At 44.8% G+C, this 288,358-nt stretch overlaps 2 protein-coding genes and 1 pseudogene across 2 annotated transcripts; all 3 read left to right on the top strand.

The window, feature by feature from the left end:
* The first annotated feature begins 47,028 nt into the window (after window positions 1-47,028).
* On the top strand, window positions 47,029-47,955 carry LOC146813132 (olfactory receptor 1G1-like). The gene has a single exon (XM_085614710.1). It carries the CDS (start codon window positions 47,029-47,031, stop codon window positions 47,953-47,955), a length of 927 nt encoding a protein of 308 aa, XP_085470836.1.
* A 110,262-nt stretch (window positions 47,956-158,217) lies between these two features.
* On the top strand, window positions 158,218-268,179 carry LOC146813130 (olfactory receptor 5V1-like). Its single transcript, XM_085614709.1, has 6 exons — window positions 158,218-158,425; window positions 158,871-159,079; window positions 159,788-159,896; window positions 163,497-163,566; window positions 163,663-163,720; window positions 267,135-268,179. The coding sequence occupies exon 6, from the start codon at window positions 267,166-267,168 to the stop codon at window positions 268,090-268,092; it is 927 nt and encodes a 308-aa protein (XP_085470835.1). The 5' UTR covers window positions 158,218-158,425; window positions 158,871-159,079; window positions 159,788-159,896; window positions 163,497-163,566; window positions 163,663-163,720; window positions 267,135-267,165; the 3' UTR covers window positions 268,093-268,179.
* LOC146813131 (uncharacterized) lies at window positions 173,009-188,387 on the top strand (annotated as a pseudogene).
* Window positions 268,180-288,358: the final 20,179 nt, after the last annotated feature.

The raw sequence follows: 288,358 nt of genomic DNA, 5'->3' as shown, positions 1-288,358 counted from the left end.
AGGCCCAACAACATCAGCAAGGCCACCCCAAAAAACACACTTCCCCAACTCAATCCAATGCCATCCATGCCCTAAATGATGTCTAAATTCAACAGAGCACACAGAAAACAGTAGATTACTAAAGCTGTGGCTACCTGCTCTGGTCCTATTGGATGAAAGCAGGCCTGTTGGCAGACAAGGCCAGGCAAGCTTGCAGGCCTAGGCCTCAAAATGGCCACCAGCCACATGGCCAGGCCCAACAACATCAGCAAGGCCACCCCAAAAAACACACTTCCCCAACTCAATCCAATGCCATCCATGCCCTAAATGATGTCTAAATTCAAAAGAGCACACAGAAAACAGTAGATTACTAAAGCTGTGGCTACCTGCTCTGGTCCTAGTGGATGAAAGCAGGCCTGTTGGCAGACAAGGCCAGGCAAGCTTGCAGGCCTAGGCCTCAAAATGGCCACCAGCCACATGGCCAGGCCCAACAACATCAGCAAGGCCACCCCATAAAACACACTTCCCCAACTCAATCCAATGCCATCCATGCCCGAAATGATGTCTAAATTCAACAGAGCACACAGAAAACAGTAGATTAATAAAGCTGTGGCTACCTGCTCTGGTCCTAGTGGATGAAAGCAGGCCTGTTGGCAGACAAGGCCAGGCAAGCTTGCAGGCCTAGGCCTCAAAATGGCCACCAGCCACATGGCCAGGCCCAACAACATCAGCAAGGCCACCCCAAAAAACACACGTCCCCAACTCAATCCAATGCCATCCATGCCCTAAATGATGTCTAAATTCAACAGAGCACACAGAAAACAGTAGATTACTAAAGCTGTGGCTACCTGCTCTGGTAGCAGTGGATGAAAGCAGGCCTGTTGGCAGACAAGGCCAGGCAAGCTTGCAGGCCTAGGCCTCAAAATGGCCACCAGCCACATGGCGAGCCCCAACAACATCAGCAAGGCCACCCCAAAAAACACACTTCCCCAACTCAATCCAATGCCATCCATGCCCTAAATGATGTCTAAATTCAACAGAGCACACAGAAAACAGTAGATTAATAAAGCTGTGGCTACCTGCTCTGGTCCTAGTGGATGAAAGCAGGCCTGTTGGCAGACAAGGCCAGGCAAGCTTGCAGGCCTAGGCCTCAAAATGGCCACCAGCCACATGGCCAGGCCCAACAACATCAGCAAGGCCACCCCAAAAAACACACTTCCCCAACTCAATCCAATGCCATCCATGCCCTAAATGATGTCTAAATTCAACAGAGCACACAGAAAACAGTAGATTACTAAAGCTGTGGCTACCTGCTCTGGTCCTAGTGGATGAAAGCAGGCCTGTTGGCAGACAAGGCCAGGCAAGCTTGCAGGCCTAGGCCTCAAAATGGCCACCAGCCACATGGCCAGGCCCAACAACATCAGCAAGGCCACCCCAAAAACACACTTCCCCAACTCAATCCAATACCATCCATGCCCTAAATGATGTCTAAATTCAACAGAGCACACAGAAAACAGTAGATTAATAAAGCTGTGGCTACCTGCTCTGGTCCTAGTGGATGAAAGCAGGCCTGTTGGCAGACAAGGCCAGGCAAGCTTGCAGGCCTAGGCCTCAAAATGGCCACCAGCCACATGCCAGGCCCAACAACATCAGCAAGGCCACCCCAAAAAACACACTTCCCCAACTCAATCCAATGCCATCCATGCCCTAAATGATGTCTAAATTCAACAGAGCACACAGCAAACAGTAGATTACTAAAGCTGTGGCTACCTGCTCTGGTCCTAGTGGATGAAAGCAGGCCTGTTGGCAGACAAGGCCAGGCAAGCTAGCAGGCCTAGGCCTCAAAATGGCCACCAGCCACATGGCCAGGCCCAACAACATCACAAAGGCCACCCCAAAAAACATACTTCCCCAACTCAATCCAATGCCATCCATGCCCTAAATGTGCTTGAAAATGAAATATATTCAAAAAACAAAAGGAACAGTTGCTTCATCATGCACACACACACCCATGAGGCCATGCCCATGGCTAGCTCGGGCCTACTACTACAACCCACAAAATAAAAAAATAAAAAAAGGAATGATGATAATTAATTAATTATCAAAAATAAATTGTAGTTACACAACAACTGCAATGCCCACAATCAAACACAACAACCACTTACTTGTAAAATATCCTATTCCAAAAATCCTGAAATCCAATTGCAATGATGCAGCAGACAAAAAGAGTGATCTTTCCAGCTCCAAATGCAAAGGCAGAATGAGCAGGAGATGGACAAAGCACTGGGAGGAGCCTGCTGGACAGGAACAGGAAGTTGGAGATTCTGTGTCACTTCCTCCCTCTCTCCACCTTGTAAAAAAATGACTCCTTGCACAAAAAAGGAAAGCCAAATGTCAATGTAAGGAGTTCTTTTCATCCAAAATCAGTATTTGCAGATGGTTTCATGCTGCTAGAGCCGATATTCCTATCCAAATTGTAAATTTTACGTTGTTGAGTTCTCGAGCTTCACATTACTTCCGCCGGCGTGTCGAAAACGATATGATCGCGTTCTCTTCTTTGTCCCTGTCGCGTTGGATATGACGTGTTCGCGGTCTCTTTCTCCTGTTCGCGTTCGATTTCACGTGCCCGCGTCCTCATCCTCTGGCTCGCGATGTAGAATGACATGTTCGAGATCTCAATCTTCTCATACTCGCGCGGTGCATGATCGCGAGAAGAAAGACGTGATCGCACGACAAATGACGTGATCGCGTGAAAAATGACGTTAATGCGGCCGCGAACTCTCGCGAGACAGCTCAAAATGGCTACCAAAATCCAACATCTCGTGGAGAACGCGACCGGGTCAAGAAAACTTGTCGGAGAACGCAGGGATTCAGGTAAGGCGATCGCGCGCGCGCGAGAATGTATTATTTTACAGCGCGAGCAAGAAAGAAATTATCGCTAAGCTGCGGAATGCGGAAATTTTGACATTTTCGAGCTTTCCGCGGAACGCGAAAATGCCAAAATATCGCAATTTCCGCGAACGGAACGGAATTTTGGCCCAGGCCTACCCTGAACCCTAAAACACCACCCCCTGCACGACCCCCTACACTGCCGAACACCATTGCACTGCCCTAAACCCTAACACACCTCCCCCTGCAGACCCCCTATACTCCCTATAATAATCGTTTTTTTCAACCTTTGTTATCCTTCAGGGACCCCCTGACAAAGACTAGGGGGTCAGGAAGTCTCTACCCTGCCCCCTTTCCATGTTCTTCACCTTTCTTTTAAATGGAAACACATTTCTATTGCTTGCAAATTTCAACCCTTTCCAAATGATTCCTACTTCTAACATGACTTCTACCTGTTAGCATAGCAACAGATCATGGAATACTGGTGTGACCAGAGAGGTCAGAACTTCAGCACACAATGGTGCAGATTTACAAGCCCCTTGCACCACCTTTGCATCACTTTTAACATGGAAAAAGAGATGCAAAAGTGGCTTAAGGGGCTTGTAAATCTGCCCAAATATTTATAATCCAAAGAGCAAGAGTGCTTAACTTTTTCAAACCTAACAGCAAATCCAAAGTAATGTTCAGTGGGAACACATTTTTCTGAACCAATACAAAACATGCATTTAAAAATATAAACATACAGCCTACTTTTTAGTGTAGAATGGTCTGAAACAGCCAATGAGTTCTTTTTATTAAAAAAAAGTATGTAAGCCTCCATTTTACAACTATCTTTCATTTCATATTGACATTCTACTGAAAGACACCTTCTGACTGCATCCAGGTCTCCTCCTCACTCCCTGAAGTAGTCTGCTGTTCTGCCATTTTCAAATAAAATTGATACCTTTTCAGCTTCTTGTCCCAGGAAATAAGAAGAAATAGTGAGGGGACTGGCAAAGCATTTATAAAAGAGACGGTGTACATTTCACAGATGAAGGGATTAGAGTCTTCCTCTTGAACTTTAGACTCTGCATCGGTACTTACTTATAGGTACCCTAAACCTGTCAAAAAAGATAACGGCTCGTTTTAGAGCCAACCACCATCAAAACAGTTAAATTTGATTTTTAATTCTTTTATTTTTTTAAAGGGCATGAGGATTAGAAAAGGGGGTAAGGGAAAGTGAGAAATGGAGTGTGAGGGCATGGAGGGATTTAGGAAACTGGAGTGAGAGAAAGGGAGTCAGGATGTCAATGAGCAAAGCAGAGTGAGGGAGATTGAAGGAAAGAATGCAAAAAGGAGAAGGGGTGTGAGATACCTACAGAAGCAAGTGAAGTAGGAGAATAGGAGTGACTATGAGTAAAGGATAGTGACAGTTAGGGAAGGTGAGGGAAGGAGAATGACAGAGAAGGTTAAAAAATTAACATAGATGGAAAATGAGTGATGGAGAGAGGAGGAGTGGTAGAAAAAGAGGGGCAGATTTATAACAAACTAATGCAGCACGGTGCAGCAAGTAATTTTGCTGCGCCGTGCTGCGTTAGTTTCGAAGCACAGAGATGCGACATATTTACAAGAATATGTCATATCTCTATGTTTCCCCTGCGCTGGCGCCCAAACTGCAGCCATGCGCCGGCGCAGGCTCCCTTGCACCATGCTGCAAGGATGCTTGCGTGGTGGGGTAATTGTTCTTGTGCAGGAAGGGACACCTTCCTCAAAAAAACAATCACAAGAGGCTATTTCCTCTTTCAATGCGTGCTGTAGCATGCAGCACGCACTGAAAGAGGAAAAAATGAAGAGAAATGAAAACATTTCTCCTTGTTGTGCCTCGCAATGCCACCTCTAGGGTGGCTTAGCATTCACACACAACTTCAGACTTACAATTTCTCATAAATCAGGAGATATGTGTAGTTCTATGAGTGTTGCGTGAGAACACAAAGAACAACACCCATAGAATACCCCTTCAACACACAGTGCTGCGTGTGAAGTGCCTGTATTTACGAGGAGAGGAAAAGTCACGCAGGGTGGCTTTTCCTCTCCTTGTAAATATGGAGAAGCCCCCTGTGCCACCAGTACGTCATGAAAAGTGACGAAGTGGTGGCGCAGGGGGTTTGTAAATGTGCCCCAGAGATGTTAAGGAAATTAAGGGTAAGACAGACAAATTGAGAGACACAGAAACAGAGACAGAGAGCAAGGAACTGAGATGGAGTAAGGCAGTTAAAATGACTGAGACATATGGATGCAGAGAAAGAAACATGGTTGAAAAAATAGTGATGGAGGTACTAAACCTAGGGGAGTAGTACAGAAGGAGTGAGGGAGTTACAAAAGAGTAGCAAAGCAAGAAGAGAGAGAGGGAAGAGAAATGAGAAAAGCAGAGTGAGGAGAGGTGAAGAAAAAGAAGAATGAAAGGTAAGGAGTGAGAAATACAGATATTTTAAACTTACCTGACCATCAAAATAACTTAATTAGAAATAAAAAAAAAATTTTAATTGCAAGTAAAATGAATTACATTTCCTTAATTTTTTTTTAAGATCTGAAAAAAGAAAAAAAGTATTAATATTCAACAATACATTTTATTAAACAGTACATGTATTTTCATATTTAACAAAGCAATGTTTTGCCCTTTTTTTGCTGTTTTCAGAATGTATTGAATTTCTCTGAAAATAGTGAAATCAATTTTAGTCATCATTTAACAGCGGGCAAAAAAAAAACCAATCTGAAAGATTGTTTAAAAAAGCCCCAAATGTATCCTCACTAAAACATACCTTGATAGAAATGTCACATATATATTAAAAATACCTTCTAAGACCAATAAAAATTTTCAAGAAATAATGTCTGTAAACCCTTTTGCTTAAGGACATATACCAAAATATTATCTGTCAAAGAAGTCCACAATTGTTATCTCTACCTTTCCTGAGGCCAAATGGTAATTTAAAAATTCTTTTTTCAGTGAAATATCCAATATTAATCCTTTAAAATTGAAATAATGGTTTCTTCACATGCTGAAAATAGTATCTAAAATTTTGGTTTTAGAAAAATTAAGTAACAATTTGGTAAATCATAAGGCAAACGTTGCTTGAAAGTCAATTGAGAATCATTACACAGTGTTCATCCTTTCTCACATTTAAGATAAACTGTGTAATGACCAGAAGTTATCGAAGGACCATCATGAAAAATAATTGCAACTGCTACAAAAGTTTTTCCAGATATAGATAATTGATTACCTACAAACTTCTTTAGTAAAGTTTCCAGTTTTGTTCCATCTGCTCTACAACATTGTATCATTAAAATTACATACTGTCCATATTTCTTAAAAAATAACGTTGACAACATGTCTGATTTACATTGAGAACATTCCATGTTGTGATTAGCATCTTTAACTAATTTACTACTGATTTACTCTCTGGTAATGTTAAATATATGAAACTTTCAGAATCAACATTACTGCTGCATGTGTTCATATAGTTTTCACAACAATGTTCCCATTTATAAGAGACACCAAATATATTTTCTACTTCTACCCCTTCATCTTCCAGTACCATCAGCATATACATTAAAAATTCTTGTGCATCTTGCTGGACATTTTCTTTAAACTGTGTACATCCAGAACATACATCTAAAAGATTTCTAACATCAGAAGCACTTTCTATTTTAGTTTTATCATTACTCAGCTTCTCATAAAGGAGACTCAGCAGAGAACAGAATCTTTTTCCATGATTTAGTATTATCTGCTCTTGCAAAATTTCCAGATAAAATACAACATTCAGCACTACATTTGCATAGCAGTTGACACCAGAGCTATTTTCAAAATGACAACCAACAACCTCTTCAACACTGTCCTTTTTCTTTTTGCTTGCAGTCACATCACTCTCTTTTTGTTTTCTCTTCTGTACATCCTCATTACAGATATTCTCAATTCTCCTTTTCCGACAAACAACACGTTTTTCAAACACAGGATACTGACCTAAATGAGGAGCATAGCTTCTTCTTAATCTATTATACTTCTTTACACAGTTTGCATCAGCACTAACTTTTGAGTCATCAAAGTCTATCATGAATAAACCAGATATTCATACCTTCTTTAAACACACTAGATCCAATGTTTACAAAAGCACTATCTACAGTTAATCCTTGAGACTTGTGAATAGTTACAGCATATGCTAGAGAAAACGGAAACTGCTTCCTACGTACATACAAGTCTTTCACTAGCAAAAAATGAACTGAACATCGACTAATGTCTTTAACCTCTTCAATCTGATCAAATTTTATTTTCAAAAATTCAATTCCATCTTTTTTCTGGTACTTTACAAAACCCACAACTTTACCCATAGCTCCATTCACTAAACCTTTTTCTACATCTAAATTACATCTTAAAATTACTCTACAGTTCATACATACATAAAGATTCTTTTCCAAACCAGCTGTTTTCTAAATGTTTTTCTCTAGAGAATCCAATTTAGTTGCCAATTTGCCTGTCAATATAATAGTTATTCCTTCATGTTGAATTTTATCCACAGCTTCCAGTTTTTTAATCTCTTCATTTTCCAATTTCAAAAGTTCTTGATTGAATATAGAGCATTCATGTAGTGTTGGCATTAAGCAGATTACAGTATTTTTTCAGCACTTTTCTTGTATATTTTCTCTGGAACTATTTGTTCTGTTGTAAACAAATTACACAGCAATCGACTCTGTAATGCTTTTCTGCCATGTTCTGTGAGTAGTCCAATTCTTATATCTTTCAGAATACTTGCATAATCCTCATCATTGGCTTGCCTCATATTGGTAATGAGTTCTTTATACTCGAAGTATGTCCAAATATTCACATTACCTATACTTCCTAATTACTTTTTTGTGTCTTCATGTGTAAGTGTATGGAATACCGGTTGTCCTTTAACTGGAGTAAGTTGCAAAAGATCCTCAAAAACTATGACGTGTTTTCCTCCAAATAACACGTCATAGTCTGTCTTTAGAATTTGCTGCATTCTTAAATGCACAAAGGCAAGCATTAAGTTTGATACCATGCTTACCTCATCAATTATGAGTACTTTCATTTTCTTCAATACTCTTGAAACTTCAAAGCATGCTTCTCCTGTTAGCTTGTGGTATTGTATTTTGTTCTCATGCTCTACTGGTAACATTAGCAAACGATGTAAGGTAACTCCTTTTATGTTATACGCTGCTAACCCAGTTGGAGCAGTAACAACACAAGACAAAGTTGAATTCGTTTTGTTCTGTAGGTAGCTTCTAATTACATTAATTAAGAAACTTTTTCCAGTTCCTGCTTGTCCACTCACATACATTCACATTGGTTCAAAAGATGTGCATGCGCACTCTTTATTTTCATGTAGTAATCCGTGATCAATTTTTTTTCTGACTTCCTCATAGATTTGTTGTTGTTCATCATTCAGTTGTTGTTCCAAATTTGGTAAGTTTATTAAATCTTCCTGAGCTTGATTTATAGCTGTTTCCACTTCAGTCATGGCTATTGCTGCTTCATTTTCTACGATAGGTTGTCCTAGAGGATCTTGACTGAACGTCCCAGAACTTTGACTGTCTTGAGAACTGTCTCTAGCTACTTCAGCTGCAATTGTTGCTTCTTGTTCAATTTCTTCATTTAACATTTGAACATAAGTTGTGAAAGTACTGCATTCTATGCTATCTTTGCAAGCATTAAAGGAATCTTCATAACTCTGAAAATCTCCAAGTAGTTCGTCCTCTGAACGCCATGGTTTAAACAGCTGTAAGAGTGCCAAGTAGTAAAATTCCTTTTTATCAGTAGTGTCGCAAGTCAGCTTCCGGTGATTTATCAAACTTCCTTTTGTTTGCTTCACCAAACATCCTACCTCACCAGTGACTTTATATTTTCCATTGTTGATGTCTTCTGTGGCATTCGTTTAAAAATGTAGTTCTGCAGCACTTCATAGAGACACGTGTTCTCAAGATGATGACTTCTTTGTGGGTAATATGTGTCCAACATGTTTGTTTTTAAAATGTCTGTACTTTCTGGTTCGTACTCAGCTAAATATTCAATTTCTCGAATAGATTTCAGTACCCGATTTCGCATTCCTGCAAGGCCTAAACTTACCCAAATTATTCTTCTGGATTTGGAGTACAGACTTGCAGATGATAACCTATCTGAACATTCATATGATCCAATTTCTCGATGCGATAACATCTTTAAACTGAAACTGTATAGCTTTGTACTGACAGTCTTCTCGTGAGAAATCTCTTCCCACATTTCTTTCAATTCCATTTTCTCAGATTTGGTGATGTAAGATGTGACATACCGAGCAACAGCAATAGAATTGTCAGCTACATATTGAATATCCATGTTAGCATTCCACATGGATAAAATTACTGGGTTGTAGTCATTTATGTATTTCGACTCTTCTTTTCTTCTAAGGTTGTAGGTATTTTTCGGCGACTTTCTTGTAATAGTATGTCGCACAGCTGACATAAAACTGTTTACTCTTCCTTTTGAAAGAACAGGTAGTGGAAATCCAAATCAACATTTTGTGTAGAATTTATCTTTACTCTTGTACTTTCATCGACAGTATTTTCCACACCGATGACTTTGGAAACGTAAAACTTGCTCTTTTAAGTTTTTTTCTTCTGTGCTTTTAGGTATAGCACATGTTGCATATTCTTCAATGAAAGATAAAACTGCTTCATCAGCATCTGTTCCAAATTTTGGAGCATCCTTGATCCACAACAGCATATGAATATGAGGAGCACCTCTTGCTTTGTACTCTTTTCTCCAAAAGAAAGCCACAACTTCTCCAAGAGGTGGATTTTTTTTATTGCAGATGAAGGACATCATAGCCTCAAATCTATGATTGAAATATCTGCAAACATTAACCGGATCCAATGAGCATAATTCTCCTGCTGTCTTGTATTGGATGTTTTTAATGTTTGAATTTGCCTCTCGAAGAAAATCCAGTAAATCATTCCAAGCGTACTCAGCACAGCTTAGGGTAAGGAACCATGTAGGAGTTTCTAAATTCCGTAACATACATTTCAATTCTCCATAGCGTCGGTACCAATATTCATTAGTCCCACGCTGACAAGCTATCAGATTGATCAATTGAGATTCCAAATGATCATCTCGCTGTTGCACTTTGTTGATAAAATCCTTTGCTGACACATTATGTAGATGTACTCCAGTTTTTAAAATGTGATTTACTGCATAAGATAAGTCACTTTCAAATAAAAGATGGAACAAATAAGGAATACTTTGACGAAATCTTGGATCTTCTGCATATAATCTTGTAGTCCGATACTCAGAAGCAGGAATCTGTACTGGACGTTCATCATATTGTCCACCTTCTCCTGTACGAAACAGCTGGGGAAAACAACGAGCTTCCAAGCTCTCCTCCCATACACTCACGGGAGTTCCTTTTGCTTTTTTCATCTGAAACAGATCAATAGCGTTTCCCATAACTTCTTTGGAATGAAGAGGATGTATGCTGAAATTTTCATGAATTTCTTCTTCTTTTGACTTATCCACTTTTTCAATTTGCCCAATTGGTATTCCTGTGTCTTCTAGTAAAACTTCTTCATCTTCATCCATATAAATTGATTCATACCATTTATTATTTCTTTTCAAATATAAATTTGCTCTTTGTACTTTTCGTACATCTACCAGCTCCTGCCAAATGTTCTTATTCTTTGTAGGTACACCATTAACCAGAATAACTAATGGTTCAGTTTCCAAACTATCTGCATCAATTGTTTCAATATTTTTTTTCAAATCCAATGGCAAATAGACAACTCTTCCTTTTAAACCTCTTTGTAAATCTGAAGGAGGTAATTTACCTGTTTTGGGCTCCATACGCACTATGGTCTGAAACGGATGGACACATTGAATGAGTATAGACTCATACGTATTTAAATCAGAAAGTTCTGCAGGAATATCAAAAAATTCTAAATTATTATGTACAGCTCTTGCTGGCATTCTATTTTCTTCTAACTATAACAGTATTTACAAATACGCTGATCTTCACCCAAATCAAAACAATTTTCCAGAAATATATATGTTGCAAAATCCTTCCACTTATAATTATCTTCATTTTCACTTTTTTTATAGAGATCAACATTCCTTGTTTGAATTTTATAATGGCTTCTCCGGCAACAAATACAAGTAATATTTGGTCTTTCATTAGAGATGACAGTAAATTTTGTCATTTCATCTTCAACATTTTTACTAACAGTGGGTTCTACATTCTCTTCCACATTTTCCTCAATAACTGTGTCATTCCCTGCACTTTCTTGTTCTGGACCAAAGTAACAAAACTGAATATCATCAGTAACCTTCACTACATCTGATACAGATCCACGGAACAGAGCATTATTCAACTCATTTAACTTTAGTGGTGGACTTTTAGCAAAATACAATGTTCTCACAAACTTTCTCATTTCAGTATGATGTACTGCCAGCATCCTAAAATGGTGAAAAACACTTTGACAAACTTTCCTAGATAGACAAGCCAGAGAATGTCCTTGTAAACCAGTATTCTCTCTCACTCTGCATGGATCTAGTCTTTGAAGCACCTTAATCTTCTGTTTCACACTCTTTTTACTATATTCTCTTAGAAAGTCACGTAATTTATCAATAGATTCCTGTCGCACAGTACAAATACTACTACAATTCCAAGTGTACACTGGGGCTTTAGGACGTCTCCCCATAACCTCATCAGCTATCACTTCTTCCTCATTGCTTGGAACCATTTTCTCCTTTTCCATTACACAACCATCTTTTACTTCATAAGCTCGACCATTGGTGTCAACTGCATGCAGCAAACTATTACTTTGAAGATAACTCTCTTCATTAAAAAATGGTTCAGTACTTGAACTATGCTTCCATTCTCCTAAGAACACTTTACAAAAGTTAATTTTTTTCACTACTCTTTTCCTTTTGCTTTGTGACTTCATTGCATTGACTAATTTATCTAATCTACGCATCCTGTTCAAAATTAAAATGAATAGTTTTCTTTTTAATTCCAAAGCCTTACCAACAATGGATTCAGTATATTGCTTTTTCTTATAAAATTTGTTTTTCTTCTTATATTTTTTCACATCTTTGAGCAAATTTAACATCACTCTTCTCTGAAACATTTTTCGACAAATGTTTTTAAAATCTATTTTTCGTGTTAAGTCACTCTTTATTACTTCTGATTCTACATTAGCTTTTAGTTTTTGCTGTCGACTCTGTTGTTGTTTTGTACAAGAAACACTATTTGCAGTGGATATATTTTTAAAATGTTTTCTTTTTTTGAAGATATTCTTTAAAAAATCCTTAGTCTGCTTACCAGAAGACTTTTTCTTTTTTCCAACATGAGGTTCTCCAACTAAAGTTTTTTGACCAGTTGTCTTCAAATATAGATGTTGTTGCTGTTCTTTTCTCTTTCTTGACTTTATAGGCATCTTTAATTTTTTTCACTGTTGCTCAGCAATACCTGCAAGAAACTAAAAAAAAAATACCTTTATGTAATTTTGATTCATTACGATTTTTTTTTGAGCTTTTCAAATCCTATCATATGAGCCTACCCATTCCTACGAGTGCAAGTCTTACAACACAAGAGCAACACAAATTAAATCTCTGACAACAATTCCTGTGTACAGACAGACTCATGGTGTGATTCTAGGGAGAAAATGATATTTGATTGGCAATTTCAAAGCACATTTACTACTGTGGTGGAGCAAGTGATAATTACTGTGACAGCCTGACACATTTTCGTTATAGTTTACAGAGGCACCTGAGTGAGTGATTAGACTAGAGCAAAGGAAATGAGCCTTGGTGACGTTGAATGTGTTAGCGTTACACACTGCTATCTGAAATACAACACAGAGCTGAGACGTACGCATGGGAGTGTAGGAGAAGCTGCTGCGTGTGTGCAAAGAGTGTGTTTCTGCAGACTGTGTATTGTCAGGTGCAAGAGAGATCTGCATAGAGACTTGCACAACTGCATGAAGACTGCAGAGATGTATGTAAGAGTACATGTGTGGTAAGGGTTAATTGGAGTTTTGAACATGTAGGAACTACCTCACCCATTGCAAGAGTGGAAGGAAAATCAAGCCTGTTGATTTCAAATGTGTTAACATTTGCCTCTCATTTGTGAGATAGTGATTTCTGCTGAGTGCTAACCATCACAGTTGAAGAAAACAAACAGCCCCTTTCCTGCAAGTGCAAGTCTTTCAGAACAACAGCAACACAAATTAAATCTGTGAGAACAATTCCTGTGTGCACACAGACTCATGGTGTGATTCTAGGCAGAAAAGGATATTTTATTGGCAATTTTAAAGCACATTTACTACTGTGGTGGAGCAAGTGATAATTACTGTGACAGCCTGACACATTTTCCTTATATTTTAGAGAAGCAGAAAAGAGCACATGTCCTAACAGCTACTTGAGACCATAACCATGTGGCACCTGAGTGAGTGATTAGACTAGAGCAAAGGAAATGAGCCTTGGTGACGTTGAAAGTGTTTGCGTTACACACTGCTATCTGAAACACCACACAGAGCTGAGTAGTATGCATGGGAGTGTAAGAGAAGCTGCTGCGTGTGTGCTAACAGCGTGTTTCTGGAGACTGTGTATTGTCAGGTGCAAGAGAGATCTGCATGGAGACTTGCACAACTGCATGAAGACTGCAGAGATGTATGTAAGAGTACATGTGTGGTAAGGGTTAGTTGGAGTTTTGAACATGTAGGAACTACCTCACCCATTGCAAGAGTGGAAGGAAAATCTACCCTGTTGATTTCAAATGTGTTAACATTTGCCTCTCATTTGTGAGATAGTGATTTCTGCTGAGTGCTAACCATCACAGTTGAAGAAAACAAACAGCTCCTTTCCTGCAAGTGCAAGTCTTTCAGAACAACAGCAACACAAATTAAATCTGTTAGAACAATTCCTGTGCGCACACAGACTCATGGTGTGATTCTAGGCAGAAAACGATATTTGATTGGCAATTTCAAAGCACATTTACTACTGTGGTGGAGCAAGTGATAATTACTGTGACAGCCTGAGACATTTTCCTTCTATTTTAGAGAAGCAGAAAAGAGCACATGTCCTAACAGCTACTTGAGACCATAACCATGTGGCACCTGAGTGAGTGATTAGACTAGAGCAAAGGAAATGAGCCTTGGTGACGTTGAAAGTGTTTGCGTTACACACTGCTCTCTGAAAAACCACACAGAGCTGAGTAGTATGCATGGGAGTGTAAGAGAAGCTGCTGCGTGTGTGCTAACAGCGTGTTTCTGGAGACTGTGTATTGTCAGGTGCAAGAGAGATATGCATGGAGACTTGCACAGCTGCATGAAGACTGCAGAGATGTATGTAAGAGTACATGTGTGATAAGGGTTAATTGTAGTTTTGAACATGTAGGAACTACCTCACCCATTGCAAGAGTGGAAGGAAAATCTACCCTGTTGATTTCAAATGTGTTAACATTTGCCTCTCATTTGTGAGATAGTGATTTCTGCTGAGTGCTAACCATCACAGTTGAAGAAAACAAACAGCCCCTTTCCTGCAAGTGCAAGTCTTTCAGAACAACAGCAACACAAATTAAATCTGTTAGAACAATTCCTGTGCGCACACAGACTCATGGTGTGATTCTAGGCAGAAAACGATATTTGATTGGCAATTTCAAAGCACATTTACTACTGTGGTGGAGCAAGTGATAATTACTGTGACAGCCTGAGACATTTTCCTTATATTTTAGAGAAGCAGTAAAGAGCACATGTCCTAACAGCTACTTGAGACCATTAGCATGTGTTACAGAGTGAGTGATTAGACTAGAGCAAAGGAAATGAGCCTTGGAAATGTTGAAAGTGTTTGCGTTACACACTGCTATCTGAAACACCACACAGAGCTGAGTAGTATGCATGGGAGTGTAGGAGAAGCTGCTGCATGTGTGCAAAGAGTGTGTTTTTGGAGACTGTGTGTTGTCAGGTGCAAGAGAGATCTGCATGGAGACTTGCACAAATGCAAGAAGACTGCAGAGATGTATGTAAGAGTACATGTGTGGTAAGGGTTAATTAGAGCTTTGAACATGTAGGAACTACCTAACCCATTGCAAGAGTGGAAGGAAAATATACCCTGTTGATTTCAAATGTGTTAGCATTTGCCTCTCATTTGTGAGATAGTGATTTCTGCTGAGTGTTAACCATCACAGTTGAAGAAAACAAACAGCCCCTTTCCTGCAAGTGCAAGTCTTTCAGAACAACAGCAACACAAATTAAATCTGTGAGAACAATTCCTGTGTGCACTCAGACTCATGGTGTGATTCTAGGCAGAAAACGATATTTGATTGGCAATTTCAAAGCACATTTACTACTGTGGTGGAGTAAGTGATAATTGCTGTGACAGCCTGACACATTTTCCTTATATTTTAGAGAAGCAGAAAAGAGCACATGTCCTAACAACTACTTGAGACCATCAGCATCTGTTACAGGGTGAATGATTAGACTAGAGCAAAGGAAATGAGCCTTGGTGACGTTGAAAGTGTTTGCGTTATACACTGCTATCTGAAATAGCACACAGAGCTGAGTAGTATGCATGGGAGTGTAGGAGAAGCTGCTGCGTGTGTGCAAAGAGTGTGTTTCTGGAGACTGTGTATTGTCAGGTTACAGTGAGATCTGCATGGAGACTTGCACCACTGCATGAAGACTGCAGAGATGTATGTAAGAGTACATGTGTGGTAAGGGTTAATCAGAATTTTGAACATGTAGGAACTACCTAACCCATTGCAAGAGTGGAAGGAAAATCTACCGTGTTGATTTCAAATGTGTTAGCATTTGCCTCTCATTTTTGAGATAGTGATTTCTGCTGAGTGCTAACCATCACACTTGAAGAAAACAAACAGCCCCTTTCCTGCAAGTGCAAGTCTTTCAGAACAACAGCAATACAAATTGAATCTGTAATAACAATTCCTGTGTGCACACAGACTCATGGTGTGATTCTAGGCCGAAAACTATATTTGATTGGCAATTTCAAAGCACATTTACTACTGTGGTGGAGCAAGTGATAAGTACTGTGACAGCCTGACACATTTTCCTTATATTTTAGAGAAGCAGAAAAGAGCACGTGTCCTAACAGCTACTTGAGACAATGAGCATGTGGAACCTGGGTGAGTGATTGGACTAGAGCAAAGAAAATGAGCCTTGGTGACGTTGAATGTGTTTGCGTTACACACTGCTATCTGAAATACCACACAGAGCTGAGTAGTATGCATGGGAGTGTATGAGAAGCTGCTGCGTGTGTGCAAGGAGTGTGTTTCTGGAGACTGTGTATTGTCAGGTGCAAGAGAGATCTACATGGACACTTGCACAACTGCATGAAGACTGCAGAAATGTATGTAAGAGTACATGTGTGGTAAGGGTTAATTGGAGTTTTGAACATGTAAAAACTACCTCACCCTTTCCAGGTGTGGAATGAAAACCTACCATGTTGATTTAAAACGTGGTAGCAATTGCATCTCATTTGTGAAATACTGATTTCTCCTGAATGCTATCCATCACAGTTGAAGAAAACAAGCTGCCCCTTTCCTGCGAGTGCAAATCTTACAGAACAACAACTTCACAAATTAAATCTATGACAACAATTCCTGTGAACACACAGACTCATGGTGTAATTCTATGCACAAAACAGTATTCCTGGGTAATACCAGTACACCTTAAATTATGGTGAAGACATACTCCATGATATCTTACAAGTTCAAGGCAGATAAATATCTTCCAAAACATAAAATGTAATACAAAACTTTAAAAGTGGAAGGAAAATCTACCATGATAATTTCAAATGTGTTTGCATTTGCCTCTCATTTGTGAGATAGTGATGTCTGCTAAATGCTAACCATCACAGTTCAAGAATGATTTCTACTGAATGCTAACCATCACAGTTAAAAAATCTTCCCCTTTCCTACAACTGCAACTCTTACAGAACAACAGCAACACAAATTAAATCTCTAACAACAATTCCTGTGTGCACACAGACTCATGGTGTGATTCTAGGCACAAAACAGTATTCCTAGGTGATACCAGTACACCTTAACTTATGGCCGCCAGTAGATAATATATATATGTATATATATATATATATATATATATATATATTCACTGAAAAAAACATAGGTTTCAGACATGTTATAATTAGGAATTTGCATTTCAAAAACCTTAGAAATTCACTGAAAAAAAACATAGGTTTCAGGGCTGTTATAGTTAGCGGGACATTTCACTCGTACAAAACCATTGAAATTCCTCCGTTATAGTTAGTTGTACTCACTATAACTCGCGCGCCTGCAATCCACTGCTGATGATGTCACATAATACATCATTCATGACATGGTCAGAGACATCACTGATGACATCACTGACAACATCTCAAATGACATCACTGATGACATCACTGATGACATCACTGATGACATCATCCAATGAATGTGGTTTGGTTCGTTAGTTAAATATGTATTATATATATAGCAATCTGCATTGAAGAATGAGTGGAGATATAAATATAAATATCTGGATTGAGGATTTAGTAGCAGTGTGATTGACTATTTACTTGACTAATTTATAGTGTCTCACTAAATATATTGCATAGTTACTAAACTTTGTGAATATCTGTATCACTTTGTCAGTTGTTGTGTAAACTGCTGTACCAGTTGGTTACTAGCTATGTGAAAGTCTATATTAGTTATTGATTAGTTAACTGAGTATGTGTATGGGAGAGTGAATGTGTGTGTGGTTTGGTGGGGGGTGTGGGACTGCCGAAAGATGTGTGAATAGTTGATTCAGTAGGTATCTGAGGTATACATACGACTCAGTGATTGTACGAGTGACTGTATGGATAACTGTATACTTGTAATAGTGATTTTATAACACACTAAGTATGAGTTACTATCTATATGAAAAAATGAAGTGGTGTTTGTATAAGTGTGTAGCTGAGTAAACGTAAGTATGATTCATTGTTTGCATAAATGAGTAGGATGACTGCATAAGTGAATAGGATGTGTGCTGGTGTCTGATGTCGATATAGGTGTATAAGTATATTTGATAGTGTTCTATTGATCATTGACAGCATGTATGAGTGAATCTATAGGTAAGTGATTAGATGTGTGTGTAGATCTAGGAATCACTGAGTGGATTTTTAGAAACTTGTATTGGTGTGTTAATGGATTCAAATATGGTAATATGTATTTTACAGTGAGTGATGAAAGGTTATACTAGTGTATGATGAGGTGTATCTGATTGTCACGTGGATGATGTCATCAGTGATGTCATCAGTGATGTCACTGACCATGTCATGAATGATGTCAAATGTGACATCATCATCAGTGGATTGCGGGCACGCGAGTTATAGTGAGTACAACTAACTATAACGGAGGAATTTCAATGGTTTTGTACTAGTGAAATGTCCAACTGACTGTAACAGCCTTGAAACCTATGTTTTTTTCAGTGAATTTCTAAGGTTTTTTAAATGCTAATTCCTAATTATAACATGTCTGAAACCTATGGTTTTTTCAGTGAATTTCGAAGGTTTTTTAAATTATAATTTTTAAATGTAATAATAGTTATATGTAGTTTTTTTATGCTGATTTTCTACAGTTTTGTAACTGTTTATTTTTACATATTTTATTTTTTAAATTACATTATAGATTGTTAATATAAATGGAAATAAAAATGTTTTTTTAAATATTGAAACTGAAATATCGTTTTTTTGTTGTGGAATGTATAAGTGCAGAATTATAAGTGTGTTGGTTAGTTAGGATACTGCATGCATAGTGGATAGGGGTTTGAGGCAGTCAATGTGCTAATGCCTGGCTTGCTGCATGAGTACTTGGATACTGACTGAATGATTAGAGTCCTGCAAGGAGAGTGCCTGGGAGAAATTATAAGTGTTAGAATTACTTTTCAGGATCAGTACTGGGCTCAAAGATGGAGCACAGAGGTCTCTCCATGTTCACAGGAGTACTATTAAGCAGGAACAGGGGTGGGAGCACACCGCTTCACCTCCCAGCAAGGTTCGCCCCTGGCATTGTGGTAAATGCAGTTTCAGTTACTTGCTTGCTTCAAGAGTGTTTGAGTGTTCCGCCACAGTTGTCGCAGATAGTGCTGATCTCAAGACACGTGTTTCTGGTTCGTTAACCGTCATCACTAGAGATTACAGTCTTTCAAATTTGGGATTTGCTGATTAGGCTGCCAATATCTTTCTCAGGTCAGGTACCTCTCACAGGCATGCGGGTGCTTCATCCACGAGCTCACCAGCTCAATGACTCACGGGAGTACTATTAAACAGGAACAGGGGTGGGAGCACACCGCTTCAGCTCCCAGCAAGGTTCACCCCTGGCATTGTGGTGATTGCAGTTTCAGTTACTTGCTTGCTTCAAGAGTGTTCGAGTGTTTCGCCACAGTTGGCGCAGATAGTGCTGATATCTAGACATGTGTTTCTGGTTCTTTAACCATCATCAGTAGAGATTGCAGTCTTTCAAATGTGGGGTTTGCTGAGTAGGCTGTCAACATCTTTCTCAGGTCAGGTACCTTTCACAGGCATGCGGGTGCTTCATCCACGATGACTCACTAGAGTACTATTAAGCAGGAACAGGGGTGGTAGCACACCGCTTCACCTCCCAGCAAGGTTCACCCCTAGTATTGTGGTAAATGCAGTTTCAGTTACTTGCTTGCTTCAAGAATGTTCGAGTGTTTTGCCACAGTTGGCGCTGATAGTGCTGATCTTTAGTCATGTGTTTCTGGTTCTTTAACTGCCATCAGTAGAGATTACAGTCTTTGAAATTTGGAGTTTGCTAAGTAGGCTGCCAACATCTTTCTCAGGTCAGGTACCTCTCACAGGCATGCGGGTGCTTCATCCACGAGCTCGTCAGCTCAATGACTCACAGGAGTACTATTAAACAGGAACAGGGTTGGGAGCACACCGCTTCACCTCCCAGCAAGGTTCGCCCCTGGCATTGTGGTAAATGCAGTTTCAGTTACTTGCTTGCTTCAAGAGTGTTTGAGTGTTTCGCCACAGTTGGCACAGATTGTGCTGATCTCTAGACATGTGTTTCTGGTTTTTTAACCGTCATCAGTAGAGATTACAGTCTTTCAAATTTGGGGTTTGCTGAGTAGGCTGCCAACATCCTTCTCAGGTCAGGTACCTCTCACAGGCATGCGGGTGCTTCATCCTTGAGCTCGTCAGCTCAATGACTCATGGGAGTACTTTTATATAGGAACAGGGGTGGGAGCACACCGCTTCACCTCCCAGCAAGGTTCGCCCCTGGCATTGTGGTAAATGCAGTTTCAGTTACTTGCTTGCTTCAAGAGTGTTCGAGTGTTTCGCCACAGTTGGCACAGATAGTGCTGATCTCTAGACACGTGTTTCTGGTTCTTTAACTGTCATCAGTAGAGATTACAGACTTTCAAATGTGGGGTTTGCTCAGTATGCTGTCAACATCTTTCTAAGGTCAAGTACCTCTCACAGGCATGCGGGTGCTTCATCCATGATCTCGTCAGCTCAATGATTCATGGGAGTACTATTAAACAGGAACAGGGGTGGGAGCACACCGCTCCACCTCCCAGCAAGGTTCGCCCTGGCATTGCGGTAAATTCAGTTTCAGTTACTTGCTTGCTTCAAGAGTGTTCGAGTGTTTCACCACAGTTGGCGCAGATAGTACTGATCTCTAGACACGTGTTTCTGGCTCTTTAACCCCCATCAGTAGAGATTACAGTGTTTGAAATTTGGGTTTTGCTGAGTAGGCTGCCAACATCTTTCTCAGGTCTGGTACCTTTCACAGGCATGCGGGTGCTTCATACACGAGCTTGTCAGCTCAATGACTCACAAGAGTACTATTAAGCGGGAACAGGGGTGAGAGCACACCTCTTCACTTCCCAGCAAGGTTCGCCCCTGGCATTGTGGTAAATACACTTTCGGTTACTTGCTTGCTTCAAGAGTGTTCGAGTGTTTCGCCACAGTTGGCGCAGATAGTGCTGATCTCTAGACACGTGTTTCTGGTTCTTTAACCGTCATCAGTAGAGATTACAGTCTTTCAAATTTGGGGTTTGCTAAGTAGGCTGCCAACATCTTTCTCAGGTCAGGTACCTCTCACAGGCATGCGGGTGCTTCATCCACAAGCTCGCCAGCTCAATGATTCACGGGGTACTATTAAACAGGAACAGGGGTGGGAGCACACCACTTCAGCTCCCAGCAAGGTTCACCCCTGGCATTGTGGCGAATGCAGTTTCAGTTACTTGCTTGCTTCAAGAGTGTTCGAGTGTTTCGCCACAGTTGGCCCAGATAGTGCGGATCTCTAGACACATGTTTCTGGTTCTTTAACCGTCATCAGTAGAGATTACAGTCTTTCAAATTTGGGGTTTGCTGAGTAGGCTGCCAACAACTTTGTCAGGTCAGGTACCTCTCACAGGCATGCGGGTGCTTCATTCACGAGCTCGTCAGCTCAATGATTCAAGGGAGTACTATTAAACAGGAACAGGGGTGGGAGCACACCGCTTCACCTCCCAGCAGGGTTCGCCCCTAGCATTGTGGTAAATGCAGTTTCAGTTTCTTGCTTGCTTCAAGAGTGTTCGAGTGTTTCGCCACAGTTGGCCCAGATCGTGCTGAACTCTAGACACGGGTTTCTGGTTCTTTAACCGTCATCAGTAGAGATTACAGTCTTTCAAATTTGGGGTTTGCTGAGTAGGCTGCCAACAACTTTGTCAGGTCAGGTACCTCTCACAGGCATGCGGGTGCTTCATTCACGAGCTCGTCAGCTCAATGACTCACGGGAGTACTTTTAAATAGGAATGGGGTTGGGAGCACACCGCTTCACCTCCCAGCAGGGTTCGCCCCTAGCATTGTGGTAAATGCAGTTTCAGTTTCTTGCTTGCTTCAAGAGTGTTCAAGTGTTTCGCAAAAGTTGGCGCAGATCGTGCTGAACTCTAGACACGGGTTTCTGGTTCTTTAACCGTCATCAGTAGAGATTACAGTCTTTGAAATTTGGAGTTTGCTGAGTAGGCTGCCAACATCTTTCTCAGGTCAGGTACCTCTCACAGGCATGCGGGTGCTTCATCCACAAGCTCGTCAGCTCAATGACTCACGGGAGTACTTTTAAATAGGAATGGGGTTGGGAGCACACCGCTTCACCTCCCAGCAAGGTTCACCCCTGGCATTGTGGTAAATGCAGTTTCGGTTACTTGCTTGCTTCAAGAGTATTCGAGTGTTTCGCCACAGTTGGCGCAGATTGTGCTGATTTCTAGAAACGTGTTTCTGGATCTTTAACCGTCATCAGTAGAGATTACAGTCTTTCAAATTTGGGGTTTGCTGAGTAGGCTGCCAACATCTTTCTCAGGTCAGGTACCTCTCACATGCTTGCAGGTGCTTCATCTGCCAGCTCATCAGCTCAATTACTAACGGGAGTACTATTAAACTATTAAACAGGATCAGGGGTGGGAGGTAATGATATCCTATGAAAGGAAATTCAAGTTACGGGTAAGTGCGATTAGAATTACTTTTATGGATCAGTACTGTGCTCAATGGTGCAGCACTGAGGTCTCTCCTGATAACAGGTGAGTAAATCGGAATTCGTAGTTCGGCTGATTTTAGAGGAATATTTGTAAATTCCCAAACTCCACACTTAGAAGAATTTCCAAGTGAAACCAGTCAATGTTAGCCTATGGAAGGAAATTCAAGTTACTGGTAAGTACGGTTAGAATTACATTACAGGATCAGTACTGGCCTTAAAGATGCAGCACTGAAGTCTCTCCTGATAACAGGTGAGTAAATCGGAATTCGTATTTTGGCTGATTTTAGATGAATCTTTTAAAGTTCCAAAACTCCACACACAGAAGAATTTCCAAGTGAAACCAGTCAATGTTAGCCTATGGAAGGAAATTTAAGTTACTGGTAAGTACGGTTATAATTACTTTTCAGGATCAGTACTGAGCTCAAAGATTCAGCACTGAGGTCTCTCCTGATAACAGGTGAGTAAATCGGAATTCGTAGTTCGGCTGATTTTACTTCGGTCCAGTATATATAGAGCTACTTTCCTACACCATCCCCTCCAACTAGCGCACTAGGTACATCCAGTAAGCACCACAGAGCTGCATAGCAGAGAGATGTAAAAAGGCGCACAGCATGCACCACCTCTCTGCAACGCAGCGCAGTGGCACTTCCTGGAAGCACCTGGTGGGCTACTTGGCCCCGGGGGTCCCTCAGGATTGAAAAGAAATGTTTTCATCAACTTAAAACGCACCTCAGGGTGTGTTTTCACATGTCACCTCAGGCCCCGTCCCCTCCCTTCACCAGTGTGTAAACGCACCCCATGGCGCGTTTGAAGTTGGGAGATTAAGTCCCCTTAATCCCCTTCTTCCATCGACCTTGAGATATACATATATAAAACAGATGTAATTTTCAGAAAAACACACATTCACTGGATGATGTCATCAGTGATGTCATCAGTGATGTCATTTGAGATGTAATATGTGATGTCATCAGCAGTGCATTGTGGGCGCGCGAGTTATAGTTCGCTGAACTAACTATAACGGGGGAATTTCAATGGTTTTGTATGAGTGAAAAGTCCAGCTAACTATAACGCCCCTGAAACCTATGGTTTCTTCAGTGAATTTCTAAGGTTTTTTAAATGCTAATTCCTAACTATAACGTGCCTGAAACCCATGGTTTTTTCAGTGAATTTCAAAAAAAATTTAAATGCTAATTACTACCTATGCCTACAGAGATAGGTCATGTGAAGAAAGAAGAAAAAACTCACAGAAAGGAAAAAAAGAAATGCAGAAAGAAGCAACAGAAGTCCTCAAGGACGAAGAAAAGTGCAGGAAGAAGTATAATGTGCAGAAAGAACAAACAGAAGAGCAAAAAGAAGCCTTGTTGCAAAATCATCCTGTACCTTCAACTTTTTCAGACGGATACTGGTGGTAACTGAGTCTGACTAACCAGTCCTAGAGTCAGTGCTATGTTAAAAGACACTCAGAATACAGTGAAAACACCTGCATACACTAGGGAACACTATGCGATGGGGTCCCCCTGTGATTAGCATGACCTCCTCTGTAAGCCCCTAGTATATAATAGGGCAGGGGATTAAAACTACCTCTAAAACGCGCCACAGGGCGTGTTTGCACACGTCACCTCAGGCCCCGTTCCCTCCGTTCCCCACTGTGTAAACACGCCCTGTGGCCGTTTTAAGTTGGGAGATTAAGTACCCTTGAATCCTGAGGGTCTCTAGGGTCCAACTAGACCACTAGGTACCTCCCGTAAGCACCACAGAGCTGCGTTGCAGAGAGATGTAAAAAGGGGCACTGCCTAGACCGCCTCCCTGCAACGCAGCGCAGTGGCGCTTACTGGAAGTACCTGGTGGGCTAGTTGGCCCCCAGGGTCCGTCAGGATTGAAGGGGAATTATTTCCCCAACTTAAAAAGCGCCACAGGGCGTGTTTGCACAAGTTAACTCAGGCCCCGTCCCCTCCCTTCACCACTGTGTAAACACACCCTGTGACCGTTTTTAGTTGCGAGATTAAGTTCATTTGAATCGTGAGGGTCCCTAGGGTCCAACTAGCCCACTAGGTACCTCCAGTAAGTGCCACAGAGCTGCGTTGCCAAGAGGTGTAAAAAGTGGCACAGCCTGGACCACCTCTCTGCAACGCAGCTCAGTGGCGCTTACTGGAAGCACCTGGTGGGATAGTTGGCCCCAGGGGCCCTCAGGATTGAAGGGGAATTATTTCCCCAACTTAAAATGCGCCATAGGGCGTGTTTGCACACGCCACCTCAGGCCCCGTCCCCTCCCTTCCCCACTGTGTAAACACGCCCTGTGGCCGTTTTAAGTTGGGAGATTAAGTCCCCTTGAATCCTCAGGGTACCTAGGGGCAAAATAGCCCACTAGGTACGTCCAGTAAGCGCCATTGCAGAGAGGTGTAAAAAGGGGCACGGCCTGCACCACCTCTCTGCAACGCAGAGCAGTGGTGCTTACTAGAAGCACCTGGTGGGCTAGTTGGCCCCCAGGGTCCCTCAGGATTGAAAGGGAATTATTTCCCCAACTTAAAAAGCACCACAAGGCGTGTTTGCACACGTTAACTCAGGCCCGTCCCCTCCCTTCACCACTGTGTAAACACGCCCTGTGACCGTTTTTAGTTGCAAGATTAAGTTCATTTGAATCGTGAGGGTCCCTAGGGTCAAACTAGCCCACTAGGTACCTCCAGTAAGTGCCACAGAGCTGCGTTGCATAGAGGTGTAAAAAGGGGCGTGGCCTCAGAACACCTGTCTTCAACGCAGCTCCCTGGCGCATACTGGAGATACCTGTTGGGCTAGTTGGCCCTGAGGGACCCTCGGGATTGCAGGGGAATTAATTCCGCAACTTACAACTGGCCAGGGGGCGCGTTTGCGGAGTGCTGCAAGGAGGGGGCGTGGCCTCCGGCTCGATGCCGGTCTTTTATTTATTTTATTTTTTTAAGAAAGAGGGCTGTGTGGCCCCCCTCCCACGGCCTTAATCGGTCCCGGGGACCCCAACCCCCGGGTCATGGCCTTTTTTTTTTTATTCCTTAGGAGGGGGGCTGCGTTGCCCCCCTCCTCAGGCCACTTATGGCCCCGGGGACCCCATCTCCCGGGGCCGGCCTTTGTTTTTTATTATTTTTAAAAAATATATATTTATAGAAACACCTAGGACATGCTGGACAAACCGTATGTACCTATCACCATGACGATTTGCGTGATATTCATTAAAAGGCGACTATGCATACAATGAATCCACGTGGAATGTATTTACACCGCTAGTGAAGCTCTGACGTGTCTGACGCCCTACCGTGCCTAATCCCGGCGCTCCCGCCGGTGGGTACTCTCCAAGTAGACACCCTTGTCGTTTATTTATACAAACATGGGTAGCTATTGACGGGCACATTTAATACACACGCACACCAAGCCATTCAAAGGGGATTCGACCATAATTCGACCAAACTATGCAAGAAACCCCCCTCACGGTTAATAAAACACACATCCACCGCCGGATGTGTAATACTTTTTATTTTACTCTCTGGAAAGGAGACGAACCTCACTTGAGAGTCACAGCGTGCTCCTGGCTGAGCCCAATGCTGTGTTACACCCACCAGTGCCCGCCAAGTGCCACACACCTCTGTGTTGTATTTCACCAGCTAGTGTGTATGCTGTGACACTCTCTAGCCATTGTGCACTGTAACACCACCCGGTGAATATGTCATGCCACACTTGCCTTCGCACGAGTTATATTGCCCCATCTAACGTGCCTTCCTCGATGCCTATGTTATAACGCATAGCGCTATGCCATACATATTACAATCTGGGATCCATATCTTTGTCACAGTGCATATGCAACGTTACGCTCTCTTCAGCACATATTTTATATTACAACTTTAGTAACTAGTTAGGTTACACAACACTGCCCTGTGCACATTAGACTCCAAGGCGCATATCGCATAGCACGCGCTAGTGCCTGTGCTATCTCGCGCTCTCCAATGAATCTGTCATTGCGCACAATGTATTGCATATTATATTTCATGCCCGGTTCATCTTATATCACACTTTTTGGTGCATAGTTTATACCATATACTATATCTAGTTTTCATTTTCAATCATGCTATCAGGACTATGTTCTATATAACACTGCGCCCACCTACCCTTTTCACGGGCATTACATTTTGCGATGGGCAGTGGAGGGTCAGGGGGTGTTTCTGCCAAGTGAGCCCGGAGTCACAGTCACAAACGCCCTCTTCTTCCTGAATAAAAGTGAGATTATGCTGCATACTTGTTCATATTTTAAGTAGTTCGCACAGACACACATTTTAAAAACAATAAAGTTCCTAATACCCACCTTCTCTGAACAGTTAGCTTGCTGCCTCATCCACCTCCTCCCTATCCTCTGTTGTCTGAATCCATGGACTAGCCTCCTCCCCACTGCCATGCATGGTCTGATGTGCTGCCACTGCCCTCCATTTAGCATGATGTACCAGTCCACTCCTCCTTCTCTCCATTGCCCAATTCTATGGCCCATCATTGACCTCCTGCTTAGCCTCTGTGCTAAACTTGCTGCCCCTATTCTCCTTCCCCCTGCCCTCCGATGTCTTTGTGCATGCCCCTGCTCCATCCTTTTTGACCACCATGTTCCATGGACCTGCCACTCCTATCTACTCTGAGTGTTCTGTTGAGCTGCCACTCTCCTCCCACCTGCCTAGCATTGTCAGATGACTGTAACCTGTCCCTGCCACCTTCACCCTGCCTGTCCACATTCCATGCCCATATCCCCTTCCTCCTGTCCTCCATGGTCCATTTTACAGCCACACCGTTCTGCCCTCCCTGGTCTGTTGTGCTGCAATTGCTCCTCCTGCCTGCCCCACGCTGTCTGTTGTGAGGCCCCTTCCCCTGAACTCTCTTGTCTGTGCCCAGGTCATGACCCTCCCTTCTATCCTCCACGATTCTTTGTGCATGCCCCTGCACCCTCCTTCTTGACCATCATAGCCATTGTCCTGCCACTAACCCTCCCGCTTGCCATGCATGGTCTTCTGTGCTGCCATGGCCCCTCCCACGTTACCTGTGTGGTCAGCTAGCTGCCCTGACCACCTCCCACCTTCCCTCCATGGTCTGTGTGTATGCCATCATAGTCTCACTGTTGCTCTCCATGGTGTGTCTTGTTTCTAGTGCCCATCCTGCCTGACCTCCATGGTCATCTTGCTGCTCCTGCCCTGCCCCCTTACCCCCAGCCCTCTGTTTCCATGTGCAGACCCCTATTCCCTCCCTCCTGGCTTGTCTTTTCCATTGTAATGCCCCTGATCCATCCCTCCTGCCCTTTATGGTCTGTTATGCTGCAGCTTTCTCTCCTGTCTGTCCATTATGCTCAGCTAGCTACCATTGCCTCTTTCCCCTCTGTTCTCTGTTGTCCATGTGCATGGTCCTGTCCCCTCCCTATTGCTTTCTATGGATTGTTGTGCTGCACTCCCGTCCTGCATGCCCTGTGTGGTGTATTGTGATGCTGCAAACCCTGATGCCTGCCCTGTAGGGTCAGTTTGGTGCACCTCTCCATTTCCCTCCTGTCCTCTGTTATCTGAGTCCATGTTCCTACCCCAATTCCTCCTGCCTACCATGATCCAATGTACCATACTTGCGAACATTTTGAACTTGGTAAGAGGGAGATTTTGAAAAAAAACTGGGGTATTGATTTTCCCCTTTGAGTTGCATTGAAAAAGAGGAGATTGTAGACAGGAGACAGATCAAATAAAGCCCATTTGAGCTGAAACGGGTCTGTTGACATGTATGGTTGTACTACCACTGCCTCTTCCTTCTGCCCACAATGGTCTCTATTATATTGCCACAGCCTCTCTTGCCAGTCCTGTATTGTTGGTTTGTTGCCCCTGCCCCCTTTCCACTGCCCTCCATAGTCTGTTGTGCTGCCATTGCCCTTCCTGCCTGCCCAGTGTGGTCAAATTGTTGCCTCTGGACTGCCCTACCTGCCTTCAATTTTCAGAGTCCGTGCCCCTGGCCTCTGCCTCTCAACAGTATCCCAATGAACAACTAGATTGCTAACAATCTATATTTATTATGCAAAAGTGTGGAACGCCTGACGTCATCTTGATGTAATCAAAACTGTAATACCTAGAGCATTTCCTTTAGAAATTACATATATGAGAGGGTCTTATTTGCATCAAAATTATGGTTAGTGCTCTAACAAACTAAAATGAGGACATATTTTCTGAGTTTTCAAATAGCGACAAAGAACTTTTAAATTATTTGTAATCTTAAATGTTTTTTTCTCCAGTTGACCACTTGATTAAATGTTGCACTTAGGGGCGAGGATGTGGTGTTACTTCCAGAGCTGCAGACTTTGCAAATGGGGAACCAGGTTGGAGTTTCTGCTTCAGCTCAACATTCTGTGATTCTGGTCAAATCGCTTAATCTCCCCATGTCTACAACCAAAATGAATTTGATCTTGTGTGATGTAACCAATGCTCATGTAAAGCACTCCAATACCTGACAAGTCTGCACTATATAAAACTGCAAATACACAAAAAACAAGTGTTTTGCCCACTTCTGTCATTGGGCTACATTTGGGCTACATCTGAGTTATATTTGTGCTGCATTTGAGCTCTTTTGTCTCTGGTGGCCATCTTGGGAGATTTATTTGTTATGAAGTTTCCTAATTTCCTCATTTACTGCAGTCTCCTCAGTAGGAAATGCTTTCAGTTTTTTTACTTTGATTCCATCAAGAAGGTATTCAGGTATGTCACACATTTGCCATAAATTCTGAATGTTAGCACTCTAGTTGCTCATTAGATCACTGTAGTAAAGCTACTACTCACCAGGGAAGTCTGCTGCTGGTATTCAAAGTGCATGTTTCAGTCTGCATGTCAGATTTTTTTTATGAAATAGAAGAGGATTTGAGAAGTCAAAATGTGCCCTAATTTTTCTTTCTGCAGCACTAATCATAATTTCTATGGCAAAATGAACCCCCTCATTTTGTTCCTTTGTAAATTAAATGTTTTAAGTGTTACCACTTTATTCCAATAAAGATGGCTTCAGGTGTGCCATACTTTTGTCATAAGTGAGACTGTTAGCCCTCTAGTTGTTCGTTAGAACACTTTGGGACATTCTGTCATTGGGCTATACTTGGGCTACATCTGAGTGATATTTTTGCTACATTTGGAATCTTTTGTCTCTGGTGGCCATTTTGGGAGACTTCTTTATTATGAAGTTTCCTATTTTCTCATTTACTACAGTCTCCTCAGTAGGTTTCAGTTTTTTACTTTGATTCCATCAAGAAGGCATTCAGATGTGTCACACATTTGCCATACATTCAGAATGATAGCACTCTAGTTGCTCATTAGATCACTGTAGTAAATCTACTGCTTACCAGGGAAGTCTGCTGCTGGTATTGAAAGTGCATGTTTCAGTCTGCATGTCAGAATTTTTTTATGAAATAGAAGAGGATTTGAGAAATCACTCAAAATGTGCCCTAATTTTTCTTTCTGCATCACTAATCATACTTTCTATGGCAAAATGAACCCCCTCATTTTGTTCCTTTTTAAATTAAATGTTTTAAGAGTTACCACTTTATTCCAATCAAGATGGCTTCAGGTGTGCAATACGTTTGTCATAGGTAGGACTGTTAGCGCTCTAGTTGTTCTTTAGAACACTCTGGGAAGCTGCAGTAGAACATAAAGGAATCAACTGACAGTCTCTGCCCTTGTTGGATGTACATGTTTTACTGAGAATGTCAGACTTAATTCTCACATGACTGAGAAAGATAAAGTGAATTTACAGAAAATATACTCTCAGATTAGCTTATAGATCACCTTCCAAACCTCTGTGGGAAAAGCATGAGAAAATAGTTTTCTCTCAAACATGATTCATGATATCACAGCAGAAGGATTTTTCACATGGTAAAATCACCTTAGAACACACCACAATTCCTAAAATGAGCATGGTACCATCAACAAATGATTTCTAATGTAACAAAAGTCTTAAAACCTTCTATTAACTGCAATGCTTTTTTAAAGAAGTGCTATTATGTTTATTGGTCCCAAGATGGCTGCCAACACTTCTTGGATGAAGTACTGACAGCCAATCAGATCTCACGATGAGATGTGTGGTTAGGCTCCGCCCAGATATATCTATCTTTTTAACTCTAATTTTCTCAGGAACTACTGAACGGATTTACACCATTTAAGCAAAAGGCACAAGTCTGAACTGAGGACTACCTCTTTGCCAAATTTGGTGTAATTCCGTTCAGCTGGTCGGGCTGTAGCTGCGTCATCAGGTCCTATGGGAAAATGCATGGAGAAAACGTGTTTTGGGACCCCCCTATTTTCTCGGCCCCCGCTTGACGAATCACCGTGAAATTTTCAGGATAGCAGTGGACCGGAGCTGGCCAAAAGTTTGGACAATTTTGCAAAGATTCGTCAATTGGCGCCAACATTATTCCAAATAGAATGTTGCGGATTTCCTATGGAAAATAGGTCCTAACTATAACTACCTACTGGCAACTGCCAGTAGGTAATATATATATATATATATATATATATATATATATATATATATATATATATATATATATTTCGTCAGCTCCACTCCTCCCGGGGTCGGTGCGAGTTCCCGGGTTTCGGGTCCCGGTAATATTTTGTAGAAGACTCCACAGTATGTACACAAAGGAATATCTCGCACTCCAAGGCTCGTTTCAAAGAAAAGTTTAATGGCAACGCGTTTCGAGCAAGCGCTCTTCTTCACTAACCAAAATTTTGGCTTGTGCTTCTACAAAATATATATATATATATATATATATATAATCGCTCTGGGTTCCACACTAAAGTGGGGCACTCACAGGCAGGTGCCGACTTTGCGGGTGCAGGCTCCGCAAAAATATAAAGCTCTGTTCCCTCTGGTAATGAACAGAAAGGATGTCGCACTCACGGGGCGTTGAAATGCAGTTTATTCAATCAGATGACCAGCAGCGTAACAGACGCGTTTCGGCGGAATGCCTTTCTCGATGTTACTGAGGCACCGCTAACGCCATGTTTTTCAATCATTTCCGTATCCACAAAATGGAAAAGGGACCAAGAGAAATGCTGTAACATCAGCGCCATTTTGTAGTGGATACACTAATTGGACACACCCCAGAAATCCTGCCGTGAATCGGCAATAGTGTCCATTAAATGCATCGTACAATGATAATAATAACGCCGTGGATCGGCATACGTCCCCACCATATTACTATGTGGCCGGAATTAATACATTTGATTGTAAATTGCATATTCTAATTCATACTGTATTTCATTACATAATGGAAGGCTATCTATTCTGGATAATGGATCTTTTGAATTGGCCAGGGTTTGCTGGCTGGAAATTTGAACAGTGACAAAATATTGACGGCAGGGCCACTGAGAGGAGGCTCGCTTCTATTTTGAAAGGTGGACAATTTATCGGCCAGTATTTCGGAAAGCCAGTTGCACGCAGTGCTTCCAGGAACATTATTTTTAAGGCGAGTATGAATATGGAAAGATCTGAGTTGGAGCGGTTCAGCCTGTATTTGGAATTGAATCCATGAATATTCGATGAAATCGTAAGGCACGATCTGAAAACGAGCTTACTTTTGTAATTGAGAACTATGAACAAGTACGAGCAGCAGGTATAGAGCATTATGGGACATGTAGTCGAGGTGACTGCAAAATCATAAAATGTGAGGCATACAAGGATGGTAAATTATGAATACTATATTTACAAAGCATGAACTTATAAATTGCGAACACTTTCCATCTATGCCCAAGTTATTTGAAATATAATCACAAAATTAATTCACTGCTGCTTTAAATTATGTGTGGGCGATTAGTCCCTTCTCAATGTCCATAGCTGTTGAATATTTAAAAGAAACCAATGAACTGACCCAATGATTGTGTGCATTTGACAAAGACTCACATGAGTTGAAACGCGTTATGCCTTCTGTTTGCCTGAAAATAAAACAACTTCATGAAGCACTGTCGGTGTGGCCTGCATCACGTTACCAAACAGTACGTGTTTTCTGGTGGAATTTTCAAAGGTGTCTGGCGCACCCTGACAGGCCCCGACCCGAGAGGCTGTGGCGCTCCTTTCGTCAGGAGTTTGTTTGGAGTTTATCTTAAAGAGGCGCCCGCCGGCTGTCCAAACTGAACATTGATGGAGTATTGATGGCAGGGCCGTCTGTGAGAGGCCCGCTTCTATTCTGGATAATGGATCTTTTGAATTGGCCAGGGTTTGCGACTGAACTCCTGTGTGCTGGCTGGAAATTTGAACAGTGACAAAATATTGACGGCAGGGCCACTGAGAGGAGGCTCGCTTCTATTTTGAAAGGTGGACAATTTATCGGCCAGTGTTTCGGAAAGCCAGTTGCACGCAGTGCTTCCAGGAACATTATTTTTAAGGCGAGTATGAATATGGAAAGATCTGAGTTGGAGCGGTTCAGCCTGTATTTGGAAATGAATCCATGAATATTCGATGAAATCGTAAGGCACGATCTGAAAACGAGCTTACTTTTGTAATTGAGAACTATGAACAAGTACGAGCAGCAGGAATAGAGCATTATGGGACATGTAGTCGAGGTGACTGCAAAATCATAAAATGTGAGGCATACAAGGATGGTAAATTATGAATACTATATTTACAAAGCATGAACTTATAAACTGCGAACACTTTCCATCTATGCCCAAGTTATTTGAAATATAATCACAAAATTAATTCACTGCTGCTTTAAATTATGTGTGGGCGATTAGTCCCTTCTCAATGTCCATAGCTGTTGAATATTTAAAAGAAACCAATGAACTGACCCAATGATTGTGTGCATTTGACAAAGACTCGCATGAGTTGAAACGCGTTATGCCTTCTGTTTGCCTGAAAATAAAACAACTTCATGAAGCACTGTCGGTGTGGCCTGCATCACGTTACCAAACAGTACGTGTTTTCTGGTGGAATATATATATATATATATATATATATATATATATATATATATATTATCTACTGGCGGTCGCCAGTAGATAGTTATAGTTAGGACCGTGTTTCCATAGGAAATCCGCAACATTCTATTTGGAATACCTTTAGCGCCGGTTGACAAATCCTCGCTAAATTTTCAAAATAGGTGGGGCGCTCCGCTCCGCTCCTACCCTGAAAGTCTCGGGGGGATTCGTCAAGCGGGGGCTGAGAAAAAAGGGGGTTCCCAAAACGCGTTTTCCCCATGCAATTTTCAATAGGGACCTTTACTCCAAGGTACAGCCCGAACGGCTGAACAGAATTACTTGAAATTTGGCAAAGAGGAAGTCCTCAGCTCAGGGATGTGCCTTTTGCATATATGGAGTCAATCTGTTCAGTAGTTCCTGAGAAAATCAAAAGTAAAATCATATATATATCTGGGCGGAGCCTAACCACACATCTCATCCTGAGATCTGATTGGCTGTCAGCACTTCATCCAAGAAGTGTTGGCAGCCATCTTGGGACCAATATACATGATAGCACCTGATTAAAAAGCATTGCAGTTAATAGAAGGTTTTAAGACTTTAGTTACATTATAAATCATTTGTTGATGGTACCATACTCATTTAAGGAATTGTGGTGTGTTCTAAGGTGATTTTACTGTGTTAAAAAGCCTTCTGCTGTGATATCATGAACCATGTTTTAGAGAAAACTATTTTCTCATGCTTTTCCCACAGAGGTTTGGAAGGTGATCTATAAGCTAAACTGAGAGCATATTTTCTGTAAATTCACATTATCTTTCTAAGTCATGTAAGAATGAAGTCTGACATTCTCAGTAAAACATGTACATCCAACAAGGGCAGAGACTGTCAGTTGATTCCTTTGTGTTCTACTGCAGCTTCCCAGAGTGTTCTAAAGAACAACTAGTGTACTAACAGTCTTACTTATGACAAAAGTATGGCACACCTGAAGCCATCTTGATTGGAATAAAGTGGTAACACTTAAAACATTTAATTTACAAAGGAACAAAATGAGGGGGTTAATTTTGCCATATAAATTATGATTAGTGCTGCAGAAAGAAAAACACATTTTGACTTCTGAAATCCTCTTTTATTTCATAAAAAAATTCTGACATGCAGACTGAAACATGCACTTTCAATACCAGCAGCAGATTTGCCTGGTGAGCAGTAGCTTTACTACAGTGATCTTATGAGCAACTAGAGTGCTAACATTCAGAATTCATGGAAAATGTGTGACACATCTGAATGCCTTCTTGATGGAATCAAAGTAAAAAACTGAAAGTATTTCCTACTGAGGAGACTGCAGTAAATGAGGAAATTAGAAAACTTCATAACAAATAAATCTCCCAAGATGGCCACCAGAGACAAAAGAGCCCAAATGTAGCCCAAATATCACCCAGATGTAGCCCAAATGTAGCCCAATGACAGAACGTTCCAGAGTGTTCTTAAGATCAACTAGAGCGCTTACTGTCTTACTTATGACAAAAGTATGGCATACCTGAAGCCATCTTGATTGGAATAAACTGGTAACACTTAAAACATTTAATTCAAAAAGGAACACAATGAGGGGGGTTCATTTTGCCATAGAAATTATGATTAGTGCTGAAGAAAGAAAAATTAGGGCATATTTTGAGTGACTTCTCAAATCCTCTTCTATTTCATTAAAATATTCTGATATGCAGACTGAAACATGCACTTCTAATACTAGCAGCAGACTACCGTGGTGAGCAGTAGCTTTACTACAGTGATCTAATGAGCAACTAGAGTGCTAATATTCAGAATTTATGGCAAATGTGTGACATATCTGAATACCTTCTTGATGGAATCAAAGTAAAAAACTGAAAGCATTTCCTACTGAGGAGACTGCAGTAAATGAGGAAATTAGGAAACTTCATAACAAATAAATCTCCCAAGATGGTCACCAGAGGCAAAAGAGCCCAAATGCAGCACAAATATCACCCAGATGTAGCCCAAATGTAGCCCAAATGTAGCCCAATGACAGAAGTGTGCAAAACACTTATTTTTTGTGTATTTGCAGTTTTATATAGTGCAGACTTGTCAGGTATTGGAGTGCTTTACATGAGCATTGGTTACATCACACAAGATCAAATTCATTTTGGTTGTAGACATGGGGAGATTAAGTGATTTGACCAGAATCACAGAATGTTGTGCTGAAGCAGAAACTCCAACCTGGTTCCCCAGTTGCAAAGTCTGCAGCTCTGGAAGTAACACCACACCCTCTCCCCTTGGATGCATCAAGTGGTCAACTGGATAAAAAAACTAAGATTACAAATAATTTAAAAGTTCTTTGTCGCTATTTGAAAACTCAGAAAATATGTCCTCATTTTAGTTTTTTAGAGCACTAACCATAATTTTGATGCAAATAAGACCATCTCATATATGTAATTTCTAAAGGAAATGCTCTAGGCATTACAGTTTTGATTACATCAAGATGACGTCAGGCGTTCCACACTTTTGTAATAAATATAGAATGTTAGCAATCTAGTTGTTCATTGGGATACTGTTGAGAGGCAGAGGCCAGGGTCATGGACTCTGAAAATTGAAGGCAGGTAAGAGAGTGCAGAGGCAACAATTTGACCACACTAGGCAGGCAGCAAGGGCAGTGGCAGCACAACAGACTATGGAGGGCTGTAGAAAAGGGGGCAGGGGCTACAAACCAACAATACAGGACTGGCAAGAGAGGCTGTGGTGATGTAATAGACCATTGTGGGCAGAAGGAAGAGGCAGTGGTCATACAACCATACATGCCAACAGACCCGTTTCAGCCAGGAAACGTCCAATGTTTTTAAGCTCAAATGGGATTTACTTGATCTGGTTCCTGTCTACAATCTTCTCTTTTTCAATGTAACTCAAAGGGGAAAATCAATACCCCAGTTTTATTTCAAAATCTCCCTCTTACCAAGTTCAAAATGTTCGCAAGTATGGTACATTGGATCATGGTAGGCAGGAGGAATTGGGGTAGGGACATGGACACGGATAACAGAGGACAGGAGGGACATTGAGAGGTGCACCAAACTGACCCTACAGGGCAGGCATCAGGGTTTGCAGCAGCACAATACACCACACAGGGCATGCGGGACGGGAGTGCAGCACAACAATCCATAGAAAGCAATAGGGAGGGGACAGGACCATGCACATGGACAACAGAGAACAGAGGGGAAAGAGGCAATGGTAGCTAGCTGAGCATAATGGACAGACAGGAGAGACATCTGCAGCATAACAGACCATAAAGGGCAGGAGGGACGGATCAGGGGCATTACAATGGAACCGATAAGCCAGGAAGGAGGGAATAGGGGTCTGCACATGGAAACAGAGGGCTGGGGGCAAGGGGGCAGGGCAGGAACAGCAAGATGACCATGGAGGTCAGGCAGGATGGGCACTAGAAACAAGACACACCATGGAGAACAACAGTGAGACTGATGGCATACACACAGACCATGGAGGGAAGGTGGGAGGGGGTTAGGAGCAGCTAGCTGACCACACAGGGAAGGTGGGAGGGGATATGGCAGCACAGAAGACCATTAATGGCAAGCGGGAGGGTTAGTGGCAGCACAATGGCTATGATGGGCAAGAAGGAGGGTGCAGGGGCATGCACAAAGGACCATGGAGGATAGAAGGGAGGGTCAGGACCTGGGCACAGACAAGAGAGTTCAGGGGAAGGGGCCTCACAACAGACCGCGCGGGGCAGGCAGGAGGAGCAGTTGCAGCACAACAGACCAGGGAGGGCAGAAGGGTGTGGCAGTAAAATGGACCATGAAGGACAGGAGGAAGGGGATAGGGGCATGGCATGTGGACAGGCAGGGTGGAGGTGGCAGGGAGAGGTTACAGTCATCTGACAATGCTAGGCAGGTGGGAGGGGAGTGGCAGCTCAACAGAACACTTAGAGTAGATAGGAGTGGCAGGTCCATGGAACATGGTGGTCAAAAAGGATGGAGCAGGGGCATGCACAAAGACATCGGAGGGCAGGGGGAAGGAGAATAGGGGCAGCAAGCTAAGCACAGAGGCTAAGCAGGAGGTCAATGATTGCCCATAGAATTGGGCAATGGAGGGCAGGAGGAGTGGACTGGTACATCATGCTAAATGGAGGGCAGTGGCAGCACATCAGACCATGCATGGCAGGAGGGAGGAGGCTAGTCCATGGATTCAGACAACAGAGGATAGGGAGGAGGTGGATGGGGCAGCAAGCTAACTGTTCATAGAAGGTGGGTATTAGGAGCTTTATTGTTTTTAAATTGTGTGTCTGTGCGAACTACTTAAAATATGAACAAGTATGCAGCATAATCTCACTTTTATTCAGGAAGAAGGGGACGTTTGTGACTGTGACTCCGGGCTCACTTGGCAGAAACACACCCTGACCCTCCATCCCCTATCAAAAAATGTAATGCCCATGAAAAGGGTAGGTGAACACAGTGTTATATAGAACATAGTCCTGAGAGCACGATTGAAAATTAAAACTATATATAGTGTATGGTATAAACTATGCACCAAAAAGTGTGATATAAGATGAATCGGGCATGAAATATAATATGCAATACATTGTGCGCAATGACAGATTCATTGGAGAGCGCGAGACAGCACAGGTAATAGCGCGTGCTATGCGATATGCGCCTTGGAGTGTAATATGCACAGGGCAGTGTTGTGTAACCTAACTAGTCTCTAAAGTTGTAATATAAAACATGTGCTGGGTAGTGTAATGGTGCATATGCACTGTGACAAAGATATGGATCCCAGATTGTAATATGTATGGCATAGCGCTGTGCGTGATTACATAGGCATCGAGGAAGGCACGTTAGATGGGGCAATATAACCCGTGCGAAGACAAGTGTGGCATGACATATTCACGGGGTGGTGTTACAGTGCATATTGGCTAGAGAGTGTCATAGCATATGCACTAGCTAGTGGAATACAACACAGAGGTGTGTGGCACTCGGCAGGCAATGGTGGGTGTAACACAGCATTGGGCTCTGCCAGGAGCGCGCTGTGACTCTCAAGTGATGTTCGTCCCCTTTCCAGAGAGTAAAATAAAAAGTATTACACATCCATGTGTGTTTTATTAACCGTGAGGGGGGTTTCTCGCAAAGTTTTGGTCGAATTTTTGTCGAATCCCCTTTGAATGGCTTGGTGTGCGTGTGTATTAAATGTGCCCGTCAATAGCTACCCATGTTTGTATAAATAAACGACAAGGGTGTCTACCGGGATTGGGCACGGTAGGGCATCAGACATGTCAGAGCTTCACTAGTGGTGTAAATACATTCCACGTGGATTCATTGTATGCATAGTCGCCTTTTAATGAATATCACGCAAATCGTCATGGTGATAGGTACGTACGGTTTGTCCAGCATGTCCTAGGTGTGTCTATAAATATATATTTTTCAAAAATAATAAAAAGCAGTGGCCGGCCCTGGGGATTGGGGTCCCTGGGTCCGATTAAGGCCTTGGGAGGGGGGCCACGCGGCGCCCTTCCAAATTTTTTTTCTCAAAGAAATATAATTAGGAGACAGGCCCTGGAGGATGGGGTCATCAGGGCCAATAAATTAGAATAAGAAGGGGAACCACACAGCCCCCCTTCTTAAAAAAATAAAATAAATAAAAGACTGGCATCGTGCCGGAGGCCACGCCCCCTCCTTGCAGCACTCTGCAAACGCGCCCCCTGGTGAGTTGTAAGTTGGGGAATTAATTCCTCTTCAATACTGAGGGTCCCTGAGGGCCAACTAGCCCAACAGGCATCTCCAGTATGCGCCAGGGAGCTGCGCTGCAGACAGGTGTTCTGAGGCCAAGCCCCTTTTTACACCTCTCTGCAACGCAGCTCTGTGGCGCTTACTGGAGGAACCTAGTGGTCTAGTTTGACCCTAGGGACCCTTTGGATTCAAGGGGACTTAATCTCTCAACTTAGAACAGCCACAGGGCGCGTTTACACAGTGGTGAAGGGAGGGGACGGGGCCTGAGGTGACGTGTGCAAACACGCACTATGGCACGTTTTAAATTGGGGATATAATTTCCCTTCAATCCTGAGGGACCCTGGGGGCTAACTAGCCCACCAAGTGCTTCCAGTAAGCGCCACTAAGCTGCATTGCAGAGAGGTGGTCCAGGCCGTGCCACTTTTTACACCTCTCTGCAACGCAGCTCTGTGGCACTTACTGGAGGTACCTAGTGGGCTAGTTGAACCCTAGGGACCCTCAGGATTCAAATGAACTTAATCTCACAACTAAAAACGGACACAGGGCGTGTTTACACAGTGGTGAAGGGAGGGGACGGGGCCTGAGTTAACGTGTGCAAAAACGCCCTGTGGCCCGTTTTAAGAGGTAGTTTTAATCCCCCTGCCCTATTATATACTAGGGGCTTACAGAGGAGGTCATGCTAATCACAGGGGGACCCCAACGCATAATGTTCCCTAGTGTATGTAGGTGTTTTCACTGTATTCTAAGTGTCTTTTAACATAGCACTGGCTCTAGGACTGGTTAGTCAGACTCAGTTACCACCAGTATCCGTCTGAAAAAGTTGAGGGTACAGGATGATTTTGCAGCAAGGCTTATTTCTGCTCTTCTTTTTGTTCTTTCTGCACGTTATCTTTCTTCCTGCACTTTTCTAAGTCTTTGAGGACTTCTGTTGCTTCTTTCTGCACTTCTTTTTTTCTTTCTGTGCATTTTTACTTCTTTCTTCACATGTCCTATCTCTGTAGGCATAGTTAGAAATTAGCATTTAAAAAACCTTTGAAATTCACAGAAAAAACCATTGGTTTCAGGCACGTTATAGTTAGGAATTAGCATTTAAAAAACCTCAGAAATTCACTGAAAAAAACATAGGTTTCAGGGGCGTTATAGTTAGCTGGACTTTTCACTTGTACAAAACCATTGAAATTCCCCCGTTATAGTTAGTTCAGCTAACTATAACTCGCGCGCCCGCAATGCACTGCTGATGACGTCTCATATTACATCACTCATGACATGGTCAGTGACATCACTCATGACATCACTGATGACATCTCAAATGACATCACTGATGACATCACTGATGACATCATCCTTGTGATAGAGTGGCAGACCTCCTCTCACCCTAATATAACCTTTGATACACCCATTCAAAAATAGAGACTAAAATTTTCAAAACAATGGACATACCAATACCAGTTACAACAACCTCTTCAGTAATTCTAAGATCCACATACATATCCACCCATTCACCAACAGTCCTATACAGTCACTCATACATATACTCACTCATCATATGTACTCATACACCTATACATCCTGTTACACAATGCCACTCATCCATAGAGTTACTCACACATAGTCACTCATGCTAATAAAGAATCAAACATACATTTACTTGCATATACAGTTATACACACACCACCACACTTACTTCTACGGAAACTTACACATACTTAGTCTTTTAAACAATCACTTATAGAAACACATACTTATTCATGCAGGAACTCTTTCAATCTCTCACTCTCACATATACTCACTAATATACACCAATAGTCACATATACTAGTTTAAAACATATGTAGTTACTCATAAAGACACTATTGAGACAGTCATTCACTCACTAACACACCCATACACACACTCATCCACCCATACAGTCCTGCACACATGCTGTCTTCAACACATACAAACAGTGAGTCACTCATTCATGCACCTATGCACTACGTAATACCCCCCACCGAACCATGCAGACACTCAGACTGATACTCAAAAAACAACTAATAACCTATATAGACACCCATGTAGCTACTCACCAACCCATGCAGCCACATATTTAAACATTACTCACTAAGCCATGTATTCACTATGATACACTTAATCAGTCAGTTACACAATCAATTTTTCAAAAACAAATCATCCATTTAGACACTTATATACCCATTTATTCTTCCATCGACCTTGAGATATACAGATATAAAACATATTTAATTTTCAGAAAAACACACATTCACTGGATGATGTCATCAGTGATGTCATTTGAGATGTTATCAGTGATGTCATGAGTGATGTCACTGACCATGTCATGAGTGATGTAATATGTGACGTCATCAGCAGTGCATTGCGGGCGCGCGAGTTATAGTTAGCTGAACTAACTATAACGGGGGAATTTCAATGGTTTTGTACAAGTGAAAAGTCCAGCTAAGTATAACGCCCCTGAAACCTATGGTTTTTTCAGTGAATATATATATATATATATATATATATATATATATATATATATTATATATATATATCACAGACTTCGCCTAGTACCTTCCAGTTTTTGGGAAACAGACTAACGCGGACCCAAGAATTTGGGACAGATGGATTGATTAGCTGCCCTGTACCACCGCCATAAGGCGTTTCGGCCTCCCAAAGACCTTGCTCACATATATATGTTACCTACTGGTGGTCATCATTAGGTAGTTATAGTTAGGACCTAGTTTCCATAGGAAGAGCATTTTTTGATTTGCCAATATCTTTGGCACCATTTGATGAATCTTCATGAAACTTTCAAAATAATTGCCTTGCTCTGGTCAGCTTCTGTCTTGAAAGTTTCAGGGTGATTCGTCAAGAGCAGGCCGAGAAAAAAGGGGGGTCCCAAAATGCATTTTCTCCATGTTATTTTCCTTTGGAAACTTTACACAAAGCTACAGCTCAAACTACTGAACAGAATGAGACCAAATTTGGCAGAAATGTGGCTCTTGGTTCATGGTTCATGGTGTAAATCCATTCAGTAGTTTCTGAGAAATACATACATCAAAAATATTGATATTTGGTAACTGTGGTGGATCGGCAAACCCTCCCTAGCAGGAGCTTGAGTCTTATTGTCTGCCAACACTTCAAACCAGGGTGTGTTGACAGTCATCTAGTGACTTAGTTTAACCGAGTCACAAGAAAACAGCAAAAAAAAACAATAAAAAAGGGAGGCAGAGTAGAAACACTCTGAGCCCCTAGACCTGATCAGGGGGTCCCAGGGACCACAAATAAAGCACTGATTTATATGTAGGCGGAAAGGGTACTTCATAGCAACAGTGAAGAAGTACCCTTTCTTCCAACCTTGAGGTCTACCTTCCCTGTGTAGATGGCAGAGACTACTTCATCTCTGCTGCCTACACACAACTTCGACGCCTGAAGACATAAGGTCCTTCAGAGGTTTGGTAATGTGTCTGCTCGCCTTATTTAGATCGGGCCGGATGCACTGCCACTTTTTATTGGAAAAACTTGGTGGTAAGGGGCTGTGAAAAACTTTAAATGATTCCTATGCTATAGAAGAATGCAACCATTGTAAGGGGTTCATTGTTATTTCTCTACTTTGAGTTTTTTTTTCTTTGTAAGTTTGATCTAAAGGTTCCAGCAATATGATGGAGCCATCTGTCAAAATTGCTACGTGAGAGATGAGCACAGGCACAGCGAACATCTTTAAATACAGAGGGCAGAGTACTCTCCTATGGCGGGACTAAAGTACTCCATCATAGCAACAGTAATTATTTCACTGACAAAATATAAATGTTGGCTGAAAGGGAACTCCCTTACAATGACAACAGTTTCCTTCTCACCAAAATGAATGTCTGCCCACCCTAACTAGAGTTGGACAGCCCATAGATTTGATGACGATGGAAAATACTTTGGCTCTGCTATGGTCAATTCCCTCCAATGCCCCATGGAGTAAGGGTCATCTGAGGTTTTGCTATATCTAATTTAGATGAGTCGGACACATAGCCAATTTTCAATGCTGTCGCTGTGAGGAAAATCCTAGCGATAAGGGTCATTGAAAAATGTTCAATGCGCTTCTCATAATGGAAGGAAACTCGCTTGGTGATGGTGCCATTTTTTTTTTCAAAAAGAAAACTCACACTTGGGGAAGTTATCATTGAAAAGAAAAAAACATTGTGGGGCTTCTTTCCAAGCATCTTGCACCACCAATGCATTTATTTTTTGTGTTTATTTATTAGGTGCACAAATCATCTCCAAGGGGATCTCAAGGCGCCTTTGCAGCAGGGGATATCACACTGTACGAAGGTAGGATTATAAGGTGAATAACTATATTTTCAAGAGTTTTTTTAAGAAGAGTGAGAACAGAGCATGCACGAATAGACAAGGGCAGCTGATTCCAGTGATGAGGGGCAAGGAATGAGAAATAACGGCTCCCAAACCTGGTCATTTGGAAACATTTGGGGTGTAGAAGTAGTAGATCGCTGGATTTGAGCTGACAAGCCGGGATGTATGGCTGAAGTTTGTTCCTGAGGTAGACTGTGCCTTTTCCATGAAGAGTTTTACACACCAGACATAGAAATTTAGAGAGGGCGTGTTTTTTAATCAGAAGCCAATGGAGGGAGTGGAGGGTGGGCTCTGAAAGAGAGCGATGGGAAAGGTTCAGGAAAAGGCAAGTGGCTGAATTCTGCACCACCTGGAGCCTAGCGAAGAGGCTTTCATTTATTCCCACCAACAAGGCATTGCAATAATCATTGCAACAATTATCAGGGCTTGAACAAGGGTTTTCCTGGCCTGTAGTGGGGTCCATTGAAAGACTTTTTTATGCATTCGCATAGGGCCAAAACTGGTTCCAGAGATGGTTTTGATGTGCTCAGTCATGGAGAGATTATCATCTATAAGAACTCCAAAATTCAGTACAGATTTTTTAGGGACAGGTGGTGGTCCCAACTCCAATGGCCACCAATTGACGGACCAGACTTATTTAGCTTTTCTGAATAAAAGAATATCTGTTTTGTTCCTATTAAGCTGCAGAATGGTGTTGGTCATCCATGTGGAAATGAGACAGTTCATGAATTCAACTTTGGCAAGCATCAGGTTATGGTCCATAGTAATGACCAATTGTGTGTTATCGGCATAATATATGGTTTCAAACCCACATGACCTGATGAGTTTTGCAAGGGGGTCAAATCAACAATAAAGAGGGTAGGGCACAAAATTGAACCCTGAGGCACCCTTTTTTCCAGGACCATAGATGCATATGAATATTCTCCCAGCTGAACCAAATTGGTATGTTCTGACAGGAAGTTCTTCGACCATTCCAGAGCTTTACCCGTCATACCAATAACCCCTAGTGTTTGTAATAAGAATTGATGGGAGATGGTGTTGAAAGCCGCTGACAGATCCAAGAGAACCAACATAGCTGAGGATCCCTGATCAAAAGCCAGTTTGATGGTATCAGTGACCTCTACTAAGGCTGATTCTGCGCTGTGAGATGCACAGAGACCTGATTGAGAGGGGTCCAGCAGGTGATTCGATTTGAGGTAAGATACCATTTAAACATTTACTAAGGACTCCAGAATTTTGGAATGAAAGAAAGTAGAGATATAGTTCCGTAGTTTATCATATATAGAGAATCTGCTGTGGATTTTTAAGAAGGGGTTTGATGCATGCTGTCTTCCATTTAGGAGGAATAGTGGCCGACTGTAAAGAGAGATTGCATAGATCTGTGACAGAGGTAAGCAGAATAGGAGTCAGAATGGTAATCACATAGAGGGGGCAGGATCTGATGGGGAACCAGATTTTATAGTCTTTATTCAGACCTGTAATCACTTTTTTGATGCACCGGATGGGCAGTGCACTGGCCCCTATTTATGAGACCACACAAAGCAAACCTGCTCATGGCCTCGTAGATACGTCCTCTTTTTCGAATCTCTTTGTGTGAAATGGACCTGCCATGGGTGTTGTTGTGGGTGTTCCCACACAACACCTATGTATTCTACTGCATTTCTAGATTTACAACATTTCGTAAACCTGGGAATGTGTCAGAATCCTACTCTCCTTATTATTTCCTCTTTCTATGTGTGCTGAATTCTGCAGCACACATAGATATTGGACAATGCCATCAATGATTCTTTTAGTGCAGATATGTGTCCCTTGCTAGACAAAAGCAGTCATTCCTGCAATGCAGGTACCCTTGCAACATGACACAAGGGTACCTATGCTGACGAATGGCAGCCAATTGTGTGCCAGCACAGGGGAAAGCACAGGAATGAATCATATTGTAGTTAATATTACTCATCCATTTGCTTTGAACTTGACGCAGCGCAGTGTAGCAAGATGGCTTGTGGCACTGTGCTGCATCCTTTTGTTGTAAATGAGTCCCTGTATGTTTGTCAGAAATCTCTGCCCTGTTTACAGATCAGTCCTGGGCAAGCAGGGATTTCTTAATTTGTTGGCTGCACCTCATAAGGTTGACAGTCACCTCGACTGAGAAAAGGGCCACCAGACAATCTGTATATGGGCCCTAAGTCCAAATGTAGAAATCTTGTCAGGCCAAGCTGGGAAAATTATCTGCCTTATGCAAGGACTTCATCAGCAGTGAAACTTAAATTTCTCTCACTCTGAGATTTTCCCACTGAACTCACCATCTTTGGCTGGTCCTCGTCCAGCAGCTATCTGAATTCGAGACGACTTTGACATGTCTAACCTCTAACCTTGCCCCACTTCCATTTTAAAGACAAACAACCTTATAACAAGTACTGTTCTTGCAGTGGTGGTCTGACCACTGCCACTCTGTGGGCCCGCCTGCAAGTATTATGAGTGTGGTGGTCAGTCCGCCACAGGACCACTGTGTCTGCCAGGGATCCAGGAGCCTAGGGCGGTTGCCCAGCGGTCAGGAGTTGGAATATTTTGGCTGTGCTGCTGCGGAAGAGCCTAGCATATTTTGAGTAGCTTGTCCACTACCCTTTTCATGCTGTGAGCCCAAATTGGAAAGGGTGATGGAGAGGCACCCAAGGGGGCCCTAACACAGCCCTCATCCCATACCAAGGCCTGGGGTTGCAGGCAGGAGGACACGTGTTGTGCCACCCTGAAATAGCACCCCTGTTACTGCATGATGTGGCATGCATGCCTCACCATGCAGGAACATGCTGCAGGTGCTGTCATGATGGCGGGCTGCATGTTAGGCTCTCCCATGAGCCTAATAGCCCACTGTCATGAGACTGCTGCAGTACCGCCTACCTGCCATGGATTACAATCATAATCCCACAAGTAGGAACAACACAGCTTTCACATTCCTCCTGCAGCTGGCATGGTGGCAGCAATACAGGACTACCGCTAAACTTGTAATAAGGCCCTTAGTCTGAAGGTAGAGCCTTTGACTATGACAAACAGCTTGGTGTATCTATCTCATGCTGTACCATTGTCAAACTGAAATCGTGCATAGGTTGTGGTCACCTGGGAACAGTGAGTACTGATTAGCACTTTACGTTTTTTTGGTGCTTTGTGCCTTACATCTTTACTGGGTTGTTGTTGTTACTCATTACATTATTTATATTTGTTTGTATTAAATAAGTTGTAAGAGGTTTAAATGTGTAACTTGTTTACTGATAAATACATTGATACTTAAAGTCTTCTCTGTGCCATAGTTACTAGAGGTTTGAGGTTAAATTACTGAATCCACTGTAGCCTGACAAGATTATAGCCTCAATACTAGTGGTGGACTCCCATTCACTTTAATTAATTACTCACTTCCTTACTAGTGTAAACAATTTTTAAGTGAAAGCTCTGAAACCGACAAAGAAGTAATGACATCATGAAATGCGTATGAGTGTTCAAGGAGCTATTTGAGAAAAAAACATCTGTCCTCATCTTCAAATTAATAATGATTTCATTGACATTACTGGTGTTTTTGTTTTCAGTTTGTCTAGAAACTGCTGCATCATTGGGAGAATGAAAGAAGAGAATCAGAGCTTAATGAAGGATTTCCTGATTGTAGGATTTTCTGATCTTCCACAACTACAAGTTCCACTTTGGGCTGCATTTTCAGTGATATACCTCCTAACACTTGTGGGAAACATATTAATCATGGCAACCATTTACTGCAAGTCACATCTGCACACGCCTATGTATTTCTTTCTCACAAATCTATCCTTTAATGACATCTGTTACACCTCCGTCATTTTCCCACAAATGCTAGCCCACTACTTTATGGAGAATACGCATGTTTCTTTTACTGCATGCCTTATGCAAGTGTACTTTTTCATGTTTTTGGTAATTTTAGAATATATCCTCCTCTCAGTGATGGCTCTTGATCGGTATGTTGCCATCTGCAGTCCCTTACGCTACTTGGTTGTCATGAATAAGTCTGTTTGCTTTCGGTTGGCTGTGGGATCTTGGGCAGTAAGTTCTCTGGTACCACTACCACATACTGTACTACTGTCTCAGCTCTCCTTCTGCAAATCCCACACAATCAACCACTTTTTCTGTGATGTCACAGCTCTCAGGAAGATTTCCTGTAGCAATACTCACACAATTGAGATACTAACCTACATTGTAGGTGCTGCAGTGGCATTCTTTTGCTTTAACTTAATTATTTTTTCTTATGTCAACATTGCCTCATCCATATTTAAAATGAAATCTAAAGGTGGGAAGCACAAGGCCTTCTCAACATGTGCGTCTCATCTCACTGTAGTTGGTATTTTCTTTGGTTCTCTCTTTGGTACCTACATGCGTCCCACATCAACATATTCAATGAGAGACACTAAGATTGCCTCTTTGTCATATATCGCTCTCACTCCCCTCTGTAACCCCATTATATACTGTCTGAAAAACACAGAGTTTAAAAATTCTCTGAGAAAGAAAAAGAATAATCTCTAGACTCTGGAAGAAGAACATGTTCACTGGAAAAGCTGTCAAACTAATTCTGCATTTAAAATTGCTGATTTAATAGCGGCAGGAAACAATACTGGACTTCCCTCAAGCACAATGAAATTTTGTTTGCATGATTACTGTTTTTCTCCAAGAGATGATTTTGATGTTGATTCCTCAGCTTTGTCATTACAAATAATTTCATATTTTGATTTCTGACATGCTCAACAATTGTATAGCGATGGGAATTGTTTCTCTATCAATAAAAGAAAAGGGAAATCATACAAACATGTAAATGGCACAAAGGATTACTAGAAGACACAATGTGGTGCATAAATAGAATTTTCATAGTTTTTGACTGTTAAACTTCAGTGGCTATTTTCAAGGCTGTTAGAAATGAGGGTCTCTAGTTGGCAGAGGTATGCACCTTGTCCAAGTAGGTACTCTTCCTTCTAGTCAGGGCAAGGGGATTACATGTCTAAAATAATAGACAGACAGATGTACCCTATTACAGAACAATATTACTACAACATTGATTTTTTTAAATTGAAACACAAGCTCTATGTATTTTATCAATCACTCAATTCACAGGATATGATAATATTTGGATTTGTACTGGGGCTTTCTCAAATTTAATAATCAGTGTGACATTTAGTCAATACATACTGTTCATATATTCATACAAGAAAAATATTTTTTCAAAACATTCACTGTTATACAGTTATTTTTTCAAGGTCCAATTCTTGTTGCTGGAAGAACAGAATAGCACGGTGAAATAGATACATGATAGCCGACACGTGTTTCGTTACATTCAGATTCTTCAGGGCTGCAATATTAGTAATAGCATTCATAAATAATTGATTTAAGGGACATTTGAATAAACCCAGTACCGTTTTATACAAAGAAAGTAAAGGCGAAGGCCCAAGTGAACACAATTTCAGAGTGATGTGAGAGAGTACAAAAAAGCCCTGGCATTAGTGAGACGTGTGCATATCAATAGATGAGCCATTATATCTTTCTCAATAGGGATAGTAGGACAAGTGGAAAAATTGGATTTAAGTTTAGTACAATCTGGTACGAAAGGTAGATATACTCAGAAGGCAACATGCTGAGCAAGCAACACCCGAAAGTGAGTACTAGTCATGGTAAAAGGTAAAACGCACCTTTTTTTTTTAAAGAGTATGCTCGAACCCAAGCTCCATATCATATGGTAAGGAGGGTTCTAACCTTAGCTACATATGGGGGGGTGATCCTCAAATGTTCATAGAGAATCCACCAATGATGTGTCATCTTTATAACGAAAAAGAGTAGCCAAGAAATAAGTACTAAGACATAAAGATAAATAGTTATATTTAACCTGTGTGTCCTTAATGACTAGTTAAGAGAAGATAAGGTACAAATAAGCACCTTACATGTGCTGTTTGAAATCTGTTGATGTCTTTCAAACGTCGTGGAAGAGCCACAGGGAGAAACTATTTCAGCAGTTCACGTGGCCTAGACACTCAACTGAGATTGCAAACACTTAAGTAAAAAAAATGGTGTGTAAAAGAAGAAGAAAATAACCTGCAGGCATTCTTCTATTAAGTATGCACCAATTTAAATAACTGTGAAAAGTCACTCATACATTAAAGTGATAGTCAGATAGAGCATAGGATATGGGCAAGAACTCATCACAATTCATGAGTCGATTCTCTAAATAGGTAGTCCTCCATTCCTAATCTGTGCAAGATTGTCCTGGTAATCAAAATATAAGACATATGTGCAAAATGATATATCAGAGTTTGAGCTTGGTGTTCGAAAAGACATTAGTGCTAATGTGTAACTTACCTTAAAATACGTTGTATGCCTGTAAGTTGCGTTATTAAAAAAAGTAGAGGTACACGCAATGTGCAACTGAAGGGCAGTGATACGTCCTTCAAGACAAAAGGAAATTCAATAAGTAAGATGCAGAAATTTTAGACTGTATAGAAATGTTACTTCATTTTCTATTTGATGCAGTATAACAAATGCCAGTACCAAAGTATAAATGCCCCGGTATCTGTGGTGGAATTTAAGAGAATTCACCAAATAAGGTACAATTATTATCTGGTTAATACAGTTTGAGAGCCTGTACCAAAATATGAAGCTCCCAAGTATATATAGTGAACCTTGGTAAGTAAGGTCGATCATACTATGTTAAGCTGAGTCCCAGAGGGAGTCCAACCCATTTAAGAGGTAGAAGAGAAGAAGGTAAAAGGTCTGAAAGAAATAAAACTTACTTATGAGTCTATTGTTTGTCAACTCTGGGCTGAAGTATGCCTCTGTAAATAAAGAGGAAGTACCTGAATATATTTCTAAAAACATCCCCAAAGTCAGACTGTTTGAGCTAAAGTTACATAAAACATTTCAGAGGAAAGTGTTTCCCCTAATGGCAGCATACACACTTACCTGTAACTATGAGCCTTCTGTCCATACTGTTACAAGTGGGGACCTGGGTGCAAGTGAAGCCTTCAAATTTAAAGGAACGCAGCAAGTCTGGAGGGTCATCTGACCCAGGAAGTAAAAAATGGCAGATAGACATTGGTCCAAAAAATAGAGAAGACTAGTGAGTCCAATTATCCCATGAAATCGATATTGGTCAATGTCATGGAAGGGTGTACTGCGTTAAAGTGGACCACAAGAGAATATCCTGTGCTGTTATTACGTATGGCCCTCATATGTTCCTGAATTCACTCCTTTAAGGGACGTATTGTTCTACCAATGAATATAAGTACACATTGGCACCTAATGCAATACACAACAAATCTGGAATTTAAATTAGGGATTGCTGTATTGAGTGTGAAGTGGCACTGTTATACTGGAATTCCATGAGTTTGTTATATGCAAAGGGACAGACATTGCATTGTGCACATTTATAGAAGCCCTTTGGTTTACCAGGGAGTCATGTGGCGCTCGGAGTATTGGGTGCTAAATAACTAGAACACAGAATATCCTGCAAGGTTTTACCCCTTCTATGTACAACTCTAGGTTTGCTGGGAATGTGTTTCTCGAGCGATTGGTCCAATGTCAGCAGTTGCCAGTGTCTGCGTAATATCTTGTAAATCACATGACTCTGGGTGTTGAATCCCGTGGTAAAGTTTGGTGTCCTTCTTTTTCTTGCAGCCCCTTTTTTTGTTTTTAAGTAATGTAGCCCTAGAGGTTTTAAGTATTCTTTGTCTGGATTGGTCAAGCACTGGTCGTGAGTAGCCCCTGCACATAAACCTTTCTTCCACTTTGTCAACTTCCCTGTGGAAAATGGCGTTCTCACTGCAGTTCCTCCTAATCCTAGTCATTTCTCCGAATGGGATGGCATTTATCTGGGTTATCGGATGAGCACTACTAGCATGCAAGATTGAGTTACATGCTGTGGGTTTTCTGTAGAGTCAAGAAATTATGTTATTGTCTTTAATTTATGTTACCGGGTTAAAAAAATCTATCTCTAACCTGTCAAGCTTTTGAGTGAATTTTACGTGTTATTGTTGAGATGTTCTGTCAACCGTACTAGCTGTAACTCGCTACCCACCCAAATCATGAACATATCATCTATGTACCGTCCCTAGTAAATGATATTTTCTGTTAGTTCGGGTGGACCGGTCGAACAAAAGTGTTTCTGTTCAAATTTGCCCATGTAAAGGTTGGTATAGGATGGTGGACATTTTGACACCATCGCGACACCCATTGCTTGTCTGAACCAGACTCCGTGATGGAGAAAGACATTGTTCTCTAAAGACGTGTCAGGTCCATTAGCATTTCTGTATGTTCATACAAGGTGGCGTCTCTTTGGAACAGGGTGTCTCCCAATGCCTGAAGTCCTTGCTCTAACGGTATGCTAGTATACACATCAAATGTAACTAGTGAGAAATCCCTTGTTCATTTAAGGTCTTCCAATTTATTGAGTCGTCAGTATCTCTGAGGTAAGATAGAAGATTGTGAACTAAAGGTTGTTTGAATACAATGTTTGTTGATAGACTTTTTAAAAACATTTGATATGCTGCTGTAAGTTGTGACACAAGTAAGGGGGATCTCTGTGGGCTCTCTGGGGCTGTCCTCAAGGAGAGTCTCCCTGGGTTGGTTTTGGGCTCTTTTATAGCTTATGTGCAGAACTTTTTCTGGATAACCTCGATCTTTCAGTCTTAAGGAATTCTCAAGTTTTCATCTCCGACCACTTCAGGAAAAACTGCCCTATGTCCAGTACCTTCGGGTCAGAAGAAACTGCAGCAAATTGGCAGACTTCCGTGAACAAGCCACAGACCTTACCTTAATACTGAAAGATCGAGGTTATCCAGACAATGTTTTGAAAAAGTCTATCAACAAACATTGGAAGATTCTAACCAGTAACAATAGAACCTGGACTAAACCACTCTTCTCCTTCAAAAAGGGACGGAGCTTAAGAGACTCGCTAGTCCACACACGTCCTTGAGGAACACCAAGCACGGACACGAGGTCCATCACTGACACATGGGGCCTACCGAAAGTGGTGGGCCATTTTCCCTGTTCCAATTACAGCGTCTGTCACCTGACATCACACGCTAAGGTTCTGAATCTTGAACCTGGTAAAATGTGGACACAACGCGTCCACACTAATTGCAACTCCACCAATGTGGTATACCTCATCACATTCCTCTGACAGTTGCAGTACGTGGGCATGACCACACGTAAGATAAAACAAAGACTATGCGTACATAGAAGCAACATTAGATGCCAGAAAGTTACAACTAAAATGAGTGAACACTTTCTTCAGAACAGCCACACTACCAATGACCTAAAATGGACTATCATTGAGCAGGTCAGTTCTGGGAAAAATATTCCACAGATATTGTTCGAGAAGGAACAAAGATGGGTCTACCACTTAGGTACACATAAACAAGGCCTGAACGACGATATACCCTGGGGTACAGTACTAAGATGCTAGGATCGCTTATGAGACATTACCAAGATGCCAGTAGTCCTTTGTGAACACACCCTTTCACCCCAATCTTCCCATGTGAGAAACAGGCTGACACACCCCAAGAGATAATTACGGGTCTGCAAAACTTCCTACTCACACCTAGTTCCCCAGGTGAGATTCACACCGTCACACCTTAAAATATATATTTTTCATGAGGAATCTATAAATAGAGCTACCCTGGGGTTTTGTTATACACCAGCCTACGAAGCTCTTTAAAACCCTTGAGCTCAGTATCCCGATGACTGGATAAGAATTTGTAGTGAGTTCTCTCTGAATACGTACAGGCATTGTTAAGTTAGCATAACCACGTTAGATGTTAGAAAGCCATCTTTTTGCTTTTGCACACGGCACTGCGTTTACATGTTATTTCTTAAAACAAACTGCTGACTCGAGACTTGCTTCACACAAGCGCGATCTGTTGTTACTATCCCAAGCTCTGCGCAGCGACCTTGGTCTGTACATGGTGTGACAAACAGTCTGGGTTATTACACAATGCATGTTTTTCACTCTAGGTTGATCGGCGCACTATTTAGCCATAACACATGCGCAGCTGCAAATGCCTGAAAATTAGTGCTTTTAATATCACAGACATCATGTTTATTATTCAGACCGAAGACGAGCCTTCCTGCGAGAAGACTCCTGATGCTCCTGTGATGTGATTTCACTAAGCTGATCTTTGAGGTATGGGGTCCCCTATTCAAGCCTAAGAGACCTTCTATTAGCATAATAATAATATTAGCTTCTTAGTAAAGGGAAGGTGGTAGTATCCACTGTCATTATAATATGATCACCCCTTTTATATTCTATGGTATTGTAACTATGTTGCTGGTTTTGATATTAATCATTTGTCTGCTTGTATTAGCCAAAGTACTGCATCTTAGGACACGTGGTCTATAAAAATAAACCCCTTTTATTTACAACGTGTCTCTGTTGATTATTGTTGTGGACTGATGTGAGAATAATATGCGAACAGGTATTTCCGATTCCCACCATTCCTGAGTATGTACTGAGTCGCTTGTTCTGGGTTGTCTACACATTGGGACCGCCGAGCTAAATCTCGGATAACGAATGGGACACTTATGCTAGCCGGATACTGGGTTCTGGGTTCTGAGGTGAGTTTCTGGTACACCACAATTCACTGAGGTCCTGGGGTTCTTCGCATAGTTCTGTGTATCAGCAGAATCCCTGCAACATGGCGCACCTAACGTTTGGTCTATGAGTTGAAACGCCTTAGTAGTGCTTACATTTAGTCCACAGCACCCTCATTCTTGTTTCCGGAAAACAAGTCTGACGGATTTTAAACCTACCTAGTTCTATTGATATAGGTTCCTTCAAGCTTGATTATTAAAAAGGTTATTGAACCCTTGTGCTACTGAATACTTGAAGTGTAGCTTGTCCTTATGGCAATTAATACTGCGGCGCATAGCCGTGCGGCCCTGAAACGTCACTTGACGCAGTATGGGGTGCCGGACGCGGGCATGGACGTCATCTTTGTGGTGGGAGCCGATGCGGCTCACCCCTTTGAGTTGTTCTACTCTTGGGTGACGATTCCGGCAGTCAGTGGTAATGATAATACATTTCATTCTTACACTGCCACTGCCGTGCCTGCCGCCTATGCGCCTTATAGGACACAGGAGATACCAATATCTGCTTGGCAACATCAGATTTGGTTTAATGGCGCCCTCCCCCATGTGGTTATACCGCCGAGAATGGGCCCTTTATCAATTGCGGGGGCCACTTGGCCGGTACTAGCCGGATTTACGCCTCATCCCCGTTACCTCACGGTGACGGTGGATGAATTGCGTGTACTACACACTGCCCTTATAACAGTATATAGGGCGTTAGTGCAGTATGTGTCGCGCACTGTACAGGCGGGGGCGCCTGTTAGTGCGGGACAACCTAGTGATCGTCACGCGGTGGTCATTAGTCCTGTTATGGTCAATTCTGTTGTGGGCAAGCGCCCCCTCACAAGGGATGATTATCCTTTTTGGCTTGCTGAAAAATTTGACCAAATAGAGGCGGTTTATCCGCATACAACTCCTGTGGAAAAACACAGGATCCTCACCATTAGTTTGCCTAAAGACTTAGTTCCCCATATAGATGACTGTGTATCCTGGGGTAAGATTTTTGCTGCGACGTACGCGCAGTGCTTCGGCACTCCGTCTATGTTACAGCTGCCCTCCATCATTAAACAGGTTCAAGAGGACCATGGAGCGGAGTCTGCGATAGAATTGGGGATGCGGCTCCTCGGAGATTTTGGCCTGGTGGCTACCATGATAATGGGAAACCTTAAGGGTGATGCGTTGCACTTTCAGGTTCGTAATGAACTGAAGAAAGTTGCTGAAGAGGACAAGCCGCAGGAATTTGCTAAAATAATCGCAGAAGCATATCGTGATTTGGGTCGTAGCTCTTTAGGAGTTAAGCCTGTGATCAAGAATCCCGATTCTAAGCAGCAGGGTAAGGCAGGAACTTCTGGTAAGGATGAACGACCCTTTTTTCCAAAACAAAAGTGGCCGTTTAAACAACAGGGCAAGCAGCAGCAGAAACAGGGCTCTCGGCCTGCCTCTCCCGTACAGTCAAGTAGTGAACGCACTTATGATCTGCGAGATCGTGCTACTATTAAGTCTCCTGATAGATTTCAGGTTTCTGAACCGCGTTCTCCTCGTTCTTCACAGGAAACATCGGCTACACAGTCTGGTGGCGGAGGCGGTGGCAAAGGTCGGGGTGCTCCACAACAGCGTGACCAACCCCGACAGACTGAGGGTAAAGGCAAGCAGGACGAGTTTGCTCGACAAAGACCCCCGTTTCAGAAGAAGAAAGTGGCGGCTCTGACGGCAAAATATGCCTCAGATAGTGCGGACACAGCTTCAGAACCGGACATGGGCGCTGACGCTACTAGACAGCGCGGCGGAAATTACCATAGTCCGTCAAGCTCTGCGTCCATTTCTGGCGGCGACAGCAACTGATGTATTGGTTACTGTTGAAACAGCTGATACCAGAGTGGCTCCCCCTGATAGACTTTTTGAAATAGTCTTATTAATAGAGGGTGACATACAACGTACTATAAAAGGGATTTTTTGGGATAATCTGACCACCACCTATGATATCCTCCTAGCGGAGGCAGATTGGCCCCCGGCCTTCATTTTGGAAGCTCCTAGAGGGGAGGAGAAAATCCTCCCGTCCTTTGCGCACACGGTGCCTAAGGACCAAGCTGAAATGTACGCTGGTGAGTGGGCGCTGGCACTTGCGCCAGCGGTGTATCGTACTCAGGTGGGTTGGGACCGGTTGTCCCCCTGCCATGAGATTCCATTGCGGTCTATGCCCCAGCCACAGCCCCAATATCCCATGCGTCGTGAAGCTAGACCCCACGTCGCGGCGATCCTTGAACAATTGGAATATCAGGGTGTAATTGAAACATGTGTGTCCCCTATGAATAACCCTTTATTCACTGTAACGAAGCCTGACGGCTCGTACCGTTTAGTTTTGGATTACCGGCACCTAAACTCCCATTGCCGGACCTGCGCGGTACAAAATACACATAGCTCGGCTCTAGTCGACAGTCTCGTGCGTAAACGATTTAAAACGACACTTGACATTTCCAATGGCTTTTTAGCCATAACCTGTCCACACTGAGTAGCCAGTGGACAGCGTTTACTTCGGGCGGTAAACAAAAACAGTTTACGAGAATAGCCATGGGCTACAAAAATAGCCCTGGCGTCTTTTCCGCTCGAGTGGTTTCTCTCTTAGAAAGAATAGACCCCGAGGCATACTCCTATGTTGACGATATCTACCTCACGGATGACGAGCTGTTGCCGCATCTGTCTCGAGTCGACAATATTGTAGTGAGTTTTGCTGACTATGGCTACAAATTCAATTTTGCGAAGTCTCACATCGCGGAATATACAGTGTTGTTTTTGGGCTACGAGCTCAATAATGAAGGAAAGGGGTTAGCTCCCCACTTTCTGGAGAAGTGCGCATGCTTGAGTGCGCCAACGACACTAAAGAAATTACAATCTCTACTGGGCTTTCTGAATTTCGGCCGTACGTACATTCCTGATTATGCCCAGCGTATCAAGCCGCTTTACGCCTTGGTACAACCCACATTTTCGAAGTCTAGCTGGCAGCTGGAACATTCTAAAATTTTACAGTCTTTACAGGCTGACCTTCTTGCTTCACAATATTTGCGGACACGTGATAACCGCACTAACCTGGTAATAAGAATAGTGCCAGGCGCCGTGGGTTTCACGTATTTGACGTTTAATGAGGGCGATACAGTCCCCATTGCGTACAAATCCCACTTGTACACCTCTGCTGAATTACGTTTTTCCGCGGTCGAAAAAGTTCTGACTGCTGTACAGATGGCGATCCTTAAAGAACGCGCACTGTCACATGGGAAACAGATTCTGGTTGTAACACCCTATCCCGCCTTAGAAGCGGTGACAAAGGCAAGTGTACCTAATTCTAAAGCTTTGCATCCTCGGTGGATACAATGGGCCACAACACTGACGTCGCCAGACGTCACCTACATCTTTGATGCCTCATTACAGACTCAAGAGTTCTTGCAGTATGAATTCGTTCATCCGGCTCCTCTGTCTTTGCGCCCGCTCGAAGAATACCATTGTGTCATATACACTGACGGGTCTGCGCAGCCCGCAATTGGATCAAAGCACGCCTACTCAGCGGCTTGCGCAATTGTCGTAGGTACTTTCGTAAATGGTGAATTCCAATCTGATGCAGTGCATACGCAGTCATTGGGCGATTGTACCGCGCAATTGGCGGAGCTTCGGGCTCTAGTGCTTGCACTGGAGTTTGCCGATCCCCGAGTCACTACTCTAATTGTGAGTGATTCTTTCTACTGTGTCCAGTCATATAATGACAATTTACACTTCTGGTCTCAGAATGATTATCGAGACACAACAGGTGGCACGATTAAGCATAAAACGCTTTGGGTTCGAGTGGCGGACTTTAAAGAACGTCTCCCACTCGTGAATGTAATTCACACTCTTGGTCACCAGCGACTTGGTGTCCATGCTGTCGGCAACAGCTTGGCTGACGAGGCAGCGAAAACAGCAGTGGCTACATACTTAGTGGCAGCAGTAACCAGATCAAAGAGTAAGATTGATGATGACATCTTGGCAGCTATTGCTGCTACAGAGAAGGGAGGAGATTACCCGAAGGGTTTTCCTTCTCGTTACATTTACCATTTAAGTCCTGATAATGTCCCATTAGTGAGGATTAACGACGTTGGTGACAGAATTATTCCCAACGCGGACTGCAGACCCGCACTGATTCTGGCTGCTCATGAGGGGTTGGCGTCAGCCCACGCCGGAGTGTCAGCCACTATATCTCTGCTACAACAACGTTACTGGTGGTTCGGTTTATATAAACAAGCGCGCGCTTATGTTCTCGATTGTGACATTTGCCAACAGATTAAACCTTCTACTGTTGCGCGCCCATCACAAACACAGTTGTACATATCCAATAAACCATTTGGTTGTGTTTATTTGGATCACTGCGGTCCTTTTTCTTCTGATACTGCGTACAAGTACATCTTGGTTGCAGTGGATTCGTGCACACGTTTTCTGTGGGTATGGCCACAAAGGAGTGCTGACTCGCGGACTGTCATCAGAGATTTGCGTGTCTTTGTGGGAACTTTTGCGTGTGGTACCTTCCATTCTGATCAGGGCCCTGCGTTCGCCTCTAAGGCTTACAAGGAGGCTATGAGAAATTTGGGGGTCCTAGTCAAATTTTCGTCCCCCTACCGACCTGAGGGTAATAGTGTGGTGGAGCGAATGAACCGTGACTTAAAGCAATCATTGACAGCCCGTGTTTTAGGCACAGGCCGGAACTGGCTAGCCCATTTGTATAACGTCCAACGTGCACTTAATAATCTCCCTAGAAGGTCTCTGGGTGGGCGGACCCCGTACATGATGCTCTTCGGAATCAGAATGTTTGTACCAGACCTTGATGGTCTAGACATGGCGGCGTCGACCGCACCCTTTGACGTAGATGATCACTGTGCTGTTTTACAGACTCTTCAAGAAGCCAGAGACACTCTATCGAAGGAACACTTGCCCTCCACATCTGAAGTTGAAGTTCAGGTTCCGGTAGTCGGCTGGCTACCCCGAGTTGGAGATCTGGTCCGTGAGAAGGTGGAGAACAAGAAGGAGTTCGGCCCCTCTTATCGTGCACCAGTTCCAGTGCTTAGAGTGCAGGGTACAAGAACAGTCATTTTACCTCCACTTCCTGGTCGCAAAGAAAACAGGTACATCTCTATTGACAATGTCAAACTTCAGCGAGTGGCCGATACTTCTTAGCATGACTCCAGCAGTTTCATGCCAGACGATGCAAAGAAATTCAATGTTGACTCTTGCTTCTAACACCTTGCCTGATGTTGCCATCGAGATGCGATCGGTTACTGATCCCTTGTTGATACCATCGGCTGGTGGTTTGCCCGAAGAGACTGAGTATGCTTATCCTACACGTGGTCCCGCGCCTGTTTTACAATCTACGGCGCTTGGACAGTCCCGTTTCTCCTTTGACACTAACTCGTTGCCCTTAAGCCCCCCATCGAACATTGCTGTTTTTTTCAGCTGGTTTAAGAGACATTTTTTGATTGCCCCTTGGACATACATTTGGCTGTTGCTTTTCAGTATTTTTTTGTTTATGTCCATTGGATTCGTGATAGTTTTTTTCCGTCTTGTGGATGGCCACTATCTGAGTGAGAGATCGACAATTAGACTTATCAATGGAACTTTGGCCCCCCACTCCTCGTCCCACATCATGAAGAGGGACCAGACTTTTGTGAATATTACTGCCTGGCCCGTCTTGGATGGAATCGCATGGGATGCTGTTAAATTCCAAATTCATGGGCCTACAGAGGTCATTAATGTACCTAATGTATTTCGTGTTTCTATGGGTGATGTGGTTAGGCAGAACATACGTTCTGATGATTGGGATGTACACGCCATTGAATCACTGTTTTCTGATTTGAAATATTATGCCGCTTTTGATGCTGAAGATTTATACGAAAATGCGGCTAATTATGCGGAACAGTATTGTTTTCAACATTATGGCAATCATTTCCTGCATAAAGCAAATACATTTAGAAATTTTGTAAATTTTACCCAATGGGAACACTGTCCTACTCCCGAATTCGGAAGTTCACAAACACTAGTTAACAAGTATTCATATTTTACCGATTTCAGTGTTTCCAACCCGGCAGCGTTTTATTTTAAGGTGCTGCCTGAGTCTGCCGCGAAGGTTAGACTGACACACACGAAGCTACTTTATTCTAAGTCCTTTATGGACGAGTTGTCAATCAAAGGTTATGATGTATGGAAGGCTACTATTGATCTAAAGTCGGTTTGGGGTTCCAAGCCGTGGCAGGTACAGGGTACAGAGGCTTTACATCGTGCCTGTCTTATACCAAATCATATTTTATTTTTAAATTCATCCATCTTCCAAACCACCTGTTTTGGATTGGCTACTTCCAAACAATTAAAGTCACCTTCTGTGCCAGATCTGGGCGCTTATCCCAATTGGGATAACCACACAGATCTGTCCCGCGCTGCTTTGCAATCCTTAGTTTCAAATACATCTTTCAATATTTCGAAAGTTAATAGTGAGGGTTGGTTAATTTGGCAAAGCAGTTCAGATATCTGTCAACGACGTTTTCTGGGACTCAAACCGGGGTATACTCAAGAACGCGTAGACCCTCGGTTTGAGTCGTCACATACTGTAACTACATACTCTGTGGGCAAGTTATGTCAATCTTGGCTGCAACATTCCACTTTGGCGTCTGTCAAAGTTCATTTATCACAATTACATGACAAAATAGATTTGAATGATTTTGTTAAGGGTCCTGTGGGTGGCAGAACCAAGAGGTGGGCGTATGCTATTTACAACGAAGTCTGGAAGTTGTCACAGATTGAGGCGGCTTCCAGATTGCGAGCTATTGACCAAGCAAACATGGAGAAGGTTTTGGCCGTTATAGATAATAGCATTAGCACTCTCTCTTCTAGGATTTATACATTAGATAATATTGTTTCATCAGTTGTTGATATTGTGCATGATGATATGTCTGTGTTATATCATGGTCAAAACCAGTTGCGTTCTGTTATGCAGTTTGCATGGACATTGCAGACTTTAAAGGCAGGGAGAGTCCCTTGGGACTATCTTAACACTACATCGTTATTCCTTCCCTTTAACCTTACTGACAAGCAGCGATTTATGTCCATGAAGGATGCTACATTTTCATTGTTACATATTGAAAAATTGGAACCATTGCCTTTTTCTGTAGCGGAGATCAATTCAGCTACGTGGTTAATCCACGGATTGATAACTCTCCCGTTTGCGCTTTTTAAGTTTACGTCTTGTATGAAACATTATGCTTTGGGTAGATATGAACCGCTGGGCACCGCTTTCATACATGAGGTTTGGTCACTCCCCTTTACGTATAGATGTACTAGAGACGGGACTGAGGTTTATTTGAAAGGCGAGGAATGTACCACGTCACCTGACCATTCCTTGGTATGTAGGCACATTCAATTACACGGCGCATGCAATGTACAAGCACCGAATTTAGCATGCGTCCTACGGGGTGTCCCAGTGCCTGTGATTACGCCTTCTTTCACACTGCTTGCTAACGGTAGTTATTTGATTTTGAATAGTGAAGCTTGCTGTGGGATGTTAGTGGGAATCCCGTATATTGTAACTGTCTCGCAGAAAGTGGTCTGCTGCAATAATGTTCTCTTTCCACCCCCGCATGGGCGGCTGGATGCTTCCATCTGGCCTTCGATTCCAACCTTGAAAGCAGAGTTCAACAAGTTGAGCAGAATAAGAGCCTTATTGTCCCAAAAAGAGGTGTCTTTGACTTCCTCTCGTGAAACATTCGACCTTCACATTGCTAATACGCGCACAGAGGTACAGGCGCTTCTGAATACTGACCTCCCCCTGCATTTCGGCTCTTTGATCCAAACTATTTTCAATGCCTCGTCCACGACCGGCCTGGCTCATTTTTTTAAACTTGTGGGCTCGGGTCTCGTGACCTCTTTCCAAACTATTTTTGGTGTGGTTCCGGGCTTTTTTCATTCACTTTTCTCGAGCATCTTTGGAGGTGTTCCGCTGCTTCTGGCACTAGTGGCGGGTGTGCTGCTTTTCCTTTTCATACTACGGAATGGCTGCTCCTTCTGTGCCACACGTGCACCTGTCCCGCCTGCATCTTCTTCGGGATAGGATGCTTGACTTTTATGGAACTCTGCCATTGGCGACGTTAAGCCTGACATATGGATTATCTTTCCGGTATTGCTACTTCACCTGCGTGCAGCCTGTGCTTCACTGCCTGGATTGTCCCTTTGAATGGCCTTTGGATTTGTGCTTGACCAGCCTGGTGTCTCCGGTGCCGGATTTCGATCGACTAATGAGGCCCTTAGTGTCTCACGAGTTGACCTGTTCTGGTGTCCGGATAATGGCTTGCGGAGCGGCACATGGGATCCTGGGTAATTGGGACATCTCTACAGCTGCCTACAACTTCTTGGCTATGAGCTATTTGGAGGAACATTCCGGATGCCCTCTGGTCGTGCTGGAAGCTCCGCTGTTTGACGAACACGTGTGTTCCTTCTCGTTGATGGATTGGATGGCTGAGACTTTCGCTGGCCCTGCAAATGATTTTTTGTTGGAAGCGGTTGCCACATATGCTGCCTATACATTCATGGATTGACTGAACTATCGTCCTTGGCGCCTGTCGCTCCTGGACAGCACCCTGCCGCGGCATATACACTTTTTTTGCTTTCTCCCTGATGGTTGTTTTGAGTTTTTTTTAATTGGTTATATTTTTTTTCCCAGACACCACAGTTTCCCCTTTTTGCTTTTCAATTTTTTTCGTTTCAGACTTTAATTCATTCTGAACCTTTGGATTGGTTACGCCTTGTTCTGCTCTGACGAAACTGAACTCTGCGTTCTCTCTTTTCTTGCCTACTAAATAGTGCTTCGATCAAGGGGGCGTGTAGTGAGTTCTCTCTGAATACGTACAGGCATTGTTAAGTTAGCATAACCACGTTAGATGTTAGAAAGCCATCTTTTTGCTTTTGCACACGGCACTGCGTTTACATGTTATTTCTTAAAACAAACTGCTGACTCGAGACTTGCTTCACACAAGCGCGATCTGTTGTTACTATCCCAAGCTCTGCGCAGCGACCTTGGTCTGTACATGGTGTGACAAACAGTCTGGGTTATTACACAATGCATGTTTTTCACTCTAGGTTGATCGGCGCACTATTTAGCCATAACACATGCGCAGCTGCAAATGCCTGAAAATTAGTGCTTTTAATATCACAGACATCATGTTTATTATTCAGACCGAAGACGAGCCTTCCTGCGAGAAGACTCCTGATGCTCCTGTGATGTGATTTCACTAAGCTGATCTTTGAGGTATGGGGTCCCCTATTCAAGCCTAAGAGACCTTCTATTAGCATAATAATAATATTAGCTTCTTAGTAAAGGGAAGGTGGTAGTATCCACTGTCATTATAATATGATCACCCCTTTTATATTCTATGGTATTGTAACTATGTTGCTGGTTTTGATATTAATCATTTGTCTGCTTGTATTAGCCAAAGTACTGCATCTTAGGACACGTGGTCTATAAAAATAAACCCCTTTTATTTACAACGTGTCTCTGTTGATTATTGTTGTGGACTGATGTGAGAATAATATGCGAACAGGTATTTCCGATTCCCACCATTCCTGAGTATGTACTGAGTCGCTTGTTCTGGGTTGTCTACACATTGGGACCGCCGAGCTAAATCTCGGATAACGAATGGGACACTTATGCTAGCCGGATACTGGGTTCTGGGTTCTGAGGTGAGTTTCTGGTACACCACAATTCACTGAGGTCCTGGGGTTCTTCGCATAGTTCTGTGTATCAGCAGAATCCCTGCAACAAATTAACGCTTTCGTTCTGACAGCTCGTACTCTTTACAATTTCCCCTCTTCATCACAGTTGAGGCTTACCAGCACGTGGGTAGACCTTATAGACTGAAACCAATATGTCTTTAAAAATAACTAGCACCAATAACGTTTTTAAGAAGTAAACCCGGCGAATTATTGGTCTAGTGTTTTTCTCTCAGATAGCTCAGCGAGGATCGACGCCACTGGCGCCACTGACGTCAATCCCGCTATACGCGTGCAGTGACTGACCAGGTCTGAACGTCTAGTGTCATCACGTTTTCAGACACGCCTACGGCCTCTCCGGGAACGCGCAAGGTTACCCGTCTCTTTACTTGTTTAAATACTATCACGAAACCTGACCTCGCATCGACGGGATCCGGTTCAAGAGGAAACACGCAGGTACCAAGTGGGTGCCTGGCGACGTCAGCGTGAGTGCTCTTTGCACCCTTTTGAGATAAGTAAATTATGCACTACGTTGGTCAAGTACTCACTCCTCCTTTTTTTCCCTCCTTTTTTCCCCCTCCTTTTTATCCATAGGGTGTGCCAATCTCGCCACCAACCCCCTCCCATGACCCATGGTGTGGATAATTTTCACACTTAATATGAGACACATTCTGTATATTTTGTAAATATTGTTTTAATGTAGCATGTGCTTGTGTGGGATATTAGCCACGCCGTCAAGGCTCACTTGCTATGATCCACAATAGCTCCTCCCACCAAACAAGAGATACAGCTAAATGCCCTAGTAGGCGTGCAGGTGAAATAGCGCTATTAGGAAGGTACCTGTCACGTAAATCAAGCTGGCTGTATTGAAATTCTTGAAGCAAAGTGCATGTGAACATTCACCTCAGGAAACGGAATTATCCTGAGTGCAAGTGCACGTTATAGAGCACGTGAGCATGATATTTCTGTACCAAACAAACGCGCAAGATAGAAAATACCTGTTTGTACTGTTTTCTCTTTATATGTTTGTTATTGTTTTTCTATTCATTTACAGGTGCAATCTGGTTTCTCTGAACAAGAGCGGCCATCCATTATACTCTGATTGTTTTTTTTTTACACTATTTTCACAATTCACGTCCTCAGGTAAGTGTGGTCCGTAGCGCGCCCATACCGCCGAGGTACAGTTTTTTGGTCCTGAAGAATGCCCAGTAAATTATACCACCAGGGCAGAAACATGTTAACCCCACTCCATGGGAAATTGCTGAACAATTTATTCAGTTGCTTCTTCCCACACTTTGTTTTTAGTGTGTCTGATTGGCCATTAATAAAATTTTCTTTGGACACAATCCAGACACTTTTAATCATCTCATTATACCTTCACTTGTCACCACAAAATCCAGCTCCGCAGTAATTCTGGCGTCGCAGCACACTGGGGAGGCACTCGGCCTCTCTCGGTGGGACCCGATGCTGAAGCATGTCATCAACTAGGTTGGTGAGCGAGGGCTTTTTAAAGAATCTAGAAAGATTCTTCATGCTCGCTCTTCTTGATAGAAGGCACAATCTTTTGTTGTTTATACTACTCTGATTGACGGACCAAGAGTGTTCCTATTTAACTATCCCTTACTCTCTTGTTGATACCAGGTAGTGTGGGAATGAAAACTGATTTCTTTTTCAGACCACTGTCTGTATTAAGGTTGGGCATAATGTCTAGATCTGATAGGATGTCGAGAATGGAGGGAGGAGTGTTGGAGCAGTCATCAAGAGATAAGAGTAAATACAGGTCTTGTATTTCCTTGATAGTTTTATTGCAAGATGGTACAGGGGTATCAACAGAATCACAGGTATAGGTTTCTCTTCAAAACATTTTTTAAGTTTCATACGGCAAGTGAACTTAAACAAATCAATGTGTATTCTAGTAAGTACATCCATATCACTTTGAGACAGTGCAACATTTGACAGCTTAATAATGTTACCATTATCTGTCAAGGATGCACATTGCTGGTCACTAACAATAAACCCTATATTGGTAGTCTGGCTCAGTTCTTCAGACTAAAATAATCCCTGCTGACCCCACCACAGTGGCAATGTGTAAAGCATAAGCACATAGCACAAAGTAATACAGTGAAAACATGACAAAAGGACACCACACCAGTTTTTGAAAAATATCTAAAAGTTATCCATTTAAAACAAGGCCAAAACAATAGGAATCCAACATACAGTAATCAAACTATGAATATTGCAAAAATAAACTTGACATACAGTTCCGTAAAGTCAATAGCTCTGTCCAAGGCTATCACAGTGTTGTGAACAAACAAATTCAACTGTTCATGCTGACCACTGCGTCGCGGGCCAGCTCTGGTGTCAGGAAGACCTGCAAACAGTATCTTGAAATGTAGGGCGTTGTGGACCTTGCGATGAGATCCGATGATGCAGCATCAGTAGGAGTCAGTTTAGTGTGCAGGCATCATTGGTCCCCTGAAGTCATATGCACTTTAGGCTGAACTCCGTGAGGTTGACATCAGGAGAGCCGGTGTCAGCAGGCTTCAGGGCTGGGGTGCAAAATGCATCAGTGCAGCATGCAGCACCTCAGATCACAGTGAAGGTAGCGGCTTGGTAATAGGATCCAGCAGTGTCGGTGAGACCAGGGCTGTGCTGCGAAGTGGGATGGTGCTCGTCATGGTGCTGGCAAGTCAGGGTGCAAGAAGCGCCATCATCGTTGCTGAAACTTTGTCATCTGTAGACGTTCTGGAGTTGATGGTGCCAGCGGGCCAAGGCTGCAATGAGGAACCAGGCAGTGCATTGTGCAACAGGTCACTGAACCAGCAGCAGCGTCGCTGATGCCATTGGGTTGCTATTTCTTCAGTTGCAGCAGAAAACACCCAGTTCCAGTACTGGCAGCAGATGAACTTGAAGTCTTTGCTGTTCTTGAGACTTCTTGAACAAAGCCATTGGAGAAACTCAGGAAAATAATGTTGCAGAAAAGTTCTGTCCAGTCTTTCACTGCCCGAGACAGAAGCAGCCACTGCAGGCCAACACAGCAATGCACGCAGCTAAGTGATAGTTCCTAGTCACAGCTTCTCTAGTGCTCATTCCTAGCAGGTTCCTTAGTCCAAAAGACTTCTCATGAAGTCTTTGATTTCCCTGAGACTTCCAACTGCAGGCAAGCTTTATTTCATGCCCTTGGAGAAAACTCAAACACCAGGAAGATGATACTACAATCCAGTCCTTTCTCTGCCCAAGACAGAAGAAGCAAGCAGGAGGCCAACACAGCAAAGCACGCAGCAAAGTGGCAGTTCCACCTGACAGCTTTTCCAGCCCTTCTTCCTGGCATGTTCCTTTGTTACAGCAGTACTCTAACATTCTGGAGTCAAGATCCCCACTATTTACACTACATTTTGTCTTTGAAGTTTTAGGCAGAGAGTCTCTGTCCTCCAGTAAATAACAGTTCTGTCCTCCCAGATCCAGCTTTACCACAGGAGGTGGAGAATGCATTGTGCAGAGCAGACACAGCCTATTCAGGTGCCAATGAAAACTCCAACCACCACTCTAAATGCAGAAAGGACTATTCAGCCTGAATATGAGTCACCCAGGAAACACAGGAGACACCTCAGCCCGCTTGGGACTGTCTAGTGTGAATGCACATCCGCAGCTCCTGTCACTCCAAAACAAGATGCCGAATACTCAAACAGGCAGAGGCACACTGGATGGTTAAGTAAGAAAATGCCCACTTTCAAAAAAGTGTCATTTTCAAACACACAATTTGAAAAAATCGTTTACTAAAATTCTGAATTGAGAGAGCCTAAACCCCATTTCTCTGTCTTGTCCCAATTGAAAGTTACACATGTACAATGTTCCAGTGCAGCCCCAATGGGACAGACAGCTTTTCGACAGTGAAAAGCGAAATACACGGTAGTTCACTGTCAGGACATGTAAAGCACACTACTACATGCCCTACCTTTCACCAACACTGCACCCAGCTCATGGGGCTACATTGGGCCCACCTTAGGGGTGACTTTCATGTAAGAAAAGAGAGGGTTAGAGCCTGGCAAGTGATTGAACTTACCAGGGCAACATGGCAATTAAAACTCTGCACAGACACTGCAGTGGCAGCTCTAAGACACCTTCGAAAGGCTACATGTGTGGGTGGCACAATCAATGCTGCAGGCACACTAGTAGCATTTGATTTAAAGGCCCAGTGCACACATGTGCACATTACAAAGACTTAGTAGAGAATCAAAAAAGCCAATCCATACACAGTTTACTTGGAGAGCATATGCACTTATCCCTGATTATCAGTGGCAAAGTACCCAGAGTCCTAAAACCAATGTAAAACAGTATAAAATAAGGGCAGTATTACATAAAGTGCCCCGGGCAAGCAACAGGCATTTGTGCCCACTTTACACGCCCCCATGGCACATTGGTACAGAAGGGGCCGCAGATGCATCTGCAGCCCTTTTGTAATACCAATAGTGCTGATGCTCATAAAGCACAGATGTTATCTTCAAGGGGGCATTCCTTCATGTGCATGGGGGTGTGACCCATGCAAATGAGAGAATCCCTTGGACTCTGTGCCCCCACTGTATTACCGATGCAAGTGCATAGAAAAAGAAGCCCTCAGGAGTCGCACTGACAGTGTGCCACCTAAAAGGTGGTGAACTGCCATTGTGACTCCTAAGAGCAGACCTCTGCTATGGACCCCCCAGACATTCCCTTGCAGGTGGGGCAAGGGATCTCTATTCCCCTTTAAAAGTGCAGGTGGGTTGCGACCTGCACAGTAAAAAACTGAGTAGCTGTAAAGCAGCCACTCCTATTTCATGTGAATAGTCTGCCCCCAAAGCAGCATGAGTTCATGGCTGCCCTGGGGGCAGAGCATTGCCCATAATGCAGCGCATTTTCCTTCATTGCACCAGGTGCACCTTTACCCAGCACAATGAAGGAAAATGTGCTGCATGTGTAATGCAGCCCCAGGAGGCAAAAAAGCATATAGTCTGGGGATAAAGCTGTGAAAAAATGTGAGGTCTACAATGGTGCAGTGCAGTGTCGCAATCAATTTTGCTGCACCAAATTGGTTTATTGTCTAAGTGCAGGAATGTGCCGTAATTATAAGAATACAGTGCATTCCTGTACTCACCCCTGTGGCGGTGCGCAAACAGCAGCTGTGCACTAATGTAAGCACCCTTGCACCATGGTGCGAGAATACCCGTCCTGCAGGGATGATCGTTGTTGTGCAGGAAGAACACCCAGAATGCAGCACACAGAAAAGAGTAGAAAGTGTAAAAAAATTAGCCAAAATAAAAGTATGTCTCCTGATTGTGTGCCCTATGGCAATGTTTTTGGTGCTGCTTCAAATGTATGATTCCTTGTAGGTCTGGGGCTGTTTCCAAAAGCCATGGGTGTGCTGGGAATGCCCATAAGACACTCAGAAAACTGCATCAAAGGGAATGATATTTACAAGGCAGTGTTAAGCCATACAAAGTGGCTATGCTGCCTTGTAAATATGGAGCAGGACAGCGCACAAAAAGTGACGCCAATGTGGTCCAGTGTAACTGTTAAGTCAATTAGTGTAGAAAGTTTGTTTAGCAGTGTACTAATATAGTGGCATTTTGTGGTATTTTGTATAGGCTTTGTCTATACACTTTCTTCTAAAATGCAACGCACTACAACAATTTCACCAATTTGCATTTTATTAACTCTCTGCTCATGCTGTATGTGGACTCTATTAGTGTGTTAGCTATACAAGAGTGTCAAAATAAATAACAATTAAACAAATAAATCAATAACTTTAAATGAGTTCTCTAAATAAAATGTGGTGTGCTGTTATTTATAGAGTAATGGTACAGGGTCTTTCATTACCAATTTTGGGGGGTTGGAAAGGAAGGGTGCTTTAGCAATGAGGTCACTCTATCCAATTTGTAAGTCTTTACCTGTAATATGTCAATGTTGTCTGCCCCCTATCCTCGATTCATACATTAATTTACAGTGTCAATATCAAGTAATAGTTCTTGCCAGTAGAGTGTTGCGGTGTTTGTATTTTGATGCAGTGTTGCAGGATAATTTTGAGAGGGATTCCTTGGATACATTTTTCTGGAGTTCATACACGACCCTTGGCATCTCAGCAGTGTGCCACTTTGTGCAAAATATCACAAATGCAGCTGCACGTTATCACTTCTGGCCAGCGGTAATTTGGTGCTTTCCTTAATTTCATGGACAACATGCTTTGGACAGCTAAAGACCTTACCTCGGACGTGCTTGCCCTCTCGCTCAACACAGAGAAGGCATTTGATCGTCTCAAATGGGACTACTTATTTCAAGTGATGGAATATTTCGGCCTAGGAGACCAATTCATTACCAAAGTGCGCTTACTCTACAGTAGCCCTACTGCGCAGGTGAACTGCATGGGCTTCTTATCAGACCCATTTCCAATCTGAAGAGGAACACGCCAGGGATGCCTCCTCTCCCCATTTCTCTTCCTCTTCGCCATGGAAACCCTGGCGGCCACCATCCATAACTCAGCCACTGTCACAGGCATATGCCTCCCGGTTGGCGATTCCAAACTTTATCTCTATGCAGACTATATCTCGCTAACCCTTACGGACCTGCACCAATCCCTGCTGTCCTTGCTTCAGATCATTGATGACTTTTCTTCCTTCTTCCGGTAGAAAATCAGTTGGGATAAGAGTGAAGCACTCCCCATTCCAGATAGGACCACGACAGCAGCCATCCATGGTTTACCCTTCCACTGGAAACATTTGCATCCTAAATACCTTGATACCCTAGTGAACAAAGACCTACCAGGAATGGTCCCGGAAAACCTGAATCCAATGATCACCCAGATGCAGCACGACTTTGAGAAATGGAAGGTACTGGATCTCTCCATGTGGGGCAGAGTGAAGGCTGTCCGTATGGTAACTCTCCCCCGCTTTAATTACACACAGATACCCATCACCACTCAGCGTCAAATAGACTCCGGGATCAGATTGTTCTTGTGGGACTCTTCGAAACCCAGCATAGCCTTGTCCAAGTTACAAGCTCACTGCACCAGACGGGGCCAGGTCCTTCCCTCGATAAAACAATACACCCTGGCCCTGCTCCTTTCCGAGCATGAGTACCTGCTGCCAGAGATCCCCGACACACTGCAATGGGTGCCCCTAGAAGGATATTTGCTCACAGCTGAGATGAGGCTATCCTCCCTATATGGGACGAGCCCCATACATGAGACACCACTCACACGATACTGTCTAATATGTGCAAAGCCTGACACCAAGGGCACCGCCTCGTTTGCTTTCACCCTTGGCTACACTAGAAAGCTCCCCTGTGGGGGAACACTGCCACATGCATAGGCAGACAGGAACTGTCATGGCCCACATGGCATGCAACAGGCATACATACCCTTTCCCAGCTCCTCAGCAAAATTCCCTGAAAACACTGACACAACTGGGAGAGGAGTTCGGCCTATTCGTGACCCAGCACTGGAAATATACCCAACTGCAGCACTGCCTACAACAATTCCTGGGACCCTACCTGAGGTCCCTGCCCATGTTGTTGGTAGTGCTATAGCTCCATATGTGGGGGAAACACAAAGGGGTAATGTCTGAACTGTACGGAGTGCTCTTGCCCCACCTCTTCTCGCAAACTCTGTCGCAAATGCTGTGTGTCAGGTAGCAATCACGGAACTCAGTCTCAGATGAGGAAGAAGAATGGGCGGATATCTTAGAAGCCTTTGACAAGAGCACCAGAGAGGCATGGCTGAAATCTTGTCTCTTCAAGGTCCTACACGATTGATACTAGACACCCATGAAACTGCACAGAGGGGGCCTACTCCTGCATGCCAAGTGCTGGAGATGAACAAATAGTTGCTGCAACACAACACATGTTATATGTGAATGCCACTCTGTGCAGCCCTTCATATATACATGGGCTGACCCTGAGCATCTCTATGCCTCTCTACTTACCGCTTACCCCCTCTGTGATCCTTTTGCATGACCGGAAAAACCCCAACGCCACCTCTTTCTGTATCCTACATCAATGGAGGGCAACGGCCGCACCGACGCAGGAGTCATGCCTCATAGCCATGATACAAACCGCCTCCCATGAACGAGTCATCTACAACATGCCGGACCAATCCAACCTGTTCTTACAGACATGGGCACCCTTCTTGCACACAGAGGTGAATGCTGGAGACCCACTATGATAAGTTGGCCTAGTATATGTGGGCACCTTGCACCAGTCATCATCATCATCATCAAAACTCATTATTCGATCAAAATTTAAAATGATCATAAAAGAATAAATACATACGCATCTCAGTTTCATAAAATACCATCATTAAAATCCAATCAGAATACATCTCACAGATCTCATAACCAACCCCTTTCTCTTCTTCAAACAAGTCCATAAGAAAGAGGCCATTGAGAAACAGACAAACGGGTCTGGTAAGGATTTTAAAAAGTATATAGCCACCCGACATTGTGTAAACCTTGTCTTGTTTAAAATCGACATCAGGTAGGCTTTCCTTTCCTTTTTATATAATGTACAGAAAAGGACTAGATGTATCTCAGATTGAGTTGATACATTGTCACACGGGCAAACGCTCAAATCATTAATGCTATAAGAATTTTCCAGATAGGCTAGCATGCACACTATCAGGTTAGTTCTAAACCTTAACAAATGCATCCATGCTGTGGGATATTTGCTATTGCTAGGTATGAAAACCCTCCCTCTATCACAGGTGTATTTCCTTGGTATAACCGCAGAGCATGTTTCCCCACATCAGTTTTAGACCTCTTATATTCCGCCATTCGGGAAAACCCATCAGTTACCTTCGGTTCGGATATCCCCTTACATGCAAACCGTTCATTAAAAAGTTCAGGGAGCCCAATCTCTTTGAAACTGTGCTCCACATAACTCAGCCACCTAGATCTCTTCCAGTGGTCCATGTCTAGGCAGCTCTTAATTATTAGCTGCGTGAGCAGTACAGATTCTCTCCTCCATATTGAGTACCACAGGAGTAATGGAGCCACTTTAATCTGTTCAGCGATGTATGGGATATCTAGCTCCATATGTATTATACAATTTGCGAAGGATGGAGGGAGACCTACTGCAGATTTAAAATATTTGTTCTCAACTATCTGCAATGCAGTAGGGTTTGCCACCCCACATTCTCCTGCACCATAAGATACAGATGCTTTTACCGGGACCTGATAAATATTCTTAAAAGTAGGCAGTGATTTGGCCACCAGTTTTTTTAGCAAAAGGTTTCAGTGCGGTGATGCCCCTCTCCATGACCCTCTTTCTGCCTTTCACTAGTTTTTTCCAAGAGAGGTCTTTATCAAAGAGGATACCCAGGTACGGGAAGGATTCTACCACTTCGATTTTATTCCCCTCCGCATGAAAACTTGGGGTTTTATCTCTTTTTCCCGCCCCTGCCACAATTACAAACGACTTTGTGTGATTAACTCTCATCTGGAGGGCGGCCATAAAAGAGACATATTCCGTAATCGATCTCTATAGCCCCAGCCCCGTCCTTGCTATCAATACGGTGTCATTTGCATATGCCAGTATGGGAGTACTATGACTACCAAATCTGGGGACATCATCAGTAACCACTAAAAGTGCCTGCTCTACTCCATTAGTGCACAGAGAGAAGAGAAAAGAAGCCAAAACGCATACCTGCCGCACCCCCCTACCAATTTTAAATGGGCGCGTGCAGTCTCCATTTTTTTGTGTAGCGAACTGAAGCTGTTGCATTGGCGTATAGCTGCCTTATGAAGTTCAATATGGCCAAGTCAGCCCCTATCGACTGCATTATACTCCAATGCTTGTCATAGACCACGCAGTCAAAAGCTGCGCTCAGGTCCATGAATGCCATATATAATTTCCCTTCCTTTATACTAGTGTACTTATCTATCGTCAAGGCTAAGTTTTGGGCTTGATCTATAGTACCCCTCCCCTGCTGGAATCCGTATTGGGCTTGGATAAGAATGTTGTTGCCCCTTCCCCATTTCTCTAACCTTGACAATAAAAGTCGGCCCATTAACTTTGAAGTTGTGTCCAACAGGGAGATCGGTCTATAATTATTAGGATTAGACCTATCTCCCTTTTTGTGGATTTGGACAACCATTCCTAAGGACCATGATGGGGGGGGGGCAAACCGGGTGATGCTATTCATAATGTTTGTCAATAACGGCGTCAATATCTCTACATTTTCTCAGAAAATATCTATTGGGAAGCCGGGGGCTTTCCCCAAACTACAGGCCTCTAGCCCTTTCTTAACCTCACTATATGAAAATGTTAGGGGTTGGCTTTGAGTCTGCATTTCTGGCCTTTTATGACCCGGTTGAATATATGTATCACAAAAAAATCGTTTAAAGTGACAGACCCAGGCATCCTCTCCTACGTTTATATCTAGGGACGGGTCAATTGCGGTTTTAAAATACCGGGCATTTATCAGTCTCCAAAACTCAGAGCTGTTCCCTAATTGGGCAGCTCTGTCTAGGTCTGCCAATAGTTCTAGCCTGACCGCCCTCTCTCTGGTTTTCCTAGCTTCTTTATACGAGGCACGCAGACTATTTATATGGGCCAGGTTTCTAGGTTTAACCTTAAGCTCTCTTTGCAGAGCAGCCCTTGCCTTTATACAAGCAGGGCCAAACCACCCTTTCTTTACTTCTTTGGCGCTATTTTTTGCCCTTAGTAATAGTGCTCTTTTGATGTTTCCCAAGATTCCACTGAAAGCCTGGACTACATCAGAAGGGATCGCTTCCGAGTTCAAGCACATATTAATTTCATCCTGTGAATTAGAGACTATCTCATGGGTAACCTTGGTTTTGTTTATCTTCCCCCATTTTAACTGGACCCCGTTTCTACTACTACGGGGTTACCGACATTTCTAATATGCTGTCTCACTTGGCGGACAGACTTTAGCTCTAATGAAACTATGGCATGGTCACTATAGATGTTAAAAACATAGCTGACCTTGCACACCCTACAGCTTAACAAAGGGGTTAACAGAATAAAATCAAGCGTTGTCTCCACTCCGTTCCTCCTAAATGTTTTTGCGATGCTTCCAGTCCCTGGGATGTCTTGACATACCATGTCCATATTTAACTCTCTGACCGCCTGGTTTAGTCTATCCCCATACTCATCATGTGCAAAATGATGGGTTGCATTGCCCCTTGCATCTACCACGCAGCATGAAGAGAGTACTTTGTTTTTGCAAGGGGGGTATATTAAAGTCCACCCGTCATATTATGTTGTTGATAACCCTTCTGGTCTTGTGCAGTATTGCAGTAATCTGTTTCTCAACCTCCCCACCAGCTAATGCACCAATGGTCCAAATCTAATATTGTAGTAGTTGACTAGCAGCCATATCCCTTCTTGCGGTATTTCCAGCAATAAAATATGAAAGTTTAGGTTATGATTACTCTGCATTGTCACAGAGACCAATAGGTCATTCTGGATTAAGGTTAATAAGCCCCCTTTTGCCCTCCCTGAGAGAGATTGAATTGCTTTGGTTTGGAAGAACCTATAGCCATTTACAAAAACCAAGCCCGTAGCCCAAGTTTCTTGAAAGCACACTACCTGGTGATCCTGCTACTCCTACAACCACCCATTTTCACTCAGCCTAAAAATAATCCTGCAGCTTTCTATGAGGCAATTTTTAGATTGTCCCTTTGTGCCCTCGGTCCCAGTGGGGGTTGAAACGAGATATCATTAAAGTTGTTTTTAATTAGGGGTGCCTGGCCCGCTAGGTTACTTTCAGCACACGGGGGGTTGGCTTGGAGTCAATCACACACCTCTAAATCAGATAGAGGTGCAAAACGGTTCTGATGGTTCATATCTAATAAGCCCCTAGTACCATCACCCCGCTGCAGGTTCGTACCCTGTTCAGCAGTATACAGAATCTGTGGCTGCATTCTCTGTGCTCTGGGTGGCCTATAAAAATAACCCAGAGGTAAAGGTACAGTATTGGAGATACTTGGGGACATCTGGCCTAAATGTGTTAAAATAGAACCTGCTACATGCCTACTATTAAAATTCACAACCACACAATCCCCCTCCCAGTGCTTACTTGTGGGCTCCACCCATGAAACCCTTCTTGCCATCAATATTTGATTCGCAACCATCCCTCCCGACCCTCCTGTTTTATTTAGAGTTTGATTTAGTCAATGAAGGGCTTTCGATATCAACAATGGGGTGGGCTCAGCTTGATCCCTCCTTAACTGAGGAACATTTCCCAGTACTAAGACCAGAGGTGCAGTTGCTGGTGGGAGATGTACAGCTTGATGTAGAATTTGATCCATCCTCACCACCCGCCCCTTAGTCAAACCTATTTCCCTCCATACAGCATCCCCACGTTGATCCGCTATCGCCGGCGCCTCATCCATTCCCGGTAGACTGGTAGCTCTATTATTATTATTGCCTATGTCCTTGTCTAGGTGGCCCCCTGGCGTCTTTGCATTCGGGTCTTCAGAGTTGTTTGAGTCTAGGTTAGACCTTCTTAATCTATGATCAGTTGGCCTCTCTTCCGGGGCCGAGGTGGGGGGATCCTGCCTCTCTATATTTTTCCTTAGTGCCTCCATTGTATTTTGTAGTTCCAATACGTGCACTCCGAGACCACTGATGTTTTGGTCCATCTGGGTCAGCCTTTCTATAATAGGATTTAACAATGAGGAAACCAGGGTTTCAAATCTAAGCCATGATGCTTCGTCGAGTCCAAGATTTGTAGCTGGATTTATACTATTTCACCGTGGCTACTCCCCCCTCCCACATCTCCCTCATCCTCACACATACTTTTACTCTAGTTTAATTTTAAAACCTTTGCTGCATTAACCCTTTGCGGACCCCCAGCCCGCTTTCTTTTTCCCCCCCGTGTCCTGTTTACTGTCCTGGGATTTTTTCCTGGTTTGGGCCCTTGTGGAGGTCTTCTGTATGTTCTCACTGGGTGCTATTAGTTCCTGGATTTGCGATGTCACATCCTCCAGGGCCACCGCTATTGCTTCCTCCGAGGCCACTTCAATAATCTTGTGGCCACCTAAGCCTATGTTATTTGCAAACGCTCCTAGCGAAGATCTTTTCTGGGGTAAAAATTCCGCCGAAAGACAGCGCTCAGTCATCGCTATCTCATTCTTCAAGATATTTGTCGCTCTCGTCAAGAAAGAGTCCAGGGTATTCACTATCTTCCTCGTCGTCTGGGGATTCACGGGGTTTACTGCACCTCTAGTACTCATCGTGGCTTTTCAACATCAATTAGCTGGAAGCCCCTCTCTCAAGGTTTGGTTGACACCTGGGGCTCGCACTTTTAAGGTGTTGGTCAAAAAGGGCCAGATAGGTAAAGTATTTATGGGTTATTACACTTGTCCCACACTTGTCCCACCGGTTGCACCAATTGTTAGGTGTCCCACGCTGACCTGGGACTAAGCCTGTTACCTTACCTAGATGCAGGAGATAGAAAGTGGGCCTGGCCCGGTCTCGTCCAGGCTCCGACGGGCATGGACGGGCCCGCCCTAGGCCCGGGCTTTGCCCGGGCGCGACCAACGCTGCGGGACGGTGCCTCTGCTTTATGCACTTCCTGTGTGCGTGGTATGCTGGGGTTTGTAGGCACAACCAACCGCTCTCCAGCCCAGTCCTTCACCTCTGTTACGGGGAGCCACGGGACGGTGCCTCTGCTTTACGTGCTTCCTACTCACGTGGTATGCCGGGGTTTGTAGGCACAACCACTCGATCTCCAGCCCAGTCCTTCACCTCTGTTACAGGGAGCAGCGGGACGGCACCTCTGCTTTACGTGCTTCCTGCGGGCATGGTATGCCGGGGTTTGTAGGCTCAACTAACCGCTCTCCAGCCCAGTCCTTCGCCTCTATTACGGGGAGCAGCGAGACGGCGCCTCTGCTTTATGCGCTTCCTGCACGTGTGGTATGCCGGGTTTTGTAGGCACAACCAACGGCTCTCCAGTCCAGTCTTTCGCCTCTTTTACCACCAGTCCAAACAACCCCTTATTGATGATAGATTAAAGACAACCTTATTTGTAAGCTAATCTAGTGGTAGCTATGGAGAGCATTATAGACAAAACAGGGTAGAAAGTTCCTCTGGTACAAAGAAGAGATTATTCAGGAAAGTGAGTGTGAGAAGGTCAATCCTTTATTAAGACCCAGAAATGACCGGGGAGTGACTTGGGAAATTCCCTTGGTTGAACTAGAGCTCTCACACACCCAGCAAGCTGGGTGTCATGCTTCATCATATGAGCTGTGCCCCTCGTCAAGACGGCGCTGCAATCCTTGACGGGCACCCGAACCGGGGCTCTTTATCGGGGATCTTCTGTTGTACTAGAGAAGGTGTCTAGTCATGAAGCTCTACTCTAGATCTTTAGAGTAGAGCTTCATGACTAGACACCTTCTCTAGCACACAGCCACTCTACACCATTTTAATCGGGTAGTTTACCTTCTGAATAAATACTGATAAGGACTAACTGACCCGTTTTAAACTCACTCCGTCACACATCTACACACACTAGGCCCCTCACCCCCAAGCACCAACCGGCAGGAACAGAAGATCCCCGATAAAGAGCCCCGGTTCGGGTGCCCGTCAAGGATTGCAGCGCCGTCTTGACGAGGGGCAGAGCTCATATGATGAAGCATGACACCCAGCTTGCTGGGTGTGTGAGAGCTCTAGTTCAACCAAGGGAATTTCCCAAGTCACTCCCCGGTCATTTCCGGGTCTTAATAAAGGATTGACCTTCTCACACTCACTTTCCTGAATAATCTCTTCTTTGTACCGGAGGAACTTTGTACCCTGTTTTGTCTATAATCCTTGGGGCCTGTACACTGGACCTCATTAAACTAGCCCCCCCTTGTCTTGTCCCTCTTTTGTATTACAGCTATGGAGAGCAGCCTTCAGGCTAAGTCTTGAAGGAGTGTAAAGCAGCTTGTTTTACCTGTCTCTAATCTCTTGAATGACCAAATGAAAGGAGAACCAGTGTGAGAACAGAGCCGTGAGCTCCGTTAGCTTCTATGGGGAAAGTCGCAGTTGGAATTTTAAAGTTTAAGGACACTTAGGAGTGGACTAGGAACAAACCCTTTTGACTTAGATGGTTCTAGGGCCAACACCCATGGGAGCACCAGAGTACTCGAGTTACCTCACCCAGGGAAGCCAGGTGCATAGGTGTCAAACGGTGTTGGGCGTCTTCCTCGATTTCAATGGCAAAATGTTGAAAAGTGCTGCTGCCGGGAAGAAGAGAAGTGTCCGAAGAGATCCAAGGCTGAATTGAAGATGTGAAGAACCTGAAAGCAGAGGGGACAGAGTCTGGGTCACTTGCCAGTGACCAGGGGCATGATAGATGAATGCCCACCGATGTTGGGTGCTGCAGGTGCGAAGAGGGGAAGCTTGACTCTTCAGCCACGAGGACCAGGAGGTGTTGATGACAACCAGGAGCTGGATTCAAGCTTTTTAATGAAGGATGTCGAGTGCTGCAGCGTCGGTGCCCGGATTGGACACAATAAGCCTTGGCAGCAGCAACCCGCGCAGGTGGAGGAAAGATGCTTCGATGCGGACCAGCAAGGTTCTGGGGACTCCCCAAGCAATGGAGAGTTAGGGCACATCTGTACCAACCAGGGAAGCCTAATTGAAGTTAAAATTGCCTTCACAGGGTCCCACCAGTCGACGGACCAGGGATCACGAAGGTACCCCAAGCGAGAACACAAAGGTACTGCACACGGAACACTCGTGGAGTGTAGGCCAACAATCTTCAGTGGAAAAGGTGTTTGAGGTCTGGGCTACAAGTAACACAATGCACAGCCTCAAGGGACGTCCAGAAGTTATTGCACTCACAAATGTACGCGGTGCCCAGGGGTTCCAGTTCCACGGTACCCACAAGGGCTACGGGTTTCAGCTTTGCTGGGGTCTCGGTTCAGCCTCTGGGAAGTCTAGAAACCCACCTCCTGTGTTGCAAATACTTTGGAGTCCGGCGGGAGATTCAGATATGCAAACTGGTCCGATGTGTTTTTGGTGCCTGCCTTACAGGGGAGTAACTCCTTTACTCCAAGGGAGATTATTCTGTCATCTAGTCGTGTAAATCATCGAAGTTCCAGGATTTATGTATGAGAGTTTCATCCAGGTGTAATCTAAAATCCTGTAGTCAGGGGTTCCTTCTTTATACTGAAGGAAGGGGTTGGACTAACTCTGGGGACCCACCTATGAGAGAGTTTGGAAAGAGGGGTGGCTACACACATTTCCTTTGTCCAGTTTTGCACCAGAGCAGGGGCTGGTAGCCCCTGCAACCATGTTGAACTGGACTATGCACAGGGACACCAAATGTGCCCCCAGTGCAGACTTCAAAGCACTCTTGGAGTGCAGCCACTCAGCCCCAATCCACTAAGGCCTGTCTGGGAGGTGGTAACACCTCCCTGTTAAAGGAACCCTATTGTCCAGGCCTACCCTGCCGGAGTTTCGGTCAGCAGCAGGAGGCCAGACTTGTGTCTGTGTCGTACAGCATCCTTTTTGTGATGCCAGGGCTCTGTTAGCTGGTACCGGGTATACCGGTGCTGTTGTCTTTCCCTCTAGAAGGGTGGGATCATACTCCCACACCAGTTACTGGTGTGGGGGTATGATTCCAAGGTGTTTGACATCAAACACAACCTGTTTCTGTGCAGCCATCCCAAAGTTAGCATTTACTGCGAGGTTATAATGCACTTAAGAGTATATGGTCAGGCTGCCTCACAGACAACCCCGGAGAATATATTCTGAAGGCTGCAGAGGGGCTCAGCTGATGCATGGACACCCTCTCACATAAAACCAAGCACCCTGCCTTCAGGATTGATAAGGCCTGCCATAGGGCTGACTGATAGATTTATATGTGCAGTGATAGGGTGAAATATAGTGAACATATATCTCAGTAAGGGGTGCATGCACCACGTCACTCAGGCTGCTGTAGCAGTCCTGTGGTGTCATTTTGGAAGGCTTCCTAGGGGTGACATAATATATGCTGCAGCCCCTGGTAGGCCGCTGGGGTACCTATGGCCTAAGTACATAGTATACCATATTCTAGGGACTTATAAGAGCACCCCAGAATCCAATTTGGGGTGTACCTAAGGTACAGGTAGACAGCGCTTTTGGGGGTCACAGAGAAGTTACGTGGTCCTCTGGACGCTGGGGAGACAGCGGCGCTTATTCTGCTTGACTTAAGCGCCGCCTTTGACACGGTGTCTCATCCGGTGTTATTGACGGCTTTGCATTCATTGGGGATTGCTGGCCTAGCTCTTAGCTGGCTCAGTGATTTCTTGACCAACCGAACCTTTCAGGTTTTTTCATCCGAGGCAGCATCGAAAACCCATTTGTCTCCCTATATTGTTCCCCAGGGCTCTATTTTGAGTCCTTTATTATTTAATATTTATGTTAAGCCACTAGCAGTGATCGCTGAAGAAGTAGGGCTGTCTATTTTCTCCTATGCCGACGATACCCAAATAATTTTTTATTTGTCGGCAAATTGCTGAATGGATGGAGGTTAACTCATTGAAGCTCAATGGGGAGAAGACCGAGGTTCTTATCTTAGGTAAGAATGTAGACCTCTGGGGCCCCCAACACTGGCCACCTGAAATTGGGACTCTCCCTACACCTGCCACTCAAGTTGGCAATCTGGGTGTGATTATTGATAATCAACTCTCAATGAAGCAGCAAGCGGTAAAAGTAACGTCTATCTGCTTCACAATCCTGAAATGGCTCAGGAAGATCCTTTGGATGTTGCCTCGTTCCACTCAAAAAACGGTAATCCAAGCACTTATCACATCTAGATTGGACTATGGCAACATCCTATATTTGGGAGCCAATAAGGATGTGAAATGCAAACTGCAATTGGTGCAGAATGCAGCGGCTAGGCTACTTTGCCATATTCCGCGAATGACTCCTGTCTCTAATTTTCTTCGTAAACTTCATTGGCTCAGGGTCGAGAGCCGTGTAAAGTACAAGACCCTGAGCTATATGTTCAAGGTGAAGTCTGGTAGTGCCCCTCAATATCTAAAGGCCATTGTCCATTCTTAGCTCCCTTTGTGGTCCCTCCGTTCAGCTACCCAGGCCGAGTTTGCAGTACCCAGGATAAAACGGGTGGTCGATCCTTTGCCTATTTAGGTCCTCTTCTTTGGAACTCTCTTCCTTTATTCCTTAGGAAAGGAACAGTTTTCAGTAACTTCTGGAGACATTTAAAGGCTTGTTTATTCAATCAATAGGTTCGTGACTGCTTGGCTACTTGTACTTTTTTCCTGCACAGTGGCGCTGGTAAACCTTTTTGGTAGCTATGCGCCTTATAAGAATAAAAAAAAAAATAATAATTAGCGAGGAAGCAGTTAGGCTGGGGTCCCGGAGAGCAGGGCCCCAGCCAGACTAAAATAGAAAAACTGTGAACCATCAGCAAAAAGTGGGGCTAACCATAAGAAGCAGATCCTACTCTCCTACACCCTCCATACTACACAGGAGACCCAGAGCCTCCCTCCACTTTAGGCTCAGTGACCACATCATAGCCACCATCCATCGACATCATCCACAACACAGCACCACAGATACCTACCTCACTGCTGCTCCCCCAACCTCCCACCCCCTCTCCCTATCCCCCTAAAGTATCCTCACATAGTTACAGACCCCTACCTCCCCCTAATCTCCTTACCACTTTCTTCCCATGGTTACTATACCTGTAAACCTTCCACACACACTATATCTATCCTCATGCTGCACCCTGCATCATCAGGAGGCCTGACACTATTTGTCACCATTCTGTCACTCCTCTACTATCTCTCCCTCCCTTCTATCCTCCTTCCTTTTCTCCCTCCTTGCCTCCACAACTGTGCTAGAGAGTATCTCTACCTCATATCGCTATCCTAGGCCCCTCCCCAGCTGTTTCCACAACCTCTTCCCAGCACCCACTTCACCCACCCTGGAACCCTGACAGGACATTGCGGGAACCCCCAGACCCTTGCACCCTGGATGGCGACCTGCCTGCCCACATCCATTTGCAGAAAGTAATGGTGGATTTTGAATTTGGAGAGACCAGTATGGCATCTGTGATGCCCCCCGCCCCCTGCCCACCACACCCTCCCTTCCCTCATCATCACCTGAACTCATTATGGCAGATGCACGTATCAACAGGGACCATGGGGGCATGATGGAGGTGAGGGGGCCTCTTCTCTTTCCCCGTCCCTGGTGGTCCCCCGCTTCTGCAGATGGGGCCCGACCCAGCTTAGTATCAATGCACCTAGCCTCTTATGTGCCAGAGCGACCCTTACTCTGCGCACTGCAGCATTGCCACTGCCCACATGGTACCACATCAAGACACATCCTCTAACATACCCAGCCACCCTGAGATGCCCCATCCCTCCCAAATCCTGTAGATAGTCTTGCTGCTCTAGGGATGACCCCTGAGTACTACGCTTGGTATGGAACCCTGACCCACAGAGGGCAACAAACCCCTCACTTCTTACGACACCCATCCCTCTTCTCACAGAGACCAATCCCACAGATATAGAAGATACACTGGGCAGCGCAGATCATACGAGAATGTCCTACACCCTCAACCCATACATACTGACGTCCCTCCCCCTTTTCCCCTATCCCCACATTCTTAGGCGAGCAATGTTTTCTGTTAATACAATGCAGATGATGGTCATCTGTGGTTCCTCTGCACGGATGTATATTAGACATGTTACACTGATGATGACAAAACTTATTACCATGTATCCACTTTTAAGTGTATATCCTGTGAAACTTTAATAAAGAATTACAACATAAATTAAATTAAGGGATAAGGTACCCCCTGATAGTGTTCAGATGAGAATCCTCACTCACTCTGGGGTGACATGCTTCATCATTGGGTCCTGTCAGCACAATGGGGCGCAAGGGCCCCACTGTAGGCTACAACTCCCACATGGGAGAGGAGTAGGAGTGTTCTACAGTACCTAAGTACTACTTCCTATGTGGGCAGAGTGAGGGGCAGAGTGCAAAAAACTAGTGAAAAAAACTATCTCCTGGTGGGTGAAAAAAATGTATTCTGGTGCCCCCAGTGAATAGAGATAAAAAGCGAAGTGAGATAGCCATATAGATATTACCCTATCATATAGTCAACATGTTTCAGCCATATAAGTCTAAAAGGTTCAAGGCATTCATCAGGACCAAAGAATGTCTGTCACTCTGTATGAAATTACTGGGCCATACAGTCAGCTTAAAAGCTGTTCTTTGGTACCATCATCTTAAACGGTCCAAATGGCACTGTAAGGAACACAAAAATAAAGTTAAGGCAAAAAAACAATAACATATACAAATCCTCATCAAAACTGCAAACCGTGTGTTGAGTGTATATGTTATCCAAATGAGCATAAAATACAATCATACCATCAGTATGTAGGCAAGGGTCCACTTAACCGTCATCAGACTTTTCATCAATCATCATCGTCATCATCACTCACACTGCTGCAATAGTGGTAGTTTTACCTCTTCCAATCCAAGCACGTGTAGTTTAGGTATTAAGAGGCATATTTGGAAGCCCCTATCGCCACCAAAACGTCACTTTCAGTGGGCCTCACCTTATTTACAAGGCAGCGTAAAGCCACTTAACATGGATTAACGCTGCCTTGTGAAAAAGGCGCCCTTTCACGCAGTATTTAGCGTGAAAGGCGAGGGTTATGGGTGTTGCGGTGAGCATCCACCGCAATGCCCATTGATTTTGACACTGCCCCCTATTTACAAGGGCAGTGTAAATAGGAGGCACTGCAAAAATTAAGACCAGGGAAAACCTGGACTTAAACAGGTGTAAAAGGAGAAATGTTCTCCTCGTTTTTGCTGTTTCCATGTGTGCTGCCTTGTGCAGCACACATAGAAACAGCAAACTGCCTATGACAGGGGTAGGCAATAGTCATGGGAGGGGGAAGGCATTGTCTGCATTGTCATGAAGTAATTGTGGAGGATACATCAATGCACACAGGTCCAACTGCAATCCAGCAATATATGTGACTAGAAAAATGGTGTGGCAGCATAAATCTGACACAGAAATAATAATATTCCACTAGCTACTTTTTTTGTTTCAAAGATACAAGTTCAACAAGACAAAATTAAAAAGTTCTATAGGAACACTGGCATACTTTGTCTGAGAAGAAGAGTTTGACCTCAAACTCAATTGGTTCACCCAGAAGTTGATCAGCTAGCCCACTTGGTCCAAATTCTGACCAATCATCCTTCTCCTCCTCTGCTGTTTTATGAATGGTGTAATTGTGTGGTGTAACATGTTGGCTCATTTTGATCAAAGTCGATCTCTCCACATTCTGAGGCATGAGACTGGTCCTTCTCACTGTAACAACTGCAACAACTGCACTGAACACATGCTCAACAGACACCCTGGCTACAGGGCAAGCCAGTTACTTTATTGACAGCCTGCTGAGCTCTGGACATTGGCACATCTTCCCATACCAATACATCAAAAGACCTCTTTTGGATCATCCAGATACTCCTGCAACATCCTGTGGATGGTCACTGCCACTTGCTCAATTTACTTTGCCATTGCTACTGCATTGAAACCAATACAATACAGATGTTGGGTCCGGTCCTTCTGCTGCTGTTGTTGCCAATGTTATGGTTGATGGTTATTGTTGGTTGCTATAAGACAAGACTGCCCTCCTGGGAAGTTGAAGGCAGCACCCGAGAACTGTGGGGCGGGACTCGAAGTTGCAGACATTCTTCTTTCAAGTCTCTGGTTTACTCTACAATCCACCTCTTGAATTTTAAAACATCACCTTCAGAAAAAGGAATGAAAGTGGCCAGAATTGTTTTGAACCAGGGATCAAGTAGTGTTCCACATATATGTACTCTTTGGACTTGATGATGTCAAGTTGCATCCTTGTATTACAAGCCAAGCATAGTATTAAGCTCCCACCCAAGCAAAGCGCTTTTGTCTTTTCATTCACACCTGCAGGGGCGGATCTTTCAGACATCTTCTTTACCTGGACCTGTAGGAGATGCAACAATGGGATAGCTTGACCCAATGTACTGTCCTCCTTGCTAACTTAGCACGCCAAACACAGGACTCTGAAAGAGCCTCCATATGACATAGCCTTGACAATGTTACTGCCATTGCTCACCACAACAAATCAGATTCTGAGACCTCTGGGCCACAGCCATTCATAAACCTTGCTGTTAAATTCCTCCAAGATGTTTACAGCTGCATGTGATTTCTCCATGGTGAACATGGCCGCTGGACATGCAGCAGAAAGCTCTTACAACTTTCTTCGGGCAAAGACCTACAAATATCTGCTGCTTTACCCTGAGAAAAGAGATCCAGTGTGCAGTGATGCACATGTAATCAGTCGTCTGACAACTGATCCACATCTGTCATCTAGTGGATAGTGTGAACAACACTTTGCTGCAAAGCTTGTCCATCCCACTGCAGCACATTGGGATGCAGCAGTGAAAGAGCAACTCTGACAAAATAGGTCTGACTTGGTACCTTTCATTTCAGGCAGACTGCTGCCACAAATGCTTTATAATCCCACTACTTCCACAAAAGAGAAAAGGAGTAGGTCCACCGCTAACATTTTTGTCAGCTTCCCATTGTACAAAAGTACTGTTGGGTGGCTAGGCTCATAAGGCCCCTCCTGCCTACACATGCCTGTAATGGTAGCCTGGATTTTTCTTTCTTCTGGGGCCACTGACACAGGTGTCTTTCAAGTAGTAGATGGTGGTGGTAGATTCAATGTATTTCGTGGTGGGGCAGTCTCTGTGTGCCATCTTGACTCCATCTCATGCCAAATGTTGTGCCATTGTGAAGTCACAGAGGTGAGTGAATATACTGGCACACTGCTCAGGACAGGGCTGCTTTGCATGAAGTAGTCACCCTATTCTTCTTCATCATCATCTTCCACTGTGATTGGACTTGTAGCTGATGTCCCCTGGCTCTCCTCACCACCACGATCATGTCCAGCAATTGTTTTAAGCTGCTCCTGCCACTTGATTGTGTGGTGTTTTTTCAAATGGTTCTTTTGGCCTCAAATACCATAATGTGTTCGGGGCCTACCTTCACGAACATTTGTTTGGCAAATGTTGAATACTGCAATGTAGTCCCCCTCTTTGCGAACCGTAAAAAAGTACCAAATTGAGGAGGAGTACTTTTGTACTGTGCCACTGCTAATGTCTGAAGAAAATTGGAGGTAGGCGGGAGTGTCGTTGATTTGCCTCTCTGCTTCTCCTGAGATAAGGGTTGGTGCAGGTCTCAGCTGGGACTCTGCCAGGGTCCACTCTGTGTTCTTATCATCATCATTAAAAGTGGTGCTTGGAAAAGGTGGTGGAGTAGTACCCTTCCTTTTACTTGCTGGTGATCTTGGAGCCAATAATTCTAAGATAAGAGGTTCTTGCTTGAAAGGAAACTCAACCTCCTGTTATAATAATAATAATAATAATAATCCACATTTGTAAAGCGCGAACAATCACCCGTAAGGGTCTCTAGGCGCTGGGGGCTGTCGGGAAGATTAAGCAAGCTATTGCCCAGAGTCACATGGTGCTGGGCAAATCTGCCTCCGGCGCCAGGGATCGAACCGTCATCCCCAGATTCCGGAGTCAGTCTCCCTGGCCGCGGCGCCACACCTCTTCTATACCTGTTCTACTCCAACTTCAGGCAAATGTACTATTGCTAGATTTTGCTGCTGTCCACTCTCCAGAAACAATTGTGTACTACTTTGCGAAAGGGACATTGCAGTGGATGTCTAACTGACAGACATGGTCTTCGGCTTATGTTGGGGTGGTGCTGTTGATTCTGGACTGCTGCTCTCAGTTTGCTACCTGGAGGCCGGTGAAGCAGACAAAAGTTTGCCAAAAACGGTTCTGGCCGGCATACTAGTGATGGCAATCCGCTTCTTCTCCTCCCCTCTGGGCACTTTCTTGGCATCACTTTTCTTTGGGGCCATCTTGAAGCTATCATTTGGCAGTGTCTCTTAGCTTCACAAGCTAAAGAGATGTCCCTGTTGTGTAGTCAGTCACATGTTACTTCATGTAAATGCCTTCTATCTGGCAGTACGTTGGCTGATGTCTCATCTCTAGTGCATCTAAAAGCAAAAAAGCAAGAAGAACATCAGTAAAATGTGGCATTTTTGCAATTCAATTAGTAGTTCAAACAAACAATATCATTTAGTGTGGTTACTTAAAGTTATTACAAATAATTAACCATACAGTGTATCCATTTGTAAAGCCACACCAACATAAACTTTCATGTTGTACACTCAGGATGGATAAAAAAGAGCAATAACAATAACATACACGTTACTGTTTGCTTTATGTGCATCAAGTTGTGATGTGGCACTCAGGGAGGTACAGGTGATAATGGAATAATCCTTAGACAGTGAATGCTGTTGTGTTCACCTATAGCAGACAAGGGGTTGATGCAGGATGTTAGTAAAATGAGAAAAATTAAGAAAATTGCAAAATAAATGAAAACTGAATAAAAAATGTTAAAAAAAACTATTGAAAAATGAAATGTAATTACATTAAAATATAGTTTAAAAACTAAAATTAAAAAATACAAATTCAAAAACATACCTTAAAAAAACTAAAATAACAAAATTAAGCAAAAATAATATAAATTAGTGAAATTACCCTCAGCATATAATTTATTAGACTGACATCTCATCCATCCAAGCAAGTCTTTGGCAAAGGCACCCTGGCTGGATGCACAAAATGGCTGCCAGCCAGCGGCACATGTTCAACTACAGCACTGAGCAAGAAGGCATGGGGAACAAAGTAGACATGCAGGTCTATGTCAAAAGAACACTGGCTGCCTACACAAAATGCCACCAGCCACATGGTGAACAACAACAACCAGCAAGGAGACATGGCCACAACAAAGAACACATACAGGTCAATGGCAGAAGCACACTGGTTGGCTACACAAAATGCCCACCAGCCACATGGTCACAACATAAAACAGGAGTGGAAGCATGGGGAACAAAGAAAACATGCAGGCCTATTGTGAAAGCACACTGGCTGCCTACATAGAATGGCTGCCATTCACATGGTCGCAACAAGCAAGAAGGCATGGGGAACAAAGAACACATGCATGCCTATGGTGAAAGCACACTGACTGTCTACACAAAATGGCCACTGACCACAAGGTCACAACAAGCAAGAAGGCATGGCAAGCAAAGAACATATGCAGGCCTATGGCGAAAGCAGACTGGCTGTCTACACAAAATGGGCACTGGCCACAAGGTCAAAGAGCAAGCAAGGAAGCATGATCACAAACAAAGAACATATGCAGGTCTATGGGCACTGACTATACAAAATGGCCCTTGGCTACATGGCAGTGGAACAAAGAAAAATGGTGGCTTATGGCAAACACACTGACACACTGGCCATGCAAAGGAAGCATGGTAACACAGGAGAAAATAGCATTAATTCAGCAATGCCAAAAATGAAACTTTACTGGGCTAAACATTCTTACAACAACACACAACCTCCAAAGGCATCAAATATATTACCCCACCTATACACTGCAATTTGAAATACCCCAAAAATAAACTGTTTTGCAATTTAATCCAAAGCCATCCATGGCCTAAAAAATGCTTCATTTTGCCAGACAACACAGAAAGAGTTGTTTCATGCACCCATGACTAGTACTGGGCCAACAGCCTGGAAGGATCATTGGCAAACTAGGCCACATAGTGAATTAAATTTATATTGCAAATTTATTGCAAAAACATGGAAAAAATGTACTTAAACTGTGCAACATTTTTCCTTGACAAAACAATAACTAGGCCTCTACTAAAACTGTAGGCCACCCACCACAATACATTTAAAAAAAATCAAATAAGGGTACAAATAAATGCAGGTGAATACTCCCAATTGAACAAACAACCCCCTTATTCACCAGTATTTGAACGTACTTCTACAAACTCCACTAGCAGAGCGGAATTTTATGCCCGGGCCTACTCAGAGCCACCCAAAGTGGCTTTGCATGGCTTCAAAAATCTGACTTGGAGGTTTGAATCATGCATATATGACATTCTGTGGTGCGAACACAATGCAAACCTCTCATAAATATGTCCTTAAGTGTCTTGGACAGGTGTGAACAATTAGCAATATCTAACCCAATACATTCTTTTATACGCAGGCAGTTGAGAATATAACCAAAATAGAAATGAACAGGAAATAGCCACTCCAAATGAAGTTAGAATGCAATTTAATAGAGTAGCAATAATTCTTCAAAAAACAGTCAAAAAGCAGAGGTGATCTCATATAGCTGTTACATGAATTCAATTAATAACAAAACATTAACAAGATAGAGAAAAATATACAGCTAAGGTCTCGCATGTCCCTTTAAGCAAAACGAGAGACCCCTGGCTTGCTTTCACAGCTAGCACCATGGTAGAAAGACGGACAGTGTTCGGCCCGCACAGCAGTATGCTCTACCCTATATCTAAGTATTACCAATGTCTGTTGCAACAGCCTTTTATGTCTAATACTTTGTCAATCATTCTCATGGATCCACTGGGTAAACAGTGATGTAATTTTGTGGGCTGGCTCAATTACAGTCAGTAAGCCATAGCAATGCACTAAAATAAACACATTTTTAACAGAGCCTTTTTGTTAGCACTGCAAAAGAGGTTGTATTAAAGTTGGCTAAGGTCTAACAGGATGAGAGAAACCGATTTGCTCTCATCTCAGTCAGATTTGATCACTTTAGTAACGGTCAGCAAATGAATCTCCCTACTGTGTTCTACCCTAAAGAAAGATTAAAAGGCATGTAGTATGTTGTTATCCACATAGAAAACAGGTGAGTAATAGGGTCTGAGGGAAAGAACGACCAATGTGGACAAGTCCCCCTACTGAATCTGTACAAACATAGAAGTCCACGGGTCAGGAAAAAAGAGAAAACAAGATTATTGAGTCTGTGGAAAACTGTGTGGTATGACACACCCGAACTACTGTCTAAATAAAGGGTCCTCACGAAGAGGACATAATCCCATCACCCACCGAAGTGGCATGCTTCATCATATGGGATCTCCTCTTAACCGCAACCTGGTACGATTAAGGAGCTACAACTCCCAGCAGTTGTCAAAGGGAGGAGCTCACGGATGTTTTCAACTATACAGGGAAGACTAGATCTCCTAACGATCGATGAAGCTAGCCTTAGTGTGAAATAGATTGCCTGCATGTTTCCACAACCCCCTCTTTATTACTGTCACCTTCCATACTCATTCGTCCATGACCTTTATCATGAGGAATACATTATTTACAAGGGGTTCATTATACAAACTGATTATGACAACATATTTATATGCATACTGATTCGACTATTCGGGGACCCCATTACTGTCGAATACAACAGACATTATTTATGTTCTTCCAAACACAGAATATCTAGTTCTGACCTGGTGGGTATTTTGCCTTGTGCCGCTCGATGACATGTTTTTGCAAGCACAGTAAGTTCTGATCTGTTTACGCTAATATCTTGAGAGACAGGCTATTTTTATTGTTATTTTCATTTTTTTTGTATTCATCACAATATGATATTGTGCTTGTTTATCATTACCAACCCAGTATTTGTGGCAACCGTTTGCCTTATGTGCATCATCCACACGATAGAGAATGTGTTTCTCATTCTAAGCATGGTGCCATGTAGATTTGAGGTCAGCTATTGTGTTTATAATTTTGACTTTTAATTTATCATTCATGATTTAGAATATTGATTGTATCCCTGTGCTTGATATTATCTTGTCGTGCCGTTACATTGCTTTTACTTTGCTCGTACGCAGTGGGCCCCTTCTGTTGACTACATCCCCCATGAGTCCGCTGCAGTGGGCCGCGTCATTATTGCCATCCTTTGTTTGTATTGGCTAGAAGTTGGCGCACGTTGACGCAATCGCGCATGCACGTATGCGCCTGCAATCTGTCCATGGTTACTTAACGCTGCGTTCCATTCGTGTCCGGTTACCGCTCGGAGCAACCAGGAAGGAAGCCCGGGGTAACGACGGACAGGTAGGAAGCGGTTCCATGTACATTATTGTCTAACATTGCCTCTTTTTTGCATGTTGCAGCCGCTTTGTATCGCTATGACAAGGCTTTTGAATTAACTTTACTGAGCTCTTTTTGTTTTCAACAAGTTGACGAGCTATCGAGGAGAGTTAACCTCTCTCTGTCCAGTTTAGCATTGATACTCCACACAAAAAGTGCGGTTTCCACATTGATATATATTGGCAGTTAAGATATAACAATGTTTCTTCTTCTTGACGCCCCTGTGTTCACGTCTACATCGATTTATGGTGGGTGTGTCACTGAGGTGGGTGTAAGACTTCAGCCATACACCGTTTCCTTGCCTTATCTCCGAGTGACTACCCATTAGGCATGTTGTTTTTCTTTTTACCTGAGTAGCAATACGTATGTTGAGTACCTTCATTTTGCAACTTGGTACCCCAATGTACATGAGTTTCCTTTTTCCTTTCCGCAGAGCTTTGCCTCACGCCCTGAGTTGTGACCAGGAGCGGTAGGTGATATTCCCAATTTGATACGGGTAAGACTGGCCAAGTGTGGTCTTGTTTATACTGATTTTGTGTTTTGATGGATGTAAATCTGTTTGGTCCATACACTCGGACTGAGAATAATCATTATATTTTTTCTTTTGTTCTGTCTTTTTCCAATAGGAATCTGTCCACTATTCCTGTAGTGTTTTTCAGAAAAAAGAGACAACACACAGGTACACAGTTGGTTGTATCGTTTCACTGTTATGCAAATCCCTATTTTGGTTTTTGGTTACTTTCACACATTTGTGATTGAGTCACTTTAATTAGCTGCAGTAGTTAATTTTTGGTCCTGAAGAAAGCCACAATCACAGTTTTCGATCTCTGTTGGCTGAAACATGTAGACCTTTGTTTGATTCACTGTATGCGCATTCGCAAATTTGTTCAGATCGCGCTTCTACTGTTATTTTAATGTTGGCACTTGGAGACTTCTATTAAATAATGCTTCCTCCTCATAGTCAATTTTAATATCACTCTCATTTGACACCGCAACACTTACTTTTCACCACACTAAGGCTAGCTTCATCGATCTAGTCCTCCCTGTATAGTTCAAAACATCCGCAAGCTCCTCCCTTTGAAAACTGCTGGGAGTTGTAGCTCCTTAATCGTACCAGGTTGCGGTTAAGAGGAGATCCCATATGATGAAGCATGCCACTTTGGTGGGTGATGGGATTAGCTCCTCTTCATGAGGACCCTTTATTTAGACAGTAGTTTGGGTGTGTCATACCACACAGTTTTCCACAGTCTCAATAATCTTGTTTTCTCTTTTTTCCTGACCCATGGACTTCTATGTTTGGACAGTATGTTGTTATCCTCCAGATACCTGGATTGTTGTTAATTAAAAGTTCTGTCCAATATCTTGGCAGGGAAGGGCAGAAGTGAGACAGGACAATAGTTTGCAAGTTTTGAGGGATCAGCAGAAGGCTTGCAGGTTACAGAGTTTCTACAGTTCTGGGAGTCTTGTCATCTGCTGAGAAAGATTGACCATTCATGCCAAACAAAAATGAAATTAGGTAGGGGAGGAGACAATCGCTTGAGCTGACTGAACATATTAATATTAAACCTCCACCTAGAAATTAAAAAGAAATCTGTTTTAATTTGAGAACAGCCTCTGCAGTGAATTTGTATCTCCATAACACACAACATTATTTGCGGGTCTCAATAAGATCCATTTCTATATCCTGACGAGGCTGTTCATTGTGAGCAAGAGCACATCAACACACTTCTTGAAGAATAGAAAGAGGTTAAGTTAAATGGACTCTACCAGTATAATTAGTCTTTTGGTCCAGGTTTAACTTTGTGAATACCGAAAAGTAGTAAAGTTAGACTTTTGGTCTAAGTTTACTTTTACCTTTGTGAATACCGAAAAGTAGAAAGCTTGCAACAAAAGTGTAAGTTCACCTTTGTGAATCTGGACCAGTGCTTGTGTATGTTAAATGTACAGGTGAAAAGACAAAGGCACTGTGAGGAGGTGCACTGGCTGTTTTGCAGATTGAAGTGATCCACATTCTGCACAGCTGGGGGCTCTGATTCAAAGAGGGGAAAGCAGGTCTCAGGGTAAAGTTACTCACTGGAGCATCCTACAGGAGGGTATCTACCGCTCTTTAAAATACATGCCTGATTTTAGCCTGCATAGAGAAAGGTGGGTCGATAACTGCAAAGAGCACGTCGACCTTTCATTAATGTCTGGTTCTCAGTGCAGCTTGATTATATGGGGCTGAGTCTATGTAAAGCTGAAACTAAACTAGACCTGAATCAATTGCATGTAATGCAGAACTGTCTACTTGGATTTCCTTTAAGTTTTATTAAACCACAAAAAGCTTGTATCAGATTGAGCTCAAACATTTAGCTATTCATTGTGTGAAATATAATTTTTATTAAATTTGAGCACAGAAAGGTATAGATAAAAGTAATATCAGTAGAAGTTCAACATGCAGGTTGGACCATCCAACATGTAGAGGCAAGTTTTGTAGTATTGTAGTAAATGTGCCTAGTAGGTGAAGTCCTATATCACCTGACCCTATCAAGCCTTATCCAAATGAACTTTTTCGCTCCGGTCAGCCTGGGGTGACATTCTTCATCCAGCTTAACATAGTGACTTTCACCAAGAATACCTGGCAGAAATATTCTGCCCCAAACCCTCCTCCGGCATAATTCAAAACATTATCCCTCTTTAATCTCTTTCATGCATCAATTATACTCCAAGTGTTATTTTAATAGAGAAGAGGTATTCAAAGATTTCAAGTAATCACACTATACTGCAGTTTCCCATACTCTGCTCATTGCTGAGTAACTGGTCAGTTTGATAACATATCCTAAAGTGATACACAAGTCTCATTAAAGTTCACTTCTTTAGACTTTAGACGATAGCAATATGAGTAAGTCCTAATAAATTAAAAGCAGATGGAAAAGAACAAAAATTAAGAACAAAAAGTAAAACAAATTGAAGGATAGGAGCCCTCTACTTTCCACCAAAACTTGCAAGGGTAGCAAGTCTAAACGTGTATTAATTGTCCTGCCGCTCGTGGCTCACTCCACCCTGAGGTTGCAGAAAGTTTTCATATATCCGTACATAGAGCTCCATTTGGTCATACATTTTATAAATAATTAGTTTGCAGTCTGCGATCGTCTCCAATTCTGAAAGCCACTCAGTACCCTTTGGTAGGGCTGGTTTTCTTCAGTTTCCTAGAGTGCACAGTTTGGAATTCGCCAACCTTGTCGCTACTAAACGTCTCATGTGCTTCGTAGATATTATATTGTCAGTCATGTCATGCTTGAGTGCCAAGTGTATGGAAGGGGTAATCTGGATTTCCCCTTGCTCCCTCAGAGCAGGGCACACCCCAAACCAGTACCGCTCAAACTAGTGCAGCTCCACAGGGATTCCTTAAATGAATATCAGTTGATCACCTACCCTCCCATCCACAGACATGCATTGTTTCAAAGGGAAGCCGAATCATGTAGCAATGGATCGGGTTATATATATGCAGAGCATTTTCCTGACTATGGGATTGTACATCACCCTGGTTTCTGGTTCTTCACTATTGAACACAGTAGTCACCAGAAGTACCAAGAGACAGATCACAAGCAGTTGTTGCTAATTCCAAAGCAACATTTTTCATTGTGATCTACGTACTAATTGCTAATGTACTATTTACTGATACTAATAACAGATACTTGGAAGAAGGGCGTAACTCTAAAGGCTCTCTTACTGGTTTTAAAACTATCTCTCAGCTTCAATAAGGCACACAAGATGTACTCCTTTTTCTTAAAAAACTGAAATCCTGAGCATTTAAACAAACATTTGTCTGATTAGTTTCCAGTTATGCCGGCGATTTGAGAGGAGTCTCACTGTCTTGTTTGTGAAATGTGCTCCTTTCAATAACATATAGCTTGATGTCTGCATTTCAGTGTTAACTAAGACTAATAAAGAAGTTATTGCTGTTAAACCTTGGTTTTATACCATGTAGAAAAATAACTATGAGGATCTTGGCTCCATCACTAAGGTTGTTGGCTCTAGAGCCATTGTTTGCTAAAAAAAAGGCCACTGCATAGTATGTCTTCTTTACCCTCCATATATAACGGATTTAAAAAACACTCCGGGATAAGCTTCCCCCACCTAATTTTATGAGCCTGGTATGTTGGATAAAATTCCCTATTTGCGAGGGTCTTTGGCTCAGCTCCCTGAAAGACCATCAATAATTTGGTTATGGTCACTGTAACCGGTCCAGGATGAACTCACTTTCGTTATGTTTTGAAGCAACGGGGCAGACAGCACAATACAGTCTATAGTTGAACAACAGCCCCTCCCATAAAAGGAGAGTACCACCTCTGTTTTGTTTGTGTGCTATAAACATTGTAAATTGTTGACAGCAAATAACAGAGTGCCTTGGGGTGAATGCTGAAAATTAACCAAGGGAGCCACATTGTCTGAAATCCCTCTGTCCAGTACACAGTTTGAAGAGCAGTGATGTACACTAAAATCCCCCATTATGATAAATACACAGTGGATATGACTATCCTGTCCAACGTGTTCTATAAAATTTTCAAGAGCAACTATGTGCTTACTATCATTGTTCCTACAAAAGGAGTTATAGAAATTAATGACCACCAGAGTAGGACTCCTAGGGAAAATTAATTGAACTACTAACAGGTGCGGGGGTGAAGTAAACAGGCTCCTAAGAGTACATGACAATCTAAGCAATATTAGAATAAGCAGACTTTCCTTGGCTCTTCCTGTAGCGGAAGGGGATGCGACCTATCTAAAAGAAGCAAAATCATCCAAAGCAAAAGAATACGACTTATCCCAGGTTTCTTGCAGTGCGACAATATGGCCTGATTTTATTATCGCTATCCACTTCTCATCATCTTTTTTTGCCCTCAACTCTGCAATGTCCAATAAATTAAATTACAGATGATAGGGCCTTTCTCTGTGGGAACAAAATATGACGAGCCTTATTAGCCATTCTAACTGGTAAAGGGTTGTGAGTGCTAAGCATATCATCACTTAGGGCTGATGGTCAATCAATACTATCTTAGGTCCCTCAGTAGGGCATATCTGTATACTAGGGGAATAGTCATATTCATATTAGAGCACACTTTAGGACCTTACAACAACCTTCTCTGAGATGAACTAGGGGAATTACCCTAAAAGCGTTGGTATTGGTCCCCATCACAATAAAAAAGGAGAGCCGGATGATTTTAATACCTGTATAAGAATCTTGCCTGTGCTGATTACAGAGCATAGCTCTTACATGCAACATGTGTGTCAGAGAAACCACAATACAATCACCCCACCTATCTTTGTTTGTGGCTTCCCCCACCCAACCCACTCTTCTGGCCATGATGACATGTGGGGCTATAGAACAGCCATTTACCAATGATCTATCCAGCCAATGGGTCACCTTATGTATCAGGTCTGTTGTTGTCTCCTTAGAGCCCCGCTTGACTGGTAGCACACCTACTAAAACAGTCACTAAAGGAACTGACTTGAGGGTAGATTTAAAACATCCATTATTTCTTCCAGCTGACGAGGGAGGTTAGAAGACTAAGGACCCTGTAAATCAGTCCCCTGGTTCACCCAGGGGTCTGTTTGGACAGCCGCTAATGATCTTTGTGAGACTTCACCTAGAACATCTCGTTCTTCCCCATTATTTTTTGAGGATCTTAAACTTCCTTGAGGGCCCATACTATCTAAGGGTTGCTTGTTAAACCCAGACACTGACTGTAGGCTCTCCCAGTGAGCTAAATGCATGCCGCTACCTGCTTGCAGACCATTACTGTTTGGGGAATTACTGTGGGATCAAAACCAAGCTGCTAAGTAGGCCCCGACTCTTCCTTCAACCCCATCGGTTTTGTCTCCAATCCACTTGTTACAAGACTAGAATGATACTCTTTTGACTAACAAAGCAATGCTTCCATCTTTTCCAACCAAATGATAATAGAAGCTAGATGTGTGTTTAAAATGTCTTCCATTTTTTGGAAAAGTTAATCAAAGTCTGGATCATGACCACATTGTCTGGGTCAAGGACGACTGATTCTGCTTGCTTTCTTGAAGCCTGTGATATTTTTTCCCTCCACCTCTTTTCTTTTTAACTGGGGGTTCCAATATAGAAGCACCATCCACTTAGTTGCCCTCTGATCCTTCCAACAATACGGTGACAGCTGTCATAATCAGGGCCAGACTGGGAACCAAAACCGGCCCTTGCAAAGTGCTCGGCTGGCCCACCCGGGGCTTGGGGGTGCCGCTGAGCTCTTTGCCAGGGCCGGGTTTCGGCCGATTTTGTTACAGGGCAGTTTTTGCAGCTATGTTGCAGAAACGGCCCTGTAACAAAACGGCCCCCAGGGGCCCAAGACCGGCCACCACCTGTGCGGCGCACCGGGGGATTGCCCGGTGCCGGCTATTGCCAGTCTGGCCCTGGTCATAATAGGTGCAATCTCGCTTTGCCCAGCTGTTGGGAGGGGGCCATTAAGGGATACTGGTCTCTGTGGAAGATTCGTTATTTCCTAAGAGAGTCTCCTTTCCGTCATTGCAATTTCATTCGACAAGACATTTGATGCCCTGGCCAGAAATGTATCTAGAGTCTTTACAGCTGCCCCTCCAGCTGACCGAGCCATAGTTTGCTTTCTCTTACCCTTTATCTTTTTACCAGACCTGCAGGGAGGGACTCTACAAATCGACACACAGAAATGATAGGTCCACGAGGCGCTGAGGTTAGAGTGGTGAACCGACCCGGCCCCCTCCCATGTTTGATGGGTGCGGACTAGCCCCCCGCACGCATCCCATGCTGCGGGAGCCCTGTGCAGGTCTTAAGCAGCTCCTTGCGTGAGACAGTAGAGATGACGGTGGTGGCGTGAGGGCTTAGCAGGCTGGGGCAAGTAGTTCTGGGCCCATGGCAGCACAAACACAGCCCAAACATCAAATGAGCTCCCATGTTGCAGGAACCCTGGGCAGGTCCCAACGTGAGACAGCGGTGATGACGGTGGCAACATGAGGGCTGTAAGCCACTAAGCAGGCTGGGGAAAGTAGTTCTGGGCCCCTGGCAGCAAAACCAGCACCCAAATACAAAACGGCAGGACTTAAGCATCTCCTGGCGTGAAACAGCAGCAATGACAGTGGCGGCATGAGGGCTGAAAGCTGCTAAGCAGGCTGGAGCAAGTAATTTTGGGCCCCTGGCAGCACATACAGGGCCCAAACAGCAAACGGGCTCCCGCTCTGCTGGAGCCCTGGGCAGGTCTTGAGCACCTCCTTGCATGAAACAGAGGTGACAACGGTGGTGGTGTGAGGGATGAAAGCCACTAAGCAGGCTGGGACAAGTATTTCTGGGCCCCTGGCAGCACAAACAGCGCCCAAACAGCAAACGAGCTCCCAGGAGCCATAGTGACGCCCATATGCAGAATAATGTATGTGAGATGAGGCAAGCATCTGTTTTACAAAGTCTCAGCTTGGAAAAAACACAGAAGTAGGAAAAACACTATTGAAAAGATGGTGTTGGAGGAAACTTCAAGGAGCTCAACTGCTCCTGCACATTAGGAAGGAGAAAATAACAAATAGACCGAGGAAAAGAATAACACAGAAGATGATCTAACATGATGGAAGGAAAATAACAGATAAAACTGAAAAGCAAATGGGTGATGAGAGTGACAAAAAAACAGGGAACAAAATCTGTCACAATGCACCATGCTATTTCTCACACTGCCTTATGAGAAACATCCTTTACCTCATAGTCTCAACAATGACCAGCCTTTGCAACACAGTCACTACCTTGATTGTGATGTCACCATGTGTTACTTTAACCCACAAGTTGCTACAGCAACTTTCTGTAAGTGGTACGTTGTTGGACTGGTGTTGGATTTTTAAGTCCAACACTTTCCCTGCTGTTGTGTAGTCTGGAGTTTGAATTGTAATTTATATTATTTCAAAGTCCAGAACCCTCTAAGGCAAGCCGGTGTAGCGACTTGTTTGGTAACGTCACAATAGGGGTAGTGACTGCGTAGTAAATTCATGAGGGGTTTCATCATACAACCCTGCCTTATACATGCTTGAAACATGAAATGCAGCATCTTGGTTTGAAATACTCCAATAATCTTCTGAAGACTGACCTCCGTTTTGGGAGTGATATTTTAAAAGGCGTAGTTCCACTGATTTGTGGCGTTCATTCCACCTCCTAAACAGAATTAAGCATCCAGAATGTGATACAGCATGCTTATAGACAATGCGTCATGCCGCACTCTGAACTGACCGCTGCCAGCCAGGTTTCCCATAACTTACAATGTGCAGCAAACCCTTGCAGATCAACATGAGTATGAAAGCAGTGGAGCTGCTCCAATTGGTGAGGGAGCTCTCCATCTGACTGAACAAGGCATTTTTGCTGATTTGAATTACCAAATACAATTCTTTCTCCTCTGAATCTACATGATCTTAGGGGAGTTGGTATTGAGGCTGTCTCTATGAAAGAGATAGTTACCTCTGCTGCACTTCACTGCTAAACTGCTAAACTTGGTGCTCTTTCTTTTCGTTGTATACTCCATGAAGGAGCCATTATCGGGAGGCGCCTTGCGCCCTATTGCTGCACTGTATATTGAATGTTTACTGCCCTTTTAATCGTTTTATGATTTTAAATTCCACACGCACCGGTTAGTTTAACCTTATTTACTATTTATTTATTTATTTATTTATTTTTATCATTTATTAAGCGCGAACAAATGCCCGCAGGCGTCTCGGCGCTGTACTGTTATTACTCTCCCAGTGCTCTTATAAGTTTTTAGAGGTTAAATAACCAGGTCTTCAATTTCTTCCTAAAGGACATTAAGTTTGAGCAAGATCTTATGGTTTGCGGGAGTGTGTTCCATAGTCTTGGGGCGACTACTAGGAAGCGCCTGTCTCCCCAGTTGACCAGCCTAGTCCGTGGCACTACCAGGTCGTGTAGTTTTGCTGATCGTAGCGTTCGAGTGGGGACATATGGAACCAAATGGTCGCACAAGAATTGAGGCGCTTGATGGTGCAGTGCCTTGTAGACAATGCACAAAGTTTTGAATTTAATTCTGTTCCTAACAGGAAGCCAGTGGAGAGTCCTCAAAGTCTCAGCCACTGGCTTAAATTTAGGAATATCAAGAAGAAGTCTGGCTGCTGCATTTTGGATTGTCTGCATTTTCTTGATAATCCTGGCTTGCGCATTGCCAAACAAGCCATTGCAGTAATCCAACGCTGACAAGACCAAAGCGCTGACCAATGTCTTTCCCACATTTTTTGGAAGAAAAGGGAGAATCTTCCTAACCAGCCGTAATTTATGGAATGCCGTGGAGGCCGTTTGATTGGCATGGGCCATGAAATTTAGATTGTCATCAAAGATGACTCCCAAATTTCTCACCTTCGTGACCGGTTTGGGTACCGCTCCAAAGGAAGAAGGCCACCAGGTTGGGGACCAGCTAGGATTGAGATGGCCAAAAGTGACCACCTCGGTTTTATCAGAATTAAGTTTCAGACAGTTTGCTGACATCCAGTTACCTATGGCCAGCATACCTGTTCTGAAACTCTCCGCCACTGCTTCCCCATCATTTCTGACAGCCAGTATCAGCTGTGTATCATCTGCATATGAGGTAAGGTTCATCCCATGCGCTTTGATGGTTTTTGCGAGGTCCGACACATATATATTAAATAGCGTCGGACTGAGGGATGAACCTTGAGGTACCCCACATGGCAGCGATAACTCAGCGGATTCAAACTGGCCCAGTATGACAGCCTGGGATCTCTCTGCCAGAAAAGACGCCAGTAGATTTTTTGCTAGGCCTTGCACGCCCATTTTTTCGACACGGTTGACTAGGATTTTATGGTCAACCGTGTCGAAAGCAGCCGATAAATCTAGAAGCACCAAGAGTGCTGTACCGCCTTGGTCTCTGATTAATCGGATGTCGTCCGCCGCTTTAATGAGCGCTGTTTCCGTTCCATGAAACTTGCGGAATCCGAATTGTGATTCGTCGAGCAGATGATATTGCTCGATGAATTCCGCAAGTTGGATGTTCATGGCTTTTTCGACTATCTTAGCCAGAAAGGGTAAATTCGCAATAGGCCTATAATTTTTTAGTTCTGCTTTATCTAAGCCAGGTTTTTTCAGGAGGGGTTTGAGTAAGGTCTTTTTTAATTGGTTAGGAAAGATGCCTGTACGAAACATGACGTTACTTATTCGTGTGATAACTGGAATAACAGTGTCCATTAGTGAACGAAGGGTATTCAGAGGACAGGGATCTAGAGCTGATCCAGATTTAATAGTGTTAATATGTGTTGGATTTGATCCTCAGTGACCTCTGCGAAGCGGGAAAAATTGTTGCTTGAAGATGATCTATTTGTTTTATCTGTGTCCTGTTTATCACCTAGGTTGAACGCAGAAAATATGTCGTTCACCTTGGTGAAGAAGAATGATGCCAGGGAATCACAGACATCTTGTGAGCAAGGGGGATTAAGGTCTGGAGCACATCCCGCTAGATGTTTGGTTATTTCAAAAAGCTTTTTATTTGAGTTTTTTGCGCTTTCGATTTGTTCGGTGTAATACTTCTTTTTTGTCTCTATAATTAAAAGTTTATATTGAGTTAGCAATTCCTTATACACTTCCCTACTTTCATTATCATACTTTTTCCTCCAGTTTCTCTCTTTATTTCTGCACTGCTGCTTCAGTCTCTTCAGCTCCTCAGTGTACCATGGTGCTGAGGGGGAGCTTCTGTTTCTGGACATTGTTTTAACTGGTACCAGTTTATTAGCAGCCTGGCCCACCCATGTGTAGTATTGCTCAATAGCAGTTTCCGGGTCGGTGGCCCATATGGGTATTGAATTGTGCAACGCCTCCTTAAAGCAGGGAATGTTAATGTCTTTCCAGACCTTGAACAGTTCTCGCTTGGGGGGGGTTGTCATAGCGGTAGGTGTTTTATTAATTTGTATTGTAGCCAATACCAAATGATGGTCGGACCAGGTCATTGGCAAGACGTCGGTCACTAAGATATTGTCTAGATTGGAGAAAATACCATCTAAGGTATGGCCTGCAATGTGAGTAGGTCCTTTTACCAACTGCGATAGACCAAAGACCTCCATTTCTGATTGCAGCGATATGGTATCCTTGTCTTCACTACAATCCAAATGGAAATTAAAGTCACCTAGCAGTGTTATAGATTTATCCGTGACTGAGGTTTCTAAAATGGTGAGGATTTCTGTAAGGAAATCCGACCGGGCTTCTGGTCTTCTATATAACAATACACCTTTGAAGTTATACGAGGGAGATAAATGGATGTCGAATTGAAGTGCCTCGCATGTCACAGAAGGAATTGTAGTAGTACGGATAGTACGGATAGTACCTCACCTGTCGGGGAGCCTGAAGGGCAGAGGTAGGGGTTGCTGAACCCCAATTTGTGATTTTCTTTTCCCACATGCTGGCTTACTTAGGTGGGGAAACAGAAGGCAAGCCCTTCTGCGCCAGTCCGCCCCAGACCGCAACAAGCGCCAGGACCCCTGGTCGTTTTATTTCCTATTCCAGACAGTAACTTCTAAAAATTGGTCAATGTGGTAAATTCATGGACTGTGAGCATATCGACCATACCAGGACCTTTAACTTATTTAAATGCTCTGAATGTAGCTTCTCAGTTGGACAGACCTTTATAGACCACTCGATCCGGACTGAGCCAACCCCGGTTCCTCAGGACCCACTACGGGTGGGGAGTAGTAATTTCCCACTCCATTTTATACTTTTCAAAGTTAGAACTTTGATAAAAACCAAAAAGGAGTTCAATGATTTTGTGTGATGTTTGTCACGGAAACTCAGTTGGATACTACATCAGATCCAGATTTGGTGATTGCTATCCCAGAAGGATACAAAAAAGAGCGACTAGACAGACAAGACAGATGTGGAGGGGGAATTGTAGTAGTCTGACTCTATCATAAAAATGTTAGATTCTCTTTTAGTCCAGCCCCTGATGCAGAGTGGTTATTAAAAAAACATTTTCCTTATGACATCAACCCAGAAAACCCCTACACCTATTTACTCATATAAACCTATGTCGGTGGGGCCCATGACACCGAATACACCGAATACACAAATCCACTCAGTTTTCTGGATTAATGATAAGTAGACGAGCTGCTTGGCGAACAGGGTACCTTATTAAAATGACCGACTGTACATTATACACATTATATACATTAATCTTATAAACTGTCTTTTCTAAACATCAAGGTACTCCGCTATTCGGTCGATGGACCAACTTGTAGAATCAGTTGATGGTGATTAAGTCCAGCTCAATCACGATTAAAACCTTTAACATTTATTGATCATGTTTAATTTAAGAATCACATACTCAATCTTAGAGTTAGCATATGATTTTATCTGAATTCATTGAATGAAAGTAAATAAGTAAAGTTTTTTTAGGCAAATACATTTAACATTATCTGTAAGCATTTAAGTAAAATTAAAATAGAAATGGAAAATACTCATTACCCTTGGTCATAGGGCGATGAAGAGAATGGTTCACCAGAAAGAAGAATGAACCGCAGATCACAGGTTAGATCTCCCAACACTAACTGACTGTCCCTCTAACCTCCTCGGACGCAATCTCCTCCCGGGGCAACTTGCTCCTACTCCCCATCAAAGTTTGAAGTTTTGAAGTCCAAAAAGACAGAGTCTCTCATAGCATCAGGATAGAAAAATTAAGGAATGTCAAATCAAATCAAATCTGATTGAACCAAACTGAACAGAGCCCCTCATAATGTAAGCGCAGACTTATTTATACCTTTTTCCTCTAACAAGCTACACTCAAAATTGAAATCTTTTGGGGCTGAATTCACTGTAATTGGTCCATTGGAGGGGTGGTGATGGTCACCTCATTGCCCTCCTTGTTCAAACCGGTTTGCAAACAATAAATGCATACAGTAGTTCGCGTGATCCACAATGTCCAAGGGAAATTCAACTTGTTAATAAAATTTGTAACAAACTAAGATGGTCATCCTCTGTAGCTCAGTTCTCCCATCCGTTCCCATGCATACATGCTGCACTTTTGGCACAACTCTCGTTTCAGGTCAGGCTGGCCTTGACATCTTTCACTCTGGGAATAAGCCGAAAACAAGTGACTGAAGCATCCACTCTGCTCATGCGCGGGGCCATCTTATTTGGCGCACGCAATCCCATCTCTCTCTGGCAGCCATTTTCAGGCATGGCCTACCAGGCCTGACTGAAACTAATATAAGAACAAACACAACAGAATTTAGACATAGAAAAAGAAGCCTTTCTGTTTACCACCCGCCATTCTAATAACCTGTGTTAGATATTACCTAGCAAAAGCGACATTTAAATCCATTTTACTTACCATCTGCATTCGTTGCCACAGTGTAATTTTGCTACTCAACAAAATCCAAAGTAAATTAGATTTTGCAAAGCCAGTTAGTTTTCCTACATATAGTGTCTGATAAAGATGCATTTTGTTGATTAGTACATGCTTTCAAACAATTAGTATCATTAAAGTTATGAGGGCATTCATTTCAAAGGGTTACAAAAATAGTTTGTCTCCCCTGCTCCATCACCCCTCTCCTGTGCAAGCAAGCCTTCCTATTTACATTCAGTTTTAACCCCTTCTGTGCCTATGACGAGCTGAACTTGTCATGGAGCACAGTCGCACTGTGCCCATGACGAGTCCAGCTCGTAATGACACCCACCCACGGGGGAAGCGCTGGCGCTCCCCCCGTGAGTGGATGATTTTTTTTTTTTATTGGGAAGGCAGGGGAAGACCTTCCCCTGCCTCCCCCCGCCCCCCACCCCCGCGTCATCAATGACGTCAGCGCGCGAGTCGCGCTGACGTCATCAGAGGGTTCCCCTTGGTTCTCTGAGGCGCTGGAAGCCATTTGCTTCCTGCGCATCGGAGAGTCAAGGTGAGTTTTGGGGCTGGGGAGGGGGGATTTTATTATGGTCTTTGTTTTTTTTTCAGGGTGGGGGAACTATGTAGGTGGAGTTCGAAGCCATGCTGCAAGGCTCGGCTTCGTTCGTGTTTTTTGTCTGTTGCGTACATGTGAAATGGATCCAAAAAAGAAAAAACGCTCTGCCGAGTAATGCCCTTCTTCTGATCTTTACTGTTACAAAGTGTAGCAGGATGGAGAGAGTTAGAAGATATTATATGGGAAATAAATACACAACTAAATAAAGCAAGACAGAGGGGTTGCAAAGTGGCCAGATTGTTTTTTTTTACATCCAAATACACCAGCATCACTTTACAGAGTTTGCCAGTGAAGTGCTACTTTCGTTTTCTCGTCTTTCTTTGAACAGCATTGTGCTCTGCCGAGTAATGCCTTACTTGTGATCTTTACTGTTACAAAGTGCAGCAGGATGGAGAGTGTTAGAAGATATTATATGGAAAATAAATACACAACTAAATAAAGCAAGACAGAGGGGTTGCAAAGTGGCCAGATTGGTTTTTTTTACATCCAAATACACCAGCATCACTTTACAAAGTTTGCCAGTGAAGTGCTACTTTCGTTTTCTCGTCTTTCTTTGAACAGCATTGTGCTCTGCCGAGTAATGCCTTTCTTGTGATCTTTACTGTTACAAAGTGCAGCAGGATGGAGAGTGTTAGAAGATATTATATGGAAAATAAATACACAACTAAATAAAGCAAGACAGAGGGGTTGCAAAGTGGCCACATTGTTTTTTTTTTACATCCAAATACACCAGCATCACTTTACAGAGTTTGCCAGTGAAGTCCTACTTTCGTTTTCTCGTCTTTCTTTCACAGCATTGTTGTTTCCAGGTTGGGAGAGTGTACCATTCCTGGAGGTACTGCAATACCTCGTTGTTTTTTTTCAGGGTGGGGGCACTATGTAGGGGGAGGTCGAAGCCATGCTGCAAGGCTCGGCTTCGTTCGTGTTTTTTGTCTGTTGCTTCCATGTGAAATGGATCCAAAAAGGAAAAAACGCTCTGCCGAGTAATGCCCTTCTTCTGATCTTTACTATTACAAAGTGCAGCAGGATGGAGAGAGTTAGAAGATATTATATGGGAAATAAATACACAACTAAATAAAGCAAGACAGAGGGGTTGCAAAGTGGCCAGATTGTTTTTTTTTACATCCAAATACACCAGCATCACTTTATAGAGTTTGCCAGTGAAGTGCTACTTTCGTTTTTTCGTCTTTCTTTGAACAGCATTGTTGTTTCCAGGTTGGGAGAGTGTACCATTCCTGGAGGTACTGCAATACCTGGTTGATGGGTGATTCGGAAAACACAATGTGCACCATGGCTCTGTGTTTATGGATGTTTTCTTTTTATACCATACTGCTTATGTTTTGTAAGGATGTAAGCAATGGACAGTGAAACGGTTCCCTTCAGGCACCTCTAGTCATGTCCATAACTTTTCAGGTGAAACCACTCGCTGATTTCTGAATAGTTAGTGAGAGATCGTTTAGGTAACCATGTTGTTTCTGCTTACATTTCACATGCTTTGCATTCCCTATGAGTGGTTGCTTTTTTTTCTTTTTTTAAGCAGCGTATTACTCTTATCAAGTGCATAATTTTAATTGAGCCACATCCAAGTGTTTATAGCGGGCACAATTAGGTTATAGCTGAAGGCAGTGCGAGTTTCTCTCAGTGGGCAAGTATGGCGTTCAGTGGGGATGTGGCACTATGGCCAGAGCTGTCGAATTTGGAACTGGGGAACCGGGTTCAGCATTCATGACCAGTCCACCACACCACTGTACTGAGGGAGCACATTCCCATGCTAGACCGTAGAAGGCCCCACTAGACCTTAGAAGGCTTGATGTCTTAGCACAAGCAGGTGTACTGTAGTGGTGTCAATTGTGGGTTAACCTTGAAGGCCTGTCCACCACAATCCATACTGAAGTTCATCTCCAGTGTTGCGGGCAGGCCTACGAAGCAGCACACCCTAGAGCAACAGTGATCCAGTCGCTGTGACTGTCACTGAGGTCACATGAACCGTGAGCAGGTTAGGGCGATGCGAACGGTGTGACCTCACTGGGTACCTATTTCGGGTGGGTGTTTGCATTGTGCTGAGGGGATTACCAGGTAATTATTCACGCAGCTCTCTGATGGATGTCACATGAGGTAAAATACTGCAATAAATGGCAGACACTCTGAAAACAAGAGCAAACGTTATGTTACATGAGGCAACGGTGGTAATTGTGCATGTATCAAAAGCAAACAAAATACAAGAGGTAGCAAACAATACGTTACAAGAGGAAAAATGACATGTGTGCAAGTTACAAAAGAGTACAAAGTACAAGTTGAGGTATAAAAGTGCAATAAATGGCAGACACTCAAAACACAGGAACACACTGGGAAGGCACTTCTATGGGCATGGAGAACAGAATTTCCTATAATGTAAAGACTTCCTTCAGACAATAGAGAGGGTGTGAATTAAGTTTGGAAGTGTCTTTGCAGGAGGAGAACTTTGAGGTCAGTTTTGAAGGACTGGGAAGAGGGAGGGGGTGGTCCGAAGCTGAGGCGGAGTTCCAGATTCTCGCCGCGTTGCTTGTAAAGGATTGGGCCATCGATCTTTCCTTCTTGACAGTAATGTTTTTTTCTCCTTTTTATTCTAGTCTAAAGCTTTTGATTCCGGTTTCGACAGTGCTTGTTCTGCAGTTTTGTGTAGTTGCATTGTTTTGGTAAGAATTTTTTTTTTGTTGTATTTACTCCAAATGAGTAATATTGTAATGTCTGAATGAATTTTTTTGTAAGTGATGTCATAATGGCGGCATATTTAGTTAGTGGTTTGAGCATGAAATTCTTTGCAATGTGTTTTGCATAGTCTTATGTGTAATTGCTTTTCTCTTTCCTTTTTAGTGGGAAATTGTTGATCCATACTGTGTCTGTACAGAGTAGGTGGTGGTGAGTAGTTTAGCTGCCTCTGGCAAGTGAGTGGTATTGTTTTGGAGTATATATGAGTTTTTGATAAAGGCGCTTTTTGTTTATTACTTATTTTACAAAGTGTTTGTTGTTGTTGACTTGTTTGACAAGTTAACTTTATTAGTAAGCAATATGGCTAGCCGTAGAATGACTGCTCAACAGGTGGTTGGTATGCTTCTTGAATCTTGCTCTGAGCATGATTATGAGACTGACAGTGCGTCTGAGGGAAAGGAGGGAGGGGAAGATTCTGGCAGTGAGTTTTCTCTCAATATGGAATCATCGGTAGATGAAGGTACTCTCAGTGCAGATGAAGGTACTCTTGGTGTGGATGAAGCAACTCTCAGTGCGGATGAAGTGCTGTGCCGATGGTACAAGAGGCATCTGGATTGCAGTCTGAGGCTGCTAGGCTTCCTACTGGAAGTGCTGGACTTTGGGTTGATCTAAACATGGTGCAGCCGGTGTTGCCTGCCTTTAGCGGTGATGCAGGGTGTACAGTGGATTGTGAACACTTTTTGCCTATACATTTTTTTCAGTTGTTTATGGATGATGTATTTTTGGGTGAGATTGTTGAGCAGACGAATTTGTATGCTGAACAGTTTTTGAGGGACAACAGCGACAAACTTAGGCCCCAGTCTAGAGCTACCCGGTGGACTCCCACATATCTGGATGAGATTAAGAAGTTTTTGAGTTTTACTTTATTGATAGGTGTGGTAAGGAAGCCAACCTTGGCTTCATATTGGTCTACTAGCCCCTTGTTGGCAACTGCTATATTTCCTGCAGTTATGACTCGTAATCGGTATTTACTTTTGCTACGTATGCTGCATTTTGTTGATAATTCTATGGCGTTGCCACGAGATCACCCTGACTGTGACCGTCTTTTTAAGATTCGGCCCGTTCTTGATCACTTTGTAGATCGATTTTCTGAGATCTATACTCCAGGGAAAGAAATATCTATTGGTGAGTCTTTGGTCTTGTTCAAGGGCCGTTTGGTTTTTAGGCAGTACATCCCTAGCAACAGAGCACGCTATGGAATTAACCCGTATATGTTGTCTGAGAGCAGGACAGGATAGGTTTTTAATTTTCGTGTGTACACTGGTAGAGATTCTTCTATTGACCCCCCATGTTGTCCGTCCACTTTTGGAGTTTCAGAGAAAATTGTGTGGGATCTTGCTAGAAGACTGTTTAACAGAGGCCACCATTTGTACCTTGATAACTTCTATACTGCTGTGCAATTATTTAAGGAATTGTATAAAGTGGACACTTTTGCATGTGGCACAATCCGCTCTAACCGTAAAGGTTATACGAAAGAGCTTGTTTGCAAAAAACTTCAGAGGGGCAGTGCAGTTCCTTGCGTAGTGATGAACTACTAGCTGTAAAATTTGTGGACAGGAGGGATGTGTACATGCTGACTACCATCCATGATGAGAGTACGTCACCTGCGGCTGTTTGGGGTCAGGTTGCCGAAGTGCGCAAACCTGTGTGCATTCTAGACTACAATAAGCACATGGGTGGTGTTGACAGAGTAGATCAGAGGTTGGAACCTTACTCTGCTATTCGGAAGGCTTATGTTTGATATAAGAAGTTGGCCATCCATTTCTTCGAATTAGCAATTTTCAATGCTTTTATTGTGTTCAAGGAGTGTTCTCCTGCGTCAAAGTTGACATTTCTTCAGTTTCAGTACTCTGTGATAGCTAGCCTTGTTGTTGTGGAACAGGCAAGTGTTCCTAGATTTGGAGTGGTGGAGGATGTGGTTCGATTGAAAGATCGCCACTTTCCTGATTTCATCCCTCCCACACCGGCAAAAGATGTTCCCACTAGGAGATGCAGAGTCTGTTGGCGAAGAGGTACGCGGAAGGAGATTCGTATGTACTGCCCCGACTGTCCTTCTAAACCTGGGCTGTGTGTCCCTGCTTGTTTTAGAGCGTACCACACGCAAAATAATTTTTGGGAGCATTCATGAGTGGTAAAGTGAACTGCCTGGTCTGTATTCTTTGAAAAATTTGATTCTGTTTCAAGGTTGGCGTTAGTGCAATGTGTTTAGTTTCTGATTTTGTGTTTGTAGATTTGTATCTATTTGCGATTTGTTTGTGTTTTTATTTTCGTCTAAAAAAAATCCTAAATGTGTTGGCGGTGTGTGTGGAGTGGCACTTGGTTGGCGGTGTGCATGGAATGGTGCTTGGCTGGAGGTGTGCGTGGACTGGTACTTGGCTGCCGGTGTGCCTGGACTGGCGATTGGCTGGCGGTGTGCCTGGACTGGCGCTTGGCTAGCGGTGTGTGTGGACTGGTGTTTAGCTAGCTGTGTGCGTGGACTGGCGCTCGGCTAGCGGTGTGCATGGACTGGTGTTCGGCCAGCTGTGTGTGAGTAGTGACTTGCTGCTCCATCAGCTTGTGTAGTTGCTGTGTCAGGAATGTGGGCGTGTGAAAGTGATGGACCCTTGAATGGCGCTGTGTGCTGGTGTGAGTTTTGTTATGTGATGGGCCCGCGGCTGGTGGTGTGAATGGTTTTGTATGTCTCACACGTATGAAAGGTGTATGAATGGCCTGTAAAGAGGTTGGTGCCTTGTCGTGGCTTTACAGCTCACGAGCTGTGAGTCAATGGTTCAGTTTCTCACCCTTTCAATTATTAACAGTGCATTTCATTTTTGTGAAATCACTTGCTAATACAATTGTATATACTGAACCATCACTCACCCTCGTGCCAAATCCAAACAGTATGTAGTGTGATTGAGGATTAGATGGCCGTGCAGTAATATTTGCCTTTCTGAAGCAGGGTGTACCTTGTCCCTTTTGTGAATTTTGTAATGTGTTGTTTTTGTGCCTGGTGGTGCGAATGGTCTGCCTGCCGCGGGTACTTGGGCCTCCCACACAAGTGATACAACAAACAAATGATGGACGGAATGCTGACAATGCAGACATTCTCCCCCAGTCAAGAGATCTGGGTTAAATCCATTGTTCTTTTGCCCACTACACCACCCCAGTTTAGACATGGCCATATGCAAATCAGTCTTGACCCTGTGCCTCATGGGAACAGTCCAGCCCGAACTGCCAAGCCATGTCTTCCCTGGACCGGAATCAAGCATCCTAGGACCGGTTTCTGGCTATCAGCCATCATCAGCCAGGATAGCTTGACTCCAGTGGCGTAGTGAGCACGGGTCCCACGTCTGGGAATACCCATCCCACTTAGGGCGAAAAGCGTTACAATGGCTGATGACGGCTGATAGCCAGAAACCGGTCCTAGGATGCTTGATTCCGGTCCAGGAAAGACATGGCTTGGCAGTTCGGGCTGGACTGTTCCCATGAGGCACAGGGTCAAGACTGATTTGCATATGGCCATGTCTGAACTGGGGTGGCGTGGTGAGCAAAATAACGATGGATTAAACCCAGATCTGTGACTGGGGGTGAATGTTTTTCCCATTGTGCAACATTCCGTCCATCATCTTGTGTGTTTTGCTGTTCACCCTATGTGGGAAGGGTATGCCCAGACGTGGGTCCCGTCTTCACTACGCCACTGGAGTCAAGCTATCCTGGCTGATGACGGCTGATAGCCAGAAACCGGTCCTAGGATGCTTGATTCCGGTCCAGGGAAGACATGGCTTGGCAGTTCGGGCTGGACTGTTCCCATGAGGCACAGGGTCAAGACTGATTTGCATATGGCCATGTCTGAACTGGGGTGGCGTGGTGAGCAAAATAACGATGGATTAAAACCAGATCTGTGACTGGGGGTGAATGTTTTGCCATTGTGCAACATTCCGTCCATCATCTTGTGTGTTTTGCTCCCACACAAGTGAGGCACCATTTTTACCGGGAGACCTGGGGGAACGCTGGGTGGTGGTAAATTTGTGTGAGCCCGGTGATGCCACAACTTTCCCACACCAAAATGTGTGACAAAAAGTGATTTTTCAGCTAAAATTAAGGTTTGCAGGGGATTCTGGGTAAGGAAACGTTGGGGGATCCACGCAAGCCATACCTCCCTGGAAGCCGCCGGGTGTCTAGTTTTCAGAAATGCATGGGTTTGGTAGGTTTCCCTAGATGGCCGCCGAGCACCGGGCCAAAAACCCAAGTGACCCCCCTTGCAAAACCAGGTGGTTTTGCGATAGGCCGTCTTGATGTCGCCTCACTACGTTTTGGGCCCTTGCCTGCCGCGGGTACTTTGGCCTCCCACACAAGTGAGGCACCATTTTTACCGGGAGACCTGGGGGAACGCTGGGTGGTGGTAAATTTGTGTGAGCCCGGTGATGCCACAACTTTCCCACACCAAAATGTGTGAAAAAAGTGATTTTTTTCAGCTAAAATTGAGGTTTGCAGGGGATTCTGGGTAAGGAAACTTTGGGGGATCCACGCAAGCCATACCTCCCTTCAAGCCCCCGGCTGTCTAGTTTTCAGAAATGTATGGGTTTGGTAGGTTTCCCTAGATGGCCGCCGAGCACCGGGCCAAAAACACAGGTGACCCCCCTTGCAAAACCAGGTGGTTTTGAGCAAGGCAATTTTGATGTCACCTCACTACGTTTTGGGCCCTTGCCTGTCGCGGGTACTTGGGCCTCCCACACAAGTGAGGCACCATTTTTACCGGGAGACCCAGGGGAACGCTGGGAGGTGGGAAATTTAAGTGAGCCCAGTGATCCCACAACTTTCCCACACAAAAATGTGTGAAAAAAGGGATTTTTTCAGCTAAAATTGAGGTTTGCAGGGGATTCTGGGTAAGGAAACGTTGGGGGATCCATGCAAGCCATACCTCCCTGGAAGCCCCCAGGTGTCTAGATTTTAGAAATGTATGGGTTTGGTAGGTTTCCCTAGATGGCCGCCGAGCACAGGGCCAAAAACCCAAGTGACCCCCTTGCAAAACCCGGTGGTTTTGAGATAGGCAATTTTGATGTCACCTCACTACGTTTTGGGCCCTTGCCTGTCGCGGGTACTTGGGCCTCCCACACAAGTGAGGCACCATTTTTACCGGGAGACCCAGGGCAACGCTGGAAGGTGGGAAATTTGAGTGAGCCCAGTGATGCCACAACTTTCTCACACAAAAATGTGTGAAAAAAGTGATTTTTTCAGCTAAAATTGAGGTTTGCAGGGGATTCTGGGTAAGGAAACGTTGGGGGATCCACGCAAGCCATACCCCCCTGGAAGCCCCCGGGTGTCTAGTTTTCAGAAATGTATGGGTTTGCTAGGTTTCCCAAGATGGCCGCCGTGCACGGGCCAAAAACCCAAGTGACCCCCTTGCAAAACCAGGTGGTTTTGAGATAGGCAATTTTGATGTTACCTCACTACGTTTTGCGCTGTTTCCTGTAGCGGGCACTAGCCCAACACACACAAGGGAGATACCATTTTTCTCGTAAGACTTTGGGGAATGCGGGGTGGGTGGACATTTGTGGATCCACGCAGATTCCGGTACTTTCCACCACAGAAATGTGGGGAAAATATGGTTTTTTTGACAATTTTTTAGGTTTGCAAGGGATTCTGGGTAACAGACCCTGGTGGGAGGCAGTCAAGTCACCCCATCCTGGATTCCCCTGGGTGTCTAGTTTTCAAAAATGTATAGGTTTGCTAGGTTTCCCAAGGTGCCCTCAGAGCTAGGGTTCAAAAACTACAGCTAGTCATTTTGCCAAAAAAGGGTCATTTTTCACTGCGAAATTGAGGTGTGACCACGTTGCGTTTTGTGCCGTTTCCTGTCGCGGGCACTAGGCCGACCCACACAAGTGAGGTACCGTTTTTCTTGTAAGACTTTGGGGAACGCGGGGTGGGTGGAATTTTGTGGATCCACGTAGATTCCGGAACTTTCCACGACAGAAATGTGGGGAAAATGTGTTTTTTTGGACAATTTTTTAGGTTTGCAAGGGATTCTGGGTAACAGACCCTGGTGGGAGGCAGTCAAGTCACCCCATCCTGGATTCCCCTGGGTGTCTAGTTTTCAAAAATGTATAGGTTTGCTAGGTTTCCCAAGGTGCCCGCAGAGCTAGGGTTCAAAAACTACAGCTAGTCATTTTGCCAAAAAAGGGTCATTTTTCACTGCGAAATTGAGGTGTGACCACTTTGCGTTTAGTGCCGTTTCCTGTTGCAGGCACTAGGCCGACCCACACAAGTGAGGTACCGTTTTTCTCGTAAGACTTTGGGGAACGCGGGGTGTGTGGAAATTTGTGGATCTACGCAGATTTCGGAACTTTCCACGACAGAAATGTGGGAAAAATGTCTTTTTTTTGACAATTTTTTACGTTTGCAAGGGATTCTGGGTAACAGACCCTGGTAGGAGGCAGTCAAGTCACCCCATCCTAGATTCCCCTGGGTGTCTAGTTTTCAAAAATGTATAGGTTTGCTAGGTTTCCCAAGGTGTCCGCAGAGCTAGGGTTCAAAAACTACAGCTAGTTTTTTTGCCAAAAAAGGGTCATTTTTCACTGCGAAATTGAGGTGTGACCACGTTGCGTTTTGCGCCGTTTCCTGTCGCGGGCACTAGGCCGACCCACACAAGTGAGGTACCGTTTTTCTCGTAAGACTTTGGGGAACGCGGGGTGGGTGGAAATTTGTGGATCCATGCAGATTCCGGAACTTTCCACGACTGAAATGTGGGGAAAATGTGTTTTTTTGGACAATTTTTTAGGTTTGCAAGGGATTCTGGGTAACAGACCCTGGTGGGAGGCAGTCAAGTCACCCCATCCTGGAATTCCCTGGGTGTCTAGTTTTCAAAAATGTATAGGTTTGCTAGGTTTCCCAAGGTGCCCGCAGAGCTAGGGTTCAAAAACTACAGCTAGTCATTTTGCCAAAAAAGGGTCATTTTTCACTGCGAAATTTGAGGTGTGACCACGTTGCGTTTTGCGCCATTTCCAGCCATGGGCACTAGGCCGACCCACACAAGTGAGGTACCGTTTTTCTCGTAAGACTTTGGGGAACGCGGGGTGAGTGGAAAGTTGTAGATCCACGCAGATTTCGGAACTTTCCACTACAGAAATGTGGGGGAAATGTGTTTTTTTTGACAATTTTTTAGGTTTGCAAGGGATTCTGGGTAACAGACCTTGGTGGGAGGCAGTCAAGTCACCCCATCCTGGATTCCCCTGGGTGTCTAGTTTTTAGAAATGTATAGGTTTGCTAGGTTTCCCAAGGTGCCCGCAGAGCTAGGGTTCAAAAACTAGAGCTAGGCACTTTGCAAAAAAAGGCTAAATTTTCACTGCGATATTTAGTTGTGACCACGTTGTGTTTTGCGCCGTTTCCTGACGTGGGCACTATGCCTACCCACACAAGTGAGGTACCATTTTTATCGGGAGACTTAGGGTAAATCAGATTTGTAAAGGAACTGTTATTATCTATTGACTTTTGATGCATTTCTGCCTTCCAAATGAAAGATATTGTGTAAAAAAGAAGTCATTCTAAAAAATGACTGATAATTCTCATGCTAGTATGAGTATTCCCAATTTCAGAAATGTGCAAATATCTACTGTTTCTAAACTCTATATTTTGTTACCATTTCAGAAATACATAGGTGTCTTTCATACCGATGTTTCCATGTACACATTTTTACAGAATAATTACTATATACCCGGTACATAATAAAAAACCATTACAAGTTACTGCTCAGTTTTTGGCTCTGGGTTCGTCGGGTTCTTGGTGAACCTACAAGTCCTATATATCCCCACAACCAGTAATGTCCACTGGATGCAACAGTATATTGCTTTTAAAGAGCTGTCATAATTAGAAGAAGTTACAGGTGAAAACGTTGACAGAAAAGGCTGTTTTTTTCAACCAATTTTCAATTTATCCCGTATTTAACTGTTTGTTTCTATAAAAAAACCTTGATGGATCTACACAAATGACCCTTTGCTGAATTCAGAATTTTGTCTTCTTTTTGAAAATGTATAGCTTTCCAGGATCCATTATTGCTTTTGTACCCATTTCTGCCATTAACTGGAAGGCAGTCAAAAGCACAAAAAATAGCAAAAATAGGCTATGTCCCAGGAAAATGCCAAAACTGTGTAAAAAATGTTGGATTACTGACAAAAGTATGGTATCCCCGAAAAGCTGGAAAGATGGTGATTTCAACCCCACAAACCCTTTTGTGATAACATTTGCAGGGAAAAACCCAGATGCTTTCATTTGCAGCCCATTTTTCCAATTTTTCCGAAAAAAACAAAATGTTGCTGTATTTTGGCTCATTTCTGTGACCCCTCTAGGAGAATCTACAATACAAACCCTGAGTACCTTTAGAATCCCCATGATGTATGAAGAAAAGGACGCAAATTTGGCGTGGATACCTTATGTGGTCACAAAATTACAGGGGCCTCATCGCGCACTACCCCAAATAGCCAAAAAAAAGGCTTGGCACAGGAGGGGGAAAAGGCCTGGCAGCGAAGGGGTTAACAAGTCCTCCACTGTTAGCGGGGCATTACTCTATTTATGAAGTCTTGCATTGAGTTCGCCACTTTTATCATATTAGGAGATTTTAACTTCCACATAGAAAAACCTAACTGTTTAGATACAGCTCAGCTGCTTGATTGTTTTGAGAGCTTTGATTTAGATCAACTGGTGAATCAACCCATACAAACAGCTAACCACACGTGATGGCATTTTTACGATTTATCGAGAGATATGGTTTGAAAAAGTAATTCCCCTGTTCTGGACCGATAACCATGCGGTCTGTTTTAACCTGAACATCTGAAATAAAGACATTAGCTCTAACTCTCCAAAGCCAACCCAGAAACGTCTCTGGCAAAAACTAGATGGTACAGTTTTAGAGCAGATACTAAACCAAAGAAAACCTGGCCTTCCTTATAATGTTGAGGTTGCTACAGAAATTTCAACAACTGGCTAGATTTGGCAGCCACTGAGCTGGCTCCGCCAAAAATCATTCGATGTTTTCAGAAAACCCCACCTCTCCATGGTATTCCGAAAGAATCAAAATGACTCAAACAAAAATGTACGGCACTGGAAAGAAAATAGAGAGCTGACCTTAAAGAAGGAAAAAAAGCACAATATAGATTAGCACTAGCCAATTATAAAAAACAGATTATGGTAGAAAAATCTAAATATTTTACAGAGAAAATATGCTTGGCCAAAGATTCTATCAAATATTTGTTTAGAACTTTCACATCACTTGCTAACTACAGCAATGCTCAGTCAACAATGCCCAGTCCACTACTCCCTCCTAGAAGCATTGTGATAGGTTGGCTGAATATTTTCAATCCAAGGTCTCAGGAATTTATGATAACATTTCTCGCATCTCCAACAGGCATTGTTTAAAGCAAGTAACTGTTCCATATCCCTCTTATTAAGGTAGTCAATATAGCTTCTTATCCCTGGAGCATTTTACCCCCTTTTCTCAAGAAAGGACTCGGGTCTCCTTGATCTGATCAAATTGGAGTCCACATTTGATCCATATCCTCTTTCAATTTTTCACTTAGTATCTGAAACAGTGGCTGAGCAGCTCACTCTTCTTCTTATTCAAGTATTAATATCGGGCGTTTTCCCTACAAAGTGGAAGCAAGCTTATATCTGCCCACTGCTAAAAAAAACACTCTGGACCCTAATGATATGCAAATTATTCAAATGATATCTAGGTAACCATTACCCTCATAGATCCTGTAAAAGTCACCTAATTCAGAATTAATTACATGTATTGATACTCAGAATATCTCGTATACCCCACAGCATGGTTACAGGCCACCAACAGTACCGAATCAGCCTTGCTGGTTCCTACAGAAGGGATTCGTATACAAGTAGACTGAGGTGGATGGGCTGCGCTGATTCTCCTCGACCTCTCAGGTGCATTTGATATGGTACACCACTCTGTGTTAATTAACAGACTTGAGAGGATCGGGGTCAAAGGCGCAGCCCTCGCCATCCTGAGCTCTTTTCTTTCTGATAGAGAAAACAGTGTGACTCCTGGAGATTTCACCTCAGATTCACTATGTCTGCCTTGCGGAGTAACTCAGGGATCATCTTTATCACCCCCTCTTTTCAACATCTATGTTGCACCTCTGGCTGAACTCATTAGATCGTTCATCTTCGGCGCAGTGTCATATGGAGATGACACTCAAATTATATTACAAAAGACGCACAATTGATGGACGGAATGCAGAACAAATCAAAACATTCACCCCCAGTCAAGAGATCTGGGTTAAATCCATCATTCTTTTGCTCACCATGCCACCCCAGTCTAGACCTGTTTATATGCAAATCAGTCTCGACCCTGTGCCTCATGGGAACAGTCCAGCCCGAACTGCCAAGCCAGGTCCTCCCTGGACCGGAAAAAAGCATCCTAGGACCGGTTTCGGGGTTTCACCCCTCTTTAGCCAGGATAGCTTGATTCCAGTGGCACAGTGAGCCCAGGACTCACGTCTGAGCATACCTGGCGCACTTAGGGTGAGAAAGCAAAAGACGCACAATTGATGGAGGGAATGCAGAACAAATCAAAACATTCACCCCAGTCAAGAGATCTGGATTAAATCCATCATTCTTTTGCTCATCATGCCACCCCAGTTTAGACCTGGCTATATGCAAATCAGTCTCGACCCTGTGCCTCATGGGAACAGTCCAGCCTGAACTGCCAAGCCAGTCCTCCCTGGACCGGAAACAAGCATCCTAGGACCTCTTCAGCCAGGATAGTTTGATTCCAGTGGCACAGTTTGCCCAGGACTCACGTCAGTGCGCCAGTCTGAGCACAACTGGCGCACTTACGGCGAGAAAGCAAAAGACACACAATTGATGGACGGAATGCAGAACAAATCAATGGCATGGTGAGCATGGTGAGCAAAAAAATGATGGATTTAGGCCCAGATATCTGTACTGGGGTGAATGTATGACATTGGTATTCATTCTGTCCATCAACTGTTGTTTTTGCATTTGTCACCCCGAGTGGGACGGGTTTGCTCAGACGTGAGTCCCGTGCTCTCCATGCCACTGGAATACAACTATTCTGGCTGAAGAAGGGTGAAACCCCGAAACCGGTCCTAGGATGCTTGGTGGCCTCCATCTCTTGGCAACTTTCCATGCCCAGTTCAGAAAGTAAAAAACTTTGGAGTATGGTTTGACGATCAACTCTGCTTCTCAGATCACATAAATTGGAATACGTCTTCTTGCTTTCATCTCCTCAGGATTCTGAGGAAGTGAAGTGACCTGGTTCCATAGGTTGATGTGACACAGCAGACGTAGCCAGGATAGATCTTAAGCGTATTTATTAAGTTAATTAAGTCCATAGAATAGCCCCACCAGGAGCAGCCTGCTAGCTGCTCAGCCCATCCTCTCAACTGTCTCACACCACACCAACCTCCAACATTCCAGTCACGTCAACATTCCACATGGAACTCTCACACTGGCTGAGCAGCTAGATACAAGATACAGGAGAACAGTAATAACCTTACATGAAGATACTACAATATTTCCCTTCTTTACAATTGAAAATGAAACAAACAATAATCAAAGTTCAAAACAACTATACACAAAATATAAACAAGAGATAAGTAGTCCAAAACCCAAGGGTAAGATGAATAAACTATACCACGAATGGGACCCAGACTATAAAACAGAAGAAAAAGGATAAGAAAAGGATGACAAAATAAGAATGAACTATCACCATCCTCCTCTTATAATAAGACACCAAAGAGAACATTAAACTCACACACTATCACCAACCTCCTCTTTTAATAAGACACGAAAAGAACGTTAAACTCCCAAACAGAAATTGAAAAGACTACATAAGATACTGATAGAGATCAGGGTACCTAAAATAAACCCACTTCCACGGATAGAGTAATTTCACAGTTACACGCACATACATTCATCATACGCTAGGGCCCATTTCACTAACATACGCTCAAATACTCTACCAGCATAAGACCTGTGGGAAGAAAACCCTACATCTATATCTAGGACGATAGGACCTGATTATAGTGGTTATCCTTAAACATACTCTATACAATCTATACAACAATGATCAAAATGTACACAATAATTGACAAGAAAGAATATTCAACACCATGTTCAAAAGTTATATTGCTTTATCTAAAATTAGTCAAAGTAAATCAGAATAAATCATTTCTCATAGTTACCTATTCTAACTAAGTGTCAGAACGGGTCAGGACCAGTCTCTCGGTAAGTCTCTCAGGACAAAGTCCCTCAGCATCGATCCTCAGCAACGCAAGTTCACGCGGCAAAGGTAAAATGGCAAGTGGCAACAAACCCTCCCTAAGCTAACAATTCTTATAATGAAAAATACAATGGAGACACACATAAAATTGGCAGGATAAACTGTATCACTGAGCAGAACGAAAAGGAAGAGATGTAACATTGCTACATCTGAAAATCTTCGCTCAGGAAAAGTCACAAGACGTGAACTACGGAACAGGAACCAAGAAACTATCAAAGTATCCAACTTGTACAACTTCCCTCGGCAGCCAGGCCATAGTACATTGTTCATTTCTGAAGCTCCTTTGTTTGCCAAGGACGTTCCATTTCTTTTGGAGATCCTCCAAACTGCTGATGTCCTCATGGAAAAATACAACAAGGACCACGGTCAGTTATCTTCGACCTTTTTCCAGCAGGGGTCTCTCTTGCCACAACACAGAATATGCCACAGCCAGGCTTCGAAATACTGTCAGCTCGGCTAAGGCCTTCATAGGCCACAATAGACCATCTTAATTAAAGAGACAAAATAAACGTTACTACAGCATAATGATTAAACAGTGTTAACCCCACTAATACCCTTATGTGTATGCATTTATCTAGCTTTTGCAACATAACAAAGCATTAATTTAGACAGCGTTTTGTGCTCAAAATAAACAGCACACAGCAATGTTTAAATATGAAAACTTGCACGTTATTATTAGGACAGAAACAGCACAAATAAGCTAACCCTCGTGTAACTTTCTCTTATGTTAGGACAAACGAGTTGATTAATAAAACACACTCGCACAAAGACAAATAGTTAATTGTTAATTATTAATAAATTAATAAAACGCATAGACATGCCAAAGCTTCAAAAGCCCTAGAATTTTCTAAAAGAAAACTCTGCTCCAGCAATCCCCCCTTTGGTGATTTTATCACCAAATAAACCTAAAAAAAAAAAAAATTTGTGAAAATGTAGTCCCATTTTAGGAAAAATCAGAAATGTCTTTTCCCTTTACACAACATTAAACACTAGTCACTCTTTCATCATCTCTCTTTGTCTCTAAGTAAACACTCTCCCTCAATTCTTCTAGTTCAATTTCTTGAGGTTCTCTTTTCAACTTCTTATTTTTCTTTTCCTTATTCAATTTCTTTCTCCCTCCCCTGTTTTTACAACACACACACACCAATCTTATTATTAATAAAGCCACAATTATACAAGACAAGGGAAACAATATTCTACCTATAATAGTACTACCTATCTTTGCAATAAAATCTTTAACAGCTATCATTTTATTAGCTATTTTAGTCCACAAACTCCCAGCTTCAAGTGGTACTAATTCTTCATGTAAATCAGTAATATTTCTGATATAGACCTTCAGGTCTTTACTTTCGTCAGGAATATAAGTACAACAATGTTGAACTTTCAAAATTCCACAGACTCCACCCTCCTTGGCCAATAGAATATCAAGAGCAAGTCGATTTTGCATAGACATGGCACGTACGGCACTTAATTCCGTATTCACCAAAAGAAACCCTCCTGCGGTATTTGTCGATAAGCGATCAACCACTGTGGACAGTTTCCGAATTCCATAAGCATTTAAAGAAATTCCCACTGCTGGAATCAAAACCCCAAAAATATCACCCACAATTTCAGACCAAGTTTCTCTCTTAAAGCGTGTTAATAAGTTAATATCTTCTACATCTCTTATTTTATCTGTATGAAAAATCTTAGGAAAAACCAGGCCCACATAACACGTGCCATACCAATGGTCAGGCAACTTGTAATAAGCCTTGTTCCCACAAACATAGTACACTCCTGGAAAAATCGCATCTTCTCCACCTCTGAAACCCCAACCTGTCGCAATGAAGTATGTATCATGGCACTCACTAGTTCCCACAAAATATGTATCATATTGGGATTTCCTTCTGGTAATGCAAAGTTTACCCTTCTGCGGTGCATCTAGAGCTAAAGTTGGACTAGCCCCATTTTTCAATTCTTTTCCCATCTCAATGTCCCAAATTGTCTCACTCACTTCATATTTTCCCCCTTTCTCATGCATGTTCATTCTCCTTCCTTCTACCATATCCAGGAAAGCTCTCTCCTCTTCTTTCAAACTGCAAGTTAAATTATTCTTAAAAATGTAATCTAATGTTAATCCTTTTTCTTCAATAAAAATCTCACCAAAAGTGTTAGCTTCTTTAGCTGGATTCAGCTCTTTGTTCATTGGCAAGTGCCCAAAAATACTATCTCTGTTAGACATCTTATAATCTACTTTCCCTAACAAATAAAAAACACTACTTAAAATACTACAAGAAATACCATATGTAGCTGGTAAATGGTGATAAGTAACACCCTCTGAGACAGATGCAGGTAATTGCATACAGACGTAGCAATCCCTTACTTCCATTGTCTTCACATATTCATATAACAGTCTAGAAAAAACATTACTAGAAAAATTATTAATCGACCTATCTTTGTGTATGTAACTACTACTTCTAATTGGAACTTCTTTTTGTGAATTCTTCTCTACATTTGTCACATTCTCTATATTCATTCCAAATTCTACTCTAAAAGTAATTAATAAAACTAAAACACCCCATAGAAGCATTAATAATCCAGTACAACAGCAGCACATTCTACACCACCTCTTAAAGAAGGCACATCTATTTCTATTATCCTCTATGTTAGCCATTTTAGTTTAGCCTCTACTACTCCACTACTGTTTGAACTTCTTCAATTCTTCAGCAATTCTTCAGCTTTCAGTTTATCCAAATGATCTCTTCGTCCACTTGATCCAAGTGAATCCTTCTTTCACTCAGTTTGGATATTTGTCATTCTTCACTTCAATTTCTTCAACATCAAATTGTATCAGATCTCCAACGTCGGAATCCTCAGTACTCGACTCTTCTCCAATGTCAGTCAAGAGTACTTTCAGAATTTCACCAGTATCTTCCTCAACCACTTTTCTCAAGACCACTTCCGGATTATCTCGAGTAACTGTTTCTTCTTTTCCTTCTTCAGACAGTGTCACATAAGACCATTCCGGTGATCTGTACTTTTGGTTGGGTCTTTTAACTCTCCTTATTTCTACTGGTTCTTTTGATCTCCTTGATTCTTCCTCTTCAGCCTTTGAAGTTTGACTTGATATCTCATTTACTTGTTCAGCTTTAGATGAATTTGCTCTTATTACTCTGTATCTCACTCTTTTAACTCGGTTGTTAGGCCAACGATCTCCTTTCACAACCTTTTTCGGCCTTAATTCTTTAACACTCTTTTCTCCAATCGAAGTTCTCTTTCTCAGAACTCGACCCTCTGTTTGTTCATCCTCATCATCTGTTTCAAGTGCCTCTTGTTTCCGTTTCCCAGCAGTTTTCTTCTTCTCCACAGATTTTTTCACCACTGTTTGAGACTTCCCTACTTCTGTCCCTCCTCGGGTCTCCGACACGCAATCTTCTTGCTGTCTACTTGTCCCTTCACCTAGCTCCTCATCAATGTTCCCTACACCTCCTCGGGGGTCTTCCGCAATCTGTCCCTCTCTATCTTCTTCTGACCCTGTTTCTTCTTGAATAATCTCAAGTGGTTCTTCAATCTCCTCCTCTTCTGATTCAGGAGTAATCTCTGTGTGATTTCTTTTTTCTTTTCTTTTCCCTCCACTGCTACTTGAAACTTCAGGCTCTACAACAGAATCTGATCTTTTCTCTGATACTCGCAGTGATTCTCTTGAAGCTCTCTGTGCTTCTTTTCTCACTGATTCCGTATCTTCAGTATCTTCATCATCACTGGAATCTGACTCTTCAAAATACTCTTTACCAGTTCCCTCTCTCGGACTTGGAACTCTCAGAGTATGACTTGCATGTACCCAGTGCTTCACTCCAGCACACTTTACTGCAGTCGTTGTAGTCAGAATAACTTGTCTTGGCCTTCCCCACCTTGGAATCAAGCAATTTCTTCTCCTGTGAACTTTTATCCTCACCCAATCTCCTGGACTCAGATCATGGGCTTGCTTCTTCTCAAGTGTGGTAGCTTCTTCTCCAACCTGGTGAAACACAGAATGAACTGCGTCAGCCAGGCCTTTACAGTAATCCAAAATCATGTCATCAGTTATTGACACCAACTTATTGACAGGCACGAATGCATGGCGCATAGCACGTCCCATGATTATTTCATGCGGGCTCAAACCAGTAGTTCTATCTGGAGTAGATCTCATTGTCATCAGAACTAGAGGTAACACATCTGGCCATTTCATGCCAGTGGCTAAACACATCTTTCCAATTCTATTCTTGATTGTGCCATTGATCTGCTCAACCACACCAGAAGCCTCTGGTCGGTATGCACAATGTAACTTCTGCTGTATTTTCAATGCTTCACAAATTAAACCTATAAGTTCATTTTGAAAGTGTCTACCTCTGTCAGACTCAACTGTAACTGGAAACCCGTACCTAGGAATCAACTCCCTCAACAGTAACTTCGCCACTGTTAATCCATCATTTCTTCTAGTCGGGTAAGCTTCCACCCACCTTGAAAACAAACAGACTACCACCAAAACATACCTCAGTCTGTTCACTTGGGGCATTTCAATGAAATCAATCTGCATTCTTGTAAAAGGACCTCCTTCTCTGCCTATTGTTCCCAGACTCACCACTGTCTTTTTCCCAGTGTTAAATTGTTGACAAATTAAACATCTTTGACAGATGCTCTCTGCAATAGTCCTGAACTTTGCATTGTACCAGGTCTGCTTGAACGACCTTACCATCGCATCCCTCCCCAGATGTCCCTGGCCATGATACATCCTTGCCATTGACGACAAAATGGAGTTAGGCATCACTGGTCTGCCATCTCTGTAGACCCAAACATGGTCTGTTTCTCTTGGAGCACATCCTGCTTTAACCCAATCTTGTTTCTCTTCTTCTCCTGCCTCATCTTGTAACTGCTTTACTTCATCCCACGTTTCTAGGACATTAGTAAACATCACAGAAAGAAAAGACATTTCTTCCATTCTATCCCGATTAATTGACTGATTTGTTTTAGCACAATACTGCGCAACATCATTGGCGTACCTGTTACCAACAGTAATAAAATCATCCCCTGGACCATGGGCAGCACATTTTACAACAGCTAACTCCTCAGGCAGCTGTATCGCCTCAAGCAATTTTCCAATCAATTCAGCATTCTTTATCGGAGTTCCACTCGATGTCAAGAAACCTCTTTGCAGCCACAACTGGCCAAAGTCATGCACCACTCCAAATCCGTACTGACTATCAGTCAACACGGTTGTTTTCAAATCTTTCCCAATCTCACAAGCTTTTGTCAATGCCACTAATTCAGCAACTTGCGCAGATTTCACTCCTTTCAATGGTGATGCTTCCATGACCTCTGAAACTTTGCACACTGCATATGCTGCACATAGCACACCATCATCATTCCTCAAGCATGATCCATCCACAAACAGCACATGGTCATTCTCAGGTAAGGGAATATCCCTTATGTCTGGTCTCGGTTTTGTACAGTACTCAAGCACATCCAAACAATCATGATCATCTTCCATCTTTATACCCACATTTTCAATATCCGGCAAAAGTGTCGCTGGATTCACATTCACACATCTCTCAAGAGTCACATTTGAAGCTCCCAGAATCACTTTTTCGTACTTAGTCAGCCGACTATGTGACATATGCTGAGTTCTGCTTCTTGTCAAAAGAATTGCCACATTGTGAGGTACGAATACCCTTACAGGATATCCCATTATGATCCCCTCACTTTGTTCCAAGCTTCTGCATGTTGCAGCCACAGATTTTAGACAACCTGGTAAACCCACAGCTACAGGGTCAAGTGTCGATGAGAAGTATGCAATAGGCCTTCTCAATTGTCCATGTTTCTGGATTAACACTGAAAGTGCACATCCATTTCTCTCACTGCAGTACAATTCGAACTCTTTCTCATAGTCAGGCATACCCAAAGCTGGAGCCTCACACATTTTACTTTTGAGCTCTTCAAATGCTGCCAATTGTTCTGCATCCAGATCTAATGGATCTTTCATTTCACTTTTCGTCAGCTTAATCAGTGGCTTTGCTATCAGGGAAAAATTAATTATCCACTGACGACAATATCCCACCATACCCAGGAACATTCTCACTTCTCTCTGGGTTTTTGGAGCTTTCATTTCTCTGATTATTCTGATCCTGTCAGTAGTCACTTTTCTCAGACCCTTTTCAATATTGTGTCCAAGATAATGCACCTCTTTCTTGCAAAACTGCAATTTGGCTGGAGATACCTTTAACCCTCCATCTGCCAGATGATTCAGTAAAGCTATGGTATCCACTTCACAAGCTTCACGTGTCTTTGATGCCACCAGTAGGTCATCAATGTACTGCACTAACACTGAGTTTTCGGGCATAATCAAACTCTCCAACGATTTCTTCAATAACTGATTGAATATTGAAGGACTCTCCGTATACCCCTGTGGGATTCGACACCATGCTAAGATACGCTGGCCAAACCTAAATGCAAAAATCGGCTGGCTGTCATGATGCAATGGAATTGAAAAGAACGCATGACACAAATCAATCACTGTATACCACTCAGCATCATGTGGAATTTGATACAGAATCACTGATGGATTTGGCACAATAGGACAACATGCCACCACAATTTGATTAATTTTTCTCAGATCCTGTATGATCCTAAATTTGCCATTGGGCTTTTTCAGTCCCATTATCGGTGAATTACACGGACTACTCAGTAGCTCTCTCAGAACTCCTTGCTGAATCATTTTCTCAATTATAGGAGTTATCCCTTCAATTATTTCTGGTGTCATCTTGTACTGAGGAATGTTAGGATATGTAATTCCCTCTTTCACTGCAATTTTCACTGGATCTACATTATTCATCAATCCCACATCCTCTCCTGTAAAATCCCAAACTGCTCTTTTCACTGTGTCTCTCAGCTCTTGAGGCAAATCCTCCGGATTAAACACTGCAAATGCACCAATTAACTCATTTTCTCTATTTTCTAGAGTCATTCGGTAGAAAACATCATCATCTGGTGTCTCAAAAGCTATTCCATCTGGTGTACAAAAAATTGTGCAGTTCATTTTACACAATAAGTCCCTACCTAACAGGTTCACTGGACTCGTGTCACAGACAATAAATCTGTGCATGTCTGAGAATTTCCCTATCTGTACTCTTACTGGTTCAGTAAGACGTGTTCTGATTTGTGTATTAGCTACACCAACTACTTGGATTGCTTCATCCGAGAGAGGAAGATTTCTAACATCTGTTGACCTGACAGTTGATCTTGTCGCACCTGTGTCTACCAAAAAAGTAACACTCTCCTCATTTATTTTCCCATCCACAAATGGTCCTGCCTGGTCTATTTCTAGAGTTGCACCAAGTATGCACTCTTCCTCCTCTCTTCGGCACCATCAATAATCACCCTCAGACTCACTCCCTTCACTTTTTAACAAGTACTGCTGTACTTTGTTAGAACGTCTTGGTTTGTTTACCTGCTCATCATTGAAGAATCCCGAGTCCTGATTGTACTTTTGTACCCCTCTATTCTGCGGCAAGGGCGGTTTTGGCTCCTGACTCTGCTGTCTCACAACTTTCTGTTGTTGCTGTTGATTATTCCCTTCATTCTGGTTCTGCACCTGTTGATTTAAGGATTTACCCTCATTATTCACTAATGGTGGATTAGGACATTCAGATCTCCAATGTCCCGCTGGCCACAGTTGTGACAAGGGAACTTTTTTTTCGCTTCCTCAAGACTTCCTTTCCCTTTTCCTGCATATCTGGGTCTATTTCCTGCATTATTTCCTGGATTATTCGCCTGTTCCACTAACTGTGCTTCCTGTCTTTCTGCAACTTTCACTTGCGCCCACATTGCTTTCTCTTTCAGCTTTCTTTGTTTTGCTTCAATTTCATCACTGAAGTATTTTGCATGTCTCAGAAACTCATCTACTTTTTTACTCTGCCAATCCACTGTGTGCTCACGAATTCTTTCACCAATTTCAGGTCTTAGGCCATATACAAATCTATATACAAAATGACTCAAATCCTTGTCACCCAGGTGTTCATCTCCACTGAATTGTTTAAATGCCAGTATCAGCCTCTAGTAAAAAGCATGAACTGATTCTTTTGCTTCCTGTTGTGTTCGATCTATCTTAACCCAGTCTGTCTCTTTTGGAGGAACTTTACTCTTCAGGTATACCATCACCTGATCATACTTCCTCATCACTTCTGGATCTGGTGCCCCTGTTCTTGGATCTCTTGGATATTCCTCAGTAGGCCAACTCACAACTATTTTACACTCAGTCCACAAGTCTGCTGGAACAATTATATCAAACACACTATTCAGGTCAACCCACAGCACTTTTGACAACTTCACAAACCTATCTACCTGCCTATACCACTCTACGGGCTTTTCTCTCAATCGAGGGAAATCATTTGTAAATGATAATATATCTTGTCTGGTCCATGGAACATGAACATATCCTCCTCCAGGTATTTCTCTCATGGGATAATGCTCCACTGGTTTCTCCTTTTCTCTCACTGGAAATGCTGAATAAGTTGTTCTATCTTCAGATTCCTCTCTTTTCTTATACCACCTATCCTTCCATTTTTCTACATCACCCCATCTTCGCAATAATGCCACCATTTCTTTGTCTGTCCTGTTCTACCAGAAGTATTCAAATTTTCAATGTCTTTCTCTGTAAAATCCATCCTGTAAGTTTTCTGCAAAACCTTTACTTTATCAATGTCAACCCCTTGCTCATTTGCTATCGCTCTTAGTCTATCATGAGTATTTCTTGCTCTCCATGTTATGCTTTTACACATAAACATTAATTCACCATCATGATGACTCTTCAGGATTTCTGTTGGAACTGTTCCCGTCACAAGCTCTTCTAACTCTATACGTAACTTAACCACATCAATAACTTGTGAATCCTTATCCTTTTTCTGAAGAACCTTCATCCAATCATTTAAATCATCAACTGTTATTTCAGCAGTTTTTCTCACTGGAACCACTTTTTTCTGCGGTTCTAAAATTGGCATCCCTGAACAACTAGGTTCACTAATATCCAATAGTTCACTACATGTGTCATGTCTTGTTTGTCTCAGGTCATTTCTTTCTGCTCTTTTATTTGAATCTCCTGAAGGACCAACTGAATTTGTCAGATTATTCCCAACATATGGAATCACTAGTCCATTCTCACCTGCTCTCTGTTTGTCAAACACAGGCATAACTGGACCTATTGTTACAGGCACCGTAACAGCTTCCAGATTCTTCGTTAACTCCCTAATTTTCTCAGTCAGTTCTGTTGTCGTTTTTGCTAATTTTCTGGCATTTTCCTCACTACTTCGATTTTCTCTCTCCCTGAAAGAATTATTACCTCTTGATTCAGGTGTCATTTTTTCATTCTCAACTGTATCTCTTATCGGAGAAACAACTGGTGTACTCTCATCTGGTTCTGGTCTATATGGAGGTGGTCTCTTGTACATCATGTCATTTAAGACCTCATCCTCATACTCTCCATATCTTCTCATATCTGACTCAGGAACCCTTTCTACAGAAGGAGCAGAAACTTCAACTATTCTCATTGGATATAATCCCTCCGTCATATTAACATCTCGCCATCTTTTCATCCGATCATGATGTGTTTCACGATCATGTCTCCTCCCAAACATATGCCTATAGTACCCTCCAGATCTTTGCTTTTCTCGCTCATGAACTTCCTCTTCCCATTCCACTAAAGCCTCGAACTGCGTAGGTCTCGGCTTCGGGTCCAGACGTACCATCTTTTCCCGTAAATTTCTCAACACGGCCAAATTAAATGAACCATGTTCTGGAAATGCTAGAACACCATCTTCTTTAGTATACCTAACCCAATTCTGCAACCATATACAGGTATGTAATCCATATTTCACAACCATGAAGGATGCAGGTGTTTTCGCTGGAGGTAGCAACTCACCCTCTCTCGTTTTAACCTCTTTATCCTTGGTAAACCACCTTTTAACTTTCCCAAAGAACGTTTTTTTCTTTTTCTCTTCTTGATAATACATTTTAGCGCTTACTAAAACTCTCTACTCTTTCCGTATTATAAATATACAATACGAGGTTAGGTTGAAAAACTCGATTCCCACTAATGCACCAATCCTGGAGCGTTTTCGTCACTAAACAGCTCTTCCAATCCCTGCGCGACTCACACTAACACACCAATCCTAGCGCGAACCCTTTTCTGATCCACTATCCAATCAGAGCGCGGACCTTCTGACGTCAACAGCCGCTGCAGTCTCTGTCTCCTGTCTCTGTCACTCGTCTACCCCTCCTTTACAAAAATTCTCAGTAGACTTCGTGTCAAAATTTCTACAAAATATATTAGTTACAACATAAAAACATCTCCATTGTCTGCTTCGCTAACCACAGAATAGTAAAAGAGAGTCTATTTTCATAAGAAACCTTTCATTGACACAGTAGCACTTCTTCTACTCTGCCCTACTAACATACATTCATTAACTGTTTCCTCTAGGACTTATCCAAAGAGTCTTACAATCAACTAAATGTACAAACTTTCACGCACATTCATACAAAGGAAATATAGTACATGCACACAGAATCCTGTTCTCGGGAAGCAGCGCACAATCTGTCCCACTACAGAATTATAACATACATTAACTAAGCAACTTCGCCCAGTTCCTCAAACAAGCTCAGAGAATACCTATTACTCCTCCCGCGATAAGCTTTAACGGAAATCCTTACGGATCCCTGGGACTTAAGACCAGAGTTTCACAGATAACCTTCACTACGATACACACTCCTTATATACCAGAAATATCTAATAGTAACATACGACGATGTCACTGATTCCGAACCCAGACAATGTGAACGCGCAACTTCAATTGTCACACGTAATTCCTTACAATCCCGTCTTTCCCGAGAGCAGCATATACTTCCCTCTGCCCTACTACAGAACTGCTACAACAGCTTCCAAATTCCAGAAGCACTACATATAACTCAACATGACGACTCCAACATATAGTATTAGTACATATACCAATATCATCAAAAATAAATCAATAATCAATAAGCTAATATACAAGCAATCTTATCTTATCAGATCAAGACAACCATCTATAACCATCCTCTGCTACCAGAGAAATTGATAGAGATCAGGGTACCTAAAATAAACCCACTTCCACGGATAGAGTAATTTCACAGTTACACGCACATACATTCATCATACGCTAGGGCCCATTTCACTAACATACGCTCAAATACTCTACCAGCATAAGACCTGTGGGAAGAAAACCCTACATCTATATCTAGGACGATAGGACCTGATTATAGTGGTTATCCTTAAACATACTCTATACAATCTATACAACAATGATCAAAATGTACACAATAATTGACAAGAAAGAATATTCAACACCATGTTCAAAAGTTATATTGCTTTATCTAAAATTAGTCAAAGTAAATCAGAATAAATCATTTCTCATAGTTACCTATTCTAACTAAGTGTCAGAACGGGTCAGGACCAGTCTCTCGGTAAGTCTCTCAGGACAAAGTCCCTCAGCATCGATCCTCAGCAACGCAAGTTCACGCGGCAAAGGTAAAATGGCAAGTGGCAAAAAACCCTCCCTAAGCTAACAATTCTTATAATGAAAAATACAATGGAGACACACATAAAATTGGCAGGATAAACTGTATCACTGAGCAGAACGAAAAGGAAGAGATGTAACATTGCTACATCTGAAAATCTTCGCTCAGGAAAAGTCACAAGACGTGAACTACGGAACAGGAACCAAGAAACTATCAAAGTATCCAACTTGTACAACTTCCCTCGGCAGCCAGGCCATAGTACATTGTTCATTTCTGAAGCTCCTTTGTTTGCCAAGGACGTTCCATTTCTTTTGGAGATCCTCCAAACTGCTGATGTCCTCATGGAAAAATACAACAAGGACCACGGTCAGTTATCTTCGACCTTTTTCCAGCAGGGGTCTCTCTTGCCACATCACAGAATATGCCACAGCCAGGCTTCGAAATACTGTCAGCTCGGCTAAGGCCTTCATAGGCCACAATAGACCATCTTAATTAAAGAGACAAAATAAACGTTACTACAGCATAATGATTAAACAGTGTTAACCCCACTAATACCCTTATGTGTATGCATTTATCTAGCTTTTGCAACATAACAAAGCATTAATTTAGACAGCGTTTTGTGCTCAAAATAAACAGCACACAGCAACGTTTAAACATGAAAACTTGCACGTTATTATTAGGACAGAAACAGCACAAATAAGCTAACCCTCGTGTAACTTTCTCTTATGTTAGGACAAACGAGTTGATTAATAAAACACACTCGCACAAAGACAAATAGTTAATTGTTAATTATTAATAAATTAATAAAACGCATAGACATGCCAAAGCTTCAAAAGCCCTAGAATTTTCTAAAAGAAAACTCTGCTCCAGCAATACATATGGAACAAAACACAAAGAATCACAGTAGAGAACGACTACAGGTACTCTACAGATTGATGAATCATACAGGAAGAATCACTCCCAGAACAATACACAATGGGTGGACCTCACCCCTCACTAAAACGTAGGTGGGACTAACACCCCCTAAACTCTGAGTAAATAGGTCTAACACCCAAATATACAGAAAACAGAAATGGGACTACACCCATTACAAATTGCATGGGAGGGACAAACACCCCCTAAACACTAAGTATATGGGAATAACACCCATTACTTATTTAATAGGTGAGACTAACACCCCCTAAACACTAAGTATATGGGACTAACACCCATTACAATATTATAGGTGGGACTAACACCCCCTAAAGACTGAGTAAATAGAACTGAAAGCCAATATTACACCAATAGGTGGGACTAGTACCCCCTATACACTGAGAAAGAATGTAGCTAACATGCAAACTCCAAAGTCAAGTCTAAAATATCAGAAAAGTGACTTATGATGTGGGGATGGGGCTAAAACCCATTCCAATTAACTAGGTGTGAAGCACAAAATGACTATCACACCCAATTAAAACGAACATGTAGCACACATAAACACACATATATCGGAAACACAAATACCATACCTCAAACTGGACTAAATGTATCGTCACAAATTGTTGTGCAACACCAACTTTAGGAAAGACAAATGCATAATATATGAACAAGATGATAAACGTATAGACCCTAGCCGGTGAGCGACCTCTCACCTGAGTCTAACAACCATTATTATTAATGTCAATAACACTAAGTTTCAAAAACAATTTCACCTGTGAGTGAAGAAAGCATGGTAATGATGCTCAAAAATGAAGATGTATGTCTTTAAACAACCTCAAATGATGCAGTAAAACCCAGAAAATAGTTAAAAAAGGTCACCACAAAAAAATATTTCATACTGCAGAATCTTCCTCGTACCATTCGGAAAAGGACAAATAAAAACAGTCACGGAGATATCGACTGTCACTCCATCCAAACGTGATACACACTATAATAATATTTCTGAAATGTCGCTGGTGTGCCTGTCACCGTGTTGAAAATGGACAGGCGCTGCAAAGATTCATGGGTAACAGTAAACAGCTCCAGAAAACTTCCCAGAATCAAAGTACTATGCAGCATATCAGACTGAAGATGTTAAAAATGACGAGTGAAAACCAAAGAGGACAAGGGCTTGTTGAAGTGCTGACATGGTGCAATCTGCTAGGAGTGTCTCAAAGTCTAAAACTAAAACTCACCCCCATACCATAGGAACTGGCAACGAATAGAATATGCTCAGGACGATAGCAGCTTACATCACTACAGGAGAAGTCTTTATAAGTGGACCATTCCTCAGACCGCTGCAACGAAATCCATGTGAGGAGAAGCGTGAAGGGATCCACACACTCCGAGGTTGAAGTAGACTTCAATAGCAGGATAACTTTATTAAATAAGCACAAACGTGGTTGGCAAATGCATAGGAAAACGTACATCACTAATGGTGAATACTGCATGTAAGGCTGGATCTGCCAACTCCAAACCCACGGCACGCTCCTGCATCAAAATGTACTTAGGCAGCATAGCAGACCGGGACGAATAGAATACGTCATGAAAAGGCTCTCCCTCTGCTACGCGCAACACAGTGGATCGGGTAAGAAGCGCAAGCCATATTTTAAATTTGAAATACAGAGTAACTGTTTCTCTTGAGTCCAGGCAACAGGGAAAACAGCGTACACATGCCATAAAACGTAAATTCAAAGTCTCTCACCCAGTAGGTTCGCCATACCTGCACGAGGCAATCTTCATTTTATATATTTTTTAAAACAGCTCACTGACCTTTGAAAAACGAACGAGCAATAGTGGTGAGAACAGGCACACTTTTACTCCTCCAATCTCGTGTTTACATGGAGGAAAAGTCACAAAAACAATTGCTAAATCAACTTGAGCAAGTGCACAGTTCCACACTGGAGACACAACCAAACCAACCACAGATTACCTTACTTGAAGAGGCACTTTGTAGTTCACCAGACTTTTCTTGTTGAATTGTAGATGTTTGAAGTAGCACTGAAACGTTTTTGTGGTACTGCAGACATTTGTTGTGGCATAGTTTCTTCTCCAAGGTGTCAACAGGATTGACAGTACCACACAGGGATCTGGGGTTAGTAACACTCCTCACCAGAGACACCTCTTCCGGTGACAACTCCAAAACGCTCACCTCACGACCGTCAAGTGGCCCAACACAGAGAGACTGCAGGTACTTCTCCTACACGACTGTCACATGGGCCAGCAGCCTTCAAAAAACACTAAACTTGGTCGCGAAGACATCCACAAAATGGCTCTGGGACACAACACCTTGAAGTAGACACAGGACTGAGGCAAACCTCTGTGCTGCACTAAGGAACAACTTGCAGCTCCACTCCTCACTCCATCTGGCACACAGAGGTTTGGGCGACCGGTGTTGTGGTCACTGGTGGGGCTCACGTTGCCAGGTAGAATCGCCAAATGAGGAGTTTCTTTTCTTTAAGTCAAATTTCTTCAAGTCACACCAGTTTTGTTACACACCAGTCTGTTCAGGTTACACGCACGGTTTCTTTAGTCCAACTCGTCGCCAATTGAAGTGACCTGGTTCCATAGGTTGATGTGACACAGCAGACGTAGCCAGGATAGATCTTAAGCGTATTTATTAAGTTAATTAAGTCCATAGAATAGCCCCACCAGGAGCAGCCTGCTAGCTGCTCAGCCCATCCTCTCAACTGTCTCACACCACACCAACCTCCAACATTCCAGTCACGTCAACATTCCACATGGAACTCTCACACTGGCTGAGCAGCTAGATACAAGATACAGGAGAACAGTAATAACCTTACATGAAGATACTACAGGAAGGTATTTGCTTTTATTCCGTTAAATTTGCAGAAAATGGTTATTGTTGCATTGGTTCTGTCTAGGGTATTCTATTTCAATGCTCTCTATCTAGCCATCCCAAAATATTATCAGGTGAAACTTTGATCCCTTCAGAATGCGTCTGCTCCCCTGATTCTAACAATTCCCATGTTTAGCTCGCTTTCTAGGAGGCATTTGTGACCTTCAGTGGTTACCATTTACAGAAAGCGGTATATTCAAAGCCCTTTGCATTGCTTACAAAGCCTTGTATTCCAGTGGTCCTGCCTACTTTCAACAGCACATTTACTGGCATGTACCAAATTGCAACCTACGATCCAGCACTGGTAAGTTAGCAGTGGTCCCCAACATTATGAGGTCCAAATGGGGAGGAATACATTTCTCCTTTTTAGCTTGCAGCTTGTGAAACTCTTTACCACTTGCATTTAAGTCCCTAAAATCTCTGGGGCAGATTTACAAGCCCCTTGCGTCTCATTTACGCCGCCATTGTGTCACTTTTGTGATGCAGCGTTGGCGCAAATCCTGCGATATGGTGCGGGGTACTTACAACGTGACGCATCTGGGAGATGCGTCTCGTTGTAAAGCCCTGCGCCACATGTAGGCGTTCCTGCGCAGGGGGGGCCGTTCCGGCGCAGGAACGCCTCCTAAAAGTGGCTGAGTGACATCTACAAGATTTCACTCAGTCACTTTTAGACCCATGCTCCGTCAAAACCCTGCGCCTGCCTGAAGCAGGCGTAAGGATTGACGTAGCATTAACAAGATAGGGCCCCCCAGAGCATTGCTGGAGCTGCGTCGCGCTTGCGATGCAACTCCAGCAATGCGCCACTTTTACGGCACAGATGCGTCACGCATCTGAGCCATTTTTGCCCCATGGTGCACCGCATTGTAAATGCGGCGCATCCATGGTGGCGGAGCTGTGGCGCACAAGAACTGGTGCATCCCCGCTGATATGCAAGGATGCGCCAGTTATTGTAAATCTGCCCCTCTATGTTAAGAAAAATGTGAAAGACTTGGCCTTTTTCAGTTCATTGCTAGTTGATCTTTTCGTCTTATCCAGCAGGAACCTCTGGCAATTGAGCGCTTTATAAAAACTATAAATGAAATTGAATAAATGAAAGAGACATACGCATTTTCTACACATCTTTCCCACAGTACACAAACAGAAAGAAGGTTCTTCTAGCATTTTTGGATACATTTTCCTATTTATGACTTTGCCTCATTGTTTATGCTGATTTCTGGGGAGTGCACAGTGGCATGTTAGGTGCATATAAATGTATATGTTAATGCACAGACATCCACAAACTACGCACAATTGCCCATTGTAGGTGGTCCCACAAGTTCTATCTGTGGTCCATTGTGGCCCTCCTAAAAACCACTTCTTGGGAGGTCCCTCTGTCCCTCTGTCTCTCTCCATTTCTCTCTGTCTTTCCCACTCTCTCTTTCTCTTGGTCTCACACAAAATCTCTGTCTCAGTAAACTAAGGGGCATATCAACAACAACCGACGATTATTATCGCAAAGCGCACTTAGCGCTAGGATAATTATCGCCGGCTAGCGTTGATTTTTATCGCTGAGATAGCGTGCTATTAGCAACGCTTATCTCAAAAGCGATAAAAATCCTCACGCTAAGTGGCTAACGTGAGATTATCGCTAGAAACCCAGCGATAATCTCACGTTAGCTTGTTGATAGGGACAGACAAACTTAGCCATGATATCCACCTTCCATAGGATATCATGGCTAAGTCAGAAAAATACCAGACGTAAAAAATCAGCGTTAACCGCGGTTAGCGCTGCTTTTTTTTGTCTCTAACATGGTTAGCGATATTCTTGATAATAGGAGAAATGTCGCTTAGCGACATTTCTCCTATTATTTTACACTGGAACGCCCCCTTTGCATCTCATTAGAGATGCAAGGGGAAGCGTAGAGTAAAAGGGTGCTAACATGCGAATTTGCATGTGAGCACCCTGTTGTTGATAGGGTGCTAGTTTTATCTCTGCTTTTTTGGCTTTTAAAGCCAAGAAAGCAGAGATAAAGCCCTTGTTGATATGCCCCTATGTCTCCAGTTCACTGTTGCTCTCTGTTGTTCCCTCTCTCTTGGACACAAGTGTCACTCTCTCTCTCTTTCTCGCTGTCTGTCTCTCTCTATCTCTCTCTCTTTCAAGTCCACCATCACCACCATCATAGACTTTAGCACCAACATTCCATTGATTAGCAGCTACATGGTAGTGTGTATTGGATCATTTGTAGGAGCAGCCAATCATCTGTCTCAGCTCACTACTAATTAATTGAAAGTGGAAGAGAGAAAGCAAGAGTGAGGTATTTACCATTGTTTTACTTCAAAATGAGGCATAACATTTGGAATGGGAAACTAACGCTCTGACTGTTGCATGTGCTCTCTTGTATGGGCCTCATTCTCTGCTCACTTGTTTGCACGTTTGACCTGCTGGAATTTGTCAGGGAAAACCACGATACTTATCACACAACTCGTAGTCTGAATCTCTTTCAAACACTTGTTAAAAGAGGCTCAAAGAGCAAAAAAAAAAACACAAAAATAAATAAAATTGGAAAAACTGGATTCTTTCTGAGTTTTATTCCTGTCAAGAAAATAAATATCCTGTATGGGTATTTGGAGATAAAACTCCAAAAAGTGATTGTGCGGTTAGGGAGGGAGTTTCTGCGAAAAAATATTTTTCTTCTGCGGAAAAAAAAATCAGTTTGAAAATTTACTTTTGCGAACTATTTAAACATGCTTAAATGTACACTTTAGAGAAATATAGAACTGAAAAGAATTCAGAATTACACCTATTAAAGACTGATGGAGAGTCCTGAAGTCCTTTCATCATTAAAGATAGTTGCAAATTTACACCAGACTTGGGGATAGCACAGTTCAAACATCAGACCCACTGTTTGTTTGACAAGCAGATTCTTACAGGCAGTAAATAAGCCAGGGATATCAACTGTGTGGCTGAAGGAAACAGGGGCCTGGCCTGGGTGAATGTAGACTGAGGCTTCTGAACAAAGGTGCCTCGGGACAAGAATGAGAGTGGACAGGGGCAAGGACTTCAGGTCTGTGGAAGAAGCTCTCAGGATGGTCCTAGGTCCATTTGCAGTATGATTTGCACCTTTGAAGACCACATGGCAAAAACCTCACCCTGGGGAAATAGTATTTTCCGCATAAGGCAAACATCTCAACCTATTCCTATTAACTTGTAATGAGGGACTTTCAGGTGAAACCAGTATTCCATCTGCAAAAAGAATACAAACATTCATAACAACGAAGTGAGGGAAACATGTCAAATATGTAAAAAGTGTGAATTACACAAAATGTTGGTACTGTAATCAACATCTTCTCCTGACACGATCTTCCACTGTTGACAGAAATATTTCAGCCTAGTCCAGTCCTTCCACAATCACCATTGAAGCATTTGTCAGAACATGCCCAATGAATGAGCAGAGCTCTGTTTATTCATTCTATATTGTGCCATCCACACCAGGCCTGCACCCAATGCCAAGCAGCGTCAAGTGGTGCGCTCCATTTATTACACAGTAGAGAGGGTGTTTGCCCTTTGTGTCAAGGAGTACTCTCCGCCAAGCTCCATCGACTACAATCGCCAGACCAGGCTTTATATCAATAACTAATACCTACTTGAAGCAGGTGAGCAGGTGCAAGAAAAGAGATATGAGTTCATTCCCCAGAAAAGATGAAAACAGCACATTTCGTGTGTGCTGCAACACACAGCACACATTCAATGCCTGGGAAGACTCTGCGGGGCATATTATCTACAGTCCGCAATAAATATCGCAAAGCGCGCTTAACACAATTTCAATTATCGCCGGCTATCTCTGGATTTCATTGCCATGTCAGCGGCGTATTAGCAATGCTTAGCTGACAGGCGGTGTGAAATCCTGCGATAGACTGCGATAATGAACATTAGCGTATGAAATCCTGCGATGATTTGACAGCGCTAATGTCAAGCTTGTAATAGGGGAGTGTGGACTTAACCTTACAATCCACCTCCCATAGGCATTAATGGCAAGTCAGGTTTTATTCAGGCGATAGAATATTGCGATGATGGGGGCTTAGTGTGCCTTTTCTCATCGCTTCGCTGTTCAGGGGCAGCATTGGTAATACCACGATGTAGGTTTTGCAGGCATTGCACTGTTTGTCCTAGGAGGGAACGCCTACTTTGCATCTCATTAGCGATGTATATCGCTAAGATGCGCAGCATTAGTAATTTGGCTGCTAACAAGCACTGATGCATGTAAGCGCCGCCTTGGTAATGGTGCGATGGGATTATCGCCACTTTAGCGGCTAAAAGTGCCGCCAAAGCAGCAGAACTGCCCTTGATTATATGCCCCTGGGTTTTTCTACACAAAGGAACTTCAAATTGAAATGTATGTCTTCAGAGCAAACACTGTGCTGTATGGGGCACACTTAACTCTGCTCCATGGCGTGAGGCTGTGCATAGCAGAAGGCAGCCTGTTTGTGTGCCTGCTCATGGGATGGCACAAGCAGCAGGCTGATCTTTGTACATATGGCCATGCGCTGTGTTTTCCCCTTTTGCTCAAAAAATGTAGATGTTGTGCCGTGTTGCATGAAAAGTTTGTTAATTAGGGCCCATATTTTCTCCTAAAGTTGCACTTACCCTGGCTAACATGAGGGGATCAGTTACACTAGTTGATTCAATATAGTATTTATCCCTATGTTGGAACTGATGGTTGTCCACCGCCTTCTGGTCGCATCTGCAGTTCTGGCCATGAGATATATTTTTTATGATGCACTTTGCTTGCTGTAAGGTTGTTCCTTTAGTGCTCTCCTTTGATATCTCAGACTGCACTGCAAATCACAATTGTTTCTTCTGTTCAGTCAATGAGGGAAGCATTTGCTCTCCTGTTTCTCAGTCTAGTTCCAACCTCATGTTCCCTGTTTTATAATGCCCTGCTGTATGTCATCTCTTTCTGCAGGTAACTTCCTTGGGCTTTGTGAACGTCCTGGACGTCTCTTCGATTTTGTCTGTTTTTCTTAGTATTATGCTGTTAAGAAGGCCCCTAACGCCTATTACTCCCCAGGGCATTAATGGTAATTATTGTGTGTGGCAATTATTGCTCATTTGTGCGAGAACGATTGATGTATGTGCTGTCTATGGAAGAAGAAAAGAGTGGGAAAACCCACTTAGTCCATTGCACTGTTCACAGATTTGGGGATCCCCCCAAATAAACGATAGGAACAAATATTTTTGAAATAGCAATTCAATCTATAAAAATCTATACACATGTTTTAAATAAACATGAACATCTTTAGTTTTAGACCATTTGTTTCCAAAATAAAACTTGATAGAATTCACAATGGTACAACAAGTTAATGATTTCTTAACTGCATATACAAATGATATATTCAAGTTTCAAAAGCTTTATTCGACAGCATGTCATAAAAGCAATTACATCCTAACAGTTCCATAAATACTAAGATAAAATAGTTTAAAAATGCATTAAATCATTATGCTGGCGAATACATCAGATAAAAACATCATCGATGAATAAAAGATCATAATGATCAACATTAAATATAATCAATAGACATTTCTTGGTGGCAAAAACACTCATTAATCAGCTGCAGTGGGTTTCAAAGTACGAAGGCGCAACATCCAAGCCCACCCCAAAAATTTAGCAACGGCAATTACCAAGCAGGGGGTGCAGTCAGATTCGAAAATTCTTAAAGCTTCCTTATAGCTACGTGTTCCCAAATTTAGGCATACTGGTTTTATCCATCTGCGGCGGGGGGCAATATAAAGCGGACACACAAACAACAAATGGCCGGCATCCTCAATCAAGTCTGAACAATGATGACATTTATTGTTCATTGGGAATGACCATTTGTGGGTAAAAGCTTTTACAGGGAGGGACCCTACTCTGAACTGGAAATACAATTTCCTGTCCATAGGGCTCTCTATAATATCCCAATATGCCTCATAAGATGGTAGAAATTTTATATCAAGAAAACGGCCAGTCAGATTTGAACCTAGGCCAGTATGGGAGGCAGATGTTAAGGTCATATCCCAATACAATTTCTTAAGGATTGACTTTGATGGGATTCTTGCACTGTTTGCATCATTCCATAGAAACCCTAGCTCCAGTTTTATGAGCAGGTTCTTGATTTCTTTAAGCCAAGTAATGGAATGAAAACAGTCAGCCCTGATTATGTCCTTCAGGGCACTAGCATAATGTTCAAGTTCCGGCGTTGTCATGATCCGCCGCCAGTAAAGAAGTGGACGTAATCGTGCCAAATCCTCGATTTTTTTCCTCCCTAAGTCGTATTTTAGTGGAATCGTAGGGGTGCTTTGGGGAACGCCTGTTAGGCTGCGCAGGAATTTATTTTCAGCCAGCTGTAAGCTACTTAAATTTGCAAACCCCCATAGCTCAGAGCCATACAGCGATGCACTAATAACTTTCATATTATAAATTTCTAATGCAGGCCTAATTGGCTTAGTCAATGAAGATCTGTGCTTGGATATAATTGCGCCTGCAAGCTGGTGGAATTTTAGAACAGTCATATCTAAATGATTTGACCATTTCATATTATGTTGGAGCGATATTCCTAGATATGTAAAAGCCTCGACCTGTTCCAATGGAATACCATTATATTTAATTATCCCTTTAGAACTTTTCCGTTGGTTTAAACACATAAATTTAGTTTTAGAGGTGTTTATCTCTAAACCCCGATCCTTGCAAAATTCAGCGAATACATTTAGCGCTTTCTGCAATCCGCTTGGGGTTCGTGAAACCAACAACGTGTCGTCCGCGAACATGAGAACAGGCACTTTAGATCCTGCTAAAATTGGGGCGTCAGTAGGGGATTTGTCGAGGTAATCGACTATCCCGTTAATGTATAAAGAGAACAATGTCGGTGCCAGGACACAACCCTGACGAACACCCCGTTCAACAGGAAATGGGTCCGTCACCTCCCCCTGGCTTCCCCATCTAATTTGCGCGAAATTGTTCTGATGTAAGCGGACAAGTAAGGTTAGTAATTCCGGGGCCATGCCAGCCTGGGCAAGAACCTCCCAAAGTTTATGGCGAGGAACCAGGTCGAATGCTGATCGCAGGTCAATGAAAACTGCATAAAGAGTCCCTTTGGACAACTTCACATTCCTCCAGTAGAGAGCTAAAAAATAAAAAACCTGATCAATAGAACTGGTGCAAGGTCTAAATCCGGCTTGGTATGGTGACAAAATGTTGTTATCCTCGACCCATGACTGGAGTTTATTTTGTACCAATCGGCCTATTAGTTTTTGCACTGAGTCTATGAGACTAATAGGTCTATAATTACTTGGGAGTGATTTGTCACCCTTTTTGTAAACCGGGATTATTTCTGCACCAGTCCATGAGGGAGGGACAGGTGCGCCCATAGCCACTGAATTTGCTAACCACTGAAGGTATTGGCACCAAGATGATCTATCTGTTAAAAACACATCCGCAGGAATACCATCCATTCCGGGTGCACGTCCCGCTGTTATACTTCCCAAAGCTAGGTTGACCTCTTTGATTGAGAAAACTTGTGTTTGGAAATAAACAGAAGGAGGGAGAGATTGCTCTTCTGCGGAGGGGACAGAAGCATACTGTGGTTTAAAAAAATCAACCCATTGGTTTTTTGCCACGTGATTTTGTGGGGAGGATGCAGAACCACCTCTACCCCACTGTAATGTGGCCCAGAATCGTTTTTGGTCCTTAGCCAAGCATGCGGATTTCAAATCTTGCCACTGATTCTCGTCCCAATCCTTCTTAGCTATTACCTGAGCTTGCCTATAGAGCTTCCTGGCTGATCTCACTTCATCCGCTACTCCTGATCTCAGAGCAACACTCAGGTTCTTGCGGGCTGTTTTGCAGGATTTGTTAAACCATCCCTCTTCAGGTGGACAACCCCTAGTATTTTTCCCAACACTAGGGGGTTTCATAAAAAACCCTTGCAGTTTAGTAAAGAAAATATTATGGGCCTTGAGCATCACTAGATGGAAATCAGGGTTAGTAGATTTAGGGGCTAAATTGGCCACCTCACAGATGACAGTTTCCTTGAGGTCATTTAAGGTTTCCGTCTTCTCAATAAATCTATCCCATTTGACGTGACGCATGTTGTTTGATGTGACAATGTCCATAGTTACTTTCCCCCCCTCAATTTTACTTCCTCTCGGGGTGTTTGGAAGATGTAACTCTAAATGCAAGGGATTATGATCACTTTCATCCCGCGTGATTACGGACATGTCCTTCAGTCTACTCCATACTCTAATATCCACCAATAAATAGTCGATTCGACTGGCAGACCTTCCATTATCAAATGTGCTGGCACCCAACTGATCTGATTTAGTGCGCCCATTTGCGGCTCTAAGCCCTCTTTCTAGACAAAGGGCTTTGAGTTGGATCGCTGCAGCAGACCATTTCTTAACTGGGGGAAGGTCCAACTGGGGAATACCCCACCTATTGTCCTCTTCAATAGCAAGAAATCGATCCTCCGGACCAAGAGGCTCAAAGGTTGTGTTAAAATCTCCTCCAACAATTTTTATTATATTATGCGGGAGCTCTGCAAGCTGATGATCCAGGACATTTATCACCTCTGGCGAGGAACCCCCAACCATCCCTCGCGCATAAATGTTAAAGATAGCCATGCTGTTATTGTTAGGCCAGTTTAAAATTAAAGACATAACATCTAACAATGGGAGATTAGGTTGAGTGATTTTGCAGCATAGTGACTGTCGTACCCATATTATCAAACCACCGAGTGGTCGGCCTTTAGCTTTTTTAGTAGCAGGTATACAAAAGTTTAGAAATCCAGGGCGGAAGACAGGGGCCACAGACCAAGATTCTTGGAATAGTATAATGTCAAATTGATCCACAAAGCTACTCCATATACCGGAATGTAACTTGTTATTTATACCTGCAATATTCCAGGATAGGATAGCTAGCTCTGAGTCAGATACGAAAGGACAAGGAGAATATTTAATCAATGGTCCTATGGTCTCACCAATTCCCATATCATGGCAATCGCTAGCGGGACTTAAGTTATCTGATGCAAGATTTGTCAGTGAATCAAATTCTAGAGGATCAGGTAAAATATAAGTCTGTAGTTCCTGTATCTCACCTGATTTCTTACCCAGACAAACAATAGTAGCACTTGGGTCTGCTGGTAAAACACTTTCCAAGGAGTTAGATGCTGGACACATCCCACCGGGACTATTTGAGGGTTTAGACCTCAATGAGTCCATAACAACATTACAAATTCTTTGATGAACCCCCATTATCTCAGTAGCGCTAATACTAGCAGAAGGAATGGGGTCTGCTATATTTACGGCCAACCCCATGTCCATGTTCACCCCATTAGGTCTATCTTGGAGTCAATCGCAGTCATTTAAGCCCGACAACACCTCAAACCTGTTCTCCAGGCTTATGTTCCAGTTACTGGTAGAAGCGCTCCTACCCCCTTTACTTGGAGACAGTGACCACCCTGGTCTTAATACACCTTTATGAATGTCTCGACTTCTCATGTAATAAAAGTATTTAAGGGTTAACGGAACAATAACACCTTGCCTTTGTTGCGGGGGACTTAAGTTGGCCAAAATATCTGGGAGGACATCAGGATTGGAAAAATTTAATACCACACAATCCCCTTTGAATTTTTTCGGGTGATGCCCTAGCCATTGGACCCTTCTTGCCATAATTAGTTCCCTAGCTAGTTTCTGCTTACCCCAAGGGGACATCTTCATGTTATTCACCAGCCAGTGCAAAGATTTACTGATCAGGGAAGATGTGGTTTCCGAATTGTCAGTAGTCAAAACAGGAACATTGGTAAGTACCAATGTAAGAGGTTCTGCCTGGGGAATACATTGAAATTGATTATTTACTATCCGTACCTTGGGTGCCTCTATATTTACCTTTGGGAGAATTTTATTTGTTCCAGGTGACAGAGTTGGGGTGTTCGCTTGTGCGCCACCAGTTTTTCCTTGCCCTCCATTTGGAGGTGCCCCCTTTAAGATACGTATATTTGGGGATAGTGGAATAGTTCTAGCGGCTTCATCCCCCGGTCTGTTTATTATGGCATTTAATCTAGCTATCTCGGCCGTAAGGTGGTCGATTTTAGCTACCAAGGGGGTTATAATATCTCCTATTTTGGTAACTATCATGTCTCTAATCTTATCGGTGAGCTCAGTGTCTGGGGTTATATTGGTAGCTGGCCCCGGAGGATCTTCTTTGGTAGTACTTTTATTCGCAGTTGTAACCCTTTTCCTCCCTGGGCGGGACCCATTGCTTTTAGATTGAGGCTTTCTGCATGCTCTAGCTAGCCTACTTCTCAGGGGAAAAGCAGGCGGCTGCAAGTCAGCTTCTATAGCCGACTCGTCTAAGTCTAATACAGATTCTAGTGGGGAATTGGAGGCTAAGGGTGGGCAGGAATCGGGCAGGACGCTGTCTACACTTATTAAATCTGGGGACATACTACTTGTTGGCTGTAAGGGAGAAACCATCAATGCGCCAGACAAGGGAATCAATGATGGAGAGCTAGGAGAACATGATAACCCCAATGAAGCCCTCCTTTCATTGTTAATTTTGCTGACAATTTGTACCAAGTAGTTGTCCATAGTATTAGTCATTGTAGGATTCCTGGTTTTGGACATTGCATCCATATACGACGACTATATACAAATAAATCTGGAGGTGGTATCCCCAAGGGTACAAATGTTTCTCAATGTCAGTACCTGATTTGTGACAGACCCAGTGACGTGGCTCAGTAGAACAGGCGACAATAGTATGGCCCAGCCCAGCCTCGTCCTGCCCCGGACGGCCACAGACGGCCCGCCCTTTGACGGCCACAGACGGCCCGCCCTTTGCCCGGGCTTAGCCCGGCACCGCCCGCGCGCGTCCCGCGATGCGGGAGGAGCGTCGCGCTTTTATGCGCCTCCGGGCGCAAGGCACTCTGGGGGCTGTGGTCTCCGGTCTCCGGCCGCAAGAGATGGCAATGGCGGCGGGGAGACACAACGAGGAGGTCCCCGGTAGCGGCGCCAACAACACCGGCCCCAAGACACAAAGAAAAGTTCTCCACCAGGTAGGCTGCGATCAAATTTAACAGGGTTCCCGCTCTGTAACACGAGCGTCGCGCTTTTATGCGCCTCCGGGCGCAAGGCACTCTGGGGGCTGTGGTCTCCGGTCTCCGGCCGCAAGAGATGGCAATGGCGGCGGGGAGACACAACGAGGAGGTCCCCGGTAGCGGCGCCAACAACACCGGCCCCAAGACACAAAGAAAAGTTCTCCACCAGGTAGGCTGCGATCAAATTTAACAGGGTTCCCGCTCTGTAACACGAGCGTCGCGCTTTTATGCGCCTCCGGGCGCAAGGCACTCTGGGGGCTGTGGTCTCCGGTCTCCGGCCGCAAGAGATGGCAATGGCGGCGGGGAGACACAACGAGGAGGTCCCCGGTAGCGGCGCCAACAACACCGGCCCCAAGACACAAAGAAAAGTTCTCCACCAGGTAGGCTGCGATCAAATTTAACAGGGTTCCCGCTCTGTAACACGAGCGTCGCGCTTTTATGCGCCTCCGGGCGCAAGGCACTCTGGGGGCTGTGGTCTCCGGTCTCCGGCCGCAAGAGATGGCAATGGCGGCGGGGAGACACAACGAGGAGGTCCCCGGTAGCGGCGCCAACAACACCGGCCCCAAGACACAAAGAAAAGTTCTCCACCAGGTAGGCTGCGATCAAATTTAACAGGGTTCCCGCTCTGTAACACGAGCGTCGCGCTTTTATGCGCCTCCGGGCGCAAGGCACTCTGGGGGCTGTGGTCTCCGGTCTCCGGCCGCAAGAGATGGCAATGGCGGCGGGGAGACACAACGAGGAGGTCCCCGGTAGCGGCGCCAACAACACCGGCCCCAAGACACAAAGAAAAGTTCTCCACCAGGTAGGCTGCGATCAAATTTAACAGGGTTCCCGATAGGAACAAATATTTTTGAAATAGCAATTCAATCTATAAAAATCTATACACATGTTTTAAATAAACATGAACATCTTTAGTTTTAGACCATTTGTTTCCAAAATAAAACTTGATAGAATTCACAATGGTACAACAAGTTAATGATTTCTTAACTGCATATACAAATGATATATTCATTGTTTAACAAACGTAAATACATTATACATGATGAAAGAATATTTCAAGTTGTTGATGGAAAGTGCCCAATGCATTTCGGGATCAAGAGAGTCCCTTCGTCAGGGGCCAACCTAAAACAAATGTAAGCATTATAAGTTTTATGTTAAAAACTATGTAAAGTAATCTTAATTCAATGGTGCTTAAATGGGGGTTAGTAATGACAAACAACATGCTACATGCTCAAAACCATGTGGGCGGTTGAAATGAAAAGTCTCATATTCGGTGCTTCTGTCAGTATGTGGAAACTGTGGGCTTGGAGATAGAATGTTATGCTGACCTAGTGATCTTAATAGATAGGGATAGGGGTGTGAAAAAAATCCCAGAGTTTAGGGTACCTAAAGGAAGCCATAGGGAAATGAGGATGCAAACTATTGCGTTGCAAATAGGGCTCACCTGAAATCAAGAAATAACGTTGTTTTTCCTATAGGTTCCACAATCGGAAAAGAGTTTCAAAAGAGAATTTCGAGAAATCTAAAAATACATAAATACGTGAAGTGTCAAACTATTATGTTTAAATTAATAAAAAATACCTTCGGTAATAGACGCGTATGACGTTGAGGCGCTTACCGTGTTCACGAAAGTGAAGTGGCAGCGTTTGTTGGCTCAATAACGTGGCACCCGAAGATGCCTCCTTGTATTCAATACACCTAAAGACCGTGTGGCGGGCAGCTGTCTGAAAGAAGTAGAAACACATGTTGACCCAACTGGCAGCGGCTCTAAACGGTGAAAAAGCCACTCATTACGAGTTATTGCGTACCTTAAAGTAGAAGCCCGAAAGCGTGGCGGCGAAAGTTTCTTCTGAACGGGACGTGCTGTGACAAGCGCAGTGATAGGACGAAGAGACCCGGTCGTTTAATGGCGGTCGAAAACGGAGGACACGTCACGTGGGAAAATAAACAATGAAAAAATACTTGAAAGTAAGGGGAAATGGAATGACCGTGAACACTCGGCAACAAAGTTAATAAACAATCTATTGGAGAGTGTTGCCATGGAAATGGAACTAAAGATCGTCTGAGGTTTTTACCCTGTAACTACTGGAAGTGTAACTGTGGATAAATGACATGGCATATTTGACAAGGAAGTGTGTAGGTTAATAAAGTGCTCTGTGTATTGTGCGTAAACGATGCGCTATATGGAACGCTATGATTATAAAACAATGCATCTGGTACAGTTGAATACACGAACTTATTTGACATTATGCTGGTATCCCTATGGAATTATGTTCACATAATATAGGTAGAGAGAGGAATGGAGTGAAGGTGTTTATATAATCAAAAAATGCAAGATAAGGGAAAAGGTACTAGTGATGTTCACAAAAAACAATTCATGTCAATCCGGTCATTGAGGCCGGATGGAATCAGGGTTTGAAGATGTTTAATCCAATAGATCTCCCTTTGCAGGAGTTTTTGCGTTGTATCAGTACCTGGGGTAGTACTGATGAGTTCAACTATCTGGAATCTTAGTTGGGAAATGGTATGATGTTGTTCATTCCAGTGGGTGGCAAGTGGAGAGGAGGTGCTACGTATCCTGATTTTACTTTTGTGTTCTGTAATTCTCACCTTGAGTTTTCGTTCCGTTTTGCCAATGTAGGCTTTGCCACAAGGGCATTTGATACAATATATTAAATTCATAGAATTGCAATTTCCCGAGTGTTTCAGTATGATGGGTTTGCCTGAAGATGGATGTGTTAGGGTATTTCCAGTGATCACATTATTGCAATGCACTCAGTTATTACATTTGGACGTTCCTTTGTAAAGAGTTGTGTGTTGTCCAGTGGATGGCGTGGACAAAAGTGATTTCAAATTTCTCCCGCGGGTATACGCAAATAGAGGTTTAGTGGAAAAAATGTTGTTAAAATCTTCTTTTGATGATAACATTTCCCATCTGTTGTGAATGATGCGTTTTATTTCTCTTGCTGCTGTGGAGAATTTTGACACGAAAACTGGACGGTCAGTTGTTTGTTTTGTCTGTTTATTAAGCAGCGTCGTTCTATCCTGTAGCTGTGCTCGTTGTAAACATGCTTGTAATACATTATCTGGATATCCTCGATTTTGGAAACGGGACATGTATTCCAATTCTTTGTTTTTGGTGACTTCAGGATTAGAACAAATTCATCTTATTCTGTGAAATTGTGAAAATGGTAAGTTTCTAAGAAGACTATTAGGGTGGAAACTTGTATAATGCAAAGTGCTGTTTCGGTCTGTGGGTTTCAAAAACACCGAGGTTTCAAAATTATGGTTGCCTTCTGTTTTGGAAATGAGGACATCTAGGAAATGGATGGTGTGTTGTTGGATATTCCAGGTGAACTGGATCCTTGGTCAATGGTGTTCAAATCTGTTATCATGGTTTCTACTTGATTTGTGGTGCCTTTCCAGAGAATAAATATATCGTCAATGTACCGACAATAAATCATTATGTTGTTCCACCACTCGAGGTTAGACATGATGTTAGTATGTTCAAAGAATGCCATGAAAGTATTGGCGTATGCCGGTGCTCCTGAAAAACCCATCGAAGTTCCCGTGAGTTGAGCGTAAAACTGTCCCTCCCATTCAAAATAGCTGTGATTCAAGCAGAAGTGTAGAACTTTAAGGATAAACAGTTTTTCTACTCCTATGTCTGATGTTCGAAGGAGTGCCCACTCAGTGGCTTCTAGACCAGCTTGGTGTGGAATAGACGTGTACAATGCTGTAACGTCGATTGTGCATAGGATGATGTTGGAACAATCGGTGTTTTGAAGTGTGTTCAACTGTTGTAGAAAATGTGTTGTGTCTTTGATGTACGAAGGCCATTTTTGTACAAATTGTTGTAGATAATAGTCAACAAATTTTCCTAGTGGTTCAAATATAGATCCACAGGCTGAAACGATGGGCCGAAATGGAGGATCAGAAGGGTTTTTGTGGATTTTAGGGATCATGTACAATCTGGGTCGTCTAACATTTCTGATGGAAAGAAAATGTGCTGTCTATGGGCCATAGATGCTCATTTTTGAGGTCAACAATGAACCATTGGTCCATGTGCTCTCAAGGGCTTTTAATGCTTATAACTGCCTATGCTAATAATGACCAAAAATGTCTCGTGCCGTTATTGCCCATTACTAGCCGGGATGTCGCTGTTCCAGATATTGACGCTTATCACTCTTTGAGGAAAGACATAGGCTGCAAACAGCAATGACCTAACAAGGGACAAACTCAGACACCACAGGTTCTCCATCTTCTTCATTGACACATACATGATTCACTTGAGAAATAGTGCCCTGGGGAATGTAGCAGACTATGATGTGTTGGAATGTGTCATTAGTTTTGCTCCAGAACAGCCAGTAAAGGTTATGACATTTTAGTGAATCTAGTTGAAAAACTGTGTTGTAAAATCACCAGTTGTTAGGCTTAAGTTTTTCCTAAAACCTCGTGTGGGAGAACCCCAATCCTTCTTGGAGAGCAGTGGACTTGTTCCCTACACAGGCTTTCTCAGTTCAATATGGGGCTGAGATGAACATTTTACCAGGGCTGCTTTTGGTTACAATTCTGGCAATTGAATATTTTTCTCAACATATTCCTTTTCCATATAGATCTGCAGCCTTTTGGATTCCCTAGTGCTCAGTGCAGGACATCTGTCTGAGGGGCCCTGTCTGTCAGATCTTCTAAGCATGGTCCTGGGTGACATCTTGGTGAGGGTAAAGTAGCATTTAGCAGCATCTCTGCTATTTGCAAACCTCACTGCGCAGTGGCTGTTTTTAGCATTGATAAAAATAGTATATGTACTAATGACAGCTACTGTAAACTCTTTTGAAATGCCAATACGTAGATTGAACATTGAGAGCAGTATTAGGATTTAAACAGAACTGCACATTATTCCACGGAAATTGACATCAATGAATTCCTGAAACAGTATCAGAGGGAGAGAGGAAGAAGCTATCCTGAAGTAGAGGCTTGGGGCCCCTCCAGGCCCATTCCACTCTCTGAAGGTATCACAATGACCTTCCACCTGCTTGATAAGGTGCCTTTACGTCCCGTAAAGATGTGAACCTGCTGATACCCTTCGGAAGCCTGCTCCAACAGCCTCTAGACCTTAAACATGAAGCCAGCAGGAAGAAATGCAGTGACACACCTGTCAAGCTTCAAAAACATATTGGATCACAGTAGGCCCAGCCATCACTCATAAACCCCCAATGGACATCACTCAGCATTGTCCACCATGTTATCTAGTGCGAATATTATACAAACTAGAACTTCAGTAATAATGTATTTATTTATACAGTGTTATATAGCGCAAATGTGACCCACGAGGGTATCAGAGCACTTTACAGTGTACAGTACAAGAACATAGATGGATGAGAAGGTATACACGCATTCAAATGTGTCAATTTGTACAGCAGAGATACAAAAATATATGGATGGCAAACACAGAGGACCGGGAATCTGCAGGACGTTGTGCAATATACAGTTTTTGAACATTAGGGGATTGTGCTAGCAAACAGAGATAAAAGCCAGTTAAGCTTTACATTACGTACAGTTATTGAGCATTAAGGGCTGTGGTATTAATCTTACATAAAATAGACTCTTTCATTCCACCGGAGGTAGGCAATGATAAGTGAGTCTTGTAGATGACTCAGTGACAGCGTAGAATTAAGACTTAGGACAAGAATTTGTTCATTAGTAGTATTTTTACTTCTTTTTTGAATGCGGTAAAGGAAGAGATTCCACGCACTACTGGAGGTAAGGAGTTCCAAATCTTTGGAGCAATCCCTGAGAAAGATCAGCAGCCAGTTCTCTTCTTGTGGAAGGATTGAGGTTTCTGAAGGAAAGTACTCGCACTACGCAGTTGTCTGCAACCTCCAGATCTTTCCAGCTTTAGAGCCAAGTAAGTGGGTGTATTGTTATGAATTGCTTTGTGTGTCATGTAGGCCACTTTTAGGTGAATTCTTGCCTCGTAAGGCAACCAGTTCAGGGCCTTCAAGGTCGGGGAGATGTGACTGTTTCTTTTGGTTCCTGATACCAGTCTAGCAGCAGCATTCAGTGATGTCCTCAGCGGAGCCAGTTTGTATTTTGGGAGACCGCAGAACGTGGTGCTTCTGTAGTCTAATCTTGGCAGCACTAGCGCTTGTACTGCCGTTTTTAGATCAGCCTGAGGGAGGAAGGGTTTGAGTTTCCGCAGTATACTCAACTTCTGATTAGCTCCCTTGGTGGCATTAGAGATGTGCAAATGCATATTCAGATGTTTGTCTATGGTGATTCCCAGGGATTTTGCTGAGTCAATGATGCGGGGAACACAGTCAAATGAGGTTAGGTGTTTTAGACATAGGTCTAAATTTGGTGTGTCGCTCGGTGGCGAGATGAGGATGAATTACGTTTTTTTGGTGTTCAGCATGAGGTGGTTGTTAGTGAGCCAGCTTTGCGTGTTCAGTAGAATAGTGTTGAGGGCAATGAAGACTTCTGGGGTGGAGATTTTCAGATACAACTGGGTGTCATCCACGTACAGGTGATATAGAATGTTCGCTGATTTCAGTGTGTTTGCCAAAGGCTCCATTAGGAGGTTGAAAATAATGGGTGATAGGGCTGACCCCTGAGGGACTCACAGGGTGACCACAGAGGGTAGTGAGAGTGTATTCTTCACCTTGATTCTTTGAGATCTGTTATTCAAGAAGGAGGATAACCATTGCAAGACTGTGCCCAAGAGGCCCATCCTTCGTTCCAATATGGACAGGAGGTTGTCGTGCTTGACCGTATCGAAGGCGTAGAACAGGTCAAGGAGCATCAATAGGCATGACTCATTGCGGTCAAGCATTTTTAGTATGTCGTCCATAATGTGTGTGAGTGCAGATTCTGTGCTGTGACCTTCGCGGAAGCCGGATTGGTGACTGTCTAAGAGGTTGTAGTTCTCAATATGGTTGCATAATTGAATTTGTGCACTTTTCTCCAATAGTTTTGCCAAAGTGGGGATGTTGGATATAGGACAGTTGTTGTTGAGATCAGATGGAGTGGCATCAGCTTTCTGTAGTATAGGTGTGACCTGCCCTATTTTAAGGCAGTCCGGAATGCCCCCTTGACTCAGGGAGGTATTTACAATTGTTGCCCATAGCGGTAGGATCGATGTTTTTAAGACTTTGAACAGGGCAGGAGGCAGGGGGTCAGAGAAATGATTGGAGGGGTTGATTGCTTGAAGAGTGTTGTCAATTATTTGTTGAGAGATTGGCAAGAAGTTGTGCCATGAGGCATTATTTTTTGTGGCTTCGCCTGGGTTATTTAAGTGAACTTTGAATAGAGCGCCACATTTCGAATCTTGTACCATAGATTGAGGGAGCGCCATCTTGGATTGGATGTCTAGCTTGATGGTCTTAGTCTTTTCATGGAAAAAATTGGCCAGCACATCACAGGTAGGTGTGGCCAGGTCGTTTAGTTCCCTAGAGTTAGTCGTATTGCATGATTGTTGGTTGACGATTTCAAAGAATTTCTTTGGGCCGTTGATAGCTTGGTTCAGCTGGGTTCTGAAAAAGTCTGCCTTTGCCTTAAGAATCTTCCTATTGTATGAATTCCTTAACCTTCTAAGATGCTCAAGGTTATCAGTGGTAGGAGCAGATTTCCATAGACACTCTGCAGCTCTTAGATGCCGCTGCTCCGAGTTCAGGGCCTCATTGTACCAGGGTTTGGAAATTTTGGAGGAGACATTTTTTCTTGGAGTGGTGCGGTAGAGTCCAGGATATGAAGTAAAGTGGAATTATAGAAGGTTGTGAGGTCATGTACATCAGTCATGTCCGTCCTGAGGATCAGGGCGGAGTTGTGACGGTTTACCAAGGTGACGGGGTTGATATTTTGTATTGTTTTGTTTTTGAGGGTTGCCCCTTTTTTGAGTGACTTTGATATTGATGGAGAAGAGGATGCAATAATGATCAAACCAATCGCATGGGGTGATGGGTTCAAGTAGGACGATGTTTATTTCTGCAATGATGAGGTCCGATGTCTCTCCCTTGTTATGAGTTGGGCTGTCACACAATTGAGATAGCTCCTGTTCTGACAGAAACTCTTTAAGACAGCCTACAATATGATCGTTTTCGTTGCTCCAATTGAGGTTAAAGTCACCCAGGAAAATATGAGGTACTTGCGAGTTGGCATTGGATGCCATGATCTCAATTATTTTGTCGACATAAGTCATGTTATCACCTGGGGGGTTGTAGAATATGTGAAGCTTGCTGGCGATGCGCTTAGTATCAGAGATATTAATACAAAGGTAATCACCGGAGAATAGCCCGATGGAATCCGCTTGCTTGACTGATATTGAGTTACGATAAATGTAGCCTACCCCACCCCCTATCTTCCCGATTCTGTCTAGTCGGATTAGGTCGTATGAAGGAGGAACCAGTAAGTCGAAGATGGGTGAGGAGGAACTATTAAGCCAAGTTTCTGTGAGGACCATAATGTCTAAGTCATTCTCCAATATTAGATTTAATATATCAGTGGCATGTTTGCTAGCAGATCTGCAATTAATGAGCACACACTTCAACTTGTTAATAGAGTGGTTTAGGGAAATCTGTTCTAAGTTGATATTTGTGAAGGTATCTCTATTTACGGATCTGTTGTTGAAAGTCAGTTCTCGGAGGGGATTGGTTACAATGGATTGAATAGTGCCACATTGCGACTTACTGTTGTCTTAGACTCGGGCATAGGATGTAAGGAGGTCGTCTATGTCTCTGTCTGATAGTTCAACGCTTGACCTCCTAGATCACGATGGTGAGGTAAACTACCCACATTAGTGTTTTTGGGGTGTGTGGACTTGGATATGTGTTGACTAGATTGGACGTTGATTTGGTTATACTAAATAGGTTTCTCGGTGTGAGCATTCGTGGGGATGCAATCTGGAGACTGAATAGGTTCACAGTATCGTTGGTGGCTCTGTTTAAGTTAAGAAGTTCTTTAGTGATAGTGGATAGGTTATGCATTTCATCCTTGAGATGGGATAGACCAGTAGCTAACTCATTAAGTCGAGTGATCCAGACGGAATTGGGCAAGTAGGAAGTACTGTCCCTGCAGAGAAAACACACAGACTCTCTGATGACAATGACAGAGAATTTCCTTAAGTTCAGCTTCTTTTTCTTCATATGCTTCTTGCAGCTCTGTGGATGAAGTCCCAGGAGGCTCACCACACCCTGCCTCCTGCCCATATTAGCATCAGCACACAACAACGTTACTGCATTGTGTTTTCTGTTGAAGTGTTCGTTCTCTCTGTTCCATGGTAGACCCTGTCCCTAAGCTTTGATTTTTGGAACAGTATCTGATTCAGCTTTCCACATTTTGGGGGTGTCTGTCTCTTGCACTTTTCACATCTACCAGTGTATTTAGAGTCTGTTTCCAGGAGTGTGCTTCACAATCAACTTCATAATTCCTGTGCTCAGAGGTGAGTCCTATCCCTAAAATAACAAGATAGAATACCCAACCATGGGTGGCAGTTTCCAAAGAATGTGGTATTTCCTAGACTACGCCAAAATCCAACATCCTGAATGGTATGCATAATGTTTATGTAATCTACGGAAAAGATAAGGGTTAGAACATCACAATAACTTGTGAAAAAACCTGCTGTAAGCTGAACATTCACAAGAGCACGTGTTCCAGAGGCAAGGAGTGTGTCCTGCACTAAGCTGCTCTAATTGATTCCCATGCTATTAACTTATAAGAGGTTTACAAAATAAATGGGTGTGAATTATTTCAGCAAACAACATCATATTTTTATCGTATTGAAACCATTGTTTCCATCACACTTCAAAATTACAAAAACATGTACTTAATGTGTGCTTTCCTAACTGATGATATAATATTTTGCAATATTTATACAGTTCATTTACATGTCTTTAGATGTTATTGTATTTCTGGTATCCTACACCCTTTCCTTTCACACTACATGTATCCCAGCAGGTTTGTCACAGAGTTCCATCTACAAAATCCTCGAAATAGGCAGTCAGAGAAAGAAAAGTAAACAACAATCTTCATTTTAGAAGAAAAAGCAGCAATGTGTCAAAATACATAGACTGACATTTGACTTTGCTCTTTGAACACACTGCAAATGTGTCAAGACAAAAACAAATTTAAAGACAACTTTATTGCTCATTCACCTTCTGAACTCCAACATGTTTTTTTTGTGGTGCTGCATCACTCTTGCCTCCCTTATTTTCAGCACCTATGCATACTATAAAACTGATTGAATACATATAAATATGAGTAAAAAGGCACACCAATAGATCAATAAAGACTTAGCGGTTGAATGGGTGAATGAATGAATACATTAATGATTAGGTTACTCATAGTGTTTGGGTACTCCACTGTAGTGCTCCATATATTTGAGATACATTTCTTATTGCCTATCCATCGTGATTCTATGTCACTCTCTATGGTTTCCTTGACATGGACGTGATTTATTTCTGGAAAAGTAATTCATTTATGACAAAAATTAGGCAGAGACTTAAGGCATGGGCAAAGTGGTCTCTAGCCCAGGCCCCCCACCTTTCTAGGGGCCCCATCATTAAGCTGTGAGGACAGTCCCAGACAGTGGCATAATGCAAAAATGATTGGACCCCCTGCACAATATAAAAAATGGCTCCCAGATCTCAACATCTCATATATTTAAAGCTATGCCCCCTCAAGGACTGGAGTCCCCATACATTTTTGGGGTTCAACAAAGAGGATTGTCAATGATCAGACCATAGTTGCTGAGGGTTTGGATGACCTTCGTTACCCACCGCTACCAGACCCTGGCCACAAAAAACTGCATATCCCAGAACACCCTCTCTACCATCACGGAGCACCAGGACCAGCGAGCTTCCTGATTGGGCGGCTATATAGCCCCGCCCATGCCAGGAAACGATGCTTGACAATCGTTCCCGTTTACCAAGTCCCCCACGAACGCCAGGTGGACGGTGCTTCCCCGCTGGAGGTCGGGCGTGCTTCACCTTTCACGGACCCTGAAGACTGCGGAGTTTCCCGGAGTGAATTACGGCCGTCACAAGCAAACGCCAGGCGGAAGGTGTGTCCCCGCCGGAGGTCGGGCGTTTGTACCAAGACTTCCAGCAACCACCCGGACAGCTCAGGTAGGGCTCCTCGCTCGTGCAAGACCCTCTTTCTTTACTTTCCCCGACTCGACAGGGCTCCTTATTTCCACTAGGTACTTAGGCCAAGTCGAGCATTTTCAACGCGCACCATCCTTTGCCTTGGAACTTTTCTGATGGGAACAAATGCAGCAGTGTTAATGGGCTGCGCGTTTCACGCTGTGCTATTAACAACGTGAGAAGGCTGCTGCCTTAACTGCTGAGACTTACGTACTTGTGGTGCTGCTTGCACAAGGTGAATTCTGCACTAGTCATGTATTTGTTTCCTTTCATTGGCTACTTCACAGATAAAAAGGGGAGTTCGTAGTGTAATCTACTCCCGTTCAGGTAGGAAGGGGGGGGGTTGACTTCTTATGCAAATCAGGGTGTCTGCTTCTCAGGAAAGACTCTGTTTATTCTACTTATCGTCTGCTTTTGTCATTTCTAGTTGGTGCGATACCCCTCCGTCACGCCTGCGGATACAGAAAACTCTCCATAGCCGTCTCCCAGGATCACCACACAGAGCTGCCCCGTGGTTTTCCCTTCTCCCCCGGGGGGACGTCTGTCCTAGAGTAGTGTACTCCTCTCTGGGGCACGACGCACCTTTGGGAAGGAGGGAACTTTCGTCTGACTCCGTCCCTGCTGCCTTCTAGTCAGGTTAGTGGCTACCAGACAAGTGTGCTCCTAACGCTGTCACGACATTGGATGAGTCAAAATGTATAATAAATTCACAGTTGTTCCAAGCAGGGGGTTCCAAATAATTTTTGGGCCAGGGTCCCAAATAATTTATGTCCCTGGGCCCCCAAAATACTTCAGATGTCCCTGGAACAAGGGTTTGTTTTATGCTAGTTCAGGGGGTGAGATATCAAGGCTAATGCTAGAAAGACAGAGCTTGAGACTACAGCCCCAAGGATCCAATGAGGGGGGCACTTGGGGTCAGAGGGTCAAGTGAGAGTAGCTATTCGTGAATGTGTTTAGTGCAAGGACTGCAATGGGGCACAAGCTGTGCCTGGTTTTGCATGGTTTCCGTGCAGCACGACTCCTGCCACAGTGCACACGATGCATTCCCTTAAAACAAGTTCACTATAATGAAATTAACTTTTCACATTTTTTAAATATTTAGGGCACAGTGTGTTAAGACGATGTAAACTTGGTCTTGATTAACGAAGTGAACATTCACCACAGCTGTGAAGTAAAGAAGCCTTTCTTAATGTCATCGAAGAGATGAGACACAGCAGTGAAGTGATTCTATCGCACAGAAAGAGGCTACAAACACTTAACACAATACAGCTGCCTTAACTGTTCTGACCATTAACATATAAGGCCATTTCAGTGCTAAGGTGTCCTTCTTTTCTATTTTGACAGTTACAAAGGAGATGCTGAGGACAATTATATGTTTGACTAGCACAAGAAATCCCTGCAGTCCTAGGAGATGCAGTCCTCAGACCTGGAGGTCAGAGAGTTTCAGTATAAGGTGTGTATTTTAATGCTCTGAGAGAACAGGCATCAATGTGGTATTATAAGAGTAGCCATAGAAGTGGCCACCAGCTAGTGCAGAATAGCTCATGGTGCTCTGTGATTGGTTGAAAGTTCATGCTGTCATTTCATGTGCTCTGGATAAAGAGTACTGACATGGCCCTGGGGACCCTCCGTAGGCAGCAAACAGACTCACCAAATGGTCTTTCTCTCAGCCTGAAGTGAGCCAGAACTTACTCTGCGGAAGACATGGAGGGTAGAAAGAGGCAACTCATGAAGCAGGTTCCCTTTATGGTGACATGAAGCACAGTCTCAGGTCCAAGAAAATGCATGCTGGACTTTGTACTTATGAGGGGCCAGATTTCCAAGACAGCTTGCTGTGCTCTGTTGCGTGAACAGGAGAGATCTATAGTGTGCCATATTTACAAAGATACAGTGCTATTCAGATCTCTGGGACACTTGTTGATGCTAACACGTTTCTGCATAAGATTTCTGCCAGAAATCTCTGTCATTCCATTTGTAGTGTGATTTTTTATCTGTTTTGCTTAGTGAACTGTAACTAAATTGTAGTTTGTTATTTGCAAAAAAATCATTTTAATTGATGACGTTATTGCTGCTTTGTTTAATATTGCTTCCACAAATCATTAAAATCTCCCTTTCTTAGCATGTTTTGCCTGATGCACTTTTACTAAAATATGATTTGCTCATTTTAGGGAATACTCTTGTACTGATGACTGGTCTTTAAATTTGCTTAGATACAATAGACCCAGTAATATTGTATACAGGGCTCCTTACCAAGAGGAAGTTGTTTTTAACCTCTTTGTCTCACTCTGTAAGTAAGGCAGGATGGTTTTGTTATTTCTTAACTTAATCGATGATGATGTGTTGATGTGATTATTCAATGATTTTAATTATTTGCATAAAATATATTAACTTACTTGTGGATACCTACTGTCAATACAGGTACCCTTGTGCTATGGTGCAAGGGGGCCTGCATTGTGGTCAGGATAGCTTTTGAGCAGTAGGAGTACCTTCCTGAACAAGAACTGTCCTCAGGGGTGTATTTGTCTTTGTCTGCAGCACACATGCAAAGAAGAAGTAACACGGAGAAATAAAAATGTCTCTCCTCATTACACCAGACTCGGGTGGGTACATCATTTTGGCACTAAACAAGGTTTACAGACTTTAATAAATCTGGGTTTACATCAAAATACATGGATGGATGCATGAGGATATCCATGCTCCATCCATTGAATGCCTCTCCAATGCGAAGTAATGCAAGACAGAGCAGAGTTACCTTTTTTTTACAAAGCCATGCATATCAGGCTTTACATGACTTTGTGAATCCTGAAATACATTTATCGTCATGGCTGCACGAAACAAGTGGCTCATTCAAACTAGAAAATGGTAGTAATTCTGGGCCATATCATACAAGATTTGTTTCTGAAAACAGCTGTGCCCTCTATGCTGATGACGTCCTCCTGTACCTGGCTGAACCTGCGCGGTCGGGACCCCGATGCCTCTGAGCGCTGACCCTTTTCGAGCTAATGTACGGCCTCTGGGTGAACTCTGCCAAATCCGTTCTGATCCCCCATCATCTTCCCGTGAGTGCTCTGACTGGCAGTCCACGATACCCCTCCGGCGGCAGTCCTTGAAGTATCTCGGGATCTGGGTGGCCCTCCTCCCTGACCTAACCTGGGCGCTGAATGTCACCCCAGTGGTGAAGAAGGCCCGGGCCGATCTCCTCCGGTGGCAATCGTTGCCCCTCAACCCTATGGGTAAAATAGCTTTATTTAAGATGATGATATTGCCCAGGTTCCTCTACATGCTCCAGAATACGCCCCTTTCCTTCTCCCGTGCATGGTTCAGAGAAATGGATAGCCTAGCTGTTAAATTTCTCTGAGGGGGGTCGACAACCTGGCCCTCGCACGGTGTTGGATCCCACCTTATGATGGCGGTCAGAGGATGACGAGCCTATGTTTATATTATCTGGCAAACCCGCCTTCTTGTAGTGCACAACTGGTTTAACGGAGGATGGTCGGATCCAGCCTACCGGCTGGAGCTTCATACTCTGGGCCTGCCCAGTATTCAGGGGATGCTATACGGTAACACCATTACTGGAGCGCTGCCAGAGATCACACGCGGGGTCCTCCTGCCCTGGTGGGCCTCCCTACGCCACACTCATTGGTTGGGCAATTGACCCAATGCACTCCACTCTGGCAGGGTGCCCAGCTCCGAGAAGTGGCGGGATTATCTGGCTTCAGGGCATGGAACTTAACTGGGATCTCACAGTTGGGAGATGTCTGGAAGGGGGGACACATCCGCACCTTTCAGGACCTACAACATACTTTCTCTTTGCATCCCTCGCAGTTCTATCGCTATCTACAGCTGCGACATGCCATCCAATCACACGCCCCAGAGGGCATAGCGCTGCTTGACTACACCCCACCAGAGACCCAAGTTCTGACTGGCAACTTGGGGAAAGTGGGGATCTCACGTATCTACCGCTCTCTCACCAACCATACCCCCAACACACTCTCACAGCTCAGAGTCCGGTGTGAGGGCTGGGTCGAATCCTTAGACAACTCTGACTGGCGCGACGCCCTAAGGGCCTCTAAGTTAATCACCGTCTCAGTGCGGCTCTGATTGGTACAGCTCTACTGTTTACATGCTGCCTATCTCACTCCGCTGTGCCTCCACCGAGCAGGTCTTTGTTCAGATGCGCCCTGTCCGCGTTGTTCACATCCTCAAGCGGACTTCTTCCACATGGTATGGTCATGTTCACCCATCACACATTTTTGGGAATCAGTGCTGGGGGAACTCATTGAGGTCCTGGGATAGGAGGTGCCTTTTAACCCCACCAACATACTCCTAGGCATTACAGAGGGACTGTACGGCTCTCGCGCAGATAAGATCTTCCTAAACATGGCTCTAGTGGTGGCAAAGAGAGACCTTGCACGATGCTGGCTGAATCTGGCATCCCCTGCCCTGTCAGGATGGCGCATGGGGGTGGACTGGTGCGCCGAGCAGGAGCCCTCTGTATATGAGTCTAGGGGTTGTCCTAAGAAATCCAGCAATGTGTGGGGTAAATGGGTGGGGGCGATAGATGACTAACACTCTGTTTGGCCATTGTGGAATGCGGTGGGTGCCAGGCTCAACCCCTTCAATCACTAGATATTGGTGTGCAGAGTTGTGGAGTGCAAAGTTCGCAGGTGCACCACTTATTGAACCGACTGTGTATACTTCGTTTGTTTTGTATGCTCTCTAAAATCAATAAAATTGGTTAAAAAAGAAAACAGCTGTGCCTGCTGTTGAGCAGAAGCAGATACCAAGGTCACTTCACTTTCATGTTGATGAATTGTCTTCACTATGTACTACTAATGGAGGTCAAGGTTGTGACAAATTTGTTAGTGACTCTATGTTACTACCAGGCAGAAGGAAACTCGGCAATGATTGTTGATGTTGGGGATTTGTACTTACAATCTCCAGCTAAAACTTCTCACTAAGCACATGTTTTCTTGCACGCACATAGATGAGATGACACAAATTAACGATTGCATTTTAAAATTGTCCTTTGTATTTTTTTATTTTTTTCTAGTTTACCAAAGCTACAAGGAGCATATACTTGAGACTTCAAAGCACAGACTGAGTAACCTCTCAAACCAAGGGTAGGTTAGGGAACCTGTCTGGTCACAATCTGAAAGACACATTTTGTCCAAATCAGTCTTCGGCATAAGATTTTTGTCATACTCTTCTTCTCCCAGGTATAAGGAACCAGCTCCATGCTTGACAACTGGTACAACTCAGTGATTCCAAGCACAGGTGAGTTAAGTTGATAGTGGTACCTACATCAATGCGAAATAATGTAACATACTTTTGTAACACTGTAACCTCACCAAAATCTAGAGAAAGTTGGATTCACGCAACTATGTGTTTATGTGCATGATCTTGTAATTGATGCCTCTCAGTCCACAAGTTCCATATGTTCCCGGTACTTCAAACAGTATTTGTGTAATGAGAGTGACAGGAGGGTGAGCCCCTAATTTGGTTTTGAAACCACTAAGGCTGCCCCACAGCCAGTATGAGCAAATGAGTCCACACCTGTCTAATCCTTGTGAATGAACATTTGTAGGTGTGATGTGCAAAGGGCTTCTCCAGGACACATGATTACCACTAGCAATTCCATTTCGAGAAGGTGTGGTACCACAATAGTGTTGTTACAATATTTTCTGACATAAAAATTGTACCCTAAATTCAGTCTACAAAACTGGAATAAAAAGTGTTAGTCTACACTCAATAGGACAAGGTTTTGTGCAAATGATATGTAAGTCAAACCATATTTTTGAATAAATTTTCTGATATTCAGCTACAGACATAGCTGAGGCAAGCACACACACCTCTTTCACTATTTTGAGGCTTACATTTTGCATGAAATCTAACATTGTATAACCACATTATGTACCTGGAAACTTTGTCTTGCTAACAAGCCATTGTTTGTTTTCAAAGTTTCAATAGGTGTGGCTCCTCTGTAATTGCGGAGTACCATCGCCCCACTCATCAGAATCGGTTGCAGAAAAATAAAAAGATAATAAAACGATATCATTTTATTTTTCTGAGACTGGCTGTGGCTTAGGAATGTGATTAGAGTGGGGCTGTGCCATGATATGACAGGGAGGAGAGTTGGCAACTTAGAAGTGTGTCTAACGGTTTGGCTGGCTGTCTTAGGCCGGCCACACAGACATGCACACTTCTATTTCTCCAACCCAGTTGTGTGGCACAGCAGGTTTGGAGAAAAGCCACAGTCTCCCAAGCACTGTCTGAGCATCAGCCCAGGCTGTAAGTTTTCTTAATTAATATTTTCCCCTGAATTCCCAGTCCCTCCCCCTCACCCATCCTCCAGCCCCCATTTTAGTTTTATGGTGGCTGCCTCTGATTTTCAGCTAAAGTACAAACACCTTTCCTTGTTATCATATCCCTGTATGCAAACCAGTAGGATTGACCTGTCTTAGAATCTGTGTGAAATGTTTGTGATGAAATCTTTAGGCAACTGATTATCATAAAAATTTGGTGAACAAAGGTGCCAATGAGAGAATAAACTGAGTCTCCTGTTTACATCTAAGAACGTTTTGGAAATAACTTACTTTTCATAAAATCCACACCATTTTTTCATGATTTCACATCTGTCTTTGGAAGTGTTGCACTACCAACTTATTGAGACTGATATGTCAATGCAATAAATTTACACGTTTGCAGTTATTTTTTATTTTAGTCAGTGACCCTTTATTGAATTTAATTTTTAGAAACTCCTTTTCCAAAAAATGGCATAAAACTAAAGGTTTATTAAATACCAATAGCTGATAACCTAGTTCTTAACTCTGCGATTGTTGATCCCTCTTAAATAAACTACCATCATGTTCCCTTCCAATTATCAGGTGACATTATGAACCTCATTACAAGCGTTCCACCCCTCTTATGGGCCTCAGAAGTTACTTCACACCATCTATCCTCCTGTGGAAAGGGTGCCTCGCAGTCAATATCCTTAAAATGATTATCATGCTGATTAATAATAAGAAATAAAGTTCCTACAGCATTCATGCAGGAAAAGCTAGGCTCTTGATTATCTTGATCTGAGGATTTGGATAGCAGGAGCTGAGCCTCTTTGCTTTCTCGGTCTAAGGCAGTCTAGAAGAGTGCTGGGCAAAAGTGGTGAAAGTGTACTGTCTTTGCATGTGTAAGTTCTAAATGATAGAAGGAGCATGTTCAGGGTTCTGTCGTGTTTGGACAGCACCCTTGGGGTTGAGTGAACTGAGGACAATTGCTAAATTAGATATTTCAATGGATAATAAATGCTAACATTAAAATGTACCCGACCATTTCCAGTGACCTGCTCATGCAAGGCACATTGCATAGAATGTGTGAACAACAAAATGGTCTTGAGTCTGTGATAAATCTGGGCATGGGTGAAGGGCAGGTGAGGTAAGAGGATGTTGTGCTAAACCAGGATGAGCCAGAAGAATCTATCCTCCTAGTTACTGGCTTAAAATTGCTCAGAAAAAGAGGATAGCAATTGATCGGTCGGTAAATTAAGGGATTAGTCAAAAGCCCAATTTAATAAAAAGTATCTAACAGCTTTTTATTATGGCACTGTGTAGGAAGGTGGGGTATTAAGCATTGAGGCTGGTTAGGTTTCACTATGCGATACTTTCATTTTGCCCCAGAGAGGTCCTTAGGATTCACACTAATCCTTAGGTCAGTCCAGATAGTCTAGCACAGAGCAGTCAGACTTTACTAGAGGAACATTTGTTAAGCATTACAGAATACCAACATGGACAATAAGTAGTGGACACAACTCAAAAGAAATCTGACACCAATTTGTAAAAGTAGAGCAGATTAAAAAAATAATGAAGACAATCGGATGAGTATATCCAGAGGTATGGAATTTTAAAGGAAAAATAATTTAAGTGAATTTAAGTCTTGCAAAACAATAATGTTGTTGTCAATGGTGACATTCGGTCACTTACAGTTCAAGTCCAATGAAAACCACTGCGGGGGTAAGGTGGTGCAGGTCCCGGACCAAGATCCCACAGTCAGTTGAATTTTGCCTGGCTCGTAGGGCCTGGGTCGTAGGGCCTGGGTGCTGATCTCCCTATTATTAGAGGAACACTCTCCAGATGCAATGTTCCTGACTGAGACCTGGCTGAACCAAGACTCTCAGCCAGACCTAGCACAAGCTATCATCCCAGGGTATCAGATAGCACGAGCAGACCGACCACTGGGCAGAGGTGGCGGCCTCGCGATTATATATAAAGAAAGCTATATCTGTCGTCACTTATTGGAAGATATTGAGGACTGCGAAAACCTCTCTTTCGCCATCGAATTTTCTCCTAATGCCTGTTTCACCGGCATTCTCATCTACCGCTCCCCCGGTCCCATAGGACAATTCAATACTTCCTTGCTCTCTGTGACCTCTCAGTCGGTTGTCTCTCCCTCCAATTTCTCCCTACTTGGAGATTTTAACATTCATTTTGACAACCCACTAGACCTTTCGGCACAAGAGACCCAGTCAAGCTTGGCCGCATATCAACTCGAGCAACGGGTTCCATCTGCCACACACGAAAAGGGACATCTGCTGGACCCTATTTTCAGCAACTGTGACCAGCTTAAAGTGGGAAACATAACCAGACTTCCCTGGTCAGACCACTTCTTAATAGCCTTCAATTGGACCACAAGTAAACCACCCTCGTCCTCATTTACTATTAGGAAAACTCGTAACTGGTCCAAACTCCCTATTGACAACTGGGCACAAGCTCTTTGTACCATGAGACCCTTCCTCTCCCAAGACCCAACTGCTAACAACAAAAAATATGAAGAATGGATAACCACCTCTCTGGACCAGGTCCTCCCAGAACACGCACCAAAATCTAAGAGACATAGCAAAACAGCTCCCTGGTACACAGAAGAGCTCAGGAACCACAAACGTCTCTGTAAAAAGCAGGAGAGAAAGTGGCGCACTTCATACAATCCTGAAGAAAAAGCCACCTACAGGGAAATGATCAGGAACTATAAATTGGCCATTAAATCTTCGCAAGCTGCCTTCTACAATCTTAAAATAACCACGGCAAAATCCAAATCTAAAGAAATCTACCGTATAGTCAACTCCCTGATCAAACCCCCGCCTCCGGTTATAGATAACAACAACTCACCGACAAAATGCGGGGAACAACCTTTACAACGCAACTTTTACAACGCACTACCATTACAACGCATTTTTTACAACGCATAATCCATTACAACGCATGACATTACAACGCATGACACTACAACGCATTTTTAAAAACTACCTTTACAACGCATTCCATTACAACGCATACTACCATTACAACGCATACCATTACAACGCATAATATTACACTATACTATCCAACACTTACCCTACTGATGCACCCCCTGGAGTTAGAATAGTAATTTTTACCCCTACACTATCCAACACTTACCCTACTGTTGCACCCCCTGGAGTTAGAATAGTAATTTTTACCCCTATACTATCCAACACTTACCCTACTGATGCACCCCCTGGAGTTAGAATAGTAATTTTTACCCCTATACTATCCAACACTTACCCTACTGATGCACCCCCTGGAGTTAGAATAGTAATTTTTACCCCTATACTATCCAACACTTACCCTACTGATGCACCCCCTGGAGTTAGAATAGTAATTTTTACCCCTATACTATCCAACACTTACCCTACTGATGCACCCCCTGGAGTTAGAATAGTAATTTTTACCCCTATACTATCCAACACTTACCCTACTGTTGCACCCCCTGGAGTTAGAATAGTAATTTTTACCCCTATACTATCCAACACTTACCCTACTGTTGCACCCCCTGGAGTTAGAATAGTAATTTTTACCCCTATACTATCCAACACTTACCCTACTGTTGCACCCCCTGGAGTTAGAATAGTAATTTTTACCCCTACACTATCCAACACTTACCCTACTGTTGCACCCCCTGGAGTTAGAATAGTAATTTTTACCCCTACACTATCCAACACTTACCCTACTGTTGCACCCCCTGGAGTTAGAATAGTAATTTTTACCCCTATACTATCTAATACTTACCTTAAATGTAATTTAATATTATGCGTTGTAATGGTATGCGTTGTAAAGGTAGTATGCGTTGTAATGGTAATGCGTTGTAAAGGTATTTTTTAAAAATGCGTTGTAGTGTCATGCGTTGTAATGTCATGCGTTGTAATGGATTATGCGTTGTAAAAAATGCGTTGTAAGTGCATGCGTTGTAAAAGTGTGCGTTGTAACGTCATACATCCACAAAATGCAATGATCTGGCGGAATTCTTCTTCCAAAAAATTAACAAAATTTATCTCTCTTTCCCCAATCCTCCCTCTGACTCCCCTGGCCAGAACCCGTACCTGACCTCAAATTCGACCAAGTGCCTGGAGTCTTTTCCCCTGATAACATTGGAAATCGTACAGACACTGGCACAACAAATAAAATCCGGCTCCCCGTGCGACCCTGCCCCCCCAGGCTCATTAAACCTTGCCAGCACTGCTATTTTCCCCACGCTCCTGGAGCTCATGAACTCCTCCATAACCAGTAGGACGGTCCCTTCAACATGGAAGCATGCTATGGTACGGGCCCTGCTGAAAAAACCTTCCCTAGACCCGGCCAACCCCAGTAATTATCGTCATTACTCCCCTGGGCATCGAAAATTCTGGAAAAACATGTCAATACCACTCTGACAATGTTTTTGGAGGAAAACCACCTCCTCGACTCCTCCCAAACAGGTTTTCGTACCAAACATGGGACAGAGACTGCTTTACTGGCTGTGACTGAGGAGGCAAGACGGCTTCTGGATCGAGGGGGATCAGTGGCAGTGATCCTCTTCGATCTAAGTGCCGCATTCGATACGGTACATCACAAAATCTTGCTAACCCGCCTTGCCGACTTAGGAGTGACCGGAGATGCCCTGACATGGTTCAATTCTTTTTTGTCCAGCAGAACCTTTCAGGTCTTCGATGGCACATCACGCTCATCCACTCATCCCCTGGGATGCGGAGTCCCCCAGGGCTCCTCCTTAAGCCCTACGCTCTTCAACGCTTATATGAGGCCACTGGCTGAGGTTGTTCGTCCGCATGGTGTAAAGATCATCTCCTATGCGGACGACACCCAGCTGGTGGTCTCCCTGGCAGAGAAGAGCGGCCTCCAGGCGCCACCAGACCTCGCGGCTTGTCTGGAGGACGTAAAGAAGTGGATGATGAGCTCATGCTTAAAGTTGAATGACGATAAAACTGAGCTGATGATCCTGGGCACAGCCTCCCCCGTCTCCATAGAGTCGATCTGGCCATCAAGCATGGGAGTGGCCCCACCCCCCAGAGACAACATCAAAAGCTTAGGGGTCTGGCTTGACAAGTCTCTGAGCCTTAACACACATCCCACTAATATCTCAGCCACCTGCTTTGGCCTCCTTAGAGTGATCAAGAAAGTCCTTCCCCTCCTCTGCTTCGAGGCTAAACAGATAATTATACAGGGCCTTATCCAATCCCGTCTGGACTTTAATAACGCCCTATACCTGGGAGCCCCGGATTACACCCTACAAAAGCTCCAACGCACCCAGAACTGTGCTGCCAGAGCGCTGCTGGGCATCCCCCGGAGGATCTCAGTGAGAACCAGCTTAAAGACCCTACACTGGTTACCTGTCAGGGACAGAGTAAAATTCAAATCGCTCTGCATTGCCCACCAGACTTTCTGGGAAATGGGCCCAGACATCAATCGGCCCCTGATTTCCCCCTACAGGCCTAATAAATCCCTCCGCTCTTCTACAGCATCCCTGGCCGAGATCCCCAGAATTCGCAGAGCTAGAGCGGGAGGACGCTCCTTCTCGTATAATGTTTCCAAACTTTGGAACTCTCTCCCCCTGCAGTTGAGGAACAAACCCAATCTGACTACTTTTCGCAAACAGCTAAAAACCCTGCTGTTTAATGCCTAATAAAGTAACCTCAAGAGGGCTCCATCTGTCTTTAGCGCCTGGACGCCTCAGGGCAACTGTAGCGCTCTACAAGTCACATTTTCATTTCATTTCATTTCATTTCATACCCTGGCTATCCCTGGAGCTGAAAGCTGGAGCCACAGGTGCTGGTTTTGCTGCTTGGACAATGATGTCCAAGCAGGGGTGCAAAATCTTGACACCGGGGTCGATGAGGCAGAGGATTGAATGTGCTACAGAATTCCCTCAGGTGCAGCATCTAATAAAGGTAGTGGTAGCCACACTTGCCACCAACTAGCCTTAGTACTACCAAACACAGCTAACAATTCCTTTAACATCCTGGACTGTTGTGGAAAACAGGACTGTCTGAAACTTTCTGGAGGTCAACACTCTATTTTCGGCTATGCACTAGACCATTTACTTTTGGGCGATCAATTGGTGGGCCCGATGGCCAATGATTCTTTGGTGCTGGGAGCGTGCTTTACCTGTGGACTGCAGAGGACTAGTACCTCTAGTCCAAGAGAGTGCTGGAGTTGTTTTGACTTGCAGAATAGTTCCCCTGTCTTTTGGGACTGGTTTTTGGTCCAGGAAAAGCCACTGTTGTGCAGTTGCAGGGTGGTTGCCACAGGCGCAGGTTATCCCGCCATTGCATTGTGCAGTTCCTAAAATCACAGACTACGGTCTCTTCTTTGTCCTTGGATGCAATTCAAGCAGATCTAAGGTTCTGGTGCCAAGGGTGCTCCTTCAATCCTACATTTAGGGGAATGGGTGCAAGTAGCCAATGGGCTACTAGCCCTAGCAGTTAATCCAACCCTGAGATGACCAGATGCAGGGGTCTTTGTGCCACCTTTGCTACCCATAACCCTCTACTGTGTCCCACTTTTAAATGAGACAGAACCCATCTTTGGCTGTACAGATGAGGTAGGGGTATGGCTAGCTTTCAGGTTGTTACTAATCCTGACTACCTACTTTTCCCAACTGCAAGGGTGAAAATGTGCCTGGGGCAGGGGGTTGGCTGTTTCATCCTGTGGGAGGCAGCCTGGTTGCATACAAGAGGCACTGGAAGCTGTGAAGCTCACTGCCTTTAAGTGCCACTTTACTAGCCATCGTGCCAGAGAGGGAGGGGACACTTCCTGCCAAAGCAGGCCTTTGTTTCTGACTCTTGGGAGTTTTTAAACATCCTGTCAGGGGGTCAGAATACTGTCCAGGAGGTGGCAGCTGCAGGCTGTCAGCCAGGGCCCAGGAACGGCTGGGGCAACCAGGTGGCCATCCTCTAAGGTACATGGGTGTATGTCACATTAAATCTCACTTTAGTAAAAAGTCAAAGTTGATGAGACAAGTTATTATCAAACATGATACTTTTTAGTGAGATAATGGAGCTGGCAACCTCAGGGTGTCGGGGTGCCAGACCATGTTATCCTATGGCTCCCATAATAGTATTAATGATATTAATAAAAATCATAATAATATTATTAATAATAATAATAATACTAATAACAATAATAATAATAATATTAGCAGTGAACAAATGAAGCTATCAGGGTCTATAAATCACGTAAATCGCGGGAGCGCGGCCAGGCGCGGCGACGGACGTCAGACGGGGAGAAGCTGCCGGTCTCTACAGTCACGTCGCGGCCGCTACGGAAGGAATTCTTCAAGCGCCAGCCCGTCTGTGGTACAGTTCTCCATCAGTATCCTGGAGAGACATGTAAGAATGGCTGGAAGAGGGGGGCGTGTAGCAAAAAACAAAAATGCCATGATACCCTCGCTGGCCAGCACAACCTTAGCAGCATCACGACAGAAGAAACTTGACACTTCGATAATGAAAGGCAAAATTGGGGGAGAGAAAGGGGAGAAAGGGGAATGTGCTGATAAGAGCCCCGGAGAGAGTGCGATGGTAAATATCGCTACTACTAAAAAGGAAGCTCCCGCTCGATCAAATAAAGAAACTGACTGCTCTCAGCCACTGATTACCAGCAGCTTTGGTGCCATGAATGTTAAGAATGGGGAGGGAGGCGCTTCTACACAATCGGTTGAATTCTCTGGAGTAATTATAAAAATTCCTGTGCCTGTGCAGATAGAAGAAGAAGCACTGAGGGATCTATTGCTTCCAGACACCACCTTCCCCGCATCCCATGGCAAAAAAACAAATGATCTGGTATCTTCTATTCTGCGGGGAAACGCTATCTCTAGGGAGGGGCCAAATACTCCTGAGGAGGTACGCTCAAAGGCTGTACTATCACCCCAAGACACTCATAGTACATGGCAGGATCATATGCTGAAAACACCTGACAATCAGGATCAATTTTACTCTCTCACAGAAGATTCGGAGATGTCTGACATTAGCATTTCCTTGTCCAGCGGAGAGGAGCAGGGCAAGTGGTATATCAGCTCAAATACTGATCCGCAGAAAACTAAACTTGTCTCTAAAAAGTTACAGAAGTGAAAAATAGAGACCACTGCAAAAAGTATGATGTAACGGATAAAGTGAACGCCACAGATTTGAAGTGGGATTACAATGTTACATCGCTTACTATTCTCTCGAATGCCACGGCAGCTTCGGGGGGTAATCAAACAATTACTGACACTGACACTAGTCAAATGGGGGCGCATGGCGTCCCAAGAACCGAACCAGCTTTGATAGACATTCTGCAGTCTATCAAGAGCTTTCAGGCAGAAGCCAAAGCTGATAGTCGCAGATTTCGCCTGGCAGCAAAGAAATTGCAAGGGGCAGTCAGGAAAGTGAGCAAAACTTGTGCCGAAATTGTTGATCGAATGGCCTCAGTGGAAGTAAGAGCAGAACAACTAGAGAAGGATGTCTCCTCACTTAAAACTAAGTCTGATGAACATGAGGGGGTACTTAAGGATCTCACGTGGAAGCTGGAGGAGCAGGAAAACCGGCAGCGATGTAATAACCTCCGCTTCCTAGGGATTCCGGAGGGGGCTGAAAAAGATGGTCCCAGAAAATTCATGAACTCGCTTCTTAAAGGATCATTTCCCGAACTACAATCCTGGGATTGGGACAAGGAAATTCAAAAAGCCCACCGGTTTCCTTTGTCTCCCGGGAAGCGTAGCTCGGCATCCCAACTGCATCCCCGACCTTACTCTTATTTTTGGGAATTTTTTTGCTTCGGCAAGCTCTCTACGATTTGGCCAGACCCACAAGCAAGCGGACGTTTGATGGAATAACTTTTTTCACTAGGCCTGACTTTGCACATGCTACAGTCGAGCGCAGGTGGAGAATGCGGCAGCTTTTTGATCCCTTTCAAAAGCTTGGGACAATGGTATATCTCCAAAATCCAGCCAGACTGAAAGTTGTCCATCAAGGGACTACCCGCAGCTTTTTTTCTGAAATACAGGCGAAAGAATATCTAGAGGAAATTTCGGGACATAGTAAAATTTTTAATCTAGTAACAGAAATGCCCTGATTTGTCAATCTTGGACAAAATACGATATGCAAAGGCTATAAACTAAATTAAGTGAACTCCTTGGAACCAGGCCCTGTGTTAGGGTATCTGTTATGCTGGTATTTTTTACCTGAAGGCTAATTTACAGTGGGGGAATCTTAGCGGGCACGCAGGGGTTGTGTTTGACGGATGTCACATCCCTGGCCCAGTGTTGGCCAGGTAACCTCTAATAAAAGTGGTGGGAGATGGGGTGGGCGAGGGGGGTTAGGGTGGGTAGGGTGGGCAAGGTGGAAGGTCAGACATGTGGTTATTTTGAGGTATGCTGGTAACTGGTATGCTGGAAATATCAGGTTATGGTGTAGCAAAGGGGCAATGCAAAAATCAGAGCACATACTCGGGCCACATGAACTAATTAGATGGGGGTCCTAAAAGTGCTATTCTTAAATATTTGTGGCTTGAATGACCTTAAAAAGAGACAAATGGTTGGGATAGGATTACAAACCATGGGTGCGAATGTTGTTTGCTTACAGGAAACTCACATAGAGGGAACACAAATACATATTTTAAAAACACTGGGGTATAAACTGGTTTGTGCAACTTCACAGGGTCCGCGGATACGGGGGGTCGCTATATTAGCCAGGAGTTCAGGGTACACTTTTAATCGCTCTAAGGCTGATAAATTTGGCCGTTGGGCAATGACAGAGTGTCAAGATGGACAGGGGCAAAAGACTACTCTTTGTGCTATTTATGGGAGCAATAGCGATGATCCGTCAGTCTTCCATGAGATTTCTAACAAACTCATGCACTGGCCTCTACCCTTACTGATCTGTGGGGATTTTAATATCAATCTCCCCAGTGATTGGTCTCTGAAGGATGACTGGCAGTATAAGGGCTGGAAACCTAAAGTGTTTAAGGCAATTAAACATATGTGCTCTACACTTGGGCTTGTAGATGGTTGGCAGATCTTAAAATCTAATGATTCCGGATATACCTTTTTTCTAATCCGCATCGCACACATGTAAGGATAGACTACATATTGATGTCCAACTCACTCAGATCTAAGTTTCAAATTGAGAAACGTCCTCAAATTCTTTCAGACCATAACCCTTTAATTTGCACCCTAGAAATAACACCAGGAAGTATAAAACCTACTTCATGGACATTCGAGAAATCCTTGCTTTCAGATGATAAGTATTTCGCTCACATGAAAGAGGACAATATTGGGAGTGTATCAATTGAAGTTATGTGGGACGCCCTAAAAGCAGGGATTCGAGGAAAAACAATGAAATATTCACTGAAGGCTAACGAAATGGCCAGGGAATATATGAGAAGACTGCAGGAAAATCTTCGAATTGCTGAAGAAGAGTTGATAAGAGCAACTCAAGGGAGCCATGGGCTAAAAGAAATAAATAGAATACAAAATCTGGTGGCAATCGCAAAGACCGCAATTACAAATATTTTCACTGCTAAAGCCATAAAAAAAGCTACCGCTCATAAAGAGATGTTGTATGAGGTTAATGAGCAAGTGGGCCACCAGCTGGCTATTCGTACGAGACAGCAGGCCTCAGTAAACTTGATACGGGAAATACAGGACCCAGTGGAAGGCCAAATAGCTGATCCTGAACGAATTATAGAGGCATTTTGGCGATTTTATAGTACCCTGCACACTGAAGAGGGGGGGAGGGACCCAGAAAAGATTGAGAGATATTTAGATGGAGGAGGTACCGACAGGTTTGACAAAGAAGATCAGCTTACGTTAGACGAAATCCCCAACATAGAAGAAACTGTAACTGCAATCCAAAATTTACCAAAAGGGAAAGCAACAGGACTGGATAATATACCTTCGGAATTCTATTTAGTGTTTATAGATCAGATTAAAGGTATTTTATTTGACTTAATCGTACATATTTTTAAAGGGGATAACCTCCAAACTCTTGGTCTAGGGCAAAGATAATTATTTTTCCTAAAAAAAACAAGCCCCCAGATCAGTTAGGCTCATATCACCCTATTTGATTATTCATAAAGTAATCGCTAAATACCAACACAGCTTTGTTCCAGGGAGATCAACTACTAACCACATTCAGAAAGTGATCACCTTGTTTGATAGCATGGAATGTACAGGAGACCCTATGGCATTGGTTCTTCTCGATGCCGAGAAGGCCTTTGATAGGGTCTCATGGTAATTTTTGTGGGCTGCAATGTCTAGGGTTGGAATTAAGCTAGGGTTTATTCATGCTGTGCAAAAACTGTATGTGAATCCCAGGGCCATGGTAATGGTGAACGGTAGCCTTACTAAAGAGTTGATTATATCTCGTGGAACTTGATAAGGGTGCCCATGTTCGCCATTGCTCTTTGCGATCTATATTGATTCCTTTATTCGTAGACTAGAGGGAAACAGTGAAATAGCACCAATTTTGTCGCAGGAGTATCCAACCAAGATCCTGGCTTATGCTGATGACATTGCTGTTGTAACAGCTGATCCTAGCACAGCTATGTCTGTTATCGAATGCGAGGCTAATAAATTTGGGCTTGTATCCGGATATGCTCTCAATCAGGGGAAAACACAGATCGTGCTGAATAAGAAAAGCGAGATGTGTGACCCTCGAGTTGTGGATAAAGCTATATACTTAGGAATCTGCATTACATCTAAACTGGAGAATCTGGTGGATTTAAACATGAATCCAATGCTGGGCACCATGCAGAAAGATCTCCGCCGCCTAGACAATCTACATCTATCCCTAATTGGCAGGGCCAATGCCTTGAAAATTGTGTTTTTCCCTAAAATGTTATATCTATTTAGAGCTATATGTTTGGAATTCTCAGATCAATGGTTCAAATCTATGGAACGCACCTTCTTAAGCTTTATTTGGGCATATGCACAACCTCGCCGGGCGTATAAATTATTGACCCTGTCAAAGGAAAGAGGTGGATTGGCTCTCCCAAATTTAAAAGCATACTAGTGGGCATCTGTGCTACTTTATAGCCATGAACTATTACAGAATACTGGGATAGAAATGATACCAGGGGGTGACTCGCCATCTATTTTTCAATTAACGTTGGGCAATAAAAATAACGGATATCTTTGGCGACATTTACATGACAGCTACCATAAAAAAGTGAAACTTAAAACACTGATTAACGGGTTTAAGGTATGGAAAGCTGTGAGAAGAATGTTGGGTATTGGACGAATATCATTTTATACTCCCTTAAGGGATAATCCGGTTCTGACGGAGATCTTTAAAGACAATCACATCAGCAAATGGAACGAGGCAGGTATAAATCACATTGGGTGCTTCCTCTCCCCTGCAGGGATACAATCCTTTGAGCAACTAAGAGAAAATTTTCGACTGGCCTGGCGGGATTTTTTTAAATATCTTCAAATTAGAGACTTTCTGGTACGAAGGGTGGGGGGAAGGACTCTACCGGAAAAAATAACCTTAGTAGAAACATTAATTCACATTAAAAAAAATACAATCGGGGGAATATATTCCCTTATAAATGTGCTGTTTACGGATGATCTGGAGAAAACATCCCAGAAATGGCAGGGGAAAATTGGCACAACTATGGATAAATTTCATTATGCATATTCAATGTTTCAAACAATTCTTATGTCCACAAAACTCCAAGCGCAGTTCTATAAAACATGCTTCTTTTTATACTATACTCCAGAGAAGATCGCCAAATGGGGAAGTGGTAAGGGGACATGTTGCCCTAGATGTATGCTATTCAATGCCGATTGTGTACATATTTTCTCTACCTGTGATGGACTAACATCTCTAAAACAAAACATTGAGAAGTTCTTGTCGACCGTATTACAAAGTGAGATTGCTCTGTCCAGTGAAGTTATAATATTGGGAGCGACAGACCCTAGCAATCCCAGGCCGGGTCATGAACTTATTTTTATTGCTATGTCGGTTTTAAGAATGTGCATAGCCTCGGCCTGGCTGGATTCCAATGCTCCGTCTTTTCATCAGTGGTTGGCTAGGCTACTTGCAATCTCTAATCTGGAGGCTGCTATTTACAAATGGAAAGGGAGGATACGGCGGAAAAAGGGGTTTGAGAATTTGGCCCCCATTAATAGAATGGTGTCAATCCCAAATCGACACCTAGTATATCGTGAAATATATTCAATTTTATGATTTATTCGAAAATGATATATTGCTGGGGATAATGTATAATGTAACATGACTATGAATTTATGTGAACATACAATTTTGATACTGTATTATTAGGTGTCTCACCTGGGAGGGCGGGGGGTTGGTTTAGGGGTGTGTTAAACTGCTGCAAAATCAAATAAAAATATTTTTTTTTAAAAGAGACTGAAAAGGCTTGGACCCATTTCGTGGTCAAGAGGAACCTCTGTTAAGGAAGGAACAACTGAATAGAGTGCTGGGAAGGACCAATCCTTGCTTAGTGATCTGGGGCTCGTCTGCAGTTTGCTGTTTTAACCAAAGGAAGAGGCTGTTGGGACTGTGCTTCGTGCGCCTGGGTCCCCCTGCTTGAGGAAGACAGTGCTTTGTGCTGTGTCTTGCAACCCCAAGGGCCCAAGGTGAGCTGGCTCCCTGTTTGAAACACAGGAAAATAAAAGTTTCCAGAGAGTTCAAGCGATGGGGTGGGTGCGTGTTGTGGCAGCTTGAGACCCTCAGAAGGTGTGCCCTGTGATCTTGGACACTTGAAGGTGAAGCGAGACTCGGATGCGCTGGGAGGGTGTCGTGGTGCACCGGAGACGTTGGTGAAGAGCGCCTGGTCAATGTTTGCACCGAAGGAAAAGTGAGTCTCGGACACGCATGGTGCGTGTCGTGGTGCACCGGTGGCGCTTGTGAAGAGCGCCGGGTTAGCGGGTGCATCGGAGGTGGAGTGAGTCTTGCATGCACAGGGTGCATGTGGTGGTGCACAGGGGGCATTGGTGAGGAGCACCTGGTCAATGTGTGCATCGGAAGCAGAGCGAGTCTCGGATGTGCAGGGTATGTGTCGGTGTGCACCGGAGGTGCTGGTGAAGAGCGCCTGGCAATCGGGTGCACCGCAGGAGAAGTGAGGCTCAGACATGATGAGCGTGTCGAGGTGCGGCCGGAGGCGTAGGTGAAGAGCGCCTGGATATCGGAGCACCAAGAGTTGGAGTAAGCCTCAGTGAAGCAGCATGCGTGCTTTGGTGCAACCTGGGACTTTGGAGGTGATCCGCTGATCATCGTGTGCACCAGAAGAAAGTGAGTCTTTGCAGCATGGTGTGCGTGTCTTGGTGCAAATTGAGACCGCAGGAGGGAGTGCCTGGTTAGCATTTACTCTGAGTCAAAGTGAAGACCCATCAGCGTTGTGTGTGTGGCTTCATGCCCGAGGAGACCTGGAGGGTGCTGTGGTGAACGTGCATCCAGAGTAAAAGCAATTTTAGGGGCATAGGGTATGTGTGCCCCCCGGCTGCCTGAGACCTACTCAACAGTCGCGGCCCGGACCGACAGCCCCAGAGGAGCTGAGCAGCCAGGCAGACCTGCTGAGGCCCTTTTGGGAAAGTTCAGCACAGAAGGCCCAGTTCGTGGAAGGAGGAGAGGAGACATTGCCTGGGCGGGGTGCGGGCTCGGAGGGACACTCTCTCAGCCTCTCAGTCCTGCTGGCGACGTGAGCCTTTGCTTCGACTCAGTTTGGGACCCGTACTGACCAAAGGAGTGGCAGTACCGGGGCCCGAGTGGGAAGCTGTAATGTGTGTCATCGTTGATCCGTGTGGGGGGCAACTGTTATCAAAGAGGCTGACTGTCGTAATACACATTGCCAATATTGTTTTCAAGGAACTGCCGAACTGACTTATGACGCCTGACATTATTCCTGCATAACGAAGTACATGATTGCAGCGCTACCCAGTGCATTATTTATGCCTTGCAAAGTACAGGATTGTAGTGGCCTGCATTGCATTATTTCAAAGTACATGATTGTAGCTGCGCATTGAATTATTCCTTCATTGCAACGTACGATTGTAGTGGTGAGCATTGCATTATTTCTTCATTGCAAAGTACGTAGATGGGGTGTGACGCATTGTATTATTCCTTCATTGCGCAGTACAGGATTATAGCTGTACGCATTGCATTATTTCTCCCATTGTAAGGTACCAGGGTGTGTTGTTACGCATTGTATTATTTCTTCTTTGCCCAGCACAAGTGTATCGTTACACAGAGCACGATTGTTCATCCATTACGTGTGGGATTCTAGCATTACGACCAGCATAGCATTGCAAAAGTGGTGGTTGGGATTTGAACCTACCAACCAGCCGGAACAAATATTACCTTGTATTATATGTTGGCTTTTGTATCGTGTGGTCTGATCGTATATCTTTTTATATGAAGTTTATACTTGTTTTATCAACCTCGTGTGAAGTCCATTTGTGGTGTCATCAGTGGGTTGCTGTGGGCATGGTTGCACATACTGTACACTCATGCCTTGGAGATAGGCCTGGCTGCTCTTGCCAAGCTACTAAGGGGGTGAGCAGGGCTATCTCAAACGGTGTCCTTACTTGGCCTAACGTTGAGTTGGGAGTCCTGGGCCATGCATACGTGACAGAGGGGCGAGACTGGGACTCTGGCTTCCAACATTTGGTGTCAGCGGTGGGATACGATCCTAACATGATTGAACAGGGTATGTGAAAAACCACTCACAGTAATTGGTGGATATCATAAATTGATCACAGACCATGACGTAGCAACAAATTGTTTTGAAAATGGTGGGTCTATTGTTGAGTAACCTTGAAACCACACATCATGTCTCAGGAGCCTGAGACAGGCTGTGGCTGCTGAATTAGAGTTTAACATTGAGGCATTGTATACCTACAAGGTTGATCAGTTGAGGACATTCTGCAGATCTCTGGGATGTCACATGAAGGGTAGCGCCAAAAAGGAAGAGCTGCAAGTGTCCTTGAGGGCCTGGTGGGAAGCCAAAGAGGCTCAGGAGACTGGTGATGGTGAGGTGGATGAGGATGACCCAGTAAATGGTTTTGGTCCACAGAATTTGCCAGTGGAGGGACCAGCCTCAGGGGCTGGTAGTAGCCATTCAGGGAGGAGTTTTTCACCAGAGGAGTTGGAGGAAAACCAAAGGGTCAGGCTGCATGAGTTGGAGGTGTTAAAACTTAAAATCCAAGCAGTGGAGAGCAGGAACGCTATCACATTGGAAGAGAAAAGGATTCTCTTCGCTCATGAGTTAAGCATGAGGGAACTGGACATTAAGGGTAAACAAGCAGAGTCCAGTTTGAACGGTGACAGCGCACAGACAGTGCCAAGTGCGGATGAGTACAGGTGTGCACTGGATGATTGGGCAGTGGTTAGCATGGTAAATGGTTTGGAGGGGTTGTCCAATTTTGTCCCAGGAGAGCCAAGGCTCAGAAATTATTTTCCAGGATTGCGCCACCCCAGGATGAGGTATGGGGTCCTTGATTCCCGGGAGCCTGCCCAAGAACCGGACCCCTGGTCATGGGTCCAGGGGCCTGAAAAGGACCCAGAGAGGGAAGGAGGGCCAAGTGGCACAAGGCGATCCCAGAGTAGTGAGGAGGGGTTGCTGGCTAGCCCCTTGTCTCCAAAGAGGGGGAGGAAGAATAAGCAGTACCTCCACGGATCAGTAGCACCACCCATGGACCTGGGGGGGGTGTAGGAAAGCCCCCGTGTAGAAGCCTAGATGCTTTGGGTAATTTGCCACTGCTGATCAGTGTCAAAGTACCAAAGGTTCCCTGTGTAAAGTGTATTGGCAATTGGTTGGCCATGATTAGTATGTAGCCTTACTAGTAAAGTCCCTAGTGATGTGCACTGTGTTTGCCAGGGCTAGTAATGTAAAGGTGCGCGGAGAAGAGAACTCAGACCTGCAGTGTAGGGCCTGAGCACAGTTTGCTAAGTAAGCATGTTGTCCTGACAAGTGCAACCACTTGTCAGGCCTTACTTTCCCTTTTGCGCACACAGTGGGCACCCCTTTGGTAGGTCCCAGGTAACCCCTAGGAAGGGTGCAGCGTGTGTAAAAGTAAGGACATATCCTAAGGTGTGTGTTATATCCTGACTCCATTTTGTTTTCACTGGTGAAAGGCCATTCTGCCAATAGGACAGGACAATAGGACAGAATGGGGAAGGCTGGGTATTGTGATTGTTAGCCTAGTTTCTCATTGGATTAAAATGGAGAGGTGAAGTTTAGTATGTATGAACTCACAGTGTCATAACACATCTTTCTATGAAGGTGGTTTTGTCACTGTGTGTTCAGAAACCACTCTTTTAGAAAGTGGCTGAGTTTTGTGCTTTAAGCATTTCTGTGTGTCCCTGCTGCATGTGGATTGACTTTCTGAATCTCAGAGCGGAGGGGTGAGATGGCGCCAGGCTGACCTGCATCTGGAGAGAGGGCGTAGGAGAAAACCCAGGAGGTGAAGAGGCCTGGGTTGCAGCTATAAAACAATTGACCCATCTCCAGCTGAGTGATTCAGGATCCAGACCCCCAGTATCAAAGGGAGAAAGGTGACATTAGGAGGGAGATACCCACAACTGATTTAGACAGGGGTCAGGGACCCCTGAGCACAATGAACTTCAAAGACATTGAGTGCCAGGCCTTACTTTCCCTTTTGCGCACACAGTGGGCACCCCTTTGGTAGGTCCCAGGTAACCCCTAGGTAGGGTGCAACGTGGGTAAAAGTCAGGACATATCCTAAGGTGTGTGTTATATCCTGAAAGTGAAAAAAACTCCATTTTGTTTTCACTGGTGAAAAGCCATTCTGCCAATAGGACAGAATGGGGGAGGCTGGGTATTGTGATTGTTAGCCTAGTTTCTCATGGGATTAAAATGGAGTGGTGAAGTTTAGTATGTATGAACTCACAGTGTCATAACACATCTTTCTATGAAGGTGATTTTGTCACTGTGTGTTCAGAAACCACTCTTTTAGAAAGTGGCTGAGTTTTGTGCTTTAAGCATTTCTGTGTGTCCCTGCTGCATGTGGATTGACTTTCTGAATCTTAGAGCGGAGGGGTGAGATGGCACCAGGCTGACCTGCATCTGGAGAGAGGGTGTAGGAGAAAACCCGGGAGGTGAAGAGGCCTGGGTTGCAGCTATAAAACAATTGACCCATCTCCAGCTGAGTGATTCAGGATCCAGATCCCCCAGTATCAAAGGGAGAAAGGCGACATTAGGAGGGAGATACCCACAACTGATTTAGACAGGGGTCAGGGACCCCTGTGCACAACGAACTTCAAAGACATTGAGGGGTATAACTATGAGTGCTGAGGCCCCTGAACGTTGGAATAGGAATCAAAATGGATTGAGACTAGAAAGGCTTGGACCCATTTTGTGGTCAAGAGGAACCTCTGCTAAGGAAGGAGCAACTGAATAGACTACTGGGAAGGACCAATCCTTTCTTTGTGATCTGGATTTGGTCTGCAGTTTGCTGTTTTAACCAAGGAAGAGGCTGTTGGGACTGTGCTTCATACACCAGGGTCCCCCTGCTTGAAGAAGACTTTGCTTTGTGCTGTGTCTTGTAACCCCAAGGGCTCGAGGTGAGCTGGCTCCCTGTTTGAAACACAGGAACATAATCGTTTCCGGAGAGTTCAAGCGACGCGGTGGGCACCTGTTGTGGAAGCTTGAGACCCTCAGAATGTGTGCCCTGTGATCTTGGACACACAAAGGTGAGGCGAGACTCGGATGCACTGGGAGCGTGTCGTGGTGCACCTGAGGCATTGGTGTAGAGCGCCTGGTCAACGTGTGCACCGAAGGTGAAGTGAGTCTCAGACGCGCATGGTGTGAGTTGTGGTGCACCGCAGGCGTTAGTGAAGAGCGCCAGGTTAACGAGTGCATCGGAGGTGGAGTGAGTCTCAGATGCGCAAGGTGCGTGTCGTGGTGCACAGGAGGCGTTGTTGAGGAGCGCCTGGTCATAATGTGCATCAGAAGTGAAGCAATTCTCAGACGCGCAGGGTGCGTGTCGGGGTGCACTGGAGGTGCTGGTGAGGAGCGCCTGGTCATCTGGTTCTACACGGAAGACCCAGTTCGTGGAAGGAGGAGAGGAGAGGGGGTCGCACCCCCAGGTAATGTTGAGCATTGCCTGTGTGGGGTGCAGGCTTGGAGGGACACACTCTCGGCCTCTCAGTCCTGCTGGCGTCATGAGCCTTTGCTTCGGCTCAGTTTTCGGCCCGTACTGAGCAGAGGAGTGGAAGTACCGGGGCCCGAGTGGGAAGCTGTACTGTGTGTCATCATTGATCTGTGTGGGGGGCAACTGTTATCGAAGAGGCTGACTTTCGTAATACACATTGCCAATATTGCTGCTAACGAACTGCCAAACTGTCTTATGACTCCTGACATTATTCCTGTATAAGGAAGTAGACGATTGTAGCGCTCCTCAGTACATTATTTCTCCTTTGCAAAGTACAGGATAGTAGCGGGCCGCATTGCATTATTTCTTAATTGCAAAGTACATGATTGAAGCTACGCATTGCATTATTCCTTCATTGCAAAGTACATGATTGTAGCGGTGTACATTGCATCATTTCTTCATTACAAAGTACGTAATTGGGGTGTGATGCATTGCATTATTCCTTCATTGCACAGTACAGTATTGTAGCAGTATGCATTGCATTATTTCTCCCCTTGCAAGGTACTGGGGTGTGTCATTACTCATTGTATGATTTCTCCTTTGCCCAGCACAGGAGTGTATTGTTACACAGAGCACGATTGTTCATTGATTGCAGCGTATGTGATTCCAGCATTACGACCAGCATAACATTTCAAAAGTGGTGGTTGGGATTTGAACCTACCAACAAGCCAGAACGAATATTACCCTGTATTATATGTTGGCTTTTGTATCGTGTGGTCTGATCGTCTATCTTTTTATATAAGGTCTATTCTTGTTTTATCAAACTCGTGTGGAGTCCATTTGTGGTGTCATCAGTGGGTTGCAGTGGGTGTGGTTGCAGATACTGTACACACGTGCCTTGGAGAGCCTGGCTGCTCGTGCCAAGCTACTAAGGGGGTGAGCAGGGCTATCTCAAACGGTGTCCTTACTTGGCCTAAAGTTGAGTTGGGAGTCCTGGGTCACGCATAAGTGACAGTGGGGCGCGACTGAGATTTCGACTTCCAATACTCTGCAATCAAGGAAATAATGGAAAAACTTGGACCTGATCAGCAGAGAAATATTTTGTCTATCTTTCAACAAATTCTAGAAGATGTTGTTGTCTTTGAGTGTTATGAGGTAAAGGATGGTAAAGCATCTGCTTTTGAGAACAATTCTACATCAGCCAATTTCACATCAGACTCTAACTCCACATTCATCAACAACTCTACATCAGAGAACAGTTTTACAGCTAAGAATGCCACATCAAACAACTCTAAGGTAGACAATACCACCACAGCTTAACAGAAATCCACAACTGAGCATGTCAAGATTCGCATTCTTCTCCAGGAACATGGCCTTGCCTGTGAGTTGATGAGCCGCAAGGATCTAGTGAAAGGAGCCCTCAGTGAACTGGAATCAAGAATCAGGTACTCAGATGCCTATGAACCACCAGATAAACAAGAGAATAAGGATGGAAAAGTAATTCTCCTGCCAGCCTACCTGGTGGAGTATACCCAGAACAGGTTGAAGGTCTTGGTGAGAAATGCATTGAAGGCCCTCATAATGGTGAAGGATCGAGAGTACATGATAGAATCAACTACTGATATGAGAGGAGTGAAGACCAACACGCCCATCCATGAATACCACTCAATCATCCCAGTGGACTTCAAAGCCGCCGGTGTGCTTGAGAAGAACAAGCACTGGGGTGACGGCTTACAGCAGTTTCTGGAGCTGAAGCACCAGCTGTCAATCTCACCACTGTCCGTTGTCACCAATTCATGTCAAATTTCCATTTCCTTCAACGATACACTAAAGGCACAGGCATGATGGTGTTGAGGCAGAGGTTGAATCCCTGAACAAACACTACAGGGTGTCTAGTCGTGTCATGCCTACTCATCGCTGCACCAAGAAGACTGAGCTACTAACTCTTCAGGTCGAAGGAGGGCGTGACGAATGGATCAAAAGTATTTATGCGAGCGTGAAGAAGCGCACATGTCCAAATCAGGGGGGCAAAGCTCAAGCGAATTTAGTTGCCTGCGAATATGTAAAAACAGCCGAAATGCAACAAAATGAGTTAATAGATCTAAAGGTTGTTTCTGAATCATGTAAAATAGCCCTGTACACCAGAAGTGATAAGCACAATATTGAAAAGAGAATATTAGGTTCTGGAGATGTTATCATTGCCACAAACCTCGGTGGAAGAGGTACAGATGTTAAAATCACTAAAGATGTCAAAGAAAGTGGAGGGTTGTTTGTTATTCTCACCCGTTTTCCCACAAACATGAGAGTTGAAAAGCAAACATTTAGTCGTACCTATCTAAGGAAACCCAGGGATGGTCCAGATGATTTTAAACTTTGAAAGCTTGTTGCCGTCATGTCAGGGGCAACCTATAGAAGTCATGAGACAGCTCAGAGCAGACTACGGGAAGGAGCGTATCACAGACATGGAAAGTGATGCGTTTCTGGATGTACAGATGTGAGAGAAACCATTGGAGACTTTTTGTGAAAATCTAAATGTTTTTCAACAGAATTACAATAAGGAGGAAAAACGAGACATTTGCATGACTTCTGATTTACCGAAGGGTGATTGCATCTTTTATTACTCTAAGACAAAGCTTGACCACCGCCCAGCTCTGAATGCCTTAAAGGAGAGCTGGCCCTTTGGCTCCCACTACATGAAAAAGACATAGATGAACATAAGGATATCAAAGAGCCAAAGAAAGACCTTGGCCAAGAGATCCAGAGGGGAGTAGACATCCTCCAGTGAGGAGAATCAGATAATGTCTAAGATTTCATCAAACAAGCATTGGCTCGCATGTACCTCCACACTCGGAACAAAGCATGGGCGTATGGGGCGCAGAAAGCAGAGAAGACTGATGGGCGTACCGTGCTGTCTCACTCTACAATCAGGGACAGGAAGGCTACATGCAGAAGGCAATAGACCTTTTAAAAGAATCTAAGGAAGTGATCGATGTCTATATATCCGAGGTGCCAAACACTATAGTTGGCTGCCAGACGTCCTGCATAGCCAAGATTGAAGCTCACAACAAAGACGATCCCAACTTCACAAAACAAATGCAGACCCGCAAGTGCCTGTTCAAGTCCCGGATCGATTACATTGGCAGGTCTGTAGCTTCAAAATATTAATAATAATGCTATCACCAAGGACGAGGCTGTCTTCTCTATGTCAACTGATCATAACCCTACAACCACCGACGAGCTTATTGTGCTGTATGACTATATCCTGTCCCTTGTGTCTGAAGCCTGAATTCTGCATCACTTCTCTCATGTGCTTTATTGTGGGAGCATTGCAGGTCCCTGCTGGCACTCTTGTGTGTGGTATCAGCTGTGGGGCGGCTAGTCAGTTCGGAGTGGGTCTGATTTCTGAAGGTGTGTCGGACATGATATCGGGATCGAAAGGATGATAAAAGGTGCATTCGATTGGGCAGAATGGGCACTATCCCAAGCCGTTAGTATTGGGCTGTCACTCATAACTGCAGGATTTAACATCATTAAAAAGGCTGCACAGGCCGTTGTGAAAGTGACACAAGGTCTACTCAATGGATCCAGCCACTTTTCAGATTCGAGACACCCATAAACAGATCATGAACAATATATTGGCAGATGCTTGCCAGTCGGTGGTCACTAATGTCCATGAAGACTACAACACCTTGAACAAGTTCTTCACTCACCTCAACAGCATGAAAGATGGCATCCTGCAAATCCTGGAGAAGGCCAACGCGAGAGGAGTTATCCAAGAAGGGTTCAAGCTCAGTGTTGCTGTCGGGAAACGTCTGGCTGACTTTGTGCCAATGCTACATTCTGCCACAACTCAAGATGTTATTGAAAATAGAGTCATTCCATTTATGATTAAGGAATGTGATGGGTTCCTTTCTGCCACTGACTACAAGGATGATGGACGCCAGCTTTTTCCAGATGTGGAGGCAGTGAAAGTTAACTTGCTGGATACGATATCCCAAAACCTGAGTGATAACTTCATAGCTTGCTTTTCAGCCGCCCAACTAGTTTGATAAATAGAAGCATGTAGGGAAGAAAGACCATCGACAATATTCACGGAAGAAACAAGACTGAGAGGTTCTTCATAGAACAAAAGCACAAAAGGAAGATGAAGAAGACACCAGTTGAAGGAGAAAAACTTAAACTAACTGAGCCTGAGCAGAAGGAGGTGAGTGAATATGTAAAGAAAATGGAGGACACAAGCTGCCGGCCCCAGAGCTGGATCTGAACATCCTCACGAAGAGTGACCTTCTGGAAGGGAAAGGCATCAAGGTCACCATGGTGGACGAGCATCAGAAGAGCATCTCAATGGAGATCTACCTGGGCAAGGACTCCGAGCTGGCGTCATCACCCGCCAGCTGCAGAAAGTAAAGGAGAGAGGGAAGGTAAGGAACCAGCTCGTAATAATGAATGTGTCTCAATGTGTCTCCTGATTTCAGTTATGCATCAGTCACCCATCTTGCCCGTACTGCAAGTCTTTGGACCTGAGAGCTCGAGGACCAGTGGCACATGATTAAAACATTTCAGACAATAAGAAATTAGATGGGAACCCTACATTGGAAATGGCTGCACTCTCCCATTGGTGTCCTTGAACCATGCACTTTATCCCTACTCAAGACCTTTACACTGAACATGTTACCCAGAAGAATGTATGCAATATACACAAACGAATATATGTCGTTACTACGCATTCCGTTGCAACGCATGCCGTTACCACGCATGCGTTACAACGGAATGATTTTTCTACGCATATCCTTTACCTCGATTATTCCTTTACCATGCATTTTTTTTTGGGGGGGGAGACCACTCCAAGCCCCCTTTTTTCTTTTTTTTCCCTTTTTCTCACGTCTTCGCCGACACTAAAAAAGGACTTAAACGGATGAGGAAGAAGACGTTCTGTGAAGACGTTGCATGCGGGGTAAAGACGGTCGTGGAAGCAATACGCGTTGTAAAGATGTTTACGAGGTAAGTGTACCATTGTAAACGTAATGCGTAGAAAGCCTTCGTGGTAAAGGCCGTTTCCCTACACAAATATGTCTCAATGTCAGGATTTGGGGAATCAGGGAAACGGCATATATAAAACTGAATATGAAGAATATAGTGCAGCTCTTTTCTGAAATGAAATTCATACTTAATGGTGGTGCTGTTTGGAACTGTCTACAAACACTGCTCCTACTCCTGCAGCTTCTCTTGTCTCTCATAATTCTTGGCTCACAGTAACATTGAAAGTCATTTAACAGCGCAGCATTTAAGTCACTAAATACTATTTTACCATTAAAAGGTTTTGAGAGAAAAAAGAAAAGCATAATAACATGTAAATTATTGTGAATCGTTATATTGTTACAATCACAGGGGGGCAGATCCAAGGGGCATATCAGCAACAACCGGTGATAATTATCGCTAAGCGCACTTAGCGCTAGGATAATTTTCGCCGGCTAGCGTGGACTTTCTCGCTGAGATAGCGTGCTATTAGCAACGCTTATCTCAAAAGCGATAAAAATCCTAGCGCAAACTGCCTAACGTGAGATTTTCGCTGGAAACCCAGCGATAATCTCACAAAATGGGGCGTTAGCTTGTTGATAGGGCCTCACAAACTTAGCCATGATATCCACCTTCCATAGGATATCATGGCTAAGTCAGTCCTGAAGCAGGCGTAGGGAAAGTAGCGATAACAGGGGTTATCGCTACTTTTCCTGCCACTATGCTTCGTAGCGTGGGTCTTGATGATAGGAGAAATGTCGCTTAGCGACATTTCTCCTGTCATGTCAGGTCAGGAATGCCCACATTGCATCTCATTAGAGATGCAAAGCTGGGCGTTAGGAATTCCTGCACTAACGCAAGGTTCCACGCGTTAGCTTGAGCTTGCTAATCAGGCGATAAAATTATCGCCGCTTTTCCTTGATTGCGTGTCATATTCCAGGTTAAATTAGGTTCCATGATACTGACAGTTTGCACTAAGATTGCATGTTGCAAACAGTGTTTTGTTAGTGCCAGGTCCTCATGTTTTGATGCCAGCGTGTGCCTAAAAGCTGTTTCAACCTTTTTACCCACTGAACGAGTTAAAACAGGCAACTTATCATACAGTTCAGACCACCCTAGGGCCCGCAAATCACGTGCCACATACGCTAGCCACGATATCAAGGAGGATTTTTCAAGTTTAAACCGTCCTGCAGAATTAGTCTGCTTAAACTATGTTCCTCCTTTACCCAGTTCGAATTACAGAGTTTTAGAGGGCCAAGGTGTAGCTGGTCGGTGAGAAAGTTTAAACCTAGTTCTCATGTACAAATTCATACGGTACACTCTATGTGACCTCTTAAAAATCTATTTTCAGCTATTCGAAGAGGGGCAACCTGCTCCATATCTCCATATTCCACTGCCATAACTCACTAGGGGGATGAACTTGGCTCTGTAAATTTCCAAGACCAAATGAATGTGAACACGTCTGTTAAAAGACAAAGCATTCTGTGTGATAAGTGCACGCCAATTCAGCTCCTACAGGCACATGCATCAAAAAGAGAGTTTGCGAGTCCTTATTTGCGATTTTTAAGGAATCGCAAATAAAGACTCGCAAAACACGATGCAACAAAAACATTGCGAGAATATTGGGAATCGCTAAAAATCGCTAAATAAATTGCGATTTCTGCATTTGCGAACTCGCTATTAGCGATTTCGCAATTAGCGAAATCGCAAATGCCGAAGTCGCTTTTTGATGCATCCTGATGACATCACAACCAGGAAGTGAGCAGCACAAGCCTCATTTCCAGTGCACAGTGTCAGGGAGAGGAGGGAGCTGGCTCTGGGAGCAGAACAGGAGTGTGACAGAGACAGAAGAACAACTTGTGATATCAAATGGAAGCCTCACAAACAGCAGAGGAGAGCCAAACAGGCAGGAAACGCAAAATTAAATTTGCTGAAAAAGAAATTGACACCCTCATTGAGGGAGTAGTCCACAGCCATGACAAGCTGTTTGGAAAGGCATCATTGAAAGTGGCAGAGCAGGAGAAAAGGAAAATCTGGCTCCGGATCCAAAACAAGGTCAATGCCATTGGGGTGACACACCGCACCATTGAAGAACTCAAAAAACGATGGTACGACTTGCGCAGTCGGGCTAAGGTGCGCATAGCTGACCGCCTGAAGGAGGCAAAGAAGACAGGAGGGGGAACACCAACAGACACTGGGAACACTCCCATGGAGGACTTGATTGAATCCACCATCCAGCCAGAAGCTGTTGTTGGTGTGACCCAGCTGGACACGTCCGGAGCAGCAAACACATCTGAAGGTAAGATGAATGTATGTTTTCTTAGTGTTACAAAATGTAAAGGTAGAACTCGACCACAGTACAGCCCAAGTGCAGACCCTGAACATCCAGTACACAATGCATTCAGTAGGTGAGGGGCATTATGGGAGATGTAGTCAGGTCAAGCAGTCAAAATGTCAAATCTCTGAGTAACAACCCAAAAAAGCTTAATAGAGAATAAAATCATTTACAAAGGCAGAAATTTATTACTGTGCAATTAATATCACAGACATGAAATAATACAGTGTTGCACTGTTTCACCTCACAGATGCGCAACGTGTAGAAGATGTGGATAGCGATTCCCCAGACATGCAGGACACCAGCGCAGGTGAACAGATGGACACACCTGTGGTGCAAATAAATCCCTCACGTCCAACAAAGTCACGCAGGGCTACTGTTCCATCCCTAGTCACCATGGAGTGTGAAGATGATGAGGCTGATGCAACACCAGGTGGCAGCCATGGCCAGACAACTTCCATCACACAAACACAACCACAGGTCCCCAGAACTAATCACAGAGCCCGGCGTAGGAGAGGAAGAGCACTCAGGACACAGCAGGAGGAACAACCAAGTGATGTCTGGGGTGGTCTTGAGGGACAGAACACACGATTAGTACAATTGCAAGTTGCCAAGATGGCTAGCAACATAGCAGTACTGTCAGAAAGTGTGCAGCAACGGAGCAAGGTGATGCATGAGGGAAATGTATCCCAGAAGAGACAGCATCGTCAACTAATGCTGCAATTGAAAATGTTTGCTAAATCAAACAATAGATTGGCCACGAGTACTGCACTGCTGGCACGTAGGTCTGTGACCATGCAAACTGAAATGTGCCATTGGAGCGGCGATGTGGCTAAAGCACTGGACCAGGTCACCAATGCAGTTGATTTGCTAAATGCTTCCACTATTGCGGTCAACAATTCCACGCCCGAAGAGGGTAGTGAGGGTGGCTCAAGCCTAAGTAGTGTGGCAGTTCCAGTCCGCACTACAGGAAGACGCAACACACGCAGCAGTACCCCCGCCGCTTCCAACATAACGGATGACAATGCTGGGTCTGACAGGCGTCTGGGTGTTCGTGGGAAAAAGCGCTAGACTGGCATGTACAAGTGCATTCCACTATGGTGACGTAACCATTTTTTTGGATTTGACTTTTCACAGAGTGACAAGTGAATTGACATTTGCAAACCACTTATGTCCATTGCACTGGTCAGATTACAAGTGTGCTTGAACACTCATGGCAATTTAATTTAATTAAAGAATACTTTGATAGCAATAGTCAGTTTCTGTGTCATCATTACTCACCTCAGAAATAATTTTGTGTGATGTCAAATCTTCTCCTACGCCCTTCTGCTGCGCTTGCCCCTTGTGCTGCATGGTGTTGTGGCACTTGCTGGTTCCCATCCTCCGAATCGCTGTCAGACACCTCGATGTCCATTCCTCCCCTTGTCGCTATGTTGTGCAGCATGGCACATGCCGCTACTATCTTGCAGCATTGTTCAGGGTTGTATTTCAGTGCTCCACCGGTCTTATGTAGACATCTGAATCGGCTCTTCAACAGCCCAAATGTGCGCTCTATGATGTTTCTTGTCGAAATGTGTGCTGCATTGTACCTCTGTTGATTGGCAGTTGTGGGATTGAGGTAAGGCGTCATTAGGTAATTACGCAAGGCGTATGCGCTGTCACCTACATGTAATGGAGCAAAGAGTCAGTGGCAGCTTCACATTGACATACGTACAATGACAGTGATAAACTATAACACATATTTACCAAGCAGATGTCCCTCTCCAAATTCTCCCCTGACAAGACGGGTGTGTATGCCACTTTGCCTGAAGATATAAGAGTCATGTGCACTCCCTGGGAATTGCGCAACAATGTCAGTGATGATGTTTTTGGCATTGCAAACAACCTGAATATTGAGGGAATGGTAACATTTCCTATTTCTATATATATGTTCCTGTGTTGCAGGGGGGCATATTGCAACGTGGGTGCAATCAATACAACCCAACACATGTGGGAAACGAGCTATCTGGTAGAACTCCTGTTTGGTTTTTGCAAGGTCAAGCGCGGTGGTAGGGAACTTGATATGAGACCCGATCACGGCCATCATGGCATCAAGGAATGCTTTCAATATTCTTGAAAGTGCGCTTTGTGACACACCTCCCGCAACAGCAATGACCCCCTGAAAACTGCCTGACGCCAGGAGGTGTAGGCAACATAGGACCTGCACATGCGTTGGGATGGCATTGGTCCTACGTGTCTGTCGTTGCATTATGGGGTCCAATTCATTGATTAGGTCATGGATCATTGCTGCATTGAGCCTATACTTGTCGTATATCTCATCCTCTTGCTGGCCTAGCAAAGTTATGCGGACTCTGAAGATGCGCTCATTCATTCGCCTCCGTCTCTGTGCGGCAGCCTGCAGCCTCATCCTCCTCGCCATCAGGTAAATCCCTGCCATTGTGAACAGTGCTGGCTCATTCTGGGTGTGTTTAAATAGGTTTCAGTTGGTTTTCACCTGTCTGTGATTTGCACTCATGATTACCACCTGGTTGTGATCCTTCTTATTTAGCGATCGCTAATTTGCGATTTTCATGGAAATCGCTATTTGCGATTTGTCATGCATACATTTAGCGAATCGTTGTTTGCGATTCGCTAATTGGGACACGCTAATACCGATTCGCTATTTGATTCGCTGAATGTTTTGCGATTCCTTAAATTTGCGAAAAAATGGTTTTTCGCAAATATACAGTTGATGCATTTCAACACTGACTTTTGCGATCGCAAACGGCCTATTTTTGCGATTCGCACCGTTTGCGATCGCAAAAAGGTTTGATGCATGTGCCTGCTAGTGTAATAAAAACCCCAGATACTTGAAGCTGTCTACCTGTGCTGGCCTTCTACTACATATTTAATTGTTTTTGTATTTGCAGGATCGAACTTCACAACGTGTGACATTGAGAAGTTTGTCGTCAGGTCAAGGCTACTCATAAAATTAATAAAAAGGGTATGAAGTTGTTCTAAGTTTTTAGCTGTACGAGCAATAAAACTGTATCATCCGCATAGAACAAGCAGGGTATTGGATGACTTCCTACTTTAGGAACGTCAGTACCTGGTGCTGACAAAGCTTGTTCTATGTGGTTGATAAAAAAGAAAGGGGCTAAAACACAACCTTGTCATACCCCACACCGCAGTTTAAAGTGCTCAGCGCATTCCCCATTAGGGCCAAACCTGACACTGGCTGAAAGATCATTTTGCAAATCACGCAAAGTTTTATTAGAACTGGGTCAATTTCCATCTGTTCCATCATGGACCAATGCTTAGACTGGTTAACTCTATTAAAGGCAGAGCTAAGGTCCATGAAGGCAAGATGTGCTGCCCCCTTTTTTGCCTTTGTATATTTACATGTTAATAAGTAAAGGTTAAGGGTTTGGTCTGTAGTCCCTCAGCCAAGGAGAAACCCATATTGGAGGTCAGTTAAAAAGCCTCTCTCCTCAGTCCAATCAGCTAGTTGATTTAATAAAATCCCACCAATGATTTCCCCTCTGAGTCTATGCGGGAGATGGGCCTAAAGCATGTTGGGTCTCACCCATTACCCTTTTTAAAAACTGCGACTATTATTGATTGGGACCAGGATAGTGAGAGAGGGCCAGCAGCTGAGGCCTTTAGATGCAGTATCAGTAGCGGTGCCCATAGATCCATACAGTTTTTAAAAAAGGTCACCTGGCTTCCCGTCAGGCCCTTGTACGTTATTTGAAGGTAATTGGGAGATCGCGGCTCTAACCTTGTGTGAGAAGTTGGCCTGGTGTATGATGTCCACTAATTAAAGTGGGCACCTTGCACCAGTCCAAACAACCCTTATGGTAATTTAAGAGGTCAAAGATAACCTTAGAAAGCTATCCAAGTGGTAGCTGTGGAGAGCAGACTTCAGGCTTAGTATTGAAGGAATGTTAAGCAGCTTGTTTTACCAGAATGCAACCTTATTGTATTGGTTAAATTAAAAGAGAACCACACAGTAGTTATACGAATATATATTTATTATTATAACACCTTAAATACCTCCCAGTATCTGCTACACGCAGATAACCACATAACACATAATACTGTAGCACAGAAACAATTGTATGTAGCACTAATACACAGTTGGCTCCCGGGGGAATACCACAGATTGGATCCTGAGGTACCCTTGTGAGTCCCTAGTATATGGTATACTATGTACCCAGGGCATGGGTACCCAAGAGGCCTACCAGGGGCTGAAGCATGTATTATGCCACCCCTGAAAAGCCACCCAAAATGACACCACAGGTCTTCTACTGCAGCCTGAGTAAGGTGGTGCATGCACCCAATACTGACATATCGGTTCACTATATCTCACCATATACTGCACATACAAACCTATCAGTCACCCCTATGGCAGACCTTATCAATCCTGAAGGCAGGGTTCTTGGTTATATGTGAGGGGGTGCCCAGGCAGGAGCTGAGCCCCTCTGCAGCCTTCAGAATCTCCTCTCCGGGGTTGTCCGTAGTGCAGCCTGACCATACATTCTTAAGTGCATTATAACCAAACGGTAAATGCTAACTTTGGACTGGCTGCACGGAAACATGTTTTGTTTGGTATCAAACACCTTGGAATCATACCCCCACACCAGTAACTGGTGCGGGAGTATGATCCCACCCTTCTAGAGGGAAAGACGTGACAGCACTGTTATACCCGGTAGAAACTTAATAGAGCTCTGGCTTCACAAAATGGATGCTGCAGCCACAGACAAGGCCTCCTGCTGCTGACCGAAACTCTGGCAAGGGATGCCTGGACAATAGGTTTCCTGTCACAGGGAGGTGTAACCACCTCCCAGACAGGCTTATGTGTATTGGGGCTGGGTGGGAACACTCTCTGAGTGCTTTGAAGTCCTGCACTAGGGGCACATGTTGTGTCCCTGTGCATAGTCCAGCTCAAACCAGTTCAGGGGCTACCAGCTCCTGCTCTGGTGTGAAACTAGACAAAGGAAATGGGTGTAGCCACCCCTCTTTCCAAACCCTCCCATAGGTGGGTCCCCAGAGTATGTCCAACCCCCTACCTTAGTATAAGTATGGGACCCCAGTCCTTGGGACTTTAGATTACCCTGGACAAAACTCTGAAGCTGAATCCTGGACGTTTTACGCTCTGCTCAAGACCAGAGGATGGAAGAAATCTCCCTTGGGGTCAAGGAGTGACTCCCCTGCTAGGCAGGCACCAACAAAGCAATTTGCTGTTCTGGATTATCGAAGCTCCTGTCAGACTCTGAAGTATTTGCAGCCCAGGAAGAGGATTTCCAGACATCTTAGAGGCCGACCCAAGTACCCAGCAAAGCTGAGACCCGCAACCCTTGTGAGTAGTGTGGAACCAGAACTCCTGGTCACAGTGCATTTCTGCAAGTGCATTAACTTCTCGACATCTCTTGAAGTCGTGCTTGGGCTGACTTGTAGCCCCCACCTCAAGCACTGAATTCACTGAAGATTGTCAGCCTGGTCATTCCGAGTGACCCATGGGCCACCACTTTTGTGTTTCTTCTTGAGGTCCTTTCGCAATCCCTGGTCTGTTGACTGGTGGGTCCTTGAGAGGGTAACATTGTACTTCCTTGAGCTTTCCTGGTTGCTACAGACATTCCCCAACTCCCTACCAAGTGGTGAGTCCCACAGACCTTGATGGTCTGCAATGAAGCATCTTTCTCATGTCTGCGTTGGTTGCTGTTGCCAAGGCTTGTTGTGTCCAATCCGGGCACCGACGCTGCAGCACTCAACATCCTTCATGGGACAGCTGGAATCCAGCTCCTGGTCATCCTCGATGCCTCCTGGTCCTCGTGGCTGAAGAGTCAAGCTTCACTTCTTTCACCTGAAATCACCCAACATCGGTGGGCATCTGCTCATCGCCTTCCTTGTCACTGGCTAGTGACTCAGACTCTGTCCCCTCTGCTTTCAGGTTCTTCTCATCTTCGATCCAGGCTTGGATCTCTTCGGACACTTCACATCTTCACGGCAGCAGCACTTCTTCGCCAGCTCCCATTGAAATCGACGACGCGGCCCGACACCAAAAAACACCTATGCACCCGGCTTCCCTGGGTGAGGTAACATGAGTACTCCGGTGCTCCCGTGGGTGCTAGCTCTAGAACTTCCTAAGTCCAAAAGGGTTTGGTCCTGACTCATTTCTAAGTGTTCCTAATATTTAAAAATCTAACCACGACTTTCCCCATAGAAGCTAACGGGAGCTCACGGCTGTGTTCACACACTGCACACGGCCCCCGTGGGTCCCCTGTGTCGCTGCCTTGGGTGGTTCCTTGGGGTCCCAGCGAATCTACAGGCTCTAGGCCTTGTGTCTAGTAAAGTCGTGGTTCTTATACCACTATTTTAGTATATGGTTTGGCTCGCCCCTAGGGCCTGATGTGTTTTTGTGCAATTTTACTGTGATTTTTGAAGTGTAACTTATGTGTTTTGACCTCTAGTCTCATAATGAGACTAGGAGGGTGTGTTTAGTAATAAATACATATATTTTATATATATACCTGGTGTGGATATCTTTCATTTAGTGACTCAAGAGATTATAGACTGGTAAAAAAAGCTGCTTTACATTCCTTCAAGACTTAGCCTGAAGGCTGCTCTCCATAGCTACCACTAGGATAGCTTTCAATAAACATTGTCTTTAACATATAACCAATAAGGGGTTGTTTGGGCTGATACAAGGTGCCCACTATAACTAGTGCACTGCATTTATCAGGCCAACTTCCCACACCCACTTCCCTCTTTCTGCACCTATCTTGCTTCAGTCTGCCCACCTATTCCCTCTTTCTGCACCCCCTTTGCCTGTTGCCGCAACACTCTTGCCTCTTTATGCAGTTCTCCTACCTCCTTATGCACTTCACATGCCTCTTTCTGCAACTCTCTTGCCTCATTCTGCAGTTCTCTTGCCTACTTCTGCACCTCTCTTGCCTCTTTCAGCACTTCTTTTGCCTGATTCTGCACCTCTCTTGCCTCTTTTTGCACCTCTCATCCTTCCTTCTGCACCTCACTTGCTTCTTTCTGCACCCCTTTTGCCTGTTTTTGCACCCATCTTCCCTCTTTCTACAACTCTCTTGCCTCTTTCTGCAGTTCTCTTACCTCCTTCTATACTTCACTTGCCTCTTACTGCAACTCACTTGCTTTTTCTGTACCCCGTTTGTCTGTTTCTGCACTCCTCTTCCGTCTTTCTGCAACTTACTTGTCTCTTTCTGCACCTCTCATCCCTCTTTCTGCACCACTCTTGCCTCTTTCTATACCTCTGTTTCTTCTTTCTGCACTTCTCTTGCCTCTTTCTATACCCTCCATGCCTCTTTCAGCACCTCTGTTGATTCTTTCTGCAGTACTCTTCCTTCTTTCTGCACCCCTCCTGCCTCTTTCTGAACACCTCTTGCTTCTTTTTGCATTTCTGTTGGTTCTTTCTGCACCTCTTTTGCTTCGTTCTGCACTTGAGTTGCCTCTTTCTGTACCCAATTGCCTCTTTCTGCACGTCTGTTGGTTCTTTCTGCAATGCTGTTGCAATTTTTGCACCTCTTTTCCAAATTTTTAAATCCCTCTTGCTTCTTTCTGCAACTCTCTTCTCTCGTTCTGCCACTCTTATACCTAAGTCTGCCCACCTGTACCTCTTTCTGACCCCTTTTTCCTGTTTCTGCCGCTCTCTTGCCCCTTTCTGCAGTTCTCTTGCCGCCATCTTCCCCTCACTTGCCGCTTTCTGCACCTCTGTTGATTTTTTGCACTGCCCTTGCTTCTTTTTGAACCTCTCTTGCACATTTCTGCATGCCTCTTGCTGTACCCCTCTTACCAGTTTCTGCACATCTCTTACTTCAGTCTGCACTCCTGTTCCCTCTTACTGTACCTCCTTTGCCTGTTTCTGCAACTCTCTTGCCTCTTTCTGCAATCTCTTGCCTTCTTCTGCACCTCTATTGCTTCTTTCTGCACTTCTCTTGTCTCTTTCTGCAAACCTGTTGCTTCATTCTGCACTTCCCATGCTTCTTTCTGCACCTGTCTTGCTTCTTTATGCACCCCTGTTGTCTCTTTCTGCACTCATCTTCCCTCTTTCTGCACCTCTCTTGCCTCTTTCTGCACCTCACTTTCCTCTTTCTGTACTTCTCTTGCTTCCTTATATACACTCTGTGAAAAGGTGGCCTGATATATGCTTTCCAGTAGTTCTAATGGGCACCTTATATCAGTCCAAACAACCCCTTATGGTGACAGGTTAAAAACAACCTTATGTGAAAGCTATCCTAGTGGTTTAGACAGTTTTAGGGCTAGCACCCTCAAGAGTACCGGAGTACTTGAGTTACCTCACCCAGGAAAGCCGGGTGCATAGGTGTCTTTTGGTGTTGGGTCGCGTCGTCAATTCCAAGGGAAGCCTGCAAAGAACTGCTGCTGCCGTGAAGAGAAGTGTCCGGAGAGAGCCAAGCCTGGATCTAGGATGTAAGGAACCTCAAAGCAGAGGGGACAGAGTCTGGGTCTCTGGCCAGTGACCTAGGGCAGGATGGACCAATGCCCACAGATATCGGGGGCTTCAGGTGAGTTGATGGGTGTCTTCACTCTTCAGCCACGAGGTCCAGGAGGTGTCGATGAAGTCCACAAGCCGGATTCGAGCTGAACCACAAAGTCTGTTGAGTGCTGCGGTGTCAGCGACCAGGAAGGACCCGACAAGCCTTGGCAACGGCAAGTCTCAGGAAATCAGAGAAAGGACTGCGGTGCAGACCAGCAAGGCCTGATAGACTCACCCAGCAAGAGTAAGTAAGAGCAAGTCTGGAGCAACCAGAAAAGCACAAGTAGAAGTGGAGTTGCCTTCATGCGGACCTGCTAGCCAACAGGCTAGTGATCACAAAGGAGCCTTGAGTGGTCGCACTTGGAGCTGGCCCACGGGTCACTCGTGGATGGAGGCCAACAATCATCAGTGCAGGAGGTGCACAAGGCTGGGGCTACTCGCAGCCCAAAGCACAACTTCGAGGATGACCAGGAAGATGTTGCTGCAAAAGTTCATGGTGTCCAGGGGTCACGGTTCCACATTACCCACGATAGCCACGTGCCTCAGCTTTGATGTGGACTCAGGGTAGCCTCGGGGAAGTCACGAAATCTACCTCTGGGGATGCAGAGACTTCGGCATCCGGCGGGAGCTTCAGTAATGCAGACCGGTCAGTTGCTTCTTTGGTGCCTTTCAAGCAGGGGAGTCACTCCTTGACCCCAAGGGAGATTTCTTCTGTCTTCTAGTCGTAATAGAAAGTCGAAGGTCCAGGATACATGTTTCAGAGGTTCGTCCAGGGTAATCTAAAGTCCTAGGGACTGGATTCCTATACTTATACTAAGTTTAGGGGATGGACTAACTCTAAGGCTCCACCTATGGGTGGGCCTGGGGTGGGGGTGGTTACACCCCTTCCCATTTGACCAGTTTTGTGCCAGAGCAGGGGCTGAGTGCCCCTGCATCCGGTTTGAACTGGGCTATGCACAGGGACACCTTGTGGGCCCCAGGCAGTGTCTAAAAAGCATTCTGTGAATGCACCCACCCTGCCCCAATACACATCAGCCTGTCTGGGGAGGTGGTTACATCTCACTGTGACAGGAAACCTATTGTCCAGGCCTCCCCTGCTGGAGTTTCCCCCAGCAGCAGGAGGCCAGACCCGTGTTTGTGGCAGTGGCATCCATTTTGTGATGCCAGGGCTTTGAAAGGATTTAACCGGGTTAAGCCAGTGTGAACATGTCTCTCCCTCTAGAAGGGTGGAATGCTACCCCCGCCACCAGAGCTGGTGGGGGTAGTATTCCAAAGCATTTGACACCAAATACGACATGTTTTGATGCAGCCATCCCAAAGTTAGCATTTACCGCAAGGTTATAATGCACTTAAGAGTATATGGTATGGCTGTATCACATAACAGGCATAAGGAAGTATTTCCGAATGCTGCAGAGGGGCTCAGCTCATACTTGGGCACCCTCTCACATAAAACCAAGCACTCTGCCTTCAGGATTGTCAAGGCCTGCCATAGGAGTGGCTTATAGGTCTATATGTGTCTGTATAAGGTAGTCATATAGGTAGCCTATATCACAGTAAGGGGTGCAACCACATCCTTACCCAGGTTGCAGTAGCAGACCTGTGTTGTCATTTTGGAGTGCTTCCCAGTGGTGGCATAATACATGCTGCAACCCCTGGTAGGCATCTGCGGTACCTATGCCCTAGGTACATAGTATACCATATACTAGGGGCTTATAAGGCACAACAGAATCCAATTAGATATGTACCTAATGTACATGGAAACCATTTTAGAGAGGAAGTAGCTAGGCTGTGGTCCTGATTAGCAGGGCCACAGCCAGACTAAGGTCGAAAAACAGTGAAACACCAGCAAAAAGTGGGGGTACCCATGTGAAGCAGATCCTACTCTCCTACACAACCCCCCCCCAAATGCAGGGACATTAAACTAACATTGACCAGTTGAGTCTTCATGTTCTAAGTGGAAATACCTAGAGAGTCCGTCTGCATTGGCATGGTTACTCCCGGGTCTATGTTCCACTGTAAAGTCCATCCCCTGTAGGGAAATGGACCACCTAAGCAGTTTGGGGTTTTCACCCTTCATTTGTTTTAGCCATAAGAGGGGCTTATGGTCTGTCTGAACAAGGAAGTGAGTACCAAACAAATATGGCCTCAACTTCTTCAGAGCCCAAACCACAGCAAAGGCCTCCCTCTCAATGGCTGACCAACGTTTTTCTCTAGGGTTCAGCCTTCTGCTTAGGAAAGCTACTGGCTGATCCTGACCTTCTTCATTCAATTGTAACAGTACAGACCCAACCCCCAATTCAGATGCATCAGTTTGAACAAATAACTTGTTGGAGTAGTCAGGACTCTGCAGAATGGGAGCAGTACACATGGCCTGCTTCTGGTCATCAAATGCCTTTTTACAGCTAGCTGTCCACTGAAACTTTTTGGGCATTTTCTTAGAAGTTAAGTCATTCAAGAGTTTCACTATTGAGCCATACCCTTTGACAAATCTCCTATAGTACCCAGTCAGGCATAAGAAGGCTCTCACCTGAGTCTGTGTAGTTGGAGCAGTCCATTCCATTATGGTCTGGATCTTGCTCTGCAATGGTTGAACCTGGCCTCCACCTACAAGGTGGCCCAGGTACACAACCTGGCTCTGCCCTATCTGGCACTTAGTAGCCTTGATAGTTAGGCCTGCTTTTTGTAGGGTCTCCAAAACATTCCTTAGGTGGACCAGGCCATCCTCCCAGGTGGAGCTAAAGACAGCAATATCATCTAGATATGCTACACTAAAGCCTTCCAGGCCTGTGAGAACTGTATTCATCAACCTTTGGAAAGTGGCAGGTGCATTCTTCAAAACAAAGGGCATTACCACAAATTGATAATGCCCACTAGGGGTAGAAAATGCTGTTTTTGGTTTTGCATCATCAGCTAGTCTGATCTGCCAGTAGCCAGCTGTCAAGTTAAATGTGCTAAGGTACTTGGCTGAGGCCAAAGTATCTATAAGCTCATCTGCCCTTGGTATTGGATGGGCATCAGTCCTGGTGACTGCATTGAGACCCTTGTAGTCCACACAAAACCTCATCTCCCTTTTTCCACCACTGGTCTGAGGTTTTGGCACAAGAACCACATGACTAGCCCAAGGGCTATTTGAGGGTTCAATAACACCTAAATACAACATGTTCTGGACTTCTGTCCTGATACAGTCCCTGACATGGTCAGGTAGCCTATAAATCTTATTTTTAATAGGAAGACTGTCCCCAGTGTCCACGTCATGAGTGCACCAGGTAGTCTGACTTAGAGTCAGTGAAAACATATGTCTGTACTGATTGAGAACCTGTCTGCAATCAGTTTGCTGCTGGGCAGTGAGGCTGCCTGCCAAGGCTACACAATCAACTGACCCATCATCAGGGTTCTGTGAGAGTAGGTCAGGGAGTGGGTCACTCTCTTCCTCCTGTCCCTCATCAGTTGCCATGAGCAAGCCCATGTCAGCCCTGTCCACATATGGCTTCAGCCTGTTGACATGGAGAACCCTATGGGGACTCCTAGGGGTTCCAAGGTCTACCAAGTAGGTAATCTCCCCTTTCTGTTCAACAATAGTGTGGGGTCCTCTCCACTTTTCCTGGAGAGCTGCTGGGGCCACAGGCTCCAACACTCACATCTTCTGTCCTGGCTGGTAAACAGTCAGTACAGCCTTTTGGTCATGCCAGACTTTTTGCAGTTCCTGGCTAGCCTCAAGGATTTTGTTTGCCTTTTTCATGTACTCAGCCATCCTGGAGCAGAGAGCAAGTACATAGTCCACTATGTCTTGCTTTTGGGGCTTGAGAGGTATTTTCCATCCTTCCTTCGCCAAACACAATGTACCCCTGACAGGGTGACCAAACAGAAGTTCAAAAGGGCTGTAGCCAACCCCCTTCTGAGGCACCTCCATGTATGCAAATAAAAGGCAGGGCAAGAGAAGGTCCTGTTTCCGCCTAAGCTTCTCTGGGAGTTCTTTGATTATGCCCTTTAAGGTTTTGTTGAACCTTTCAACTAAACCATTGCATTGTGGGTGATAGGGTGTGGTGAATTTGTAATTCACTCCACACTCCTTCCACATTGCAGTTAAGTAACTTGACATAAAGTTTGCATCTCTGTCAGATACTACCGCCTATGGAAAACCTACTCTTGAGAACACACTCAAGAGAGTTCTTGCCACTGCAGGTGCTGTAGTGGTCCTTAGGGGTATAGCTTCTGGATACCTGGTGGCATGATTCACTACCACCAGTATAAACCTGTGCCCAGATGCTGTTTGAGGATCCATGGGCCCAACAATGTCAATCCAAACCCTCTCAAAGGGAACCCCCACCACAGTTAGTGGTATCAGGGGGGCCTTTGTAGTGCCACCTGCTTTGCCACTGGCTTGTCAGGTTACACAGGAGCGGCAACACTCCTTTGTGTCTTCAGACATCTGTGGCCAGTGAAAGTGAGGAACAATACTGTCCTAAGTTTTGTTCTGGCCTAAGTGTCCTGCTAGGGGAATATTATGGGCTAGTGTCTATAGGAAACCCCTAAACTTCAGAGGTATAACCAACCTCCTGGATGCACCAGGCTTGGGGTCTCTACTCTCTGAGTATAGGAGTCCAACATCCCAATAAACTTTATGGGTGCCACTAGCATTCCCAGCAGCCTCATCAGCAGCTTGCTGTCTGAGGATTTCAAGAGAGGGGCAGGTTTTCTGCTCCTGGCTCAGATCAGACCAGGAAGGGCCCCCTGTCCCCAAGAACTCAACCTGATCAGGTTCAAGCTCCTCTTAGACAGTTCCTTCTTCAGGCTCAATATCACCTCCCTGAGGAGACTGATCAGTTTCCTGAGACAGATGGGAAGGCTCTGCCTTAACCCTACTGCTCCTCCTCCTGTGAGGCACCTGGTCCATTATTCCAGCATCCAGGGCCTGTCCAGCTTTTGACATTTTTGCCTGTGACCTAGTCACAGCAAAGACATGCGCAGGGATCCCTGACATTTCTGCATCAGTCCTGAGTTCCACTTCAGCCCAAGCTGAAGTTTCCAGGTCATTGCCAAGCAAGCATTGTACTGGTAGGCCCACACTTACCACAACCTTCTTAAGGCCACTTACCCCTCCCCAGGAGAAGTTAACAACTGTCAGAGAATGGTCTGTTCTGACATTGCTAACATTGGTCACTTGGTACATTTCACCAAGTATGATTTGCCCAGGATCCACAAGATCTTTTGTCACCATTGTGACACTTGCTCCTGTGTCCCTGAATGCCCAAGCTTCTACTCCATTAATTAAAGGCTGCTGTCTGTATTTGCCCAGGTTACTGGGGCTCACAAAGGGGTACATACCCATGCCACATCACTGACAAGCACAGCCTGAGTTGGTACTCTGACTAGGCCAGAGTCCATCTCAGAAACCAGGGTCAACCCTACTACACCATTATTCTGTGTATTCCCACCACCAATTGTAACTGTACTAGGTGGAACAGGTGCCTTAGGGGCATTGGGGGTGGTTGGAGTATTTTCTTTAGCCTTGGTGCAGTCACTAGTCCAGTGAGTTTTCTGCTTACAGATTTTGCACCAGGGTTTATTTTGGACATTTCCCTTTTCTGACTGGGAATCCCCCCTGAAGAAGATGTTCGGGGTCCTTGTGAAGACTTCTGGTCCTTACCCTTGTCCCCACCCTTATCAGAGTTTTTAGAATCTTGCTTCTTAGGGTCACCATCTTGGTTCTGTACTTTCTGCCTCACCATGGTTCTGACCCATTTGTCTGCCTTCTTTCCTAATTCTTGGGGAGAGGTCAGATCGGAGTCTACCAGGTACTGATGCAACAGCTGATTGTGACAGTTATTAAGAATATGCTCCCTCACTATCAGATTGTACAATCCTTTGAAGTCACACACTTTACTGCCCAATAACCAACCTTCCAGAGCCTTAGCAGCACAGTCAACAAAGTCAACCCAGTCCTGATTCTGTGCCTTTGGGTATCTCTGAACTTTAACCTGTATTGTTCAGTGGTTAGGCCAAACCCATCTAGCAGAGCACTTTTCAAGACTTTGTAATCATCAGCATCCTCTTCTCTTACAGTGAGGAGCTTGTCTCTACGTTTGTCTGCAAAGGAGAGCCATAAGTTTGCTGCTCACTGACCTTGAGGGACCTTCTGTACTTTACAGGCCCTCTCCAAGGCAGTTATCCATTTGTGGATGTCATCCCCACTCTGGTAGGGAGGGACAATCTTACTTAGGTTTCTATGGTCATAAGACCTTTCCATATCTCTAGGGAAATTGCAGCCACCAAGGGACTCTAGTCCCTTCTTTTTTCTGAAGAGCTCCGGGGCTTCCCTATCTAAGGCCATCTGTTGCTTTCTGAGGTTGAACTTGTCTCTCCTCTCCTGGGAGGTTTCCCTCCCTCTATGAGAAGAAATAGAGGTTCCAACAGAGGAGTTAGACTGAATAGATCCCCTTCACAGAGATCTATCCCTTCTAGCCCTGTGTTTAGGCCTAGCCGGAGGAATGAAGGCAGGGGCATTATTGTCATCATCCTCATCCTCATCCTGATGGTCTGTGTTCACCAGAGTCTGGTCATTGTCACCAGTCTGGTCAGCAGCAGAGTTAGGGTCAGGGGAGTTTCCACCCCTGGACCCACTCTCAGGTGCTGCCCCACCCACACTGTGTCCATCTACAGGCCCACTAGGACTTGTGATATCATCCATTTTCAGTATCTGTATAAGATGCTGGGTGGATGGACTTTTGCCTGTCTTCAGCTTCCTAACGGTGCATAAGGCCCTAAGTCTAGCAGAGGAGAGATCCTCATACTTGTAGGGAAGGAGCTCACTGGTCCCTGGTAGGGAATCAGTGGTTCCTGGCTGGTTAGACATTACTAATGTGGGGGCATATCAACAAGCAGGCGATAGAAAATCTTTGGCGCTTTTGCGTCCGTTTTCGGCCGAAAAGCGGCGATAATTTTATCGCCTAATCAGCAAGGTCACGCTAACGCGTGAAACCTTGCTTTGGCGTCAGGATTCCTAACGCCCAGCTTTGCATCTCTAATGAGATGCAAAGTGGGCATTGCTGACCTGGCATGACAGGAGAAATGTCGCTAAGCGACATTTCTCCTATCAGCAAGCCTAACGCAATAAGCATAGTGTCAGGAAAAGTAGCGATAACCCATGTTATCGCTACTTTCCTTACGCCTGCTTCAGGACTGACTTAGCCTGATGGAAGGTGGATATCATGGCTAAGTTTGTGAGTCCCTATCAACTAGCTAACGTAAGATTATCGCTGTGTCTCACGTTAGCCAGTTAGCGCTAGGATTTTTATCGCTGATGAGATAAGCGTTGCTAATAGCAGGCTATCTCAGTGATAAAAATCGGCGCTAGCCGGCGATAATTATCCGAGCGCTAAGTGCGCTCAGCGATAATTATCGCCGGTTGTTGTTGATATGCCCCGTGGTTTGGTGTATTGCACTACCTACACTAGTGTGGCCTACTAAACTCTCTTGAGTTGTAGAAAGGGTGTGCTATCCCTTAACACACAACTCTAAGTGCAGTAGAACTTACTTTAGCTAAACTTGATATTATGCCGCTCGCAGGCGCAGGACCTTGCTCTCATTCAGACTCACCTGGAGCTGTCTCCCGCAGTGGACCTTGGCGCAGGACAGCACGGATCTTCACTGAACTCTACAGGGGGTTTTAATTTTGACTTTGTGTGATTCGCGGGACTGCGAGGACCAGAGTGCTTTCTTTCCTGCTGATTACTCGCACCTGGCTCCTCTTCCCGCCCCTCATTCCGGCCAGTACTTCACACCTCGCGGCCCCCGCTTCGCGGGAGCCGCTCGCAGGCGCAGGACCTTGCTCCCATTCAGACTCACCTGGAGCTGTCTCCCGCAGTGGACCTTGGCGCAGGACAGCACGGATCTTCACTGAACTCTACAGGGGGTTTTAATTTTGACTTTGTGTGATTCGCGGGACTGCGAGGACCAGAGTGCTTTCTTTCCTGCTGATTACTCGCACCTGGCTCCTCTTCCCGCCCCTCATTCCGGCCAGTACTTCACGCCTCGCGGCCCCCGCTTCGCGGGAGCCGCTCGCAGGCGCAGGACCTTGCTCCCATTCAGACTCACCTGGAGCTGTCTCCCGCAGTGGACCTTGGCGCAGGACAGCACGGATCTTCACTGAACTCTACAGGGGGTTTTAATTTTGACTTTGTGTGATTCGCGGGACTGCGAGGACCAGAGTGCTTTCTTTCCTGCTGATTACTCGCACCTGGCTCCTCTTCCCGCCCCTCATTCCGGCCAGTACTTCACGCCTCGCGGCCCCCGCTTTGCGGGAGCCGCTCGCAGGCGCAGGACCTTGCTCCCATTCAGACTCACCTGGAGCTGTCTCCCGCAGTGGACCTTGGCGCAGGACAGCACGGATCTTCACTGAACTCTACAGGGGGTTTTAATTTTGACTTTGTGTGATTCGCGGGACTGCGAGGACCAGAGTGCTTTCTTTCCTGCTGATTACTCGCACCTGGCTCCTCTTCCCGCCCCTCATTCCGGCCAGTACTTCACGCCTCGCGGCCCCCGCTTTGCGGGTGCCGCTCGCAGGCGCAGGACCTTGCTCCCATTCAGACTCACCTGGAGCTGTCTCCCGCAGTGGACCTTGGCGCAGGACAGCACGGATCTTCACTGAACTCTACAGGGGGTTTTAATTTTGACTTTGTGTGATTCGCGGGACTGCGAGGACCAGAGTGCTTTCTTTCCTGCTGATTACTCGCACCTGGCTCCTCTTCCCGCCCCTCATTCCGGCCAGTACTTCACGCCTCGCGGCCCCCGCTTCGCGGGAGCCGCTCGCAGGCGCAGGACCTTGCTCCCATTCAGACTCACCTGGAGCTGTCTCCCGCAGTGGACCTTGGCGCAGGACAGCACGGATCTTCACTGAACTCTACAGGGGGTTTTAATTTTGACTTTGTGTGATTCGCGGGACTGCGAGGACCAGAGTGCTTTCTTTCCTGCTGATTACTCGCACCTGGCTCCTCTTCCCGCCCCTCATTCCGGCCAGTACTTCACGCCTCGCGGCCCCCGCTTCGCGGGAGCCGCTCGCAGGCGCAGGACCTTGCTCTCATTCAGACTCACCTGGAGCTGTCTCCCGCAGTGGACCTTGGCGCAGGACAGCACGGATCTTCACTGAACTCTACAGGGGGTTTTAATTTTGACTTTGTGTGATTCGCGGGACTGCGAGGACCAGAGTGCTTTCTTTCCTGCTGATTACTCGCACCTGGCTTCTCTTCCCGCCCCTCATTCCGGCCAGTACTTCACGCCTCGCGGCCCCCGCTTCGCGGGAGCCGCTCGCAGGCGCAGGACCTTGCTCCCATTCAGACTCACCTGGAGCTGTCTCCCGCAGTGGACCTTGGCGCAGGACAGCACGGATCTTCACTGAACTCTACAGGGGGTTTTAATTTTGCCTTTGTGTGATTCGCGGGACTGCGAGGACCAGAGTGCTTTCTTTCCTGCTGATTACTCGCACCTGGCTCCTCTTCCCGCCCCTCATTCCGGCCAGTACTTCACGCCTCGCGGCCCCCGCTTCGCGGGAGCCGCTCGCAGGCGCAGGACCTTGCTCCCATTCAGACTCACCTGGAGCTGTCTCCCGCAGTGGACCTTGGCGCAGGACAGCACGGATCTTCACTGAACTCTACAGGGGGTTTTAATTTTGACTTTGTGTGATTCGCGGGACTGCGAGGACCAGAGTGCTTTCTTTCCTGCTGATTACTCGCACCTGGCTCCTCTTCCCGCCCCTTACTCCGGCCCATTTAATCCTTGCCTGCTCTCGCGCTAGCGGGACGCGTGCGGGGCGTAGTCCGGGGCGAAGCCCGGGCCAAGGGCGGGCCCGTTCTAGCCCGTTACAGACCGGGTAAGACCGGACCGGGCCATTTCTCTTTCATTTCAGTGACCATAGCTTAAAATGGCAGCAAGGGAAACCCGTAGTAAATGTCTTGTAAGTAGTGGGTCTGTATCAGGGACTTTAGATGCTTTTTTAATTCGAGCCAATTCTCTATTAAATAATGAGATAACGGTCCTTGAAAAGCGCCTCTCTATAGGCAATGAAAATGCCAAAAGATCCTCTTTGGGTCATATTGCCCAGGCAAGGACGCCTGACAATGTCCCTCTGCCCGGCAAACAGACACTATCTATTGTTAGCCCTGCTACTCCTGTTTTTAACTCCCTTATCGATAATGAGTGTCCCCAGAGAACGATTAATGCTAGGACATCGCCCGTGACAAGCCCCAATCCTAATCCCACTATTAAAAACAGTATGGTTGGTAGGAAGCGTTCTAGAGCTGTTAGGGAGGGAGCCATCCCTAAGAAGAACAAAGGCCCCCCAATAAAGAGAAACAAGTTGCACAAGCCATTAGTTCCTCCCCCTTGTACTGATACAGTTCCTGAAAGCATTTCAAACTCCAGCGCGTCTCCCGTCGCAATAAGCAGATCTGTATCTACCATGACTATTTGTCCAGATCAGGTGGCTTCCCTCTATTCCTTAGTTACCCCTACTTCTAATACTAATTTGGGCACAAATACTGAACCGCTTCACAAAGATGTAAAGGCTTTATTAAAATCTTTGCTTGATCCTCTTTGTTTCAAGCTGGACCAATTGGAGGATAGAATAGCCAAATTGACAAGGGTAATTGAGTCTTACCCCAATCCCCCCATAGTCCCATCCTCTTCTGAAAGGGAGCGGGGTAATGTCGCTGCACTACAGAGTACAAGCGCTCCAATTCTACAATTACCCACACATACTCCCGCATCCTCGACATTGCCAGCCCAGGCTCCCACACTCCCTATCAGCAGCTTCATCCCTCCCTCCTCTTCGGTGACAAACACAAATTCTCTAGGAAGGGTAGAGCCAGATTTCCACCAGACCATTACTACCAATCCTCCCATTGCTGGAGTACATCTTACCCCAAACCTCCCCCCAGAGGCTGCCCCGTTTGTTGTAGTTCTAACGGGAGTCCCTAAACTTACTGAAGGAACCATCGAATCATTCTCATCGCTTAAGAATAAAGTGGTGAGTTGGCTTACAAACCATAGACCTCTCCCCCCAAATTATTCGGGTGAGATTTTGATGGTTCGTAGGGCCCACTGGGTGGGTAGCACTAAGAAAGATCTTATCGGGGATTGTGTGATTATAACCCTGAGGGATAAGGGAGCCGTTTCTTTCATCCTTAACTCCCCTCATGTGGGGTCTGAATCTTTAATAAAGCCTTTCCCACTAGCTCTTTTCTATCCCCCACCGAGAAGACAACAGGAACATGATTATGACCAAGGGTGGACACGTGTGGGTCGAAATGGATTCTGTAATGGGCATAGTACTAGATATGAACTACAGGGCTCTTCCCTATATTTGGGGGATTACAATCGATTCAGATGTCTTAGCGAGGTTGATTGACTGGTTCCAAATACATGTTCAATCAGTGGGTCGCTCTACGCTGAACCATCTTCCCAAGGAGATCTAGACATGGGAGTTATTAAAACTATACCACCAAGCCCGACTTCATATTCAAATCCGGATGAGGATTTTAAAATTTTACCACAGATTGTGTCTCCTGTGAGTTCCCCTATTGGCCCTTGTACCAGGGATAATGTCTTCTATAGCTGATTCTCCAAACCTAAGCATAGATGCCCCTACCATAGGAGAGCCCAAAACTGATGTCAACCTTATCTCTTGGAATGTAGCGGGCCTAAAGAACAAACAGATATGCAATGAGTGGGGTAATTTTATGGACACTTTTGATATTTGTTTGTTACAAGAGACACGGGCCATGGATAACTACCAACGAGAGGGGTTCGCCTCATCTAGTGGCAGGGGGAGACCTTCTGGAGGTCTTAGCACCTGGGTTGCAATTCATCTGGGTGCTAAAGCCAGGCAACTCCAAACAGGATGTGATGACATTTTATGTGTTATACTGGACTTGCCTGAGAACAGGCATTTGGTTCTCATAAATGTCTATTCTAGACCATCTCCAGGAGGACGTGAATCTAAGGTCATTACAGCTCTGAATGATTTTATTCTGACTTTAGATCCAGATTATTCCGTCATAGTAGGCGGCGATTTTAACTGTCAGTTTGAGCCGCTCAGTCTCTCAGCCCAAAATGATCCTGTGGCGGAAGACACACATTTAAATATCCCTGACCCTATGATCCCTATGGTTAGAGCTTGGACCCCATTAGTACTTCAAGTTCTTTCTCTTACCCTTTCTTTATCATTGAGGGCTTGCAATGGCCGATTTAAATCCGACCAGCCTGGACATACTACTTTTAATAGAGCTGGGCATTTGTCGATCTTGGATTATATCCTGATCGACATAAAATCATGGAACAAGGTCTTAGATTTTAGAGTGGTCGTTCGTGATGATAGTGACCACAATGCCCTTACTCTGAAATTAAAACCAGATCATTGGGGATTTTCAACGTATGTCAGCGGGGTGTCCCCTCCATTGCAATCTCTAACTCTCCATAACAACAAACGAAGAGTTAAATGGTCTAGCATCCTCATGCATCCTGAGAAACTGGCAGAAACTTATAGACTGGCACTTCCCTGCCTTAATGAAATGGCCGGTGTAGTGCTAGACTGCTCTTCTGTGGAAAGTTTATCCAGCCCCGTTATTATCCACACTCAGTTATCAACGAAAATCCTGGACGTTTTTTCTCGTTCAGAGGCTCCTAAGGCACCAGTGCCCAACAAGCAATCTTGGTTCACAGGTGAATGCAGGAAATTAAAAACTGAGTTGATTGTGGCAATAAAAGCAAAGGATAAACTTAGAACTAAATCACTCCGTGCCCTTTATAAACAACAGACCAACAGGGCAAGGAAGTCTTGGGAAGACGATATGTGGGAGGAGTTAAGAGTATCTTTACAGAATAAGGACTTTAAGACATTCTGGGCCATTGTTAGCAATGGTAAGAAAGACTCTGACCCCATTACTGGTTCTAATATTGCCCCTGCACTGTGGGAAGGGCATTTCGGTGGCCTATACTCAATAGCGGATTCTAATTCACTTCCCCCAGTTGATTCTCTCTCTATTACAGCTTGTCGTGCTGCAGCTATCCCACGAATCGAAATTAAGGAGGTTGAAAATGCCATCTCTATGCTCATACCTAACAAAGCGCCGGGCCTGGACAAAATCCCTGGCGATCTTTTTAGGTCTGAACCTACGGTGTGGGCTCCCTACTTATGTGTCCTTTTTAACTCCATTTTGTATGGTGCAGAGCCACCAGTAACCTGGCGTGGCGCGGAGATAGTGCCTATTCACAAAAAAGGCTGCCCTTTACAGCCCTCAAATTATCGCCCGATAAGCCTAATTGATACGACCCAAAAACTATTCGGGCGCATAATTTTGAATAGATTACAGGCCTGGGAAGAAGAAAATAACGTTTTAAGCACTTTGCAGGCCGGCTTCAGGAAGGGTACTTCAACCCTTGACCAGATATTTTGTCTTCAGGTTATATTCTGGAAGACTGTGAGAGTAGAGGGTGGCAGCCTCTACCTCATTTTTGTTGATCTAAGGTCAGCTTTTGATCTGGTCCCGAGAGAAAAGCTCTGGGCCGTTCTGCAAAGGCTCAACATTCCCCCCTATCTCTTGGATGTTTTGAAGAACTTACACAAGGCCAATTTCGCCCAGGTTAGATGTGGGAAGTATGGCGAACTCTCTGACCGCTTTCCTGTTAGTCGAGGAGTTCGACAAGGATGTGTGCTAGCTCCCACGTTGTTTTGCCTATACATTAATGGACTCATAAAACACCTTCTAGCCCTCAAAGACATTGACGTCCCTAGGCTTGTATCGGGCAAGGTTCCTGCTCTAATGTTTGCTGACGACACCCTGTTGTTGTCACTCACTCCCATGGGAATTCAGCGAGTTTTAGATGGCTTCGTTGACTTCTGTGGTGACAGGGGCCTTGAGATCAACCTAGCCAAAACGAAATTTATGATTCTCAACCCTCCTAAAAGTACCCGCCCGAGCCCAGTATTGAATGGTATCCCCCTAGAAAGGGTGAAAACGTTCACCTACTTGGGGATTACACTCCAAGAAGATCTTGGCTGGGGAGGCCAGGTGGTCAATTCTACACTTAAGTTGACCCAAACTACAGGAGGTATGGCTAGATTGTTTAGTGGCACGGTTTTTAAACCAGCGGCCCCAGTGGTAGAAATTTTTAAAACTCAAGCCCGATCTGCCGCTACCTATGGAGCAGAACTATGGGGCCACTCCCAAATAGATAGTCTAACGAGGGTCGAAAACTCCTTTATCAGGAAACTATTAAGTTTACCCCCTAGTACTCCGCTGGTCCCAATTAGATTAGATCTGGGACTGCTTCCCATTGAAGAAGTGGTGGTGGCCCGGCCTGTCCAATATTGGAAGAGATTATGGTCCAATCCAGACCTTGAAATTTTCAGAGATGAATTTCTGGATCTCTGGCCTACATTCAAACACATGAAGATCCCTTGGTTAACTCACGTTAGGGAAACTTGCTTCAAGATTGGTCGCAGGGAACTCTGGGATACCCCAGAAGCTTCCTGCCTATCTGTTTCTAAAACCAATCTTGCTGAAGAACTAAGATACTTTCATCTAACACGCCTGCACATGGATCCTAACATAGGCAGGCTGACCGAACAGTTTCTCCAGATTAAACCGAACTATGGGAGGGAGTTATTCCTGGATCTGATTTTCCCTCCTCTAGCCAGGAAATTATATGTTCAATTTAGAATGGGTACCTTACCACTCAGGTCTTTCACTTCTAGATGGGACATTAAGAATAGTATTTCATGCCCTGCATGTGGCTACAAACTGGAGGATGAAATTCATGTGTTCTTTGTTTGTCCTGCGTACCTTACCCATAGGAAACGTTGGGTAAAATCGATTTGTAGGAACCTTGGTTTTAGAGATTGTGTTAATGCCCTGCGAGTTTTAAAATACGACACCCATCCCCCAATTGTGTTCGCAGTTTCACGTTTTCTTAATGCTGTATGGTTTCAGCGTAGGAAACTTTCCACCAATCTTTAATAATGTGAAAATTTTAATTTGATTATTTTATTCTGTTTTGGTGGTTAAAATGTGATCTGCTCTTGCTTTCGACATATAAATTGTTGTATTGTATTCTGCTTTTATGGCCCTTGTGGCCGAAATAAAGTTTTTTGACTGACTGATATTATATGTACCTCAGGTACCTTTAGTGGTTTTCAGTTGATCAATTCAATTTAGATTATCTGGTAAAACAATAGCAAGCTGGAATCCCACACACTGCACACCAATGTGAGAAGGTGGCCTGATATATGATGTCCACTAGTTCTAGTGGGCACCTTGTATCAGTCCAAACAACCCTTTATGGTGATTGGTTACAGACAACCTTATGTGAAAGCTATCCTAGTGGTAGCTATGGAGAGCAGCCTTCAGGCTAAGTCTTGAAGGAATGTAAAGCAGCTTGTTTTACCAGTCTATAATCTCTTGAATGATCAAATGAAATGTCAACCACACCAGGTATTTATTTAAAATATATTTATTTAAGATAATACACACCACTCTAGTCTCTTTATGAGACTGGAGTTTGAAGTACTTCAGTTACAAGTGTTTAAGCATCAGTAAAAGCACAAATACACGTTTGGGCCCTAGGGGCGTACCAAACCATATAATAAAATAGTGGTATAAGAACCACGACTGAAATAGGCAGGGTGCCTATTACCTCTAGAATTGCTGGGACCCCAAGGAACCACCCAAGGTAGTAACAGAGGGGACCCACGGGAGCAGGATGCAGTGTGGAAACACAACCATGGGTTCCTATTACTTTCTATGGGGAATGTCGCGGTTGGAATTTTAAAGATTAGGAACACTTCAAATCGAACTAGGACCAAACCCTTTTGGACTTAGACAGTTCTAGGGCTAGCACCCTCGAGAGTACTGGATTACTTGAGTTACCTCACCCAGGGAAGCCGCGTGCATAGGTGTCTTTTGGTGTCGGGTCGCGTTGTCGATTCCAATGGAAGCCTGCAAAGAACTGCTGCTGCCGTGAAGAGGAGAAGTGTCCAGAGAGATCCAAGCCTGGATCTAGGATGTAAAAAACCTCAAAGCAGAGGGAACAGAGTCTGGGTCACTGGCCAGTGACCTAGGGCAGGATGGAACAATGCCAACAGATGTCGGGTGCTTCAGGTGAGTTGATGGGTGTCTTGACTCTTCAGCCATGAGGCCCAGGAGGTGCCGACATAGTCCATGAGCCAGATTCGAGCTGTCCCAGGAAGTCTGTTTAGTGCTGCGGTGTCGGCGACCAGTTAGGACCAAACAAGCCTTGGCAACGGCAAGTCTCAGGAAATCAGAGAAAGGACTGCCATGCAGACCAGCAAGGTCTGATGGACTCACTCAGCAAGGGTAAGTAAGAGCAAGCCTGGAGCAACCAGAAAGGCACAAGTAGAAGTGGAGTTGCCTTCGTGGGGACCTGCTAGCCAACGGGCTAGTGATCGCGAAGGAGCATTGAGCGGTCGCACTTGGAGCTGGCCCACGGGTCACTCGTGGAGTGGAGGCCAACAATCTTCAGTGCAGAAGGTGCACAAGCCTGGGGCTACTCGTAGCCCAAAGCACAACTTTGAGGATGACCAGGAAGGTGTTGTTGCTGCAAAAGTTCTTGGTGTCCAGGGGTCACAGTTCCACGTTACCCATTATAGCCACTGGCCTCAGCTTCACTGTGGACTCAGGGTAGCCTCGGGGAAGTCTGGAAATCTACCTCTGGGGATGCAGTGACTTCGGTGTCTGGCGGGAGCTTCAGTAATGCAGACCAGTCATTTGCTTATTTGGTGCCTGCCAAGCAGGGGAGCCACTCCTTGACCCCAATGGATATTTCTTCTGTCTTCTAGTCGTGAAAGAAAGTCGAAGGTCCAGGATATATGTTTCAGACGCTTGTCCAGGGTAATCTAAAGTCCTAGGGACTGGATCCCTATACTTATACTAAGTTTAGGGGATGGAGTAACTCTAAGGCTCCACCTATGGGTGGACCTGGGGTGGGGGTGGTTACACCCCTTTCCCTTTGTCCAGTTTGGCGCCAGAGCAGGGGCTGAGTGCACGTGCAACCGGTTTGAACTGGGCTATGCACAGGGACACCTTGTGTGCCCCAGGCAGTGTCTCAAAAGCATTCTGTGAATGCACCCACCCAGCCCCAATACACATCAGCCTGTCTGGGGAGGCCTGGTAGGCCTCTGAGGTACCTATGCCCTAGGTACATAGCATATATAGATATAGATATTAGATATGTACCTAATGTACATGGAAACCATTTTAGAGTGGAAGCAGCTAGGCTGTGGTCCTGATTAGCAGGGCCACAGCCAGACTAAGGTCGAAAAACAGTGAAACACCAGCAAAAAGTGGGGTTACCCATGTGAAGCAGATCCTACTCTCCTACACACTCTTGCCTCTTTCTGCACGTCTGTTGGTTATTTCTGCACTGCTGTTGCTATTTCTGCACCTGTTTTCCAAATTTCTATATCCCTATTGCCTCTTTCTGCACCTCTATTCCCTCTTTCTGCACCTCTCATGCCTCAGTCTGCCCACCCGTTCCCTCTTTCTGTACCCCTTTTCCCTGTTTCTGCAACTCTCTTGCCTCTTTCTGCTGTTCTCTTGCCACCATCTTCCTCTTACTTGCCGCTTTCTGCACCTCTGTTGGTTCTTTTGCACTGCCCTTGCTTCTTTCTGCACCTCTCTTGCAAATTTCTGTATGCCTCTTGCTGCACCCCTCTTACCAGTTTCTGCACATCTCTTACCTCTGTCTGCACTCCTGTTCTCTCTTTCTGTTCCTCCTTTGCCTGAATCTGCAACTCTCTTTCCTCTTTCTGCAATCTCTTGCCTCCTGTACCTCTATTGCTTCTTTCTGAACTTCCCTTGCCTCTTTCTGCAGACCTGTTGCTTCATTCTGCACCTCCCATGCTTCTTTATTCACCTGTCTTGCTTCTTTCTGCACCCCTGTTCTTTCTTTCTGCACTCGTCTTCCCTCTTTCTCCACCTCTCTTGCCTTTTCCTGTTCCTCACTTTCTGCATTTCTCTTGCTTCTTTATATACACTCTTGCATCTCTGCATGTCTATTGGTTCTTTCTGCACTGCTGTTGCTATTTCTGCACCTCTTTTCCAAATTTCTACATCCCTCTTGCCTCTTTCTGTACCTCTCATGCCTCAGTCTGCCTACCTGTTCCATTTTTCTTCACTCCTTTTCCCTGTTTCTACAACTCTCTTGCCTGTTTCTGAAGTTCTCTTGCCGCCTTCTTCCCCTCACTTGCCTCTCTCTGCACCTCTGTTGGTTCATTGGCACTGTCCTTGCTTATTTCTGTACCTCTCTTGCAAATTTCTGCATGCCTCTTGCCGCACCCCTCTTACCAGTTTCTGCACATCTCTTACCTCTGTCTGCACCCCTGTTGTCTCTTTCTGCACTTCTCTTGCCTGTTTCTGTACCTCTATTGCCTCTTTCTGTACCTCTCTTACCTCTTTCTGCATCTCACTTGCTTCTTTCTGCACCCCACTTGCCTCTTTCTGCACCCCTCTTCCTGCAACTCTTTTGCCTCTTTCTACATCTCCCTACCCTATTTCTGCACCACTCTTGCGTCTTTCTGTACCTCTGTTGCTTCTTTCTGCAATTCTCTTGCCTCTTTCTGCACCATTTGTGCCTCTTTCGGCACCTCTGTTGCTTCTTTCTGCATGTCTCTTCCTTTATTCTGCACACCTCCTGTCTCTTTCTGCAAACCACTTGACTCTTTGTGCACCTCTGTTGGTTCTTTCTGTACTGCTCCTGCTTTTTTCTGCATTTCACTTGCAAATGTATGTATCCAACTTGCCCTTTTCTGCACCCTTGGTCCCTCTTTCTGTACATTACTTGCCTGCTTCTGTACCTCCCTTGCCTCTTTCTGCACCTCTTTTGCTTCGTTCTGTACTTCACTCGCCTCTTTCTGTACCCCTCTGGCCTCTTTCTGCACCTCTGTTGGTTTTTTCTGCACTTCTCTTGCTTCTTTCTGTACCTCTGTTCTAAATTTCTGCAACACTCTTGCCTCTTTCTGCAGTTCTCTTGCCTCCTTATGTACGTCACTTGCCTCTTTCTGCAACTCTCTTGCCTCATTCTGCACTTCTCTTGCCTCCTTCTGCACCTCTATTGCCTCTTTCAACACTTCTTTTGTCTGTTTCTGCATCTCTCTTGCCTCTTTTTGCACCTCTCTTCCCTCCTTCTGCACCACACTTGCTTCTTTCTGCACCCCTTCTGCTTGTTTCTGCACCCATCTTCTCTCTTTCTGCAACTATCTTGCCTCTTTCTGCAGTTCTCTTGCCTCCTTCTGCACCTCTCCTGCCTTTTTCAATACTTCTTTTGCATGTTCCTGCAACTCTCTTGCATCTTCCTGCACCTCTCTTGCCTCTTTCGGTACCTCACTTGCTTCTTTCTGCAACCCGTTTGCCTGTTTCTGCACTCCTCTTCCCTCTTTCTGCAACTCTCTTGCCTCTTTCTATACCTCTGTTGCTTCTTTCTGCACTTCTCTCACCTCTTTCTACACCCTCCATGCCTCTTTCAGCACCTCTGTTGATTCTTTTTGTTCCTACTCTATCCTTTTCTGAACCCCTCTTGCTTCTTTTTGCACCTCTTTTGCTTCATTGTGCACTTGATTTGCCTCTTTCTGTACCCTCTTGCCTCTTTCTGCGTGTCTGTTGGTTCTTTCTGCACTGATGTTGCTATTTCTGCACCTCGTTTCCAAATTTCTACAATCCTCTTGCCTCTTACTGCACCTCTCTTCACTCTTTCTGCACCTCCTATGCCTCAGTCTGCCCACCTGTGCCTTCTTTCTGACCCCTTTTTCCTGTTTCTGCAACTCTCTTGCCCCTTTCTGCAGTTCCCTTGCCGCCATCTTCCCCTCACTTGCCGCTTTCTGCACCTCTGTTGGGTTTTTTGCACTGCCCTTGCTTCTTTCTGCACCTCTCTTGCAAATTTCTGCATGCCTCTTGCTGCACCCCTCTTGCCAGTTGCTGCACATCTCTTACCTCTGTCTGCACTCCTGTTCCATCTTTCTGTACCTCCTTTGTCTGTTTCTGCAACTCTCTTGCCTCTTTCTGCAATCTCTTGCCTTCTTCTGCACCTCTATTGCTTCTTTCTGCACTTTTCTTGCCTCTTTCTGCAGACCTGTTGCTTCATTCTGCACTTCCCATGCTTCTTTCTGCACCTGTGTTGCTTCTTTCTGCACCCCTGTTGTCTCTTTCTGCACTTGTCTTTCCTCTTTCTGCACATCTCTTCCCTCTTTCTGCACCTCACTTTCCTCATTCTGTACTTATCTTGCTTCTTTATAAACACTCTTGCCTCTTTCTGCACGTCTGTTGGTCCTTTCTGCACTGCTGTTGCAATTTCTGCACTTCTTTTCCGAATTTCTACATCCCTCTTGCCTCTTCCTGCACCTCTCATGCCTCAGACTGCCTACCTGTTCCCTTTTTCTGCACCCTGTTTCCCTGTTTCTGCAACTCTCTTGCCTCTTTCTGCAGTTCTCTTGCCGCCTTCTTCCCCTCACTTACCTCTTTCTACACCTCTGTTGATTCTTTTGCACTGCCCTTGCTTCTTTCTGCACCTCTCTTGCACATTTCTACATGCCTCTTGCCTCTTGCTGCATCCCTCTTACCAGTTTCTGCACATCTCTTACCTCTGTCTGCACCCCTGTTGTCTCTTTCTGCACTTCTCTTGTCTGTTTCTGCACCTCTATTGCCTCTTGCTGCACGTCTCTTACCTCTTTCTGCATCTCACTTGCTTCTTTCTGCACCCCACTTGCCTCTTTCTGCACCCCTTGTGAGAAGTTGGCCTGGCATATGCTGGTCACTGGTTAAAGTGGCCACTTTGCACCAGTCCAATTCGACTCTTATGGTAGATAGGTTTAAGACAACCTTTTAAAGAAAGCTATCCTAGTAGTAGCTGTGGAGAGCAGCCTTCAGGCTAAGTCTCTGAGGAATGTAAAGCAGCTTGTTTTACCTTATAATCTCTTGAATTACCAAATGAAAGGACACCACACAGGTATATATATAAAATATATATGTATTTATTTCTAACACACTCTACTAATCTCTTTATGAGATTAGAAATCAGGATCATATGCAAAAATCAACAGCTCACAACAAGTTAAGCACTTATATGGATGGGGCCCTAGGGGCGTACCAGACCATATACTAAAAAAGAGGTATAAGAATATCGACTTGCGAGGGTACAAGGCCTAGGGCATGTAGAAGCGCTGGGGCCACACTAATCGACCCAAGGCAGGTAAGTAAAGGACTCACGGGAGATGCATGCAGTGTGAGAACACAGCCGCGGATCCCAATAGACTTCAATGGAGCAAGTCGCGGTTGGAATTTTAAAGTTTTAGGATACTTTGGGATTGTCTATAAGCAAGTCACTTACAGGGTAAGTAGTTCTAGAGCCAACACACACAGGAGCACCATAGTGCTGGAGTTACCTCACCCAGGGAAGCCAGGGGCATAGGTGTCTTTTGGTGTTGATCGCGGCGTCGTTTTCAATTGGAGCCAAAGAAGACTTGCTGCTTGTGAAGACAGGAGAAGTGTCCGGTAGAATCCAAGGCTGGATTCAGAAGAAAGAAGACATGAAAGCAGAGGAGACAGTGTTTAAAGTCACTTGCCAGTGACCCGGGCCCAGGAAGATGGATGCCCACAGTCATTGGGTGATTTCAGGTGATCACTGGTGTCTTGACTCTTCAGCCACGAGGTCCAAGAGGTGTCGATGACAACCAGGAGCTGGATTCGGCGTATCCCACAAAGTCTGCAGCTTACTGCAGTATTGGCACTCGGATTGGAGCCAACAAGCCTTGGTAACAGCAAGTATCATGGAAAGTGTAAAAAGTCAACGGTGGAGACCAGCAAGGTCTGAGGGACTCACCCAGCAAGTGTAAGTCAGGGCAGGCTTGGAGCAATCAGGGGAGCCCTTTGGTTCTGTAGAAAAGTCTTCAGGGGACCCAAAAGCCAGCTGGCAAGGGATTGTGAAGATGCCTCAGGAGGATTCACTTCACAGGAGCCCACGGTCACTCAGGATGAGGTAGGCTTCTGATCCTCAAAGAAAATCCTGCTGGAGGCTTGGACCATACGTGGTCCAATGCACAAGTTCGTAGAAGATCGTGAATGGATTGCACTCAAAAATAGTGCAAGGTACCTTGGTATTACTGTTCCTTGTCACTCGTGGGGTCCACTTGCCTCAGCTCTGCGGGGGACTCACAATGGCTGTGGAGAAGTCAGGAAATCTACTTCCAGGGCTGCAGGGACTTCGGACTCCAGCGGGAGCGGGAAAGTTTGCAACTGTTGATTAGAGTTTTTGGTGCCTGCCAAGAAGGGGAGTCACTCCTTGACTCCAAGGGAGATTCTTCTGTCTTCCAATGGTAGTGGAACGTCAAAGGGCCAGGATTCTTCTTGTAGAGCGTCGTCCAGGGATATCTGATTTGCAATGGCAAGGTTTCCCTATCTTATACTAAAGGTAGGGGAGGGACTAGCTCTATGACCACTCCTCTGGGAGGGTCAGGGTAGGGGGTGGTTACACCCACTTCCCTTTGTCCAGTTTTGTGCCAGAGTAGGGACATGTAGCCCCTGAACCGGTTTGAACTGGCATATGCACAGAGGAGCCTACTGCTCCCCCAGTGCAGGACTTCAAAGCACTCTAGGTGTTCACCAACCCAGCCCCAATACACTAAATCCTGTCTGGAAGGTGGTGGCACCTCCCTGTGACAGGATGCCTATTGTTGGGCCTCCTCCACTGCGAGTTTCAGTCAGCAGCAGGAGGGCAGCCCAGTGTCTGTGCTGGTGGGATCCATTTTGTGAAGCCAGGGCTCTTTCAGATTTCTACCGTGTTTCCACAGTGGGTACATGTCGTCCCCTCTAGAAGGGTGGGATCATACTCCCACACCAGTTACTGGTGTGGGGGTATGATTCCAAGTTGTTTGATACCAAACAAGACATATTTTGATGCAGTCATTCCGGTAGGTTATAATGCACTTAAGAGTATATGGTTTAACCGCATCCACAAACAGCCACAGAGAATAGACTCTGCCAACTGCAGAGGGGCTCTGCTCATGCAGAGGCACCCCCTCACATTGTAAACTAAGCACCCTGCCCTCAGGATTGATAGGGCCTGCCTTAGGGGTGACTGATAGGTTTATATGTGTGTGTATGGTGAGAGATAGGGAACCTATACCTCAGTGAGGAGTGCTAACACAACCTCACCCAGGCTACAGTAGCAGGCCTGTGGTGTCAGATTTAGTCTGCTTCCCAGGGGTGGCATAATACATGCTTCAGTCCCTGGTAGGCCTGTGAAGTACCTATGCACTAGGTAATTAAGGTACCATATACTAGGGGCTCATAACGTACCACAGTATCCATTCACTAGTGCACCTAATATGCACTCCAAGTTGTTTAGAGAGAACAGAGAGACTGGGGCCCTGATTAGCAGGGACCCAGCGAGACTATAGCCAGAAACCAGTGTTAACATCAGAAAAAAAGTGGGGGCAACATAAGTGCAGCTCCTACTCTCCTACCCAAAGGTAGTGGAACGTCGAAGGTCCAGGATTCTTCTTCAGAGCGTCGTCCAGGGATATCTAGTTTGCAATGGCAAGGGTTCCCTAACTTATACTAGAAGGAAGGGAGAGACTAGCTCTATGACCCCTCCTATGGGAGGGTCAGGGGAGTGGGTGGCTACACCCACATCCCTTTGTCCAGTTTTGCACCAGAGCAGGGGCAGGTAGCCCCTGAACCGGTTTGAGCTGGCATATGCACAGAGGAGCCTACTGCTCCCCCAGTGCAGGACTTCAAAGCACTCTAGGAGTGCACCCGCCCAGCCCCAATACACTAAATCCTGTCTGGAAGGTGGTTACACCTCCCTGTGACAGGATGCCTATTGTTGGGCCTCCTCCACTGCAAGTTTCGGTCAGCAGCAGGAGGGCAGCCCAGTGTCTGTGACTGGTGGCATCCATGTTGTGATGCCAGGGCTCTTTCAGGATTCTACCGTGTTTTCACAGTAGGTACATGTCTACCCCTCTAGAAGGGTGAGATCATACTCCCACACCAGTTACTGGTATGATTCCAAAGCTTTTGACACCAAACACGATATGTTTTTATGGAGCCATCCCAGAGTTAGCATTTACCGCGAGGTTATAATGCACATAAGAGTATATGGTTTAACCACATCCACAAACAGCCACAGAGAATAGACTCTGAGAGCTGCAGAGGGGCCTTTCTCAGGCAGAGGCACCCCCTCACATGGAAACCAAGCACCCTGCCCTCAGGATTGATAGGGCCTGCCTTAGGGGTGACTGATAGGTGTATATGTGTGTGTTAGGAGAGATATAGGGAACCTATATCTCAGTGAGGAGTACTAACACTACCTCACCCAGGCTGCAGTAGCAGGCCTGTGGTGTCAGATTTAGTCTGCTTCCCAGGGGTGGCATAATACATGCTTCAGCCCCTGGTAGGCCTGTGAAGTACCTATGCCCTTGGTTCCTAAGGTACCATATACTAGGGACTCATAAGGTACCACAGTATCCAATCACTAGTGCATCAAATATGCACTCCAAGCTGTTTAGAGAGAACAGAGAGGCTGGGGCCCCGATTAGCAGGGTCCCAGCCAGACTATAGCCAGAAACCAGTGTTAACATCAGAAAAAAAGTGGGGGCAACATAAGTGCAGATCCTACTCTCCTACACCCCTCTTCCCTCTTTCTGCAACTCTCTTGCCTCTTTATACATCTCCCTACCCTATTTATGCACCACTCTTGCCTCTTTCCGTACCTCTGTTGCTTCTTTCTGCACTTCTCTTGCCTCTTTCTGCACCACAGTTGCCTCTTTCTGCACCTCTGTTGGTTCTTTCTGCACTGTTCTTGGTTCTTTCTGCACCTCTTTTGCAAATGTCTGCATCCCTCTTCTCTCTTTGTCCACTTCTCTTGCCTCTTTCTGCACCCCTCATACCTCTTTCGGCACCTCTGTTGCTTCTTTCTGCATGTCTCCTCCTTTATTATGCACACCTCCTGTCTCTTTCTGCAAACCACTTGACTCTTTGTGCACCTCTGTTGGTTCTTTCTGTACTGCTCCTGCTTTTTTCTGCATTTCACTTGCAAATGTATGTATCCAACTTGCCCTTTTCTGCACCCTTGGTCCCTCTTTCTGTACATTACTTGCCTGCTTCTGTACCTCTCTTGCTTCTTTCTGCACCTCTTTTGCTTCGTTCTGTACTTCACTTGCCTCTTTCTGTACCCCTCTGGCCTCTTCCTGCACCTCTGTTGGTTTTTTCTGCACTTCTCTTGCTTCTTTCTGTACCTCTGTTCTAAATTTCTGCAACACTCTTGCCTCTTTCTGCAGTTCTCTTGCCTCCTTATGTACGTCACTTGCCTCTTTCTGCAACTCTCTTGCCTCATTCTGCACTTCTCTTGCCTCCTTCTGCACCTCTCTTGCCTCTTTCAACACTTCTTTTGTCTGTTTCTGCATCTCTCTTGCCTCTTTTTGCACCTCTCTTCCCTCCTTCTGCACCACACTTGCTTCTTTCTGCACCCCTTCTGCTTGTTTCTGCACCCATCTTCTCTCTTTCTGCAACTCTCTTGCCTCTTTCTGCAGTTCTCTTGCCTCCTTCTATACTTCACTTGCCTATTTTCTGCAACTATCTTGCCTCTTTCTGCAGTTCTCTTGCCTCCTTCTGCACCTCTCTTGCCTTTTTTCACCACTTCTTTTTCATGTTTCTGCAACTCTCTTGCCTCTTCCTGCACCTCTCTTGCCTCTTTCGGCACCTCACTTGCTTCTTTCTACACCCAGTTTGCATGTTTCTGCACTCCTCTTCCCTCTTTCTGCAACTCATTTGCCTCTTTCTACACCTCTCTTACCTCTTTCTGTACCTCTCTTGCCTCTTTCTATACCTCTGTTGCTTCTTTCTGCACTTCTCTTGCCTCTTTCTACACCCTGCGTGCCTCTTTCAACACCTCTGTTGATTCTTTCTGCAGTACTCTTCCTTCTTTCTGCACCCCTCCTGCCTCGTTCTGTACCCATCTTGCCTCTTTGTGTACCTCCTCTATCCCTTTCTGAACCCCTCTTGCTTCTTTTTGCAATTATGTTGGTTCTTTCTGCACCTCTTTTGCTTCGTTCTGTACTTGAGTTGCCTCTTTCTGTACCCTCTTCTCTCTTTCTGCAACTCTCTTGCCTCTTTCTGCAGTTCTCTTGCCTCCTTCTATACTTCACTTGCCTATGTTCTGCAACTATCTTGCCTCTTTCTGCAGTTCTCTTGCCTCCTTCTGCACCTCTCTTGCCTTTTTTCACCACTTCTTTTTCATGTTTCTGCAACTCTCTTGCCTCTTCCTGCACCTCTCTTGCCTCTTTCGGCACCTCACTTGCTTCTTTCTACACCCAGTTTGCATGTTTCTGCACTCCTCTTCCCTCTTTCTGCAACTCACTTGCCTCTTTCTACACCTCTCTTACCTCTTTCTGTACCTCTCTTGCCTCTTTCTATACCTCTGTTGCTTCTTTCTGCACTTCTCTTGCCTCTTTCTACACCCTGCGTGCCTCTTTCAACACCTCTGTTGATTCTTTCTGCAGTACTCTTCCTTCTTTCTGCACCCCTCCTGCCTCGTTCTGTACCCATCTTGCCTCTTTGTGTACCTCCTCTATCCCTTTCTGAACCCCTCTTGCTTCTTTTTGCAATTATGTTGGTTCTTTCTGCACCTCTTTTGCTTCGTTCTGTACTTGAGTTGCCTCTTTCTGTACCCTCTTCTCTCTTTCTGCACCTCTTATGCCTCAGTCTGCCCACCTGTACCTTCTTTCTGACCCCTTTTTCCTGTTTCTGCAACTCTCTTGCCCCTTTCTGCATTTCTCTTGCCGCCATCTTCCCCTCACTTGTCGCTTTCTGCGCCTCTGTTGGTTTTTTTGCACTGCCCTTGCTTCTTTCTGCACCTCTCCTGCAAATGTCTGCATGCCTCTTGCCTCTTGCTGCACCCCTCTTACCAGTTGCTGCACATCACTTACCTCTGTCTGCACTCCTGTTCGCTCTTTCTGTACCTCCTTTGCCTGTTTCTGCAACTCTTGCCTCTTTCTGCAATCTCTTGCCTCCATCTGCACCTCTATTGCTTCTTTCTGCCTTTCTCTTGCCTCTTTCTGCAGACCTGTTGCTTCATTCTGCACTTCCCATGCTTCTTTCTGCCCCCTTCTTACTTCTTTCTGCACCCCTGTTGTCTCTTTCTGCACTCGTCCTCCCTCTTTCTCCACCTCTCTTGCCTTTTTCTGTACCTCACTTTCCTCTTTCTGCACTTCTCTTGCTTCTATATTTACACTCTTGACACTTTCTGCATGTCTGTTGGTTCTTTCTGTACTGCTGTTGCTATTTCTGCACCTCTTTTCCAAATTTCTACATCCCTCTTGCCTATTTCTGCACCTCTCATGCCTCAGTCTGCCTATCTCTTCCCTTTTTCTGCACCTCTTTTCCCTGTTTCTGCAACTCTCTTGCCTCTTTCTGCAGTTCTCTTGCCGCCTTCTTCCCCTCACTTGCTTCTTTCTGTACCTCTGTTGGTTCTTTTGCACTGCCCTTGCTTCTTTCTGCACCTCTCTTGCAAATTTCTGCATGCCTCTTGCCTTTTGCTGCACCCATCTTACCAGTTTCTGCACATCTCTTACCTCTGTCTACACTCCTGTTCTCACTTTCTGCACGTCTCTTGCCTGTTTCTGCACCTCTATTGCCTCTTTCAGCACCTCTCTTATCTCTTTCTGCACCTCACTTGCTTCTTTCTACACCCCACTTGCCTCTTTCTGCACCCCTCTTCCCTCTTTCTGCAACTCTCTTTCTACATCTCCCTATCCTATTTCTGCACCACTCTTGCCTCTTTCCGTACCTCTGTTGCTTCTTTCTGCACTTCTCTTGCCTCTTTCTGCACCATTTGTAACTCTTTCAGCACATCTGTTGCTTCTTTCTGCACATCTCTTCCTTCTTTCTGCACCCCTCCTACCTCTTTCTGTAACCCAGTTGCCTCTTTCTGCATCTCTGTTGGTTCTTTCTGCACTGTTCTTGGTTCTTTCTGCACCTCTTTTGCAAATGTCTGCATCCCTCTTCTCTCTTTGTCTACTTCTCTTGCCTCTTTCTGAACCCCTCGTGCCTCTTTCGGCACCTCTGTTGTTTCCTTCTGCACGTCTCTTCCTTTTTTCTGCACACCTCCTGCCTATTTCTGCAAACCCCTTGACTCTTTGTGTACATCTGTTGGTTCTTGCTGTACTGCTCCTGCTTCTTTCTGCTTCTCACTTGCAAATTTCTGTATCCAACTTGACTTTTTTAAGAAAATGCTACATATTGAAGTAAAGCAATGACCACACATCACACTTTGGTCAAGTGGGGAAGCTGTGATTTGAGCCCAGGATTCCTGGTTGCCCATGGTGCATTTCAGGCAGAGACTGTGGGCCCGATTCACAGAACAAACTTAAGACAAAATCCTAAACTTAGTACCATTTTGGTATTCACAGAATGCACTTACTACTTCTGGTATTCACAGAATGAACTTACTACTTTTGCGATTCACAGAATAAACGTACTTCTTTTGCTATTCACAGAATGGATTTACGACTCCTAACTTTACGTCCGCACTCGGGCCGGAAATTCCGGCCCGGAGGCGGAGCTTCCGGCCCGGAGGTGGGGCTTCCGGCCCGGAGGCGGGGCCGCCACTGGCCGGAATCCCCACCTCCGGGCCGGAAACCCCGCCTCCGGCCCGGAAACCCCGCCTCCGGGCCGGAAGCTCCGCCTCCGGGCCGGAATTTCCGGCCCGAGTGCGGACGTAAAGTTAGGAGTCGTAAATCCATTCTGTGAATAGCAAAAGTAGTAAGTTCATTCTGTGAATACCAGAAGTAGTAAGTGCATTCTGTGAATACCAAAATGGTACTAAGTTTAGGATTTTGTCTTAAGTTTGTTCTGTGAATCGGGCCCTGTGTTCTCACATCCCTCTCTTCTTTTGAACACAAAAGGTCAGAAGTATTCATGTATTTAATTAGTGATCATATACGAAGTCCAATAAATACATCTATGACTCCTTAAATCAGACTTGCACTATACACCTATATGCATGTGCATACTCATGAGACGTGAAGCTGTGCGTTTGTTTTTAATGTTTACAGTGACTCTGGAAATCAAAAAGAACAACATGCCTGTCTGAAACCATGCAGCACTTCTCCAAGTGCCTCCTGGAAGAACAGACTCTGCAGGACCTCGGAGCCCTCTCTGTTATTGCTGATTATTTAACTGCTGTCATTGGAGCTTAAGCCTTTCGTAAAATGGTTTCTTTTGCTCAGTCAGTTAACATAAACCAGCCTCGCCCACCTTGCGTTACTCTGCTGGCTTCACAGGGGGATTTTGGGACAGGTTCAACACTCCAGTGGCCACAATTAAATAATCAACAAAACAACAAGAACACCGACTGCCTCCCTGTTCCTCACAACAGAGTTTGCTCCACCAATCGCACTGCTTCAAGGAGGCATGTGATGTGTAGCAGGACTTCAGAGAAACCTGTTGTGACTGCCCCTGTTTAATCTGCAGTTTTCACTTTAAGATATTGGGGGGGCAGAGAGGAGGGGTGATATTATCCCTCCCATTTAAAAAAAATGTGGGGTGGTAATCCCCCGTCTTGAAGCTCGCTTCCTCTCCCCCAGTTCTTACCCCCATGCTAAAGACGCTACACACATTTGCGGCTGTGAACCAGAGCGATGTAGGAATGCTGAAGTCCCATTTTCATTAACTTTACAGTTTTTGGTCGAGCCTAGACAGCGCAGCTGTCAGTTGATCCGTTGTATGTACTTTGTGGGGTCTGACCCATTCCACCGCTTTGTATTGGCTTATGTCTGGGTCATTTCAAAATCATAGCCTGCAAATGGCTAATAGTTTGTGCATGCCCCACCTTTTCTTACAAGTTAGCTCCCATTGAATATTGCCTCAGAAACAAGCAGTGACATGCAAGCTGCTTGCATGTTTTTTTAACCACACCTTTGACCCTGCCCTGCCTCATTGCACACAATATCAAAGATCCCTTTACATCTTTTTTAATCCAATTTGACCACTGCCCTAAATCACCAAGTCGCCTTGTATAATCTCTGATTGACAATTATTTTTAGGCTTATTTGGAATTATTGTTGCTGTACCCACAATATTTTGCTTCATAGCTGTAGGAAGGTGGATATCTGACTATGGTTACCCCCAAATTTTTGCCTAGTGTCTAGCTGGTTTTTTCGACTTAGTTGGCCTGAGATCCTGCCATTCAGGCTCTCAGGCTATCTGCTTTCTCTGTAAAATGGACTCCATGTACCCTAGGTACATACCCAATTGGTTGGATCACCCTGTCAGCCCCTGTACCAGTGTACACTAGGTACCCAGGGCATTGGTGTATCCAAGGCCTGCCAGGGGCTGAAGCATGTATTATGCCACCCCAGGCTTGGCCTAACGATTTGACACAACTGGCTGATCACTCAGCTGGGGTAAGTTGGTGTAATCACCTCTTACTTAGGTGTAGTATACCTATACCTAACCTTAAATGGGACACCTGGTAACCTATAAGTCACTCCTATGGCAGGCCTTAACAATCCTGAAGGCAGAGTGCTTGGTTCCATGTGAGATGGTGCTCTGGCATGAGCTGAGCCTGTCTGCAGTGGTCGGAACAACTTCCTTCTACTGTTTCCAGATATCGTCATACCATATACTCTTAAGTGCATTATGAACCTCGCGGTTAAATGCTATCTTTGGTTTGGCTTTATCAAAACATGTCGAGTAAGGTGTCATACGAATTGGAATACTAACCCCTCGCCAATTCTGGCGACGGGGTTAGCATTCCACCCTTCTAGAGGGACACGACATGTACAGTACCTGAAACCCGGGTAAAATCAGACATAGCCTCAGCTCCACAAAATGGATGCTGCCACCACAGACACAAGTCTGCCCTCCTGCTGCTGGGAGTCCTTCCAGCTTGGGAGGTGTGGACAAAGGGTTTCCTGCCAGGGGAGGTGCGAGCACCACCCCAGACAGGATTTTGTGTATTGGTCAGGTAGGGCTTGAAAGAAACCAGACATGCCTGTGGCTCACAAGGAGCCTCGGAGCATATGCCAGTTCAAACCGGTCCTGGGGCACACCAGTCCCAGGCCTGGGGCGAGCTGGACAAAGGATTGGGGGTGTAACCACCCCCCTTCCTGGTCCCACCCATAGGGAGGGACCTAGCAGGTAGTCCGGCCCCTAGAATCCGAATAAAGGTAGGAGCTGTGTCCTAAGACTTTAGACATCCTGGAATCAACTTGAAACTAAGAAGAAGACGGGAACTTCGACATTCTGCTGCACAGAAGACTGAAGAAAATCTCCCCTGTGGTCAGGGAGTGACCACCTTGCTAACGCAAGCACCATCCAGCGAATCACCGTCTGCTTTGCCGCCGCCTCCCGCCGGAGCCCGAGCCCAGAGACTGACAAGACCTGGACCTCCAGACCTCTCACCGCCCGATCCACAGTCCCTGAAAAGAGGAGACCCGTGGAGGCACCGAGACACGTGGAGCCAGCCATCTTGGAACGACTACGACAAGCTGACAAGTGCAACAACCGAGGCTCCCTCCAAGTTGTGCTTTGGGTCCTGAGAAGCCCAACCCTCGAGCAGCATCTGCACCAAAGGTGAGCCCTCCAGCATCTCCACGATCTGCGTGGGGCCCTTCTGCATTTTGCCACTCGACGCGCCTAACCGGTTGCTGGCCCGCTGGCTAGTGGCCATCTTGGCGACGAAATCTACGACAAACACCGCTGGTCTGGTTGCTCCAGACTGGCCCTTGCTCCCCTCCAAAGGAGCAGTTCCTCTGACCTTGCTGGTCAGAACCATCAGCTTAAACTCCTTGCCTACAACAATTGCTTTTGCCAAGGCTTGTTTGCTTCGATCAAGTCGCCGACACCGCCGACGGCGAGAGCCTGCGTGGGACAGCTCGTGACTCGACTCCTGGACGTCGTCGACCTTCAGGGACCACGTGGCTGCAGAGTCAAGCTACACCTTCCTTCCTGTTTGCACCCGACATCGCCTGGTACCCACCTGGTGCCACGCTGGTCACTGGCTAGTGACTGTGAACACTGTCCCCTCTGCTTACAGGTCTTCAACATCTCCGATCCACTCTTGGGTCCACTGCATCTCTCCCGGACCGACCGCCTGCAGCATCTTTGTCTTCAAGCTCAACGGAACAGATAGAAGAAACCCGACGCACTTTGAGGCCTATGCACCCGCTTCCTGTGGGTGAGGTAAAGCTGGCACACCTGTGCCCAAGTGTAGTATTACATCTCTAGTGCCTGTGTTCCAAATCTTAAGTTCCTAGGTCATCCGGAAGATTCCTTTTGCAGTAACTTTGTACTTTTTACGCACCCATTGAAACCTATGGGAGCACGCGTGTGACTATTTGCTCTGCACACGCCACCCGTGGACCTCCTGGTCACTAACTGACGTTAGCTCCTTGTAGGCCCAGCGATTCTAGAGGCCCTAGGCCTTTTCCCTTTTCTGTTCGTGGTACTTATACCACTATTTTAGTATATGGTTCGAGTGGCCACCAGGGCCTATCCATATAAAGTGCAACTTCTGTGTATTCTGTGATAATCTTGTTTGACGATTTGTGCTCCTGTGCTCATAAAGAGACTAGGGGTTACTTTGAGAAATAAATACATATATATTTTGAATATATATCTGTGTGGTGTCCTTTCATTGGTATAAAAGGGGGTTGCATTTGGTAAAACAGCTGGCTTAACACGCTTCACGAGTTTAGCCTCAAAGACTGCTTAGCCTACGCTACCACTAGGGCAGCTAGTCCGAAAAGGTTGACTTACAACCACACCATAAGGGTTGCTTGGCATGGTACAAGGTGATCACTTTAACTAGTGAGCATCATATACCAGGCCAACTTCTCACATTGGTGAGCAGCGGTGGGATTTGAGCTTGCTGTGTTTTACCATTGTAATCTCTTGGTTACCAATTGAAAGATCACATAGGTACCTGTAGGTACATATAAAACAAGATTAGATATACATAAGTTCTACTGAACTTAGTTGTTGTAGAGCAAAGGGAGTAGCACACCCTGACTACAACTACTAGATAGGTTTAGTAGGTAAACCCAAGTGTAGGTAGATTGCAACACATCCACCCACACTTAAGAGCAATGGCCGGGGCAGAGGGGTCCACTGTACCCATCTCTGTTGAGAGTGACCCCCAGAGGGCACCATCCAGCTTTGCTACCCTTAATCAGAATGAGCTCCGGCATTTGGCAACTCTTAGAGGCCTTAAACAGCCCAAGAACCCAAACTCTGCTGAGCTCAGAGAGCTCTTACAGAATGATGAGAATCAGAGAGCACTCAAGAAAGCTTCCCAGTTAGCCCCCTTAGGGACAGGAACAGGAGGCCCCCTTCTAAAGATGCCACTGAAGTACCCCTTCCCAATAGTCACCCCTTAGATGGGATGCCTACCACAGAGGATGAGAGTGAAAAGGATACTGACAGTAGTGAGGATGAAGGGAGAACTAGCCCAGTGCCAAGTGTTATACTTGGCCCAGCTAAACCAAGGCTATTGGGGACTGACAGTGGGTTCAACCCACTGGATCTCCCCAGTGGACTTAACACAGGGCTGGGAAGGCAAAGGAATCGCTCAGGTGACTCCAATGCTTCCCATGGCTCTAGAGGCTCTCAAGGTCACTCCAGGAGAAGGATGACCACCCCTCAGAGGAGGGAACATGAGGCCAAGATGCAAGAGGCCCAGCTGAGGATCAGGAAGCAGGAGCTAGAAGTAGCCCTGATGGAAGAGAAACTTAGCAAGGCTAGACAGCATAAAGAGAGTGGGTCTATACCCACTGGTGGCAGCATTGTCCCTAAGGACAAAGATAGGGTTTTCGACAATAGAAACCTGTCTAAGGTTGTGCCCCCCTACAAAAGTGGGGATGACATCCACAAGTGGATAACTGCTCTTGAGAGAGCCTGCAAAGTACAGCAGGTTCCTGAAGACCAGTGGGCAGCAATCCTCTGGCTCTCCTTTGAAGGAAGAGGCAGAGACAGACTCCTCACTGTTAGGGAGGAGGATGTCAGAAACTACAGAGTCCTGAAGAGTGTCCTAGTTGATGGGTTAGGCTTAACCACTGAACAGTACAGGTTAATGTTCAGAGACACCCAGAAGACACAGACTCAGGACTGGTCTGAATATGTTGAATGTGCCACTAAGGCTTTGGAGGGTTGGTTGCTGGGAAGTAAGGTATCTGATTATACAGGATTGTACAATTTGATGATGAGAGAACAGATTTTAAGTAACTGTCAAAACCAGCTCCTCCATCAACACCTGGTAGACTCAGATTTGACCTCTCCCCAAGAATTGGGAAAGAGGGCAGATAAATGGGTCAGGACCAGGATCAGGCCTAAGAATCAGGGTGGTGACCAAAAGAAAGATACCACCAAACCTCAAGAGAAGGGTGGGGATAAAGCAAAAGAGAAATCTTCCTCAGGGCCCCAAAACTCCACACAGGGTGGTGGGTCCCAGGCTCCCTCCTCTACCACAGGTAAAAAGCCCTACTGCCATGAGTGTAAAACTCCTGGGCATTGGAAAACTGACAGCAGTTGCCCAAGGGCTACAAACAAAACTGTTCCTCCAATTACTCCTGTCACACCACCTATTACTGTCAGCAGTAATCCCCCAGGTGGTGGGAGTGCCCCCAAAAATTTGGGTGGGTTTACTTGGGGAACACAGGGGGACCCTGGCTTAGCCAATTCCCCTGCAGCAGATACTCTTGTCTGTGATGGTGGCATGGGGTTTGCCAACTTCACTGCCTGTCCCAACACTTTGGGTAGGTACAGACAGGAGCCCTACATCAATGGTACAAAAGCTGAGGCCTACAGAGACACTGGAGCTAGCATCACAATGGTGGCCCATTGGCTAGTTCCCTCTGAGCAGCTTTTGCCTGGTTTCTCCTACCAGGTGACCAACATTGATGGCAAACAGAACAGTCATCCCATGGCAGAGGTATGTCTCAGCTGGGGAGGTGTCACTGGCCCTAAAAGGGTGGCAGTGTCCCCAACCTTGCCTGTAGACTGCTTACTGGGGAATGACTTAGAACTCTCAGCTTGGGCTGGAGTTGAACAAGACACCCATTCTAAAATGGTAGGCCTGTCACAAAAGGGTAGGGGGGTTGTGCCATTCACAACCCCTGTCCAAATAGATTTCCTCCCTGAAAAGGGTGGAAGGGCAGTGGTAGCCGCAGCCCAGGCACAGACAGACTTCCCTGTAGAGACTGGCAGAGCTGTGACAGTCACAGCTCAAACACAAACTGAGTGCCCCCCTGAAAAGGTTGGCAAGGCTGTAATGGTCTCAGCCTATACTCAGACTGACATAGAGGTAGTGAAGCCTGAAACAATGGATCACTCCACACAAACTGAGAGTAGTGGGGAGGAAGAAAAGTCTCCCTCTCCCCAGACATTAGGAAAAAGTCAGCCTCCTCAGGGAGCTGACCTCACCCCTTGTGAAGGAACTGCCCCAGAGGTAGCCAGGCCTGGCCTGGCAGAGCCTCTGATGTCAGTGGCCCCTTCCAAGGTGGGACCCAGTCTGGTGCAGGTAGCCTGCCTCTCTCTACCCTGCCTCAGTCAGCCCAGGGCTGCAGAGGTCAGGGAGGCCAGTGGACCCCAAGAGGGCCCCTGTCCACAAGAACCCCCCCATCAAAAGAATGAGGATTGCCTGGCTAGTAGCCCTAGTCAGGTGATGGGTAAACACATTCCTGAGGGATCTCCTTTACAGGTAGTTAGGGACCTCCCCCAGAGGGATTCTGTTGGGTACAGGCAAACATGGGACCTTAGGGCCCCAGACCTGACCTGTCCCTCCAGTAAGCCCACAAAAGGGACCCAGCCTCCAGCTTTAGGTAGCCAGAGGCTGACCCTGAGAGCACAGTGCAACTCAGTTAAGGAAAGAAAGGCATCCATGGTGGAGGGGGATTGGAGGAAGCTGAGGCCTCACTTTGAGGACACTCACTTCAGTACTCCATCTCAACACCAGCCTTTTACTTTGCCAAGACACACCAAAGGTAGAGATTCCCTATGGTGGAGACCCTCTGATACCCTTAGGGTGAGGGATTGCTTAGTGGACCATGAGACAGGGGGTAACCATGCCAGGGCTGGTTCCTCCTTATATGGCCACTTGGGCAATATAGGCTTACCTGGTCAAGGTCAGCCTTATCTCCCTTCGTTTGGGGGGGGGTTGTGTAGGAAGGTGGATATCTGACTATGGTTACCCCCAAATTTTTGCCTAGTGTCTAGCTGGTTTTTTCGACTTAGTTGGCCTGAGATCCTGCCATTCAGGCTCTCAGGCTATCTGCTCTCTCTGTAAAATGGACTCCATGTACCCTAGGTACATACCCAATTGGTTGGATCACCCTGTCAGCCCCTGTACCAGTGTACACTAGGTACCCAGGGCATTGGTGTATCCAAGGCCTGCCAGGGGCTGAAGCATGTATTATGCCACCCCAGGCTTGGCCTAACGATTTGACACAACTGGCTGATCACTCAGCTGGGGTAAGTTGGTGTAATCACCTCTTACTTAGGTGTAGTATACCTATACCTAACCTTAAATGGGACACCTGGTAACCTATAAGTCACTCCTATGGCAGGCCTTAACAATCCTGAAGGCAGAGTGCTTGGTTCCATGTGAGATGGTGCTCTGGCATGAGCTGAGCCTGTCTGCAGTGGTCGGAACAACTTCCTTCTACTGTTTCCAGATATCGTCATACCATATACTCTTAAGTGCATTATGAACCTCGCGGTTAAATGCTATCTTTGGTTTGGCTTTATCAAAACATGTCGAGTAAGGTGTCATACGAATTGGAATACTAACCCCTCGCCAATTCTGGCGACGGGGTTAGCATTCCACCCTTCTAGAGGGACACGACATGTACAGTACCTGAAACCCGGGTAAAATCAGACATAGCCTCAGCTCCACAAAATGGATGCTGCCACCACAGACACAAGTCTGCCCTCCTGCTGCTGGGAATCCTTCCAGCTTGGGAGGTGTGGACAAAGGGTTTCCTGCCAGGGGAGGTGCGAGCACCACCCCAGACAGGATTTTGTGTATTGGTCAGGTAGGGCTTGAAAGAAACCAGACATGCCTGTGGCTCACAAGGAGCCTCGGAGCATATGCCAGTTCAAACCGGTCCTGGGGCACACCAGTCCCAGGCCTGGGGCGAGCTGGACAAAGGATTGGGGGTGTAACCACCCCCCTTCCTGGTCCCACCCATAGGGAGGGACCTAGCAGGTAGTCCGGCCCCTAGAATCCGAATAAAGGTAGGAGCTGTGTCCTAAGACTTTAGACATCCTGGAATCAACTTGAAACTAAGAAGAAGACGGGAACTTCGACATTCTGCTGCACAGAAGACTGAAGAAAATCTCCCCTGTGGTCAGGGAGTGACCACCTTGCTAACGCAAGCACCATCCAGCGAATCACCGTCTGCTTTGCCGCCGCCTCCCGCCGGAGCCCGAGCCCAGAGACTGACAAGACCTGGACCTCCAGACCTCTCACCGCCCGATCCACAGTCCCTGAAAAGAGGAGACCCGTGGAGGCACCGAGACACGTGGAGCCAGCCATCTTGGAACGACTACGACAAGCTGACAAGTGCAACAACCGAGGCTCCCTCCAAGTTGTGCTTTGGGTCCTGAGAAGCCCAACCCTCGAGCAGCATCTGCACCAAAGGTGAGCCCTCCAGCATCTCCACGATCTGCGTGGGGCCCTTCTGCATTTTGCCACTCGACGCGCCTAACCGGTTGCTGGCCCGCTGGCTAGTGGCCATCTTGGCGACGAAATCTACGACAAACACCGCTGGTCTGGTTGCTCCAGACTGGCCCTTGCTCCCCTCCAAAGGAGCAGTTCCTCTGACCTTGCTGGTCAGAACCATCAGCTTAAACTCCTTGCCTACAACAATTGCTTTTGCCAAGGCTTGTTTGCTTCGATCAAGTCGCCGACACCGCCGACAGCGAGAGCCTGCGTGGGACAGCTCGTGACTCGACTCCTGGACGTCGTCGACCTTCAGGGACCACGTGGCTGCAGAGTCAAGCTACACCTTCCTTCCTGTTTGCACCCGACATCGCCTGGTACCCACCTGGTGCCACGCTGGTCACTGGCTAGTGACTGTGAACACTGTCCCCTCTGCTTACAGGTCTTCAACATCTCCGATCCACTCTTGGGTCCACTGCATCTCTCCCGGACCGACCGCCTGCAGCATCTTTATCTTCAAGCTCAACGGAACAGATAGAAGAAACCCGACGCACTTTGAGGCCTATGCACCCGCTTCCTGTGGGTGAGGTAAAGCTGGCACACCTGTGCCCAAGTGTAGTATTACATCTCTAGTGCCTGTGTTCCAAATCTTAAGTTCCTAGGTCATCCGGAAGATTCCTTTTGCAGTAACTTTGTACTTTTTACGCACCCATTGAAACCTATGGGAGCACGCGTGTGACTATTTGCTCTGCACACGCCACCCGTGGACCTCCTGGTCACTAACTGACGTTAGCTCCTTGTAGGCCCAGCGATTCTAGAGGCCCTAGGCCTTTTCCCTTTTCTGTTCGTGGTACTTATACCACTATTTTAGTATATGGTTCGAGTGGCCACCAGGGCCTATCCATATAAAGTGCAACTTCTGTGTATTCTGTGATAATCTTGTTTGACGATTTGTGCTCCTGTGCTCATAAAGAGACTAGGGGTTACTTTGAGAAATAAATACATATATATTTTGAATATATATCTGTGTGGTGTCCTTTCATTGGTATAAAAGGGGGTTGCATTTGGTAAAACAGCTGGCTTAACACGCTTCACGAGTTTAGCCTCAAAGACTGCTTAGCCTACGCTACCACTAGGGCAGCTAGTCCGAAAAGGTTGACTTACAACCACACCATAAGGGTTGCTTGGCATGGTACAAGGTGATCACTTTAACTAGTGAGCATCATATACCAGGCCAACTTCTCACAATAGCTAAATACTTATAAGGTCCCAAAGGCGAGACCGATTGCATTGTAAATGCTTGTTTTCTGATGTTTACACTCGTTTCTGGCTATAGTGTGGCTGGGACCTTGCTAATCAGGGCCCCAGCCTCTCTGTTCTCTCTAAACAACATGGAGTGCATATTAGGTGCACTAGTGATTGGATACTGTGGTGCTTATGATCCCCTAGTATATGGTACCTTAGGTACCAAGGGCATAGGTACTTCACAGGCCTACCATGGACTGAAGCATGTATTATGCCACCCCTGGGAAGCAGACAAAATCTGACACCACAGGCCTGCTACTGCAGCCTGGGTGAGGTAGTGTTAGTACTCCTCACTGCGATATAGGTTGACTATATCTCTCCTGCACACACATTTAAACCTATCAGTCACCCCTAAGGCAGGCCCTATCAATCATGAGGGCAGGTTGCTTGGTTTCCATGTGAGGGGTGCCTCTGCCTGAGCAGGGACCCTCTGCAGCTGTGAATGCGGTCAAACCATATGCTCTTAAGTGCATTATAACCTCGCGGTAAATGCTAACTTTGGAATGGCTGCATCAAAACATGTCGTATTTGGTTTCAAACGCTTTGGAATCATACCCCCACACCAGCAACTTTTGTGGGAGTATGATCCCGCCCTTCTAGAGGGATAGACATGTACCTACTGTGGAAACGCGGTAGAATCCTGAAGAGCCCTGGCATCACAAAATGGATGCCACCAGTCACAGACACTGGGCTGCCCTCCTGCTGATGACCGAAACTCACAGTGGAGGAGGCCCAACAATAGGTATCCTGTCACAGGGAGGTGTGACCACCTCCCAGACAGGGTTTAGTGTATTGGGGCTGGGAGGTGCACTCCTAGAGTGCTTTGAATTCCTGCACTGGGGGAGCAGTAGGCTCCTCTGTGCATACACCAGTTCAAACCGGCTCAGGGGCTACCAGCCCCTGCTCTGGCATGAAACTGGACAAAGGGAAATGGGTGTAGCCACCCACTACCCTGACCCTCCCATAGGTGGGTTCATAGAGCTAGTCCCTCCCTTCCTTTCAGTATAAGTTAGGGAACCCTTGCCATTGCAAACTGGATACCCCTGGATGACGCTCTGAAGACAAATCCCAGACCTTCGACGTTCCACTACCTCTGGAAGATGGAGTCAAGGAGTGACTCCCCTGCTTGGCAAGCACCAAAAACTGCAATCAACGGTCGTAAACTCCATCGCTCCCGCCAGAGCCCGAAGTCCCTGCAGCCCAGGAAGAGGATTTCCTGACTTCTCCAAGGCCATCGTGAGTCCCCAGCGACGCTGAGGCAAGTGGACCCCACGAGTGACGAGGAACCGCAATACCTGGGTACCATGCACTATTTTCAAGTGCAACCCCTTCACGACATTCTACGAACCTGTGCATTGGACCACTTGTGGTCCAAGCCTCTAGCAGGAATCCCTACGAAGATCAGAGTCCTACCCCATCCTGAGTGACCGTGGGCCTCTGTTGAGTGGATTCTCCGGAGGCATCTTCGTAAATCCTTGCCGGTTGGCTTGTGGGTCCCCTAAAGACTTTTCTACAATTCCAAAGGCCTGCCCTGACTTACCTTCACTGGGTGAGTCCCTTAGACCTTGCTGGTCTGCACCGCTGACTTTTTGTCCTTTCAACGAGACTTGCTGTTACCAAGGCTTGTTGACTCCAATCTGGTCACCGACACCGCAGTAAGCTCCAGACTTTGTGTGGCACGTCGAATCCAGCTCCTGGTCATCAACAACGCCTCCTGGACTTTGTGGCTGAAGAGTCAAGACACCCATGGATCACCTGAAATCACCCGACGACTGTGGGCATCCATCTTCCTTGCCCCGGGTCACTGCCAAGTGACTTTGAACACTGTCCCCTCTGCTTTCAGGTATTCCCTCTTCTGAATACAGCCTTTGATTCCACCGGATACTTCTCCTGTCTTCACAAGCAGCAAGTCTTCATTGGCTCCCATTGAAAACGACGCCGCGACCCGACACCAAAAGACACCTATGCACCCAGCTTCCCTGGGTGAGGTAACTCCAGCACTATGGTGCTCCTGTGGGTGCTGGCTCTAGAACTACTTACCCTGTAAGTGACTTGCTTGCAGACTCTCCCGAAGTACCCTTAAAATCTTAATTTCCAATCGCGACTTCCTTCATTGAAGTCAATAGGGATTTGCGGCTGTGTTCTCACACTGCATGCGTCTCCTGTGGGTCCTTTACTTACCTGCCTTGGGGGGTTTCATGAGGCCCCAGCGCTTCTGAAGGCCCTAGGCCTTGTCCCTCTGCAAGTCGTTATTCTTAAGTCTATTTTTTAGTATATTTTCTGGTACGCCCCTAGGGCCCCAGCCATATTTGTGCTTAACTTATTGTGAAACATTGATTGTGCATATGTTCCTGCCTTCTAATCTCATAAAGAGATTAGTAGAGAGTTGTCTAGTAATAAATACATATATATTTGATATATATACCTGTGTGGTGTCCTTTCATTTAGTAATTCAAGAGATTATAAGGTAAAACAAGCTGCTTTACATTCCTCTAATGACTTAGCCTGAAGGCTGCTCTCCACAGCTACCACTAGGATAGCTTTCTTTAAAGGTTGTTTTAAACCTACTACCATAAGAGTCGAATTGTACTGGTGCAAGGTGTCTACTTTAACAAGTGAACAGCATATACCAGGCCAACTTCTCACAACCACTCAAGCACATTTGTTGCTTCTTTCTGTACTTCTCTTGCTTCTTTCTGCACCCCTCCTGCCTCTCTCTGTTCCCCTCTTGCCTATGTATGCAGTCCTCCTGCCTTATTCTACACCACTCTTGCCTTTTCTGCAGTTCTCTTACCTCTTTCAACACCTATTTTGCTTCGTTCTGCACTTCATTTGCCTTTTTCTGTACCCCTCTTGCCCCTTTCTGCACCCCTCTTCCCTCTTTCTGCAACTCTCTTGCCTCAGTCTGCTCACCTGTTTCCTCTTTCTGCACCCATTTTGCCTGTATCTGCAACTCTCTTGCCTCTTTCTGCAGTTCTCTTGTCTCCTTCTGCACCTCTGTTGCTACTTTCTGTACCTCTCCTGCAAATCTCTGCACCCCTCTTGCCTCCTTCTGCACTCCTCTTGCCTCCTTCTGCTCCTCCATTGCTTCTTTCTGCACTGCCCTTGCTTCTACCTGTACCTCTTTTGTTTGTTTCTGTACTTCTCTTGCCTTTTTTGTACCTCTGTTGCTTCTGTCTGCACTTCTCTTGCCTCTTGCTGCATCCCTCCTGCCTTTTTCTGCACCTCTGTTGCTTCTTTATGCACTTCTATTGCTTCTTTCTGCATCTCTTTTGCTTCTTTCTGCACTTGAATTGCCTATTTCTGTACCTCTCTTGCCTCTTTCTGCACTTCTCTTGGCCTCCTTCTGCACCTCTGTTTCTTCTTTCTACACTTCTCTTGCCTTTTTCAGCACCACTAAGCCTCTATTGCACCTCTGTTGCTTCTTTCAGCAATTTTCTTGCCTCTTTCTGCATTTCTCTTGCCTGTTACTGCACCTCTCTTGCCTCTTTCTGCACCTCTCTTGCCTCTTTCTGCACCTCACTTGCTTCTTTCTGCTTCCCTCTTGCCTCTTTATGTACCCCTTTTCCTTCTTTCTGCAACTCTCTTGCTTCTTTCTACACCTCTCTACCCTCTTTCTGCTCCACTCCTGCCTCTTTCTGTACCTCTGTTGCTTAATTCTGCGCTTTTCTTGCCTCTTTCTGCACCCTTCGTGACTCTTTCAGCACCTCTGTTGCTTCTTTGTGCACCTCTCCTCTCTATTTCTGCTCCCCTCTTGCCTCTTTTTGCACCTCTTTTTGTTCTTTCTGCACTGTTCCTGGTAGTTTCTGAACCGCTTTTGCAAGTTTCTGCATCGCTCTTCCCTCTTTATCCACCTCTCTTGCTTCTTTCTGGACTCATCTTGCTTCTTTCAGCACTGCTCTTCCTTCTCTCTGCACCTCTATTGCAAATTTCTGTATCCCTCTTGCTTCTTTCTGCACCACTGGTCCCTCTTTCTGCATATTTCTTGCCTGCTTCTGATCCTCTCATTCCTCTTTCTGCACCTCTGTTGCTTCTTTCTGTACTTCTGTTGCCTCTTTCTGCACCCCTCTTGCCCTTTTCAACATCTCTGTTGCTTCTTTCTGTACTTCTCTTGCTTTTTTCTGTAGCCCGCGTGGCTCTTTTTATACCCCTCTCGAATGTTTGTGCACCTCTCCTGCCTTATTCTGCACCTTTCCTGCCTTTTTCTGCAGTTCTATTGATCTTTCTTTACCATTTTTGCTTCATTCTGCACTTCACTTGCCTCTTTCTGTACCTCTCTTCCCTCTTTCTGTACCTTTGTTGGTTCTTTCTGCACTGCGCTTGCTTCGTTCTGCACCTTTGTTTCAAACTTCTGCATTCCTCTTGCCTTTTTCTGCACCCTTCTACCCTCTTTCTGCACCTCTCTTGCCTCAGCCTGACCACCTGTTCCCTCTTTCTGTACCGCTTTTGCCTATTTCTGCAACTCTCTTGCCTCTTTCTGCGGTTCTCTTATCTCCTTCTGCACCTCTGTTGCTTCTTTCTGTACCTCTCTTGCACATTTCTGCACCCCTCATGCCTCTTTCTGCACCCCCTTTGCCTCCTTCTACACCTCTGTTGGTTCCTTCTGCTCTGCTCTAGCTTCTTTCTGTACCTCTTTTGTCTGTTTCTGCACTTCTATTGCCTCCTTCTATAACCTCTATTGCTTCTGTCTCCACTTCTCATGCCTCTTGCTGCAACCCTCTTGTCTCTTTCTGCACCTCTGTTGCTTTTTTCTGCTCTTCTGTTGCTTTTTTCTGTATCTCTGTTGCTTCTTTCTGCACTCGACTTGCCTCTTACTGCAACTCTCTTGCTTCTTTATGCACTTCTCTTGCCTTCTTCTACACCTCTGTTGCTTCTTTCTGCACTTCTCTTGGCTTTTTCTGTACCACTCATGCCTCTTTCTGCACCTCTGTTGCATCTGTCTGCACTTCTATTGCCTCTTGCTGCACCCCGGTTGTTTCGTTCTGCACTTTTATTGCTTCTTTCTACATCTCTCTTGCTTCTTTCTGCACTTGACTTGCCTCTTTCTGCACTTCTCTTGGCCTCCTTCTGCACCTCTGTTTCTTCTTTCTGCACTTCTTTTGCCTTTTTCAACACCACTCTTGCCTGTTTTTGCACCTCTGTTGCTTCTTTCAGCAATTCTCTGGCCTCTTTATGCACTTCTCTTGCCTGTTTCTGCACCTCTATTCTCTCTCTCTGTACCTCCCTTACTTCTTTCTGCATCCCTCTTGCCTCTTTCTGCACCCTCTTCCCTCCTTCTGCATCACTCCTGCCTCTTTCTGTACCTCTGTTGCTTCTTTCTGCACATTTCTTGCCTCTTTCTGCACCCTTCGTGCCTCTTTCAGCACCTCTGTTGCTTTTTTCTGCACTTCTCTTCCTTCTTTCTGAACCCCTCCTGCCTCTTTCTGTACCCCTCTAGCCTCTTTGTGCACCTCTCCTATACCTTTCTGCACCCCTCTTGCCTCTTTTTGCACCTCTTTCGGTTCTTTCTGCTTCCTTCGTCCCTCTTTATCCACCTCTCTTACTTCTTTCTGCACTTCTCTTGCTTCTTTCTGCACAGCTCATGCTTCTTTCTGCACCTTTCTTGCAAATTTCTGTATTCCTCTTGCCTCTTTCTGCACCCCCGGTCCCTCTTTCTGCACATTTCTTGCCTGATTCTGCACCTCTCCTGCCTCTTTCAACACCTCTGTTGCTTCTTTCTGTACTTCTCTTGCTTCTTTCTGCAGCTCGTTTGCCTCTTTCTGTACACATCTTGAATGTTTGTGCACCACTCCTGCCTTATTCTGCACCTTTCCTGCCTTTTTCTGCAGTTCTCTTGGCTCTTTCTGCCCCTCTTTTGCTTCGTTCTGCACTTCACCTGCCTCTTTCTGTACCCCTCTTCCCTCTTTCTGCACCTCTGTTGGTTCTTTCTGCACTGCTCTTGCTTCTTTCTGCACCTCTGTTTCAAATGTCTGCATCCCTCTTGCCTCTTTCCTAATCCCTCTTTCCTCTTTCTGCACCTCTATGGCCGCAGTCTGCCCACCTGCTCCCTCTTTCTGCACCCCTTTTGCCTTTTTCTGCAACTCTCTTGCCTCTTTCGGCATTTCTCTTATCTCCTTCTGCACTTCTGTTGCTTCTTTCCGTACCTCTCTTGCAAATTTCTACACACCACTTGCCTCTTTCTGCACCCCCTTTGCCTTCTTCTGCACCTCTGTTGGTTCCTTCTGCACTGCTCTAGCTTCTTTCTGTACCTCTTTTGTCTGTTTCTGCACTTCTCTTGCCTCCTTCTGAAACCTCTATTGCGTCTGTCTCCACTCCTCTTGCCTCTTGCTGCACCCCTCTTGTCTCTTTCTGCACCTCTGTTCCTTTTTTCTGCACTGCAGTTGCTTCTTTCTGCACTCGTCTTGCCTCTTACTGCATCTCTCTTGTGGGAGAGTAGGATCTGATTCACATGTTTACCCCCACTTTTTGCTGGTGTTTCACAGTTTTTTTACTTTAGCCTAGCTGCTTCCTCTCTAAAATGATTCCATGTACTTTAGGTACAGTTCAGATTTGAACTGAGGAACCCTTGTAAGCCCCTAGAATATTGTATACTATGTACCCAGGGCATAGGTACCCCAGAGTCCTACCATGGGCTGAAGCATGTATTATGCCACCCCTCGAAAGCCACCAAAAATGACACCACATGTCTGCTACTGCAGCCTGGGAAAGGTGGTGCCAGCACCTCATACTGTGATATAGGATACCTATATCACTATACATATACACACATAAACCTATAAGTCACTCCTATGGCAGGCCTTATCGATCCTGAAGGCAGAGTGCTTGGTTCTTATGTGAGAGGGTGCCCCTGCATGAGAAGAGCCCCTCTGCAGCATTTGGAGATGCTTCTCTGATGCTGTTTGTAGTGCAGCCTCACCATATACTTTTAAGTGCATTATAACCAAATGGTAAATTCCAACTTTGGACTGTCTGCATCGAAACTGTCAGGAAGCCGAGAGCACAAGCGCTGGAATCGCGCGCCTGCATTGCCTACAACTCCCAGCCTGCCCTCAGTTCGGGAGGGGAGGAGTCACGCCTACAAAACCGAAGAGACGCCCCATGGACGCTGTGCGTAATTCAAAGAAGCACGTCCGTCGTCGAGCCAGTGGGAGAAGCATCCTCGTCATAGCGTTATTCCGGAGAGGACTGAAATCGAATGCGTGGAGCCTGCAACCGATAGACGCCGCGGAGAAGAAGCGAGCGAGTCGGAGACAGGTCCGCGGGTTCTTCAGCGAAGGAAGACGCCGTTCGGAGGAGGCTCCCAGAGTACAGATAAGTGCAACATTCTCTCGGAAAGGAGAGAACCAAGTCGGACCCCAAGGAACATTCCCGGGCCCAAGAACCAGCAGCTGGATTCTATGTTTGCTTAAGGTTACCGTGCAAGTGAGCGGGTAACAGGATTCCTAGTAGGGTTTAGTTTTCTTGTTTTCCATAGCGCTGGGGTGAGTGGTAGAAGTGTATATATTCGTACTTGCACCCAAAAAACTATACACCCCTCCGATTCCCTTTTTCCTGCAGTAAATAGGAATATTTCGTAAGGAAGGTGGGGGGCGAGACTTTGTGCACAAGTGAGGTACGACTCACTACAAGACTTTCGAACTGTAGTAACTTACTCTCTGGTCAGAACAGGGAGCAGTTCATCTTTATTATTTGGTCATGTTTAGTCTCTAATGGTACGGATAGAGGGGGCCCTCTTTCCGGACGAGAGAAGGTGGGATTATTTAGTAAACGTTTAAACTCTTGTCTCTGCTATTACCTCATGTTGGTGAATGCTTGTTAATGCTCAGGTTCAAACTTTATTCTCAGAAAGAACCCATGCTTCCATGACTAGAGACAAAATGTGATATTAATCTAATGTTGGCATAGGCGGAAAGGCGGTGTCTTTCCAGAGGGTTAGCCCACAGAAAGGGTCTGAGGTTAGCAAGAAGGAATGAGAGTAGCATTACAGAGATATAGGTATTGCTTTGTGTATTTTTTCGTTACAGGTTCTACTCCCCGCTGTTCCCTTCCTTCCCTTCCCTCACTTGATCGCTCTATACCTCCGTGCCTTTAGTGCAGGAGTTGGGGATATCAAGAGGTGGATACCATATGGCATCGCTCGAATCCTGAGGAGTACTGGACCGTGGACGGATCGTGACAGAATTACGCACCCACGTATTAATACTCCTCCCGGTTCGGGGGGTGAATATAGGGCCACAGTATGGAGGACGTTTTGCAGGCACTAGCAGCAGTTCAGCAGGAACTGTCAGCCTCCAGAGTAGAAACCGCCGCATTAAGAGATCAAGTAGACAGGTTGTCTAGAAACCCCTTCAATGTCAGCACAGGATCTAATCCTATACATGTGAATGTGCCCTCACCCATACCATTAGCCAACCCTGAACGATATACAGGAGACCCCCAGAAAATTCAGGTATTTCTAACGCAGATCTTGATGCATTTTTCCTGTAGACCATCCTCTTTTCCGAACAACCACTCAAGAGTGGCGTTTGCCATTTCTTATTTGGCGGGGGATGCAGCCAATTGGGCAGTGCCATTGGTCAGGAACAACGATCCGATATTGTCCGATTGGGACGAGTTTAGGGTCGCTCTGGAAGGAGTTTTCGACAGACGCACGACGACATTCAGTGCAGACAGGGAGTTGTTAGAACTAAGACAGGGACGGAATGAATTGGTGACTTACTTGACCTCGTTCAATCGGCTGGTGGCAGAAGCCGATTGGTCTGAAGAAAAAAGGATGTCACTCTTCTACCAGGGGCTTTGTAATGAGTTAAAAGACGTCATAGCCCGCATAGACCCTCAACCCCGTACATGTGCCGCTCTGGTCAGCTTGGCTCTAAGGTTAGATGGGCGCATATCAGATAGAGGTGGGGATAGGTTTAGGGGAGACAAAGGCAAGAAAGAGACGGCAGGTACCGACCTGGCACCAGAACCCATGGAGGTAGGTGCCATTCGTGCCTCGTTGTCTCGTACTGAAAGAGAGAGCCGGAGAACTCAGGGGCTCTGTATGTATTGCGGGAAGAAAGGACATTATGTTCGAGAATGCCCGGCTAGACCCAAGAAACCAGGGGGAAACAATCGCTATAGAAAAAATATAGCAGTAGTCAACAGTCCTGAAGGGGGCTCCGCTTCAACGGAAGCTCCAGAGACGTCGGAGGGCAAACCCTGGAGAATCCCTTCTTTGGCTACCACGCAACAGGGACAAACCGAAAGACACATAGAGTTGGTTATGTGGTTGGACAACGGCCGTAGCCTTTATCAGGTGAAAGCCATGTTGGACTCAGGAGCAACGGGAAATTTCATACATTCCGGGTTGGTGGAACAGTTGGGTATTACAAAGGTGGCTAGGGAGATTCCAGAAGAAGTATTGGCGGTAGACGGAAAGCCGCTTACTTCAGGTTTACTCATTGAACAAACAGAGGACCTAATCCTAACAACCAGAACGGAAGAAGGGAGACACGTCGAAACCGTAGCCTTAAACATCATTGAGGCTCCTCAGTATGAGGTGATCCTGGGTATGCCGTGGTTCTGTCTTCATAACCCAACTATAGACTGGAAAAAGAAGACAGTGTTATTCAGGTCGGAAATCTGTACCGAACTTTGCATTCAGGGGAAGGACTCAGGTGCTGCTGCTTTAGCCTGCCCTTTTGTTGCCGCTACAGCAGCAGAAAAAGAAGTGAGTCTACCCAGGGAATACGTTACTTACGCTGATGTTTTCAGCAAATCTCAGGCCGAATCACTTCCACCCCATAGATCTTATGATTGCCAGATAGATCTGGTGGAGGGAGCCAGCATGCCCACCTGTCGGGTGTATGCTCTCTCGGAACCTGAGACGAAACACCTCAGAGAATACCTGGATCACTTCCTAGATATAGGGTTTATTCGTCCTTCCCGGTCCCCGGCGGCGTCACCGTTATTCTTCATAAATAAGGCGAATGGGGAATTGAGAGCCTGCTGTGATTATCGCATGTTGAACAAGAACACCGTTCGCAACAGATACCCGTTGCCACTCATCCCCGTCTTGTTGGATCAAGTGCGTGAGGCCAAGATATATACCCGACTAGATCTCAGGGGGGCTTATCACTTGGTGCGCATTCGCAAGGGGGATGAGTGGAAGACGGCATTTAAGACCCGGTATGGGCTTTTTGAGTATCTGGTAATGCCGTTCGGGTTGTGTAACGCCCCGGCGGCATTCCAGTACTTCTTAAATGACGTCTTGCGAGAGTACATAGACAGAACTGTTATAGTGTACATAGACGACATCTTGGTTTACTCAGAGGCCAAGAGCTGTCATCAGGAACACGTGAAACAAGTGTTACAGGTTTTGAGGAAACATAGGCTGTTTTGCAAGCTGAGTAAATGCGAGTTTGGGGTGTCGGAAGTCGAGTTCTTGGGAGTTATACTCCGTCCTGAGGGGATGTGTATGGCAGAACGGAAAATCCAAGCGGTGCAGGAGTGGCCAGTGCCAGGTAATGTGAGGGAAGTTCAGTGTTTCCTGGGCTTCGCTAATTACTATAGGCGCTTCATTCATGGGTTTTCCAGTATAGCCCTCCCGATTACCCGGCTTCTCAGAAAAGGAGTGCAGTTTGTTTGGACCCCCGAAGCAGACCAGGCTTTCGGGTATCTCAAGGGAGCATTTACTACGGCTCCGGTGTTGCGTCACCCTCAGCTCGATACCCCGTTCATAGTGGAAGCCGATGCCTCCAATGAGGCCATTGGGGCCATCCTCTCCCAGAGAGACAAAGACACTGGGCAGCTGCACCCGGTAGCCTACCTATCCAGGAAATTGCTCCCCGCGGAAAAGAACTATAATATAGCCGAAAAGGAGTTGTTGTCCATTAAGAAGGCTTTTCAGGAGTGGCGTCCCTATTTGTGGGGTGCCAGATTTCCGGTCACCGTATATTCCGATCATCGGAATTTACAATACTTAAAGGCTGCGAGACACCTGTCTCCCCGACAGATGAGGTGGATGCTCTTTTTTGAGGAGTACAACTTTGTTATCACCTTCAGACCGGGGGTGGATAACCGGAAAGCGGATTCGCTATCTAGGGTGTGGACCGCAGAAGGGGCATTGGAGGCACCCGAAGAGGCTATCATACCTCCGGCCAAGGTCCTCTGCACCATCAAGGCTGAGAATTATCTGGATGACATACGAAAATACAAGAGCCCCGAGGCCTGGGACCGATGGGCTGAACAAAGACCGGATCGACTGATCCGGCAGGGTCTGCCTTTTCAACAGAATGGTCTGTTTGTACCCTCACGGTCTCTTCAGAAAAAGGCCTTTGAGTGGTGCCATAAATCGCTGTTAGCGGGACATCAGGGCATTCAGAAGACCATCCTTTTGATGAAAAGATCGTTTTGGTGGGATTCGATGGTCTCAGACGTCACGGAATGGGTATCCCGATGTGAGGACTGCGCCCGAGGGAAATCGACCAGCGCCCCAGCTAGGGGACTGCTCTGTCCCATGCCCACGCCGCGTTCACCGTGGCAGAACATTAGCGTGGATTTTATAACAGGACTCCCGGTGGATCAAGGGTGCTCAGCCATCCTGGTGGTGGTAGATAGCCTGACCAAGATGGGGCATTTCATCCCATGCAAAAACTTACCCACGGCTAGCCAAACAGCCCAGTTATTGTTGCAACACGTGGTGCGGATTCATGGCGTCCCGCGAATCATAGTGTCCGACAGGGGTCCTCAGTTCATCGCCAGTTTCTGGAAAGGGTGGTGTCATTCCCTGTGCATAGACTCAGCAGTTTCCACAAGCTTCCACCCGCAGACAGACGGGCAAACGGAACGACTTAATCAAACATTAAAGAAATATCTGAGATGCTATGCTAAGGAGGCACAGGACTCTTGGGTTTCTTTGCTGTGGATGGCCGAACTGTCCTATAACAACACAACGCACAGTTCCATTGGCACATCTCCCTTTTCAGCCAATTACGGCTTCAACGCCAACGTCCTACCCATAATCGTGCCCAGAGGGGCGAGTAATCAACCGTCGGTTCACGACCGAATGAGGTTGTTGCGCGAGGGACACGTGCTAGTACGGAAGCTGTTGGGAAAAGCGAAACTGACGTACAAAAAATGGGCAGACAGACATCGTGTGGCAGGACCTCAGTATCAGGAAGGAGACATGGTATGGTTGTCCACTAAAAATATCCGTTTCAAACTGAGGAGTGTTTTCCACCCCAGATATATCGGTCCATATCAAGTGATAAAAAGGATTAACCCGGTGGCTTACAAATTGCGCCTTCCAGGCTCTCTTAGGATACACCCGGTATTCCACTGCAATCTCCTGAAGCCGGCAAAAGGGGGGGTAAAGAAAGCTCCTCCGGCAATCTCTGCCGAAGGACAGGAGTACGAGGTACGGCGCATATTGGATGCCAAATTCCGAGGTGGTAGTCTTTGGTTCCTGGTCTCATGGGCCGGATACACTGCGGAAGAGGATTCGTGGGTGCCGTGTCGTGACGTCCATGCCCCGGCCAGGATTAGGTCCTTCTATCAACGGCACCCTGACAAGCCCGGTTCTAGGAGGCGCTGGGCAGGGGGACCTACTGTCAGGAAGCCGAGAGCACAAGCGCTGGAATCGCGCGCCTGCATTGCCTACAACTCCCAGCCTGCCCTCAGTTCGGGAGGGGAGGAGTCACGCCTACAAAACCGAAGAGACGCCCCATGGACGCTGTGCGTAATTCAAAGAAGCACGTCCGTCGTCGAGCCAGTGGGAGAAGCATCCTCGTCATAGCGTTATTCCGGAGAGGACTGAAATCGAATGCGTGGAGCCTGCAACCGATAGACGCCGCGGAGAAGAAGCGAGCGAGTCGGAGACAGGTCCGCGGGTTCTTCAGCGAAGGAAGACGCCGTTCGGAGGAGGCTCCCAGAGTACAGATAAGTGCAACATTCTCTCGGAAAGGAGAGAACCAAGTCGGACCCCAAGGAACATTCCCGGGCCCAAGAACCAGCAGCTGGATTCTATGTTTGCTTAAGGTTACCGTGCAAGTGAGCGGGTAACAGGATTCCTAGTAGGGTTTAGTTTTCTTGTTTTCCATAGCGCTGGGGTGAGTGGTAGAAGTGTATATATTCGTACTTGCACCCAAAAAACTATACACCCCTCCGATTCCCTTTTTCCTGCAGTAAATAGGAATATTTCGTAAGGAAGGTGGGGGGCGAGACTTTGTGCACAAGTGAGGTACGACTCACTACAAGACTTTCGAACTGTAGTAACTTACTCTCTGGTCAGAACAGGGAGCAGTTCATCTTTATTATTTGGTCATGTTTAGTCTCTAATGGTACGGATAGAGGGGGCCCTCTTTCCGGACGAGAGAAGGTGGGATTATTTAGTAAACGTTTAAACTCTTGTCTCTGCTATTACCTCATGTTGGTGAATGCTTGTTAATGCTCAGGTTCAAACTTTATTCTCAGAAAGAACCCATGCTTCCATGACTAGAGACAAAATGTGATATTAATCTAATGTTGGCATAGGCGGAAAGGCGGTGTCTTTCCAGAGGGTTAGCCCACAGAAAGGGTCTGAGGTTAGCAAGAAGGAATGAGAGTAGCATTACAGAGATATAGGTATTGCTTTGTGTATTTTTTCGTTACAGGTTCTACTCCCCGCTGTTCCCTTCCTTCCCTTCCCTCACTTGATCGCTCTATACCTCCGTGCCTTTAGTGCAGGAGTTGGGGATATCAAGAGGTGGATACCATATGGCATCGCTCGAATCCTGAGGAGTACTGGACCGTGGACGGATCGTGACAGAATTACGCACCCACGTATTAATACTCCTCCCGGTTCGGGGGGTGAATATAGGGCCACAGTATGGAGGACGTTTTGCAGGCACTAGCAGCAGTTCAGCAGGAACTGTCAGCCTCCAGAGTAGAAACCGCCGCATTAAGAGATCAAGTAGACAGGTTGTCTAGAAACCCCTTCAATGTCAGCACAGGATCTAATCCTATACATGTGAATGTGCCCTCACCCATACCATTAGCCAACCCTGAACGATATACAGGAGACCCCCAGAAAATTCAGGTATTTCTAACGCAGATCTTGATGCATTTTTCCTGTAGACCATCCTCTTTTCCGAACAACCACTCAAGAGTGGCGTTTGCCATTTCTTATTTGGCGGGGGATGCAGCCAATTGGGCAGTGCCATTGGTCAGGAACAACGATCCGATATTGTCCGATTGGGACGAGTTTAGGGTCGCTCTGGAAGGAGTTTTCGACAGACGCACGACGACATTCAGTGCAGACAGGGAGTTGTTAGAACTAAGACAGGGACGGAATGAATTGGTGACTTACTTGACCTCGTTCAATCGGCTGGTGGCAGAAGCCGATTGGTCTGAAGAAAAAAGGATGTCACTCTTCTACCAGGGGCTTTGTAATGAGTTAAAAGACGTCATAGCCCGCATAGACCCTCAACCCCGTACATGTGCCGCTCTGGTCAGCTTGGCTCTAAGGTTAGATGGGCGCATATCAGATAGAGGTGGGGATAGGTTTAGGGGAGACAAAGGCAAGAAAGAGACGGCAGGTACCTGGCACCAGAACCCATGGAGGTAGGTGCCATTCGTGCCTCGTTGTCTCGTACTGAAAGAGAGAGCCGGAGAACTCAGGGGCTCTGTATGTATTGCGGGAAGAAAGGACATTATGTTCGAGAATGCCCGGCTAGACCCAAGAAACCAGGGGGAAACAATCGCTATAGAAAAAATATAGCAGTAGTCAACAGTCCTGAAGGGGGCTCCGCTTCAACGGAAGCTCCAGAGACGTCGGAGGGCAAACCCTGGAGAATCCCTTCTTTGGCTACCACGCAACAGGGACAAACCGAAAGACACATAGAGTTGGTTATGTGGTTGGACAACGGCCGTAGCCTTTATCAGGTGAAAGCCATGTTGGACTCAGGAGCAACGGGAAATTTCATACATTCCGGGTTGGTGGAACAGTTGGGTATTACAAAGGTGGCTAGGGAGATTCCAGAAGAAGTATTGGCGGTAGACGGAAAGCCGCTTACTTCAGGTTTACTCATTGAACAAACAGAGGACCTAATCCTAACAACCAGAACGGAAGAAGGGAGACACGTCGAAACCGTAGCCTTAAACATCATTGAGGCTCCTCAGTATGAGGTGATCCTGGGTATGCCGTGGTTCTGTCTTCATAACCCAACTATAGACTGGAAAAAGAAGACAGTGTTATTCAGGTCGGAAATCTGTACCGAACTTTGCATTCAGGGGAAGGACTCAGGTGCTGCTGCTTTAGCCTGCCCTTTTGTTGCCGCTACAGCAGCAGAAAAAGAAGTGAGTCTACCCAGGGAATACGTTACTTACGCTGATGTTTTCAGCAAATCTCAGGCCGAATCACTTCCACCCCATAGATCTTATGATTGCCAGATAGATCTGGTGGAGGGAGCCAGCATGCCCACCTGTCGGGTGTATGCTCTCTCGGAACCTGAGACGAAACACCTCAGAGAATACCTGGATCACTTCCTAGATATAGGGTTTATTCGTCCTTCCCGGTCCCCGGCGGCGTCACCGTTATTCTTCATAAATAAGGCGAATGGGGAATTGAGAGCCTGCTGTGATTATCGCATGTTGAACAAGAACACCGTTCGCAACAGATACCCGTTGCCACTCATCCCGGTCTTGTTGGATCAAGTGCGTGAGGCCAAGATATATACCCGACTAGATCTCAGGGGGGCTTATCACTTGGTGCGCATTCGCAAGGGGGATGAGTGGAAGACGGCGTTTAAGACCCGGTATGGGCTTTTTGAGTATCTGGTAATGCCGTTCGGGTTGTGTAACGCCCCGGCGGCATTCCAGTACTTCTTAAATGACGTCTTGCGAGAGTACATAGACAGAACTGTTATAGTGTACATAGACGACATCTTGGTTTACTCAGAGGCCAAGAGCTGTCATCAGGAACACGTGAAACAAGTGTTACAGGTTTTGAGGAAACATAGGCTGTTTTGCAAGCTGAGTAAATGCGAGTTTGGGGTGTCGGAAGTCGAGTTCTTGGGAGTTATACTCCGTCCTGAGGGGATGTGTATGGCAGAACGGAAAATCCAAGCGGTGCAGGAGTGGCCAGTGCCAGGTAATGTGAGGGAAGTTCAGTGTTTCCTGGGCTTCGCTAATTACTATAGGCGCTTCATTCATGGGTTTTCCAGTATAGCCCTCCCGATTACCCGGCTTCTCAGAAAAGGAGTGCAGTTTGTTTGGACCCCCGAAGCAGACCAGGCTTTCGGGTATCTCAAGGGAGCATTTACTACGGCTCCGGTGTTGCGTCACCCTCAGCTCGATACCCCGTTCATAGTGGAAGCCGATGCCTCCAATGAGGCCATTGGGGCCATCCTCTCCCAGAGAGACAAAGACACTGGGCAGCTGCACCCGGTAGCCTACCTATCCAGGAAATTGCTCCCCGCGGAAAAGAACTATAATATAGCCGAAAAGGAGTTGTTGTCCATTAAGAAGGCTTTTCAGGAGTGGCGTCCCTATTTGTGGGGTGCCAGATTTCCGGTCACCGTATATTCCGATCATCGGAATTTACAATACTTAAAGGCTGCGAGACACCTGTCTCCCCGACAGATGAGGTGGATGCTCTTTTTTGAGGAGTACAACTTTGTTATCACCTTCAGACCGGGGGTGGATAACCGGAAAGCGGATTCGCTATCTAGGGTGTGGACCGCAGAAGGGGCATTGGAGGCACCCGAAGAGGCTATCATACCTCCGGCCAAGGTCCTCTGCACCATCAAGGCTGAGAATTATCTGGATGACATACGAAAATACAAGAGCCCCGAGGCCTGGGACCGATGGGCTGAACAAAGACCGGATCGACTGATCCGGCAGGGTCTGCCTTTTCAACAGAATGGTCTGTTTGTACCCTCACGGTCTCTTCAGAAAAAGGCCTTTGAGTGGTGCCATAAATCGCTGTTAGCGGGACATCAGGGCATTCAGAAGACCATCCTTTTGATGAAAAGATCGTTTTGGTGGGATTCGATGGTCTCAGACGTCACGGAATGGGTATCCCGATGTGAGGACTGCGCCCGAGGGAAATCGACCAGCGCCCCAGCTAGGGGACTGCTCTGTCCCATGCCCACGCCGCATTCACCGTGGCAGAACATTAGCGTGGATTTTATAACAGGACTCCCGGTGGATCAAGGGTGCTCAGCCATCCTGGTGGTGGTAGATAGCCTGACCAAGATGGGGCATTTCATCCCATGCAAAAACTTACCCACGGCTAGCCAAACAGCCCAGTTATTGTTGCAACACGTGGTGCGGATTCATGGCGTCCCGCGAATCATAGTGTCCGACAGGGGTCCTCAGTTCATCGCCAGTTTCTGGAAAGGGTGGTGTCATTCCCTGTGCATAGACTCAGCAGTTTCCACAAGCTTCCACCCGCAGACAGACGGGCAAACGGAACGACTTAATCAAACATTAAAGAAATATCTGAGATGCTATGCTAAGGAGGCACAGGACTCTTGGGTTTCTTTGCTGTGGATGGCCGAACTGTCCTATAACAACACAACGCACAGTTCCATTGGCACATCTCCCTTTTCAGCCAATTACGGCTTCAACGCCAACGTCCTACCCATAATCGTGCCCAGAGGGGCGAGTAATCAACCGTCGGTTCACGACCGAATGAGGTTGTTGCGCGAGGGACACGTGCTAGTACGGAAGCTGTTGGGAAAAGCGAAACTGACGTACAAAAAATGGGCAGACAGACATCGTGTGGCAGGACCTCAGTATCAGGAAGGAGACATGGTATGGTTGTCCACTAAAAATATCCGTTTCAAACTGAGGAGTGTTTTCCACCCCAGATATATCGGTCCATATCAAGTGATAAAAAGGATTAACCCGGTGGCTTACAAATTGCGCCTTCCAGGCTCTCTTAGGATACACCCGGTATTCCACTGCAATCTCCTGAAGCCGGCAAAAGGGGGGGTAAAGAAAGCTCCTCCGGCAATCTCTGCCGAAGGACAGGAGTACGAGGTACGGCGCATATTGGATGCCAAATTCCGAGGTGGTAGTCTTTGGTTCCTGGTCTCATGGGCCGGAAACACTGCGGAAGAGGATTCGTGGGTGCCGTGTCGTGACGTCCATGCCCCGGCCAGGATTAGGTCCTTCTATCAACGGCACCCTGACAAGCCCGGTTCTAGGAGGCGCTGGGCAGGGGGACCTACTGTCAGGAAGCCGAGAGCACAAGCGCTGGAATCGCGCGCCTGCATTGCCTACAACTCCCAGCCTGCCCTCAGTTCGGGAGGGGAGGAGTCACGCCTACAAAACCGAAGAGACGCCCCATGGACGCTGTGCGTAATTCAAAGAAGCACGTCCGTCGTCGAGCCAGTGGGAGAAGCATCCTCGTCATAGCGTTATTCCGGAGAGGACTGAAATCGAATGCGTGGAGCCTGCAACCGATAGACGCCGCGGAGAAGAAGCGAGCGAGTCGGAGACAGGTCCGCGGGTTCTTCAGCGAAGGAAGACGCCGTTCGGAGGAGGCTCCCAGAGTACAGATAAGTGCAACATTCTCTCGGAAAGGAGAGAACCAAGTCGGACCCCAAGGAACATTCCCGGGCCCAAGAACCAGCAGCTGGATTCTATGTTTGCTTAAGGTTACCGTGCAAGTGAGCGGGTAACAGGATTCCTAGTAGGGTTTAGTTTTCTTGTTTTCCATAGCGCTGGGGTGAGTGGTTGAAGTGTATATATTCGTACTTGCACCCAAAAAACTATACACCCCTCCGATTCCCTTTTTCCTGCAGTAAATAGGAATATTTCGTAAGGAAGGTGGGGGGCGAGACTTTGTGCACAAGTGAGGTACGACTCACTACAAGACTTTTGAACTGTAGTAACTTACTCTCTGGTCAGAACAGGGAGCAGTTCATCTTTATTATTTGGTCATGTTTAGTCTCTAATGGTACGGATAGAGGGGGCCCTCTTTCCGGACGAGAGAAGGTGGGATTATTTAGTAAACGTTTAAACTCTTGTCTCTGCTATTACCTCATGTTGGTGAATGCTTGTTAATGCTCAGGTTCAAACTTTATTCTCAGAAAGAACCCATGCTTCCATGACTAGAGACAAAATGTGATATTAATCTAATGTTGGCATAGGCGGAAAGGCGGTGTCTTTCCAGAGGGTTAGCCCACAGAAAGGGTCTGAGGTTAGCAAGAAGGAATGAGAGTAGCATTACAGAGATATAGGTATTGCTTTGTGTATTTTTTCGTTACAGGTTCTACTCCCCGCTGTTCCCTTCCTTCCCTTCCCTCACTTGATCGCTCTATACCTCCGTGCCTTTAGTGCAGGAGTTGGGGATATCAAGAGGTGGATACCATATGGCATCGCTCGAATCCTGAGGAGTACTGGACCGTGGACGGATCGTGACAGAAACATGTCGTGTTTGGTGTCCAACACCTTGGAATCATACCCCCACACCAGTAACTGGTGTGGGAGTATGATCCCACCCTTCTAGAGAGAGAGACATGACAACACTGGTGTACCCAGTAGAAACTTAATGGAGCCCTGGCATCACAAAATAGATGCTGCAGCCACAGACACGGGTCTGGCCTCTTTCTGCTGACCCAAACTCTGGCAGGGGAGGCCTGGACAATAGGTTTCCTGTCACAGGGAGGTGTAACCACCTCCCAGACAGGCTTATGTGTATTGGGGCTGGGTGGGAGCACTCTCTGAGTGCTTTGAAGTCCTGCACTGGGGGCACATTTGGTTTCCCTCTACATAGTCCAGCTCAAACCAGTTCAGGGACTTCCAGCTCCTGCTCTGGCACAAAACTGGACAAAGGAAATGGGTGTAGCCACCCCTCTTTCCAAACCCTCCCATAGGTGGGTCCCCAGAGTATGCCCAACCCCCTACCTTAGTATAAGTATGGGACCCCTGTCCTTAGGACTTTAGATTACCCTGGATGAAACTCTGAAGCTGAATCCTGGACCATCGACGCTCTGCTCAAGATCAGAGGACTGAAGAAATCTCCCTTGGGGTCAAGGAGTGACTCCCTTGCTTGGCAGGCACCAACGAAGCAATTTGCCAGTCTGCATCATCGAAGCTCCTGCTAGACTCCAAAGTTTTTGCAGCCCAGGAAGAGGATTTCCTGACATCTCAGAGGCTGACCCGAGTTCCCAGAAAGGCTGAGACCCACAGCCCTCGTGAGTAGCGTGGAACTGGAACGCCTGGTCACCATGCATTTCTGCAAGTGCATTGACTTCTCAACGTCTTTTGAAGTCATGTTTGGGCTGACTTATAGCCCCCACATCGGTTACTGAATCCACTGTAGATTGTTGGCCTGGTCATTCTGAGTGACCCGTGGGCTGCCATTTTGTGTTTTGTCTCGAGGCCCCTTTGCGATCCCTGGCCAGTTGACTGGTGGGTCCCTGAAGGGGTACCTTTGTATTTCTTGGGATTTCCTGGTTGCTCCAGATGTGCCCCGACTCCCTACCAAGTGGTGAGTCCCACAGACCTTGCTGGTCTGCACCGAAGCATCTTTCTCGTTTTTGCATGGGTTGCTATTGCCAAGGCTTGTTGTGTCTAATCCGGGCACCAATGCTGCAGCACTCGACAACCTTTGTCACACAGCTTGAATCCAGCTCCTGGTCATCCTCGACACCTTCTGCTCCTCGTGGCTGAAGAGTCAAGCTTCACCTCTTTCACCTGAAATCACCCGACATCGGTGGGCATCTGCTCATCGACTTCCTGGTCACTGGCAAGTGACCCCAACTCTGTCCTCTCTGCTTTCAGGTTCTTCTCATCTTCAATCCAGGCTTGGATCTCTTGGAACACTTTGCATCTTCCCGGCAGCAGCACTTCTTTGCCAGCTCCCATTGAAATCGTCGACGCGACCTGACACCATTTGACACCTATGCACCGGACTTCCCTGGGTGAGGTAACACGAGTACTCTGGTGCTCCCGTGGGTGTTGACCCTAGAACTTCCTAAGTCTCATAGGGTTTGGTCCTGACTCATTTCTAAGTGTCCCTATGCTTTAAAAATCTAACCACGACTTTCCCCGAAGCTAACAGGAGATTGTGGCTGTGTTCTCACACTGCACACGGCCCCCGTGGGTCCCCTGTGTCACTACCTTGGGTGGTTCCTTGGGGTCCCAGCGATCCTACAGGCTCTAGGCCTTGTGTCTAGTTAAGTCGTGGTTCTTATACCACTATTTTAGTATATGGTTTGTCTCGCCCCTAGAACTGACGTGTATTTGTGCTATTTTACTGTGATTATTGAAGTGTAACTTATGTGTTTTGACCTCTAGTCTCATAAATAGACTAGGAGGGTGTGTTTAGTAATCAATACATATATTTTATATATATACCTGGTGTGGATATCTTTCATTTAGTGACTCAAGAGATTATAGACAAGCTGCTTTACATTCCTTCAAGACTTAGCCTGAAGGCTGCTCTCCATAGCTACCACTAGGATAGCTTTCAATAAAGGTTGTCTTTAACCTATAACCAATAAGGGGTTGTTTGGACTGATACAAGGTGCCCACTATAACTAGTGGGCAACATATATAAGGCCAACTTCTCACATTGGTGTGCAGCATGTAGGATTTCAGCTCTCTATTGTTTTACAAGATAACCTCAATCGAGTAACAAACTGAAAAAAACACTAAAGGTACCCTAGGTACATATAATACAAGCTTTAGAATACAGTAAGTTCTATTGAAATTAGAATTGTGTGTTAAGAGATAGCACACGTTTTCTACAACTCAAGAGAATTTAGTAGGCCACACCAGAGTAGGTAGTACAATACACCACACCACACTAGTAATGTCTTCAAGGTCAGGAACCAGTAGGTCCTTGCCAGAAGCCAATGGGCTTCAAGATTCCCAGTATGATAGACTCCCATTCATGGAACTGAGAGCATTATGTGTGGATTTGGGGGTCTTTTGGGGGACCACCCAAAGGTGCATGGTCACCCTATAGTCCACGGGTCCGGAATACAAACTGAGACCAACACTGGAGCATGGAGAGAAAGGATATTTATTACAATTTCATGAGAGAGAAAGCATCAACAACATTCACCCATAGCTGTCTGAGGAGGCAGTCTGCTGAGTGCTTTGGTTCTGCACCTTATATACCCTTCATCCTCACCCTGTGCGTGCTAGGTGAACAATAACAAACACCAATAATTTACAGACAAGCAATGGTCAGTTCTGATACAATCAGCAGGTGGTGGCTGTTTGGCCCCTGCAGGACATAGGTGAAAAAGGCATGATTATATGTCAAACAAAGGTTAATCTGATAAGTCCACAGATGGTATCTGTGAGGCCCCTGCAGGGTGTAGGCGAAAAGCATGTTTATACGACAAGTAAAGTTCGATCGGATAAGTCCGCAGATGGTAGTTGTTGGACCCCTGCAGGGCACAGGCGAGAGGAATGATTACACAGCAAGCAGAGGTCAATCTGATAGGCCTGCAGATGGTAGCTGTTGGACGCATGCAGGGCATAGTGTGCAGGGTGAGGACGATAAACATCTGGGAAACTCCCTGTCCGACTGGTTGAGCATGGGCTGGTCAGTTTGTTGCAGGTCAAAGCACAAACAGGATGTGAGCGTCCGTGCAGGAATGAGGAAGGTCAAAAGTGGAACTCCAGAGTGTTTGTGATACAGAGAGAAGGTCAGTCATGAAGGGTATAGCACAAAATGGCAGAGTGAATGGCAAGATAACAGACCAACTTTTCCACAGTCTCACCTTTTGCCATAAGCGAAACCATTTTTTTTTTAGTCAATTACAATGTTCATCAATAGCTGTGTCTCACGTTCAGTCCTTATTTTATCGTTCTTGACCTGTGCATTTACGGGGACTGACTTGATAGCATTTGCGCAGAGGCCACAGAGTGGGGAACCACATTGAAGGCAAAGACAACAAAAGAGAACCAGGGCAAGAGGTATCAGGATGATCATTAGAACCTTCCATCCCCATGTCAGCAGAAGTTGCCATATCCAAGAACCAAGGGACCATGAGTCTGCATCTTGATGGAGGTCAGAGGCTATTTGATGGAGTGCGGAAATAGCCTCATAGACAGATGATGAATGATCCAGAACATACACGCAACAGCTGGTGCCGATGATGCGACATGCTCCTCCGCAGTCAGCTAGGATGACATCAAGGACCATGCGATTTTGTAGAGTGACGAGGCGCACCGCTTGGAGCTCAGCAGTGTTGTTGGCCAAAATACCAGCTGTGATGTTGAAGGTGGCTTCCATGACTCTGGTGATGTGGCGAATGGCTCCACTGTTTGCCATTGGTCCCCAGAAGGGAAGGATGCCCTTCATGGCATCCAGGAATTGTTGAGAGGTTGTGTCTGTTTGTTCATCCACATCGTTGCTGCGGCAGGCGCGATGATGAATAGGAGAAGCAATGTAAACAGGGGAAAGGAGGAAAGCTTTGTGCCTCCCCAGTTCTCGTGAAGCCAAGTGTATGCCTTTGTTCCACACACAAAGTAGGTGTTTGGGGAGGCAACAAGGGGAGGTGGAGATGTCATATTCAGAGCTGTTGTCACGGCACAAGAGCTGTCCCCAACGTACTCAATACCTAAGCCTCTGATACACATTAGTCCAGGAATGCGAACAACAGCTAGCGGTGGGGTCCGCTTGGCGGGTGTCCTTGCTTTGAAGCTGGAGAAGCCTATTCTACTGGTAGAGTCGAATACCAGCATTTCCTCCTTCTCATCCTCAGACATGCGTGTAGAATTGTTCTTTGGACAAACAGCATTGCCCGTTTTGTTTTGCCAGAACTCATCTTGCAATTGTTGGAGAGTGATGTCGGCAAGGCCGCTGGACCGATGGGCGCCCATGATGAGTGACATCCAGGCAGCACAAGAGGCATGTATAGAATAAGAGTAAGGTAGGAAGGGTATGTTATTCTCTGTGGAGTGAGGCAGGAGACCACAGACACAACAGTTTGTTTTATTCAATACCTCATTATGTTGATTCAACATTTGGATGAAGGTGTTGTTCCAAAACTCTTGTCGCCTATATTGGAGATAAGGGGACAAGGAGACATGGGCGTGTTCAGGAGGCATGGCATTAGTGGGCAATATGGTATCCTTGGCTGGTGCCCCTTCCTCTAGGATCCAGAAGAGGATGGCGAAGATAATAGTGAGGAGGAGAACTGTTGTCAAAGCTATTGACCTGTTATTAGGCAGTTTGTTACATAGTGCTATCTTCTTGTTGGAAAGTTCCATGGTTTCGTTGTTTGTCATAATCAGTCTTCTTTTGGGCTCTACAGCTGTTGGAGAGAAAAGGTGAGCCCTATGCGTTGCCGGTAGCTGGTGTTTCCTTCTCCTGGCTAGGCTTCTCAGTACCCCGCTACCTGGAGTACCAATCCACCCTTCCATGTAATACTACCGCCCTTCGACTTTTGGCTCACCTCCCCTGTCCGGTCGCTGGAGCTCCAGAGGCCGTGCGGGGGCGGAGGTTGTATCTTTCTTTAGCTGGCATGGTGTTATCTTTGAAAATAATTCCAGTTCTGGTTCTGGGAGACCATACACAGGGGGGGTCGCACATTAAAACTTCCTTGTAGGTGGACAAGTTAGGATCAGTTTGAGTGATGCTGGGGATCTTCCGGCAGTGCACAGCATGTATTCAAGATTTCTTGCCTTCCACTCGCAGGGCCGTTCTAGTGGTCAGAAGTACTAGCAGGAGCCCTCTCCACCAGAGTTCGAGCGTCTTCTTTCGAGCGAAATTCTTTACCATAGCAAAATTCCCCGGTAGGGTGGCATGCCCCGGCCCAGTGGATCGATCAAGCAATGCTTCCTGGACCTGCTGATGAATGGAAGACAAAGTTTGTGTAAGTACGGACAAATAATCACTCAATAATTCAGACAATGTGGTAGCAGGGGGTGCGCCCCAGATGTCCATTGGGCATCCAAAGACCACCTCATATGGAGTCAATGCGGTGCGGGAATGCGAGACAGATCTTATTGCTAGAAGGGCCAGTGATAGCGCATCTGGCCATTTTAGCCCCGTAGTTTCTACTATTTTGGCTAGTTTGGATTTGATCGTGGCATTGTATCTTTCCACTAGGCCTGCTGATTGGGGGTGGAAGACGGCATGAAATTTTTGTTGAACCCCTAATCCTGATAGTATATTCTTGACAATTTCTCCAATGAAGTGACTCTCACTGTCACTTCATAGGAGTCGGCAAAGGCCGTAGCGGGGAAAGAATTCCTTCAGCAATATCTTGGCGGTGGTTAGGGCTGCGTTGTCTCTAACCGGGTAAGCCTCCACCCATTTGCTGAACGCACAAGCAACCACCAAAACATATTTAAGGTTGTTGCATCATTCCATTTGAATATAATTCATTTGCAGCACTTCAAAAGGTGATGTGGGGATGGCATATCCTGCCCTAGGTCCCCGAGTCCCTTTACCTACATTGTAGCTGAGATAAACCAAACACTGTTGGATCAGCCTGAAGGCGGTAGACCAGAGTTGGTTGTTGTCCCACACTTCCTGTAATATTTTAGTCATGGTAGCAGCATTGTTGTGTGCTGGCAAATGAGTAGGCCTGGGCTAAAAATGTGGTCCGCTCGCGGAAATTGCGATAATTTGACATTTTCGCGTTCCGCGGAGAGCGCAAAAATGTCAAAATGTCAAAATTTTCGCAATCCGCATTTTACCGGAAATTCTTTGCTTGCTCGTGCTGTGAAATAATACATTCTTGCATGCGCGCGATCGCATTACCTGACTCCCCTCGTTCGCCGACAAGTTTTCCCGATCCGGTCGCGTTCACCACGAGATGTTCGATTATTGGTAGCCATTTGCGCTGTCTCGCGACATTTCGCGCCTGCAGTAATGAAGAACCAGAACCTTATTTGCCTGGCAGCGCAGGGTACGCCTTAATCTCCTGGGTTCTCCTGCTTCAGCTAACAGAGACACGGGGACACTCTGTCAACGTAAAAGATCAGATTTTATTAGCTGCAGCTAGTACAACTGTGTTTGTCGCTCCTCCTTACGGGTTAATTTATTAACGTGTCTGTAGCTGACTCGCAGGTGGCGAGATACATTTGTGTGTTTTGTGGGACAGTTGTGAAACGAGAGAATACGAGCAGAGGACAGAGAAGGCCAGAAGATAAGATAAAGTCAGAAGAGAATAGTGTGAACCAACAGATAGTTGAGACAGGGATTAGGAAAACCAGACAGGGATTAGTGTACTCGGCCAGTCCCTAACACCAGCTTTGTAAACAGAGGCAGAAGGCTATTTTGACACGATGTTGTAGGAAAAGCAGAAAGGACTTCATTCGTCGTGCTGCCTGAGTGAGGGCAACAAAAAATGGCGGCGGATTACAAAATGGCGGGTCAATACGATCGAGATCGAAAATCGAATTTCCTCAGTAACATCATTCGTCGCGCGATCTCGTCTTTCTTGTCGCGATCATGCACCGTGAGACAAGTGAAAAAAAGATGGCCGCGCCCGCGAGCAACCGCATGGGTAAGCTGGCGAGCCGCGACCACGCAGAACATACCGCTAACGGGCGGGAAAAAAAGTCCGCATCTTTGTGATATTTCCGCGTGTTTGCAGAGATTTTTAACATTTTCGCGATAATTTGCGAAAGTGAATTTCGCAAATTCCGCCCACCCCTACAAATGAGTAATTTGAGTCATAGTTGGCCTAGTGCCCGCAACAGAAAACGGCAAAAAACGCAACGTGGACACACCTCAGTCTCGCAGTGAAAAATGACCCTTTTTGGGTAAAGTGCCTAGCTATGGTTTTTGAACCATAGCTCTGCCGGCACCTAGGGAAGAATAGCAAACCTATACATTTTTTAAGACTAGACACCCAGGGAAATCCAGGATGGGGTGACTTGGGTGCCTCCCACCAGGTTCTGTTACCGAGAATCCCTTACAAACCTAAATAATTGGCAAAAAAACAAATTATCCCGACTTTTCTGTGGTGGAAAGTTCTGGAATCTGCATGGATCCACAAATTTCCACCCACCCCGCATTCCCCAAAGTCTTCCGAGAAAAATGGTACCTCACTTGTGTGGGTCGGCCTAGTGCCCGCGACAGGAAATGGTACAAAACGCAACGTGGTCACACCTCAATTTCGCAGTGAAAAATGACCCTTTTTTGGCAAAGTGCCTAGCTGTAGTTTTTGAACGCTAGCTCTGCTGACACCTAGGGAAACCTAGCAAACCTATACATTTTTTATAACTAGACACCCAGGGAAATCCAGGATGGGGTGACTTGACTGTCTCCCTCCAGGTTCTGTTACCCAGAATCCCTTGCAAAACCAAAAACAATTGTCAAAAAAAACACATTCTCCCCACATTTCTGTGGTGGTAAGTTCTGGAATCCGCGTGGATCCACAAATTTCCACACACCACGCATTCCCCAAAGCCTTCCCAGAAAAATTGTACCTCACTTGTGTGGGTCGGCCTAGTGCCCGCGACAGGAAACGATGCAAAACACAATGTGGACACACCTCAATTTCGCAATGAAATATGACCCTTTTTGGCAAAGTGCCTAGCTGTAGTTTTTGAACCATAGCTCTGCCGGCACCTAGGGAAACCTAGCAAATCAAGGCCTGGGGGTACAGGCAGTAGGGCACATGTTGTGCCTTCCTGGTATTTCACCCCTGTTCCTGCACAGTGTGGCTTGCATGCCACACCATGCAGAAACTTGCTGCAGGTGCTGTCATGATTGGGGGCTGCATTTTAGGCTCTCCTATGAGCCTAATAGCCCACCACCATGAGACCAATGCAGCACTGCCTGCCTATCATGGATTGCAATTGTAATCCCGCAGGTAGGTGCAACACAGCTTTGGCGGTCCTCCTTTGGACAGCATGGTGGCAGCACCATTGGAGGACCGCCAAACTCATAATAAGGCACTTAATCTGAAGGTAAAGCCTTTGACTATGACAAACAGGCTTGGTGTATTTATCTTATGCTGCATCGTGGTCAAACCGAAATTGTATATTGGTCGTAGTCAAATAAGAACAGCTAGTACTGATTGGCACTTTACATTTTCTTGGCGCTTTGTGCCATAAATCTATTCTGGGTTGTTCTTGTTACTCATTAAATTATGTATCTTTTTGTATTCAATAGGTTGTAAGAGGTTTGAATTTTCAACTATTTTACTGATAAATACATTTATACTTAAAGTATTTTCTGTGCCGTAGTTACCAGAGGGTTGGGCTTAAATTACTGAAACCACTTTAGCCTGACAAGATTATAGCCTCAATACTTGTTGTGGACTCACACCCACTCTTATTATTATCTCCCTTTCTTACTGGTAGGAGAAATTTTTCAATAACAACTTTGAAACAGACAAAGAAGTAATGACATCATAGGATGCATTCAAGTTTTCAAGTAGCTATTTGAGAAAAAGCATCTGTCTTCAGCTCCTAATTAATAATTATTGCATTGACATTACTGGTGTTTTTGTTTTCAGTCTTTTTAGAAACTGCTGCATCATTGGGAGAATGAAAGAAGAAAATCAGAGCTCAATGAAGGATTTCCTGATTGTAGGATCTTCAGATCTTCCACAACTACAAGTTCCACTTTGCGCTGCATTTTCAGTGATATACCTCTTAATACTTGTAGGAAACTTATTAATTATGACAACCACTTACTGCAAATCACAGCTGCACACACCTATGTATTTCTTCCTCACAAATTTGTCCTTTAATGACATCTGTTACACCTCAGTCATTTTCCCGCAGATGCTGGCCCACTACTTTATGCAGAATACACATACTTCTTTTACTGAATGCCTTATGCAGGTGTACTTTTTCATGTTTTTTGTGATTGTACAATATATTCTCCTTGCGGTAATGGCTCTTGATCGGTATGTTGCCATCTGCAGTCCCTTACGCTATCCGGTTGTCATGAATAAGACTGTTTGCTTCGGTTTGGCTGTGGGAAACTGGGCACTAAGCTTCATTATGGCACTGCCACATACTGTATTACTGTCTAAGCTCTCATTCTGCAAATCCCACACAATCAACCATGTTTTCTGTGATCCCACAGTTCTCATGAAGATTTCCTGCAGCAACACTCACACGATTGAGACACTTACCTACATGTTAGGTGTATTTGTGGCATTCTTTTGCTTTAACTTAATCATTTTTTCTTATGTCAATATTGCCTCATCCATTTTTAAAATTAAATCTAAAAGCGGGAAGCACAAGGCCTTCTCAACATGTGGGTCTCATCTCACTGTAGTTGTTATTTTCTTTGGTTCTCTCTTTGGTACCTATGTGCGTCCCGCATCAACATATTCAACGAAAAACACTAAGATTTCCTCTTTGTCATATATCGCTCTCACTCCCCTCTGTAACCCCATTATATACTGCCTGAAAAACACAGAGTTTAAAAATGCTCTGAGAAATAAAAAGAATAATCTGTAGACTCTGGAAGAAGAACATTCACTGGGAGAGGCTGCCAAACCCATGTTGCATATTAAATTGCTGATGAAATAGAATCAGGAAACGATACTGGACGTCCCTGTGCACTGTGAAATCTTGATTGAATGATATCTGTTGTTCATCAAGAGATCAGTTTGATGTTGAATCCTCAGCTTTTTCATAACAAATAATTTCATCATTTTCATTTCTGACATGGTCAACAATTGTATAGCAAAGGGAATTGTTTCTCTATCAAGACAAAAAAGGAAATAATACAAACATGCAAATGGCACAAAGGTTTACTAGAAAATACAATGTGGGACACAAATAGAATCTTCAGCGCTTTTGACTCTTAAACTTCAGTGGATATTTGCAAGGCTAGACTTAGGGGTGCTGTTAAAAAATGGGTGGCTCCAGCTGGCAAAAGTGTGCACCTTGTCCAAGTAGGGATCCTTCCTTCTTGTCAGGGTAAGGGGATTACACATCTAAAATAAGCCCTGCTCACCCCTGGGTAGTTTGGCACAAGCAGACAGGCTTATCTCAGGGCAATGTGTAAAGCATTTGAACATAACACACAGTTCTAACAGTGCCTCTCTTCTGGTCTTCATTTGCCCTACATATTTGCTCTGAATTTGCTTTGAATGTGTGTTCTTTTGTGTTTGATTATGTTAGTGTCGAAGATTCCTCCTTCTGGACAGGGGAGTGCGTTTGCCTAAGTGTGTGTGTGCCATTTGTGGCAATACTTGCTGAGTTTTTTATCTGTGTGGGGAAACTAGTATGCATGTGCTTTAGTGATGACTTATGATAGCTGGGAACTGTTTAAGGGTCTGATATGCCCTAGCTTCTCGGGATTTAGATAATATTAGATCATATTTTGCTTGTGGGGAGATAAACAGATGGCGAGTCTTAGTTACAACTACTTCTAGGAGCTCAAACGCTATATACAGTTACTTTACTGCACGGTAAATTAGAGGGATTAGGCTAGGTAGAGGTGTCATTGATCCTCATGTGCTAAGCTTTGGCTTAGTCAGTCACTGTAGCTGATGAATAACGATAAGTTTTAACAGGCGCAAATCCATTATGAAAGCCATGAAGTATCTATACCTAAATCACTTGGGGCCAGATGTAGGTAATCCTGAAATACCGATTCCTTAATACCGAATTTTACCGATTCGTTATTAAGAACTCGGTATTCCAGATGCACGTAAAGAATCGGTAAAAATTACTGATTCGGTAAAAATCGCAAAAAAATAGCGATTCGGAATGAATCGGTAAAAAAAATACTGAATCCCCATTACCGATTCGTTATTACCGAATCCCCAATACCGAATCGGTAAATACCGAATTGGTAATTTAAAAATCCGTAAATGTGGAATCAGCCAATCCTGTGCATCCTCATAAACTCCCAAACAGGAAGTGGCCACACTCATGCAGCTGCACTGAACCTGGAGCTGACTGTGAGGCAGGGAGCAGAGCAGAGAAGCCAGGAGCAAACCAACTGAATTTTGCAACCAATACTCAGCAAAATGGCCAACCAGGAGAGGAAGAAGGAGTCTGCAGAAAGAAAAAGGAAGCACTAATTCAGTGACAATGAGCTGGAGGTCCTCATTTAGGATGTGACCAAGGACCACGATATATTATTTGGAAAACAGTCCCTGCACGTGCCAGAGTCACAAAAAAGGCAGATCTGGCTTGCAATTCAGGGAACGATCAATGCCATCGGAGTCAACCAGCGCTTCCATTGAGGACCTTAAAAAAAGATGGTATGATCTAAGGAAGACAGCGAAGGCGAGGATGGCAGAGAGGCAGAAGCAGGCCGAACGTACAGGTGGAGGGAGGAACACAGCACCTGCACCAACTGCTCTGGAACTCCTGGTTGAGTCCACCCTGCAGCCGGAGAGTGTGAGTGGAATTGGCAATGCAGACAGCTCAGCCAGAGCTGCCAACAAACAAGGTAAGATGCATTCACAGCATGCTGTGCCCCCCACTCCCTACCCCCAATCCCCAAAGTGGCATAGGAACTCCTACTCCAGTCCATGTTTTACTTAAAACCTGCAATGCATTATGGGAGATGTCGTCAGGAGTAACACATGTCAGAACAGTCAGTCCACTAAACCCAAAGGCATGTGACACCAATTAGCAATTAGCAAGCAGAGGACACTCAGTGTGATTGTCAGGCATGACATTTATTACAATGCAAATGCTGCCAGATAAGTGAGCATATGTACATTCTGTCTTCACAGGCGAGCCATCTCGCAGGGCAGCAGAGGGGAGCAAAGTAAAGGCATCCAGGACAGAGAGGAGACAATAGGAGGAGGTCTAGCCACCTGCAGGGCACACCACCCCACCACCGCCACCATCACCATCACCACCACCACCACCATCACCATCACCATCACCACAACCATCACCATCATCACCACCACCACCATCAAATCCACCAGCACCGAGAGGCAGGAGGCATCCGGTGGCCACCCTCCAGCAGATAGAGGTGTACGAGGAGGACAGCTGTTCCTTTCTTTGTGGCAAGGTTATGCAGCATTGCACATGTTGCTATTATTTTGCAGCAGATGATGGGGCGATACTGCCGTGCACCTCCACTTTTGTGGAGGCAACGGAACCTGCTTTTTAGTAGTCCAAAGGTGCGCTCCACAACGTTTCGTGTGCTTTTATGTGCCACATTGTATCTCCTCTCACTTGGGGTGGAAGGGTTGAGGAATGGAGTTAGGATAAATGACCGCACAGCATATGCGCTGTCACCTAAATGGGAAAGAAAGTGCCATTAATTGGAGTCACCAATACATTCATCCAAGGTATACATCAGGGTGTGTCACATTGATTTACCTAGCAGGTATCCTTCTTCAAATTCACCACCAGCCAGACGTGTGTAGATCCCGCTGTTCCTGAATATGTATGAGTCATGGGCACTCCCTGGAAATTTGGCCACGATGTCAGTGATGATGTTGTCTGCATCACATATCTCCTGCACGTTGATGGAATGCGTGGATTTGCAGTTGCGGTATATGTATTCTGTAGCAGCAGGTGGGCAGATTGGTATGTGGGTCCCATCAATGCACCCTATTACATGTGGGAACTGTGCCTTTTGGTAGAAATCCAGCTTTGTCTTCTGCAGTTCCGCCTGTGTGCTGGGGAAGCATATGCAGTGATGCATTCTCTGCATCATGGCATCCAAGAAGGAGTTGAAGAAACAGGACAGGCAACTCTGTGACATACCACCTGCTACAGCTATCACACCCTGGTAACTTCCTGATGCAAGTAGGTGCAGGCTACAGTGCACCTGCACATGTGTTGGTATGGCATGCGCCCTTGGTGTCTGATGCTCCAGGAATGGGTGCAGGTCCCGTATCAGGTCTAGGATGGTTTGTGGGTGTAGCCTGTACCTCTCATGTATTTCTGCCTCAGTCATTTGGAACAGTGTGACACGCAGTCTGAACACACGCTCTTCCCGTCTTCAGACCCTCAGTCCTGCTGCTCGCAAACATAGCCGCCTTGCTATAACGTAGAGGGCCGCCATTGTGTTCACACTGTTGTATTTTGGGGCTGTTTTTATGCAGTGCACCTGATTACTACCTGCTTTGAGTCTGTGGTAATTACCGATTCTTAAATACCGATTTTTAGCAAATTTGGTATTATCAATTTTTGGTACATTGCATTTGCGATTTATTACCGATTTCTTATTTACCGATTCGGTATTTTAGTGTTCCGGTGTCTGCTGCTCGGTAAATAAGGAATCGGTAACTGGTTTACCTTATTTTTACTGATTCGGTATTACCGATGGCGTTCGGTAATACCTACATCGCACATGGCTAAATAACGGTCGAAATTTACCGAATTTCGGCGTTACCGATCGGTATTGAGCCACCTACATCTGGCCCTTGGTCAACAAAATGTGGCACATGCCGAGGATAGATTTTTCAATCTTTTTGGTAGGCTGGGTCAGAACTTGGGAAAGAATAATGAAGTGAAGTACTAGTAGGAGGTGATTGAGTGGGCAGTATGAAACACACCTTGGGGCAGATTTATGTTAGACTTGTGCCACTTTTACGCCGCCGTTGCGTCACTTTTGTGACGCAGCGGCGGCGTAAACCATGCACCATGTTGCGCCTTATTTACAATGTGACGCATCTAGGGAGATGCGTCACGTTGTAAATCCCTGCGCTACATTAAACCTGCGTCAGGTTTAATGTATGCAGGGTGGGCGTTCCATCGGAAAAAGCCTCGGAAAAGTGACGCAGTGAAATCTACAAGATTTCACTCAGTCACTTTTCCGACGCTGCTGCGTCAAAGCCTTGCGCCTGCTTGAAGCAGGCGTAAGGCATGACGCAGCATGTTAGGTATGGGCAGCCCCTAAACATTGCTGGAGTTGCGTCGTGCTTGCGACGCGACTCCAGCAATGCGCCGCCCTTACGCCATCAGATGCGTCACGCATCTGTTTATCCTTGCACCACGATGTGCTGCATCTGTGGTGGCGCAAGGGTAAACTTGCGTGACGCATCTTTCCTGGCGCATTCCTGCTGATTTGCAGGGATGCGCCAGGAGACATAAATCTGCCCCCTTGTTTTCAGTATGGAATGCATTGAAAACTTTGTAAGGCCACATTAACTGAAGAAGACTCTCATTGCACAGCCAGCACTGCAGTGCCAAATTGAACCAAGCTGCAGTTGGGACACAGTGCTGAAATGCCATTGGCAGATAGGTGATGAATGAGAATGGGTGAGATAGCTGCCTCGCTTAACAAATACACTATACTTAATTTGTAAATAAGCAAACATTATGACTTACCACCAACCATCCCTGACACAGCTGGGACTCCCTTTCCAATCACCTCCGTGGCCGCCTCTGCTGCAATGGCACTGCTGACGCTGCCGGCCCTGGCTCTAGTGGCCTGTGTGGCTAGAAAAAAACCATACACATTTTAGATGCCAGTTTCGCCTTTTAAGTAATTAACAATATTTTTAACAAAGTACAATCACAATGCCTCACTCGAGTTTGGTTAGCAGTGTCTTCTATCGAAACTATCACTTTGGAAGGTTTGTTGGGTTTCAATGGCTATGATGATTCTGAGTCATTGAAGTGCAATGAAGGATTAAATGGTCAATGAAGAACATATGGTCTTTCTTGGTTTGCAAAAGCAATGGGACTTCACACTTTCCTACCATGCTGCACTGTCATGAAAACTGCTGGTATACTGTATAAGTGAATGATGGTGGGGTCCAAGACTATGGCCACTCTCTTGTTTTGACTGTTTGACCATGAGCAAGAAAGTCTTTTCAGCAAACATGCTCCATGAATAATAGCTTACTTAGGCCAGCATTCTTCACAGTAGAGTACTAAAAATCCAGTCTCTTAGTCTTGCAGTACTACAAGATATATAGGGTGATAGGGAAAGCTTACTAGCAAAGTAGAAGAAAGGTAGAGAGTACAGACAGGAGGAAGTCAGCTACAGAAACATGAAAAATAGAAAAGAGGATAATGCAGGGGTGACAAGAATTTAACAAACATTAGAGTTGAAAAAAAGGAGACAGTATACAAAATAATCAAGGAAAACGTATTAAATAGTTCCAATATTGGGAAGAGGTAAAAGTTAGAGAAATAACAGGAATTACTGGGGCCGGCAGAACCATTGGCCGTGGCACTTGTGGTGGTAGTTCCACCCGCCTCAACACTGGTGGTGGCCTCCTCACCTCCCTGTGATGCCCTCTAACCCTTGGGTACTGATGTAAGAAATAAGAAGATAAATAAATTGATCAGTGATACAGCTAATCTACCCAAAAATATTTTGACAGGCAGATACAGTAGCATTGTACTTCTCTGAACCAGATCACCCATAGTACTAGTATTGAGTTGACCTATTCCTAATCTCCTAAACCTAAGCCCTAGTCCTAATTTCCTAAACTTAATCTACATTTTGAACTACTATTGCATTGCAATGAATGATCTATGCTTCTTAACCCCCTTTTATGGGCCAACTCAGTCTCCGTTTCAAATGCATAGATGCATAGCACATATCACTGAGATATTGGGACTGTATGAGCTACTTAAAGAAAGGCACAGAGAACACTAACTCACTGATATACTACCTCTATGTTATTGACAGGACAGAGAAGTCTGCATGACTTCTTAAATAATCAGCCCAAGAGATCGCCAATAAGTACGATTAGGTAGTGCCAAGCACCTGGCTAGCTCAAGCTGGATAAGATATTATTTGTAGCATGAACTTAACTTACATCTGATCTTGAGCAGCATGCAATTTGAAAACAAATTAGCATTTTAGAAAACAAAAAATACATAATTACTCACCAAGCCCTGCGAGCTCGACACCTAGCAGGTTGATCAGGTCCTGTTCTCCGTATAGCAGGTTAGCCCAACGGTGTGTCAGTTGCTGCATCATGTGCTGAACAACAGTGCTCCAGCACATGCACCAGTGTACTCTCCCTAAGAGCAGCCGATGCTCCTGCAGGGCCTCTTCCAGGCCTGCCACCTACTGCCAGCATGGATGGGAGGTGGCGGTGCACATAAAAAACAAGTGCGGTCAACCCTGCCTCTGAAAACACTGAGTGGGGATGCACCTCTTTGTGGTGCTGGCAACCGCAAGGTGTGGTGACTTGCTGCAGCTGGACTTGTGCCACCACTTGCTGCCTGTTGCTGAGACATCGCGGCGGAGGGCAAAAAGAAGTAGGAAAAAGAAAACAGCAAAGCAGAAAGGAAGAAATAAAGAAAGTAAAACACAACGAAGAAAGGGAAAACAAAAAAGTACACAAAGTAATTGACAATTAAAAAACAGACAAAAACCTAAAATACACACACTGAAAGACACATACTGATAAAAGAAGGGTAAATGAGGGGTGGATGAGTGGTATGGGGAGGATTGGGAGATTCAAATTGGATTTAAAAAGTAGGCCCAGCAACATGCACAGAACAGAAAGCAGGTGAAACAAAAGGGGCGGTCCCATGCAGGCCACATGGTGCCATTCACACTTATTATTCAGTGTGGAACATGCTACTGGCCTGAAAAAGCAGCATGAATGGGCGGACAAGCATTCTACCGCCTGTTTGTGCGGAGTTCCGCAGAATCTCATGGAGTTTTTTTTAAATCCACGTAATTCCACAGATCAAAGCTCCATGAGTTTCATCCAGGCCTACTTTTCAAACTGAAGGAGGGTGGGAGCACACTGTCTAACATCTCAATTTGCCCCAAAGCATCACGGTAAATGCAGTGTATTATAACATTTCTGTAGTAGACTTTACTTTTTCACCCTTGTTGGTGGAGTCTGTGCTGTGTAGCTCTAGACACATGGTTCTGGATTTATTCCTCCATCTGTAGAGGCCATATTTCATCTTGAGTTTGTTCAAAACCTGCCTCTGTGCTGCAAATTCTTTTTGCACACAGGATTTCTCCATAAGTGTGCTGTTTTCAATGGCAATGAGTGGAAACGTAATATGGTGTTGCATGCTGTGCTTTTTCTAAAACTATAGTAGTGAGTTTGGAATATATTATTTCTAGTCTTACATCAAGAAAATCCAATGCTGACTTCCTATGCTGGCTAGTGAATGTTAAGTTTAGATTGTTTACATTAATCACATCAACAAAACCTTTTGCCAAACTCATGTCTCCTTTCCTCAGTACAAACCAGCTATGGATATATCTGATCCACATAATGTGGGTTGACTATTCGTCCATGCCTCACCCATTGAGCACCTGCTCTTCCCACCAGCCCATATGAAGATTAACATAGCTGTGGGTTATGCAGGTGCCCATCACAATTCCTCTTTGCTGTTGGAACAACTCTTAAACAGGAAATTATTACATGATAGGCACCTGTGGATCACACTCCATAGCAACTTGTTATGCCTGAAAAACACCATAGGTCCCTCTCTTAAGAAATGTCTGACTGCCTTCATACCAACAATATAAAATATCTGCATCAATGACATAGTCGAACAACTATAAGTCACCATATGTATAGCAAATGTAAAATAATTAATTTGCATCTTCATATCACAATGTATACATCATTTAAACCTGGGCGGACAACTACGCTACGCTCGTGAAGTTTGCGTAGTTTGTGCTACTTCGCGCTACGCGAACTGCACATTGCACAGTGCAAAATCGCGAAGCGTAGTTGGCATTTTTTGCTCGCTCGTGGTCCTCAATGTCAAGTTGGCAACCGCGAGCGAGCAAAATGACATCCCGGCGAGACTTTTTCCTCGTTCACGATCAGCAACATCAAGTTGCCGATCGCGAGCGTGGAAAATAAACCTTCCGGCGAGATTCTCTATGCGGGGAGGTCAGGTTTCTCATTGCGAGTGGCCGCGTATGCTCGTGACCGCTCGCGATGAGAAACTACCAGACCGCATTGAGAAAGCTGCAGCTCGAGTAAAAACCTACTTGAGCGGCAGAAAACGACCGCTTGCAGTGTCAAGATGCCGTTTGCAATGATTGCACAGTGCGGACAAGCATCCGGCACTGTGCAATCATCGTGAACAGCGTACTGCACAGTTCACGGAGCACTACACATATCTCGCGTAGTGCAAAGTGCAGTTCGCGTAGCTACGCGTAGCGCTACTACGCGAACTACACCCAGGGTAATATCATTGCTAATGTATTATATGTATTAAGAAGCCATTGTTTAATGGTGTACAGAATATATATGGAAATGGCAAATTATAGTTGTTTGATTTTATCATTGATGCAGATATTATATATTCGATTTTGGACCATGCTATAAGTCGTATATATCATGTTTAAATAAAAAAAATAAAAAAATTATAACTGTGGTACTTCTAATGTTTGTGTAGTTTAAATCTGTTCTTGGTGTGATATAACAACCCATTTAGGTGAATTTCTTGGGTTTTTAGAAGTTGAAAGTTTGTAATGTTGTGTCCCTATGTAGTGCAATGAGTTAAATTGTATGTAAAAACTTACATTTTATTGTCATTTTATTTTTTATTTGGTAGATTTGGGCTACAATTTTGTATATATTTAAAAAAAATCATTTATAACTAAAGTAATGTTAGATGTTTTTTAACTGAAAAATAGTACTTTTAAACAGGTTTTACAAAAATAATATGTAGCAGTAGCGTGTTTTATGGGGGGTTTTGCTGGTTTCATGGTACTATCTTGGGAGTACTGTGGTACTCCAGGACAGTAAAAAAAGATTCTAATAGGCTGGAAAAAATGCTTTCCAGCCCATAGAACGTTTTGTTTTTTAGTCCATTTTGTTGTGCTCCTGAGCTGCTTAGGCCTGTTTCTCCTTCTGCTTTGTTGTTGGATAGTGTCTAGAGATGCCTGAAGGTAGTCAACCTCCTGCTGCTGCTCCATATGCATTGGAGGAGGAAGAGGAGGCCATTGCTATCAAGGAGCAGGAGTTAGCATGCCAGAAACAGCTGAAGGAGTTGGTGGTTTGGCAATTCTTTAGTGTTCTACCAGGGGAGAGAAATTGAACACCCTGCAGGTAACTTGTTGCTTGTGCAATAAAATTATCTCATGGGGCCCAGGACAGCAGTACTTCCTAAGAGCAACTGTAATGAGAATGCACCTGCGCAACATGCAGTCCAACCGTTTGACCTGCGCTAAAAGGATGCACAAGTTGGATTTAGTCCACCTGGAAGAGGAAACCTCTGCTCGACCTGGGATGTTCCACCTGCCTCTGTTACATCCACATCCCGTGTTGCAACTGTAGTACGACCACAAACTCATACTTCTGCCCTACCTACCTTTACACCGGATGGCTTGCATATTGCAATAAACAGGCTTTGGCAGCAGTGCAACATTGTAGAACCCTATGCAGGAACTGTGGAACTGTGACTTACTGTCTATACTGCCAAGAAATTATTGCAGCAAGGGAGAGTAACTTGAATATTTATAGTGAGCTTGCCATTGTACACCGCTGTCCACCCCAAAACTCTTAGGGTATTTTCTTTCGATGCTGCAGGTTTTTTGGTACTTTGTTGAATGCATTTGTTGCATGTTTTTCAGTTTATCCTGTCGGAATACAGTTTGTGGAGGAAAAAACCCAAGAAAACCCACAACACAAAAATATGAATACAACATGTTCTTGGTAGATCTATTTTTTAATTCACTATAATATTAAACAGCTTGTTAGTATCGCTAATGTTTAACTTACCGGTACTGATAGTAATAAATGAAATCGAAGACTAAAGGAGAAGGTAAATTAATGTTAATTCTGATGAAGTTGCTACATACATCATATAAATACTATTGTTCCTATCCATTCCAAATATTTTTATCATAACGCACTGAATTGAAATGCATTTAATATATATTAATTAACATACATAGATAATGCTACACAATGTTTTTATTTAGTGTAGTTTGGATGGTAGTCAATGGAAAGTTACTAATGTATGGTATCATTTATTATCCTCCATTAGGCGGATTAGCATTATATTTTGTTCATCATCAAACACTGGAAAAAAGCTCAAATTAAATTGATTGCAAAAAGCCTAGTGCTTGTTCAACTATGAGTTACACTTTATTTTGTAAAGTTCTTTCTGAGTGGAAAGCAGCGCAGGTTGTTCCTATAAAGAAAAACCCGAAGCTACCACCAGAGGACATTACCAATTACCGACCTATTTCTTTACTTCCCCTTAATAGCAAACATATCAATAAACATCTTTCCGAGTTTGTTGAAACCACCAAGTGTTTAGATCAGTCGCAGTCCGGATTCCGTACGAAATACAGTACTGAAACTACTTTGGTGGAGGTCATAGATAATATTCGAATGGCAGAAGACAAGGGTCAGGCAGTGATGTTGGTCCTGCTTGACTTGTCGGCTGCCTTCGATACCATATCCCATCAGGTACTTATTACCCGCCTTAAGGAGATAGGTGTTAGAGGCAAAGCATTGAGTTGGTTAATTGACTTCCTAACCAATAAGACGCAAACCATCAATCTTGGTCCTTACCGCTGTCAAACTACATGTATTTGCAAGAGGGTCCCACAGGGCTCCTGTTTAAGCCCTACGTTGTTTAACATCTATGTGGCCCCCTTAGCAGGACTCCTCAGAAGACTGGGATTCACCCCTATATCCTATGCTGATGACACGCAACTTTTGCTGTCATTTGATATATCAAATCCACTTACCCAGGATATCTTTTCTGAGGGTATGAAGGGTGTTGCACAATGGATGAAGGAGAACTTTCTACAGCCGAATACTGAGAAATCAGAAATAATGCTATTTGGAGAGGCAACACTAAGATGGTCCCCTAGCTGGTGGCCAGAGGAATTAGGCCCTGCTCCGTCCCCTAAAGATGTAGTAAAGAACTTGGGAGTGCATTTGGACAAGGGTCTAACTTTGGAAGAACATGTAAACAGTATTGCCAGAACTTGTTTTCATACTCTCCGCACTTTGCGAAGGGTTTGTCCCTTTCTTCCTATTCACACTCGTAAAACCCTTGTTCAATCATTGATTATCAGTCGACTAGACTACTGTAATGCCTTATTGATTGCAGCTAAGGAAAAATCTCAAATTAAATTACAGGTAGTTCAGAATACTGCAGCTCGTTTAGTAAATAACACACGTCCTAGAACCCCTCTGCTCCCCTCCTCCGTGATATACATTGGCTCCCTATAAAAAAGAGAATCAGGTTCAAAATTTGTTGTATGGTTTTTACATCCTTACACAACATGGGTCCTGGCTATTTAGCTCATAAATTAGTCAGATATGCTCCTACCAGATTGCTGAGATCTAGTAATTTAGCATATTTGTGCACCCCCCGCATTAAATTTGCGCGGATGGGATGGAAGGCGTTCTCTCATTTGGCACCTCAATACTGGAATCTCCTTCCATTACAATTACGTCAATGCACCAATTTATTGGCTTTCAGGAAACTGCTAAAAACAGAACTTTTTTAATTCTACTCTCTTGGTGATCAGTAGGTTGCTTCAGTGCAGAGATACCCTGTATGGGGTGATTCAGGCGCTAGGCCACATAATGACATTTCTGTTGTAGGTAGTATGTAGTATATCTACTCCACATTTCACAGATGTTGAGTTCCTGACCTAGAATTAAAATGTAGGAGTTAGAATCTTTGGGCATTCTGTGTTTAAAGGTTAACTTAGTATCACTGTGAGAAACCAGGACCTATTTTCAGTGTCCTCCTACATTTTGCCCCCATTTTGATTACTAGATGCTGGTTTTCTAACTGTGATTGTGCCCTGGGCCCTGCTAACCAAACCCAGGGCCTGTGCTCTGTGTAAAAAGCATATGGTAATTTAGTATAGTTACAATTGGTACTGGCAACCTACCTGTAAGTCCCTAGTATATGGTAAAGCATTTAGGCTTAGAGGTCCAGTAGATTTTATGCACATAAGTGTGCACTACTGTGGTGACTGCTGTCATTTTAAAAGCCAGTTCGACCTTACAGGCTGATTTTAAAATAACATACAATGCAAATTTATCTTTGAAATTAAAGGTACTTTCAAAAGGTTAAACTACCTTATTGTTTCATATGTCACCCCTGAGGTTTACCCTAGGTGCCCCAGTGGTAGGAACATTTTAAAATATGTTTTATATTCACTGGTGAGTTAGAAATTGCCCATTACAGTTTTCCCTATTGCAGCACAATAGTTCCATAGGCTAACACAAGAATAATGTATTAAAGTATTTCTATTGATAGGAGTGGACTAAAAATATCATTCAATTTCACACTGTTGTATTTTGGGGCTGTTTTTATGCAGTGCACCTGATTACTACCTGCTTTGAGTCTGTGGTAATTACCGATTCTTAAATACCGATTTTTAGCAAATTTGGTATTATCAATTTTTGGTACATTGCATTTGCGATTTATTACCGATTTCTTATTTACCGATTCGGTATTTTAGTGTTCCGGTGTCTGCTGCTCGGTAAATAAGGAATCGGTAACTGGTTTACCTTATTTTTACTGATTCGTTATTACCGATGGCGTTCGGTAATACCTACATCGCACATGGCTAAATAACGGTCGGTAACGCTGAAATTTACCGAATTTCGGCGTTACCGATCGGTATTGAGCCACCTACATCTGGCCCTTGGTCAACTAAATGTGGCACATGCCGAGGATAGATTTTTCAATCTTTTTGGTAGGCTGGGTCAGAACTTGGGAAAGAATAATGAAGTGAAGTACTAGTAGGAGGTGATTGAGTGGGCAGTATGAAACACACCTTGGGGCAGATTTATGTTAGACTTGTGCCACTTTTACGCCGCCGTTGCGTCACTTTTGTGACGCAGCGGCGGCGTAAACCATGCACCATGTTGCGCCTTATTTACAATGTGACGCATCTAGGGAGATGCGTCACGTTGTAAATCCCTGCGCTACATTAAACCTGCGTCAGGTTTAATGTATGCAGGGTGGGCGTTCCATCGGAAAAAGCCTCGGAAAAGTGACGCAGTGAAATCTACAAGATTTCACTCAGTCACTTTTCCGATGCTGCTGCGTCAAAGCCTTGCGCCTGCTTGAAGCAGGCGTAAGGCATGACGCAGCATGTTAGGTATGGGCAGCCCCTAAACATTGCTGGAGTTGCGTCGTGCTTGCGACGCGACTCCAGCAATGCGCCGCCCTTACGCCATCAGATGCGTCACGCATCTGTTTATCCTTGCACCACGATGTGCTGCATCTGTGGTGGCGCAAGGGTAAACTTGCGTGACGCATCTTTCCTGGCGCATTCCTGCTGATTTGCAGGGATGCGCCAGGAGACATAAATCTGCCCCCTTGTTTTCAGTATGGAATGCATTGAAAACTTTGTAAGGCCACATTAACTGAAGAAGACTCTCATTGCACAGCCAGCACTGCAGTGCCAAATTGAACCAAGCTGCAGTTGGGACACAGTGCTGAAATGCCATTGGCAGATAGGTGATGAATGAGAATGGGTGAGATAGCTGCCTCGCTTAACAAATACACTATACTTAATTTGTAAATAAGCAAACATTATGACTTACCACCAACCATCCCTGACACAGCTGGGACTCCCTTTCCAATCACCTCCGTGGCCGCCTCTGCTGCAATGGCACTGCTGACGCTGCCGGCCCTGGCTCTAGTGGCCTGTGTGGCTAGAAAAAAACCATACACATTTTAGATGCCAGTTTCGCCTTTTAAGTAATTAACAATATTTTTAACAAAGTACAATCACAATGCCTCACTCGAGTTTGGTTAGCAGTGTCTTCTATCGAAACTATCACTTTGGAAGGTTTGTTGGGTTTCAATGGCTATGATGATTCTGAGTCATTGAAGTGCAATGAAGGATTAAATGGTCAATGAAGAACATATGGTCTTTCTTGGTTTGCAAAAGCAATGGGACTTCACACTTTCCTACCATGCTGCACTGTCATGAAAACTGCTGGTATACTGTATAAGTGAATGATGGTGGGGTCCAAGACTATGGCCACTCTCTTGTTTTGACTGTTTGACCATGAGCAAGAAAGTCTTTTCAGCAAACATGCTCCATGAATAATAGCTTACTTAGGCCAGCATTCTTCACAGTAGAGTACTAAAAATCCAGTCTCTTAGTCTTGCAGTACTACAAGATATATAGGGTGATAGGGAAAGCTTACTAGCAAAGTAGAAGAAAGGTAGAGAGTACAGACAGGAGGAAGTCAGCTACAGAAACATGAAAAATAGAAAAGAGGATAATGCAGGGGTGACAAGAATTTAACAAACATTAGAGTTGAAAAAAAGGAGACAGTATACAAAATAATCAAGGAAAACATATTAAATAGTTCCAATATTGGGAAGAGGTAAAAGTTAGAGAAATAACAGGAATTACTGGGGCCGGAAGAACCATTGGCCGTGGCACTTGTGGTGGTAGTTCCACCCGCCTCAACACTGGTGGTGGCCTCCTCACCTCCCTGTGATGCCCTCTAACCCTTGGGTACTGATGTAAGAAATAAGAAGATAAATAAATTGATCAGTGATACAGCTAATCTACCCAAAAATATTTTGACAGGCAGATACAGTAGCATTGTACTTCTCTGAACCAGATCACCCATAGTACTAGTATTGAGTTGACCTATTCCTAATCTCCTAAACCTAAGCCCTAGTCCTAATTTCCTAAACTTAATCTACATTTTGAACTACTATTGCATTGCAATGAATGATCTATGCTTCTTAACCCCCTTTTATGGGCCAACTCAGTCTCCGTTTCAAATGCATAGATGCATAGCACATATCACTGAGATATTGGGACTGTATGAGCTACTTAAAGAAAGGCACAGAGAACACTAACTCACTGATATACTACCTCTATGTTATTGACAGGACAGAGAAGTCTGCATGACTTCTTAAATAATCAGCCCAAGAGATCGCCAATAAGTACGATTAGGTAGTGCCAAGCACCTGGCTAGCTCAAGCTGGATAAGATATTATTTGTAGCATGAACTTAACTTACATCTGATCTTGAGCAGCATGCAATTTGAAAACAAATTAGCATTTTAGAAAACAAAAAATACATAATTACTGACCAAGCCCTGCGAGCTCGACACCTAGCAGGTTGATCAGGTCCTGTTCTCCGTATAGCAGGTTAGCCCAACGGTGTGTCAGTTGCTGCATCATGTGCTGAACAACAGTGCTCCAGCACATGCACCAGTGTACTCTCCCTAAGAGCAGCCGATGCTCCTGCAGGGCCTCTTCCAGGCCTGCCACCTACTGCCAGCATGGATGGGAGGTGGCGGTGCACATAAAAAACAAGTGCGGTCAACCCTGCCTCTGAAAACACTGAGTGGGGATGCACCTCTTTGTGGTGCTGGCAACCGCAAGGTGTGGTGACTTGCTGCAGCTGGACTTGTGCCACCACTTGCTGCCTGTTGCTGAGACATCGCGGCGGAGGGCAAAAAGAAGTAGGAAAAAGAAAACAGCAAAGCAGAAAGGAAGAAATAAAGAAAGTAAAACACAACGAAGAAAGGGAAAACAAAAAAGTACACAAAGTAATTGACAATTAAAAAACAGACAAAAACCTAAAATACACACACTGAAAGACACATACTGATAAAAGAAGGGTAAATGAGGGGTGGATGAGTGGTATGGGGAGGATTGGGAGATTAAAATTGGATTTAAAAAGTAGGCCCAGCAACATGCACAGAACAGAAAGCAGGTGAAACAAAAGGGGCGGTCCCATGCAGGCCACATGGTGCCATTCACACTTATTATTCAGTGTGGAACATGCTACTGGCCTGAAAAAGCAGCATGAATGGGCGGACAAGCATTCTACCGCCTGTTTGTGCGGAGTTCCGCAGAATCTCATGGAGTTTTTTTTTAAATCCACGTAATTCCACAGATCAAAGCTCCATGAGTTTCATCCAGGCCTACTTTTCAAACTGAAGGAGGGTGGGAGCACACTGTCTAACATCTCAATTTGCCCCAAAGCATCACGGTAAATGCAGTGTATTATAACATTTCTGTAGTAGCCTTTACTTTTTCACCCTTGTTGGTGAAGTCTGTGCTGTGTAGCTCTAGACACATGGTTCTGGATTTATTCCTCCATCTGTAGAGGCCATATTTCATCTTGAGTTTGTTCAAAACCTGCCTCTGTGCTGCAAATTCTTTTTGCACACAGGATTTCTCCATAAGTGTGCTGTTTTCAATGGCAATGAGTGGAAACGTAATATGGTGTTGCATGCTGTGCTTTTTCTAAAACTATAGTAGTGAGTTTGGAATATATTATTTCTAGTCTTACATCAAGAAAATCCAATGCTGACTTCCTATGCTGGCTAGTGAATGTTAAGTTTAGATTGTTTACATTAATCACATCAACAAAACCTTTTGCCAAACTCATGTCTCCTTTCCTCAGTACAAACCAGCTATGGATATATCTGATCCACATAATGTGGGTTGACCATTCGTCCATGCCTCACCCATTGAGCACCTGCTCTTCCCACCAGCCCATATGAAGATTAACATAGCTGTGGGTTATGCAGGTGCCCATCACAATTCCTCTTTGCTGTTGGAACAACTCTTAAACAGGAAATTATTACATGATAGGCACCTGTGGATCACACTCCATAGCAACTTGTTATGCCTGAAAAACACCATAGGTCCCTCTCTTAAGAAATGTCTGACTGCCTTCATACCAACAATATAAAATATCTGCATCAATGACATAGTCGAACAACTATAAGTCACCATATGTATAGCAAATGTAAAATAATTAATTTGCATCTTCATATCACAATGTATACATCATTTAAACCTGGGAAGACAACTACGCTACGCTCGTGAAGTTTGCGTAGTTTGTGCTACTTCGCGCTACGCGAACTGCACATTGCACAGTGCAAAATCGCGAAGCGTAGTTGGCATTTTTTGCTCGCTCGCGGTCCTCAATGTCAAGTTGGCAACCGCGAGCGAGCAAAATGACATCCCGGCGAGACTTTTTCCTCGTTCACGATCAGCAACATCAAGTTGCCGATCGCGAGCGTGGAAAATAAACCTTCCGGCGAGATTCTCTATGCGGGGAGGTCAGGTTTCTCATTGCGAGTGGCCGCGTATGCTCGTGACCGCTCGCGATGAGAAACTACCAGACCGCATTGAGAAAGCTGCAGCTCGAGTAAAAACCTACTTGAGCGGCAGAAAACGACCGCTTGCAGTGTCAAGATGCCGTTTGCAATGATTGCACAGTGCGGACAAGCATCCGGCACTGTGCAATCATCGTGAACAGCGTACTGCACAGTTCACGGAGCACTACACATATCTCGCGTAGTGCAAAGTGCAGTTCGCGTAGCTACGCGTAGCGCTACTACGCGAACTACACCCAGGGTAATATCATTGCTAATGTATTATATGTATTAAGAAGCCATTGTTTAATGGTGTACAGAATATATATGGAAATGGCAAATTATAGTTGTTTGATTTTATCATTGATGCAGATATTATATATTCGATTTTGGACCATGCTATAAGTCGTATATATCATGTTTAAATAAAAAAAATTAAAAAATTATAACTGTGGTACTTCTAATGTTTGTGTAGTTTAAATCTGTTCTTGGTGTGATATAACAACCCATTTAGGTGAATTTCTTGTGTTTTTAGAAGTTGAAAGTTTGTAATGTTGTGTCCCTATGTAGTGCAATGAGTTAAATTGTATGTAAAAACTTACATTTTATTGTCATTTTATTTTTTATTTGGTAGATTTGGGCTACAATTTTGTATATATTTAAAAAAAATCATTTATAACTAAAGTAATGTTAGATGTTTTTTAACTGAAAAATAGTACTTTTAAACAGGTTTTACAAAAATAATATGTAGCAGTAGCGTGTTTTATGGGGGGTTTTGCTGGTTTCATGGTACTATCTTGGGAGTACTGTGGTACTCCAGGACAGTAAAAAAAGATTCTAATAGGCTGGAAAAAATGCTTTCCAGCCCATAGAACGTTTTTTTTTTTAGTCCATTTTGTTGTGCTCCTGAGCTGCTTAGGCCTGTTTCTCCTTCTGCTTTGTTGTTGGATAGTGTCTAGAGATGCCTGAAGGTAGTCAACCTCCTGCTGCTGCTCCATATGCATTGGAGGAGGAAGAGGAGGCCATTGCTATCAAGGAGCAGGAGTTAGCATGCCAGAAACAGCTGAAGGAGTTGGTGGTTTGGCAATTCTTTAGTGTTCTACCAGGGGAGAGAAATTGAACACCCTGCAGGTAACTTGTTGCTTGTGCAATAAAATTATCTCATGGGGCCCAGGACAGCAGTACTTCCTAAGAGCAACTGTAATGAGAATGCACCTGCGCAACATGCAGTCCAACCGTTTGACCTGCGCTAAAAGGATGCACAAGTTGGATTTAGTCCACCTGGAAGAGGAAACCTCTGCTCGACCTGGGATGTTCCACCTGCCTCTGTTACATCCACATCCCGTGTTGCAACTGTAGTACGACCACAAACTCATACTTCTGCCCTACCTACCTTTACACCGGATGGCTTGCATATTGCAATAAACAGGCTTTGGCAGCAGTGCAACATTGTAGAACCCTATGCAGGAACTGTGGAACTGTGACTTACTGTCTATACTGCCAAGAAATTATTGCAGCAAGGGAGAGTAACTTGAATATTTATAGTGAGCTTGCCATTGTACACCGCTGTCCACCCCAAAACTCTTAGGGTATTTTCTTTCGATGCTGCAGGTTTTTTGGTACTTTGTTGAATGCATTTGTTGCATGTTTTTCAGTTTATCCTGTCGGAATACAGTTTGTGGAGGAAAAAACCCAAGAAAACCCACAACACAAAAATATGAATACAACATGTTCTTGGTAGATCTATTTTTTAATTCACTATAATATTAAACAGCTTGTTAGTATCGCTAATGTTTAACTTACCGGTACTGATAGTAATAAATGAAATCGAAGACTAAAGGAGAAGGTAAATTAATGTTAATTCTGATGAAGTTGCTACATACATCATATAAATACTATTGTTCCTATCCATTCCAAATATTTTTATCATAACGCACTGAATTGAAATGCATTTAATATATATTAATTAACATACATAGATAATGCTACACAATGTTTTTATTTAGTGTAGTTTGGATGGTAGTCAATGGAAAGTTACTAATGTATGGTATCATTTATTATCCTCCATTAGGCGGATTAGCATTATATTTTGTTCATCATCAAACACTGGAAAAAAGCTCAAATTAAATTGATTGCAAAAAGCCTAGTGCTTGTTCAACTATGAGTTACACTTTATTTTGTAAAGTTCTTTCTGAGTGGAAAGCAGCGCAGGTTGTTCCTATAAAGAAAAACCCGAAGCTACCACCAGAGGACATTACCAATTACCGACCTATTTCTTTACTTCCCCTTAATAGCAAACATATCAATAAACATCTTTCCGAGTTTGTTGAAACCACCAAGTGTTTAGATCAGTCGCAGTCCAGATTCCGTACGAAATACAGTACTGAAACTACTTTGGTGGAGGTCATAGATAATATTCGAATGGCAGAAGACAAGGGTCAGGCAGTGATGTTGGTCCTGCTTGACTTGTCGGCTGCCTTCGATACCATATCCCATCAGGTACTTATTACCCGCCTTAAGGAGATAGGTGTTAGAGGCAAAGCATTGAGTTGGTTAATTGACTTCCTAACCAATAAGACGCAAACCATCAATCTTGGTCCTTACCGCTCTCAAACTACATGTATTTGCAAGAGGGTCCCACAGGGCTCCTGTTTAAGCCCTACGTTGTTTAACATCTATGTGGCCCCCTTAGCAGGACTCCTCAGAAGACTGGGATTCACCCCTATATCCTATGCTGATGACACGCAACTTTTGCTGTCATTTGA

The sequence above is a fragment of the Triturus cristatus genome, chromosome 7 (assembly GCF_964204655.1).
Source record: "Triturus cristatus chromosome 7, aTriCri1.1, whole genome shotgun sequence".
NCBI lineage: Eukaryota > Metazoa > Chordata > Amphibia > Caudata > Salamandridae > Triturus > Triturus cristatus.
The sequence above is the reverse complement of the archived record's forward strand: the minus strand, read 5'-3'. Positions and strand labels throughout refer to the sequence as shown.

What these genes read in the sequence shown, in the direction of transcription:
- LOC146813132 (XM_085614710.1), top strand. Translation starts at nt 47,029, where the DNA reads ATGAAAGAAGAGAATCAGAGCTTAATGAAGGATTTCCTGATTGTAGGA.
- LOC146813130 (XM_085614709.1), top strand. Translation starts at nt 267,166, where the DNA reads ATGAAAGAAGAAAATCAGAGCTCAATGAAGGATTTCCTGATTGTAGGA.